The sequence below is a fragment of the Capricornis sumatraensis genome, chromosome 13 (assembly GCF_032405125.1).
Source record: "Capricornis sumatraensis isolate serow.1 chromosome 13, serow.2, whole genome shotgun sequence".
Classification (NCBI taxonomy): domain Eukaryota; kingdom Metazoa; phylum Chordata; class Mammalia; order Artiodactyla; family Bovidae; genus Capricornis; species Capricornis sumatraensis.
Window position 1 is genome coordinate 78,796,412 of NC_091081.1, and position 278,218 is coordinate 79,074,629.

Genomic DNA, 278,218 nt, shown 5'->3' on the forward strand with positions numbered 1-278,218 from the left:
GTCAAATTGTGCCAGTTTCTTAATTGACATTTTCCTTTTGATTTTTAATTTACTCACGTACTCAGTTCCTGGAGAGACACTTCTTTTTAAATGTTTTATAGTATTTGTTAGTAACGGACATTGAGACCTGGCCTTGGTATTCCTGAGTCATCTCGTTAGCCTTGCGCTTGGTAAAAATAATTCAAAGTTTTTTTAATTCACGCTGCTCCCTTGGACAAGTCTACATTTCTTTCTGTATCCTAGAAACTGGGACAAGAAGAACTAACATCTAGTATTTAACATTTATTGACTTGGACTAAGCCCTGTGTCAGGTAATTGAAAGATATACTTTCTTATTTTGCTTTCGCAACAGTCCCGGGAGGTGGGCGTCATCACCTCCATCTTGCATGGAGGGGAATCACGTGTGGAGAGGTCAATAAATGACCCCAAGCCGGGGGTTACGGAGGGGCTTGTTCCTGACTCCTCACCACATGCTCCAGCCTTCTTGTGAATGAACGCTCTTGTATTTGACAAGCACTTTAGGATTTCCCTGTGAGCCTTCATCCTCACGTGCTTCAGTTACTGCTCGTTCCGTGCTGGTAGATGGTGCTGGGCTAGCGCCGGTGGGTTGCTGGCTTGTGACCAGCTGCTGTCTCATGACTAAAGGGCGGGTGGCAGCCTGGACTTGGAGGAGCTCCATGCTCGCCTGCTTCTCTGTCCACCTTCACTCCGTGCTATGCTTCATCACACTAGATGCTTCTCTGTGTCTTGTGTCTCCGGCCTCCTGGTCTCTCTGTCCTTCATCTGTGCTGCCCTTCTTATGACAGCGCAGGGCCTCCCTGGTTCCACGTCCAAGTCAGACAGTCCTTCAAGTCTAGGTACCTAGGAAAGGCTGTCTTGCTCTACGCAGCCGGGCATCATGTCCTTCTCGTCCAAGCTGCTCCCCAGTGGTGTCCGACGATGCTCTGGGGGGTGTCACCCCTGGGTGGTCTGGGTGTCACCACCTGCTCTCATCTGAGGATGCAGGGTCTGCTGTTATCTTTGTAGACAGATGCTCTGCAACCTCCAAACATTTTCTAAAAGGTCTGTAGTTTGTTCTGTTGTAGAGGTTAATGTTTTTGATGTTTTAATTTTGGTTTTGTTCTGTGTTAGGTGCACTTGTTTGCTTCTCCTTTTAACCTGGGCTCCAACTCTATCCTCCTCTAGTTTGGCCTGCTGATCTGAGTGGCGTTGCTGCTAAGAATGCCTGTTTTGGATAGAGTTAATGGATTTTGGTTTTCTTCGGTGATGTTTCTTTTACTTTTTAAACCAAGGGAAGTTTCTGGCATTCTTCACAGTGTCGTCTTGCTCCCATCCCAGATGGGCAGGTAATCCTGTCTCTTTATGTGATGTATGGGGTCTTTCTGTTTTTTCTCCCGTACTAACTCTAGGCCCTTGGATGGGTGGTGCTGGGTCTGATTCATCTTTGGTTCATTTATGGCACCCTGAATCACACTTTGAGGCTATTGGGACTTGACTGTTACTGAAGCTGAATGAGTTCTTTGTCAGCTACAGTCGGTCCAGCCACAACCATCCAGATGGCCTCCGCTCCACACTGTGTTAAGTTCCTTTTGTGCGAGGTGATTGCCTGACTGTCTCAGTTTTCTGCAGACACCTAGGGTTGTGTCATAAATGAGGTGTGAGCCCAACCTGATGCTGAATGTAATTTGTGATGCACAGACGCCGTGGTTTTAGAAGTGATTAGGGCCTCCCTGATAGCTCAGTTGGTAAAGAATCCGCCTGCAATGTGGGAGACCTGGGTTCGACCCCTAGGTTGGGAAGATCCCCTAGAGAAGGGAAAGACTATCCTCTCCAGTATTCTGGCCTGGAGAATTCCATGGACAGTCCATGAGGTCACAAAGAGTTGGACACGACTGAGCAACTTTTTCACTTTCAGGGCCTGTTGTGTTACCTTGCGGTTATCTCTTGAAGAAAGTCACTCTCCACGTGACCATCAGTCAACTGGATGAGGGTCATCTCTTTGTCTAGAAGCCAAAATCCAGTGGTGGCTCTAAGACACTGATGCTAAATCAATTTCTGTTGCCTTAGCAACGAGTGGGCTGGGATGCTTGGTAGCGTCTTCTCCTGAGCCACCCCTGTGGGCTTCCATAGCATCTGCCCCTCTGGACCATAATCGTCTCCACACTGAGTGGTGGCTGATGGCCTGTTTGTTCACAGGCTGGTGAGACTATCTGTAGGCTTTTGATCACCATCATACTCCCGACACTTAGCGTGGTACCTCGAACACAAGTGCTGTTCATCAGATACTTCCTGCATTGGATTAACTTAATGAAGGTCCTGCACGTAGGCATTCAAGGTATAATGTGCCAACTTTTGCATCGTTGAATTTTGTCCCTGGAGACATGAACTTTGTGGGAGTCCCGGGGAACACTTATTCTAACCAGGGGCCAGACTGGCTGACAGGGCCACCAGCCTGGGGAACACAGTGACCCCAGAGGGATATGCCTGTCCTTCTAGCTGCTTTTTGGTTTTGTTTGTTTGTTTTTGGTGTTTCACATGAGCTGTTTTATAAATAACAAGGGACTCGTGGTGACTTGGCCCATGGTAAGCGTAAACGCTGTGCTCTGTGGGTACAGAAGTCTGCCATTTGAGGAAGGCTGACTGAAACTTCCTATTTTCATTGTAATCGGCCATCCCTTTGTCAGGAGGATGGATTCTCTAACAAGCTATAGTCTCCCGGGCGGCGGTGCCTGCTTCTTTTGTTAAGGGCGGCATTCAATTGCATGGGTTCTCTGTGTGGGAACAGTGTGTCAGAGTCAGTGTGAGAAACTGGTGAAAACGGTCACTTAGTGAAGGCCTCCAGCACACCCCTCCTCCCGCCGTGGAGTGGGAGTCACAAAGGGGTCTGTTCATTATGGCTCTGACGTCTCTGTGGGCCCAAGAGACACAGGTCAGAAATAATTCCCCTGTGGACGGAGATGCTTGTGGGCCTGGTCAGGTACGGACCTGGGTCACACGACTTGTTCACGGAGACCGCAGTTTCCTTCATTCCAGGACCCTTTCTGCCTCCTGGAAAACCTCCCATGTGCTGTATTGTTTTAGCACAAACACCAGGCAGAGGCTGATTCGATAAGCTGCCTCGCTGATAGATAGCAAGGCTAAAGGAAACCCAGAAACTTGCAGATGGGCTTGTAGTCAAAGAGATGGTGGTTACAAAGGGGATTTAATTTGAAAAAGGCATGACTTTTGGAGAGAAAATTTTCAGCGGGGGACTTCCTAGTGGTCTAGTGGTTACGAATCCACCTGCCAATGCAGGGGCCACAGGTTTGATCAGTAGCCTGGAAAGATCCCACATGCTGTGGAGCAACTAAGCCCGTGTGCCACAGCTGTTGAGCCCACACTCCACAACAAGAGAAGCTGCCGCAGTGCAACAAGAGAGTAGGTCCCAGTCGCTGCAACTAGAGAAAGATCTCATGCAGCAACGAAGACCCAACGCAGCCAAACATAAATGAGTAAAATTATATATGTAATAAATATAAATATGCATGCTGCTGCTAAGTCGCTTCAGTCTTGTCCGACTCTGTGTGACCCCATAGACGGCAGCCCACCAGGCTCCTCCGTTCCTGGGATTCTCCAGGCAAGAATACTGGAGTGGGTTGCTATTTCCTTCTCCAAACATAAATATATAAAGGAAATTTCTCAGCAGGAAATGCACTCTTCTTACCGAGCTGGGCAGCAGGCAGCCTATTTTCAGGGCATGGTGAAGTAGTCATTTATCTCTCTCTTCCCCAGCGCTTTCTCCTTGACCTGGTTGGCCCAGAAGTGAAAGTTTTATAAACACTGGGCCCTGTGCACTTAGGCCAGGGCTGACCACAGGCTTCTAGATTGATGAATGCTGTAGCCATTCTTTAGATGTGGGCTCCTCCCTTTTTTTTTTTTTAAACTGATATAGCTGCAGGTTCCTGGTGGGCTGCAATCCATGGGGTCTCTAAGAGTCAGACATGACTGAGTGACTTCACTTTCACTTTTTACTTTCATGCATTGGAGAAGGAAATGGCAACTCACTCCAGTGTTCTCGCCTGGAGAATCCCAGGGATGGGAAAGTCTGGTGGGCTGCTGTCTATGGGGTCGTACAGAGTTGGATACAACTGAAGTGACTTAGCAGCAGCAGCAGCAGCAGCTGAAGGTTCAACTACATTCAGCTTCTAGGGAAGGCATGGGGCCAGCTTTTCATCATAAAACTCAAGAGAGAAAAGTGTAAGCCATATTCATTTAAATTAAAATGATATCATGGTGGCAAGCAGGCAGCTCAGGGGCTCTAGGATGGTAGGATTTCATGCTGAAAGAGTGGATCTGCTGATGGACAGTTCTGTCCACACAGGCTGCCCGCGTGTGGTCATTGGTAATAAGCATAGTGTGTGTAACTAATCCTATAGAAGCACTAGAGTTTTATGGTAGGTGTGATCTACCCAGCAGCGCCTAGAATCGCACAGACTGCACGCACAGCACCTCTCAGACCTTTCTGGAGTTGCAGGAGATTGCGATACCTGTCCCATTCTTGACTCATCTGAAAACATGGCACTCACGGGCAGCTGAATCCAGTCTACACTGTTGAGAGCTTATCCACTTATCGAAGGTGGTTGAGGTCCACCCACAGTTCAACGTGAACTGTTCGTGCAGCCCTGGAATTAGTACAGAAAGGGAAAAAGGTCAGGCGGGGGACCCTGGGATCGAAGGAAGAGTGCTTTGGTGACCACTGGTTTGTCACTGTGACAAAACCAGTGTCATCCGTTCTGGGACCAGAACTGAGGCAGTTGTTTGGTGATCTGATCTCTCATCCAAGTTCCTTCCCATGCTCTGAGTGACAGGTCTGATTTATCCTTTCTAGGGCTCTCTTTCTTCATCTGCAAAGTGAACAGAGTTTAAACTGATGTACTCTAAACTTAAGTATCCTATAATCCTGCCTTAAGTCATTTCAATCCAAAATGGTTAGTAATTATATTAATCAAGATATTCAGAGAAACAACCAACAGGCTTCATTTACTCTGTGTGTGTTTAGTCGCTCAGTCGTGTCTGATTCTTTGCAACCCCATGGACTATAGCCCACCAGGCTTCTCTGTCCGTGGGATTTTTCAGGCAAGAATACTGAAGCAGGTTGCCATTTCATTCTCTGGGGGATCTTCCTGACACAGGGATTGAATCTGTGTCTCTTGAGGAGTGAAAAATCTGATCAAGAGATTTGAAGTTCTGTACTTCTGTTCCTCAGTCTGTCCGGATGTTACCAGATCACAGACCCTGGGCTCAGGGTTTTGACTCTGGGAGAAGGGCTGCTTTATTTGGAGCACTTTAATCTCTCTGGTTGTCTTATTGTGACTGGTGCAGGCCTGTAGGATTTGGTTTCAGCATGTCCTTCTGTAAGTGATGAGTATTGTTACTACTGTGACAGTGTTAACGATTCTCATGCTGACACCACCAGTGGATGCTAGCATTTGCAGTGTGATTTTCGAGCCTGCTGCTGCTCTGATGAAACACCCCATCTCTCTCTCATATTATATATATATATCATATCTCTCTCATATATATATATCAGTTCATTTCAGTGGCTCAGTCATGTCCAACTCTTTGAAACCCCATAGACTGTCCATCACCAACTCCTGGAGCTTGCTTAAACTCATGTCCATAGAGTCGGTGATGCCATCCAACCATCTCATCCTCTGTCATCTGCTTCTCCTCCTGCCTTCAGTCTTTCCCAGCATCAGGGTCTTTTCCAATGGGTCAGTTCTTCGCATCAGGTGGCCAAAGTTTTGGAGTTTCAGCTTCAACATCAGTCCTTCCAATGAACACTCAGGACTGATCTCCTTTAGGATGGACTGGTTGGATTTCCTTGCAGTCCAAGGGACTCTCAAGGGTCTTCTCCAACACCACAGTTCAAAAGCATCAATTCTTTGGCGCTCAGCTTTCTTTATAGTCCAACTCTCACATCCATAAGTGTGTATATATATATATGTATATATATATACACACACACACCTTTCTGTCAATTTTAAGGAATTGTTTCACCTGATTGGGAGAGTTGGCAAGTCTGAAATGCACAGGGCAGGCCAACTGTCTGGAATTTTAGGTAAAAATTGATGTTGCAGCCATGAGTCCAAAATTCAGCATGACGGGAGCCCGGAAACCCAGGCAGGGTTTTCACGTTGCAGTTTGGAGGCAAAATTCCTTCTTCAGGAAACCCCTGTCTTTGCTTTAATACATTCAACTGATTGGCTGAGGCCCTCCCACCTTATAGAGGATAACCTGCTTTACTCAAAGTCTACTGATTTCTGTGTTGATTCCACCTAAAAAATGACCTTTACAGCAACATCTAGACTGATATTTGAACACACATCTGGGTACCATAGCCTAGTTGAGCTGACCCATACTGTTAACTATTACGGTAGTCAAGCTGTAAACTTTTTATTTGTAATCTAAGTCATGGTGTTGGACTGGAAAAGAACGCTAGTCTGAAATTAAATCATGTTGTCTTAGTATAATGTGTCAATTCTTGCATCGAACCATTCGTTGTGTGTTATTAAGCACCCGTGTGTAAGGCACTGTGCTTTAGAGCAGGAAAACAAAAGACAAGCCCTTTACTTTCAAAGCAGTCAGCATCTACTCCAGAGGACAGACAAATGAAAAAAGAAATGATTGCAATGTGGTTGTTTATATTAGAGCAGTGAGGTGAAGTGGGGGATGGTCTTGGCGGGAGAAAGGTAGATCAGGGAAGGCTCCGTGGAAGAGGAGACACTTAAACTCGATCTTGAGGGGTAATTTGGAGTTCTCCAGGGAGACATTCCCAGCAGGACACAATGTATACAAAGGTGTAGGCAATAAAAGACCATCACCCTCATGAAATGGCAAAATATTCAGAACATTTGGAGACTTCTGTCACATAGGAGGTGCTTGAGACTCAATATCTGTTGTTATCATCGAAAAAAATTAAGGTGTGGCAGGTGTTATATTTTATAGTTTCCTGGTTAGGAAATAACCATCAGTATCAGGCCATCAGTAAGGTATGATGATTCTTGGCCTTTAAGAATTGTCAGTATAATGTATTTAGATGGAGTCTATCAAAACTTGCTTACTTTTCCATTCTGTCTAAAAATATTTTCTTGTCCATACTGGATTACAAAGAGAATTAGAAGTTTATGTCTCTTTAGGATTTATCTTATAAGGTAGGGATTCTAGACCAAGTCTATCTTTTATTTAGGTTTCTAAGATTTTTCTCTGAACCAATGATGTCACCTTGAGCAAACCAGTCTACTTCTTCAAGCTTTAAATTCTTCTCTTTAGAGAAGGGAGTTGGGCTATTTTTTAAAGGTCCACCATAGGCTATTCTATGATCTCTAAAAAGAAATCGTATCTCCACTGTGTCTGGTTATACAGGCATATTTCTGCAGCATAAATCATTGATAACCACACCTTTCTCAATAGTTACTGGTTACAATGAAAGTATCACCACTTTGAGTATTACACATTTTTCAACCACTTTATTAAGTATTTTCTCTGTGCGTATGTAGAATAACCCTGCAAAGCAGATATCATTTCTATTTTATGGTTGAAGAAAACAGAGGCTCAGACAACTTTAATAATGTCACTCAGGTGGTCATGGGGAAGCTAGGGGTTGAACTCTGACCCTTTGGCACCAAAGTCTGCATTCTTTATTAAGGATTGTGAACTGTGAGCCATGGTATACAGTTATTACCATAAGATAGTGTCTTGTGTATATAGCAGGGGTGAAATAATGTTTTGTAAAAAGACAAGTCTCCACCTGAAACTTACACAATGTTGTAAATCAACTATAGGTCATTAAAAAAAAAAAAGTCTCATTCTCTGAAAGCCATCTGTGTAACATTTTAAATGGTGAAAGAAAAGAGAGGTACTTTTTGGTATGTTGACCAACGGGGCCATGAGTTCTAATGTCACCGTGCAGCATATCAAACATGGGAAGAAAATACTATTTCCATTATAGGAGAAGAGCCGGAAGCCGCCTGCTGAATAAGGAACAAAACTCTGATCCTTTGACTCCATGCCCTTGCATGCAGCTTCTGCCCACAGTCCATGATAATTCCTCTCAGCACCTGCTTCTTCTTGGGGTCTTGGCTGGTCCTTCTGTCTGGGGGATCATTTCACTAACTTTGAAACAGCATTTAGGTCTCAACTTAGTTGCCATCTTGAAGGGCCATTTCTTGGCCTTCAGTTTACGTTAGACACTTGTCCCTCACAAGCTCATCATCCTGTCTCATGTCTCTGTTACTGTAGGATACTTTTCCTTGTTTATTTACCTGTTTGTTTCACTGCTTCCTCCCATCTGAATAAAGCTCAGTGAGAGCAGAGACTTTCACTCTTCTTTATTGCTCTTGCCTCAGCATGTGGAGTAGCGGCCTGCATCCATCCAACCATCTCCCCTTACTTCTCTTCCTCCCTCCTTCCTTCCCCACTTTTTCCCTCTGTCCATATATCTGTCTATAAAATGGTTTGGCTTTATAGTTATAGGGTGAACTTCTCCAATGAGAATGTGGGAAGACCCTCACATTTCCTTTAGCTGGGGCTTCCCTGGTGGCTCAGTGGTAAAGAATCAAGAATCTGCCTGAAATGCAGGAGACATGGGTTCGATCCCTGGGTTGGGAAGATTCCCTGGAGGAGGGCATAGCAACCCACTCCAGTATTGCTTGGAGAATCTCATGGACAGAGAAGCCTGGCGGGCTACAGGTCATAGGGTCACAGAGAGCTGCACACAACTGAAGCAACGGAGCACACACACACTTAATACTTGTTTTCTTCTCAGATGCTCCCTTTTTGTATTAAGCCCAAGATAGGGCAGAATGCTGAGAAACTGAGCTTTAGTTACAAAACTCTGATTTTTGAAAACTTGTTTCTCAACACCTATTTTGTTTTGCTTTGTTTATCTTGCCAGGGTTCTGTGCCTGAATTACAAAGACAGCTCTTCAGCCAGCTCATTCCAGATGAATGAATGATTACGTGAAGTGTGGTCTACACTTCCTCTGGGGGTAAGTTCGAGGCCCTTGTACGTCTCAAGAGTGATAAGGTCTGGTGGTGTTTATGTGCCTGTTTCCCATGTCGCTCTATTAACTGCTCTTTGTGTGCAGACCTGAGCGGGGAAAGGTGGTGTGGATTCCTTGAGTGGCTGGTGGCCAAGGTTTCTGCAGGCAGCGGGCACCAAATCTGAGTGGCTTTTTACAAGTGCCCCTTAATTTGATGTGCTGGCTGATCCTGTCTCTGTGGAAAAGCATATGTGCATCTTTGCTGGGAGTTTAGGCAGAGAAGGTGAAGTCAGGGAAGTTTGAACTCCAAACCAACTAGGACCTCCTGCTGAAGAACAGATTGTGCATGCTAAGTAGCCTCAGTCATGTCCGACTCTTTGCAATACTGTAGGCTGTAGCCCACCAGACTCCTCTGTCCATGAGAGTCTCCAGGCAAGAATACTGAGTGGGTTGCCATGCCTTCCCAACCGAGGGATCAAACCCGTGTCTCTTACCTCTCCTGCACTGGCAGGCGGGTTCTTTACCACTAGGGCCACCCCTAGGCAGGTTCTTTACCACTAGTCTACCCTGAGAGCAGACTAGAGAGTATCATTTCTCATGGCATTTGTGAGATTGGGACAGCTCAGGGGGCTTGGGCACTAGGAAGCCACCGAGGAGAGGTCAGGTCTCACCCCCGGTGTTGAGGCTGTTTTTGTTCTGACTGGTGCATCTTACTAGTTAGTGTATTGGTTGTTGCAGGGTAAATGTTACAGCGAGAAATCTGAGCAGTTCCCAAAGCACTGTTTGGAATGATTGCAGGTAGTTCCTTGGAAGGGTGTGCAGTGTCTGCAGTTCATGCTTGCTTTGCTAAAACACACACACAGGCCAAGCTCCCCACGCTGAAGTCTGTCTCATCTCTCCTGGGCCCCTTTGTGCCTTGTGGGTCTCAACTCAGGGTGCTGCCTCCAGAGACTGTCCCCGAGCACACAATATGTGGTGGCCACCCAGCCATCTGCTAAACTATTACTTTTTTATTTACTTTTATATTTATTGAAATTTTTTTAAATTGAAGGGGGCTTCCCAGGTGGCTCAGTGGTAAAGAATCCGCCTGCCAAAGCAGGAGACACGGGTTCGATCTGTGGGTCAGGATGTGTATGAACATACTTAATCACCATCACTCCATGAGAAAAATGTTTTTCTTATTCCCATCTTACAGAAGAAACTGACCCAGGAAAGGTCAAAGGCAGGATTTAAAAACTCAGGCAGTGTCACTCCCCCAAAATTTAAACTTTAGGCTTTTCAAACAGGTGTCTTTCAGTCCTGGCATTTGAACTTCGTGGAAACATAAGTGAAACACCTCTCCGAGGCTAAGTGCATATTCCTTCTGAATATTCTAATGTAGATGACACAAAGGCTAGTCAATTCAAAGGTTACCAGCTGCTATTAAAATGTGTACCTTTAATGTGTGCTATATTTGTAAATAAACCCAGAAATGTGAGAAAACTTCCTGCTTGCAGGGAACATAGTGTAGAACGTGATAATTCTGCGAAGGAACATTTCACATTTTTAAAACAATAAGAAGCAAACTGAATCTTCAAAATCTGCTCCAGAGCACAAATTTCTCACCACGTGACACTGACTGTGCCTCTGGTGTCCAAGGCAACTTGGTCGTGCAGACGGAAGCCCCTCGAGACCTAGGATTTAGCCTTCCCAAGTCAGGGAGTCGGGACTGCAATTGTGCAATTATGTGCAATTGTCCTCTTTGTGGTTTATCATTTACATCCAGGGTTGCAAAGTTGGGGGGCTTCTGGCTGGTTCTGGGCTGTGGGTAAGCTCTGGTTGGCCTGCAAAATATGTCCCTGACAAGTATTTTCAGGTTATGTAAGTTAGTTGCCTACCTGTAAAAAGTGGAAAAATTTACATGAAAGCAACATTTTCAGTGTTTCTTGAAAAGGAGTTTCGGCTGGCACATCCCCAGGCTTCCGCATTCCCATGGCAGTGCTGAGCTGGCCCTTCAGGGTGGCTTGTCATGGGCCAGATGGCCACGGTCCCCACCGCTGTGCACAGTCTCGAGGCACTGAGTTTCAACTGCCATTTTTGCTTTACTTAAGTAGTTTTATTTCTAGTAGAATTGGGAAAAAGTGAAAAAAAGTTGCAATCTACCTCTGTATCCGTAATGGAAAAATAGAAGATGTTTCTGGAGAGTTCCTTTTTTTTTTGGCCACGCCTTGCAACACGTGGGATCTTAGTTCCCCAATCAGAGATCGAACCCGTGCCCTCTGAGTTGGAAGTGAAGTCTTAACCACTGGATGGCCAGGGAAGTTCCTAGAGCTTCTTATTGTAAGGAAAATAGAATACAGCATTTGTGTGTGTGTGTGCTGAAGGATACTTATACACATTTCATTTGCTGACAAATGGTTTCTGTCTCTTAAGACTGTAGCACCCAGACCTGCTTCATTCATAGGTTTCAGACAGCCCTGTTATGAGACTGATCCCTCCTCTGGACAGTAAAAATTTCCTTCTGCATTCAGACACCATTCCTTTGCTTCATTTTTGGTCCTTTCTTTCAGCAGCAAATTCTCCCTCACCTTCCTTGAGCTCGGTTCTTGGGCCTCCTGGCTCGGCGGACTGGGAACAATCTGTGCATGCGTGGGGACTCGGGAAGTAGGTTCCATCCTGCCTTCGCCACTGGAGCCCCAACGTTTCCCAGACTTCGTGGCACCAGAGAGGGCCTGTGGCCTCTTTTGCTCTGAGTGGGGAGGCACAGACTGAAGCCTTTAGGACTCTCTTCCATGTGCGTTTGATTTTTAGTGAAAAACATAAGCTGGTGTTGCCCATCTGTTCTGTTTTACAAGGTGGCTCTGGCTTCATTGTGAAGATGGTCTAAAAGGAGGGAGAGAGCCGGGAAGAACCGTGAACCCTGACTGCTGTTGTTTGTAGGGTGATTGGGTAGAAGGGGGATGTAGAATGTATGTGTGGATAATGATGGAAGGCTGAACTTAATTAGTGGAAGTTTTAGGATGACTCATCTGAAGTCCGGGGAAGGGGTTCTCATCTATCAATTGGTGACTTACCAGTGGAATGTGCTCCCTAATAGAGCTGGGAACTTCCCATCCCTCTGTGTATTTAGGGAGAAGGGAGGGGTCCATCTATCAGGATACTGGAGATGGTTCTCAAATTGGATGAGGGACCAGGCTTGATAAATGGATGACCCACAGGGTCTCTTCAAAAACTCAGATTCAATTATTCTGAGTTAAACTGATTAGGAACCTTTCAGCTAAAACAGTTTCACTTTAGTCCACAAAAAGAAAATATTGTAAGTGGAGTGAGAGACAGAATTTAACACTTCTTAATTACATTGAGTTCTGGGCAGATTACTTGTATTTTCTTAACTTCCAACATAACCCTTCAAAAATGTTGTAAACAGATGTGTCTAGTGGTTAGTATTTATAAGACAGGATTTTACAAGCATAGTTCCTATTAGTAAAAGATTTTTTTCTACTAAAATTTTTTATTTTAATAATACCTTATCTGAAACTCATTTTGTAGTTTTATTTCCATTGGTAGCATGATTTTTAATACACATTTTGTCATTTATATAAAATATTACCTGTTACTTGGTATAAAGTGTTCTCTATTTAGTTTCAAAATTTAGGATTTGGGGGAATTCCCTGGCAGTCCAATGGTTAGGACTCTGTGCTGTCATTGCCGAGGGTCTGGGTTCAATTCCTGGTCAGAGAACTAAGGTCCAGCAAGCTGAGCACTGCAACCAAAAAGAGAAGAAGAGGAAAAAAAAAGATTTAACTCCCCAAATTTAGAATTTTATACATTGTCAATAATTGTTAAACGTCAATAATTGTTAAAAGTGTATTTAATTTGGATATGGGGACTTAGAGAAAAAAGGTTCTTTAAAGGAAAGCTTTTTTAAAGAATTTGCTCTAAATCTTAATTTTTATGTCACTTAATATTTGCTCATTCTTAAAGTAATTAACTGCTCATTTGGTTAAATTTTTAGGGCTTAATTGTTATGAAATGTAAGGTACTACTTGGACTTCATAAATATTTACACTGTAAAATCTTTCATTTTCATGATAACTGTCTCCATTAATTTTATTTTTTTGCACATTTGATGCCTTCAAAACACTTAGAAAAAGCTTGTATTATGAAATTTAGATGTGCTGCGGTTTTAAAGCAACTACATACCATGTTAATATTGCATCGTGAATTATCTTAACATTGACTGTAGATTTTGTAGGCACCTCCAGTTTGCTTTTGAAAAACTTGAAAGTCATTTTTGCTCTCTATTTTGTCCTCATTTTGTAAATACTAAGTTTTTCATTGATTTACAGGAACACTGTTTTCTTCTTAATCCACATTTGTGAAGTTGTGGTTTTAAAGCAACACTTTACCATGCTAGCATTGCATTTTGAATTGTCTTAGAGTTGGCTGTTGACTTGAAAGGTGCATGACTGTGGGCTGTTCACGCATCTTTGTGAGGCTAAGGCAGCCTGGAATGTGCAATGCTACAGGAGAACAGCTGGACGATTTCAAGTAGGCTCCCTCTGGGAGATGTGCTTGGTGGGCATTGATAATGTGTGAATGGCTTATTTTAAATGGGTTTTAGAGTCTTCTGACACAAATACATAGACTGCACTGGATGCTCTTTTTTTAAAAAAGTTTTTATTTTTATTTTGTCTGTTTGTTTGTTTATTGGCTGTACTGTGCAGCTTGCAGGATCTTAGTTCCCTGACCTGCGCTTGAACCCTGGGCCCTCAGCAGTGAAAGCGTGGAGTCTTAACCACTGGACTGCTGGGGAATTTCCAAATGCTCTTTTCTTTGCGTGTTTACCACCACTGCCATCATCAACATCACTCCATTCACTCACTCATTCATTCACTGACTCAATGGATATTTATTGATTTATTGGGTATTCACCATGTGCCAGGTACTTTTTAAAGTGCTAGACATAACAGTAGACACTTAACAAGATCTCTGCTCTGCATTCTTGGGAAGGTCTTGTGTTACACAATCTGCATGTATTATTTTACTTAATCCTGACGACAGCCCTGTGAGGTAGGTAGTATTATCTCCCTTTCGCAGATTGAGAAGCTGAAAAGTGATGAGTCAAATGTTACACCACAGGGTCTGAGGTCAAGGAAGAGGGACCCTAATGTCTGGGGCCTGAGCTGTTTTGCTGGCCCCTGGGAGCAGTGAGTAGGTGGCAAAGGAATTCCATGTGTCATTTGTGTGGGTTTCCAGTGTCACACGTGGGAGGTAAAAGTTTCAAACTGTGGGAGTTTGGATATGAAGGCCAGCTACGAGTCTCCGGGCTAATTCAGTTGCATTTGGTTTTAGAAACAGACTTGTTAAGATTTTTCCTTTGGATGAAATGGGGAGGAAGGCCACCTCAGGTAATATTTATTTGGAGTTGAGGGTTTTCACATGAATATTTTACATGTTTCCTTTTCTTCTGGTGTGGCTTTCATCTAGGACATTTTTGCAAAGGCATCGCTCAATCCCATATCTTTTCAGCCCGTGTTATTTGAAATCCTGTTTTTCCATCATGATGCGGCAGCAGACTAAAAGCTTCTTTAGCACGTTACGTATTGTGGAGCTTTTCCTCATCTGTGTTATTTCCTCAAAGGTGGATGTTTATATTTGTGAGAGATTATTCTGTTTTTTCGGAGAAGGCAATGGCACCCCACTCCAGTACTATTTCCTGGAAAACCCCATGGACAGAGGAGCCTGGTAGGCTGCAGTCCATGGGGTCGCTGAGGGTCGGACACAACTGAGCGACTTTACTTTCAATTTTCACTTTCACGCATTGGAGAAAGAAGTGGCGACCCACTCTAGTGTTCTTGCCTGGAGAATCCCAGGGACGGGGGAGCCTGGTGGGCTGCCGTCTGTGGGGTTGCACAGAGTCGGACACGACTGAAGCAACTTAGCAGCAGGAGCATTCTGTCTTTTGGGATCCTGTTTGGGTAAAAGTAATTTATGTTTTTAGTCTTTATTATTACTACTATACGTGTGTGTGTATACACGTGTGTGCATAGTCATGCCTGACTCTTTGGGACACTAAGGACTGCAGCCCACCAGGCTCCTCTGTCCATCGAACTTTCCAGTCAAGAATACTGGAGTGGGTTGCCACAAGCCCACGTCTCTTAAAGCTCCTGCATTGGCAGGCAGATTCTTCATCAACTGCACTTCTTGGGAAGGCAGTATGTGTGTGTGTGTGTATGTTTTTTTTTTTTTAACCAGACGAAGCCCTTAGAATTGACTATAGATTATTAATACAAAATGATGCTTGATAGAATATTCTTTCTGTATCATTGTGTGTTTGATGTCAGAAGTGAAGAATATGGTAGGAATTGAGTGTCTTGATTTTTAAGCGGAGAGGTTATTTCTGAGAGTTCATATTCCTTTTTTTTTTTGTTCCTGACTTTCTTTTTTTGTTATTATTATTATTTTAATTTATTGGGAGTGTAGATACAATGTTGTGTTAACTGCTGTCACAGAACAAAGTGAATCAGTCATATGTATTCATGTATTCCCTCTCTCCTGGATTGGCCCTGTCCCTCAGACTCCTTTTAAAATTGTATTCTTAATGTCAGTTTTTCTGTAACTGCTTTAGATTAACTACTTATATATTTTTATATTTTTATTCTAGATAGACATTATTATCCACCCCGTTTTATGGTGAGGGTAATGGGATTTCAGTTCAGTTCAGTCACTGAGGAGTGTCCGACTCTTTGTGACCCCATGAACTGCAGCACGCCAGACCATCACCAACTCCCGGAGTCCACCCAAACTCAGGTCCATTGAGTCAGTGATGCCATCCAACCATCTCATCCTCTGTTGTCCCCTTCTTCTCCTGCCTTCGATCTTTCCTAGCATCAGGGTCTTTAGAAGGCTTCTAAGTCACTAGGAGATGAATTTCTAACTCATGTCCCCTGTGAAATCTGAGATATTTCCACTACATTTTATGTTTATTAAACATTTCTTATTAACTGAAAGTTTATTCCCTTTTACCAATCTCTCCTATTTCTCCTTCCTCCATCCTGGCAACCATTTTTCTACTTTGTGAGTGTATTTGTGTCACTTCCTCCTAACCTTTTATTAAGAATATCTGCGAAAATACAGAAAAGTTCAAAGAATTATATAGTGAATAGTAGACCTAGACAGCATATTAAAAAGCAGAAACATAGAGACATTACTTTGCCGACAAAGGTCCATCTAGTCAATTTTCCAGTAGTTATGTATGGATATGAGAGTTGGACCATAAAGAAAGCTGAGCACTGAAAAATTGATGCTTTTGAGCTGTGGTGTTAGAGAAGACTCTTGAGAGTCTGTTGGACTGCAAGGAGATCCAACCAGTCCATCCTTAAGGAAATCAGTCCTGAATGTTCATTGGAATATTCATTCTCCTCATGCGGAGAGCTGACTCACTGGAAAAGACCCTGATGCTAGGAAGGATTGAAGGCAGGAGGAGAAGGGGACGACAGAGGATGAGATGGTTGGATGGTATCACCAATTCGATAGACGTGGGTTTGAGCAAGCTCTGGGAGTTGGCAATGGACAGGGAGGCCTGGCGTGCTATAGTCCATGGGGTCGCAAAGAGTCAGACACGACTGAGCGACTGAACTGAATAGACCCATAACTTGAATTCTACTCTGTAATGGTTAAAATTTTGCTATATTTGCTTTTGCGTGTGTCATTTTGCATTGTGTGTTTGAGGACAGAATATTTCTTTAGTAATTCACATAATGCTCAGATCTTTGCCAAGGAATTCAGTTTTAATGACTATTAATGCATATTTCCTGTTATAATATTATGTCAGAATGAAGCATTAGAAAGATAAAGTTTAGGTTTTATGATGTGGAAATAATGCTGGGTCTTGTAATTTTAGGATGAAGTACTAAACAGAGTATTTTGCTGTAGTTGGATGAAGTCTAAAGAACTTGAAAAATCTAACATAGTTTGAAAACCCAAGTGACTCTATAAATTCATAGAACTAAAGTTACTTGGGTGACCTCAGTGATAAAAAATGGAATCAGACAGTGCAAACCCATTGGAAGTGTCTGAGGAATGTTGGAGATAAGTCAGTCTTTTGGACAGTTCTGACTTAGAGTGATCTATGTGTATACAGTATATCAGAAGGTCAGAACTGTGTTAAGAATAATAGGGATACAAAAATATTTCCTTGCAATTAATTGTTCTTCTGATATGTTTTCCACGCTCAGAAACATATTCGTTCTGATATAATTCCCTTTCTCTCCTTTGTATCAAGGAGTAGTTGTTCTGTCTCAGGGTTGTTTGGAAGAAGCATGCTTGTTTTCTGTTGGCTGAGACTTTATTTTTTGGGTAACAGAAATGACGGTACTGGATCTAAAGGAACAGGAGCTCAGTGACTTAGACTGCATCCTCTCTTCTTTTGTATTGACCTAGGCTTTTTTTTTTTTTTTTAATACAGACATAGGTCAAATGAACATTTTGGGAATTCCCATGTTTTCTGTTATATAACTTGGCTTCCGTGGCAACCTTCTGACTTCAGTCCCAGGGCTTGTGGTTACTTGGGTGGCAGGTTTTGGCTCTGCAGTGGTGTGGCCTTAAGCAAGTCACTTGAAGCCTCGTTTCTGATGAGGGGCTTGGAGACGGGAATTTTTTATTCTTCTTTCTCCACCGGCACTAAAAATTCCTTGGTTCTGTGTTCACTAATACAGATTTTTGTGGAGGATAGATGGCTTTTTATAACTACTGGGCTAGTGATGTTTTGTGATGGCTCTTATTATGTGTCAACTAAGGTTAGAAAGTGTATCTTCAAACATAGATGAACTACTTGGAAACTGTGTGGAAACAAAATTCAGTTTGCGTGTGTGTAAGTGTGTACCTGAGTGTGTTGATGTATGTATGTGTACATCAATGCTCATTTTTTAATGCAAGATAAGGAATTAAAAGCTTGTGTGTCTAAAGCAGCATCTTGTCTTTAGTATCACTTAAAAATCTTGTCTGTTGCATGTATGGATCCACTCATATTTTTTTTTAAACAGGTCTTTAAAAAAATTTTTTTTGCTTTTTAAAAAATATTTATTTGGCTGTACTGGGTCTTAGTTGTGGCACGCGGGGTATTTAATCTTTAGTTGTGACATGTACGATCTTATATGCAACTTGTAGGATCTGGTTCCCCAATCAGGGATCGAACTGGGGCCCCCTATTTGGGATGGTAGAGTCTTAGCCACTGGGTCACCGGTGAAGTCCTTTATTCACATTTTTTATGAGAAGTGCTTTCTGAAAAAAACTGTTGTCATGTGTTTGTCCAGAATAACTGGGAAACCTCTGCTTAAACTGTTTTCTTCTATGGACTATAATTTCAAAAACTGAAACTTAAAATGGAAAATCTTACTGCAGATGGAATCTTATTCTGTCATTCAGCACCCCCTCCCCAATACCTCACCTTATCTTTTGGGGATTCTTGAAATGAGGGGTCTTTTTTCAAAAGTTACAGCAAGACTTCAAAACCTGTGAACCTCTGGTTTATCACTTTTTTTTTAAGGGTAGTTAAATGCTTTTTTTTTTTTTGGAGAAAATAGCCACCTTTTGGAATAACAGGGACTTCTAGTGTAAGGCTCTGTAGTTTTCAGCTCTTTGGAAAACGAAGTAACTCCAGCAAGGCACAGAGAGTGCACACCCTCTATTTTGCAAATCACAAAATGATTCTGAACGGCTGCTCTTGAGGCAGGGTTTTTATGGCCGACATTCCAGCTGTGGTTTTGGAGACAGAATGTTTACTACCGCTCAAACACCAGGATGGTAGGTGTGTATTCTTCCTGCCAAGGGGCTTAAAAAAGCAGCTGAGGCACCCTTCGAGTGAGTAAACCTTTATTCAGCAAACTGGGGAGCCGCGTTCCTATGGAACTTTGGTGGTAATTCTGGAATGCGGAGCCCACAGCAGCACAGTCATGGGCGAGTCCGGCGGCTCCAGGCCTGATGGCAGGCTGTTCTGGCTAATCGCTGCCGGCAGCCCATGGAAAACCACTTTCTGGTTAAGCCTGCATCATACTCTTCCCCCAATGGAAAAAATTGAACATGATGAGGGTGTGTAGCTAGCAGACAAAAATACATCCAGCATTGCACAGGATCTGTTTTTAGCTCTTAACGGCCGAGCATTTGAAGTGTTAGCACGTTGTTTCTTGCCTTACCATGGGCAGAAAGAAGAGGGAGTCTGTGGATGTATAGAGAGACCTAATTAAAAGAGCCTGAGAAGCACTGCTTACATCCAGAGTTCTGGCAAAGGTAAGGCTGTAAATGTTCATTTCCCCGCTTTTGCAGTTGAGGCTTCATTTTATGCAGTGAGAGATCAGCGTTTCTCGAAATATTCCTTTTTATTTCATTGGGTGCTGACTTTTGTGTCACAAGATTTTGTACTTGAGCGGCCCACGTTGGTGGGCACAAGGGAATAGTCCCTTTCAAGCTGGAGTGTGAGGATGCTTTCACTCACCTATTGGTGATTGATGGCAGTTTCCTCATCCTGTTTTACTACTGAACTCTCCCCAAGTGGATGGGTATATGCTGTAGGGATTTCTTTTTTCTGCTACGTCAAGGAAGTTCCATTTCTCAGTCTGATCATGTTAAAGCATTAATGGCCATGACCTTATCTTTACCAGTTGTTTCTCTGAGGGCCCGGAAAGAAATGAAAATGTGCAGAGAGATTATATTTTACAGTTTCCTGGTTATTACATAATTTTATCAGGGCTTACTTTGGAGCTGAGTAAGCTCTTTCATTAAAGAATTTCTTTTCGAACTTGTAATGGGATGTTCACTCTTTATTCATGTTTATCCTTAACTTTTCCTCAAACTTTCCGAAAAAGAAATAGAATCCCTTGTAATCTGTGTGTGTGTTGGGAGGGGAACCTTATTGTAAGTAGAAGACTGATTTATGTCATAATCCCTCCGAGGTGGCTCATTCATTGGGCATTCGTTTGAGCCCTGAATTTATCAGCAGCGCTAGAGGGATGGATTCGGCTGAGTACTTCTCTCAGCTTTACATTAATTTGGGCAAGCGTGTAATTCTCAGGAAATTGGTAGGTGGAGAGACAGAAATAGGAAGCTTTATTGAAGTCACTGCAAACTTGGAAGGTTATTTATAGAATTTCTGAAAAGTCAGTGTGCTACAGAACAGCTACTGGAGTTTTCCCTAACACGTTTTCAGCGTTTCACCATGGCCCTCCGTCCATCACACTCAGGAATTCTAAAGTTTTATACTTGCAGTAGAGTGAGGCTATGAGTTATTTCAGGGTGGGTAATGTGTGGGCCTCTTCAGTGGGTGTCTTCCTTTATAGGGAAGTGTTTTGGGGCTGGAGGAATGTGAGTGTTGCCCAAGTAGGTTAGAATTAATAGGGATGTTGGTAGAAACGTAATAATAAAGGTTTTATTTATTACTCTTCCTTTGCATGTAGAAAGTGAAGCTTTGACAGGGCTGGCAACCATTCAGAGCAGGGAAGGAAGAAGCCCCAGCTGCCTTCTTGTGTAGTCACATTAACACTTGTCAGCCCCTTGATTTTCACCAGAGCTTGTAGACAGAAGCTGAAGTCTGTTGAAGAGCCTTCTGACTCTAATCCATACCGACGTGGTGTTTTGAAGGCAAGCAGATAACACCTTCCTTTGGGTACTTTTAGTGCAGAGGGAGTGACTCGCAAAGCCTTCTTCTTACCCCAGGCCTGGTCTGGGAGGCTTGGAAGTGCAAGATAAGCGCTAGGCTCCTTGCCAAGAGATTATCCTTCCGAAGTGGTCCTTCACTTAACCACTAAGTAGAATAGATGATGCTGTCTTGGTGGTCCAAGATTGTGTTTGAGAAGAGCCATGTTGCCCTTTCCCAGAAATCTGATGTTGGTGCAGGGTCCCTACAGCCTCTTCCTATAATAGCTATTGAATGGATGTGGGAACAATACAGAGAGGAACTCACGCTCCTTAAATATCTGGTGGGGCACTTTTCTGTGTCTGTCTGGGTGCCTCCAGGTTTAGCCCACTTTGTAAGATTAATTTATGTAGGGAAAATAAATCTGACCTGAGATTCCGTAGCTCAACTGTGAGATTAAAGAAAAGGCATTTTCTTTTGATGGAACATTCAGAACATTTTTGGACACATTAAATTGGAAAAACAATTTCTATTAAGCCCTTGACAATTTACTTATCGGTTGCTCTGGGTCCTTGTTGCTGTGTGCAGGCGTAATCTAGTTGCGGCGAGCGGGGACTGCTCTTCACTCTGGTGCGTGGGCTTCTCATTTTGGTGACTTCTTTTGTTGCGGAGCACAGGCTTCGTAGCTGTGGTGCACGGGCTTAGGTGCTCGTGCCATGTGGAATCTTCCTGGTGAGTGAGTGAGTGAAGTCGCTCAGTCGTGTCCGACTCTTTGCAACCCCATAGACTGTAGCCTACCATGCTCCTCTGTCCATGGCATTTTCCAGGCAGGCGTACTGGAGTGGGGTGCCATTGCCTTCTCCAGAGGATCTTCCCGACCAGGGATCAAATCCATGTCCCCTCCATTGGCAAGAGGGTTCTTATTCACTGTACTACCTGAGATGTCCTGGTTGTATTTTTTAGTTTCTAGTGATAATTTGTGTTTGTCCTTTGAAATTGTGTACCTTAAATAAAGGCCAAGGTAAAAATGGCTTTACTAGAAAGACATTAAAAAAAAAAAAGGATTAAGATATGGAATCAGAGAAATAGCAATAATATAAGAGGCAGGGAAAATAAAGTAGATAAACCTGAATTTTTGACTCTTGAAAGGTACTAAACATTGTATTTATAGGAGTTTGGATTTTAGTGATGGTGTGTTGAGTGTCTTTTGATTATTCAGTTCCATGTTAGATGGACTCCCAAATGCTAGGAGGTGTTAATGTCAGTGTCTCAAGGACTATATCTCAGACTCTATTGTTAGCTATTTATAGTCTGTGGAATTGTGGAACTGAAAAGGACCTTAGGCAGTTTTTCAAGTGGGAAAGCTGAAAACCTACAAAACTGAAGCGGCTTGTCCAGAGTTACTGAGATGGTTAGTTGCTGAGCTGAGATGCAATACCAGTTGTCTTGTTGATCTTTCTCTATACTACCTGCTTATTTAATTGGGAAGACTTTGGCTTATCCTAGTGGTGCAGTGGTAAGGAATCCACCTGCCAAGGCAGGAGATGCAAGAGACAGTGATTCAATCCCTGGGTTGGGAAAATCCCCTGGAGGAGGAAATGGCAATCCGCTCCAGTATTCTTGCCTGAAAAACCCCACGGACAGAGGAACCTGGTGGCCTACAGTCCATGGAGTCGCAAGGGTGAGACGTGACTGAGCATGCAGCAGGCACACATTCATAGCACGTCTTGATGTTGTTATAAATTGATAGAGACATGATACATACACATATGTACACATACACGTATCCATCTGTTTTCCCCTTCACTTCCTTCCTGTCTCTGACTTCCATACCTATTTACCTACCTACTTATCACACCAGACAAGCTTAAAGCTATAGTCAGAGACAAGACAAAGACTTGTTTTTCTTGGATCCTAATTAAGTTCAGAGCCATACACTCAGTCAGTGGTCCTCATTCCCATTAACTATTGCCAGAGAGTTTTTGGTGCCCATGTATTAACCTGTGTGATAAGGCAGCTTTGGCTAGACTTCACCTGTCAGTCTGTTCCTGTTTTGGCCTTAGATTAAGATGTTTTTTTTCCATGATCCCATTCTGGTATGAGACTGCCGTTTTCCTTAGTTCTGGGCCTGACAAGAGAGGCCCTGGAAGGGAAGAGAAGACAGCAGATGGACTCTCGCTTTGGTGCCAAGGTAATGTAAGGCCGTTTCGGAAAAATAAACTTTACGTGTGAAGTGATAGACTAGGTTATCATTTCGTTCTAGGAAAGGGATGTGGTAAGTGCTACAGATAGTGTCAGGAAGAAGTCGGTCCAGGGCGTTCCCAAACCTTAAAGATAGGTTTGGAAATCCTGGGTATCTTTAGGACAACACTGGAAAGTGATAATGGTCCCCATCCTGTTTTTGTACTTGACCGTGACACATCTCTCATTGCAGAATTGTTAGAGTAGGATTGCTGAGATGTAAAGAGCTCAAGAGATATGTGGAGTGTAGGAGAAGGAAATGGCAACCCACTTCAGTGTTCTTGCCTGGAGAATCCCGGGGATGGGGGAGCCTGGTAGGCTTCTGTCTATGGGGTCGCACAGAGTCGGACACAACTGAAATGACTTAGCAGCAGCAGCAGCAGCAGCAGCAGCAGGGGCTGGGAAGGACAAAAGCTAAAACTCCATATCATTCGAGCCACTGAAGAGAAACTGAGTGGATAGACTGGTTTTCAAGTCGTCTGTGGCCACTTGTAGAAGTTGGAGTGACAAGTGAAAAGAAGCATTGTTCACAGACAGTCATAAGCCAGGAAAATCCATGATATCAAGAGGTCATAGCGAGTAAAGAACTCCATGGAAGCAGAGACACGTTCACAGAACACACACACACTATCACATACGTGTATCTGCATATATATTCTGTTGACGGTTGATAGGATGGTCACAAATGAATCAAAAGTTAAGTACAAAACAGGAAACCTCCAAACTCAGAAGTAACTGCAGCCTGGCGAAAACCTTCATGATAAATCGTCAGAGTTCCTTACTAGAGTTGATGCCTTTTTGTCCTGGTGCCTTATCTCATGTGTGTGTTATCAGTGGTTCTCGATGCTTTCCTGAAGTCTCTCTAATAGTGGAGGGTCATGGCTCCAGGGTCCGTTCCCCTTCTGGTGCCTGAGCAGCCCTGGGAGGAAGCCTCCTTCCCCTTTGGCTGATGAAGGACCACGCAGGTCTCCCCTCTCTCCTGCCACAGCTGATTCTCTGCAGTCACCCCCATTCACGTGCTGGGATTTCTCCTGAAGACAGGCAGACACACACCCACTCACCTACCCACCTACCCACGCTCTTTTGGATTCCTAGCAACCACGGGATTCTCTGCTCTTCATGGTAGAACTCCTGGCCAAGTTGTCTCTATTCACCATCTTCAGTTTCATGGACCTCATCTTCAGACTCACATCAACCCAGCTTTCTCCATCTGGACCTGCTCAGGTCAGGTTCCCTGAGAGCCTCCATGTTGCTAACTTCAGAAGGGCTCTGTTCTCAGTCCTTTTTCCATGAACCATCAAATGCTCACAGTCTCCTCCCTAAAAAGCCTTTTTTCAATGGGGCTTTGTGGGTAACATATTTTCTTGGTTTCCTTTTTTTTTTTTAATTTTTATTGGTGAACAATTGCTTTACAGTATTGTGCTGGTTTCTGCCACGTATCAACATGAATCAGCCACTGGCATGCATATGTCCCCTCCCTCTGGAACCTCCCTCCCATCTCCCACCCCACCCCACCCCTCTAGGTTGTCCCAGAGCCCTGGTTTGAGTTCCCTGAGTCGTGCAGCAAATTCCCACTGGCTGTCTGTCTTACACACGGTAATGTGTGTGTTTCCATGATTCTCTCTCAATTCGTCCCACCTTCTCCTTGGTTTCCTTTTAATTGGATTCACTGACTGCTCCCCCTGTTGCTCCTGATTTCTTGGCCTTTTGGTCCTGGGCCTCTTTGGTGTCTTCTCTTCCCTTGGTTTACTTATTCCCTCGGGAAGTTCATCCACTGTGTTTATCAGGCATCCTCATGAGGGTGAGAGCAGGTTTGCACCCAGGGCCATCTCTTCCTAGAACTCTGGTCTCCTAAAGCCCAGTGCCCACTCAGCATTGGCACTTGAACGTCCAGTGGGCATCTCCCACCCGAGACATGCAGAACCCACCTCTTTGTCTCCCTTCCAAGGGAGGGAGGGACTGTCTTCCCCATTCTCCTGGGAGCTTAGACTGAAGATCAGATCGTGGTGTCGTTTTTGACCATACTGCTCACTCCCATCCACCTGGGCCTCCCATTGGCTCTCCTTTCACCTGTCTCTAGACTCCCCACCGGAGTCTGACCCTCATCACCTCTCACCGGCAAGACCCTCCCAGCCCTACAGGCCCCGGCTTCCCCCTTGCTGCCCGCAGTCCAGATCAGCCTCTTGAAATATACCCCATGAGGAGGCACGTCTATTCACAGCCCTCTGTTAGAGACTTTGCATCTCATTGTGGAAGCCAGAGTCCTTACAGTGTCCCTTAGGGCTGGACCCTGTGGCTTCTTGACCCCTATCTGACCCCTCCTGCTCCAGCCATGCTGGCCTGCTGCGTGTCCTCCACTCTGGGCATTTGCACCTGTCTTCTGTTTCCGCAAAATCACTGCAGATGGTGACTGCAGCCATGAAATTAAAAGATGCTTGCTCCTTGGAAGGAAAGTTATGACCAACTTAGACAGCATATTAAAAAGCAGAGATATTACTTTACCAACAAAGGTCCATCTAGTCAAGGCTATGGTTTTTCCAGTAGTCATGTATGGATGTGAGAGTGAGACTATAAAGAAAGCTGACTGCTGAAGAATTGATGCTTTTGAACTGTGGTGTTAGAGAAGACTCTTGAGAGTCCCTTGGACTGCAAGGAGATCCAACCAGTCCATTCTAAAGGAGATCACTCCTGGGTGTTCATTGGAGGGACTGATGTTGAAGCTGAAACTCCAATACTATGGCCACCTCATGCGGAGAGCTGACTCATTTGAAAAGACCCTAATGCTGGGAAAGATTGAGGGCAGGAGGAGAAGGGGACGGCAGAGGATGAGATGGTTGGATGGCATCATTGACACAATGGAGATGGGTTTGGGTGGACTCCGGGAGCTGATGATGGACAGGGAGGCCTGGCGTGCTGCGGTTCATGGGGTTGCCAAGAGTCGGACACGACTGAGTGACTGAACTGAACTGTTTCCAGTGTTCTTTCTTTCCCCAGAATCTGCACAGTCTCCCCCTCCTACAAGTCCTCGCTTAATGTCACCGCCATGAGGTCTTCTCTGCTCCCCTTTCTGAATCTGTAGCTCCCCTCCCCTCACGTTACCTGGTTCCCCCCTCACCCTTTATTTTTTTGCTCTGAAGGAGGAAATGACAACCCACTCCAGTGTTCTTGCCTGGAGAATCCCATGGATAGAGGAACCTGGCAGGCTAGAGTCCATGGGGCCACAAAGAGTTGCATGTGACTGAGTGAGCACGCACTTACCTTATAATTTATTTATTGTCATGGTTTATTGTTTAGTCTCCCCACTATAATATAAGCTCCATAAAAGGGATTTTTCTTGGGGGAGGAGGTGTATTTATTGCTATATTCCAGGGTGTAGAACAGTTCTAGCACAGACTAGGTGCTCAGGAAACATTGATCACATTATTTTGTGGAAATGTATCCTACTTAAGATACCTGATGATGTAACTAAAGCACCTAAGTATGCTAAATACCATGGAGCCCCTATATTTTATCTCAGAATGTAAATGTCATATTTTACTTCAGGATCTGTGTTTCTTTATTATGGCAGCAATGTTTAGATTACTTAGCATTGGATGAAGTGGAAACTTCAGGAAGGTTCCCCCTTGGCTATTCTGCTCACCGCTCCCCCAACCCCGCCACCCAGCCAACACGCATACATTGTCTTGGTTGTCATGCCCCACCCCCACAGCCTTCAGGAGGCATATTCTAAGTTTATAATTGATATTTAGAATAATGACCGTGCAGCTTACACTATCAAGAAAACAAATTTCTCATTTGTGAAGTGTTCTCAGTAGGCAGTAGCATAGAATAAGTACATTTGAACCTTCCAGCTCCTTAGTTAACATTTCAGTTCTTCATTTCATTCTCATGTCCCGATCCCCAACTGCGGAAGCCTCTGCTGCCTGGAGAAAGGGTACCCATGCATGCATGCTAAGTCACTTCAGTCGTGTCCGACTCTGTGCGACCCCATAGATGGCAGCCCACCAGGCTCCTCTGTCCCTGGGATTCTCCAGGCAAGAATACTGGAATGGGTTGCCATTTCCTTCTCCATAGGGAAAGGTATTTATGAAAGGGACATGAGTCACAACCATTCTTCTTATAAGAGGAGCCTGAAAGTTAAGTTGGACGTTTTAAAAAAAGATATAGAGGGACTTCCCTGGTGGTCCAGTGGTTAAGACTCATGCCCTCAAGGCAGGCAGCCTGGGTTTGATCCTACACGTTGCAACTAAGAGCCGGCACAGCTAAATCAATAATAAGTAAATATTAAAATATATAGGATATTTTCAGATTTCAAAAGTACAGGAAAATTTGAAATTATATTGGTAGAAATACATCTATGCGACCTCATGGACTATAGCCCCCCAGGCTCCTCTGTCTATGGAATTCTCCAGGCAAGAATACTAGAGTGGGTCACCATGCCCTCCTCTAGGGGATCTTCCCTACCCAGGGATTGAACCCAGGTCTCCCCGCATTGCAGGTGGATTCTTTACCATCTGAGCCACCAGGGAAGCAACAAAAGTGAAATCCAGAATTTCCTACCTTTGGATTCTTACCTTTGCTCCTTAGGGATCTTGGTCAAAGTATTTAACCCATGGAGGCTAACATTCCCTTTCCTGTAAATCAAGGATGGTTATGTCAGCTGCTGGGGCTCTTCTGCCCTGCAGAGCCCTGACACACAGCAGCTCAGGACATATCAAACTCTCCCCCTTCTGTCTGCACGCCCATCTCCTTGAGGTGACAAACATTCTCAATTCCTGTAAATTATAAAAGGTAAGCTATCAGTGCTAATACTAGTCCTTTTTTCCCTCGCCTGAAAGTTTCTGTAACGTTACTAGCTAAAATCTTACCAGGTTTGTTTTGAATAATACATGTTTTATGAAAAAGTTCAGCAGTGATTGGTTTAATTTAACTTCAGGCCCAAGAACAACTTATACTGTCGCTTTCAGATAGAGACTAAGAGAAATAAATGCTTCAATCAGGCTGTAAGCCGGATGGGAGTAAAACAGTTACACATTTATGAGGGTGAGAAAAGCCCCCGTTTAAATGAGGGGAAAGCCGTGTGGTTTAAGCCTGTTCATTTTTTTAACTTAAATGGAACAGTAATATAATGAAGAAATACTTTGCCGAGAGTAACCTGGTAGAATCACCAAGGTATATTTTGGTCACAGAACATGAGTGAGGTTCAGGAGCGCGATGCCTGCTTCTGATTTACGGAAGCGCGTGCCGCACCAACAAGTCTCAGAGTCAGAGAGGCTGTGTGTTTACCGCCTGCGGTTCTGATGCCTGCTCTTCTGTTTTCGTCTTGGTGTGAATCTTGGGAGGTGCCTGCCCTTGTCTGAACTCGATGGTTGTAGAATGGCTCGTGTTCCTTACAGTTAAAACAGAGAGGTTGTTTAAAAGTCATGCGAACCACTTTGAATCCCATATTCATAAAAATTCTAAGAGAGGATTATTGAAAAGTCGTGTTAACCATTTTGAGTCTTGAGCATCTTCGTTTTCGGCTATCACCAAAGCAGTACTGGGTCTGCAGAAATCAGGCTGCTGGCTGACTTTTGGATGAGACATGTACACTTGGGAGACAGATGCAGAGTGGAATTCAACATTTGGTACTAAAAAAGAAAAAGAGAAATATCCATGCTACTGTGCTAGAAAGAGCATGGATGGAAATGTGTGAGATGCATTTTGATAATTTCTGAAGGAAAAATAAGAAACAAGGTTTATCTTTCGCTGGTTTATCTTTAGCTATATAATATGTAGACTATATTATTTTAGGCTATATTAGTTCTGTAAATTTTTATGGAAAAGGTGATTAAAAAAAAACCAAACCCTGAAATATTTCAGTTTCTGTGATGGCTCAGATGTAGCTGGGCCTCTCAATTCACTGACATTCCAGAAACATACCAGTAATATTTGTGGGACTGTTGGGCTCACCACATCTCTTGGAAACTCAATGCCGTTAATGTTATTGGGAACTTGCTTATTGATTCTACAAATGTTTTCATGTTAATTTTTGCATCCCCTTCCTACACAAGCTAATAAGGCTTCTGGGGAAGGGTTCAGATCATAAGTCGCTGTTATTTCTCTCCAGTGCCCAGTACCTGGGGGGCTTGGGGGAATGTATAGGTGTGTCTGCAAAAATTCACGCTCAACTGGTGAGTGGAACTCTTCTTTTACTTCAGTTCCCCAAGTTTCCGTCAACACTAAGAACATTTTCTTATTTTGCCAACTCTGCCTCCCACACGAATCTTTGAGCTCTTGCTTGCTGGGGACACCTTCCGAGGTGGTGTCCCAAAGTGTCCCTAGGAGATGGCTCACGTGGGATGCTTCTGGGGATGGGGTGGGGGGAGGGCATGAAGGTGAAGCTGATGGGCAGTGATTTCGCCCAGCCTCCTCACTCTCCTCCCACCTCCTCCTCTTGCCTCCGCCTCCTCATCTCTCTCAACATTGTCCCTGACACTTGTGCCCAGGCCTTGCTGCCCTGTCGCCTTTCCTGAACAAGCTGGGGACTTTTTCCTCTCAGTCCACTTGTTGATTCGCTCACTTGCGGATTCCGTAGGTAGCCCTGGAGTGCCCGTGCCCTTCCCTGTTCCTTGGATCGCCCTTCTCTCTCTCCATCCAGCAGAATCCCACACATCCTCTAGACCCAGTTCTTCATCTGACTTTTTTAATGGGGCCATTTTTAACTTTCACAGGAAGGTTTGAATGTCCAGTGGTTTGTCTTAATTTGTAGCCTGGAGAAAGGTGAAGGCCTCCCGTGTGGCACATCCTTGATGGAGAGTCCTTTTCTCTTTTGATCTTCTTTTCTCAGGCCAAAGTGTTTCCCTTGGGTGATGGATTGTTGGATGCTTCGAGACTCTCTAGACCTGGGTTGCTATTGGATCTTATTAGAATGGATGTGTCATTCTGATGAAATTACCACTTGGCAGTTTGATGAATCATTGTTTTTGAGCTCTTTTTTTGACCATTACTCAAGGAGATGTAAATTTAATTCACAACCCAGTATATAGGCAAACAGAAGCATGCAAAAAAATTTAAGTGTCATAGGACAATTTTTACCCTTATTGGAATGTAATCCTCTCTCTCTCTCTCTCTCTCTCTTTTTCATATTCCTTGCTCCATTTCCATTCTATTCATTTACAAATGCTGGTATCAAATCATTGCATAAATGTCTTGACCCAACAATGGGTCATGAACCCTTGGACAAACATTTCTGTTAGCAATGCTGCAGATGTTAATTTCTTTCTTTTTTTAATAAAAACAGGTGTAAGCACTGAGACACTGCTTGTGATAAATTGGCTTACTAAGGTGATGAACTGTGCAAAAAGCTGGGCTGTTGTCTCTGTGGAATTTATTGCTTTTCCTCTACTGAATACTAGCCATGCTTGTCTTCTGAGGTCCTATTCCGGGCATCCCTTGCTGCAGATTGGTTTGTCTTTTCATCTGTTAATATGCGTTTGGAAGGAGTCCCGTAGAATTGAAATAGACCCAGTGGGACTCCACAATGGATGCTTAGCTTTCGAGGCCTTAGGAGCAGTCCTCATTCTGCCCACTTTTTGAGGATTACTCTCCCCAAGCACTACTCCTATGGAGATCAGATGTTCCTTTCGCCTGCGTCTTCATACAGATTAGGGTCAAGTTTTCTTAAGATTAGAAATGAGTTCTTTCAGGTCCTGTTACCCCTGCATTCAGAGTGCAGCTCATGGACCAAAGAGGGCAGAAGCAAGTTTGGGCCATATTGACAGAGTTTGTTAAGTTTAGGTCCTTAGTTTCAGTGCTGTGGTTTTAGATGTTTAGGCATATTTGTTCTTCAGTTTCCATGTTTTTAATGAGACAGGCAATAAAATTTTAAGGCAGGGTTTCTCAACCTCAACAGCAATGATGTATCAGTTCAGTTCAGTCTCTCAGTTGTGTCTGACTCTTTGCGACCCCATGAATTGCAGCACGCCAGGCCTCCCTATCCATCACCAACTCCCGGAGTTCACTCAGACTCACGTCCATCGAGTCCATGATGCCATCCAGCCATCTCATCCTCTGTCGTCCCCTTCTCCTCCTGCCCCCAAGCCCTCCCAGCATCAGAGTCTTTTCCAATGAGTCAACTCTTCACGTGAAGTGGCCAAAGTACTGGAGTTTCAGCTTTAGCATCATTCCTTCCAAAGAAATCCCAGGGCTGATCTCCTTCAGAATGGACTGGTTGGATCTCCTTGCAGTCCAAGGGACTCTCGAGTCTTCTCCAACACCACAGTTCAAAAGCTTCAATTCTTCAGCACTCAGCTTTCTTCACAGTCCAACTCTCACATCCATACGTGACCTCTGGAAAAACCATAGCTTTGACTAGACGGACCTTTGTTGGCAAAGTAATGTCTCTGCTTTTCAATATGCTATCTAGGTTGGTCATAACTTTTCTTCCAAGGAGTAAGCATCTTTTAATTTCATGGCCGCAGTCACCATCTGCAGTGATTTTGGAGCCCCCCAAAATAAAGTCTGCCACTGTTTCCACTGTTTCCCCATCTATTTCCCATGAAGTGATGGGACCAGATGCCATGATCTTCATTTTCTGAATGTTGAGCTTTAAGCCAAACTTTTCACTCTCTACTTTCACTTGAGCCAACTAATTCTTTATTATGGAAATTGTCCTGTGCATTGTAAGATGTTTAGTAGCATCTCTGAACACTGCCCGCTAGATGTCAGTGCCCCAATGTGACAACCAAAGATGCGTTTCAAGATTGCCAAATATCCCCTGGGGACCAGAGTCACAGTGGTTGAGATCAGCTGGGTAAACATGATGCCAGTTGTACAGTGAGCACTTAGGTTATTTTCTTACATTTTCTAATATGTAATGCAGGTACATGACTTGTGTCATTGTCTTTTTTGACACTTGACACATCTGACAAATTAGTTTTATGTGCTGTAACTATTGGGGAATTGATCGAAATTAGATAAATACTGACTGGAAGTTAAAAAATTCCAAGTTTTTTTTTGTGTGTGTATATATTTATACATATATCTATATAATGTATTAATAGTTAACAAAATGTTTGAAACAGCAGGCTGTTATAATATTGATATTATAATGCACCAAGTTAAATTTCTAACTAAAAATTAATAATAGTACTGTATATTAGTGTTTGCTTTTCACAGTTTTTTTGGGTGCTTTCACATGTATTTCTACATTCAATTCTCGACTCGCGGCCTAGGTAGGACAGCTATTTTTTATCCTTAAGTTGCAGATGGGGAGAATGAGATGCAGAAACCACAAGTAATTCACCCTGAAACTCACATGCTGTTTAAGAACTGGAAGCAGGGCTTAAACTCAAGTTCTGCGACACAAGCCAGTCTGGGATTCTGAGGCTTGTCTCCTTAATGATTGAAGTTCCCCCTGCCGCCACAGCCTCCCACCCCTAAATAAAGGGAACTAAGTGGATATTGTTAGGGTTAATGGTGCGTCCTTATCTTCTATTTTTCCAGCTCTTATCAGTATCTGAAATATTTGCCTTGTCCAGTGATGGGGTTCCTCTTTCATTATAAAAATCTTTCTGAAATTATGTGGGAAGCCTTGCTGATATCTCATGGTTGGGAGAACTTGAGCTCCCCTTAACTGCCTCGCCCAGCCATAAATCTGGCTTTTGTGCAGAGTCCCCACGCCTCTGTTCTGCTTGCTACATCAGTCAGCCCCCAGCCCTCCTCACAGCACCATCTGGTCTGCTGGGGTCGCCCTTGACTTCCCTGTGGTCGCTCCATCTGGGCAGTCGGTGCTGGCGGAGACAAAGCAGCGCCGGAGGACTTCAGTTCCCTTTGCTCTAAACTCTACTGTGTGAAAGTGGAGACACTGGCATTTTTGATGCATCAGTTTGAGACCAAGCTCAAGGCAAGTGAAGAAAAGGTAAAGCTTGAATTTCCTCCTAAAAGATGATTTACTGTGAGATTCAGTAGGTCACAGGGTTGCTGGGTTTCTGATGACATACTTGTGAAATTCCTCCACATTACTGGGCGTTTCTGGGGTGGTAATGGATTGCGATTTTAAAAAGTTAGTTTAAATTAGGTGTTTGGGGTTAATATATATGCACTATTATATATAAAATAGATAATCAACAAGGTACTGAATAGCAGAGGGAATTATACTCAATATTTTGTAATAACCTATAAGGGAAAAGAATCTGAAAAAGAATATATGTGTATCATGTGTATACATATGCATGTATGTATTCATGTATATATACATGAATTGTATATACATGAATCATATGTGAATCGTGTATATGTATATATGAATCACATGTACTTTGCTGTATACCTGAAACTCACACAACATTGTAAATCAATTATATTTCAATTAAAAAAAAGAAATGAAAAAGTTCCATTCTTATTTGTGATTTTAGCTTAAAAAGCTACATAGTACATTCATAAGGTTGGGGATTGGAAGGGAATGCAGGCCACAAAATACAAAGGCTTTTTTTTCAGGTTCAGGAGATTGTGATCAATTTTTAAAAATCCCAATATTTTATAATTATTTAAAAAATTGTGGAAATAAATGTATACACAGCATAGGATATTTGTGAAGTACACACAGCCTTAGCACCATTTCATTTATTCCTAAGTAACTTCACTTACAATTTCTCCTGGCCAGCTGTGGGCCTTGTGGTACGTTAGTATACCTAATATGTATTTCTGCAGATTATGTACCCAATGTGCATGTTTTTATCTACAGGGGGCTTTTAACTATTTCTTTTCCTTTTAAAAAAATTTCACAGGAAATGTATCATTTTGATATTGTCAGCCTGCTTTCTATCAATAAATTTTTTTTTAAACTTGAATACTATAAAATGCTTTTAGTAAAGGGTTTCAGAAACTCAGGGTTGGAGAGAATCTGACCTATTTATTCTATTGCCTTCAGACAAAAGTCCCAGCTGAAACTTGACAGATAAATACTGTTCAATTTGCCAAACTCCTCAGAGACAGTTCTAAAGTTTTCCTCAGAGATTACCCTTCCCTGTCAATAAATTCCTTGTAAATATTAGATAAATTCTTCTTGCCACAGTTGAGGGCTGTTTTCTTTCCGCAGGAGTGATTGGCCAGGGCTGTTGAACAGCTGGTCAGCATCACCCACGTATCACAATGCACGTCATATCTGCCTTTGGGCTTTTCTCTAGGCAGGACTGTGTTCATTCTTGAGACATGGCCTCATGGGTTTATACATCAGTCTTTCAGCCAGTTCCTGTTAGGATGATTCCTGCTTATAGTCTGTGCCCAAATCAGCCTTCTAACATGTGAAGCTGCTTTCATTCAACAGGTATCAATTAAATGCTTTTGTGAGCTCAAGATGCAAACCTTAGCAGATCGAACCTTGGAAAGGACAGGGTCTGGGGCTGTGTGTTTTGAAATAGGACATGAAATTTTAAATTAAGATATTTAACTTTAGAAGGAGTCAGACAAGGTGAGGTTACAATCTGCTGCAGGGGCATAAGCTTCCAAGCCCAAGCCATTTTGCACCTTTGAACCCCTCCTCCCCAAAGCCCACCATCTCTGTGTGTCCTTGAGTGGCCGACACAGTGGGCCCCTCTCCCAGTGGCAGCTTTGTGCCCATGGGTTGAGGGGCTTGAGTGGCGCTCTGTGTGCCCGTCTTCAGGCATGTGACCCTCTGATCCGAAAGGCCTGACAAAGAGTCGCTGGGAGACTTTCACCTGTGGGTCATCACCAGACCTTGGTCTTGAGGAAAGTAAGCAAGCACAAAGGCTCACTCCCTTCAGCTTGTGGTGGGGGTGGCAGCTGGGAGCTTCTCTGGCCACTTTTAGCTTCTACTAAAATGTAGCTGAGAAAAGACAACTTAGGTGTTCAACTTTCGAAAGGTAGGGTGCTGCTGTTCCGGCTCCCATGTCACATGTGTCATGGGTAACTCACTCAGTGGCTCTTCTGCCTTTTAGATGTTCGGGAGAGCTGCCTATGGAAAGATGTGATCGATAGTGGGCTGGGTACCACTTCAGACCTCATTGGTTAGAGATGCTGGCTTCAGTCTTTAAAGACTCACATGAGCGGTTAGATTTCCTGCTGATGCCTAAGTGGGAAATCTTTTTGACTTTTTTTTTTTTAATTTAAATTGTGTGTGTGTGTATCATCCTAGATAGGCTTGTGTCTGGCTTTATTGGGGATACTTATGTCTTGTACCAGTACTTTGTGAATTTTAAAAGTCACCATCAAACCATCCAAAGAAGCTATACAAGTGGCTAACAAGCCATGAAAAGATGTTCAACATCACTAATCATCAGGGAAGTGTAAATCAAAGCCACAGTAAGATATCATCTCATACTATAGGATGGCCACTATATTAAAAAAAAGAAAGCCAAATAGGAAATCACAAGTGTTCATGAGGATGCAGAGAAAAATTAGAACCTATACTCTATTGGAGAAGGCAATGGCAACCCACTCCAGTACTCTTGCCTGGAAAATCCCATGGAAGGAGAAGCCTGGTAGGCTGCAGTCCATGGGGTCGCTAAGAGTCGGGTACAACTAAGCGACTTCACTTCTTTCACTTTTCACTTTCATGCATTGCAGAAGGAAATGGCAACCCACTCCAGTGTTCTTGCCTGGAGAATCCCAGGGACAGAGGAGCCTAGTGGGCTGCCGTCTATGGGGTCACACAGAGACGGACACAACTGAAGCGACTTAGCAGCAGCAGCATACTCTACTGATGGGAGTATAAAATGGTGCGGCTGCTAGGGGAAACAGTATGGTGGGTCCTCAAAGAAATGAACAATGGAAGAATCATACGATCAAGCAATTCCACCTCTGAGTATACACTCCAAAGAATTGCAGGCAGGGTCTCAAAGAGATACATGTATACCTGTGTTCATAGCATCATTATTCACAATAGACAAGAGGTGGAAAGCAGTTTCTAAGTGTCTATTTACAGATAAATGGGTAAACAGAATGTGAGTAATGGAATATTATGCAGCCTTAAAAAGGTAGAAAATTTTGCCACATGCTACAACACAGAGGAGCCTTGAAGACATTATGCTAAAAGAAAGAAGCCAGTGACAAATGTCAAACCCTGTATGATTGCACTTGCATGGTGTACCTAGAGCAGTCAAATTCATTAGAGAGGCAGAAAAGAGAATGGTTGTTACCAGCGGCTGGGGAGATGGAGGCAAGAGTGAGGTGAGGAGTTTAATGCAGGAGGTTTAGTTTTCCAAGATGAAAAGAGTTCGGGAGACAAATTGCATAACACTTCACACTACTGTCTGACCACTTAAAAATGGTTCAGATGGTAAATGTTATGTGCATTGTACTGCAATTACAAATATAATTGTTTTTGTTTTTTAAAGAGGAAAAAGGTCACTATTGAGCCCTCACTGCTTTGCTCTGTCTGCAGAGAAAATAAAGGCTTTGTGTCCCGGCCATGAACACAGCCAGATGGCAGCACCCCCATCTTCCCCTCAAAGGTGGGCTTCCGGCCTCTGGCCTCTTGCAGCGAGGCCCACACATGTGCTGGAGAAAACCTTTTTCATCTCATCTCTGGGGCCGGCATCTCTGACACACGTTATTTTAGCCAAGGGCTATTTTTCTGTGATTCTACATTTTGGGTTTTGTTTTTGCTGCTTCATCAGCTGGGGAACAGTGACCTGTTGTTGCTGTGCCGGGACGCTGCTTCTGTGATCTTGCCAGGGCGGCGGGTCTGGGAGTTGTTTTCCGAGCGGTGGTGACAGACGAGCTGTGAGCTGTGACTCGGCAGCACGCTCACCTGCTCTCTCCCGAAACAAAGGCATGCGTTTTGCCTGAGGACAGAGTGAAAGGCCTTTCGCAAGGTCGGCGGGGGCGGTCCTGGCTTCCTTCACATCTTCCAAACAACCCCGATGAATCACGCAGCTCACAGACATGCCGTTTATTATTTTCACAGCGATTCTGGACACGCATTGTTTCTCCACGTAATTTACATTAAGCCTTCCTTTTGACTTTTGTGGGGACCAGGTGTAAAATGCTTGACAGAGTTTTCTCCTGTTTCTGTTTTTTTCAGGATCATTTCATGGACCCACTGCCCGGACTTACTAACCACGCTGCCTTGCTCCTGGGACCCTGTCAAGTCGACTGACCGTTAATCTCCCTCAGTGCACAAACTAGACTGCAGGTGAGTCCGACCTGTGGCAGCTGTGGTTCGTGTCCAGTGCCATGGCTATATTAGTAAAGGTTTAATTATTTGTTCCCATTATTTGTGTTTTAAACTGAGTTTGATCATTGTTTCCAAAGAAATATCAGCCCTTTTGACTTTTGTGGCTGTACATTCTTACATATGAAAGAACGGAAATTAAAAACCAACTTCGTATATTAGAAGTAGGTAACCCACTCCAGTATTCTTGCCTGGAGAATCCCATGGACAGAGGAGGCTGGCGGGCTATAGTCCATGGGGTCACAAGAGTCAGACACAACTGAGTGACTAAGCCTAACCTCATATATTAGAAACGTAACTGGAATCATCGTTTCTGACTTGCCTCAAACAGTGCTACATTGGTTAGAATAAAAAAAAAACCAACAAAAACTGAGGGGGTGGGGTGGTTTGGATCTTCCCCTGGAATTTGGCTTAACTAACAGACTCTTTAAACAAATTGAAGTTTTAAAGGAAATTGAAAGAATCTAAGTTTGGTTTTTGTTTCTGTTTTTTTGGATGCTCACATTCTTTTTTTTTTTTTAATTAAAAATTTTTTAAAAATTTCTTTCTAGGATGCTCACATTCTGACAAGTCAGCTTCAGACTTTTCTCTTTTATCAGGTTCTAAAGTGAGGACCCTTAAAGTCTTTGGAAAAGCACAAGAGATTAGTTTCATTAAAATGTTTTTTTGTCCCAAAGGAGAGCTTTTATTTTCCTCCCCCTGTTTTTCATCTCAGCCTAGTTTTTGAGAACTTTCAGTCTTTATCCTTAAGTGTGCTATTTTGTGTGATATATGAAAGCTCCAACATAGTGTGGTACCCGGAGTCATACTACAAACGTGGTCATTTTTCCGCAGTAACCACTTATATGGGGGTGCAATATGAGCTCTTTCAGTCGTTTATGTATAAAGGAAAGGTGTCTCTGTGGTCACTGAAAAGTCAGTGTAGTTCAGTGACAGAGTAAAGGGATTTTCTCATTTTGCTCTTTAATATCATTGATTCAAAACCTCCCAACACCCAGCCTATAGGAGGTCTCTGTCTTAAGCTGATTGCTATGCCTGTTCAGTTCCTGAGTTAACATCAGACAACAGATATTGTGCTTAAACTCACTCTCATAGGAGTGTGCAGTGCTGTCTACTTGGCTGATGACCTGCAATGCAGAAGGAGAACCAATTCACGCTTGTCTCTACGTCTCTGAGTTGTGTCAGGCCCAGAAAGAGGTTACTTGGTTCCTCTGCCACCTGAACATAGGTTGTAGAAAGTTCTGTCTAGTGGAATGTAGTTTAGGTCGTGACTCTTACTGACACTGCTGTTCTTAATTCAGGTGACGATGGGAAACTCCGAGAGTCAGTACACCCTACAAGGACCTAAAAATCATAGCAATACTATTACTGGTGCTAAACAAAAGCCTTGCTCCCTGAAAATCCGTGGCCTTCATGCCAAGGATGACAAGTCATTGCATGGATGGGGTCATGGCAGCAGCGGAGCAGGGTACAAGTCCAGGTCATTGGCCCGAAGCTGCCTTTCTCACTTTAAGAGCAATCAGCCTTACGCATCCCGACCAGGGGGCCCCACGTGCAAAGCCTCCAAAGGCAGTGCCTACGCCAAGCATAGGACAGGTGCCGCAGGGTCAGATCTCCAGGGCACCGATGCCGCTTTCTCACCCGAGAATGGCTTCCACTATGTCGGACGCCCGCCCGAGGAGAACCACTCGGCCTCGAGGGACTGCCGCAACGGGCACCTTCTCAACTGCTACGGCGGGAACGAAAGCATCGCGTCCACCCCGCCGGGCGAGGACCGCAAGAGCCCCCGGGTGCTCATCAAGACGCTGGGCAAGCTGGACGGCTGCCTGCGGGTAGAGTTCCACAGCGGCGCCGCGCCCCCGGGGGCCTCCCCCTCCGGCGGCCCGGTGCAGCTGCTGCGCTACTCGGCCGGTTCCCCGCCCAGCCCGCGCGCCTCCCCGGCCGCCGCCGCGCGCCCCCGCTCCAGCAAGGGCAGCTCGCTCAGCTCCGAGTCCTCCTGGTACGACTCGCCCTGGGGCCCGGCCGGCGAGGTCAGCGAGGCCGAGGGCTCCTTCGCCGCGCCTGACACGCCCGAGCCCGGCCTCCATGCTGGCTTCCCGACCAGGGATGCTCCAAAGCCTTTCAGCCAAAGCGCCTCCCTCTCATCCCTCCGGGACCCCTACCCCAACGCCTCCCTGGGGAGCCTGGCCCCCGCGGCCCTGCGGCTTTCCGATGACTACATGGGCACCCGCGCCAGCCTCAGTGCCCGCGTCTCCTTCGCCTCAGACATGGACGTGCCGGCCCGCGTGGAGCGCGGGGAGCCCGGGCAGTTCGCGTCCTTCACCCTCCCTTGCCGCAAGTCCAGGGCCCTGGGCGAGGAGTCCTCCAAGAAGGACACCCTGAAAGCCAGGATGCGCCGCATCAGCGACTGGACGGGAAGCCTCTCGAGAAAGAAGAGGAGACTCCAGGTGAGTCAGACTGGAGTGCCGGGAGAGATGCTCTTCGATTGGTTTTCTATCTGCAAAACGGGAAGGCTAGCAGAAGGTACTGCAGAGAGCATCCTGAGACTTAGATGAGCTGCTGAGAGTGGTTAGCCTAAGGCTTGGCACTTCTTGTTTTGGGGTGTATGTGTGTGTATCTGTGTGTGTGGGTGTGTGTGTGTGGGTGTGTGTTTTCCTTTTGCGTCAAACGTGCATTTTCACTCTGAACCCTCCACTTCAGTCATTCCCATTCTGTCCAATCTTGCACCTCCTGGATTCTGGAGTAAAATCCACAGGCCACATCTAAAACCTAGCCAAACTGTTCTTAGAAAGAACAGCCTTAGGGAGGCTCCCCAGTGACCTGGTTATCTGAGTGCTCAGCTAAACCTCATTCTCAAAGCCTAGAACGAAAGGAAGAGAGAGAGGCTGTTGTCGTTTTGGGATGAGTAGCCTTCCTGAGCTCGATATTACTTTAGCGAAATTAAAATTCCTATTGTTCATTTAGTACATTGGGAAAAAAAAATGTGTATAATCTCACCACCTCCTCATGGGGACAGCTAACAGTGTTGAAAACATCTTGACCTGAGCACATGGAATTGCAAAAATATGATGTTGATAAAACAAGAATCATGATGGTGACAGTAATACTTGTAATGGGCATATAAAGTTTGAATGGGGGAAACAAAATGACTTCAGTGCCAGCAAGGAAAGTAATAGTTTGCCCTCTTCGGTAATGAGAGGCAGTTGCTAGGTTTTTTAATTGTTCTTTTGTTTTTGGTTTTTTGCTTTTAATTATTTATAGAAGGGAGAAAGTATATTATATATATATTTTTTTAACTCACCTTAAGTCATATTGTTGAAGGAAATTTGAGTGACTTTAGGAATTTGTTGAAGGAAATTTAAGTGACTTTAGGAATTTGTCTCTAGTAGAGTTGCATTTTGACCATCTGAGATATATACAGAATTATAAAATTTTACAGAGTTTTAGGGGTAGAAAACAATACAGCTTCCCTGAGCAGATTGTTTCAGATCTATAAAATGTACCGTTAGTTACTTCCTTCCTAGGCACAAAGTCCAAGCCCCCTGCCCCAGTATTTTACTTTGTCCCTTTCTTCCTCCTCTCAGGAGGAGACTGAGAATAGATGACCAGTGTCCAGTTTCAGAACTCTTCATATCCCTGAATGCAATAATCTGCTTCCTCCTGACTCATTACTTGTTCAGGTCAAACCATTAAGTAGTAAAGATTTCTTTGACCTTTCTCTCAGCTGTCAAGTAAGCTTGACAACTGACAGCAATCGAACGTAAAGGGAAAGATAGCTCCTACTTTCTGGGGACCTGTAGTCCCACACAGACAACTTTCTTCTCTTCTTGTTGCAAATGTTGTGTTGTCGACTTGTGTTCAGCACTCATCTCCCGGGACCCCTGAGCCTGTTCCTCCACATCTCTCATTTGCATAGAGCATGGTTCTGTTCTGTGTGTGTGGCCTGGCTTATCCCAGGTCAGTTCCCATTCAGTTCTAAAGCAGACCCTTTGCCACTGTGGACTGACCACATTCCATCCTGTGCAGACCCTTGCTGTCAGCCAGCCCTGGGAAGTGAACCTCCTTCAAGTCTGGGTCATCCAAGACTTAACTGGATGATTTGTAAGTCCATGGAGTTAAGAACAGAATGGTTACAAAATCAAAGGACTTCCTGAATCTGAAAGGACTTCCCCTCATTTGGGCTTCCCAGGTGGCACCCGCCTGCCAGTGTAGGAGATGCAGGTTTGATTCCTGGGTCAGGAAGATCCCCTGGAGGAGGAATGGCAACCCACTCCAGTATCCACAGACAGAGGAGCCTGCTGGGCTACAGCCCACAGGGTTGCAAAGAATCGATTTAACATGCACACGCACCCTCTCATTTTAAAATGAAGAAACTAATGTTAAAGGAGTTTGACGATTTATGGCTAGTTAGTGGAGAAGCGGGGGCCAAAGCCGTTTCTGCTAAAGCTCAGATGTGTGTCTTTTCCACTTGGCTGCATGGCCAAGGTATTCTTGGTAACCGCTAGTAATTTCGGGAGGGTTATTGAACATTAAGATAACAAATTATCTTGGATTTTTAAAAAGTGGCAGCTTTTTGCATTCTGCTTGTGTCAGATTTTGATAATTTATACAGGTGAACAAAATGTTGGTAGGTGTGCCACTTCCACTGGCCTTGGCTTTGTTTTTCTTCTTCCTCTCTTTAAATTTTCTGGTTGGGTTTTGTTTTTGGCCATATGGTGTAGCTGTGGGATCTCAGTTCCCCGACCAGGGATTGAGCCTGGGCCACTGGGGAACTCCTGCCTTTGGTTTTCTTTTATAATTGAAGGTGAAGACAAAGTTTGGGTCTTTAAAAATGCAGTCAGGGTATAGGAGCAGCAAAGTTTGTGACAGTGTACCATAGTTAAGGTACCAAATGCTTATTCTCTTTCACAGACTTCCCTATGCCAGAACAGCTAAGACTCAGAAGGTCTTCTCATGATGTGTAGACGTATTTGTTTTGACTTATAAAAAAAAAAAGTGATGTGAAAAGAGCTATCCTTTCTTTAGAGGGTCTTCAACCACTCTGGGGAGTTACAGACTGAAAGCAAATTCATCAGTGAAGATACTTAGTAGCCGAAAAAGGATATTCAAGCATAGAGGGTGGGGGGATGGGTGTGCAGGAGGGGACTGTGTGTTTGAAGCTGGTGAACGATTTGAGGTGATGTAGCTGTTCTGAGACGGGTCCTTGGTAAACTTTCCATCCTGTAAATCAGGTGGGCCAGGTTATACCGAGGCAACAAAAAGCCCTCAGTTCTCCGAGGTTGAGCACAAATGAGCCTATGTCTTTCTCAAGCTGCGACTCTGGTCTGCACTGATCCCCTCTGGGCCCCCAGGTCCATGGAGCAGTTTCCCTCCGGGACACCCCAAGCCTCCAGGACAGAGGGAGCAGAAAGCTATTGATGGTTTCTGAAGCGCCCACTCAGAAGCCACGCCTTTCACATCTGTTCGCGTTTATTGGTCAAAGTGGGTCACGGGACCACGCTGAACTCCAAGAGAGGGGTGTTGGGAGCAGGGAATGGTCTTGCCAGGGACCCTAGGGGTGAACCCTGACCACGGCTGCAGAGTTGAGAAACTCTTTAAGGACACAGAGACCCCGGCTTTCTGACCCTCTTCATTTTAGACTCTCATTGCCCCCGTGAGGGTCCCGCAGTCCCAGGGAATTTCTGCGGAGGACCAGTGGCCATTACTATGAAAAAAAAGACAGTGGCATGTGAAGAATGACACGGTGAATTGGGTGCTTTTTCCCATAAAGTGAGGAATGGTGATAAGAGTTTTCTTTTAGCTCCCAAGGAATTTAGTGACGTCTCTTGAGTTCCTCTTCACTCTGCTGCAATACTATAGTGTCATCAAGTTATGCTACGTGTCATTTATGATTATCTGATGCAGATAGAAATGGAAATTAGACTTCTTTATGTACATGACTAACATAGCACCTTAGTGTCACACACACCGCACAGTGATCAGGAAATCCAGCTGAGACTATTCAGGGGCCTACCTTTCTCCTGTATTCCTTCCTTCCTTCCTATTAACCTGAAAATGAGTCACTAGCTATTAGGATTCTAGATAGAAAGCTTTACACATTTGTCACAGACCAGGGAAATTCATATCTGTGTATATGAGTCAGTTATAAATGCTAAAATATGTGATCTTTTCTCCATTTTTCAAGGAGGAAAATTTGTCTTTTGCTCTGGTTGAACATTTAAAAGTTAGCATTATGACTTAAGTTTACCTTTTATGAGAACCAATGTCAGGAGGGGTGACAAGTTACACTTCGTTTTGACACTTGATGCTTTTCTCTGGCAGGCTCTCTGCTGGGTTTGAAACACCCCATCACAACTCTTGCTGACTATCAGAAGCAATCCCAGTGTCCTGGGGCTATGAGTCAGAGAGTCCTATTCATAGCTGAAATAATGTCAATATGAGATAAATGAGAAATATTCCTTCATCTCCTAGGAACGTTTGAAGAGCAACACAGTGACAGTTGGGGGGGGGGGGGGACAACCCTTAAACTATTTTGAAAGTTTCCTGTCCAAGTGACTCACCATAGCTGGCTTATTTGCTCTGCTCTTGCATAAGCATCAGGGTATAAATAAATCTGACTATGGGATATCGTATAAACACAGTGGAAGATAATATTTTCATTAGTAATAGCTATGTTTGGGGCTCAGTTGTCTGTAGCCCTTGGGTATTTAGAAGCACTTGTCTTATTGATGATTTTCCTAAAAAAGATAGCAGGTGATTGCCACTTGATTTCCGGATGAAATTTCAGGAAAGAAAACCCCTCCAAACAGGGGAATATTCACCATAAGGTCTTTAGTCAATGGTCCTTGACCCCATTTTCCCTCCTTTTTATTTTAATGGAGAAGGAAATCTAATTGAAAATTCACTAGCCTCTGAGTTAGAGTGTGTTAAGAGTCTCTGCAGAATTACCTTAACCTAAGCTGTAAATTTGAAATGTCAGAGTCTTTTAAGTCATAAATCAAGCTTACTGTCTTTATTTTTAAAAAGATTTGTTTGTTTATTTTTGGCTACATCGGGTCTTAGTTGCTGCACTCAGGATCTTGGTTACATGCAGGACCTTTCATGATGGGCTCCTCTTCAGCTGAGGCACGTGGAATCTCTAGCTGTGGCTCGTGGGCTTAGTTGCCTCTTGACATGTGGGCTTCCCAGGTGGTGCTAGTGGTAAAGAACCCACCTGCCAATGCAGGACACATAAGAAAAGCAGATTTGATCCCTGGGTCAGGAAGATCCCCTGGAGGAGGGCATGGCAACCCACTCCAGTATTCTTGCCTGGGGAATCCCATAGACAGAGGAGCCTGGCGGACTATGGTCCATAGAGCACAAAGAGTTGGTCATGACTGAGGTAACTTAGCATGCACGTATGGGATCTTAGTTCCCCGGCCAGGGATTAAACCTGCATCCCTTGCACTGGAAGGGAGATTCTTAACCATTGGACCACCAGGGAAGTCCTCCTAAGCTCACTCTCATTTTTTGATGCCAAGTGTAAGGTAGATTTAGGATGTGTGCATGTTCAGTTACTTCAGTTGTGACCAACTCTTTGCCACCCTGTGGACTGTAGCCCACCCGGCTCCTCTAAGGGATTCTCCAGGTGAGAATATTGGAGTGGGTTGCCATTTCCTCCTCCAAGGGATCTTCCCAACCCAGGAATTAAGCCTGTGTTTCTTATGTTTCCTGGCAGGCGGGTTCTTTACCACTAGTGCCACCTGGATTTAGCCCTAGATTTAGGATGCTCAGGGGTGGTTGGTTTACACTTTTTAAGCATTGACTCCCCTCCCTATACGCTGGTTCGGGCAGTACTGTCTCTATGATTCTTTCTGGTTTGCAGACTTGCTGCATTAAAAAAAAAGACTCTTGCTTTGCAGCATTTCTATTAGCAAGCCACACTATTACATGCACACTGTGTTGGGGAAGAGGTGCTTTGGCTATATGTAACTTCTGATGGGTGGTCATCTTCGTTGCTCACAGGAGCCGAGGTCCAAGGAGGGCAGTGACTACTTTGACAGCCGTTCGGATGGGCTGAACGTGGATACGCAGGGGCCCTACCAGGGGTCTGTGTCCCTGTGGTCAGGGGGCTCCACTCAGATCCTGTCCCATAGAAGCGAATCTGCTCATGCGATTGGCAGCGACCCCCTCCAGCAGAACATTTATGAGAATTTCATGCAAGAGCTGGAAATGAGCAGGACCAACACGGAGAACCTTGAGACGTCCACGGAAACGGCCGAGTCCAGCAGCGAGTCGCTCAGCTCTTTGGAGCAACTGGACCTGCTCTTTGAGAAGGAGCAAGGGGTGGTGCGCAAAGCTGGGTGGCTCTTCTTCAAACCCCTTGTCACTCTGCAGAAGGAAAGGAAGCTGGAACTGGTGGCCCGGAGGAAATGGAAGCAGTATTGGGTGACACTTAAAGGTATGTGGTCTTCACCACCCAGGGGGTCCCAGGAGTTCTTACCTCTGGTCTCCTCTTTCCTAGGAAATGTCAGCAAGTCCAGGCTGGACTGGAGTTCATGTGCAGGCATCTGATCTAGAACCTTCCAGCCTGCTTTCCTAAAATATCTTCTCAAACCTGTATAATGTGTTCATTTGACAGTCGTATGCATCCTTCATTCTATTGAGTGATGATTGAATGTAACAACTATTGCTTATTATTTTATAGGGGTTTCTGTACTACTCTTTTAATACTTGTCCTGCATTTGGGGGATGGGAGGGGAGCCCCGGATAAGTAACCAGGTGTAGTTGAGTTATTTGGAACGTTGAGCATGGATTGTGCACATGTTCAGAACCCCAGAGAGGCAGTCCTCCCCAGCTTGTACAGTGAAGAATTTCATCCGCGTCATTTGGTTTGTGTCACTCCACGTTGATGAGCTAAGAGGAAATAGGAGAAAGCCTTTGTTTTGTGAGGATGATAAAAGTTTTTCACAAGCCTTACCATTTAAAAATTATAATAGCCTCTCACATTGTGGATGGATAGATTATTTGAAGTGATCTGAGGCTCTGAGTCAGGATCGTGTTGATTTATACAGATGTGAACGCCGAGCAACCCCATAGCCCCAGGCATTTCTGCACAGCTGTCCTGAGACTCTTTGTGAGAGGAACCTGGTGTGGTTCCTCATTAGCAGCTGGCACCCTTCCTTGTCACAGGAGAAGGCAGAAATGGGGGACATGCTGCACAGAGTGCAGGTGAAAGGCCCAGAGCCATCTGCAGTGCTCCCCATATTTAGAAATTGTGAGCTCTGGGGAGCCGGCATCAATTCATTACCCAGCACCCTCTGGGAAAGGGACACAGAGAAGCCATCTCATCACTAGGTAACAACTTCCCCCAGCAAACTGGAGGTTTTATGCAAGCCTAGACTCGGCATCCCTCACAGGTGCAGCCCTCTTTTCCAGTTCTCGATTGGATCCTCGTGATACCTTGTGGCTGAGGAAGGCAAAGGGCAACTCCCTGGGGGAGGCGGGGTCTTCTGCGGAAGGAAGGAAGAGATTTGGAAAGCTGGAGTAATGGATTGGATCCAGCAAGATAACATTTTAAAGGGATAAGTTGATGCTTTTAAGGTTTAATGATCAAAGAACTACCCAAGTGCGCGAGAGGGTGATGTGGCTCTAGAGCGTGTCAGACACTTTTCTTCAACGTGAAGTTTGTTTACTAAAATGGATGCTTTGAAACGCTGAAAGCAGGACACTTTCCCTGCCTGCCTTGTGGCTTTGAAACCCCCAGCGCAGACCCATGGTGGTGGGGGGGCGGGGGGGGGGGGGACGGTGTGCGTCTGTGTGTCCATATCCTGCTTTGAGAAGCACAGCCATTGGTGACACCGAGGGGCTGTAGAGCTGTGCTATATGGAAGATGGCAACGATTTAGCAACATTTAACCTGGAGGACTGAGAACTGGGGTGACAGTGAGTATAGCAGTCTACGGGAAGAGACACTGAGTTTATTCTGGTTTATCAGAGGTTGGGACAGGACTGAGAGGTAGAAGACAAGCTGATGGTGAATTAGTATAAAAAATACACGAAGGGAAAAACCAAAAACCTTTCCCGAGTTTGTGCTCCCGGAGATGTTTGTAGTGTCAGGTGGTTGGAGGCCCCTGGGGGAGGTGCGGGCAGGTGTCACTTAAGGTTGAAAGAGGACATCCCTAGAACACTGTCTCCCATCCTGGCAGCTGCCCGGGGAGCCTCTGGCTGCTGGCTTCCGGGGCACGGATGGTCCTGACTTGTCTCTGACCGTTGTAAGATCCACAGGCCTGCCTGGACCCTTGCTTGTTAAGCATTTGAAGCCCCGTGGATAAAGGATGCTCTCTAGGTGACAGTGTTATAAAACACACATCCCTTTGTTTCCTTTGCAGCCCAGGCTTGGCATGAAGATTCCACCCCCCGCCACCCCAGCATAACCTATCCCATGTGGTTTTCTATGCCTCTTTCCGCTGGGAATTCAGTATGTTGAGTTCAGCTTTCTTGGCTTAGAATCCAAGCTGTAATATTTGAGCTTAACTGTTTGGTTTAATTGTAGTTAAAAGCATATATATATATGTATGTGTATATATATACACGCAGACTCACACACATACATTTAAGCAGAGTTTTAAAATTATCTTTGAAGTATCTATGTAAATAAAGTTGCATTGCTTTTAAGAGAGCAGCTATCAGCCAACCATCTGGTTGCCCACCTACATTGAATGTATAGGTATGCTAAGGGCACACATGTTTTTTAGGGTTTGGAGGATGTAATAAAACTTTAACAAGGGTGATTCTGCTTTCCAGCTGTCTTTTCCAATGAGTGGATTTACGTGTGGTTCGCAGGGGACTTCCTGGGCAGAATGTTGGCAGGGGGGATAAACTGTCCCTCAGAACGCACAGTAGGTGGGGTGCTAGGGCTGGCAGCATCTTGGTATCTGCCCGAAATGACTTTTACTTCCCCTAGATAGAATGATTCAAGCTCCGGCCACTGGGAGCTCAGTGTTAAGGGAACTATTGGAAAGAATTTGGACTGGGGTGGAGCTGGCACTGCTACCCTGGTCCTTAGGTGCCCGGGTCATGGGATGTTCTATGTGCAGCGGTAGCATCAATCAGACGTTTCCTGATGGAAAGATGGGAGGGTTATTTCTAAGTACATCAGTGGCTGGAACAATGCACTGGCTCAGGCCTGCCAGGCCATAAAGGTCATGCCCCTTCCCCTTGTTCTAAGAGGCTCTCTGCATTTGGATGTGTGTTGATCGTGGGAGGAGAGATTGCTCACTGCCCCGCTCAGAGTACTCAAGAGATCAGAGAGTACCAGGGAGGGAGAAAGCGCTGCCTCAGGGATGCCGTTCCTGGGGGCAGAGCTGGGGTCGTGCCCCTTTTTTTCCTCCTGATTTCTATGCTGTGCTGGGTTCCATTGTAACCTTGTGTGACCATGTTTCCCTTTTCTCCCTTCTTCTCGCTCCTTTCCTACATGGATCCTCAGGACCTGTGACAGGGGCCATACTGTGCTCTTCTCTTTCACAGGATGCACGCTGCTGTTTTACGAGACCTACGGGAAGAATTCCATGGATCAGAGCAGTGCCCCCCGCTGTGCCCTGTTTGCAGAAGACAGCATAGTGCAGTCTGTCCCAGAACATCCCAAGAAGGAAAATGTTTTCTGCCTCAGCAACTCCTTCGGGGATGTCTACCTGTTCCAGGTACTGCTGAGCTTTCTAAATGGATGGTGGAGGCGAGATCTTATGTCTTGTTAGGATGAGAAGGATCCGAATTAAGAGGCATGACTTAGCAATAAAATCGAGTAAAAGCCGTTAAACTTTGGATTAAAGTTTAAGCAAGAGAACTGGCCTCTGCTGACTGCCAGGCACCATGGGGCTGTCACCATTCAGTTGTTCACCCAGCAAGCATTTCTTGGGTGCCTGTGTGCCTGCACGTGTGCTAAGTCGATTCAGTCGTGTCTGCCTCTTTGAGACCCCATGGGCTGTATCCCACCAGGCTCCTCTGTCCATGGGATTCTCCAGACAAGAATACTGGAGTGGGTTGCCGTGCCCTCCTCCAGGGGATCTTCCTGACCTAGGGATCAAACCTGTGTCTCTTACGTCTCCTTCATTGGCAGGCAGGTTCTCTACCACTAATGCCATCTGGGAAGCCCCGTATTTCCAGTATTCCACTCAAATTCTCAGTATTTACAGACAACTATTTTAATATTATAGTGCCCTCCCGGAAATGTTCTTTTATTATAATTTTTCATAATTGAGTCCATACCATGGATATAATTTCATATCCAGGTTTCAAAATGTAGCATTTTGCTCCTAATATTTCCTCATCTTATTAAAATTATGAAGGTAGCCTGCTCTTTTAGAGAGCGACGAGATGTACACTGCGTGAATATACCCTGTTTTTTCCTTTTTTGTATCTCTGTTACTCTCTTGCTGCATGAACAGCTTGATTCTGGTTTGTCTTCCCGTCATATCTGGGGCCACGTGACACCCTTGATGCTCTCCCAGGCCCTCTGGAGTCACAGAAGCCTGCAGATCTGTGTTGAGTGTGTTTTTTAAACTTAAAGAGTTTTTATGAAGTGGAGGTATTTGGGGGTTTTACATATCCAAGCCCAGGCTGCCACGTGGGAGAACACTTTTGTGGAGAAACAGTTCCAAATCTCTTCCCCCTCCCTACCCCCCGCCCTCTCTGTGTTTAGGCCACCAGCCAGACAGACCTGGAGAACTGGGTCACCGCCATCCACTCGGCCTGCGCATCCCTCTTTGCAAAGAAACACGGCAAAGAGGACACAGTCCGGCTGCTGAAGAACCAGACCAGAAACCTCCTCCAGAAGATCGACATGGACAGCAAGATGAAGAAGATGGCGGAGTTACAGCTGTCCGTGGTGAGCGACCCAAAGAACAGGAAGGCCATAGAGAACCAGGTACAGATTATCTATGAGTGTCTCCTCCTGTTACTCACCTCCCTTGCAGCAAACTCAGATGGGGGAGCTGGTTCTTACACCTATGGCGGAAATAGTTTCTGTGGTCTCTTGGTTCAAGTACTTAAATGGGTGCACTTTTGTCATATGGGAAATAAGATCTGCTTTGGTGGCTGTATACCGATAGTGGAACATTTTATGACCAAATGTTGTTTTCTCGTATTGAGGAGCTCCTGTTTGCCTAGCTGATTCTGTGAATATTGTCACTTGTGGAACAAAATTTGTATATTAAAACTACTGGATTCTCATATGTATTAGGTATGATTCTAATGCAGAGAATGGCTTCAAAAACAGTAGTTTGGTTGTTGTTCAGTTGCTATGTCGTGTCTGATTTTTTGTGACCTCACGACCTGCAACACATAAGCTTTCTTGTCCATCACTATCTCCCGGAGTTTGCTCAAACTCATGTGCATTGAATGTGTTGGTGATGCTATCCAACCATCTCATCCTCTGTCACCCCCTTTTCCTCGTGCCCTCAATTTTTCCCAGCATCAGGGTCTTTTCCAGTGAGTCGGCTCTTTGCATCAGGTGGCCAAAGTCAGTATCAGTCCTTCTGATGAATATTCAGGGTTGATTTCCTTTAGGATCGACTGGTTTGATGTCCTTGCTCTCCAAGGGACTCTCAAGGGTCTTCTCCAATATCACAGTGTGAAAGCACTGGTTCTTCGGTGCTCAGCCTTCAGTGGTTTTGTATAACATAGCTATTCCTGTATCTGTGGGTTTGGGGGAAAAATACTATTTTTTGGCTTGTTTTTTCTAACAGATGAGGTGCTAAAGAAAATGCTTTCTTTGGCCTGTTTCCACATTCATCTAGTAATTAAGCAGCTACTTTCTATGCTGCTTGCATTTTACAGGGTGGGAAGCAGCTTAGTGTCAGTCTTCTTTTCCTCAGACAAGCTGAACACTTAGACAAGTGTCAGTGATATTTCTAGCACCCATCTCTTCAGTCAGGTTCCCTGGGAAACAGACTGAGATAGAGATTTGCATGTGAGGAGTTTTATTAGGAATGCTCTCAGGAGTAAGGGAGTGAAGTGAAGTCGCTCAGTCGTGTCCGACTCTTTGCGACCCCGTGAACTGTGGCCTACCATCCTCCTCTGTCCATGGGATTCTCCAGGCAAGAATACTGGAGTGGGTTGCCATTTCCTTCTCCAGTGGATCTTCCCGACCCAGGGATTGAACAATGGGTCTCCCTCATTGCAGGCAGACGCTTTACCCTCTGAGCCTTCAGGGAATTAAGGAGAGACTCTGGTTCTGAATTGTGCGGAGCTGGTTCCACAGGGGGCTTAGCAGCTGGGATGGCAATTCAGAGTTGCTTGCTTCTAGCGGGGCATGCCATGGCAACTGATCAAGGTTGCTGCCTTCAGAGGGGGCAGATTCCCAAAGAGAGACCTATTTGTGACCCATGGGCAGCTGAGGGGAAGAATGCCTTTGTCTTCAAAGGGGAATCAGGTGGTGCCCAGCAGTATCCACTACAGTCCCCTTCAAAACCAGTGTCCGATGACTTGGAAACTTGAAGAGGGATAGGCTGAAGATGGGTTGGTGTGTGCCTGAATCTTTCGTCCTTTTCACTTTGTAAATTATTATAGAGAGACTAGGTTCTTTAAAAAAAATTCCATGGCAACACAACAATTTAGATTCCCCATAGAAATAATTTTGTCTGCAGCTTTTGACTTAAATCACAAATCGTCTTCTATTTGTGTCTGAATGTTTAACCTTGCTTAGAATTTATTTTTCTGTCTGCATATACATGAAGAACTTAGAATGTGTGGTAAGAAATTCCTGGCTGTAAATAAGAAACAGATAAAAGGCTTGCATTCAAACGATATATTTGTGACACACTAAGAATTTGGAATCTATCAATTGGCAATAGTAAAATAACCAAGTAATTCCTATCTCCTGCCCCCTCATCAGGTGTTTCTAAATGATGGTGCCGTTGAATGGATTTCCTGGTGATACCTGGATCTGTCTTTGCTTCTCTTTTTCTGACATCTTGTGTTGTCTTTCTCCCTACCCAATTCTTCCCTCTCACTATTTGTCCATCTTTAGGTATTGACATACCTAATAGATGCCTATAGCTTCAACAAATAAAAATAATTTTAAAATACAGATTCCGTTTCTAAGAAATGTATCATTTAGTTAGAAAGCAGGCCTCATAAGCATGAAACTAATGAATATTCTAGAATGATGTAAATTAGGGCATAGTCATCACATGCTGCGAGGGATCAGGGGTTGAGCTTGTGCTGTGGTTTTGAGGAGGTGGAGGAAACTTCCTGGAAGAATAGGGCCCTAAAAAATTGGCAAGAGATGTGTAAGTATGAAAGCTAAACCCTATTGGGAAGAGAGTGTGGCACACAGTAGGACAGTTTGGTGGTATAGTTGACCCTTGAGTAACACAAGGGTTATGGGCTCTGACCCTCTGGCAGTTGAAAATCCACATATAACTTATAGTTGGCCCTCTGTTTTCAACTAACCACAGTCATATAGTACTGTAGTATTTACTTAAAATCTGTGTATAAGTGGACCCGTGCAGTTCAAATCCTTATTGTTCAAGGGTCACATGTAGGAGTAACAGAGTGGTGCCTTGGGTCTCCTGAGCACACGGGAGCCGAGATGTGGGCTGGAAAGGGATGAAGAGATGGAGGTTTGGTGGGGCAGGGACTGGTGTAGCTTTATCAGGGTCTGTGAGATAACACTGGGATGTAAGCCTCTAGACCTAAGGGAGGAACATGGGTTTTTACATTGTGATGAAAGCATGATGAATGCATCCTCTTTGGAAGATTAATCTGGCAGTGGCTTGGATAGGAGTCAGAATGACCCTGCTGTGCATGTGCAGCTACCAAGGTCTGGACCAGAGTAACAAGACAGAAGTGTAACAATTTATATGGAAGATGTTCCTCCAAATGCATCATTTTCGATAATTTTATAGAATATTACAAATAGTTTCCTATGCATCTGAATTGAAATGTTCCTCAAACAGAAGATTTATTTATAGTGTGGCATGTGGGATCTTAGTTCCCCAGTCATGGATTGAACCTGTGCTCCTTGCAGAGGAAAGTCTTAACCCTTGGATGGTCAAGGAAGTTCCAAAATATGCTCTTTATTTAACGAGTGACAGCTAGCAAACTGCAAACTAGAACATTGATAGTTTTGCCCAGGAACTGAAAAGGAAGTTGAAGCTGCCAAGGAGAACGGTGGGAGTGGAAGGTTTTGGGGGTTTTGACAAGGCCGCATCTGCTGGGGACAGACACATCTCTGCCCTTGGCCGCCTCCTTCCCAGAGCCTGGCCCAGCCCATGTCTGGGAAGAGTCTGGCCCTGGGGCTGGCCCTGACTTCCCAGCTTTCTGTCTGGGGCAGGCAGGGATGTGATGCTGTGTCCCAATTCACATGACAAGCGAAAAAGCCTGAGAAGGAAGAGAAAGGTTTTCTTCACACCATGTCTCCCTCGTGGTCCTGAATTTCCAGGATCCAAAAGCCACGATAGTCTGTCTGTCATCAGAGATGCAGCTCGTGGGCTCAAGTGCCCCAGTTAGACTCTCATGCTGATTGTAGTGGCAGAAGGTATGGTTTTAACTGGCTCGCTAACATTTAAAGCCATACTTTAGTCTCCTGGACACCCAGCTTAGAGTTTTCAGTTCCTTATGTGTTGTCAAATGTTTAGGTCCAGGGAGAAGAAAGGGAAATTGGGCAACGTTGAGCTGGTCCTGGCGTTTTTTTTTTTTTTTTTTTGCCTCTTGTTTTCTTTCTCTGTGGCCACAAGAAGTCCAAGCAAACATTTTTTTTTAATTTAAATTTTCATTAACTTTAAAATTTTTCATTAATTAAAACTAAATTTTCATTAATTTTTTTCATTGTTGGTAAATGCTTCATTTATAATGTCAAAATTGGTGCTGTTTTTTTCTTGGGAGAGGGGGATTACTTTCATATGCCCCCCCTACACAGATCCAAGGGTCTCTGGTGGTTGGATGGCCTGGAGAGGAACTCTCTTAAAGAATTATGGTAATTATAACTTGTGACCCATGTGCATTCTTTGGCGGAATCATTGCATGAGTATTTAAAGCACTGTGCTAATACTACTGATTTTTCATTTTGGTTTTCCCCCCTCCCACCCACCTCCCCCTTGCTCTCACCCTTTCCCCCACACCCTTCCCTTGATCCCTTCCCCTGCACACAGTCACCTTCTCATATTATGCTGCTGAATTTCTGGTAAGAAACAATTGGGTTGATCTTTAGGCATTCCACCTGAAAATATTCTCCTTAGCAGACCCACAGTTTTTAAGGTTGTAATTTATTCATGTTTTCCCAGAGGGCTTTGCAGCAGGTAACGTGAGCTACATTTGCTGTGCCCACTGTTCTTAACTCACTTGCTAGATGGTTATAAAAAAAACTATTTTTCTCTATACTTGCAGGCACAGAGTATGAAGCATTAATCGGGGGGAAGCAGGCACGTGCTTAAGATTACTTTTATGAGATGGTTTTGGACTAGAGAATGTTCTATGACATATAAAGGCAAAAGTATTTACAAATCCAGTCAATAAGAACACGATCTCCTAAATATCCCAGAAGTATATCGTTTTCTCTAAAATGCCTTTTAAGAACTTCTTTAAAAGAGCAGTGCTTTATCCAATTACCATTGAAAACTCTCAACCTCACTCTATTTTATTTTACATACAAGGAAATAATTTATTTACGCAGCACTTTTCCCCGGAGATCCCAAGAACCTCAGATCTAGTCAACTTGTCACCTAATGAGAGCTGAACTGAGAGTGTACATTACATCATGCGAGATAAAGTCTCTGGAACAGGTTTTCTTTGAAGAGCTTTGGTTGGAGGAGCTCCTTGTCAATTCCCTTTTCAGATAAAGTCACTATTGCAGTAATAACAGCTGAGTTTCAAGCCGTCATGTGGGGACATGCTTGGCTTAGAAGAGACCATCATGTGCTCTTGTCTGCAGGCCTTTTGGTGACTCTTTGGGGTGGGATGACGCCACTTGCATTTGGGCACGTCCAATTGGGAGCAGACCGTCCACAAGGCAGTTCCTTTTGAAGTTCTGAGGGAGGAAGAGCTGTAAATTAGGTCCAGTTAGTACTTGATTTTCCTTTCCATTTATTATTTTAAACAAGTGAATAAAACCTCCCCACCCTTAGGCGATCTTGGCCTCCTCCCGGATGGCTCCCTCTCCTGATCCTGACTCTCTGGGCCTTTCTCACCTCCTGGGGTCAGTTAGGAGCAGGGAGGTGATAACCCTGGAAGGAGCAAACTGTCAGCTGGTGGGTTTGGGACTGCACTGGGTTTTGTGAACCGTGGGCTTTGTTTTCAATATTTGCTTAGTTTTTTTATTTAAAAATATTGATTTATTTATGGCTGGGCTGGGTCTTCATTGCTGTGCAGGCTTTGCTCTGGTTGCAGAGCAGGGCCCACTCTCTAGTTGTGGTGCGAGGCCTACTCATTGTGGTGCCTTCTCTTGTTGCAGAGCACGTGGGCTCAGTAGTTGCTGCTCACAGGCTCTAGAGCACAGGCTCAGTAGTTGTGGCACATGGGCTTAGTTGCTCTGCAGCGTGTGGTATCTTCCCGGACCAGGGATCGAACCTCTGTCTCCTGCATTGGCAGGCAGACTTTTCACCACTAAGCCACTAGGCAAGCCCTTGCGTAAAGTTTTAAAATCAAAAAAGAGGATGGATTGAGCTCAGACCACTGGAAACGGCAGTGAAGGGAACAAAAGGAACAAAACCTTGAGGAAAATATGATCTAGGGGGTGTAGCGTGGAAGCAATACGAGGAACAAAGCATTGGAGTGTGTTTGTGAAGGGGGTCTGAGGGAGACAAGGCCAGATTACCAGGGGCCAGGCAGCACAAGGCATCCTGCAGCAGGCTGGAGGGGTGGCATGTAGAAGAAGCGCTGAGGATGGAAAGTTAACATCCAGTTAGTTCAGACTCTGGGCCAGGTAAGCGTGCGAACTGGGATTTTGAAGAAGACACTGTCTTTGCCCTCAGGGTGCTCCTAGTCAAGCAGGGTGATAGACAGCTAAGCACATAATTTTGACATAATAGAATGAATTCAGAGCAGATGATATTCCAGAGTGTTGTGAAAGACACACACGGAGTTCAGCCTCCTATGTAGTCAGGGAGGACTTCCTGGAGGAGCGATGCCTGAACTGCCTCTCAAAGAAAGAGGAGTTAATCAGGAGAGGAATAGCAAAGGGAATTCCAGGCCAGGGGTTGGCGTGAGCCAAGGCAGAGTGCTCAGAAATGATGCGGTCATCCTGGCAGTTTGAATTTTCAGCACATGTTGGGTAGGTGGTGAGAGATGCGGTGTAGCAGAACTGTCTTCTCTCTTCTCTCTAAGGCTGCAGAGGCTGCTGGTTTTGCTCTTCCTCAGGTGCTTGGGCCACACAAGGCCAGAGTGGTTTGCATCTAACAAGAGAATCTGACCATCAGATTCCCGGGATTAAAAATTGCGCAGTAGTTCCCTGTTGCTTCCAAGATAAAGTCCCTGATGACATCTCTCCTCCTTGACCTTTAGCTGCAACATCAAGCTTCCTGTGGGTTCTACTTCTTTCTTTGGATTTTCCCTCAGGCAGAGAGGACCCACGTGGACCACATGGCTACTTGCAGACTGCCCCGTCCCCTCCCCTATCATTGGACTCATCCCTGCTTGACTGTGATGAAGGGTTTAGCTCCTCCAAGGAGCTGCCCTTGACCGCCCTCCCCACCCCTCCATCAGGGACCCCTACTATGCGCCGATAATTTTCAGGGTCGCCCTCTGTCTCGCACACTGTTCTGTAATTATCCCTTTGAGTATAAGGTCGCTCCTGGAATAGAATAAGAGCTCCTAAGGGATGAGTAACTGCCCCTCCCCCACCATCTGTTTCCCTGGTACTTGGTTCCGGGTAGATCGTGGACAGCCCTCTGTCTCCTTTCCTCTTCCCTGGGCTGGTCCCCACCCCAGCCCCTCACCAGCTCCTGGCTCCTTTGCGTCGGGCTTCGCTCTTTGATTCACCAGTGAGCATCTCCTTTCATGTCTCACTCTTCATCCTCATGGTTTCCAAGGCTACCACTCAGGACTCCTCAGGCCGGGATCCTGTGTGAGTCTACAGTCACTCCACATGGTCAGGGTGTCTGTATCATCCATCTGATGGTGAGTGTGTACAGGGTGTCTGTATCACCCATCTGGTGGTGAGTGTGTAGACGCTGGGACAGATGAAAGAAACGGTCCAGTGTCATCACATGGTGTCAAGCGTCCGAGCTTGAACACAGATCTGCACTTCTAATGGGATCCAGCCTCGCAAAAAGATTTGTGAATCCGGTTGCGCTTTGCTGGCTAAGGAGCCAGCTGATGCACAGTTTTGTGGCAAGTAGAAATTAATCTTTAATTTGCTTGTTTTCTTAACTTGAATGTTTCAGCGGGATATGATGGGAAATATATTTATTATGAATGCATTTGGCAAGTGAATTTGATGGCATGTGAATATCTGAAAGGGAAAAATAAAACATAACCAACGTTCTAAACCAGTAGCTGGTTGCTCTACCTACCAGTTAACTCAAGTGTTTTCTGTGTTACTAGCTGGGTTCTTCTGTGGAGGTCGGTTTTAGTGCTTGGAAAATATTGTATGGGAGTTTTTCAACTCACTGCCAAAAAAGGAAAAATGAATTATCTTTTAGGACCAACTTAGAAAGGGACAAATGACCGAATACTGTGATCAGATGGCTAAACGGTAGAAAATATTTTTCTAGGAGTGTCGGGTGTGGCAGGAATGTACTTGTCATCTTTTTAATGCATCACTTATTCATCTGTTATTTTTAGCATTAGCCTTCATCTCCTTTCCCTCCCACTTTCTAGAGTGGACCATAGCCTTTCTGAGCTCATTAAATAAACATAGATACATTAGCCATAAAGAGGAAATTTTTGCATTGTGTTTGTGTCAGTGCTTAATAATGGGAGTTTTCCTCAATTTTTTATTAATAATTTTTCTTTTAAAAATGAAAGATAAAACTTCCTTTGCATTCATATTAATTTTGTGTTTTGTGCTAAGAGATGAAAGCTCAAGCTACATAGCAGTTGAGTTTTAATTTTCATGTCCAGATGAAATAAAAAAATGTCTAGGTGCAATAGAATGTAGAAAGAAGGGGGAAACTGTCTTGGTTTAAGGGAACTGATTTGGGGCATTTTCATTTTTGATCATATTAGGAAAAAAATCTCTAGAAATTCCCTGATAAATGTAAGATTGGGTAATATTAGTGTTTTCATAATGATGAAACTTTCTGAGGTAGCATGTATGATAGATACAAAACTGTCTTCTGTTTCTTTCATTTAAAAAGAATGTATCTTTATCTCATCGTTTGAGGGATAAAGGGATAAAGAACATGTTTTCCTTTTAGTTAATGTTACTTTAAATTTGGACCAAACTTGAATATCAAGGCTGGTAGGAAATTGAGAGGCAAGATGTTCGCCCAAACGAGAGAGCAGATAGTCTTGCGGCTTCTCTATAGAACACCTGGGGATTTGTGGGGAGAAACATAGTTGATGATTAGATGAAAATTTAAATGAAAGTTGCACAGTAATTACTAGACAGTGCACGACACCAGCCTTAAGAGCAAGAAGACCTGGGCTCAGGGGCTGTGTTCTAAGTGCTCTGTGGAAGCCTGTTCCCACGTGTTGTTCCCATTAGGATCAGCTTTGGGCCTTGGCCAGCCTGGAAGGGCAGCTTATTGTGTGACCCTGGTCAAGTCACCTCCTTCCTGAGCCTCAGTGTCCTCTGCTGAGGAATGCCTGTGTCCACTGGCATTCCCGGTATTACAAGATCTGTATTAGCTCATGGGTCTGGTGTTTGCACTTCTCTCTTCTCTCCAGTTAACCCAAGCACTTGAATCCATGTCCTCACCAGACTTTTACCTGCATATTCTCCCATGTCCTTCTCTACAACTGCAGTGAGCCTATGGAAAGAAAAATCACTGTTACTTATCCAGGCTCAGATCCTCATTTAACCTCTCTGATTCTGTCCATGAAGAATCACGACCTTTAAAACAAGATAAATATTGTCCTTACTCATGCACTAGATGTGTGACTAATGATGGCTTACTCTGCCACAGAGCACTTCGGGAATGAAGGTGGTGTTAGTCAGGGTTTTCCAGAGAAACAGGACCAATACGATGTGCAGAAAAAATATTCATAAAGAGAGTCATTATAAGGAATTGGCTCATGTGAGTGCAGAGATGGGCAGGTCCCAAGATCTGCGGTGAGTCAGCCAGCTACAGACCTAGAAGTGTGGACAGGGTGGTTCGTATCTGAAGCCTGGCAGGCCTGAGACCCAGGATGAGCCAGTATTTCAGTTCTAGTCATCAAAAGCCAGGAAAGGAGCTGGCACCCCAGTTTGGAGGCCCATCACAGAAGAGGGATTCTGCCTTGCTTGGGGAGGGTCAGACCTTTTGTTCTAGCCAGGCCTTCAGCTGATTGGACGAGGCCCACCCACATGAGGGAGGGCAGTCTGCTTTACTCGGTCTATCCTCTTAAGTGTTGAACTCATCCCTGAACTCTCTCAGAGAAAAACTAAGATTAGTGCTTGACCACACATCTGGGCACCTTGTGGCCCAGTCAAGTTGATGCATAGAATTAACCATTACTACTAAGTTTAGGTTAAAAATGCTCTCTATAGCATGCAGTATTGATTGAGATACTAGTTCTCTTGAAACATAGTCACATATATTAACGAAATTCTTGATCTTGGTAGGATCTGCTTTGGGCTCTTGGAGTCTCCCAGCCCCTTCTTTCTTTCAACAAACCTAAGCATCAGAATCCATATTCCTCCTGTGAACTTACCTGCATTTTGTCCCAGGGTTTTGAGCAGAGAAGTCTGGGTGTGCTAAAGATTACAAAATGTTTCTGACAGAATTTGGAGATTCCCTGTGTATTGTTTAGGATAGAGCTGTCTTTTCTTTCCAGTGATGCTTTGATGTGTGGTTATTTAAATACATTCAGTGATGCCTTTTAAAAAAAGCTTTGTAAACTGCAGAAGTCAGTGATAATATGAGATTGTCATCTTCCCTGATCTATAGTGTTTGACCTGGACCTGGGTTTTATTTTATTTGCTATTTTGTCTTTTTGTTCCTCTGTGGATGCTACAGGCTTCTGTATTGTCTGGTACACAATAACTCACTGGTTTCTTTTCCTTTTGTATCTCCACTCTCTCCAGAACCCCTAAAAAGTATCTCATTAGCTGTTTCACATGGAGTTATGAGAGATAGGCTTGAATACATTACCCAACCTAGAAATATCTGCATGTTATTAAAAGATAAAAGAATGTGTCTACAATTGCAGATTTTCAGGTATTAGCTTGTAAAGATATTTGTGAGACAGAACTGGGAGTGTAGTTTTTGCTGGGTATTATAGTTTTCAGTCGGTGTAGTTTGTGGTTACATAATACCCATCCATTACTGCTGGAATCTAGAATTCTCTAATATGGTAAGACTACAGAGAGATTTGCTGTTCAATTTGATCTGCCATGTTAGTGTGGTCCTCACTCAGGCTGGGTACCAGAATTGCTAGAGATGCTTTTAAATTAAATGTCTGCTTTTCTGGGCCTCATACCTAATGAGTAGGCTCATCAAGTAAAAACCTGGGCATTTTTGGTTTTAAAAGCCATCAGGTCATACTGGTATTGATTCAAGGCTGATGTCAGTGGGCTATTACATCACTAGCAAGGTCATACAGTGTCGTCAGTGAAGTTAGATTAGAGATTGAGATTTTTCAGTGCACTCTGGGAGATTCTGCTGTTTTGCTTACAAACAAGGATAAATCAACAAATTACTTGTTTAGATCTTGTAGCCATAATATTTCTTGCCTGTAGAAAGGTGTGCAGTGATCTTCCTAAGAAATGAATAAAGAGAACTTCAGTTCAGTTCAGTCGCTCAGTTGTGTCCAACTCTTTGCGACCCCATGAATTGCAGCACACCAGGCCTCCCTGTCCATCACCAACTCCCGGAGTTCACTCAAACTCACGTCCATCGAGTCAGTGATGCCATCCAGCCATCTCATCCTCTGTCGTCCCCTTTTCCTCCTGCCCCCAACCCCTCCCAGCATCAGAGTCTTTTCCAATGAGTCAACTCTTCGCATGAGGTGGCCAAAGTATTGGAGTTTCAGCTTTAGCATCATTCCTTCCAAATAACACCCAGGACTGATCTCCTTTAGAATGGACTGGTTGGATATCCTTGCAGTCCAAGGGACTCTCCATTACCACAGTTCAAAAGCATCAATTCTCCGGTGCTCAGCTTTCTTCACAGTCCAACTCTCACATCCATACATGACCACAGGAAAAACCATAGCCTTGACTAGATGGACCTTTGTTGGCAAAGTAATGTCTCTGCTTTTGAATATGCTGTCTAGGTTGGTCATAACTTTCCTTCCAAGGAGTAAGCGTCTTTTAGACGGACCCTAAAGAGCACCCAGAATTTGTTCTGCCTTTTCTCTGGAGATGGAGGCAAACAGAGTGTTCATTTCAGAGATCTTTCAAACTACCATTTATTCAGGATCAGGGATTGACCTGGAAAGTGTACTGTGAAAGGTTAGGATCTGTTTGGGTGCAGAGCTTGGCAAAACTGGAAATGCAGTTGCTGCAAATGAAATGACACAGCTCTCATAGGAAATCGTTGTTAAGACTTCACTACAGACCTTCCCTTGAATTTCGAGATTCCTCTGAACACTCTTTGAAGCCCAACTTCTTATTCTGTTCTGAATCTCTGTGTTGGCAACTTCCTAGAGCCTTTCTTTGCCTATTCATTTATGTTTAAATGAAGGTAATGCTTACATATAATATACTTTGACATCCTTGGAAGAAGGGAGAGTGGCCCCCCAGAGTTTGCATTTCTTTATCAATTTATGAATTCAGTTTTGAAGAATACATAGAAAGTTTTATATTGTAAATAATTATATGTGTCTTTAAACATATTTTAAAATTTATTTTTGGCTGTGCTGAGTCGTCACTGATGCACGGGTTTGTTTGTGTGTTTTTCCCTCTCTAGTTGTGGAGAGCAAGGGCAACTCTCTGGTTGGGATACATGAGCTTCTCATTGTGGTGACTTCTCTTGTTGCAGAGCACAGATTCCAGGGTGTGCGGGCTTTAGTAGTCACTCCCAGGCTCAGTTGTTGTGGCATATGGGTTTTTGCTGCTCCGAGGCATATGGGATCTTTCCAGATCAGGGATTGAACCTGTGTCTCCTGAACTGGCAGGCAAATTCTTTACCACTGAGCCACCAGGGAAGCCCTGTGTGTTAGTCACTCAGTCGTGTCTGACTCTTTGCAACCCCATGGACTGTAGCCCACCAGGCTCCCCTGTCCGTGGAGATTTTCCAGGCAAGAATACTGGAGTGGGTTCCCATTCCCTCCTCCAGGAGATCTTCATGACCCAGGGGTTGAACCCAAGTCTCCCGCATTGCAGGCAGTCTCTTTACCAACTGAGCCACCGGGGAAGACCTTGGCCCAGTTATATGCCACTATATATCTATATATACTGCGACTTCTTTATCCATTCCTCTGTTGATGGACATTTAAGTTGCTTCTGTGTCTTGGCTATTGTGAACAGTGCTGCAATGAATATTAGGGTGCATGTAGCTTTTGGAACTGTGCTTTCCTTGGGAAGAAAATACAAAAAAGAGATGATGTATGCATATATATGGGTGATTCACTTTGCTGTACAGCAGAAACTAACACAACATGAAGCAACTACGGAGTGAAGTGTTAATCACTCACTTGTGTCTGACTCTTTGCGACCCTATGGACTGTAGCTCGCCAGACTCCTCTGTCCCTGGGATTCTCCAGACAAGAATACTGGAGTGGGTTGCCACTTCCTCCTCCAGGGAAGCCCTATAAGTGTCTTAATAAAGATGTATAAATGGTGATTCTTCCCCAGTATACTTAAAGTAGGAGTAAAAGCTCTGTTTGTCCTTACGCCTGAAGTTCATCTGCTCTTTCTTGTTTCACGAGTCATTCTGAGAATGTACAGAAATGTGCAATCACTGCCTCCATTCATCCCGCATCTCTTTGTGTGCAGTTCAGTTAATCTGGTTTAAGATCAGAGACTGTGAATGTAAACGTAGCAAAGTAAAGTAACTGACTTACAGTTGGGCATCCTGCCTTAAGCCAGCATGGTTTTCAGCGCTGGAGTTCTCCAAAGGTCATGCCATGGCACCATATGGGGACCACTGGTTTGGTTTTGTCTTTGGCTATCCTGATGTAGAACAGTGCTGCCTGACCCCATTGGTTTTGGCGGGAGGGCTTGAGATGGGGCAAGCAGGGAGGGCTCATTTGAGCCATGCAACACCATCTAAATGATTTTTTCCTTAAAGTTTGTGAAAGGAGTCACATTTTCAATTAGACCTGTGAAAACGCCTCATTTTTATTTAAATTAATCCTATTCTTGCTTAAACAGATCCAGCAATGGGAGCAGAACCTGGAGAAGTTTCACATGGATCTGTTCAGGATGCGCTGCTATCTGGCCAGCCTGCAGGGCGGGGAGTTGCCGAACCCCAAGAGCCTCCTTGCTGCCGCCAGCCGCCCCTCCAAGCTGGCCCTGGGCCGGCTGGGCATCTTGTCAGTTTCCTCTTTCCACGCTCTGGTAAGTTTCCAAGGAAAGGCGGTTCAGCGGCATGCAGGGAGCACTGTGGAAGCTCACCTTTCTCCAGCTGGTTGACACTCGGCTCTGCTGTGACTTAACTCAGTAACTGACCAGGGCCACCCAGGGACCCGGTGCTGGGGGAGGGAGGGTTGGCGTCCTGCTGTTGAGTGTCAGCTTCTCTGCTGCTCGTTCTTGAAATCCAGCTTACCAGGTGGTGCAGTGGGAAGAATCTGCCTGTAAACAAGGAGACACAGGAGATGCGGGTTCAGTCCCTGGGTCGGGAAGATCCCCTGGAGAAGGAAATGGCAACCCACTCCAGTATTCTTGCCTGGGAAATCCCGTGGATGGAGGAGCCAGGGCTAAAGTCCATGGGGTCACAAAGAGTCAGACATGACTGAGCATGCAACCAAGTACCCAGCTACTAAGTATTCCCATCTGCATCTGCCCTTCTGTCTGTTCCACCTCATACAGTCAGGAAGGTGGAATCCCTGAGGAATAGGGACAGTGGTGTGAAGAATCGAAGGGCTGATTGAAAGTGCTGAGATCTTCTGCCGAGAGATCCACTGGGTTTTGTGAGATCATCTCTGCATGGGTGGCTTCCGTGGATAGTATTGGCTCAGTCTGGGGTCTGAAGGTGGTTTTGCCAACCCTGCTGCCCACCCTGGAGAGATGTGACTGTGGGAGCTAGACTTACGTTATCTAGATAAAACATCTCTGGTGAATGTGCCTCTGTTATGTCAGACTTGGAGTAACTCTGGGGACTGGTCAGAACACCTGGCTGCTCAGATGGTAGAAAAGCTGCCTGGAGCGAGGGAGACCTGGGTTGGATCTCTGGGTCGGGAAGATCCCCTGGAGGAGGAAATGGCCACCCACTCCAGTATTCTTGCCTGGACAGTTCCATGGCCAGAGGAACCTGGCGGGCTACAGTCCACGGGGTCGCAAAGAGCAGCTGAGCAACTAACATTTATAGCAAGCAGGGCTTATTCCTATTAGGACATAACTCACTTTTATGGTGTTTCTAAACTGTGTTTAAAATCAGGTATGTTCTAGAGATGACTCTGCCCTTCGGAAAAGAACTCTCTCACTGACTCAGAGGGGAAGACACAAGAAGGGGTTGTTTTCTTCATTAAAAGGCCTGGACACACTTGCAAGAAAAGGGAAGGAAAAAAGACCATCTATAACTCAGGTGAGTTGCTCAGCATGGGAGGGACAGTAGACCAAGCGGGAAATCCCTGATATGCTGTGAATCATAAATGTTCACCAGCCTTCAGAATGAGATCAAAGTTGCTTCAAAGGGATGCAGTCTCAGCATTAACTTTTTTTCCCCAAAAGAAAACACTCAAGTTGCTCACTCTCTTTTTGGCACTCCCAAAGAGGTATTCACACCTTACATCTGCAGCACATGGGAACGCAAAGGTAAGACTCATCAGAAAAGCATCTGTACTCGTCATTGCCTTTGGGAGTAATTGTCATAGATTTTCTGTTATAACCAACGTGTAAAGTTAATAATAGAATAGCAGCAACTGAATTCTGTTGATAGTGCCAGACCCTTTGCTAATTTCATCTGTATGACACGAAGTAGGCATTGTGTCATCACTTATTACAGATGAGAAGCCAGAGACAGGGAGAGGTGAAGTCACTTCCTTTCCTTGTTCCTGAGGCAGCTGAGAGTCAAGGCTGAGGCTTGGTCTACCTGGATCCTACAACACTGGACCATTGTTGCTACCTATTATCCTAGAAAGAGGATGAGTGGCTATTTAAACATGCCAAGTAAAAATAGCCTGAGCACGTATTGTTGAAAGGTGGCCCATGGATAGTGAATTGTTTTTGGAACGTTTTGATTACTCATGTCGGAAATATTTCCTAATGCTGCTAATACAGTATGTGATGATGATTTTTTATGTTGCTGAGCGGTATGTTTTAGGATTATTATTTTTTGTAAGACTATTGGAAAGATAAATGATCACAAAATTAGCTGGTCATTTAAGTGAATGGGGAAAATGGGATGAAGTCCAAGGAAGTTCTTGTTTTTATTTCTGACAGATAGCTGTTATTCTGAATATGCTGGCAGAGAAGGTCACATTTTATGAACTTTATTTTCTAATTTTTTATGGATATACACATTTAACTTATGAAACAGGTGAATAGCAGGGAGAGAATCAGCTTCTATGACCTATCTATAACCCTAAAGCAATAAAGGTGGAAGTAGTAGCAAGTGGATTGGTTGATTGAAAGATAGCAAAAATACATGCAACCCTTTACTTGGCCACTGTTTTTGTATGCTCACAATCAGCAACGATATCATGTTGAAAATTTGTGATTCTATTTGTACTTCAATTGTGAAATTAATCATTTGTTGGTTATAAATGAAAACATTTCTTCATTATAGATTATGGTTAACTATACACCATTGGCTAATGCTGGGCTCATCTCTTTGAATTCAGCTTCTATGAAGTTTAAATAATGTCTTTGAGGCAAATTCTCATTTTAATCAAGATAGCCAATTCTATATAATTAAATGACAACAATAAATATCTTGGTAATTTGCTTATAAAATGTTGACATTTAGCTAATACGATATAAGCTTAATATGGTCTTTACCCCATCATATATGGTAAACGTCCTTAATGTAAAATTTTATGAGAAGCAAAAGCCTTTGTGTGAACATTTTTGTTTTAAAAAGATATGAAGCTAATTGTAGTGTTGGTATTTATATAACTCCAGGATGTCTGGCTCTAGGTGAGTGATCATACCATCGTGGTTATTTGGGTCAGTAAGACTTTTTGTACAGGTTTTCTGTGTAATTCTTGCCATCTCTGCTTAATATCTGCTTCTATTAGGTCCATACCATTTCTGACCTTTATAGTGCCCATCTTTGCGTGAAATGTTCCCTTGGCATCTATAATTTTCTTGAAGAAATATCTAGTCTTTCCCATTCTGTTGTTTTCCTCTATTTCTTTGCATTGTTCCCTTAACCTTTTAAAACAATTTATTGTAAAATTGGAGGATAATTACTATATTGTGATGGTTTTTGCCATACGTTGATATGAATCAGCCATGGGTGCAAATGTGTCCCCTGCCTTGAATCTGCTCCCACCTGCCTCCGCACCTCATCCCTCTGAGTTGTCCCAGAGCACAGGCTTTGAGTGCCCTGCTTCATGCACTGAGCTTGCACTGGTCATCTGTTTTATATATGGTAATGTACACATTTCAGTGCTAGTCTCTCAAATCTTTCTTATCTCTCCTTGCTGTTCTTTGGAACTCTGCATTCAGATGGGTATATCTTTCCTTTTCTCTTTTGCTTTTCACTTCTCTTCTTTTCAAAGCTATTTGTAAGGCCTCCTCAGACAATCATTATATGATTTTGCATTTCTTCTTCTTGGGGATGGTTTTGATCACTGCCTCCTGTGCAGTGTTAGGAAATGTACAATGTAAAGTCAAGTGGGCCTCAGGAAGCATTACTACAAACAAAGCTAGTGGAGGTAATGGAATTACAGCTGAGTTATTTCAAATCCTAAAAGATGATGCTGTTAAGAGCTGCGCTCCATATGCCAGCAAATTTGGAAACTCAGCAATGGCCACAGGACTGGAAAAGAACAGTTTTCATTCCAATTCCAAAGAAGGACAATGCCAAAGAATGTTCAAACTACCACACAATTGCATTATTTCACACGCTAGAAAGGTCATGCTTAAAATTCTCCAAGCCAGGCTTCAATAGTACACGAACCGAGAACTTCCAGACATAAAAACTGGATTTAGAAAAGGCAGAGGAACCAGAGATCAAATTGCCAACATCTGTGGGATCATAGGAAAAGCAAGGGAATTTCAGGAGAACATCTACTTCTGCTTCATTGACTGCGCTAAAGCCTTTGACTATGTGGATCACAACAGACTCTGGAAAACTCTTTAAAGAGATGGGAATACCAGACCATCTTACTTGCCTCTTGAGAAACCTGTATGTAGGTCAAGAAGCAATAGTTAGAACTGGACATGGAACAATGAACTGGTTCCAGATTGGGAAAGGAGTATGTCAAGACTGTATATTATCACCCTGCTTATTTAACTTAAATGCAGAGTACATTATGCGAAATGCAAAACTGGATGAAGCACAAGTTGGAAACAAGATTGCTGGGAGAAATATCAATAACCTGAGACATCCCCGTGACACCATCCTTACGGCAGAAAGTAAAGAGGAACTAAAGAGCCTCTTGAAGGTGAAAGAGGAGAGTGAAAAAACTGGCTTAAAACTCAACATTCAAATACTTAAATCATGGCAACTGGCCCTATCACTGCATGGCAAATAGATGAGGAAACAGTGGAAACAACGACGGACTTTATTTTTTGGGCTCCAAAATCACTGCAGATGGTGACTGCAGCCATGAAATTAAAAGACACTTGCTCCTTGGAAGAAAAGCTCTGACAAAGCTACACAACATATTAAAAAGCTGACAACGGTTTGTATAGTCAAAGCTGTGGTTTTTCTAGTAGTCACATATGGATGTGAGAGTGGGACAATAAAGGAGGCCAAGCGCTGAAGAATTGATGTTTTTGAACTGTGGTTTTGGAGAAGACTCTTGAGAGTCCCTTGGACTGCAAGGAGATCAAACCAGTCAATCCTAAAGGAAACCAATCCTGCATAATCATTGGGAGTACTGATGCTGAAGCTGAAGTTTCAGTACTTGGCCACCTGATGCAAAGAGCTGACTCACTGGAAAAGACCCTGATGCTGGGAAAGATTGAGGGCAGGAGGAGAAGGGGACGACAGAGGATGAGACGGTTGGATGACATCACTGACTCAATGGACATGAGTTTGAGCAAGCTCTGGGAATTGGCAGATAGTGATGGACAAGAGCCTGGCGTGCTGCAGTTTATTGCAAAGAGTTGGGCATGAACTGAGCGACTGAAGAATGAATTTATATAACATTCTGAATGCAGTGAATATTGTGTGTGCTAATTTGCTTCAGTTGTGTCCTACTATTTGCAACCCTATGGACTGTAGCCTGTTAGGCTCCTCTGTCTATAGGACTCTCCAGGTAAGAATACTAGAGTGGGTTGCCATGCCCTTCTCCAGGGAATCTTTCTGAACCAGGGATCAAAGTGAGCCTTGTATGTCTCCTGCCTTGGCAGACATGTTCTTTCCCACTAGTACTGCCTGGGCTGAGGATTGATGTACTAGGTACCAGTTCAGTTCAGTTCAGTCGCTTAGTCGTGTCCAACTGTCTGCAATGAATCGAAGCACGCCAGGCCTCCCTATCCATCACCAACTCCCGGAGTTCACTCAAACTCACGTCCATCGAGTCAGTGATGCCATCCAGCCACCTCATCCTCTGTCGTCCCCTTCTCCTCCTGCCCCTAATCCCTCCCAGCATCAGAGTCTTTTCCAATGAGTCAACTCTTCACATGAGGTGCCCAAAGTACTGGAGTTTCAGCCTTAGGATCATTCCTTCCAATGAACGCCTAGGACTGATCTCCTTTAGAATGGACTGGTTGGATATCCTTGCAGTCCAAGGGACTCTCAAGAGTCTTCTCCAACACCACAGTTCAAAAGCATCAATTCTTCGGCGCTCAGCTTTCTTCACAGTCCAACTCTCACATCCATACATGACCACTGGAAAAACCATAGCCTTGACTAGACGAACCTTCGTTGGCAAAATAAGTGAAGTGAAGTGAATTCGCTCAATCGTGTCTGACTCTTTGCGACCCCATGGACTGTAGCCCACCAGGCTCCTCCTTCCATGGGATTCTCCAGGCAAGAGTACTGGAGTGGGTTGCCATTTCCTTCTCCAGGGGATCTTTCCGACCCAGGGATCAAACCTGGGTCTCCTGCATTCCAGGCAGACGCTTTAACCTCTGAGCCACCAGGGAAAAGTAATGTCTCTGCTTTTCAATATGCTATCTAGGTTGGTCATAACTTTTCTTCCACGGAGTGTCTTTTAATTTCATGGCTGCAGTCACCATCTGCAGTGATTTTGGAGCCCAAAAAAATAAAGTCTGACACTGTTTCCACTGTTTCTCCATCTATTTCCCATGAAGTGATGGGGCCAGATGCCGTGATCTTCGTTTTCTGAATGTTGAGCTTTAAGCCAACTTTTTCGCTCTCCTCTTTCAGTTTCATCAAGAGGCTTTTTAGCTCCTCTTCACTTTCTGCCATAAGGGTGGTGTCATCTGCATATCTGAGGTGATTGAGATTTCTCCTGGCAATCTTGATTCCAGCTTGTGCTTCTTCCAGCTCAGCGTTTCTCATGATGTACTTTGCAGAGAAGTTAAATAAGCAGGGTGACAATATACAGCCTTGACGTACTCCTTTTCCTATTTGGATCCAGTCTGTTGTTCCATGTCCAGTTCTAACTGTTGCTTCCTGACCTGCATATAGGTTTCTCAAGAGGCAGTCTGGTGGTCTGCTATTCCCATCTCTTTCAGAATTTTCCACAGTTTATTGTGATCTACACAGTCAAAGGCTTTGGCATAGTCAATAAAGCAGAAATAGATGTTTTTCTGGAACTTTCTTACTTTTACCATGATCCAGCGGATGTTGGCAATTTGATCTCTGGTTCCTCTGCCTTTTCTAAAACCAGCTTGAACATCTGGAAGTTCACTGTTCACGTATTGCTGAAGCCTGGCTTGGAGAATTTTGAGCATTACTTTACTAGCATGTGACATGAGTGCAGTTGTGCAGTAGTTTGAGCATTCTTTGGCATTGCCTTTCTTTGGGATTGGAATGAAAACTGACCTTTTCCAGTCCTGTGGCCACTGCTGAGCTTTCCAAATTTGCAGGCATAATGAGTGTAGCAGTTTCACAGAATCATGTTTCAGGATTTGAAATAGCTCAACTATAATTCCATTACCTCCCCTAGCTTTGTTCATAGTGATGCTTTCTAAGGCCCACCTGACTTCACATTCCAGGATGTCTGGCTCTAGGTGAGTGATCACACCATCGTGATTATCTTGGTTGTGAAGATTTTTTTATACAGTTCTTCTGTGTGTTCTTGCCACCTCTTCTTAATATCTTCTGCTTCTGTTAGGTCCATACCGTTTCTGTCCTTTATCGAGCCCATCTTTGCATGAAATGTTCCCTTGGTATCTCTAATTTTCTTGAAGAGCTTTCTAGTCTTTCCCATTCTGTTGTTTTCCTCTATTTCTTTGCATGGATCTCTGAGGGCTTTCTTATCTCTTCTTGCTAGTCTTTGGAACTCTGCATTCAGATGCTTATATCTTTCCTTTTCTCCTTTTTCACTTCTCTTCTTTTCACAGTTATTTGTAAGGCCTCCCCAGACAGCCATTTTGCTTTTTTGCATTTCTTTTCCATGGGGATGGTCTTGATCCCAGTCTCCTGTACCATGTCACGAACCTCATTCCACAGTTCATCAGGCACTCTATGTATCATATCTAGTCCCTTAAATCTATTTCTCACTTCCACTGTATAATCATAAGGGATTTGATTTAGGTCATACCTGAATGGTCTAGTGTTTTTCCCTACTTTCTTTCTTTTTTTTAAATTTTTATTTTTACTTTATTTTACTTTACAATACTGTATTGGTTTTGCCATACATGAATCCGCCATGGGTGTACATGAGTTCCCAATTCTGAACCCCCCTCCCACCTCCCACCCCATATCATCTCTCTGGATCATCCCCGTGCACCACCCCCAAGCATCCTGTATCGAACATAGACTGGCGATTCATTTCTTACATGAGAGTATACATGTTTCACTGCCATTCTCCCACATCATCCCACCCTCTCCCTCTCCCTCAGAGTCCAAAAGTCTGTTCTATACATCTGTGTCTCTTTTGCTGTCTCGCATACAGGGTTATCATGACCGTCTTTCTAAATTCCATATATATGCGCTAGTATACTATATTGGTGTTTTTCTTTCTGGCTTACTTCACTCTGTATAATCAGCTCCAGTTTTATCCATCTCATTAGAACTGATTCAAATGTATTCTTTTTAATGGCTGAGTAATACTCCATTGTGTATATGTACCACAGCTTTCTTATCCATTCATCTGCTGATGGACATCTAGGTTGTTTCCATGTCCTGGCTATTATAAACAGTGCTGCAATGAACATTAGGGTACATGTATCTGTTTCAATTCTGGTTTCCTCGGTGTGTATGCCCAGCAGTGGGATTGCTGGGTCATACGGCAGTTCTGTTTGCAATTTTTTAATGAATCTCCACACCGTTCTCCACAGTGGCTGTACTAGTTTTGCATTCCCACCAACAGTGTAAGAGGGTTCCCTTTTCTCCACACCCTCTCCAGCATTTATTGCTTGTAGACTTCTGGATCGCAGCCATTCTGACTGGTGTGAAATGGTACCTCACTGTGGTCTTGATTTGCATTTCTCTGATAATGAGTGATGTTGAGCATCTTTTCATGTGTTTGTTAGCCATCTGTATGTCCTCTTTGGAGAAATATCTATTTAGTTCTTTGGCCCATTTTTTTGATTGGGTCGTTTATTTTTCTGGAATTGAGCTGCATAAGTTGCTTGTATGTTTTTGAGATTAGTTGTTTGTCAGTTGCTTCATTTGCTATTATTTTCTCCCATGGACAACATGGAAGAAATGGAAAAATTCTTAGAAAAGTACAACTTTCCAAAACGGAACCAGGAAGAAATAGAAAATCTTAACAGACCCATCACAAGCACGGAAATTGAAACCTACTTTCTTCAATTTAAGTCTGAATTTGATAATAAGGAGTTCATGATCTGAGCCACAGTCAGCTCCTGGTCTTGTTTTTGCTGACTATATAGAGCTGCTCCATCTTTGGCTGCAAAGAATATAATCAATCTAATTTCGGTGTTGACCATCTGGTGATGTCCATGTGTAGCGTCTTCTCTTGTGTTGTGGGAAGAGGGTGTTTGCTATGACCAGTGCATTTTCTTGGCAAAACTCTATTAGTCTTTACCCTGCTTCATTCTGTATTCCAAGGCCAAATTTGCCTGTTACTTCCTACTTTGGCATTCCAGTCCCCTATAATGAAAAGGACATCTTTTTTGGTTGTTAGTTCTAGAAGGTCTTGTAGGCCTTCATAGAACCATTCAACTTCAGCTTCTTCAGTGTTACTGGTTGGACCATAGGCTTGGATTACTGTGATGTTGAATGGTTTGCCTTGGAAACGAACTGAGATCATTCTGTTGTTTTTGAGATTGCATCCAAGTACTGCATTTTGGACTTTTATGTTGACCATGATGGCTACTCCATTTCTTCTAAGGGATTCCTGCCCACAGTAGTAGATATAATGGTCATCTGAGTTTAATTCACCCATTCTAGTCCATTTTATTTTGCTGATTCCCAGAATGTTGACGTTCATTCTTGCCATCTCCTGTTTGACCACTTCCAATTTGCCTTGGTTCATTGACCTAACATTCCAGGTTCCTATGCAATATTGCTCTTTATAGCATCGGACCTTGCTTCTATCACCAGTCGCATCCACAGCTGGGTATTGTTTTTGCTTTGGTTCCGTCTCTTCATTCTTTCTGGAGTTATTTCTCCACTGATCTCCAGTAGCATACTGGGTTGGGCACCTACCAACCTGGGGAGTTCCTCTTTCAGTATCCTATCATTTTGCCTTTTCATACTGTCCATGGGGTTCTCAAGGCAAGAATACTGAAGTGGTTTGCCATTCCCTTCTCCAGTGGACCACATTCTCTCAGACCTCTCCACCATGACCCGCTTGTCTAGGGTGGCCCCACACGGCATATCTTAGTTTCATTGAGTTAGACAAGGCTGTGGTCCATGTGATCAGATTGACTAGTTTTCTGTGATTATGGTTTCAGTGTGTCTGCCCTCTGATGCCCTCTCGCAACACCTACCGTCTTACTTGGGTTTCTCTTACCTTGGACGTGGGGTATCTCTTCATGGCTTCTCCAGCAAAGCACAGCCACTGCTCCTTACATTGGACGAGGGGTATCTCCTCACCACCACCCCTCCTGACCTTGAATGTGGAGTAGCTCCACGTTCTACTAGTACTAGGCATATAAATGTTTAAATGGCCTATTCTTTAATGTTTAGTATTCTACTATAAAATCTAGAAGATAAAAATTGGAAAAAGAAGTTATTCCCAGTTCCTCTTCCCAGACACAACTACTTTTAATATTTAGCTTTATATCTTCCTAATATTTTTTCTATGCACATTTAAAAAATAGTGATAAACTTGATTTTGGTGGCTTTGCCAACTCTGATTTCTGCATCTTCAGAAATGTGTACTTCTTGCTAAAAGCAACATCAAGAAGATCTAGGAAGACCTGGATAATATATATCCTAGAAAAGTAAGATATGTAGCCATATGGGAAGGAAAAAAAAGCAACTTCAAGTTAAAACTTTAGATGTAGTAGAGTTGTAAATAGTACACATTGTGATAGGAAGAGCGTGTCAAATGTTATGGAACTTAAATTTTTAAATACTGAGAAAGGAACTGCCAAACGAATATTGCAGAGACACTTCATTAGTCTTTTTTTCTCCTGCTGTCTATCAGATATTCGATTCCAGTGGCAGCCATGGATTTTCCGGAACTCAGCTACCTCAAAGCTCCAATAACTCCAGTGAGGTAAGTGTGGTTGTAGATGGCAGCTGTCTTATTTTCCTGGGATGACAGAAATGCCAAGTTAAGTGGGGGCATGCTTAATCTTTACCTGAACCTATTGCAAATAATCTTTACCTGAATCTGTTGAAAATAAATTTGGAACTCAAATGGTGCTGAGTAGGTAAAAGGTGTTTTCAGAATGCCAGTTATCTTTGAAGGTATCTTAAACTCATTATAACTCCATCTTCAAAGTGATATCAGTCAGGTCAGTCACTCAGTCATGTCAGCTCTTTCAACCCCATGGACTGCAACATGCCAGGTTTCCCTGTCCGTCACCATCTCCTGGAACCTACTCAAACTCATGTCCATTGAGTCGGTGATGGCCATCCAACCATCTCATCCTCTGTCATCCCCTTCTCCTTCCGCCTTCAGTCTTTCCCAGCATCAGGGTCTTTTCAGATAAGTCAGTTCTTTGCATCAGGTGGCCAAAGTATTGGTGTTTCAGCTTCAGCATTAGTCCTTCGAATGAATATAGCTAGACTGAAGTCAAAATAGTGACTTTCATTTATTTATTCCTATTTCTTGGGTAGTACTTACTGTCATTAGAGAGTTTAGTGGATCCAAACTTGCATTTTACTCTCAGATTGTCAGGGGTCTTCACATACAGTGCTTCACGCTGTCAATCAGCAGCCTTTGGTGCCTTCAGTAGAGCTGAGCACAGAGGCTCCATCTAGTCCCCAGGACAGTTTCTGACTAAGCAAAGCCTCAGAACCATTGCTGGAAGGAATTCTGGGGTGGGTGAAGGTGGTCTGAGTGAGCCCATGCTTCTTCTTTGTGTCTTTTTCAAATCCACACCTTCCAATTAAAGCTGTCTTTTGTGTTACTGTTTCTCTTATCTTCTTCCTCACTAAATCATTGTATCTTGGGGTTTTATGTACAATAACCCTCTAAACTCTTTGTTGAGGTTCCAACCTGATTTTAAGGGCTTAGACACAATTTAATGTGCTTTTACAAAAGTAGGCAATATTACATAACAAATTAATTGGGGTAATTCAGTGAATTGGCGATAGTTTGAAAGATCTGAGGAATGGCAGAGTGTTTAGACCCTGTGATGGGTCTGGAGGGAGGTAAATGAGGAAATTTCTGGTGATCTTAAAATATATGCCATAGACAGCCACCTCTTCTGCCTCCATGGGAAGTGGACCCAACTCTGGGTAGTGAGCAGGGGCTCAGTTCCATGGTTATTGTTGAACCACCCCTCATAGTTAAGCCCTGCCCAAGGTGTCCTGAGATGGGGTAGAGAACCTCTGCTCAAAACCCTGCCCTCACCTCCCATACTCACAGCGCAGAGGCTGCCAGAGGGCAGGTCAGGTGAGCTAGGGTGGCTATTCCAGGAGGCCAGGTCACGGGCACTGCTCCTGGCTGGTCTCTTTTTGCCACGTGTGTGCTAAGTCGCGTCAGTCATGTCTGACTTTTTGTGACCCTATGGACTGTAGCCCGCCAGGCTCCTCTGTCCATGGAATTCTCCAGGCAAGAATACTGGAGTGGGTTGCCATGCCCTCTTCCAGGGGATCGTCCTGACCCAGGGATCGAACCTGCAATCTCTTATGTCTCCTGCATTGGCAGATGGGTTCTTTTCCACTAGCGCCACCTGATTTGACTGAGTGGAACTCTGAGGAAGCCACATCCAAACCTTCCTCTTTATAGATCATACCATCAAAATGGTAGAGTTTTCATAGTAAATGATTTCCAGTCTCTGCCCTATTATTTCTGTATACACTCAGAGCCTTTTTTCAAAATCCGGATCAAATTACACAGTCTACGACAGATTTTACTTGATTAAAAAAATTGTTTGCAAGAAGTTGGACCCGACTTAGCAACTAAACAGCAACTGCAGAAAATTATATCATTGTTATTTATTTGCTTCTTATTATCTTTTACTGTTAGTCATCCCACCAAGTATACATGTCATATCTCCCAGGCAAGTTTATAACTAGGACCCTTGATTTATGTGTTGGGCTTCCCTGGTGGCTCAGCTGGCAAAGAATCCCCTTGCAATGCGGGAGACCTGGGTTCAATCCCTGAGTTGGGAAGATCCCCTGGAGAAGGGAAAGGCTACCCACTCCAGTATTGTTGGGCATTCCTGGTGGCTCAGCTGGTAAAGAATCCACCTGCAATGTGGGAGACCTGGGTTCGATTCCTGAGTTGGGAAGATCCCCTGGAGAAGGGAAAGGCTACCCACTCCAGTATTCCGGCCTGGAGAATTGCAGAGAGTCGGACACAACTGAGCTGCTTTCACTTTCACTTTTGATTATGTGTATATTCTTAAGCCATGACTCACTGCTAAGGATATAGTATTGCTTAATAAATTTGCTTATTACTTGTCTATATTAGATGTAGCCCTTTAATGGTTGAGAAGAACTGTTTGATCTGCAATAAAAGCCACATGGTTTTAAGGTCATATCTCTTTCAGCATTGTGATAATTTAAATTTCCTACTTGGAGAGTTTAGAAATTGTATTATCAAAACACTTTCTATTAACAGAACTTACATTGAACACTGAAAATAAATTTTGCTAGTCATTAATGATCAGAATTAAGCTTATTGCTTATTTAAATTGGGTTCAAATGACCAAATCATCTTCTTGTGATTTAATTAACAAGCCCCATTGGTGCTATAACCAGTGAGAGGAAAGTATTATTGCATTTGCTATTATTTTTTTTAAAAGCATATATATTTAAACATTTATCCCTGTTTGTTTTAACTAAACATTGCTTCTGGATAGCAACAGTGAAAAAATTCCTTTGACATGGAGGGCTATTTTAATGGCGTGTCCATCATTTCTGTCCTGTAGTACTCAGATAACTAGGTTTAAATTGAGTAGCAGAGAGAATGAAGGGTATTTGATTTTTTTTTATGTCTCTGGGACTTAAGATTCTGCCTGTAGCTGGTTGAATAATTAATATTTCATTTCACTCATTTTTTTTGTTTGTTTTTCTGCTAATCTTTCTTGGAGAATATTTATAACTTGCACAAACCATCTATTTGTAAATGGTGTGTTATGTCCATAAGAGTAACACAGAAAGGCAGTCATTCCTGAGTGCTGGGAGGGAGGAGGGGTCACGGGTATTTAAAAATATTCCATTCTAATCGGTGCATCGTGTAACAGTCCAACAGTGAGTCACACTAATTTGAAATCTGTTAATGTTGGAATCCAGCCAGTCTTATTTGAGTGGTTTTTTTAAAGGACACTTTGGCCCGCCAAAAAAGTGAAAGCTTTTCATAGGGTACTTCTTGGTGAGTAATAATACGTCTCAGTCAGAGTTTGAAGGGATGTGTTTGTTATGGAGATAGTGACAACAAATCCCCCGCTGAGGCTCTGGAAGGGAGCTACCCCAGAAGCATCATTGCAGATACTCTGGTGCCCTGGGCCTTGGCTCTTGCTCCTGGAAAATTGGCTTGGGGTGTCCCAACTTTCTGTGGCAGCAAGTGAATGAAGTATTGTCACACTAGTCCTTAGTTCCAAACTGGGGGGGAAAAATGCTAACCTTTTTTTTTAATGGAAACCATGAATGAAACCACTTACTCTTGACCATGACTCTGGTCTGTTTAAATAGAACATTTAGTCTGGAACCCTACACAACGGTCGGACGCGCACAGATGGATGGTACGTAGATAGGTCTTTGTTTCCCTTTCATATCAACTGATGTTTGGGCATCCACCCAAGAAGGAAATGAACACCTCCTCCTCTGTGACATTTTGCTGCTGTTAAGACAGCCAAGAGCACGGAACGCCTTTTGTGTTCTTCCCTCATCTCACTTGCTAATAGACCTTCCTTTTATCAGCAACTGTGGTGTGGGCCCGTTTTGTGACGGCTGGATTGTGATTTTGCCACTCACTTCCCTTCAGAGATCCAAGTAGTAATTACGAGCCATTTGATCCAAAAGCATCTGCTGTGAGAGCCCATGGAGTTTCAATTTTCTCTCCTTGAGGCACACTGAGCAGAAGTAATTTGACATGTGATTTCAAGGCCATTAATGTGATGGTAATAAGAAATGCTTCTGTAGAAGCTGCCCTACCTGGAGGGCGGAAGTGACTTGCACACCTTAACGGAAGTGGCCATGGCTGCAGTTCAATGATGTTACCGTTTGGTGGATGGCCACTCAGCACCAGGACACATGGTGGTCTGGGCACCAGTAGTCACCACGGTTCCCTTGGGTTTTGGAGCAAGGGCTGATTCTCATGTGGTTTTTTACAGTGGCCACTGTTGAATTACGGTGGTCAAGCCTTTGTTCAGTCGTGTCTGACTCTTTGCAACCCCATGGACTGCAGCCTATCCTGCCAGGCCTCTGTCACTCACCATCTCCCAAAGTTTGCCCAAGTTCATGTCCATTGCATCAGTGATGCCATCCAGCCATCTCATCCTCTATCGCCCCCTTCTCCTCCTGCCTTCAATATTTCCTAGCATCAGGGACTTCTCCAGTGAGTCAACTCTTCTCATCAGGTGGCCAAAGTATTGGAGCTTCAGCTTCAGCATCAGTCCTTCCAATGAGTGTTCAGAGTTGATTTCCCTTAAGATTGACTGGTTTGATCTCCTTGCTGTCCAAGGGACTTTCAGGAGTCTTCTCCAGCACCACAGTTCAAAGGCATCAATTCTTTGCTGCTCCGTCTTCTTTACCATCCAACTCTCACAACCATACATGACCACTGGGAAGTCCATAGCCTTGACCTTTTTCAGCAGAATAATGTCTCTGCTTATCAGCACACTGTCGAGGTTTATCATAGCTTTCATGTCTAGAAGCACTCTTCTGATTTTAGGGCTGTAGTCACCATCCACGGTGATTTGACTTGACTTGATTTACTGGTCAAGCCTGCTGCTGCTACTGCTAAGTCACTTCAGTCGTGTCCGACTCTGTGTGACCCCATAGACAGCAGCCTACCAGGCTCCCCCGTCCGTATGGTGTAATTCCATAACCCACACCGAACTTCAAAAGCGATCTTTTACATTGCTGATGGCCCTTTACAGTTTACGTAGTCCCTTCAAATGCCCTTTCTCATGCCAGTCTCCTGGTTTCTCTCTGGGACTGGTGTGCTTCAGTCCCTTGTAAAGGTGAAGAAATTGAAGCCCAGAGACATGAGCTAACCAGCCCTGACAGGGCTGGGATTTGACCAAGATTGTCTGTTTATTGTATTTTTGCTGGTTTGATTTTCTCCTCCAAGAACTGGAAACCTTGAACCGGCCGACTGGAAACTAATTTTGTAGGGAGGGAGGGATGGAGTGGGTGAAGGGGTATGTGATAGTCTTGAACAGGGGTAGCCAGCCAAGGAATTCTGGGTGGAGGTTTAAAAGATTAACGTAGCATCTTTAAGGATAGGCAGAGAAAAGGGTTTTCCAGATATGTCAACTTGCTGGGTTTATTTTCATGATTCTCTATTCCTTTTATGAAAAAGGTGAGAGAATATCTTATCTGACTCACTGAAAATGAAGCATGTGATTTCAGTGTGGATAACACTGACCCTTAAAAGGATCAATCCAGTTTTTTTTTTTTTTTTTCCCCGAGTGGGCAAATCTTCCAACAGCCTAGGAGATGTATAAGCAGCAGTTAGTCTTTTCTTTCTCTAGTTCTAATCAATGAATCACTTCTACATGCTTGATACTCCTTTTGAATAGCCATATTTCACCTTTTTTTAATTGCTTAAACTTCTAGGCTGTGTGTGTGTTATGCATAGGAAAAAAATTACACGTAAATTTTCACTCTAGGATCTCTTGAGAGAATCTGAGCCTTCCCTAGCCTTGCTGTTGATAGACCTCTTCTCGATCATTCAGTTGACCTTAGGTCAGCAGTGTAGACTCAGGAAATGTTTCCTCAGAGCACAACTAGGCACAAAACCTTGTTTAATTGAATACAATATGAATGTTTCTTTTGTCCTTCATCGCATCTTCTCATTTGCCTGCATAGTTATCTCTAGCTTAGAACTTCTCTATAGTAATCCTCTTTTAGTTTTTCTTCTTGAAACTTTAGGGAGGATTAAGTACTTAACACTGTGGAAATAGATTCTGCATAAGATAATGAAAATGGGCAGCTCTTAGCCTACAAGCCCATACGTGACTGAATTTCTCATTGCATCCAGTTCAACACCCATGGATTAGGTGAGTTCTGGGGGCAGGGACACACTGTGTGAGGGGCGGAAGGACGCACTGTGTGAGGGGCGGAAGGACACGCACTGTGTGAGGGGCGGAAGGACACGCACTGTGTGAGGGGCGGAAGGACACGCACTGTGTGAGGGGCGGAAGGACACGCACTGTGTGAGGGGCGGAAGGACACGCACTGTGTGAGGGGCGGAAGGACACGCACTGTGTGAGGGGCGGAAGGACACACACTGTGAGAGGGGCGGAAGGATATACATTGTGAAAGGCTGAAGGATATACACTGAAAGGCTGAAGGATATATTGTGTGAAGGGCGGAAGGAGACTGAGAATGAGAAAGACAGCGCATCTGCTGTCATTCATTGATCTCAGCACCTGGGGAACCTGAGAACAGCCCTGCAATGACTATCAAGCGGGCTGGGCTTCACTGCAGGGACATCAGAGTGTAGACACATCTAACTGAGTGGAGTTGGGGTTGGGGGTTGGAGGGGGCAGGGGAGACTTTCGAAGAAAGAGGGTAGCACTTGAAACAAGGTTGAAAAGTATGTGTGAATTCAGTACAGGAGCTCTGGGGAGGGTAAAGCAGGAGAAAGCAGCAGAGGTGACGGGGTCTGGAGGCAGGAGAGTGCTCGTGTGGGGAGTTGGGGGAGCCGGAACATGGCGTGCCTAGTGGAGTAACCCAAAGGAGTCAGATAGCTGGCCCGTGTCCCTTTTGCGAGAGGTGACTAACTGCCAGGCTGATGTTTCTAGAGTGGTGGTGGGAGCCCAGGCTCACACTGGGTTCCAGGGTGCAAATTCCCCACAGTACGACAGTCGCAGCTCGCTGTGGGAGCTGGGGGCAAGTTTCTAGAATTTTCTGAGCCCCCATCTTTTCACTGTTAGAGTCAGGACAGCGCCTGCCTCAGGGGGCTGTGAGTGATGAGTGAACTGGCAAGGAGTCGTGAGGTCTCTCTGGGATAAGGGGAGGGTAGTTGTGGATTTGTGTTCCCCGTGTCCCTCCCCGGGCTCGTCCATCCTCCGTCAGGTTTCGCGGCTCTGCTCTGAAAGTACAGCCCTGAATTGCTTTGCAGCAGCAGTCAGGATGGTCTGACGTCCCCTCGTCCTGGCTCTTTGTGGTTTCTTACTCCACAGTGACCTCTGCCGGGGTTATGGTTTGATTCTGAGCAAGCCTTGTTTGAGAGGCGGGGCCTGTGCCTTTAAGCCCGTACCTGGTTGTTGCTGATGCCCCTGGCTGAAATTGCTGCTCAGGTGGACAGACGTGCCTGAGGCTTAACCGGAGAAGAAAATGGGACCCACGTGACATGGGACCTTGCAGGGGACACTGGGGTCCTTGCTCCTTGCCTGAGTCCTTGGTCCCGGTCATCTGCTTCTCTCTCTCTCGCTCCCTTTTTCTTTGGCAAGTGTGGTTCACGCGCATTCTGGGCTGTGACCATCTTTCCAGGAAAAGGTACAGGAAATGACAGAGACAGAAATGTCACTTCAAAGATGAGTACCACATTTAAAAAAGACAACACAGGAAAATCGATTCTTCCCTTTGCCTAAACCTGTTTTTTTTTTTTTTTAATACTGTACATATTCTTCTATTTTAATCCTATTGGTATAGGGGAATCTTGGAGAAGGGCATGGCAACCCACTTCAGTAATCTTACCTGGAGAATCCCATGGACAGAGGAGCCAGGTGGGCTGTAGTCCATGGGGTTGTGAAGAGTCAGACATGACTGAAGCGACTTAGCACATAGGGGAATCTCGTGTGTGTGTATTCGTGTTTTTTAAATGCATGAAATTCAAAGTAAAAAACCTGTCAGTGACAACTCTCACATAAGATGGGTGGGGTATACGTGATATATTGATGATGAATCTGTATGTAACATTTTCTGGTGTGTGAGGTGTTTTCATATATATGATCTCTTTTGTTCACAAAATTTGTGTTATTGATTGGTAAACTTAAGCAGTTGTGTTGTATTAATAACATTCCTGTTTACAAAATAGGAGGTGAGGTTGAACACAGGAAATCTCCTGCCTTACTGCTTAAGTGGTGTGACTTGAACCTCAGTCTTCTGATTTCAAATCCTTAAGTCTTGTCTTTACCACCAGACTAATATGAGAGCCTAACCAGAAGGGAACATTACTGAGTTGCTTAATATTTAATGTTAACTATTTTTATTTATAAATTATAGAAGAACATATTAGCATGAGGTCATGGAGTTACTGTGAGGGTGAAGTTTAGGAAACAAAGCTTCCTTTGGAAAAGCTTCTGAAACATGGTATGTTTGTGGATGATTTCTGAACGAGTGTCTAGCTGAAGATGGAAAAGCACTTAGTCCAGGATTGCTGGTAGTTTTTAAAAACAAGTAGAAAGAAGAGAAACATGCTTGGATTAAGTTAAGTGCAGTTCATGGTTAGTATGCAGGCAGGCGTCAGAAGCCATGGCCGAGAGTGTATCTGAAATTCACTGGGATCATGGCTTAGACATAGACTTCATGGAGTTCCTGGTCATCTGGACAATTCTAGAGCAGTAAGAGTGGATACTGAGCAGCCCTTCTTTGATTGCATTGTGCTAACTTGGGCTAAGAGGCAAAGTGGCTAGAACACGGGAGGAGGAGTTGATTGACTCCAATCAGCCTCCCAAGGACATCAGCTGCATGTTGGTTAAACAAACAAGGAAACTTCAGGCTTGTCTGCCCCAGAGGGTCATGAGAAGCCCTAGATGTGAGGAGTGCAAAAGTGCTAACTCTAAATTCACGGGGCATTTTCCCATGGCTTCCCTCATTTGCTTGTCAAGCCCACTCTTTCTTTTGTGACCCCAAAACAGGTGGATGACCTGCTACACTTATACGGGTCAGCAGTGGATGGTGGTCCCCGAGACGGCACGTGGGAGAGCCAAGTTGATGTTCACTTTCAGGATCATCAAGCTGTGACTGTGATGATCAAGCCGGAAACCAGAGTAGAAGATATTCTGACTCTGGCCTGCAAGGTAGTGGATTTTGCTGTAGAAATATACTTCTGAATGGGAATAATCATTAATGTTGCCCTCCTTTGCCTGCTTAATTTGTGTGGTGTTTAAGACCTCACTTTCTACAGGAAGGAACAATATGTTATGTTAATTAACATATTCATTATAGTATTCTCTTTCTCCATGTTTTAGAGGAATAAGTTGAGTCACAGCCCAGTGCCTTCATGAAGAACTTGAGCTGTTTTACTGAAATTCTGTATATATACCTTTATATCTGGGATAATTATGAAGTCTCTTTTGTTATTTAAGGTACTTATAGATGGTATTCTGTGAGAAAGTGGCATAAACTTTGCAGTGGTTTGATTTGATGCTAGTTTTATCAAGTTTCTTTGGATTAAATGAGTCACTCAATACCATTCACAGTTGCTTAATGGAGATTGTTATGAGATGGTGTTTTATTCATTTTTCAAACTGGGTCTTATTTCTGAAAAGAAAGTTTATGATATATTTACAAGAGAGCCCTCTGAGATCCATGAAACCGACTTAGCAGCATCAGATAATATGCTTTCAGACCACCAGATGGCGCAGTAGAGCTGAAATATTTTTTAGTTTTCAGAGAAAATGCAAACATACGAAATGGTTAAAAAAAATGTCGAGTTTGGTAGCTCTTTACCACAAATGCTTATTAGATAATCTTTCATTTTAGTCCTCCTTTTTCACTTTGACTAAACACCTTAGGATTCCAGATATTTTTATATGCAGCTTATACTGTTAATAAATTTAATTTTCTTTTGCTCCATTATGTCAGGTAATTATTCAGGCAGTCAGCAATATTATTCGATAACAATAATATCAAGTTGATAAATATTCTGATAGAGGAGGTCAGACGTAGTTGGTGAATTAGATCCAGTTAGAACATAGGCTTGAGATAATTTCTCATTGTTGAAAATGTGTCTGAGACAGAATGTGTGGGTGTATGTATATATATATATGTGTGTGTGTGTGTGTATTTATATATATGTTTTCCTTGTGAAAAATGGTTGGAACAGAAAATTCGTAATTCTGAAGTCTGCAGAGTATGAGATGGTTGACATTTCACAAATTACTTTAGTAACAGGAAACAATTTAAATTTAGGTACTACCTGTCTGTTAAAAGAGAGCAGTTCTGATGCTGAGGAATATTCTGTTATCATATATCAACCACCATAACTGCTTCAAAATACATCTCTTGCTTTTAGTGATAAGTGGTATCATTTAGAGAAAACCTTCTTGAAAATAATTTCCCTTTTTTCTTTTTTGCACACTGAAACTTCAGCTCTTGTATATACTTAAACTCGGCATATTATAGAAGATATTTTTAAAAGAAATTTCCACTTTTATTTTTAGTGAACAATGGTGCATTTAGAAAGAACATTTAACATCTGAATAGCTGTCTTTTTTCCCTAGATGAGGCAGTTGGAACCCAGCCATTATGGCCTACAACTTCGGAAGTTAGTGGACGAGAACGTTGAGTACTGTATTCCTGCACCGTACGAATATATGCAGGAGCAGGTGAGTGTTCTTTGGCTTTGGTAAGGGACCAATCCATGGGCCAAGGTAACCCATCCATGGCCCCTTAATTAAAAAAAAAATAGTGTCATTCGGGGGAGAAAATTCTGTTTAAATTGGTGTCTAGTTTGGAAACAATCAAAATAAATTTCCAAGATACTATTACTTTAGATCCTCTGATTCTGTGGGTCTTCCCTTTTGTAGGTTTATGATGAGATAGAAGTCTTTCCACTAAGCGTGTATGATGTGCAGCTGACAAAGACCGGGGGTGTGTCTGACTTCGGTAAGGAGGAGGAACGTATTCACCAGAGAACCATCTGGTCCATTCTTGCCTGGTTTGCCCCAATATCTTTGGACCTAATCTTCTTTTCTTCCCATTTTCAGAAACTATGACAAGAGATTCTGAGCTTCCTTTCTCTTCCCTCATTCCTATTAATTTATATTAGCAGACTAAAAAGATATGTATTATTATTGGGGGGAAATGCCAAAACACTTAAGAGGAATGAATGTAAAAACTGAAGGGAAATTTGAAGTGATGGTGATAATAACACAATGAATTTATTGTGTGCTGGGCACAGTTTTTAGCTGATTAACGTATGATTCATGTAACAGTTCTTTCATCTCCGGGTCTTTGCTTTTAGCACTTCACCTGCCTGAACTGCCCCCCTCGTTTCCCCTCCCTTATTCCCTGCTTTCTAAGTGTATAAATCCAACTTGTCCTTCAAGGACTGACTAAAAGTCTCACTTCCTTGAAGAAACCTTACCCATTGCTTTACCTTCAGTTTAATAATTAAGGGTCAGTATTATCCAAATCACTTCATAATATTCAGTTCTTGCATTTCTGTTTATCTGTGTTTAAACTTGGTTGTTTATAAACTGTGCTCATATCTTAAAGTTCCTTCCTGTCTCTTGCTTTGTCTTGTTCCAGAGAAACCTGATAATTAGATGGTGGTGCTTGTGGTTTAGTCCCGAAGTCATATCTGACTCTTGTGATCCATCCCATGGACTGTAGCCTGCCAGTTAATGATCAGTAGATATCTCCATAGAAAGACTATTTCTTGTTAGATATATTGATATCATTATTTCCCTTAAAATGACACAGCCTGATTGTAATATGTTAAAATTTTCCTTTTTATCATTTGTTGGGGTTTTTTGGTAAAATGATGTTCCTTGTTTCTGGCCCCAGATGTTATGTTGGTTTTCCTCTCAAGGCCTCTGAGCATTTTGTCTGTTTCTGTTGGTCTCGCTCTGCTCGCCAAGGTCTCCTTTGCTCAATCTTCTTTGCATTTGAATGACTGATGGGAGATATGAGAAAATACCCTTTGGTGACCATGCCCTCCCAGGCTCTGCGTGAGGCACAGAAGAAATAAGTGACATGCCTTTCTTCCTACTGTCAGAGACCCCCCAGGATTATGGGACCAAGACATGAAAATGTGATTCCCACCATGGAATCACAGATGAGGGCACTTTTGGAGGATGGAGGGAGGCACATTCAGAGAAGGGCCATCTCACCTGGGTGTCCCAGGTAGTCCTATTTAGGGGAAGCAGTATCCATTCAAGTATTTTTCCACCTGCTCAAAATGCCTAGCCCCATACAGAGTTGTTTCTTAACAAATATTATATTGAAGTGAACTTAATTTATTTTAATAAGACTTTTTAATCTCAATTAAAAAAAAATTAAATTGTGGCAAAATGCACATAATATAGGGCTTCCCTGGTGGCTCACGTGATAAAGAATCTGCCTGCAATGTGGGAGACCCAGGTTTGATCCCTAGGTTGGGAAGATCCCCAGGGGAAAGGGAATGGCTGGCTACTCATTCACTTCATGGCAAATGAGGAAACAATGGAAACTGTGACAGACTTCGTTTTGGGGAGCTCCAGAATCACTGCAGATGGGGACTGCAGACATGAAATTAAAAGACGCTTGCTCCTTGGAAGAAAAGGTATGACAAACCTATACAGCATATTAAAAAGCAGAGACATCACTTCATTGACAAAGGTCCATCTAGTCAAAGCTATGGTTTTTCTAGTAGTCATGTATAGATGTGAGAGTTGGACCCTAAAGAAGGCTGAGCACCGAAGAATTGATGCTTTCTATCCATGGTGCTGGAGAAGACTCTTGAGAGTTCTTTGGATTGCAAGGAGATCAAACCAGTCAATCCTAACGGAAGTCAGTCCTGAATATTCATTGAACGTACTGATGCTGAAGCTCCAATACTTTGGCCACTTGATGCAGAGAGTCTACTCATTGCAGAAGACCCTGATGCTGGGAAAGATTGAAGGCAGGAGGAGAAGGAGTGACAGAGGATGAGATGGTTGGATGGCATCACTGAGTTTGAGCAAACTCTGGCAGATGGTGAAGGACAGGGAAGCCTGGCATGCTGGAGTCCATGGAGCTGCAGAGTTGGACATGACTTAGTGACTGAAAAACACCACCACATATCATAATTTCCCTTCATAGCAATTGTTAAGACAGGTTAAAATGACAACTCAGCGCCATTAAATACATTCATACTGTTGTGCAACCATTAACACCACCTAGTTCCAGAAATGTCTTTATCTTGCAAAACCGGTACTCTTGTAAAACAGTAACTTCCCATTCTCTTCTCTTCCACAGCCTCTGGCAACCAGCCTTTTATTTTCTGTCTCTTTAAATCTGACTGCTCTAGTACCTCATAGAAGTGGAATCATGTAGTCCTTTGTCTATTGGGGCTGACTTGTTCATGTAGCGTAATGTCCTAAACGTTTAGACCTGATAGACTCTCCCCCCTTTTCTTCCCCTCCTAGATATCTGTGCTTTCAAAACAACTGTCATTTAGACTTTCTACACACCCTAATTATGTATAATGTCGGAAATACGTAGATGGTCAAGTACTTCCACTAAGATGGAAATACTTAGTGTCAGGAACTTAGACTTGTTTTCTCCTTTTATTTCTCTTCCTAGGGTTTGCAGTGACTGCACAGGTGGATGAACACCAGCATCTCAGCCGCATCTTTATAAGTGATGTCCTCCCTGAAGGCCTGGCGTATGGGGAAGGTCCGTGTGGCAAGCGATATCTCTCTTCTCTCTTAATTCTGTGCAGTGCAGTCTGGCTAGTGAAATTTGCTCATGATCTTGTCAGAAAACAGTTTCTCCTAGAATTTTAAAGAAAGTAATTTTGAATGCAAAGGTGTATGCATGCACACACACACACGTATATGGTTATATAGTGAGAGGCTGTGCATGTATGGTTTTGAGAGACAATATATATACACAGAGTACCTGTGCATATGTTCAGGTAGATGGAGAAAGAGACGGTGAGAGCCAGCCAGGCAGACAGACACACCAAAGGTCATTTCCAGCATGTTAAACATCACTTAGAGGACTAATTAATTTGAGTGACTCTTAAACTATTTCTTCTAATGCTACTCTTGAGAGAGCTGAAATTTGTTATCAGTGGAATCTGATTACTACAGGGTTTGGTGCTATCTTTGAAGGTAGCAACAGAAGAGCCCTTGAGAACACTAAGCGGGTTGAATTTGCAATCGTCTTTCATCTTAAAATATTCCTCTCGGTCATCTCTCTCTCTTCTTCTTCTTGTCCCCTTCCTCCTTCTCAGGGCTGAGAAAGGGCAATGAAATCATGACCTTAAATGGGGAAGCTGTGTCTGATCTTGACCTCAAGCAGATGGAGGCTCTGTTTTCTGAGAAAAGTGTCGGGCTCACTCTGATTGCCAGACCACCGGACACAAAAGCGACTCTGTGTTCTTCCTGGTCAGACAGTGACCTGTTCTCCAGGGACCAGAAGGGTCTGCTGCCCCCTCCTAACCAGTCCCAACTTCTGGAGGAATTCCTGGATCACTTTAAAAAGGATACGGCAAATGGTAAGGTTCTGTTATTTCTACCTTTCTTCGCTGCTGGTATCACCAGATAATATTTTTAGGCTGTGTTTGCTTGCAAACTGAGATTATTTAGCTCTGTTCAAAGAATATTTTCTCATTTCTTAGGGGAAGAACACAGATGCCAAGCAAACTGATTTGATGCAGAATTCCATGCGTTTTAGTAATTATAACACTTTTAGTGAAAATAGAAAATAATTGTTTTTGCACAAAGTAATATTCCTTAAAATTACAGTCTTAAAAAATCACCCATGATATTTAGTGTTATAATTACTTGGTTATTCAGGGAGGCAAAAGCATTTTGCAGTCATTTATTGGGTTTTAAGAACAATTGATGCAATTCAGATCTTTACCTGTTTGGTTGAATACTACTTTTTCAATAAATGGCAAATTTTTCACATGGGTCATGAATTTTAAAATTTTATAAAGGAAGGCCTGAAAATGAAAAATTGTATGCCAGTTTATTTTTTTAAAGGTGAGATTTCCATTTGAGGCAGTCATTTGAAGGTTTGACTTCCTGGGCCTATTATTGATGCACATTTCGTATTTTTCAGTTCAGTTCAGTTCAGTCACTCAGTCGTGTCCGACTCTTTGCGACACCATGAATCGCAGCACGCCAGGCCTCCCTGTCCATCACCAACTCCTGGAGTTCACTCAGACTCACATCCATCGAGTCAGTGATGCCATCCAGCCATCTCATCCTCTGTCATCCCTTTCTCCTCCTGCCCCCAATCCCTCCCCGCATCAGAGTCTTTTCGTATTTTTACAGTCTGGTAAATGAGAGACTCCAGCTCACACTGAAAACCCGTGGTCCCTTATGTACCTGGGAGGGAGCCGGCCAAGCCCCCAAAGGCGACTGAGCATGACAAGCACATGGAGTCATTTTTATTCTTAATTACAATCATAACAGATTTCTAATGGAAATCTCTGCATGATCACCAAAAATGAATAAAAGAACACAGAAGTTGTTAAGATCGATTTAATTATAAAGCAGGTTTATTAGGTCATTTTGGTATTAAAACATCAGATGGTAAGATTTGTGATTCAATAAGGTATATACTCCTTTTTCCTCCTCTCTAGAGATTTCCCTCCAATTTAAAATGCCATTACATTGACTATTGGCATATAAAAGTCAGTGTTATAAAACCAAAAATATGACGGAGCTAATTAATTACCTGGTTATATCAGGGATGCGATTCCAGTCACCCTGGGCTGCTTTACAGGCCTGAGTGTTCCACACAAGACATTGTGTGTCCATTCATTGGATTCATTATTCTTGAGGGATACATTCACTGCCTGTTATATCTCTATGTATTTTATCATAATAAGAAATCACTGCAGAGTCTATAATACTTTTGGTACTTGCAGGAATGAATTTCTACAGAAAGCAGCAAAAGAGGTCAAATTTGACTCCTTTATCTCCCCTCCCCTAGCAGTTGAAAATCAAGCAGGTCAGTTAATCTTGTTTTTTTTCCTCTTTTTTTTTTTTTTCTTTTGGTGCAAGGATACAGCATAAGAAGAGGGCTTGGATATGTTAGGTGATCGTTAAGTACCTGTCCTAGGGACCCATTCTTACAGGCTACAGCTTTATAACTGAGGACACCCATGTCTGTGTGCAGTTGCCTTAGCTCAGACTGTTGTTCAGTTGCTCAGTCATGTCCAACTCGTTGCAGCCCCATGGACTGCAGCACGCCAGGCTTCCCTGTCCTTCACCATCTCCCAGAGTTTACTCAGACTCATGTCCATTGAGTCGGTGATGCCATCCAACTGTCTCATCCTCTGTGACCCTCTGCTTCTCCTGCCCTCATCCTGCCCTAGCATCAGGGTCTTTTCCAATGAGTCGGCTTTTCACATCAGGTACCAAAGTACTGAAGCTTCTGCATCAGCATCAGTCCTTCCAATGGGTGTCCAGATATGGCAGTGCTTTTCCACCCTGGTCTTGCCACAGGTGCCCCCGTTGTAGTGTATATCTCTTCTTATCCTTCCTTGGATGGCTTATCACCACCCTGGTTTCCTGCTGAGACTGTGCTCTGTGGGGCTGAGACGGCTTCTCCCCAGGGATTGCTGTCTGTCCCCTCCACTGGTCCACAGTAATGTGCTTGTGTTGGAAACAAAACAGCCACGAGGGACTGTGTTCCCAAAGGCTTGGCAAATGTGGAATTTATTTACTCACCTCCCCCCATCAATTTCTGATTTTTTTAATTGAATTATAGTGGATTTACAATACTGTGTTGGTCTCAGGAGTACAGCAAAGTGACTCAGTTATATACATGTATACCTTCTTTTTTATGTTCTTTTCCTTTATGGTTTATCACAGGATGCTGAGTGTAGCTCTCTGAGCTATTTGTTGATTACCCATCCTATGTATGGTAGTTGGGGTATCTGCTAATCCCAGACTCCCAATCCATCCCTCCTCCACCACCCTTCCCCCTTGGTTTACTGTCTGTTTTGAAGTAGCTGTGTAGCCTGTGAAGGAAGTTAAATGTCTGTGAGTGAATGTCTCCAAGGGAAGCCTGTCTGTTTTGAAGGTTGGGGGAGAAGAAATTAAGCAAGGGGAGGGAGGAAAAAGAGGGAACCTGTTAGCTGAGCCTGACATGAGAAGTGTTTGTGGAAGTGTAAGGTGGGGGTGGTATGGTGATCGGAGTTGGGGTGATGATGGGGGTGGAGTGGGGGTGATGGGGATGGGGGTGGGAGCGGGCTAAGTGGCCAGGTGACAGGTACTCAGGCTTCGTGTCCCACCCTATCTGGGCTTGAGTTTGGGCCTGCCCTTTACTGGTTGTGTGACCTTGGGGGCAGCTCTCAGCCAGGGAGGGGTGGACGTCGGTGGATGACACCCTAGCCTCCCTGTCCCCTGCTGAGACGGTTCTGGGGTGCACCCCACAATTCTTCCAGATACAAGGGCAGTCTGTTTCCCATCTCACATCTTTCACACGCTTTCTGCCCTCTCGCTGGCTGCTGTGTCTCACTTGGGCTTCCTGGGATCACCTTCTAGATAAACTTCTGTACCCACAACTTGGCTTGGGCTCTGTGTCTGGGGGAGCTCAAATGAGGACTCCGAACCTGGGTTCCTCATCTGGAGGATGAGGCTTATCTCAGCCCAGGGGGCTGCCGTGAGCTTGAGCCAGTCTGAGTCTCTGCACCTCCAGCCTGGCTCCTTGGGGGCAGGAAGCCTGAACATGGGGGTCTACCATCCCCTTCCCCCCGTGAGCTCGCTGTCTCGTTACAGGGTACCTTGACTTGCCTTGTTGATGAATTAGGAAACAGTAGTCCCACTTTTTATGCTTAAGTTTTTAAATTACACACATAAAGTAATTTAAATGATTTGAAAAGCAATTTTTCATACAACTTTGAGTGTTACTGAAGAGTGGACATTTCAGAGTCTGCCTTTCCCTAAATTTCACTTGCTCCCAGCGTTGCCAGAGGCAGCCTGGCACTCAAAGGAAACTGTTTTGTTTCCCCAAGAAACCAGTCTTTAGCTTGTTAATAAAAACCACACATGGGTTCTCTGGAAGGGAAGACCTGCCTTTGTTTTTGTTAATGGAAACTGAAAGAACATCAGAAAGTGGAGGAAGAAGACTCCCTAAGCAACTGTTCTGGGTATATTTTAACTGTCTGGGCTGAATATTCACTGAACCTTTCTGCATACTTGAAATACGGGAGGCCCTGGAGTAAGCAACATGAGTTCAGAACTTCCTGTCTACTTGTGGTGGGATTCAGGTATCCAGAATCTATGTACTAAATTTAGCTTTAGTCTCTTGATTGGGTTTAAGCTGGGGAAAAAAATAAAAAACCTTCTTTACATATATATATAGGCTTCCCAAATGGCACTAGCGGTAAAGAACCTGCCTGGCAATGCAGGACACATACAAAACATGGGTTTGATCCCTGGGTTGGGAATATTTCCTTGGAGGAGGGCATGGCAACCCAGTCCAGTATTCTTGCCTGGAGAATCCCATGGACAGAAGAGCCTGGTGGGCTACGGTCCATAGGGTTGTAAGGGTCGGACACGACTGAAGTGACTTAGCACGCATATATACATGAGACTGTCCCATGAAACTTGGGAAATAGTAGAGTTTCTGTTCAGGTTTCATGCTTTTGTAGAAAAGAAGCGTCCTGGTGGCCTTCTTGAGACTCATGATGTGTATAGTGTTTAGGAAAGTGGTTCTCAGACTTCACATTGTTTAAGACTCACTTGAAGGCCTTGTGGAAATTCAAATTCCTGGGTCCTGTGGCCAGAGAGCCCCCTTCAGGCAGTCTGGGGTAATGCCAGCTTCATCATGGACCAGGGCTCGCTTACACTGCCAAGGCCAGTGGCCTGAAGGAGGTGGTCTGCTCCCCAGCAGTACGAGCCCCCCCTTTCCTGAACCTTTCTGTGCCCAGGTCTTGAGGATTAAATGAGATAATACACTTGTACCTGTGTATTGGTATTCTCTCATTCAGGGATCCCATGCCCCCAGCCCCGAGCCGGTCCTCAGCGCACTCAGGAGGCAGCAGACTGGTTTGTTAGTTCCCGTTATTGGGTCTCAGCCCACCCATGGGAGACAGTCCCCAATCAGCGGATTGATACACTGAGAACTAGAGAACTTCCATCAGTCACTGGCTTTGCTGTGATATTCTCATGATGCTGTGAAGAGTGGAACAGGCAGGGATACCCCGAGAAGTGTTGGGTGCTCAGTACTAAGTTCCGTTGTATCCTTAGGGTTGAATGACCGTTTGATTCCTGCCTGTAAGGGTTTGAATTTTTGTTCTAGTTATCCACAGTAGAGGGAGAGAGAGAGAGAGAGAAGTGTCTAGAGGCTGTGTTTGACTTGAGCAGTAATATCATCTGGAAAGACTTCTTATACAGAGAATTAGTTTTACCGCTGGAATTCCCCAGATAAGTCACTGTTATTTTTGAGCCAACAAGGCCACCATTGAAGTCATCAGACGTGCCAGCCCTGTTGATACTGGCTTCCTGTTATTGCCGTTTTTGATTTATATTGAAAAGTCCCTTTTCTAGTGTATGCCATCTTTTGAAACATTTCAATAGCTTTTAAGAGTGTCTCATTGGGCAAAGACTTCCTGAATAAAGTCTTTATGTAAACATTGAACTTGATGTGGCATTCGCGTAGATTCCCTCTATAAACAGCTGTTCATTTGGCCTCTTTAGGGTTGGGGTATATTTAACAGGAAACAAAATAGAAAGACTTATGTTCCTGCTTCCATGTAGATAATGTCAACCCAGCCAATGCTTCTCACAGGATGATGAAGGTAATTGCAGCCTGAGGCTCTTTTTTTAATTCCCCACCCCACTTTGAATCAGTCCCTTTTTAAATTGCTATATAAGTAGTGTAGACTGTCAAGCTACCAGAAGCCACTTAGATGCAAATTTGCTCTTTGGAATGAATTGCCCCTGGGAATGTATGTATCCGTTATACAGCTTTCTACCAAGGGAAGAATTATAGAGCCAGCTCTGATGTGGCAGACCCGCTTATTTCCTGTTTATGAGAGTGAGGACATTTCAGCTTCCATAGACTGGTTTAGGATGACTAATAACATTGAGCTCAGAAAATGCCCTGTTTGTGTGTGAAAATACTATTACCAAGTCTGTCTGGCTAACACCCCAGATCCCCAGATGTCAAAACATACTCAAGTTTCTAAAGATGGTGAGTGCATGTAAAAATTATTTTAAAAATTTGAGTGGGAAGTACTGATTTTACCAGGACACAGAGAACTTTGGTCTCCAAGTTCATAGTTTGTTCCAATGGTGCTGAAGACAGTTTTCAGTTTCATTAGCAGGAGTGAGCAATGTAGGTTTCTGATAGCAGTAACTAGGGTCCTTGGATGTTAATCTCCTTGTAAAACCTAGTGTTGTTGGGGAATTTGTTTTCCTTTTCCCGTATTCATTCATTCATTTATTCACTTGTTTACTTAACAAATAAACAATTACGTGAAACATTGCAGGTTTATAATAATGAGTCACACATTATTTCCTACCCTCAAGGAGCTTATAGTTGAGTAGGAAAAGTAAAACACTTGTAGATAATAGTTCACGTTAAAAAAAAAAAAAAGAAAAAAGGCTTTTCAATGAAGAGACTTAGAGGTCCAGTTCAGAGGGAGAATTCCAAACACTGATCTTCTGTTAATTTTGAGCAAAGGAGTCCAAAGAGAGAGGTGTGAGGACTGGAGGAAGGTGAGTGTTTGGTCTGAGTGCCAAACTCAGATGGGCCAGATGGGCATTTTGTGGGCTGGGAGGTATGTGGTGGGAGCTGGGAGGGCATTCCATAGAGTTTGTGGCCTGGGACGTAGGCCCAGAGCAGAGGCCACGGGCTCTGTGCGAACGGGAAATGACATTGTAAAGTCTATTGGGACCAGATTGTATAGAATCCCGAATTCCTGGAATTTATAACAAATATATCATGGCAAGGAAGTGGACAAAGGAGCAAGTATTGGCTTTACTTTTCCCTGCCTTACAGAAAATACAGAGCATTTGTCTGGTCACTTACGGAGCACCAAAGTGTGGCTTGAAATCCTTCCAGAGTAAATACTCTTAAGTTCAGTTCAGTCGCTCAGTCGTGTCCGACTCTTTGCGACCCCGTGAATCGCAGCATGCCAGGCCTCCCTGTCCATCACCAACTCCCGGAGTTCACTCAGACTCACGTCCATTGAGTCATCCATCCAGCCATCTCATCCTCTGTCATCCCCTTCTCCTCCTGCCCCCAATCTCTCCCAGCATCAGAGTCTTTTCCAATGAGTCAACTCTTCGCACGAGGTGCCCAAAGTACTGGAGTTTCAGCTTTAGCATCATTCCTTCCAAAGAAATCCCAGGGCTGATCTCCTTCAGAATGGACTGGTTGGATCTCCTTGCAGTCCAAGGGACCCTCAAGAGTCTTCTCCAACACCACAGTTCAAAAGCATCAATTCTTTGTCACTCAGCTTTCTTCACAGTCTAACTCTGACATCCATACATGACCACTGGAAAAACCATAGCCTTGACTAGACGGACCTTAGTCGGCAAAGTAATGTCTCCGCTTTTGAATATGCTATCCAGGTTGCTCATAACTTTTCTTCCAAGGAGTAAGCGTCTTTTAATTTCATGGCTGCAGTCACCATCTGCAGTGATTTTGGAGCCCCCAAAAATAAAGTCTGACACTGTTTCCACTGTTTCCCCGTCTATTTCCCATGAAGTGATGGGGCCAGATGCCATGATCTTTGTTTTCTGAATGTTGAGTTTTAAGCCAACTTTTTCACTCTCCACTTTCACTTTCATCAAGAGGCTTTTTAGTTCCTCTTTCTGCCATAAGGGTGGTGTCATCTGCATATCTGAGGTTATTAATATTTCTCCCAGCAATCTTGATTCCAGCTTGTGTTTCTTCCAGTCCAGCGTTTCTCATGATGTACTCTGCATATAAGTTAAAATAAGTAGGGTGACGATATACAGGCTTGACATACTCCTTTTCTTATTTGGAACCAGTCTTGCTCCATGCCCAGTTCTAGCTGCTGCTTCCTGACCTGCACTCAGATTTCTCAGGAGGCAGATACTCTTACCTTCTCCATATTGGCTTTATTGTTTCACTCTTAGAGCTTCATTCCTTTGGCTTATGCAGTATTGTTTTTAATGATCAGAAGTCCCTTGTAAAATAAAGACTCAAATAAATGTTTTGGGGGGAAAGAAAGAACAAGTGAATTACTGTTGGTGCCTATAAAAACAAAGTACTCCTCAGGACTGTAAAGCCATGTCCACTAATGGTGTGGTCCTCGCAGATCCCCTTTAGAGGCTTGACTAGCCTGGCATCAGGACAGCTGGGGGTGAGGAGGTGCCTGTAGCCGTGAGGATGAGATAATGTTGGAGCTGAGGGAGAAGCTGGTAAATTAAATTTGCCAGCATTTTGAGTAGAACCAGTCCTGTTTTCTCTCTCCTAACATGACGTGCAAATTCATTTTTCAGGTTAAAATCTACAGAATTTCTCTAAAGAACAGGGCATGTAATTTCTGTTAGATACATCACTTTTAAAATAGCCATTTGAGACGTTGGAATGACTGGATCAAATGCAGTCACCTGTGCATGTAGAGTGAGCCAGATCTCTGTGAGGTAGTAGTTCTGTGAAGCTGTTAGCTATTATCGGAAAGAGGAAACATACAGCCGGTTACACACGAGGGGAAAAAAGGTCTGACCCTGTGGATGTTACAAGTACTGATTGCCAAATGATGTTTGTCTGCATTTCCAGTTTTGTTCCCCTTCTTTGCGAATGAATTATGTTCCTGACTTAATTCTTCCCTATGAAGGAATGGGACTCAGGAAGAACCAAGTACGGACATCTCGTTTTCAGCTCTCACTTCTAGAGACAGCTCTGTCATGGCTATATATCTTTAGCTTTTCAGATCTTTAATATATATATAGGGGCATGCTACGAAATTCCAGCAGGATAAAAAGTTAAACTGAGATAGCTAAGTCCCTCTAAGCTGTATAGAAATGGTAGTTAAAAGCAAGTAGCCAGACAACCTGTGCTCAGGCCTTCACTCCAGGCTTACCCATTTGGATTTGGTTATGCAAGTCACTTCCGCTATCTATGCTGAGTTTTTAACAATGGTGAAATAGACTAGTCTATGGGCTTGATGAACTAATAGCTGGACACAGCGAGACCGTGCCTGGCCATGTCATGTTGACTGTGCCTACATAGTCATGGCCATGTAGCTGTTAGTTAAACAAGCAGAAGAGAAATTTCTCCCACTCTGTCCTTGGGCACCCAGTTTCTCTCCCAAAGGTAATCACTGTCCCTTGTGTCTTTCTCATCCTGGCCTGGAGACTCTTAAATGTTGGGTGACATGGTGGGGTGTTTTTCTTCTTGGTTTTTACTGCATTATCTTCATACTTGTTGGGATAGACAGAATAATAGGCCCCCTTGGGTGGCTCCCATGGTAAAGCATCTGCCTGCAATGCGGGAGACCCGGGTTCGATTCCTGGGTCGGGAAAGTCCCCTGGAGAAGGAAATGGCAATCCACTCCAGCACTCTTGCCTGGAAAATCCCATGGACAGAGGAGCCTGATAGGCTACAGTCCATGGGGTCACAGAGAGTCGGACACGACTGAGCGACTTCGCTTCACTTTGAAATGTCTACCTCCAGATCATGGGAATACGGCAAAAGGAGTTTACCTGGCAAAAGGGACTTCAGAGGTGTGATTCAATTAAGGGTCTGGAGATGGGGGGATTATCCTGGATTCTCTGGATGGGTCTGAAGTCATCACAGGGTCGTTGTAACCGAGCAGGTGGAGAGTCAGAAGTAGAGGTATGAGGACATCAGCAGAGGTTGAAGTGATGCGAGCTTGTGAGCCAAGGAATGCAGGAGGCTTCTGGAAGCTGGAAACAGACTCTCCCCTTACACCTCCCGGTGGAATACAGCCCTGCTGTGGCCAAGTTTAGTTTCCTGACCTTCAGAACACTAAGATGATGCATTGTGTTTATGTGCCAAGCATTATGTTAAATGGCAGAGAGACAAAAATAAAGAACCACAGTCCCCATGGGGTGGGCAGCTCCAGCCCTCATGCTTGGCCTTGGGCATTATTCTAACTCCTCATCTTCTAATGCTTCTAAAAGTGAAGGATTGGATGAGACAGTTTAGCATTTTTTCGTTTTCAAAAATTCAGTTATTTAATATGATTAAAGCACCAAGTTAAACAGTTATAGGAATGTGCATTTATCACACAAGCCTATGAAGCGAAAAAAGCGAAGTAATGGATCAAGCATTCCATTTGGTTTTGCAACAAATCTCATTAAATTACGTCTTTAAATAGAATCAGGTCTTGACTGCTGGAGAGAAGGTGTTTGTTAAGGCTTCGTCATAATAGCAGGCTGTCTCAAATAGAAAGATCACCAAGAACCTTAAGAGCACTAATTACCCCTTACATCACCCTATGTAGCAGAGATGTGTTATTAGTGTTTTATTTTCACAGCTGGGTAAGTCAAGGCACAGAGACACATTAAGTTGCTGGTAACTTGGACAAGGTCACGGTCAGTAACCTTGGGAGAGAACTGTTTCTTCTTGTTTTTTCCCTCCATGTAGGGGAACAGGATTTTAACCACTCTCCGCCCCCCCTCCCCCCACCTTTTAAATACTCCTCTATTAACACACATGGAGTAAAACCCAATAATAATATATCCTGCAGTAAAGCAAATTTAGATGTAACTGGATTGATAACGGCCCTTGCCTCCTTATCTGGGTTCTTATCCAGGGTCTGGGGCTTGCAATTAGGAATTAACTGCCTTGTGATCATTTGGGCTTGTTCAGTGCAAGGAAAGCTCGATGGTTTAGTAATCATCTTACTAATCTTTGTTCTTACATTTTTCCTGCCTGCCTTCCTATTTCTCTCCCTTTCTCTCTCTCTTCCTATAATTCACACTGATTTTCATTCACCGTGTAGCAATGCAAGCGTATATTTTGTGTGACACAGTTCTTTGAAACCTACTTATGGTGGCGTTTTCCTGTAACTAATTTCTCTCCTGTAAAATCTGCACTGACATTTTTACCTTTTAAAAAAGTTAAGTATAATTCATATACCATAAAAGTCACCTCTGAAAGTGTACAGATCAGTGATTTTTAGTATATTGACAAGGCTCTGCAACTGTCACCACTATCTAATTCCAGAACATTTTCATCACCACGATAAAAAAAAAAAACGAAAGAAAAGAAACTCTTGTGCCCATCAGCAGTCTCCTCTCCTCTCGGCTCCTCCCAGCCCCCGACAGTTGCTTCTCTGCTTTCTGTTTCCATGGACTTGCCTGTTCTGCTGTTTCATAGAAATGGAATTGTACGATATGTAGCCTGTTGTGTCTGCCTTTTGTTTAGTGTGATGTTTTCTAGCTTTATCCATGTTGTTGCATGAAGCAATACTTCATTCATTCATCTTTTTTTGGCTGAATAATGCTCTTGTTTTACCCTCTTTAATCCCACCATACAGTAGGTGATCTTCAGGTTTCCTTTTTCTTACAGCACATCCCCCAGTAGAAACTTGTGAGTAATTTGTTGTTAGGATTCTCCTTCAGGTCTTTAAGTTTGTAAATTATTTGTGGCTGCCCTGGGTCTTCGTTGCTTCGCGTGGGCTTTATCTAGTCGCAGCAAGTGGGGGCTACTCGCCAGTTGCTCGGGCTTCTCACTGCGGCGGCTTCTCTTGTTGCAGAGCACAAGCTCAGGTTTCAGTAGTTGTAGGGTACGTGGGCTTTGTTGCCCCGTGGCATGTGGAATCTCCCCAGACTAGAGATAAGACCCATGTTACCTGCCTTGGCAGGTGACTTCTTAACCACTGGACCACTGGGGAAGTCCTCAGGGTCTTGAATAGAATTCCAGCTAAATAGCTTGTCAGGGTTTTGAACTTACATACTTCTTTATCAAAGTTCTTTAAGTATCAGAAATGCTGGTGTCTGTTACATGCCTCTGAATATGACTGGGACATCTGGGTGGTCCTCCCAGCTCTGCAGGGATCAGGTTCTGGTGAAACAAAAACTCTGGCTGAAGATCCTGTTGCTATGGACTTTGTACTTTCCATCAGGGAACTGATAATGTGCCATGGAAGGGCCCCCACCCCCACCCCCAACCCCAGCCATAGCCTCCTGGAACACCAGAGCATGGGTGCACTTGCTTTCCTTCCCCCTCCTCCAGGAAGGCCTCCGAAGCCACCCCATTGTAATGTAATGCGCATGGAGATGGCCTGCAGCACATGCCTGCCTTGGAAACATCTGCCACAGTCCTGTTCCTGTAAATGTCCTTTCAGATGCTGAGAATATTTATCACAAGATAAGTGAATCAAATCATGGCAGCCTGCTATTAAGAAACATTTAGTACCAGTATTTACTTCTCTCCTGTTTATCGCCAGAGACCTTGCATTGTCAAGAACGTCACCAGTTGGAATGACCTGAGGTCAAGTGCACTTGGAAGATTTGTGAAATTGCATTTTTCTGGATGGCATTTCTGTTATGATAGAATTTCCTTCTCTACAAGCTTAATGATGATATTCAAACTGCTGCCTTGAATTTCCTTGACACAAGAATAATAACAATAAAGAAATGTAAAGTCCCAACCTTCTGAAAAGTAGATTATTTTTTATCTTTGTCAGAAGAACATAAAGTAATAGTGATCTGTTTGTTAATGGTACAGGTTAGGACTTGACTAGCCTTTGAATGTAGTCAACAAATATAGCTATTTTTTTCTCTCACTGAATAGTCCTTCTGTTTTTTATCTAAATGGTTTGGTTTCATTGTCTTTCACTGATCGATGACAATTAATATTTGCCTGAATGACAGTGCATTGCCAATATCATTAATGAAAGATGTCGCAAACCATTGCATTTTTAAGTAAAAGCATGAGCAAAATATAGGGAAATCTGAGTTAATTAAAAATGATGAATGGTATATAAAGCTTGCAAGCTGAAATTAAAAATTGAGAGACGTTAAGCTTTTCTGTGCAAATGAAGTCAGTGCTCAATGTGTGTTGAAAACATTAGTTTAGAATTTTATATGGTGGGTGAAGCTTGGAGAACTGAAAAAATATTGTAATTTTGAATTTACAAAATGCTGTTTCCTTCTACTGGCAGCCTTCATTTACCAAAATCTTTACCTTTTCTTAAAATGGTAGGCACTCATGGTGTTTTAAATAACAAGATACAGGATAAGATGAAGAAATTGGATACTTTCTAAGATTCTTTTCAGATGTAAAATTCATTGATTCTTTATAAGCTGTTCATTTATGAAATTACAGAGTAGAAATTCTGAGAAACTGAATAAATTGAGTAGATTAAGAATATAAGTTATACAAGCTGTATATCTGACAAGAACGAGCACATTATGGGTGGTGTGTCTGTAGACCAAATTGTGTTACCTGAACTTAACTACAGTTGGCCCTTTTTATTTGTAAGTTCTGCATCCTTGGATTTAATCAACCATGGATGGAAAATACTATTCTGTGCTGTAAAGGACTTGAACATCCTCGAATTTTATTTCCTTGAGGGTCCTAGAACTGGCCCCCCTCTGATACTGAGGGATGAATGTAGAGATAAACCTGTTATATGTCAAGGATGTACAACTTTCATGCCACAGGAGATTCTGTGGTTGAAAACTTGATTAAATCATTTATTATTTACTTGTAACTTCTTTGATATTATTTTTTAGATTTTTCTTTTCATCATCTTCATAGAAGATTATCGTTCTGTAGTTTTCAACTCAGAGCAAGTCGAAGGGCTAATGATTAATCAAACAAGACATTTTTGATCCCAAGATGAAAATCCCAGTTAAATATTCTACATTATTTATCAGAGTGCTGTCCTTTAAATTGCTCTAGTGCATGTATGTCCTCTTTCTTAAGGAGATGAGAAGCTAGCATTCCCTTTGTCCTGGCTGTGGACTGTGTGCTTTTCGGTATAGGTGGTGTTCTGTGATGTCACTGACCCTCCCAGAGGTGAAGTTGAAGTCCCAGGCATGGAGAGAAGCAGGGGCAGTTCTCAGCCATCAAGGTGCTGCCCATCAGTGATATTTTGCAAGCTTATGCGTCTGTTTTTGGTTTTCATATGAACTGGAGGAAGGTGCTTTTTACTGCTTGGGGTCGTGGTATGGGATGTCCTGCCTGTTCAGATCAGCTCCTCCCTCTGCAGAGACGAGCTTCTGGACATTCACATGGTGAGAACCACACGAACCAGGTCCATTTTACAAATGGACACAAAGTATTTCTTCCCCACAGCTATAGGGTACTCTGGGTACTTTGAGTTTTCTAGGAGTGCAACACCTCAGTACATCAAGGGAAGTTTGACCTTGGTTTTGTTCAGAACTTTGTCAAGAGTTTTTGCCCACTTGGAAAAATCAGGTCCATGGGATTCTCCAGGCGAGAATACTGGAACGGTTTGCCATGCCCTCCAGGGGATCTTCCAGACCTGAGGATGGGACCTCTGTCTCTTACATCTCCTGCATTGACAAGTGGGTTCTTTACCACTAGCACCGCCCAGGAAGCCCAAGGTCCCAAATGCCATGGGACAACTAAACCCCCATACCACAGCTAGAGGAATCTAGTTGGCAGTGCCCTACAGGCATTTAAATCTCTACCAAGACATGCTGCCATTGGTCTTGGGTGAAGTGGAGACGTTCCCTGTGAATCTCTGTGGGCAGACTTCTCACAGCTTCATCACAGCTACTAGAATGGTTGTGTCCAAGCATTTACATATTGAGACATGTATTTAAACAAAATTATGTTACTTTCCATTAATTTTTTTCCCCTGTGGTGGATCCCCCCCCCACTGGGTGGCATGGGAGCTTAGTTGCCCCATGGCATGTGGGACCTTGGGTTTCCCAGGTGTTGCTAGTGGTAAAGCACGCACTTGCCAATGCAGGAGGCAGAAGAAACGCAGGTTCCATCACTAGACCAGGAAGATCCCCTGGAGGAGGACATGGCAAACCACTCTAGTATTCTTGCCTGGAGAGTCCCATGGATAGAGGAGCCTGGTGGGCTGCAGTCCATGGGGTCCCAAAGAGCTGGATGCAACTAAAGTGACTTAGCATGCACACACATATGTGGGATCTTCTTTCCCCAAGCAGGGATCGAACCTGCATTCCCTGCGTTGGAAGGAAGATTCTTAACCACTGGACCACCAGGGAATTTCCTTTGTTGTTGTTGTTGTTATTGGCCTTACTGAGTAGCTTCTGGGATCTTAGGCCCTGACCAGGAATTGAACCCACACCCTTGGGCAGTGGAAGCACACAGTCCTAACCACTGACCCACCAGGGAATTACTTATGTTACTATTAAGGCATGTATTATTTTTTTGTGAAATTAGATGTGGGGGTAGCCTATGTTAGAGAATTTTATTTCAATATAGTTAAAGTATGTATTATCAAAAGAGGGGCTTTGGAGCTTGAGGAATGAATCAGTGTATAGTATGCTTTCAAGCACAAAAAGCACAGTTTCGAAATAATTCCCATTCTCATTGCTTATCCTTTCAATCTCCTTCACATCACTCCTCAGCCCACAAACCAAAGCAGAGCTTGTCCTGATGCTATGACTACCATTCTTTCTTTTTTTTTTTTTTAAGTCTTATTGTATTAAACAGAGGGAAACAAATGTTCTCCTCTCATGTGAGTTTATTTCTGGCCTTGGGATTGATATAATACTGAGTTTTAACTCGATTCCTCTTAGAGTTGCTGTTCCTGAGAATGCAGGTGGCCTGCTCAGACTTTCTGGATCTCTCTTTTCTGGGAACCAGCTGAGGCCTGGGCAGAGCACCTCGCCCACCCTCCTACAGCCGGGTGCCGCCGGGTGTCTCTGGGTGTCTCTGGGTGCTGCTGACAGCCACCTGGGTGGGTGTCAGAGACTGGGAGGAACTTGTTGCCTGGTTGGGTAAGGAGGAGGCAGCTGGCAAGACCAGGCTGGTGGGGAGGCATCAGTCATATGAGCCGACATCCTGGTTGCTGGCTGAGCAGAGTGAAGGTTCCTGGAGGGAGTAAGCAGCAGGAGAGATTGGCAGGGACCACCCCCCACCCCCCACAAGACCCCCAAGCCCTCCTCCTGGCCCCTGGTGCCACCTGTTTCCTGAGAGTCCCCTTGTGCACATCAGAGTCAGTACCCGGAGAGCCTATTGCTCCTTACAGGCCCAGGGGAAATGAATGGCCAAGCCCACACTCCTGCATATGAACTGTTGAACTCGATTTGGAAGTGATGGAAACGTAAACTTGGAATTCACGTTACAAGCCAAGTGGGCGAAGCGACCTTAACTTTAACATTCTGATGTTTCTGTTTTCTAAAATAATTTGTGTATTGGCTGTGCTGGGTCTTCATTGCCGCACAGTCTCTTCTCTAGTTGCAGTGAGTGGGGGCTACTCTTTAGTGGTGGTGCACGAGCTTCTCACGGCTGTGTCTTTTCTTGTTGCAGAGCACAGGCTCGAGCGCATTCAGGCTACAGTAGTTGCAACATGTGGGCTCAGTAGTTGCGGTTCTTGGACTCTAGAACAGAGGCTCAGTAGTTGTGGCGCACAAGCTTAGTTGCTCTACAGCGTGTGGAATCTTCCTGGTCCAGGGATCAAACCCCTTTCTCCCGCCCTGGCAGGTGGACTCTTCACCATTGAGCCACCAGGGAAGCCCTAACGTTTCTGATTTTAAGTTGATACCCAGGATGTTACTGAACACAGGTTTTTGCCCTTTATTGTAGTTTGGGGTTGCCAGTTACTTGGCTGACTGTGATAACCTGTGGGGTCTGTACTGATGCTCAGAACTGGAAGACACTGTTTCCAGGGGTCTCACACCTGAAGTCCCATGTTTCCCTCAGTCCCCCACAGACATGATAGTGCAAGAAAGCAGGGGACAGTCAATGCCCGGTATAGCCTGCCCAGGATGTCATTACTCTCCAAAAATGTGTGTTTTTAAGAGGGAGAGATGTCTGAGGCTGGGCTTGTGTGCCACACCTGACATAGTTCCTGGTGTGCCATGAGCGTGCAGTGCCCATCTGACCAGGGAATGAATAAATGGAATTCGTGGTCCACATGGAGGAACAGAGCCTAAGACTTGAGACATCTCTGCTCACTGTTGAGCAGAAGCTCATGTCAGCCAATTAGATGTTTAGTCACTAAGTCATGTCTGACTCTGTGACCCCATGGACTGCAGCATGCCAAGCTTCTCTGTCCTTCACTATCTCCTAGAATTTGCACAAACTCATGTCCATTCAGTTAGTCATGCCATCCAGTCATCTCATCCTCTCTTGTCTACTTCTCCTGCCTTCAATCTTTCCCAGTATCGGGGTCTTTTCCAGTGGGTCGCCTCCTTCTCATCAGGTGGCCAAAATATTGGAGCTTCAGCATCATTTCTTCCAATGAATGGTCAGGGTCGATTTCCTTTAGGATTGACTGGTTTGATCTCCTTGCTGTCCAAGGGACTCTCCAGAGGTTTCTCCAGCACCAGATGTTAGATATTTTGAATTGCTAGACCTCATCCCAAATTACTAATTTCCACAGGGAATAAGGTGAGAAAAACAAGAGTGTATTTACCGGTTATAAATAAATGTCTTGACTTAAATTTGCAGCTTGGTTATTTTTCATTATTTACAACCACATTGGCTAAGGACTCTTCTGCAGTGCGTCTGAACATCTGTTCTGCAGTGGCAGAGCCTGGGGTGGGCAGAAAGCATGTGCTTGGGGTTCTGTGATAGGGATCCAGTGGTCCAACACAGTGTCAAGGGGGCAGGACTGCACGGAGGCTCTCCAAGGTGGGGAGCCCATTTTTGGCTGGGAGGGAAAGGATATATTTACTCACTTTAGCAGCTGGTGCTCAGGCCGTGGGCAGAGTGTAAGTGGGGCTATACATAGGCATTTGGCACCCAGGACAGGATGTCAGCGCGGTGCCTGTTTAAAACCGCTTTGTAAATAAGCGTTCGAATTGTACCGGCCTACACTTCTTTTTAGCCAGTTTGCTCTTCTTCCAGAACCTACTTTGTTCTCATTTCTCCTCTAGTCAGAATACCAAGGGCATGCTGCTGCTTTTTACAAACAGCGATGCAGGTTCAGTTGAAATCTGAGGCTCCTGGACCCAGATCCAAGGTGGAGGATACTGTCAAGCTGGGCTTCCTCGTGCTTTGTCACCTCCAGGACAGAGCTGGTGCATTGCTGAGGGGCTGGAGAAGGAGTCAGTCACCCCAGAGATTCTGTGGATCCAGATACCAGTCGCCCTCTTGCAATTTGGGCAGCAGAACAGCTCCAAGACTTCCTGTCTTGGTAGAGCTGTGTCCTCCTCTTGGATCCCAGGGTCCAGCCTTGGTGGGAACTGGATCCTGTGATGCCTCAGAGAGGATGCCAGCTGCACCCAGGGGCTCCATGCAATTAAGCAGCTCCTCTCTGATTCATAGTAAAGCCTTTTGTCCTGGGATGGGCTGGGTTTGGAGAGGAAGGGCATGAAATATGTTCTGTTAGCAGGTAAGCACTTTGCCTTTGTAAGAGATAAAAGGTGGCTCTGGGAGTTTCCAGCATCTAAGTTCCAAAATTTTGTGACTATGTTGAAGAGATGACTCAGAACTCAAACTTGGCACCCGCTTTTGACATCAGCCGTGTTATTTTCTCCAGCATCCATCTGGTGCCTCGAGGCTCCAAGGCTCCTTGTGGCCATGATGTCTCTTGAGATCTTCAGGGGACTTGAGGTCACCTTCATCTTTGTGTCCTCAGAACTTAGTGCATACCTCACACAGAGTAGGTGCTGTAGAAATCATCATCATGGATAAATGCATTGATTGTGTATCCTGTATTTAATACAACTCTTTGGAAATATTGGAGCTTTGTATTTTTAAGATAAAGGCAGACATAAAGCAAATTTGACTCTGTTGCCTAGGTAATGTACATTTTTATCTCATGGAGTCTGTGACATTGCTCTTGATTCCCTTGTACTTCTCTGTGTCTTCTCTCTAAAGAAAGAGTTCTCCTCCCCTGTGCACAGTGCCTTGGTGGTTCCAGGGTTCTCTCTTTGGTCCTGTTCTTGTCCCACTCTGCACATTCTCCCCGGGGAGCACCATCCATCCCTGTGGTTTCACGGCCAAGTGCATGATGATGGCTCCAAAGCCACATTCCTGTGCAGACCTTTCTTGCACTACCAGACACCTGGGAGTGTTGCATTGGATGGTCCGTGTGCATCTCAGATTCAGCTCTGGCAAAGCCAGTCTTGGGTTGCCCACTCCTGCTCCATCCTGTGCCCATCCATTCTGTCACCTGAGACATGAAAGCCACACTCTGCCTTCATGCCTTCCTTGTCTGCATATCCTTACATGAAATAGGTGTCGAAGAGGAGACCCGTGGAGTTGACCTGCACAGACTGTCTGTGTTCACTTGACTTCTGTGTGTTCATGCTATTCTGCATTCATTTGGATCCTTCTTCCTCGTTCCCTCACTGTTGCTGTGACTTCTGGCCTGTTTTTCTGCCCAAGTCCTGCTTTCCATCAATTCCTCCACCCATGGGCTACCTTCCCCTCCCCCGCCCCCACTACCCTCCGCTGAAGACTTTGCTGAAGTGTCTGCTTTGCTCTGAACGCTGTTAGGGCCCCAGGGAGAATTAACTTCCTCCCAGAGTGGCCCTACTCAGCCCCGTGTGGCTTCTTCTCACGTCATCTCTGGTAGTTTGCTGTGCTTGTGTTTCTGTCTCCCGCCTCCGGTACCAGAAGCACATCCTGAGAGCAGGGACTGCATCTCATCATCTTTGTATATCCAGCACCTTGCACAGTGCCTGGAAAAGAGCCTGTTGTCAGAAAGTGCATATTGAATGCATGGATGAAGAGGTGCGTTTGTGCCGAATACAGTAGGAATGTTGCCTGTTTTCTGTTGGTTGGTCTTCCTTACACAGAGGTGCATGTAGCATCCTCAGTGGTGGAGGACCAGTGGTGCGTCACTGGTCTAGAGTCTGACCTTGCTTCTCATGTGCTCAGCCTGTTGGCGAGTGGACTGTTCTCTGGTGTGGTCTTAGGGGCCTGGAGAGGTGAGTTCGGCATCCCCATCTGTCGTTGCTTCCTGAAATTTGCTTGGGGATGGCTCATGCTTTTGTGATCAGCACTGCGTTATGGGGCTAACTTACTCTACAGCCAACAACAATGAAGTGTGGCTTAGACAAATTGTGGTCCTTTTCTGGGTGGGGTCAGGGTGTTGGAAGAAGTAAAAGGAAGAAGCAATAAGAGCTCTAGAATTCTGTAGACCATTAAGACATTTTCTTTAGGTCTCTTGTTGTATAGTGATTGGTAATACCAGCCTGGATCATGGACCAGCATTTCTGTTCATGAGTTCCATCAACCTCCTAGGGCTCCCATAGCTTCTAAAGGTCTACTAGAGACCACTGTCCTTGCCCTCCACATGCTGGATGGTTTGCCAGTGTCTGTCCCTGTCTTTTCTGCCTAGATCACCTCAGACAGGTATGAGATTGATGGCTTGTTATAGTTAACTGGAATCAGAAACCATCTGGTTTTGCCTACTTGAGGAGAAAGTCTAAATACAAAACTTAGAATGAAAACCTGTGTGTGGTTTTGATAGAAGCTGGTCGTTTCATCTTTCTTGAGTTTAATTTTGAGAACCCTTGGAAAGAACTGTTGAAAATAGTGTACATGTATAAGTACAGATTGGAAAATCACATGCTCTGCTTAACCTTTTATATCATTTCTTAAGCTTTCATATTATTTCTTAACCTTAACTCTGGAAGTTAACAAAGTTTGCTGTTCCTCTTGGGACTTTCAGTTTACATTGCAATGGTGGTTGATGCCAGAAAAAGAACAATTATGCTTGCAAATGAGCAGGTTGTGGGTTGTAATAAGAATCTACGGTGCTACATCCCTCGTTTGCCCAGTTATCCTTTACCATCACTTAGCCAAAAATAAAGGGAAGTGACCAACACTTTATATAAAGTATTTAGTGAAGTTTGCACAACAATCAAGTTTGACAAAATCAGCCAGGCATTTAAGTTATTGTTTTGATTGGTCATTGGCCTTCTTTGACCAAACAGTCAGATGTTGCTGCTTCCATTAGCCAGGGCCCAGGTCTATTTCGGAAGCCCAGCTGTGCGTATGCTAACTACCATATCACTGAGGACCATGATGTCCTGCCTTCTAGGTTTTAATTTTTTCCTTTGCTCTCTTTTTCTATCTGAGCCTTTAAGCTAGTTACTACTATTCTGTGCAGATGGCCAAACTTGCCTTTGTTTTTGTCACTTTTCATGCAGATTTCAGCAACGTCCCTGATGTCACAACTGGCCTGAAAAGGAGTCAGACTGATGGCACACTGGATCAGGTTTCCCACCGGGAGAAGAAGGAGCAGACATTCAGGGTAAGACTCTGTCCCAGATCTTAAGGAAGGACATAGCAGGCAAGTGTTAATTCCTGCCTGCATCTGAGGTGGGGGAAAAAAAGATGGAGTTATCCTACCTCTAGGTCCAATGGCCAACACACTTTTTTTTAAGAAAATAGTTTCCTTCTTTATTGAAAGTGAAGTCCTAGTAGGAACCCTTGACTCTGGCCCGACCTCCTGTATGACCTCTGACATGCCACTGAAGAGTAGGGCAAGTGTGGCCATTCATACATTAGGGTGGTTTGACAAGGAGAATCTGTGTTCAGGTATTCTGAAGGTCACATTAAATTACTAAAATTTTCCTTTACTGCTTTTATTTTGCTGAAGATTATTTTAAGGATGTTGTCTTTTTGTTGTGGTAGAATACACAAAACATACAGTTTCCCGTCGTAGCTATTTTGAAGTGTGTGGCAGTGGCAGTAAGTGCATTCACCGTGTCGTATAAGCCATCACCATTTCCAGATCTTTTCCATCCTGCCAGGTAGAAACGCTGTACCTCTTAGACAATAACCACCTATTGATCCCACCCACTGATCCCACAGTAACCCCTATTATACTTTCTCATTTGCCTGTTCTGGTTACCACATAGAAGTGTGGTCGTATATTATTTGTCCTTTTGTTTCTTCGTAATGTTTTTGGGATTCCTCCATGTGGTAGCCTGTATCAGAACATTACTCCTTTTATGACTGGTCGATATTCCATTGAATGTATATACTATGTTTTGTTTATCCACTCATCTACTGATTGGATCACCGTTAGGCTGTTGTGAGTAATGCTGCAGTGACACTGCCATACAGATATCTGTTTCAAAGCTTGTTTTCACTTCTTTTGGGTATGCCGCTTGGAGTGGAATTGCTGGGTCATGTGGTAATTCTCTGTTTAGCTTTCTGCGGAACAGTCCGACTGTTGCGCCCAGACCGCTCTGCACCCGCTTCCCATTCCCACCAGCAATGTACGACGGCTCCTATTTTTCCACATTCTCACCAACGCTTGTCACATTCCTTTCCTGCATTTTTAACTGTTCTTAGTCAGCTCTCTGGAGAAGGCAGTGGCACCCCAGTCCAATACTCCTGCCTGGCAAATCCCATGGACAGAGGAGCCTGGTAGGCTGCAGTCCATCGGGTTATGAAGAGTCAGACAAAACTGACTGACTTCACTTTCATGCGTTGGAGAAGGAAATGGCAACCCATTCTAGTGTTCTTGCCTGGAGAATTCCAGGGATGGAGGAGCCTGGTGGGCTGCCGTCTATGGGGTTGCACAGAGTTGGACATGACTGAAGCGACTTAGCAGCAGCAGCAGCAGCAGCAGTCAGCTCTCCTTTCAGGAATGGTCTGTCTGACATGATGTCTTTTAGTACCGAGTCCAGTTTTAACTGACTTTGAGATTATTCATGTTTTCTCTCTTTCACTTTCATCTTAAATACAAAGCAAGAATGGAGAAAATATAAACCATCACAGGCATTTGAATAAAATGTACAGCCTGGCCGCACCCCGTTGGGTTTAAACTAATGCTACCAGGAGCTGGTCCCTCCATCATGGCCAGTGGCCCAGCCTGGGGTGGCTGGTGGCCTTGGTTGTGGGGCGAGGGATGGGGTTAGAGCTTGCCAGCTTCAGGGCCGATTCTAGTGGCTGCTGGCACCTGGTCCTTACCTCTCTTCCCTGTTTTGCTTTCTCACCCCCTGAATTCCTCTTCCTACCCGATTCCCTATCTACTTCCTCCAAAATCTCCCTTCTCTTTCTTCCCAATGCCTCATGCAAACCAATTACTCAACTGCTTTCACTGGTCTGGTTATACCCAGGAGGTAGTTTCTTTTACTAAACTGAAGTCATATGGATTTTTAGTCTTTCTGCTCTGTTCCAACTGCGGTTGGTTCTTTACTTTTGGGAACCCAATGTATTAGCTCAGATTCGTCGTGTGTGTGTGTGTGTGACGCAGTGGATCCTAGAGCATCAGATGGATGTGTTTGGCTGCATTGTCTTAAATTTAAAGAAAAATTAATTTATACTTGGCTGTGCTGTGTCACGGTTGCAGCATGTGGGCTTTCTCTAGTTGTGGCGAGTAGGGGCTGCTCTTTATTGTGGTGCGTGGGCTTCTCTGTGCAGTGGCCTCTCGTTGCGGAGCTGGGGCTCGAGGCGCGTGGGCTTAGGTAGTTGCGGCACAGAGGCTCAGTTTTTCCATGGCATGTAGAATCTTCCCACACCAGGGATCGAACCTGTGTCCCCTGCGTTGGCAGACAGATTCTCATCCATTGTACCTCTAGGGAAATCTCTCTCACATTTTCTAAACAAGGCAAATGCTAAGGAAACCCTCAGGAAGCTAGGCTGTCTAAGATCATGTGCCTGGGGGCACTGGCACAGAGTGGCAGCTTGGGGTTGGGGGAGAGTCATTAATGCCGTTAGGGATAATGGTTTCCGCTCTGCTATAATCTGAGTTCCATGTTATAGTTCTTAAGGAAATGGTTTTCCAAGTTTTATGTTAAGATTCAGTCAAATAAATCTGCAGAAAGTTACCATGTTGAGGCTATTTCCATTTCTATTACTGAACAGTACTTATCATAACTAAGCAAAGGTTTATAAAATGAACATTGGGGCATCAGTTGAAATTTAGAAGAGGAGTGAAAGATGCAGTTCAGCTTGAAATTGGAGCCCTCTGAGCTCATTTTTATTGCTAAAATGATTAAAGGATAAAGCGAAGGAATACCAAGGAATACAGAAGAAGGAAAAGAATATTAGCATGTTAAGCACTTGCTGTCAAATTCCTCTCAAGTCTAGAGCAGTTATCATCTCATCTTTTTCAAATCTGAAGATATCTACCAATAATAATGGATGTCAGTACATTTTTAAAACATTCTAGCAATTGCATTGCAGCTACTGAGTTTACATAGTCTTTGTTCCTTGGCAGAGAAGAATCTGTGATCATCAGAAGTGATCACTGTGATGGATGGTAGTGAAAAGGAAGTTTTGAACTGAAGAGTTAAAAAATAAAATTTCTGTTGCTTTTAGCCACCTAGGAAACAGTGGGTTACATCTGAAAGCAGTGCTTGTCTGTTTCTCAAATGGTGATCTGGGAGTTTGATGATGCATGTCCAGTGTGTGATGGCCCTGGCAGTGTCCCCTGGTGCCCACAGGAGGTGGTCACTCCCCAGAGGGGAGACCTCCTTGTTTCCTGGGCTTCCCACGCTGGCCCATCAGCCCTCTCGGGGGTCATTAACTTCTGTACAGATAAGACCCTGGTTGAACCTGGGCTGTTGGGGGTATTTTACTCACCGTATACTAGATTTGAGAATAAGGAATAATTTCCCTTGAAAATCAAGCACAGCCTGGCTTGATGAAGCACAGCTGTAAGCAGGGCTTTTGACAGCCCCGCAATTTCTGCAAATGGGTTATAATTGATCGCCTTCTTTCTCCTCAAGGGCGCCTATTACTGTCACGGCTCTTTGTCTGCCCCTGCCACCCTCCCCTGTGTGGGGGCCTTCCCCCCCCCCCCCCAGTATTGTTAGCAATTAGCTCACACTATTATAACAGTTTGGAGTTTGAAAGGAATAAACAGTTTCTTTGGGGGTGAAGGGGTTGAAGGAGTTTCTGGTTTGTTCTGGGAACTTGAGGTGTGTAAAGCGGTCCCCACAGAAAGGCTGCTGGTGTGGTTTGCTGCCTCTGAGCTGGCTGGGAAGATGTAGCACTGGTGGTTGGTGGTTCTACCATCTCCCTGTGTGTCCTGACCTGGCACCTTTCCAGAGCCGGCGGGCTCAGGGCGTGAGGTAGAAATCCACAGCCACCCCCATCCCCTTGGCTGCCTTGGAGGAAGAGCTTGGTGACGCTAGGATGCCCTTGTGAATGTGACTTGAAAGAACAGTTTGGGATTTTTTTTTTCCCCTCCGCCTGGGGATGAGAGTGAGAGAGAACGCTTGTCATACTCACTTCCCAACAGCCGACTGTAGATGGAATCGTTGCTCCCAGAGGGAGCAGATTTCTCTGAACTTTTCCTGTCTGTGTACAGCACGTAAGTAAACTGAGGGATCTGATTCTCAGGGATGTGGATTCCGGATCCAGATGCAGGCGTGCATGGTGCATGGTTTTCTTTTCTCTGTCTTGAAAGTTGATTTTTACTCTGAAATGTTTCAAGGCTGTTAGGCAGAGAAGATAAGCCTTTCTTTCCAGAAGGATCCTGGCAGTAATCTTCAAGCACTCTTTATAGCTCAGGTTAAGAGAATTCTCACATAGTCGTTATTTGGTGGCATTATCAATTTGTCCTCTCTCTTTCCAGGGTTGCATAGGTCTCTAAATGGATGTCTGAAATAATAGTCCTGTCTTTTTGAAATATAAAGATATCAGAAAGAACTAGGGAAATTTTGAATATTTGCTCTGTAAAAGATGTTTGAAAAGAGAGAAGGATAATTTGAAGACAGTAAATAATTTCAGGCTTTGTCAAATTTTCTTGGAGCATTGTGGATACTTGTATTGGGCTTAATGCTGTGAAAGAAAACCCACAAGGGTGAAACCTGTTTTCTACAAGGTAAGCAGCATTTTTACTTTTGTTGTTCATGATTAAATAATTTTTTTCAGCTTTTTAGAAGAATTTTATGTAATCACCTAGGGCAGCTTTGGCAGTGATTATTTTTGCAGTTTGTAGGCGTTGTTTTGGTAGAACAGCGAGCTTTGAGAATCTGGAGACACAGAGCCCTGACAACTGTGTGTTGTACTCTTTGCAATTTAATCGCTTTAGTTTATATTGTGTCCTGTTTCGTTTTTCAAGGTAGAAAAACGGCGATGCACTGATGATTAGGTTTTGGTACCCGGCATAATCTGAACTTGCATTTAATGTTTAATGCCTGCTCACCCATTTAGCTTAACCTTTTGAGTTTCTCACAAGATTTGCTTTTAAGAGCTTGCATCTCTAAGAAGCTAAAGGAAAAGGATTCGTGGGTCACATGATTTGTTTTCCAGCATTTTAAATTATATGTCTTCTTTACCTTTCTCTGAGTATCCTGTGTTATTTCAGGATCTCCTGGTTGTAAGATGCTTTGGTTAAAAAGTCAAGTGCAAATAGAACTTATTTATAAATAGTTTTTCCACATGGCTGCTATTCAACAGATTAATATAATCGTGATCCTTTTTCAGAAACTAAACACACCAATGTCTAAAGGCATGCCATCTGACATAATCCCTGAAGGATGAACAGAGAGGTAGCATCTTTGAAGCAAAATGGTCCCTGAGAAATGAATTGGGGTCTGATTAGTGAGACAGTTATCTTTCGCAGAGATTCAGTTCCAGGTAGACAGGCAGTGGTACAATGGAAAGAACTCTTCATTTCATGGTAGGAAACTGGAATCTGTGCCCTGAGCCACCAGGCTTTACCACTGTGTACCTTGGGGCAAGGTACCCAGCCTTTCTAATAAGCCTGTGTGTCTTCATCTCTGTAAGTAAAAATAACAGTAGTCCCAAACCTGTGTTGCAGAAAGGATCATAGATGACTGGAAGCCCAGACATGAGGGATTATTGGGCGAGCAGTCCCCCTCCCCGACTGGTTTGTATATTTACATGTTCTGAATGCTTTTCCATTCTACTCATCTAATGCGAGACGTAGTCACCGGGCTGCCTCCCAAGTCTTCCTGAAGTTAGTGTCTGTGGTCAAAGCCTGCTGAGCTGTCCCATGAGATAAGAAAGAATGGGAAACCAAGGGCCTCGACCCTTGAGTCCTGTTTGCTCTTTGTCACCTGCATGGAGACAGATCTTGCCCATCTTTAGCTTAATTTTCTTAGGTAGTGTTTTGAATTGATGACCTTTTCTAAAGGGTTGTTCAAGTGACTGAATAAAAATGGTGTATGTTAGGTTTGCCTTTATCCTTAGCAGGAGTGAGCTGTGAGTGTGAGATGCTTAGAGGGTCTCGTAGACTGTTCGCTCTTTGCAAGAGAAGCATAGCTTCAGGGCAGAGGGAGGCGCCGAGAACACAGAGGACTCAGGCTGAGAAGGATCAAAGTTGAGCTGAGTTTCCCATCAGCCCTCAAGCGCATCATTCTGCATTTCTAACACCTGCTTCCTTTCAGCAGGCACTTGGTGGCAAGTTGGTGAACTCGTTTGGAATGACTAGGGTTCATTTTCATTGGCTTCTGCAAGGCTGTTTGATCTCTTTGTAGTTTGTTGGATTTTTTTTTTGTGGGGGGAGGATTTCCCATTTTCCTAGCTTCAGGATATTAGCTCCCCACTCTTCTTGGTCTGTCCTTGATCATTCAGGCTGATATGCCTGGGAGATGCCGAGTCTCTGCTGGGAGTGGCTGGAAGGGACATTGCTGACCCCTTTGTGGCCGCGGATCATTCATACCCTCTGTCCCACCGGGTTCGATGCCACCCGCAGTGTCAAAGGAGAGAAGGCAAGGAAGAAAGGTAACCAGATCTCAGTACCGGGGCGATGCTCGGGCACTGGGCATCGCACAGTGATGATGCCCATGAGCTGGGCAGTGTTGTGCCCAGAGCGGGCTGCTGTCTGGCCCAGTCTGGGACAGGAGGGCATGTCCAGTGGGCGAAGAGATCTCACTGGTGGTGGCCTCTCCTTTCCCATCCCCGTGGCCGTGGGCTGGGGTCCTCAAGGGGTCCGTGTCAGGAACACATCCCTGGACAGAGCCCCTTGGCCAGTGGCAGTCATTGCTGGCTCATCTGTGGGCCACCTGGAACCGGAGACTCCTTCCAGCTGGGGGATGCCCAACGAATGCCCAGTGGCCCAAACGCCCTGCTGGGAACCTGGGCCGGGATGGGGGGCCCACCAGATGCTGTGAGCTGGCTGGGGGGTACTTCACGACCCTAGGGCTCTGTGCTCACAAGGGAGGTGAGGCGCCACGTGCAGGCAGCAGGGTGTGTGGGGCCCCTGAAGACGTGGGTCTCAGCTCGGGGAGTCCTGGGGCCACCCCTGCTTTCCTGGTTCCATCTGTGAGTGGGGACCCTGAGCCCCAGCGGAGCTGCAGCTGCAGGGCTCCCCCACTCGCTCCCCCTCATGCCCTGGCATTGTTGAGGGCACTCCTGTGGGTGCTCTGACTCAGTTTCCCTCTGGGCCTCCCTTTGCTCCTCTGCTGTCCCCCAGCTTCCCCTTCCTCCCGCCTCTGTCCCCTGCTTTCTCCCTCCCCTCCAGGCTCTCCCATTTCATCCTGTTTTTTTCTTTTTTTTTTTCTGGAAAGAGAGAAAAGGTGTCATGGTGAGGCATCTGCAGTCACACAAGAAAGAGGAGAGAGGAGGGGGCTGGGGTGCCGGCGGCTGAATCACCCGCGGGCGGGCCTGCCAGGCGGATGTGGCTCTGGATCCACGGGCTGACAGGGTGATGACACATGTGGCCTCACACTGCAGGGTGATGACTCACAGGAGAGCGACTTGAAGACCCCCAAGGGCCCAGCCACCCGGGGTTGACCCTGACAACAGAGGCCGCAGGGACGGGCAGCCTGGTCTTAGGCTGATGACCGACCAGCCATCCTGGATTCTGGTCCGGGCGCCTCCTTCCTTCTCCTCCCCTTTGGAACAGCAGGGCCGTGATTTTGCTCCCGTGTTCTCCACAGTGAGATTGCAGAGGGCTGTGTTGGTCCTTCCGAGGCAGACAGAGTAGCCCGCCGGCCACCCCCACCTCGGGAGTGGACAGGGCCCTCGCCTGCTCCTCGAGGTCTTTCCCTTGATCCTGGCTCCTGGACGAGTCCAGGAGGGCTGCGACAAGTTCCCTGTGTTCGTGTGGGTTGAGGAGGGGCCGTGCGCTTTTGGATATGGTCGTGGGAGAAGTTGTAGCAGTTGTTGCCTCCCTGAAGCTCCCAACCTCGTCCTCCTTGGTGTTTAGCTACTTTTCTCCATCTTTACTTTCTTTCTCGGCCTCCCAGATTGGACAAGGACTTATGAAGACTTGAGTATAGCTTTGCTGTTTGGAGAGAAGGGAGGGAGTCTGAATTTCTCAGGCCAACCCCTAACCTCCATAAACACCGCTGGTAGGCTCTCAGCGGAAGCCTCCTGGACGTGGGGTGGTCTCACACTGAAGTCCCTTTGTCCTCAGTCCAGTCATCTCATGCCTGCGTCTGTGCAGCTGAGGGGCTGGTCTGTCCGTCTTGGTGGCCCATCCTGGCTCCGGGCGTCTATAGTCCCTGACACTCATCCTGGTCTGTCTTTCTGTCCAAACATGTGATCTAAAGCGGTCTTCTGCTTGACAGCCTTTTCTTCTTGTGAAGACAGAAAGCTGCTTAAAAGAAAAAGAAATTTTAGAAGAATCCACTTAGACTGAATACTGGGGACTCACGGTCTTGGACACAGTTATTGATGTTATTTAAGGTAATGGTAAGTGAAGGTGGGGGGATCGTCAGAGACTTTATTCCCGTATCCGCTCTAGGCTTTCCCTCTCTTACTTTGTTTAGGAAATTATTTAGAGCAGACCATTGGAGAATCTGCTGAAAGCTATAGACACTTAGAAAATTGCATCTTAGAAAAATGCATATCATACAGATACGTATGTAAAAAGTCACCCATGATTCCAGGGAGCTCCTTGATCTTACGACATTTATCTGTGGATTCCCTGCTTAGGAACTGATGAACTCTGGGTTCGTGATTCAGTTTATTGATTTATTTGGGGTTTTCTTGGCTGCTTGGGCTCTCCTCTAGTTACAGCAAGAGGAGGCTACTCTTCATTGTGAGGCGTGGGCTTCTCACTCCAGTGGCTGCTCTTGCTGTGGAGCACCAGCTCTAGGGTGCTCCGGCTTCACTAGTTGCAGCCCATGGCCTTAATTGTCCCACAGCAAGTGGAGTCTTCCCAGACCAGGGATCGAACCTATGTCTCCTGCATGGCAGCTACCAGGAAGCCCTGAGGCATCTAGCTTGTTGACTTAATACGGTGAACTTTACGGAATCAAACATCAAGTACCTGCAATAAGACAAGCACTGTCTCTGTGTCATCAAGTGGCACTTGAACTTTGTTTTTATCTTCAAGCCTGATGGGTGGTGTGGGGTTGGCTCTCAGTGCTCTAGTCTTTCAGTGTGTTAAGTGACTGAGGCGCATCAGATGAATGACCACCCCTCCCTGGACAGCACGCATTGCTAGGTTGAGATGAGGAGACCATGTTGATGGTGGTGGGTGGATGCTGCTAGATGCCCACCAGCTGTAACGTTGTGTGCTGGGTGTCAGAGCATTTAAAAAAGTTTTATTTTCTGTAATTAGTGGGGGAAAAAAGTGATGTTGAGGGGGGACAAGCATGTAAATTTTGATTCCAAAGCAGAATTGTGTGAAACTCATTTTTGTAAAATGAACAGCTGTCTTGAGGGGCTGGGAGGCAGTGGTTTACATGCTGAGTTTGGGGGGGATCGGGTAGCTCACCCCGGCCACTTCTGCATCAGCAGGGAAGCTGGTCGCAACTGCTGCATTCTCCTTCCCTTTCTTTTGAAGGAATAACAGCCGCAGTTGTCATCTAATTTTGACTGGCCACTGTTCGGGCACGGGGGATCTTTATCCATCTTATCTTTAATATATCCCAGGAATGGGGGTATCATCACACTGCTTTTTCACCCCTTTACTAAATCTCCTTCACAAAGGTGCTCTCAGCTGTTAGCTCTTGTTGAGAGCTCTGAGCTAGTCCTTTTCTTGTTCTGTGTACGTGGAGATGGTGGTTGGATGAACACTCTGATTGTGCTGGGTCAGGGACAGTGTATTTGAGTCTCACTGCTTTTTTGTGTCTTTCATCACTCATAGCAGATTTCTCACCTTTCGATAAAAGTCCCAGCCCCATGGTGTCACCTCTTTCACTCTAAAGAAGAAAAAAAAAAAGTTCTGAGGAATTGTTTCGAATCATTTGGCAATTTCCCCCATGCTCTCTTCTTCGAGATTTCTTTGCTATGTCCTTGGGGCTGTGCAGCTGAAGGCGTGGAGGTCAGGGGCTGGGGAGGGACTCTGCCCGGGAGCCCTTCACACAAGCATATGTTTGTGTCTTTGGCATTTTCCATCCCAGGTTCCTAACTGCTGCGAACAAAGATGGGATTATTAATTTTGTAAACCAGCCTCCTGCTGTTCTCGATAATAGCCTGAGGAACATGGCAGCAGAAAATGTATGTGTCATATAAGATGTTAACGTCAGGGGAGAGGGAATGAAAGATACACAGAAACTCTGTCCTTGGCAACACTTTTGTAAATCTCATGCTTCTTGTTGTTTAGTCTCTAGTTGTGTCTTACTCTTTGTGACCCCGTGGACCTCTGTCCACGAGATTTCCCAGGCAAGTATACTGGAGGGGGTCACCATTTCCTTTTCCAGAGGATCTTCCCGGCCTAGGGATTGAACCTGCTTCTCCTAAACTGGCAGGTGGGTTCTTTAGTACTGAGTCACCAGGGAAGCCCAAATCTCACATTATTTCAAAATGAAAATATATTAAATGTCCAAAAAATATATTTGTCCCTAATAAAGGAGCCAGGAGAAAACTGGAGGTATGTTTTTACAGGGGCCCTCGGTTCTTTCTGTCCTTTCTCCCTCTCGTTCTTTTGTACATCGCCACCTCCTTCTCCCTCTTCTTATTTGTTCAGCCTCCAGCGCCTCCCTCGGTCCCATGACTCACTTTCCTTCACACCCTCGACTCCTTGGCCGTCACCTAAGTTGTCTAGTGTTTGCAGAAGATAGATGTCAGATGAGGAAACTCTGAGCAATTGCTTAGGAAGTCCTGGCCTGGCATTGCACAGGCTGGGGGTTTCAGGCCAGCTGCTTAGAAGCCACCAGTGTTGCACAGCTTAAGGAGTCCTGCTGTCTTCTCCTCTCCAGCTGTTTTGAGCCGGCTTTGGAGACAAGAATCGATTTCCTTCTCAGTTCAGCAACCATAAGATAAAGGACAGTCAGATGAGAAGCCTGCCTGTCCCCCCACATGCCCTGGGGTCTCTGGGCATCAGGGTGGGGCCAGGCATCCTTTGCTCGCCTGTTAGTAGCCTCGCGAGATGTTGAATGTCATGATTTTATAGATGATTTTCCAAGATGGAAAGACTGATGTTCCAGTCATAGCAGGTGAGATTTAAAAAAAATTTTCTATGTCTGAGGCTTAAAAAAAAGTTTTGTTATTGAAGGATAGTTGATTTACTGTGCTGTGTGAGTTTCAGGTGTACCACAAAGTGAGTCAGTTATACAGAAATGTATATTTACAGTGAATAGTAGTCATGCCATCTCTGTCTTTTGGTTGTGCACAAGTGTCTGTCTGTCTGTATGCCCCTTCCCTGTGTCCTCACCTGTTCTCACCCCTGGGAAGCATGGCTTTGGTTACTTTGTATTTACCAGCTTGTATTTTCTAGTTTGATCAGAATTGCTAAACCATTTGTTAACATGGACATCGTCCCAGTTTATGTGTTATTACTTCATTTCTGTTACTTAGGGCTAGATTTTTGAGATGAAAGTGTAGCCGCTCAGTTGTGTCCGACTCTTTGGGACCACATGGACCCTAGTCCACCAGGCTCCTCTGTCCGTGGAATTCTCTAGGCAGTAATACTGAAGTGGATTGCCATGCCCTTCTCCAGGGGATCTTCCTGACCCAGGGATTGAACCTGGATCTCCTGCACTGCAGGCAGATAACTCTACCATCTGAGCTACAAGGGATTTTAGGGATAGGTTGGTGCTAAAGTCTCAGATAAATGTGTATGAGGTGGGCACTGTTCCATATGAGATGATTATTTTGAGACCCTGTTAGTAAGCAATCCAGAGTAAAGTAACAGACTGGATGATCACATTGCTAAAATCCAGGAAAAAAATTTAAACTACAAGTAAAAGGCCACACAGGTATGTACCTGTGTGCACTCAAGACAGATGGTTCTATCATTGCTTGTGCCCAATTAAGGTTATCAGGATTTTAACAAATACTTTGATTTTCAGGCAAACATTAGAACTGAAAATCTAGGCCTTTTTATGCACAAAGGGGATGCAGCAGGTTTCAGACAAATTCTAGCACCTGGACCCTCTCTCCTGAGTCCGTACCCGTGTTCATGAGTGAGTGTGGGGTGTCCTGGTTGATGAAACCTCGTGGAGTTGCTGTCATTGGAAGTCAGTGTCAGAAAGCACCGGCCTTCGGGGGGGGCGGGGGTATATGGGGAGGGGGGCTGGCTGCCCCCTCCTGAAGCTGCAGTGGGGCCACCTCAGTTTGCCGTGCATCTGTGTCAGCTCTGATGGAGACAGCAAGATTGTCAGTGATGAAGTGGAAATGCCCAGAGAATGTCTTTAGGATTCATAATTTGCACCAAATTCAGGCAGGAAAGTGGTTCCTTCATTCCCCCAAATCAGCTCACGGGCCCGTCTGCCTGTCCCAATTGGGGCAGCCATGGCTCGGTTCCTCCTGGAGAAGCGCCCAGCATGATGAAAGGGGAAAACCAGATAAATAACAGTGCCTTTAAATACAAGAGATTTAAAAGCAGAGCAACTCTCTTTGTTCAGTTGCAGGTATGACATTAGAAATCCGGACACAACTTTTTAGTTCTTTGGCCTAATTTACAAACATGGTTAAGCAGCGTAGATGTGTTATTTTTGATATTGTTTTTGGTTTCGGCTTCTAAAGACTCTGTTTCATAGAGTTATAATGAAATTCCTGTAGTTGTTAATGTCAGCAAATTTGAAATCTGTTGCAGAAGAGTTCTTAAGTCCCAGAATTCCGAGTACTAGTATCTGATATTTGCATCTTACTAGTAATTAGTTTGATAATTTGCTGTGTGGTTTTGTACTAGGGGCAGGCCATATGTGAATATTTTTACCTCCAAAAATTATTTCAATAGATAAAATTCATGTTTTAAAATCTGCCACTGTATGATAACCTTAACATTAAAATCATACAGTATAAAAAGTTTTGGTTTTTAGGAAAAAATCTTTAGCAGTATATCGTGAAGGTACAAGTAAGTACAGAGAGAAGACCACTTATATCTAAACAGACAACCTCTTCTCTCCCAGGGCTGGTTTGGTGATTTCTTCCTGAATCTTCAGTGCCTTGGTAGCTGAGAGTTCCTACCCTGGGTATATCTGCATAAAGCAGAGGGTCTAGTAATAGTGAGTTATTTTCACCAGTAAAGCCTAGAGAACTTTTCTCCAGTAATTTGTAACTTTGCTGATCTGAACATACCTTTTCATGTTGGATTTTTCCATTGGAGCTCACTCCTTGTAGAGTTTATGTAGACCCAAAATAAAACCCATCCTTATACGGTTAAAAGATACAGTTTATTTGTAAATAAACAATAAATGCTATAAATTTCTTCTCCTTTATTTGCTATTTTTCCTGCTGTCTTTCTTTGGTGTTGGGAGAAACGTTGCAGGAAAAAATGGTGCCTTTTTAACAGCAGTAAAGGTCTGAACAGTGTCTGTCTTGTGGATTCCTACAAAAATATTTCCTGAGATAAAGTTATCATATGGCAACAATAACAATATTTAATAAAAGGACTAGTTGGGACATTGGCAGGGTAACCTGAATTAAAACCAGTGAAGTGCATGGAACTTCCCTCATGGTCCAGTGGTTAAGAATGGTGGTCCCTTCTTCGATTGCAGGGGTCACTGGTTCGATCCCTGGTCAGGGAATGAAGATTCCACATGCCACATGGTGTGGTTAAAAAAAAATTTTTTTTTTTAAAGAGCAGTGAAGGGCAGATTACAAGATGATGGTATTGGTCCTTGCTCTGTGAAGTCCCCCAGCACCCCCACTGCTCTACAGATAAGAGGGGTCTGTAAGAGTGTGGAGGCCCAAGAAGGTAGACCAGGCCAACCAGTTAGAGCTGGCTGAGATGTAGCACTATGATAGGAAGCTGATCTAAGATGCCTAGGGAATGTCATCAGGGAACTGTAAGAGCAACTGAATTATAGCTTCCTGACCATCTTAGAACAGCTCCTAGGCCTTGGTCTGCAGCTGGGGAGCAGGTATTGCTCTGCATTTTGTTTTTCTAGGTGAGGCAACCAGGGACCCATGTGGATTCCAACTAGAAATCCACAGAGAGGGCTTGGCTGGGGGACAGTCCAGGCTGGGTAGCTGGGCAAAGCTGTCCGCAGCAGTGAGACACAGCCTGAACTGTTGAACACCAGTGTGCAGGGTCTCCTTCCAGATTCAACTCTGTCATCCTCAGTCTTCTGTTTATATTAGAGACTCTGCCTGTCCAGGAAACTAGAGGCTAACAAAGATTTGTCAAAGCTTTAGTCTGTCCAGAATTGGATTACAACTGGTGGTGTTATTGACACATTTTCTCTTTAAATACAGTGACAAAGATAGAAAAAAATCTTAGTACATTCTTGGACTATGTAGCACTTAAAGACCTTTGCTGCAAAAAATGCCCAGTAATATAGTATCAGTGGCCAGGAATAAAGTTAGAGACGCAACTCTTGAATAGAAGTGCTGGGTTTGGAAAAATCATCGGTGAACAAAACCAACTAGAATAATAGTGTTCAATGAAAACATTAACCACTAGAGGGAGAGTTACTGTAAATATACAAGTTTAAAGGAATTTATGTGATTATCAGAACAAAAGTAGGCTGTGAAAGAAAATAAAGGGAAGAAAATTAAGAGGAAGCTAAGACCTGAGATAAATACCTCTGGTTGGGAAAGTGGGCGAGGGTGGTGTTGATGGATAAGTCATAGGCAAGTGTGTGTTTTCCCAAAAAATGAGTTGAAAGATAGGGGTTGAGAGACTTCTTGAGTTAGACTAACATATTTAGAAAGAATGTTAAGTGGTAAAATCATAGAAAGAAATGAAATATAGGCTTTAATGCCGCAAGTCACAGGAAAAGCAGACTGAATTCTCCTCCCATCCATCAAAAAGCCACACAAAAGAAAGCGAAAAGTGTTAAAGAGAATCTGAGTCATTTTTCCAAGCCTGGATCTGAGCCAGGTGAGCACACAGGTCTTGTTTCCTTGGTTTTTGACACAGTTGAAAGCATATTATACAAGACAGTTTATATCTTACGGGAATTAGGGTGCTATTTGGAGTCTCTAGAAAATTGTCATGTAGAAGTCATTTTAAAAATATACATTTTAGTTTACTCACTGAAAAATTTAGAATAAGTTTGAGAAGATTTTTTCAAGTTTGAATTCAGATCTAATTTCAGAAGAGGAATCTTCCTCATTTGGACTCATCTCTCTATATCAGGGATTGGCAGACTTTTCCCAGCAAAGGCCAGGTAGTAAGTAAGTTAGGCTCTGGCAGCCACTGACCTCTGCATCTCATTGTGGAAGCATCGATCAACCATAGGCTGATGAAGGAGCAAGGCTGAGTGCTAATAAAATTTTATCCTCAGCAGCAGTGAGCAGGGTGGGTTTGGCCTGAAGGTTTGCTGACCCCTGCATCTGTTTGTTTCAGAGTGAGGTCATGGCAGTCTCTTTGCAGTCAAGCCCCTGACATATGACTTTCATTCCAAGAACATGTTCTTAAATCCAACAGGGTTAGTCTAGGTACTCAACTAACACAGTTGGCTGTATAGTACTGGACTATAATAAATGGCAACCCACGCCAGTAGTCTTTCCTGGAGAATCTCATGGACAGAGGAGCCTGGCAGGCTACAGTTCATAAGGTTGCAGAGTCTGACACAACTGAAGTGAAATAGCACGCACTCTACTATAATAGGCTTATAATACCTTTCACCCAAATCATGAATAAAAAAACAAGCACAAAAAGTAAAGCATTTTTAATCTTACAGCACAGTACCTTGAAAAGTTCAGCAATACAGTACGATGGCTGGTCAGCAGGGGCTGGCATCGAGTGAACAGGCAAGAAGAGTTACTGACTGCTGGAGGGAGAGGAGGTGGCAGATGGTAGAGCTGAAGGATCGTCAGCAATAGGAGACGGAGGGCCAGCTGCAACGTCACTCACAGGGGACGCCCATGGCATAGGCTCTGGTTCCTTGCCGGAAATAGATGCACGTTCGCCTCTTTGAACGTCTCAGCTGGGAGGTTCGTACATAGGAGACTTTACCATCTTTGCACTCAGAAGTGAAGGAAAATTTCTGGCCCCAGTGCATCTTCCTTGATGGACAAGTTTAACATATATCAGAAGTAAGCCTTATCTCTCTGGGTGAGAAATGGGAAAGAGAGAATGCAGTACTTGGCATATAATCTATTGGATAGGATGAACCGTTTTTTTTTTCTTTTTTTTTGGTAAATTACTGGGTTGGCCAAAAAGTCTGTTTAGGCTTTCCAAAATTTTTTGGCCAACCCAATACATAAGCAATATTGAAACACCCAATATTTTATGTGAAAGAAGTGCCTGGTTGTGTCGAAATGCTGCCCTGGCCCTTGAAGTATCCTTGGCTGAGAAAGCGTGCATCTTTTTCGTTCCTGAATTCAGATCAAACTCCAGTTTTAAATAAGGAAACTGAGCAGAAGGCAGGCAGCCGGCCTGTTTCACAAAGGCTCTGGATCGGCAGCTCCCTCCCTAGGGTGGTGACTCTGGCCTGGGAGCCCCATAACCACACGTGGGGCGCTTCCCCACCTCCGGGCGGGGGATTGGACCTGCCTTTCCCGGGGTGTGCCACCCGAGGACAGGCCCTTACCGCTGGGTACACACGTGCCATGCAGACACTCTCTGCCTTCTCAAAGGCTGCTCTTCCCTCTGGTTGGCCACTCCCTCTCTCCCTCCGATCTTTGAAGGTGAAGTTCATCTCCTCCTCTGCCCACTTGTTAAAGCGGCTGCCCAGCCTGCTGGCCCTCCATAGCCTCCTGGTTTGATTTTCTCCCAGCTTCCCTGGTGGCTAAGATGGTAAGGAATCTGCTTACCATGATGGAGGTCCAGGTTCGATCCCTGGGATGGGAAGATCCCTTGGAGAAGGAAACGGCTACCCACTCCAGTGTTCTTGCCTGGAGAATCCCATGGACAGAGGAGCCTGGCGGGCTACAGTCCATGGGGGCACAAAAGAGTCAGACACGACTGATCGACCAACACTTTCAACTTTTGGTTTTCTGCAGGGCCCTCCACCTCTGTCCAGATGCTGTGGGTTCCACTTCTTGTCATCTGTCGAGTCCTTGTCACCTCTCACTGCCCCTCCTCTTGTGTGAAGGTCAAGGTTTTCCTCTCTTGTGTTCAAGCTTCATCTCCAGCACCTAGAGCTGAACGTGGCATGGAGGAGGAGCTCAGTAAAAAGTTAACAAATAAACCATTTGATTTTTCTGGTCCTCCCTTCAGGGAACTCAGAGGAAGTTTCTCCTCCTATCTTTGTAAAAATAACAGAACTTAGAAAGTTAAACTCCCTCTGCCTGTTAGAACTCTATGGAGGCCCGGCCTCTGTGGATCCCTTGCCCTCTGCTAAGTATTTTCACAACCTTAAAATGACCTCATGGAATCCTCTCAGTGACCCTGTGAAAACGACCCCTGATTTACAAGTGCACAAAACTGAATCACGGAGGAGTTAATCAGTGCTGGGGATGGCCGTGCCCATGGTGGTCACCCAGGCCTGTGGGTTTAAGGCTCCAGTCTTGGAAGAAGTAACTATCTCAGAAAGCATAGCCCAGAGTGTATGCTGAGGCCCTTGGTGGGAGCTTTGCACTCAGGTAGGGCTGAGCTCAGGTGACCCTCTCTGACGCCATCATAGCCCCTCATCTTGCTGCCTGTTATAGGATGTGTGCCCAGGAGGTGGCAGGGGTGGCCACATCAGGACCCCTTACACACGCTTTAAGTGGCTCTTCTCGACAGCATAGGCCCCCACCTCTGGCTCCTGCCACATCTCCCCGAGTGACCTGACTCGGCCGTGGGCCACGGCTGGACTGGCCTTCAGTTCCTGGCACCCTCCCCAGCCCCGAACTTCACTTAGCGTAGGTAACTTTGTTTCCCTTGAGGTCATCCTGGCTTCCACCTCGGCCTTCCTCGACATTGCTCTGACCAGAGAAGGCAGCCCTGTTCTGTTCCCGTAGACCCCACGCTGTTGGGTACCGATTACTCTTGACTGATTCACTCCCAGATTGTCTTCTCGGCTGAACTCTGGGCACCCGGCGTTCAGGGACTGTGTCAGTCTTTGCATCACCGTGTCCTCCTAGAAATGGAACGCTTTGCAGCCCGTGTCTGCCTTGAATCACTTTTTTAAAGCATCAGGAAAGGATTCCATTAAGAAATTTCTTTAAAAAATTAAGCCACTTATAGAAAATGAGAAAATATAGATAAGACAGAAATTAAAATAAGTTGAAATGAGGTGTTAACCACTGAATTTATGACCTGAGTGTGTGGTTAGTCACTCAGTCGTGTCCGACTCTGCGACCCCATGGACTGTAGCCCGCCAGGCTCCTCTGTCCATGGGATTCTCCAGGCAAGAGTACTGGAGTGGGTTGCCATTTCCTTCTCCATTATGACCTATATTTTTCCATTAAAAAAAATCCACACACGGATGTTTATATGTGGTGCTCCGTTGCTCAGTCATGTCCGATTCTGTGCCCCATGGACTGCGGCCCACAAGGCTCCTCTGTCTGTGGAATTTTCCAGGCAAGAATACTGGAGTGGGTTGCATTGTAGTAGATACACATAAAAGTTACTTTGAAAAATGCAGACTTACCTTCTTCCCTTTCCAGTAAATCATGTCCTCTTTTGGTCTACAGATGTCAGTCCTTCCCGTCACTGGTAACTGCTGCATAGATTTCATTGTTTTTCTTGCACCATCATTTATTTAGGTTAATTCTTTTACTTTTCAATATAAAACAAGAACACTCATCGGACACGTTTACATTTAATTTTATGTTTTTCCTTTCCATTCTGCCTTTGGAAATAGAACTATCTGGTCTAGAAAATAAAGGTTGTGAGCATTTTCTTATCCTTTTTGTATCATTTTGAGAGAAGTATGAAAAAATTGGATTGTATCACAAGGATCCAAGGATTCTATACAATCCAAGGATTGTATCACTGTAAAATGAATGAGCTGTGCTAAGTCGCTTCAGTCGTGTCTGACTCTTTGGGACCCCATGGACCCTAGCCTGCCAGGCTCCCTCTGTCCATGGGATTCTCCAGGCAGGAATACTGGAGTGGGTTGCCATGCCCTCCTCCAGGGGATCTTCCTGATCCAGGGATCGAACCCACGTCACATCTCCTGCTTTGGCAAGCAGGTTCTTTACCATTCATGCCACCTGGGAAGCCCCATAAAGTGAATGATTGTCCCCAAATATAAAAATAATTATCTCACTGCACTCTGCCACAGTGCTGAATACAACCCTCTTCCTCCCCTTCCTCTCTCCCCCTCTGCTGAGACCCTCCCTAGGCTAGACTGGACTGGACTGCCCTCTCCCCCATCCTGTGGGCCCTGCCAGCTGCCTCTGAGCATGGAGCAGAGTGTAGCCCTGGAATCCTGACCTGGCAGAGGTGGGGTGGCACAGGGTGTCTGTGACTGGACCTGCCCGTGGGGGACCCAGCTCATCTGGGGTCCATCGTCTGACTCTGTCCATCAGCATTGGCTTCTGGGTTCCCTCTGCTGAGAGCATTTGGGATTAATGTCAGAGCTTTCTGTAAGTTAGAGACTTCAGTGGATTAAAGCATGAATTGAAAAGTCCTCTGTACTATTTTTAGATTTTTTTTTCCACCAAGGGGAGCATTTCTGATTTAACTGATTTGCTGGGCTGGGACAGTTGACTCCCTAGATGCACTCTGAGAGGATTTGCTGATGCGACCACCCATGCTGCAGACAGTGAACCGGGACTTCCGTATGAGTGCATTGAGCACGCTCCGCTCAGCCACGCCTTTCCAGACCTGGACTGTCCCTGAGGACCACTGGTGATTTACCCAGGGCTAACAGCTTTTTATTTTTTCCAACATTCTTTCCAGGGACTGTAGAAGAACCTCTGGTTCTTCTGCTTAGTGTTCTGGTAGGATGAGACTCTCCCTGGAGGAGGGCATGGCAACCTACTCCAGTATTCTTGCCTGGAAAATCCCATGGACAGAGGAGCCTGGTGGGCTACAGTCTATAGAGTCATAAAGAGTTGGACACAACTGAAGTGACTTAGCAGGCAGGCAGGATGAGACTCTGTGGGTGTGACCCAGACTAGGATTTAGGTCCACGTCGGTCACCCAGCATAGAGCTGCTCTGTACGGCTGGAGGGAGAGGTGGACGTGGGTGGCAGCTGGGGGGTCTGCCAAATTGATCACATTGTGTGTGACCAGTTACCCAAGCAGCATGAGGTGTCCTCCCGTTTAGGTGCAGGTGTTGACTGTATCTGTTACTGATTTCCCCCTGAAGTTAACGTCCTTTACCTCTGAACCAGGCCTTCAAAAGTGAAGCACTCTGCAAGTGTTGTCATTCACCTTGGAGTACTTCCCTATGAACTATTCCCCAAATTACATAGCACCTTTAGACCGTTTTGCTTTGGCTGGAAGTGTTTTTGGAGTCTAAGTCATAGAAACAGATGCTTTTGATAAATGAGTCTGGGGTACCTGAAGCCTCTAAATGAGGACAGGATTGAAACCTGAGCCCAGAAAGGTGGGGTGGAGCTCAGCTGCTGGCAAGGCACATAGCAGTGAAATTTCATGGAGTAGTCAATCCTAAAGGAGATCAGTCCTGAATATTCGTTAGAAGAACTGATGTGGAAGCTGAAGCTCCAATACTTTGGCCACCTGATGTGAAGAGCCAACTCATTGGAGAAGACCCTGACGCTGGGAAAGACTGAGGGCAGGAGGAGAAGGGGATGACAGAGGATGAGATGGTTGGATGGCATCACCAACTTGATGGACATGAGTTTGTGCAAACTCCGGGAGATAGTGAAGGAAAAGGAAGCCTGGCGTGCTGCAGTCCATGGGGTCATAAAGGGTCATAAAGAGTCAGACATGACTGACTTAGAACAACAAGATGAAACCACGGCCATTGTCTTGAAATAGTTATGGAAGGCAATGGCAACCCACTCCAGTACTCTTGCCTGGAAAATCCCAGGGATGGGGGAGCCTTGTGGTCTACCGTCTATGGGGTCGCATAGAGTCGGACATAACTGAAGCGACTTAGCAGCAGCAGCAGCAATGTGATGTACTTATCCCATCTTAGGTTCTAATACCCACAGGGAAATGGAAAAGCCTTAGATAGTAATGTCTTCAAACAAGAGTAAAGCAGACATCAGAGTGGTTATGCTCCAGGGTTGAGGGGGCGGGGGCAGGAACTGATCTTAACTAATCCAGGTCAGGAGGAGCACTAATGCTTCGGATGAAAAGCATTGAGCTGGATCAAAGTTAAAAAGGGCACCCATCTATGGGGTCGCATAGAGTCAGACACGACTGAAGCGACTTAGCAGCAGCAGCATGGGATTCAAGCTTGTTTGAGAAAGAGGCTTGACTCCTACCTTCCTCCAAAGAGAATCTAGGGGCAGGGCACTTCATTACCTTGAGCAGTTTTATTGCCACGCCCAAGAAATGGGGCTCCTCAAAACAAAACAAAACAAAACAAAAACACATCACAGAGCTAATCCAGGATAGCAAGTGTCCTTATTCACACAGTGAAGACCCAAAACCAAGGATAACTGTTTTAGCTGTCTCCTCTCCCCAACTTTATCAAGGTATAGTTGACAATTAAAAATTATATATATGTAAGGTGTACAACTGGATTTGATATGTGATTATCACAGCCAAATTAACACACCCATCACCTCACATAGCTGCTCTTTTGTTTTTGTTGCAAACACAGAAGAGCGACTTAATTGAGAGTTCCTGACTCATTGGAAAAGACTCTGATGCTGGGAGGGATTGGGGGCAGGAGGAGAAGGGGACAACAGAAGATGAGATGGCTGGATGGCATCACTGACTCGATGGACGTGAGTCTAAGTGAACTCCGGGAGTTGGTGATGGACAGGGAGGCCTGGCGTGCTGCAATTCATCGGGTCGCAAAGAGTCGGACGCGACTGAGCAACTGAACTGAACTGAACTGACAGGTGTTTCTTATCTATGTATGTGTGTGTGTTAGCACTGTGTCGTGTCCGACTCTTTGTGACCCCATGGACTGTAGCCCACCAGGCTCTTCTGTCCATGAGATTCTCCAGGTAAGAATATTGGAGTGGGTTGCCACTCCCCTTTCTAATTCCTGATTTATGTTTGCTGTTTAGTGCTCAGCCGTGTCTTGACACTTTGTGACCTCATTGTCTGTCCATGGAAATCTCTAGGCAAGAATACTGGAGTGGGTTGCCATTTCCTTCCCCAGGGGATCTTCCAGACCCAGGGATTGAGCCCCAGTCTCCCACATTGCAGGCAGACTCTTTACCATTTCTTTCAAGCAGGGATCAGCTTACTGAAACCTTAAAAACCTGAAAAGAAATTTTTTGGGGGTCAATATCACTACTTTTTTATACAACATAGTTTTAGGGGGAACTTTTCATTAAATTTTAAAAGTGAATTCGTAAACAGAAGATCAGTTTCATGCTCTCTTATAAAAGGCAAGGACCCCAATGAACCCAAGGTTCTTAGCATTGATCACCGTTGTTCAGTTGCTCAGTCGTGTCTGACTGTTTTGCAACCCCATGGTCCGTAGCCCTCCAGGCTCCTCTGTCCATGGGATTTCCCAGCCAAGAGTACTGAAGTGGGGTGCCATTTGCTACTCCAGGGGCTCCTCCCAATCAAGTCTCCTGCATTGGCAGGCAGATTCTTTACCACTGAGCCACCAGGGAAGGTCTTATTGATCACTGTGAACTGGAGAATACAAGTGAAGTGAAGTGAAAGTTGCTCAGTCCTGTCCAGCTCTTTGTGACCCCATGGACTCTAGAGTCCAGGCCACTGGAGTGGGTAGCCTTTCCCTTCTCCAGGGGATCTTCCCAACCCAGGGATGTAACCCAGGTCTCCCACATTGCAGGCAGCTTCTTTACCAGCTTAGCCACAAGGGAAGCCCAAGAATACTGGAATGGGTAGCCTATCCCTTCTCCAGTAGATCTTCCCAACCCAGGAATCAAATCAGGGTCTCCTGCATTGCAGGCGGATTCTTTACCAACTGAGTTATCAGGGAAGCCCCAGAGAATACTTGAGTGAGTTTCAAAGTCCAGTGTTGTTTTTGTTCTGAACAAGCACACACTGTCCAGCTGCTGAATCCCCATGCACACCCAGCCCTGATGTGTGAACATCTGTTTCTACTTTCAAGGCAGAATTCCTAGGGGTGGAGGGGAGCAGGGACCAGCCTACCAGAAATCACAGTTGTGTGCAGATGTGGGGGAGCAGAGGCAACCTCCGGAGGGCTGTGGCTGCATCCTGGGCACTCCTGGGGTGTGTTCGGGTTCTCCTGAGGCCGGGAGAGCCCTGACTGCATGGTGGGCAGAGGCCACCGGAGGAGCAATTTTTTTCCCCCATGATCTGCCTGATACTCCCGGAGTAGTCAGCACTGTGCAGACCGCTCCAGAGGATGCGGGTCCTGTGCCATCAAGGTCCTGTCCCCGACCCCACACCCTTCAGCTGTCGTCTCTGTGTGTCACACGGTGAAGACCCAATGCCTGTGAGTTCCGTGAGAACCCCTCACCCTCCTGCATACACCAAGTGCTCAACAAATGTGAGTTCCCTTTCTTCCTTGGCCTGACTGGCAATTGGAGGGGTCACTTGATGGGTGAGGTGTAATGCTTCTTCTCTTTCATCATTAAGGAAATTGAAGAGAGAGATGTTTTGCCCCCTGATGCTTGGAGGACTCAGGGCAGAGCCAGGGCTAGAACTCGGCTCCTCTCCATCTTGTCTGAGCTTCCTACCTCTATCACCACTTGTACGTATGAAAATACCCCACCTGGAGTAGTTGCTCTTTCTAGAAACTGTGCATCAATTCACCCAGAATCCTACCTTTTAACATTTTGATTTTATAACTGTTGCTAAGAACAGAGGAAGTGAAATATAACCCACCGGGAGACTCTTTCAGATACAATCTACAAACACAGTTACAGTGATCCTTCCTCTTTTAGTGGCTCAGCCTCCTTTTGATCCGAGAGAATACCCCCAGCCTGCCCCTTGTTCAGTCGCTGAGTTGTGTCTGACTCTTTATGACCCCAAGGACTGCAGCATGCTAGGCTTCCCTGTCCTTCACCATCTCCCAAAGTTTGCTCAAATTCATGTTCATTGAGTCGGTGATGCTATCCAACCATCTCATACTCTGTCGTCCCCTTCTCTGTCTGCCCTCAGTCTTTCCCAGCATCAGAGTCTTTTCCAATGAGTCGGCTCTTCACATCAGGTGGCCAAAGTATTGAAGCTTTAGCATCAATCCTTCCAATGAAGATTCAGGACTGATTTTCTTTAGGATTGGCTGATTTGATCTCCTTGCTGGACAAGGGACTGTTAAGAGTCTTCTCCATCACCACAGTTTGAAAGCATCGATTCTTTGGCCCTCAGCCTTCTTGATGGTTCAACTCACATCTGTACATGACTTCCCTAGATAATACCTGAGGTGACTTTGTAACATTTCATTGTGGTATCTTCAGAAGTACATTTTCTATGAAACTCTCAGCTAACATTCGCTTTTCCAACTTAGAATTACCAGAAGTATTCTTAAAATGAATTCTGATTTTCTAAGATGGCAAGATACTTTATTTTTAAAATCTCGTTATTTTAACACTGCATTGTTAGGTGTGATTTTCGACATCCCAGCAAGGAAAGCTGCAATCTCACCAGCTGCCATTTCACTTATGGTGCATTTTGTCAGATCTTATTTTATATGGTATATGCGAGCTATTAATGTGGATTCTACAGCCCCCAAAACTGTTATTTTTCAGGGTTGCAGAATCGTATTGTTAGAGCTTGTGGTGCAAATAGCAGTATAGAGATTTCAAATAAGTGAACTTGAGAGTCTCAGTATTATCTTGGGCTGTTTAGCTGCTAGTGGAGCCAGATGCAGAACACCAAGGTCACAGGTTTGATCTGTTTCCTCTTATCTGTGAGCTCGGTCCACACATGCTTTACGTGGCCATCCTTCAGTGCAGACCCTTGGGACAGTGTGATCCTCCCAGGAACTGCAAGCAGAAGGCTCTCTCTACTAATGGGTAGACCAGTAGTTCTCATGCAAGCCACACATCAGCATCACTTGAGGAGCTTTTAAAAAATACTCCTACCTGGGGCCCCAAATATTTGGATTCCTTTGGTCCAGCCATGAGTATTTCTTATGTGCTGTGCTGTGCTAAGTCACTTCAGTCGTGTCCAACTCTGTGCGACCCTATGGACTTTATAGCCTGCTAGGCTCCTCAGTGCATGGAATTCTCCAGGCAAGAATACTGGAGTGGGTTGCCATTTCTTTTTGAAAACTGCCTTTTGGCTGCATTGCTCTGTTTGGCTTTTGCTGTGTCATTAGGCTTCTAGAGCATGACTGAACAGTTAGGAGTTTCTTCAATAACCCTGAGATCTGATTGTTTCAAACATGATATGAGACATTTTGAGAGATCAAGTCGCATTCTAATCAATGCCTTAAGACCCACGTCTGTTTTCTTTTTCCTTTAAAATTGATTTTGAATTGGAGGATAATTTCTTTGCAATATTGTGTTGGCGTCTGCCATACAGCAACATGAATCAGCCCTAAGTATACATATGTCTCCCTCCCACCCCCCACTCCATCCTACCCTTCTAGGTCATCACAGAGTACCGGACTGGGCTGCCTTTGTTATATAGCAACTTCCCTTCAGCTATCTGTTTTATATATGTTAATGTGTGTGTCTCAATGCTCCTCTCTCAGTTCATCCCACCCTCTCCTTCCCCCGCTGTGCCCACAAGTCTGTTCTCTGTATCTGCATCTCTATTCCTGCCCTGCAAACAGGTTTATGAGTACCATTTTGCTTGTCTGTTTTCTTATACTTTGAAAGTTTACCCTGAATGTGAACATCTTCTCACAGGTATTGCCAGCAATATGCTTGTGTTACAGTTAAGGACAGAAACAAGGGGTGCTGTGTATATCCAAGGAGAATCGTTAGTGCTTACACATGCTTGAACTGTTTTAGAAGTAAATTATTTCAGATGTGTCTGTGTCTAGTTGGAGGCTTAGTATCTGCCACTTGGTTCATTTAACTTTTGCACCAAGATGCATATCAAAATATGAGATAAGTGATTACTTGAAAGAGGCCAGCAGTCTGGGCGTCCTCCTCATAGACATCTGGGGGGGCCTTGCTTTCACCCTCGTCTTGAGTTGGGCTCTGTACGTTACTGGGCTCCGTCTTCCTTGTGCCTTTGGCTTTTTCTCTGGTTCTCCCTTGGAACATGCTCCTTCCAGGATCATTTACAATCCACTCTTCACTGACGCCTTCCAGACAACCTGTTTCAACGTGGTGCTTTCATTCATTTCACGGATATCACTTTTCTCGTTTGTTCCACACAAGCTTGTGTTGGTTTCCAGTCTGCCGTAGGCTGGGCTTCGGCATTTCTTACCTTGGCAAGTCTTACCTTCTTGTGCAGGGCGTGGTTCCTGTTTCTCTGGAGACAGATCAGGTTCTCGGTTGGTTCCCACTGGATTTAGTTGAAAGTCTAGCCAAAAGATCAGTGTTATGTGTCAGTGTTGATTGTCTTATTTCCATCATATAAACACACTGTTTTGGGGGGAGGTGGGTGTAGAATAGGGAAGCAGAGAAGAAGAGAGGGCAGGTGTCCTGCTGTTACTTTGAGCCACTTAAGTGGGTCAGATGACAGTTTTTATAACAAATTGGCCACTAAGGTTGACCTGTATGCTTGTGTGAGTTGTTAGCGTTCTGAAATATCTAAGCAAAGAAAATGAATTCAGTGAGAATCTAGAATTCAGTGAGAATTCAGTGCTTCCGACTGGTTCACCTTTTTACCTGAGACAGTGATGGAAATCAGGCATGGAGACATCTAGCTGAAGAAAAGAGAGTTTTAGTTGAGCTGTTAAGAATCGATGGATATTATAAAGTAAAAATAAAAATTAAAAGAATGGATGGATATTGACCATGTGTATTAGGACTAAGCTGCCTTGTTACTCAGTAATAACATCAGTCCCAACAGAGGTGGACTCAACACTGAGCCCTTGGGGGTGATGAGAAAGAAAGGCAGGCTCCTGCCCTTGACTAGTTGCCAGGCTGGCAGGTGGTAAATTGGGCTGGATCTTGTGTGTTGGAGGAATGGAAAGAAAGAGAAGTAAAAAAAGATATTTTGTGTGTAATCTGATGATGCTCCAGCCAGGTGGTGGCATATAGGAAGAGACATATTTGAGACTTTAAACCACTAGCCTCTGGCAGGAATATACAAATGGGTTCTCCCAGAGAAGGCTCTCATGCTGCGCTTAAACCCAAGCAGGAACTTTTATAGAAGGCTGTTCATCCTTGCAGACATTCCAGCTCCTCCTTGTCTTTTAAGCTGTGTTATTCTCTTCCCGTGTCCTAGAGTGAGAAGCCTTTTTTCCCCCATGTCCTCGGTTCGGCACGAGGCTGCTTCCTGCTGAGAACATGCTCAAGGTTCGCTCCTCCCTGAAGGTTCCCATGGACCTCAGCAGGCTTTGCTGTATCGCTTGCTTCCCACCTGTGCCCTCTGGTGGGCTCTGTACCCCATCGGAGTGGGGACCTTATCTTTCCTACATGGCCTGACCCCTACTCCCATTCCTAGCAGAGGCAGCAGCTCACACTTTAACTCCTCACACTGGGACTTGGCTCAAGGCTACATAACTCCAGGGGGGGATTTGTAGGGAGCACTCCAAGCTCCCTGTGATCCAGCCTCCCTGACACTGCTCTCCCTTTCCTGGGTCTCCCAGGGCTGTTTAATGTGGGTGAGCTCCGTTTGGTCAACCATTGAGGGGACAGAGTGGACCGTCTGTCTGCATGGTGCTCTCACAGAGCCTTGACCTTGATTATAGAGCAGCCTCAAGTGTATTGCAGAGGGTTAGCTCTGTGCTTTATTCTCTAGTCTCAACACTAAAGAAGCGTCTGTCACACAGCTTCTGTGAAAGTGGAAAAGTGTCATGGGTAAGTACTGAACAAGTGTAAGTTTGTATCTTCACGACCGGAACCTTGAGTGGTAGCCAGCAGGGTTTGAGATGACCGAAGCTGGATGCCCCCAATCAATGTCCCATGAGACTCCCAAGAGGGCGCTGGGCGAAGAGAGCCCCCGTGGCCTTGGTGGGAGGCTGATAATGATAGAGCACGTTCTGTGCCTCTTGTTCCCTCCCAGAGTGCTGAGCAGATCACCGCGCTGTGTAGGAATTGTAACGACACCCAGACCAACGGCATGGAAGGACCAAGGGAGGGTCAGGACCCTCCTCCGAGGCCTCTGGCTCGCCACCTCTCTGATGCAGATCGCCTCCGGAAGGTCATCCAGGAGCTCATGGACACAGAGAAGTCCTATGTGAAGGTAACGGGAGATGCCGCCGTGATTCCCTGCTCCCCTCCTGTGATGGCCAGCTGCATGTTGGCAGGGGCTCCTGGCTGTATCTGCCCAGGACCCTGCCACTCACCAGGGAGATGCCTGCTCCTGGAAGTGGCAAATTGCTGCTGGGGAGGGCGAGAGGGTGGAGGAGCTGAGCGGGCTTGCAGAATTTAGACTCCCCGCTCATTCTGTTACCAAGGTAGCTTTCACTATGGAAACAGATGTTCTAGTTTGTCATTTGCAATCTGTGGGAAGGGAGCCTGCTCTGGTTTAGGGAAAGGGGGACGGAGATCACTTTAGGTGATGAGGAACCAGGGAGCAGCATGTTCACAAGCGGCTGCTGGCACAGGCCCCAGAGGGCAGGCATCACCGTGCAGGACAGAGCCCCACAGGGGAGGCACCAGGCATCACTTGGGCATCCCCAGCCACCACACAGAGCAGCAGCTGGGCCTTTCACAACCCAGGGAGACCATTTATTTATCTCAGGGGCTCCAGTTAGTAGTTTGGGAAACATTTTACAAAAAATGCGGGTGCCTGGGAAGACAGAGTTCTTTTGCTTGAAGTATTTGCTGGAACGATTTTAAACTCGCTTCCTCGGCCACTTGCTGGCAGCACAGGACCTGGCCTGGCCTCCACCTGCCGGCGCGGCCTTGGGCGGCCCCCTCCGAGCCCCTCATGGGGTCTGAGACAGGGGCATTCTTGTCCCAGGACTCAGTGTCTAACACACTGAGTCCTGAATTAGGCTTTGGCACATGCGCCAGTGTGCACACACATGCTCTCACCTTTCTGCACAGACATATCTGAGCTTCCGCCATTTATTAACATCACTATCATTTTATCTGAACTTTGCCAGAGCCTCACGCAGGGCCTTTGGGAGAACGAATGAGGCAGCCTGGGAGAACTACCCCTGCGCCTTGTGGTCCTGCAGGGGACAAAGGAGAGCGGCAGAGATGGCAGTTTCATGGCCTTTCCCGCCACGTCTCTTCCTGCATCGAATGTGGGGAGATGAAGTGCATGTCCAGGGAGTTGACAGTGGCTGTGCCCAGCAGGGTGGGCACTGTGGCCACTTGACGATGTCTGAGGAGCCCCCACCTGCAGGGCCACAGTTGAGAGCAGACCAAGCCCCTTTTTATTCCTGTTGTTGTCGGTATATTTAACTGCTAGACCACTGGGTCCAGGAGGGTCCCTGCAGCGTGACCCTAGTCTGGGACTGAAATGGATGCTGTGGGCCAAGCAGATAAAAAGGGCGGCTCTCCTTTCTTTCTGCGAGAATCCTGCCTGTCGTTTCCTCAGGGCCCCCATGTCATAGCTCAGGGCGGCGGGCCTCAGTGTGTCACTGCTCATGGGCACGAGTGACCACAGCCCACCACCGCCTCTGATGAAGGAACCAGCACCCGGTACCTACTGTGATTCGTGCATGCCCGCGCACATGTTTTTTAGTTTCTTTTTGTTGCTGACATTGAACACGGACTTGTACTTGTTCTCTAACCTGCACCTCTGTACTTGGCTTGGAGTTCGCAGCGCTCCTGTGTTCCCTGAGAGACGGCCCGAGAACTTCCCACCTCTCTCCGCTCTGAAGCAGCTGCTGTGGGGTTCTTGGAGGCTAGTTAGACCAGGGCCGTTTGATTGTGAAACCCTCAGGGTCACTTGCTCCCAGGACCTGCACCACAAGGTTCTGGAGGCTTCTAACTTTAGCAAGCTCTCCAGAACTGGATTTCTTGATTGTAAGAGGAGTCAGATGTAGTCACCTACTTCTAATACTCTGACTCAAAATTCTTCAGAATCAGTGAACAAGAAAAATAAATCTTTCCCATCACTAAATTATATGCTGGTCTTGGCTTCAAATTATTAAAAACAAAACAAAACTTAGCTAAAGAGTTTTGTAAATACCTCAACTCCCACTATTCTGTGCTGTCAGAGCCCAGGTTTAGTGAAGACTCAAAGATGGCCTAGATGGTAAACATTATGATGTTCATCTCTGGAAAATTTTTCTTGCACTTGAGTTTGGGAGTTTGAAATTCTGATAATGCATGAAGCTGAAGAGCTCCCGAGACCTCGTCCTGTCGTCCTCAGCTCAGCTGTCCACGCTGGAGCCGTCGCCCAGCTCCCTGAGGCAGAGGAGGAAGCCAGGTTGGCCGGCAGACATGGCCATGCCTGACAGAAGTTCCTGCCCAAACCTCACTTATCTGCAGGGAAAGGAGTGTTCCTGCTGCAGCAGCTGAAAGATCCTGGCTTTGCCAGTAAAACATTCAAATACGCAGAGTAGGTGATCGCGCCATAAAGAAAAATGTGGAATGCAAATGCCGATTGTATTGTGCTGTTAACCTCTTTGAATTAGGTGAGCAAGGAACCACCGCCTTCAGGGCCTAGTCTCTCAACCAGACATAAGTGTCATCGTTCCTAACACCAGTCCGAGATGCAGCCAGAGCGATACTTGGGTGTTTGGGAGACTCACGGGTTAAAGACGGTCATCTTTTGTCTTTCAGGATCTGAGCTGCCTCTTCGACTTATATTTGGAGCCACTTCAGAGTGAGACCTTTCTTACCCAAGATGAGGTAAATAACTTCCTTCACTCAGTCCACCGACCCACAGGTTAGTCTCTGCTTGCCCTTTAGTTCAGGGGTCACCCAACCCCTGGGCCGTGGTACCAGTACTGGTCCATGCACGGCCTGTTAGGAACTGGGCCACACAGCAGGAGGTGAGCAGCCGGTGAGCAAGTGAAGTTTCATCTGTATTGACAGCCACTTCCCATCGCTTGCATTACCGCCTGAGCTCTGCCTCCTAAATGCCCTCAGTGGGGCATTCGATTCTCGTAGACATGAGAACCCTACTGTGAACTGTGCGTGCGAGAGATTGAGATCCTTCACTCCTTGTGAGAATCGTCCTGGAACCATCCCCTCCCTTCCACCCCTGGCTGTGCAAAAATTGTCTCCCATGAAATTGATCCCCCAAAAGGTTGGGGACTGTAGTAGACCTCCTCGATTTTATCTAGTGGTCCCAAAGGAACATAGAGACTTAGGGATCTTCAGAGAGACCTAGGCGTGGCCTCCTGCAGAGCTGTTTATGTGCCTTCTGTCCCCTCAAGCACAGTGGCAGGAGTTAAAAACGACCGCGCTCTTTTTGTAGTAGAAGGTGTGACCCAAATTACCTTTTAATATGTGACTTTTTAGTGTTAACTCACAGTTATTAATTCTTTCTTACTGACTTCCATTCCCCCCCAACCCTACACCCTACCCCTCAGTTTGAATTCTGAAAACTTGACATCCCCTTAAAAACTTATTCTAGAATTACAGGCACCAGAGATGTATATAACCCTCTGTGTATGAACTCTGTCCCTCATGAATATGCTGTCTTCTTTAAAGGATTTACTTCTGTCTCCTTCTTGGTGAATGACTGAATGACTGTGATTCATTTGTGCATCTGGGAGTTCAGAGTGGTGTCTAGATCTTTATCGCTAACACCCTCTTTTCAAATCCTGGTCTTCACTCAGATGGAGTCACTTTTTGGAAGTTTGCCAGAGATGCTTGAATTTCAAAAGGTGTTTCTCGAGACCCTGGAGGATGGGATTTCAGCATCGTCTGACTTTAACATACTTGAAACCCCCTCGCAGTTCAGAGTAAGTATTTTAGATGTAGGTTTAAAGCAAATATAGGTGGGTACAGTGCAGAGTTCTCCCCTGGAAGAGAAAGCGGTGTCCCTTGACTGTTGAAAAGATAAGTTTGGTGCTGTCATTCTTCTGGCAGATGGCAAAAAAAAGGCTCCGCTTCTCCCTCGAGTGAATGCTCTGGGAATCAGGTGTCTGGGCAGCCCGGCTTTTATGGAATCTGTCTGCTGTTGACATGTCCGTGCTCCCTATTCAGCTCTGCCCAAGGCTCTGCAGGGCGATTGCTTCTGAGGCAGGAGCACCTCCTGCATCTGATTCTGCATCTCTGTGGTCGTGTGACCTTGGGAGGAAAGCATAGGTTCTATGGAGCCCTGTCTCCAAGTGGGCATTGGTGACTGGCAAGAGGACTCCCCGGTGACTCAGATGGTGAAGAGTCTGCCTGCGATGCAGGAGACCCAGGTTTGATCCCTGGGTCGGGAAAATCCTCTGGAGGAGGAAATGGCAACCCACTCCAGTATCCTTGCCTGGAAAATTCCATGGACAGATGAGCCTGGAGGGCTATAGTCCATGGGGTCACAAAGAGTCTGACATGACTGAAGCCACTTCATTTTTTTTCCATGAGGTCCTTCCAGGGAGGGAAAGGCAGAAGGCAGTAGAAAGGGACTAAGGAAATACACGGCGAGCATCATTCGTCCTAAGTGAGGCAGAGCTGGCTTTATTAATGAGCCTCTCAGATTATTTATATCCTGCCCTGTCGGATGTATTTTTTTAGATAGAACTTTCTTTCTTGTCCTTGACTGCACATTGTGTCAATAGGCTCTGCTGCCAGAAACTTTTCAGTCAGCCTGAAGATCTGCCAGAGGCATGCCTGGGCTGTAGTCCATCAGCCGGACAAGTGGTGCTCCCTGGCTTCAGTCAATACCTTCCTGAAGCACAGTGCCCTGGTGTCTGAAAGACGAATACTCAAAGCGGTCAGATGCCAGGCCAGAGCCAGCAGACATTGAATGAACCACGTCTGATGTAACTTTGCCTCTCTTTCTAGAAACTGCTGTTTTCCCTCGGAGGCTCTTTCCTTTATTATGCGGACCACTTTAAACTGTACAGTGGATTCTGTGCTAATCATATTAAAGTACAGAAGGTTCTAGAGCGAGGTAAGTGGCTCACATTTTATAGCTATACTTTTGAAATTGTTAATTAGAGCAAATTTGTATTCATTAAGGATAAGTGTGATTTTAATGGGGTGTGCTCCATTGTGGGCCTTGAAATGAACAAACATCAGAGGGGGAGGTTCCAAACTCATTTCAGTTTTCTGATAACAGTGGGTGTGTGTGCCTGAGAACAGAGATGTCGCTTGGCTATCACTTTGCTGTTAGATCACATCTGCATTCTTTTTTTTTTTTTTTTTTTTTTTACCAATTCTTTTTTTCCTTGCTCTAAAAACTTGTAACCAACCATATAAGCCCCTGGAGGGAGTAGAAAGCAATGTATGGTGTTTTCTTTCTTGTTAACCTTTTTCTTAAGCCTGAGGATCCACTGCCAAAAACCACCATGAGATAACTACTACTAAACTCACAGGACATGTGTTAACTAAAATGAAAACCTCTTAAGTGAAGCTGGTTTTTCTCACAGCCCCTAGCTTGTCACTGAAGTACCTTTTATCTCTCTGCGTTGTTATCCTCTTATTTTATTTGACTGACTTTAACTGAAGACTTTTACATTTTTGAAGTCCAAATAGACAGGGGTAACAAACCCGTCTCGCTCTCCCCCTTCATGTCAACAGCAAACATTACTCTGTGGAGCTGGAGAGATGCCTGAATTTTGGCCCCTGACTTGCAGTGGGTCAGCTTGGGCCAGACGGTCGGTGCACTGATCCTCCTGGGTTTTCAGTGACCAGCCAGCCAGTCAGCTCAGCCTGGGAAGTCTGTCCAGAGATTTGATGGCTGCAGGGACCTTCTTCATGTGTAGGATATTGGAGGGAGTATTTGTGTCACAGTCCCCATCAACCAAGTCAACAATCCTATGCCCAAGCTATTCCTGTAATACCTATTGATGAAAATAATAAACAGACAGTAACAGGAATAGGAGAAAGTTTTATTTGAGCCAAACTGAGTAGGGTCTCAAACAGCCGGACACAAGTGAGCACAAGGACCCTAGCCCAGAAGACAGCTTCTCTGATTACTCTCTCAGGATTTGCTCCAGAGAAGCAGGGCTACCAGCAGTTTTCTGTCTTGTCAGAACAAAGAATACCAAACAAGTCAAGAATACATCCCTTCAGGGTTTCAAGAAAACCAGATCGGCACGTACAGAGCTAGTCAGTATGGCCTTGGCACCTGGGAAGGGAATTTTATCATGGAAGGAGGACCAGCATTGGTGTCCCAGGTTGGGAGGCATTTAATCTTTATTTTTAACACAGATAATCTTTACTTCTGGTCAGTGTACCTTTTTTTAATAATTAAAGAAGATGCACAATGTCTGTTTGATAATTCACAAACAGGCTGTTGGCGTAAAATTCAAGTTAACTCAGGTATAAGCCAGGATGACTTCCCCAGAAGTCATCCTTTTTATTATGCATAAACATTTCTTTTATTATGCCCTGAACCAGAAATGCTTAAATGTTACTACCAAAAGCTTCTTTCAGTCATCACACAACTCGTTAGGCATGGGATTAGAATTCTCAAACTTGTCTCTCTCAGAAGATAGGTTTCTATCTTGTTCTTCGGAATTCTCATTTCTGGTGGCAGAGATGAGAGGACACCTTTAAGCTCAAGGTCATGAGCAGCAGTAATTCAGTCTGCATGGAGACCATCAAACAGATACAGGTCCCCGAGGTCGCTCCCGTTCTGCGGGGGTCCTATAGTGGAAGGCATTTTATGAAAATATATGTCATCCTAGTTAAGGTCATCTGAACTGTCTCCAGGAAAGGTCACCAGGCTACCTGCATTCTCTCAAGTGTACTTGCAGATCCTGTTTAGGATCTGAACCCACTGAATCTTGAACTCTTAATATAAAATTCCCAGGAGAAAGAAATGATTCCCCCAAGAGGTGAATGCCTCCTTTGGAGTTAAGGTTGCCCTGTGTGCTTACTCTTGGGAAGATTTGCCACCTGTCTGGAAGCCAGTGAATCAGGGCTGTTTTCCGTGACAGTGTCAAGTGTTTGAGAGGCTTTTGTATTGGAACTTTTTTAGTTGTGTCAACAGGTTAATAGCAGCCAACTACATTTCAAGCCCCTTCTCTCTCTCATCAAATGCTTCCTAATGGCATTGCCATGAAGAATCTGGAGTTTGTGCTTCCATGTGTCTATTTCAGAACCAGGGAATGGTCTCTCTGTGGTATCATGAGGGTGTAGAGGGTTCCTCCAGACACTGACAGTGTTCAGTCATGTCCATGGATGCAGTTCTGCCCTTCAGTTTAAATCCAGAACTTCATAGCATCTTAAAATAGGCTTAAGTTGGAAAATGAAGTCTTAGAGTGCTACCCTCTAGATGAAGTCTTAGAGGTTAACAAGACACAGCCCAAATCTATCTTGTCTGGTTCTTTAAACCAGAAACAACTAATTTCCTCTGAGGAATATCTTCTTGGCAATATAATAAACTAAAAGCATACAGATGGTTTGCTCAGTTCTTTGTCACGGAGATGAACGGTCATCTCACCATCCATGCTGTCTTGTAGCCATATTCAAAATGGTACTGCACCTCCTACAAGTTGTATTTTGCCTTTTGTATAAAACCCCAAATAAAGGTTTGTCTTCATTCAAATTGGCTGAATTCCAGCAGCTGGTGGACCAGTGCCAGCATGTGGAATCCAAAGCAGCAGCTGAGATGTCCACAAGCACTCTGAAAACGTTAAATGCACTTGGGCTCACGAGTGTCCTTCATGACACTGCACAGAGAGGGGGTTTTCACTGCCCGGGGCGGGTCTGAATCTGGTGGAAGGTTTAGACTGCTCGGAGATGTGGAGATGGAAGCTGTAGTGCTTGTCAACTTATTTTTAAAGGAAAAGGGAAAAAAAAGATCTTGCTTTAAAAATAGCCCTTAAGTGTACAAAATAAGTCTGTCCTAGGTCAGTGGAAAAAAAAAATACTGGTTTGTTGTTTTGCTCTATGAATCTTGTGAACGGTATGGTTTAGGTTTAGATAGTACTGTTTTGTGGCTTTATGAATTGTTTGGTATAGACGCTGAAAAAGTGAGTTTCGATCTGTGGGTCTGCAGGTGAACGTGCCTTTAAAGTCAGACTCCGCTGCATTTTGACTCCATGTTCTTTGGTCTGGGGCTGGGGCCCTTCTGGCAGCCGAGTAAGCTCCCTTTGTTTGTGGGATTCGTCACCGAGCGGTGACGCGGAATCCTTGTTGACAGCGGGTGTGTGACCCACTGGTGCAGTTGGTTTTTCCTGGAAGGATGTCAGTAGGAGGGCTGTAGCAGTGGATCATCTCTAATTCCATTAAAACCTAAAGGAAGTGGAATTTACATCATCCTGCTGTGCTCTTCTAAGGGTCTTTTAATCCATCTGCTTGCAGCTAAAACTGATAAAGCTTTTAAGGCTTTTCTGGACGCCCGGAACCCCACCAAGCAGCACTCCTCCACGCTGGAGTCTTACCTCATCAAGCCAGTTCAGAGGGTGCTCAAGTACCCGCTGCTGCTCAAGGAGCTGGTGTCCCTGACGGACCACGAGAGCGAGGAGCACTATCATCTGACGGGTAAGCAGCGGGGCCCAGGGGGACCTGACGGCCGCCACCCCCGGCCTGCGCGCTCCTCTCTTCCTCTGCCTGGTGTCACATTCGGAACATTTCTCAGCATCGTGATTGTTCCCCTTTAGGTACCATTTCTTGTGTGCAAAGAGCTAGGTATTATGGCCACCCCTGTAGAGGGGCACAGCATTTGGGCAAAAATTATCTCACTGGAATAGCCCTCGGAAGGGACGATTCCATTTTCAAAGAACATAATTTAAGCTCAGGAGTTGAAATAAATTGCTTCAGGTCATGTGTCTAACAAATAGGGCTACCAGGACCTGTGCCCGGGCCTGTTTCCCCACAACTTTGTGAGGTTCTGTGTTGTTTGCTGATCCGTTCTGCTGTGTGAGGCTCCACCTTGTGGAGAGCTGTGAGCGGAGACTGAACTCCCAAGGACTGATGCAGCTTTACAGCTGACGCCGACGTGTCTTCTTGGTAACCTCAGAAATGTTCTATCAGCCTAAGTTTGTCAAATACACAGGGCCCCTCACTTTGATAGTAGAGTGGAAGGACTGATGCTGAAGCTCCAATCCTTTGGCCACCTGATGAGAAGAGCTGACTCATTGGAAAAGACCCTGATGCTGGGAAAGATTGAAGGCAGGAGGAGAAGGGGGTGACAGAGGATGAGATGGCTGGATGGCATCACCGACTCAACAGACACAAGCTTGATCAAACTGCAGGAGATAGTAAAGGACTGGGAAGCCTAGCGTGCTGCAGTCCATGGGGTTTCAGAGTCTGATACGACTTAGTGACTGAACAGCAATGAGTATCCCTTAAAGAGATGCTGTTTGGAGAGTAAAGGGGATTTGTTCTCCATGTGTCAGAACTAGGAGATCCAGTTAAGCTGCACCTGATAAGCACATGGAGAGGGAAGCAAACTTGCTAATAAATATTAGTATTACTGAATAGCAAACAGTGCAAAGTATAAATGAAATGGTTTTTCTGTGACAAGCATATTGTATCATAAGTAATAAGGATAAACTTTTTGGCATGAAAGTTAAAACTTAGAAATGATACAAATTATGACTAGGATTAAATTGCTGGGTATAATAGTTCACTTTGCACTGAGATGGTCTTTAAAAGGGGTCTGTTAAAAAAATTGCCTTCTGAAAGTCCCTCTTCTAAAGATGGAATTAAAATCCTGAATCAGAAGAACAAGATATGAAAAATAGTGAGTTTGGAGGTGACTTGAAATTTTGCTTTTTGACCTTGACAAAAATCATTGTCCCTCACATGCCCATGTAGAAAGTTCAAATTAACACCAAACATAAATGCAAGCAGTTGCTCTGGAAAGGGGATATTTATGGAGGCTTTTGTAAGTTCTTGTTGAAGAACTGTCATTGATCACTATTCCAGTTAAGTGGTCCGGGAGGAGGGTAAAATTTAAGAGCAGGTATCCTATGGCTAATTGGCCTTGGGTTTAATTCTGGCTCCTCCTTATGTCTGGCAAAAAACCCCCCTTTGCACCTGAATTTTCTCATCTGTAAAATGGGATCAATAATAGGTCCTATTCTGATTGCATTGCTGTGGGGATTAAATGAGATGCCTCATGTAAATCACCTAGGAGAATATGCCAGATAGAAAGTGCTCAATAGGTGGGAGCTGTTACTGTTAGTGATGCTTTTTATTTGTACTCTGCCTCATTTCAAGGAGAATTTGAGGTGGAAGATAATTTTGCTGTTCTTCATTATAACTAGATTACCATAGGCTATATAAGCCCTACCTGAACGATGCTACTCTTAGTTAAGAACTGTTCTCAAATTCTGGCTTGAATCTTAAGGTTTTTCATTATTGCTGTTGGGTAGGATTTCAAACAAATCAAAACTGTAAAACAGATTACGACTGCGTATTTTGCAGAAGCACTAAAGGCAATGGAGAAAGTAGCCAGCCACATCAATGAGATGCAGAAGATATATGAAGATTATGGGACCGTGTTTGACCAGCTTGTAGCAGAGCAGAGTGGAACAGAGAAGGAGGTCAGTAGGATTTTCGGATTCTGAGAGGCTGAACGCCTGTGACCATGGGTCTGGAGGTGACCTCCAGATCAGGCCACCCAGTTAGGGCCTTCCTACAGGAGAAATTGCCTAAAATTTTTCTTTTTGATCCTAATGCTTATAATAAGCCACACGATTTAGGTGTAAATATATAAAATTGATTGCATTGGTCTAAAGACGTAACCATCTGTTCTGTTAATAAATACTATACCAAAAGAACTAGTACCTAGCTCGTATCCATCTCTCTTCCTCCTTTTCCTGTGGAGCGTGAGGTCAAGACAAATCCCAGAGGCTAGACTATAAATGGAGAGCTGGGGCTGAAGGAGGGGAGGGGAGGGATAAAGGCAGTGGGAGTCAGCATGTGGAAAGAGAACTGAAAGCTTTTCCTTTTTTTCCCTTTTCTAACCTCAAGTATTGGTGGCTACCTCCTTACTTATAAAAGCAGTTTAAGTGGAATTTGACAATTTCCCTACTTTTCTTCTCTGGCTGGATTACCAAATTTAGCATCTTGAGCTTTAAAAAGTCTACACATAAGGAGCAATGTAGTTTAAGTAGAAAAAGGCAAGAACAGGAAACAGCTGGAATTTTTTTTTTAAATTATAGTCAGTTTCAATGTTGGTACCTCTTTTATTAGCAGGCCTCATGTGGTTTCAAAGGCACTTGGGATGAACTTTGACCCTGGGGTGGGAGGAATGTCATCCCACAGGTCACATACAGTGTGTGTGCCTTGGAGCAAAATGCCTTCACCTTTATTTTTCAGTGTGGTGCTTAGCTTATATTTTCAAACCTGCTATTTAAGGCCCCGTGTTCATGGGAACCATAAAAATGGAACATACTTGACTTTTAGCCATGACCATATATGTGTGGTTTCTCTCTCTCCTGAGCAACCCCCGCCCCTGGATTTCCATGTCTTCTTGATCTCGTTTTTACCATTTAGGTCACAGAACTTTCAATGGGGGAGCTTCTGATGCACTCTACAGTGTCCTGGTTGAATCCATTTCTGTCTCTAGGAAAAGCCAGAAAGGACCTTGAACTCACAGTATTTGGTTAGTATTCCATTCACAAGAATATAAACTTGAGGGGCTGGCAAGAATGAAGAACCTCCTAAACCCACAAACTCCTGATTTCCAGGACTTAGAGTCACTGCACCAAGGGCTTTGACTTAACATGGGCCGCTTCCAGCTCTTTAGAAGCCTTGCCCTGTACACACACGACCTTCTTCTCCCTTCTGCTGCTTGGCTTGGTGGATCTGGCCAAGTGTTACAGGAACAGAGCTCCTGGGTCTATTTTTGAAATCTGTCATCTTAGTTTGCTGCACTTCAAAATGTCTTAATTCCCACCGAGAGTTGGGAGAGGGGGCACAGACTGTGTGTTCTCACTGAGATGAACCCCATGTCCTCAGCTTCTGATAAAACAAGAATTCAGAAAACAAAATGCCAGGATCTCGTTCAAACAATAGCTTTTAAATAAGCAAGTACTTGTGTGTGATTCAAATATGAACAGAACGAAGTACTATTTATTCACCCGTGTGTCAGCATTGTGGAATCTTGAAGAGCTTTGTTCTATTAAAATATTCAGCTTCAATTCAATGTTAGGAGAATTTGTATTAAATAATGACATTTCTTTCTCTTCTCTTTAGTTTTTAAGAGAGCTGTCATATTGGTTTATAAAGAAAACTGCAAACTGAAAAAGAAATTGGTAAGACATGAATTAACTCTGGTTAAAGCTAACTTGGTGAACTGTTCCTTCCTGTTACTGAACTGGGAAGCCTGCTGAGGACCAAGGCCTGGCCAAACTGATGTGGCTTATTCCTGGGGTAACTGAGCAAATCAGATGCTTGGGGTATTTCTTATTCTCCCCATCAAAGATGTTTGTTTGAAAAGATGTACACAAATACCCATTCTGGGGGCCTACCTAGAAAAGCAGCTTTTCTGTCCCTAAAAATGACCCATGTTTGCTCCATACAAGTCAGTCAGACTTTTGGTTTCTTTTTAGAGGTGGTAACATGAGGTCATAGGAGGCTTGCTTGTCATTATAGCTTAGAAGCCTAAGACTTCTGCTCCCCAAACTCCACCTCTGCCCTGTCCACATCCCGTCGGAGAGCTTCCTCAAAGCTGGGGCTCACCTGACCAATTCCCTTCTGCATTCCGAGCCCCACACAGCGGCAGGTCTGCACCAGGGACAGCACCCAGTTCCTGCCATGCACACACGTACCCTGGGAGCCAGCTTGCTCTAACCCTGCTCTTGGGGGGCTTTCACCTTACAGCCCTCAAATTCCCGGCCTGTGCACGGCAATGCCGACTTGGATCCGTTTAAGTTCCGCTGGTTGATCCCCATATCCGCGCTTCAAGTTAGACTGGGAAATACAGCAGGTAATTGTTGCGTGTCGTACAAATGCCAGGAAAAAAAAAAAGAAAAAAAAAACATCTTCAGGGAATTTTCAAACTATGGAATGAAAAAGCAGGAGGAAGGAACCTGGGGATAACTTCTGGTATTTTACAGGCAAGGAAAATGAGGACGAGAGATTGTTGTGATGTCTCTTTGCAGGCTTTGGAGGAAGTAAACGCTAGAGGATGACTTTTCTTTGCCAAATACTTCTCTTCATTGTTTTCTTATTTTCACTGTTTATGGTTTTCAACGTTTTCCTAATATCCTAATATCTAACATTTCTAGTTATTCTAATAATTTTAGGGTAATATCTATCCCTAAAATTTGTTAAAGAAACACAGGTCCACAAATTTTTACAAAATTTGAAATACCAGAAAATTCCTTAAGATTCAGCAGTATTACAAGTGATACAGAAAAAAATTTTCCATGCAAAATGTTCAGAGATCCTTCTAGATAGAATAACCCTGTTCTGGTGACAGTGCCTCTGGTGATGGAAAAGACCACCAGGCTGAGGCCCGCAGTGACAGTCTGGGTCCCTGTTCAGTTTTTGTGGGAAGTACTCATGTTTCCTGGACCATGATTGAGTGTGGTGCTGGCTGCCTTACCTAAAGTGCCTGAGCACATCCTATTGTTCCTTCCAAGGAATGAGGTTGAAAAATGGGGTCCACTTACCTCTTTCCCAGAGATAGGGCAAAAGCACCAAGGTGGATGGGAAATGTCAGCAGGAAATGTACAAAAAGTAACTAAACATATTTAACTTTTTGTAACTATTGTGGAAGTCATACACAGAATTGGGCCCCAGAAGAAAATGATGAGTCAGGATTGGGAATACTGAACTCTTTAAAAAAAGTTACTAGAGTGTGGGTTTCAAGTTTCACCAGTGTCCTTTATCACAGCATCTTTGGCAGAGTTGCAGCCCCTGGCTTCTTTCTACACAGGGACAGAAAATAATTCCTTATGGGAGCTGATCCACACCAAGTCAGAAATAGAAGGACGCCCAGAGACCATCTTTCAGTTGTGCTGCAGGTATTACTGCCTTCCGAAAATGAGAGCCTGTGGGAATGAGACAGAGTCATGTTCTCTTAAAAATAAACCCACTTTTAGTGCCCTCTTGAATTTTGATGACTTCAGGATCACACCCCTACTCTGCAAACTGGCAACTGCGGCTCTAGTAGAATAATACATTGATTAAATATACAGCCAAAGCTTAGTGCCTGCAGGAAGTTCAAGGACGATCAATTCTCCTTTTGTAAGTGACAAGAGACCGCGGCATGCAGAGGCTGGGCAACTTGCTGTCAGTCTGCCCTCATGCAGCACGGGAGGGCAGCAGACAAGGGGACGCTGGGTGAGAGCAGAAACCACCAGTGTTTTCTCTCCCCTCCAGTGACAACGAAAGCAAAACCAGCATCGTCAAGGTGATTCGAGCTATTCTGAGGGAAAACTTCAGGCGCCACATAAAGTGTGAACTGCCCCTGGAGAAAACATGTAAGGATCGCCTGGTACCCCTTAAGAACCGCGTTCCTGTCTCAGCCAAATTAGGTGAGAATTCGTCTAGCCTTGGGTGTACTCAGGAGAACATGATGACCTTCTCTGTAAGCACGCATGCTCTTAGAACAGGGGAGCCAGTCATCACTTTGTAAATGATCTGCAGTAGCTTTCTAAGCTGTAAACCAGACCCCAACACACAGGACGGAATGAGGTGGTCACTGCCATTCTATTTAAGAAACCTAAAGCATGCCTCTCCCCACTTTATACAGTATAACCACCCCCAACCCCAAATCCTTGTCTCCACTAGCTGACAGTCTACACTTCCTATCTTCTCTCTTCCACTGAGATGTACCGGAGTCGAGGGACTTGGTTCTGCTCATTGCCACGTTGGCTTTGCCAACAATGCAAAGCCTCTAGAGAAGGTCAATACTAAGTAAATAAAGGTCAAAATATCGAATATACCCACTCTTAGTAAACCCACTGTATAGATAAACATTCCAAATCCTGCTGCTCTTAAACTTTGTTTTTTAAAACTTTTAGCTTTCTATATAGCTATTTTGTTAATATCACTGATCTAGTTTTTAGTCTTGCAAAATGTATCTCTTATTTTTGGTAGTTTGACCTCTTCAGATTTACCATATATTTTCTATTTTTTCCTCCACTGGCAAAAAAAGCTACAGCCATCAAAAATATACTACTGTCTGCAGAAACACAACTGAACTCCCCCTCTTCCTTTCAACCCAAGAGAAAGGAATTAAACACAAATACACGTGTGTGCAACTCAATATTCTTGTTAAATCTCAAATTTGATGAGAAATCCAATGGACAGTTTTCATGAGAAAAAGAGCATTTTTCAATCTTTACCTGAGCAGCAATGGAAATAAACAGGTGGGAAGGTGGGCAGAGAAAGAATGTAATCTTAGTTCTGAAACTACAAAGTACTTTAGTAAAAGAAAGGAACCTAGAATTTATTAGCCACTAACTTTTAAATTTATTCATTAGCAAAATAAGAATCCTAGCCCTTATGACACTTTATAACTTATTCTATCTCAATAATTAAGTTCTGATAACTGATCATCCAAAAATGCCAAATTCCCCAACTTAAAATTTCAACTACACATAAGTAAAAAAGGTCCATATTTGCAGTATCTACATTTTTTTTTTTTTGCTCAAGTCCCAGGACAGTTGGTAACTGAAGTGAAATGAAAAAATTTTAATTAAGATGTTAACTCTCATAACCTCCAAAGCCAACATTACACATTCAGAATCAGTTCCTCCGTCATAAGGGAACGTGTGCTTTTCTCATTGCAGCTTCATCCAGGTCCTTAAAAGTCCTTAAAAATTCCTCCAGCACCGAGTGGCCGGGGGAGCCAGGCAAGGGCAGCTCCCTGGACTCGGACGAGGGCAGCCTGAGCAGCAGCACCCAGAGCAGCGGCTGCCCCCCTGCCGGGAGCAGGCAGGACACCCAGCAGCACCCCCACTCGGGCCTGGCCGACTTCTCCGACAGTCTCATCAAAGAGAGCGACATTCTGAGCGACGAGGAGGAGGACTACCCCCAGGCTCGGAGGCAGGGCAGCCCCACCAAAGACATCGAGATCCAGTTCCAGAGACTGAGGATCTCTGAGGACCCCGACGCTCACCCGGCTGAAGAGCTGCCCGGCAAGGATGGGCAGCCCAGGCTGGTGCGGGGGCACTTCTGCGCCATCAAACGCAAGGCCAACAGCACCAAGCGGGACAGGGGCACCCTGCTGAAGGCGCAGACGCGTCACCAGTCCCTGGACAGTCATCCTGGGAATGCCAGCCTTGACCTCAGCTCTGTCCTCGAGCGAGAATTCAGTGTCCAGAGCTTAACGTCGGTTGTCAACGAAGAGTGCTTTTATGAAACAGAGAGCCATGGAAAGTCCTAGCACAGTCCAACCCAGATATGGGTCACATTGCTGGTTTCACTTTTAAACTGGTGGCAAAATGAAAATTGCAGAAACACTATTCATTAGGTTTTGTGCAGGATACATTTTCCCACAAATAGCTGTAAAGACTTAATTAAGTTATTTTAATTTATTGTGGATCAGAAAACTAGCTTAAACTGGTCAGAATTTGTAAATTACTTAGTTTATATCCCTTTTGAGCAGGTATCAAAATGATTTAGAATCCTTAAGACGAATGCATTCTAATTTATGTAGAAAAAAGTGGGGAAGTTGTGATTAATAGCTTTTAAAAGGTCATTTTTTCTCCAATACTTTCTTTCAACTATTAGGTTTCACTTTATTTAAAGCATATTTAAATTATTCTAATGTGGGTTAGGGGTACAACGTGCAGAGACTTCATTTTTGTAAGGTTGTAATAGATGCTGTTTATACTAAACATGTCACATCTATGCAGTATATATATGTATATTAAAGCTTGTACTGTATCTTACTTGATATTTATTCTCTTTACCAAGCTGTAAAAGGGGAGTAAGTCACAGCCGTGAGCACATATGAGAAGTTCAACACCTGGCAGGCTGGCAGCCCCTGAAGTAGCAGCTACAGTCTGCAGCTCTCCTTGTCATCCTCTTTTTTCTGACTTTTGCCTGAGTTCTTCTCTGAAATTGTAAGCAAAGAGGTGTGGGTCTTCATCACACATTTTTCGGTACACATCGCAGAGGCTCTTAAAATGTGAGACAGTGAGTTGGGTAGGTCGGAGAGTCGGGTCCACATCTGCCGACTCTAACAGTTTTCCTGTGCTTTCTAATCGCTGAGCTTCAGGGAATAACATTCTGAAAGGAAGAGGGAAAAAAATCAGATTTCACTTAAATCCTACAAATGATGCTGCTTCCTTCTCCCCTCCTTTGAAAACGGCATGGTTCCGACAACATTAGGGAGTGGAAGAGGAGCCTCTGCAGTGGCCTGCGGGCCCCAAGCCCGTGGAGGAGGCTCTGCTTACACCACCGGCAACAGGTATGAACCCCTCACTGAGGGCGGAGCTAATCTGACAATGTGAGAAAAATCTTTAAGGGAAATTTATCATATGCTCAGCTGCATTCTCAGAGAAATACAAGTTTGTGCCTCACATTTTAAATATAAAAACTGCATATTATTTCTGGTGCAGTTTTGATTCTGTCACTTGAATTTACCAGCCTAAAGTTAGAAAACATGTGAAAATAGAAAGTTATTTTCCTCTTTAACTGAAGCATCTTTAAAATTGACTCAAGTATAAATTGTAAATTTCATCTAACAATCAGATTATTGTTTTAAAGCGAATAGTGAAACTGACTGAAATATTGCAAAGCTATACCTAGATTCTGTTTTCTTCTCAGAGGTTCAACAGAACTTGTCTCAAAGGGCTTGGAACACGGCGTGGCAAGAGGAGACCGAGCTTTCTTACAGGCTGATGGTATTCTCAACCAGGAACGCCAGGTCCCCACATGTTCAGGGTGAGTTGACTGCGTTCAGCTTCATGGCAAGCAGGGGTCTGATCATAATTTCTGTGATCTGAGACTGCTGTGTGGTGTCACAAGACTTGGTCCATCTCTGCACAGGGGGTGGCATGTGTGACGTGAAAGGAGCTCATTACTTAGCTGGGGGTTGTCTTGGAAACGCTAGGGCCAACTCTGGGCTCAGGCCCGTTCCAGGACTGCTACACTTAGGATGTACTTTCTGTGATTTTTTTTCCCTCCCTGACCTCCAGCTTGTGTCCGACTTGTGGCAAAGCATCCTGGCGGCGGGGGGGGGGAGGGCGCTACGGCGAACCAGAGGGGTGCCTTCACTCTACTGGTACCAGGATAGCCAGCGGCATCACCAACTAGAGAAGTAGTAACTTCCTGGTGAGCAGGAACACTGGCCTAACTAGAGCCAGCCAATGGCAGGCTGAGGATTCTACCTGTCCTGTCAGAGCCTCAAGGGTGGGTCTGTGGATTCCAATGGTTTCAGGAGGCAGCTGTCCAGCTGGGCCTGAAGTAATTTCACATGCTAAGGGGACTCTTCACAAAACCAGAACGAGAGAACTGAAATGGAGCTAGCTTTTAGAAAATAGTGCGTGCCAAGTCACTTCAGTCATGTCCAACTCTTTGCAACTCCATGGACTGTAGCCCACGAGGCTCCTCTGTCCATGGGATTCTCTAGGCAAGAATACTGGAGTGGGCTGCCATGCCCTCCTCCAGGGGATCCTTCTGGCCCAGGGCTCGAACCTGTGTCTCTTTACATCTCGTGCACTGGCAGGCAGGTTCTTTACCACTAGCGCCACTGGGAAGCCCTGGAAACTAGTATATGCCTCTAAAGCTAAACTGATGTAAAGAACTACAGTTGACTGTATTAGGTGGATATCTTAAAAACACACATTTGCTTTCCTGCCTTCTTAGACTATGTGGGCCTAGTCACTTGTTTTCCTGTCACTGGCTATCAAGCATCACTGGTGACCTTGAGGCCTCTCAGGCTCACACACAGGAGCTTTCTGTTAATAAAAACAGATACACATGGATCTCACGGATACTCCAGACGTTGTTCTGGCTACTCAGAAGTTATCTTTGCTTCCTAATTTTAAACATGTCCTTAAAATCTTCAAGATATAGCAACCTGATGGAAAGAGGGCATTAAAAAACCCACTTAGTCTCTATCCTAGGTTCCTGAGACCTTCTAAAATCTTTGGCATTTCCTGAGTAGGGGGTGACAGGAACATCGTTTGTTATTCATAACAAGCCCCTTTTGATCACACCTGAGTTCTGTGCTAACGAGGTGATTCTTGGTGGCCCCTGGAAAGCATCAGGCTAGGGGACTCAATTATGTGACTGAAGGATGCACCACTCACTGCATGTCTGAGGAAAGAAGAGCTGGAAAACTGAGCTTGATCGCCAGCGGCCAAGGCTTTACTCAGTCCAGCTTGGGTAATGAACTTCATAAACCCCCCAAATAATAGGGTTAGGAGAGCTTCAAGGCTGGTGAACACACGAGGTGCTGGGAGCTAAGAAACCTTGAGAAGGCATCCCACCCCCAAACCACGTGCTGGGCCTCTCCTCCAACTCTGGCAGTTCCTGAGTTACAGCCTTTAAAACCAATACATGAAGGTAAGTGTACTATGAGCCATTCTAGAGATTACTGAGGCTGAAGATGGATGAGATCATGGAAACTGCCAATTTATAGCCAGTCAGAAAATACCAGCAACAATCTGAGACTTGCCACTAGTGTCTGAAGTGGGGATAGCCTGGTGGCACTGAGCTGAGGGGCTGCATTAATACCAGGCAGTGAGTTATCAGACTTGAATTAAATTGCACGACACCCAGGTGGTGGTTGGAAAATTAGGGAATTTTCTCGTGTTGGAGAAAACACCACATGTGTAGTGACAGAAGTGTCAAGAGTAACAACAGCTCAGACGGTTTGAGTCCTGAGTGAAATCATGACCTCCCAGTACAGGCTCACTGTAAACTGTGTGATGTCAGTTTTAGTTTGTACTTATGACCAAACAAAACCTCCCAGTGGCATCTGCAGTTAAGACAACGTTTTGCTTTCTCCTCAGTGGCTGTCAAAGTTTGTTCATTGCAGGATCTGAACTAAGAGTAATATTTACAGGCAGTTTGAACAATCATAAAAACATTAGTTCTTAATCTTGGAAGGTGATTGAGGAGTGTGTAAAAAGTGCTACCGAGCAGGAAAAAACATTCTTACCCGAGCCCTCGATGGCAGTACTTCCTTCGGAACTGAAAGGCATTCTGAACCACCTTCTCCACCAGCTTGAAGGGCTGCTCGATCCTGGGCCTGGGCAGTGGGGTGAAGTGCACCACACCCGAGTCCACCTTCATTGCCAGAAAACACACAGCATTTTACTGCCTGGTGCAGTATATTAAACGGTTTATCCTCGTACAGCGCAGGAGGGTGGATCTCCTCCAGGCATGTAAGATGCACACTCGCCTCTGAGCTGCCGCAGGGACTCCCAGTTGGCTCCATCTGTTCTGTAATGGCAGCCACTAGGCCTGTGCTTAATAGTCACTTAATTTTAGAATGCGGTTCTTACAATGGCCGTTTAAGATTAATCCAAGTAATCTTTAAAGTCTGTAGGCAGGTAACAGCATAACAATATTTAGCTTTTGAATGAGTGAAAAAATAAGCTGCAGCAGCAGTTCCGCGTGTAAGGCTGGACTTCAAAAGCCAGAGACGTGGCAGATGGGCCCCCAAGGGACCACTCAGCCCTAAACGCCCCAGAAAGAACATCAATTAGGGCACCACTTCTTTCGGATACAGACACTGATTAATCAGCTGGATTGAATTCATGCTCGTTGTCTGCATGGCCACATAACTTTCTGCTAATAACTTTAAATGTCCCACGAGGCACAGGCAGGAACCAAATGGAAGGGAAACCACCAAAAATACTACTGTTTAAGTGTTAAGCTACTACCAGCTGTTGAGATTCTTTATCAGAAAATAAAACTTCTCAGGCATATCCCTATTCTAAAAATGGACTCACAGTGGTTCACAAGGATATATTCAAAACAACACTAGAAAAATACTGAAAGTAAAGACTAGGAGGGGAAATAGTCAAAGCAGCTACGACACACAAAAGCCTGACAGAGACGTGGTCTAGGAAATGGGAAGTCTACTCGTAATTTACAAAAGCTTCAGTCTCTAAGGGATTATTGCTAAACCTGCTTCTTAGAACATCATACACTCTACAGAGGCTAAGAAAGTCCAGCAATTTATGAAGTATGGGCCATACCACCACTAGTCAAAAGGAATCCTATGTTTTAAAACTCACAGGGGTTATCACGTTCTCTTGGGAGGACATGCTCCTAAATATCCTTGTGGCTACAAAATTATTCCTTCAAATGGGCCTGTAATATATAAGGATGGGGCAACTTCTGTTGTTTGTTTTTAGGTTGGAGGAAAAGTATTCGCACGTGATATCAGGATGTGTGGATGAGAAAGACCCAAGACAACCAACCTGGATGTGCTTTCAGAGGCACCAGAGATGTTTCTCCTGCTAGGTGGGGTCTGAGCCGCCTGGAACCACCCTGCTGACCTCCCTGCGCCACCCCTACCCCCATCCCCATCACTGAGGCTGGCAAATGCTGAGAATGTTCTAAGCTGGAGCGTGAAAGCTGGCAATGGAGAGACTTTGCACCTGAAAATGCTCCCTAAAATGTCCATCTTCAGACTGTTTTAGTGTCGATTATATGCCTTGGGTGGAACAGTTATTCTGCCACTGCAGAGTGACTATCTCAATGTTCTTATTAAATTTTAATAGTTTTTTTCAAATTGTGCTGTGTTTCTCCAAGTTCACAAACAAGCACTTCCTTTCCTGTAGGAAACCAAGTGTTTCAGCTAAAAGCCCAGGACTTTCCTTAGAGCTTCTCAAAAACACCACGGAACAGGACTCAGCGCCCAGAGAGGCCTGTGGTCAACACACAGAAGAGGGGCACGGGAGAGCACATGGGACTGGGGATCGAGTGAACTCAGCTGTTCTAGACCGTTCTCTCGACGTCGCCCACCCCTTTCTACCACCTGCGCTCACTGGCATTCCTGTCCTGACTACTCATTCTGCCAACCCTCTATGACTCAGCCCCTTGAACCCTTTCAATCCAATCCTTCCAAATTAGTTCTGAAAGGATTCTTCCAGTCAGCAGCCTGAAAGTCCCCAGAGAAAATAATTTTTTAGTAAACTGAGATAAAATTAAACCCTACCCAACCCTAAACCCACAAAATATTATCAAAACTCTAATGTTCAAAATACTATTACGACCAAAGGGCACGAAAACAGGGATAGATGCATTCTCCTTCCAGGAAGAAACTGCCACTCCTACAATCCTTGGATTTAAAAATGTGGCCTCATCTTTATTTGCCTGATTTTATTCCTTTGAGATATAGCTGGTATTTACAAATACAGGCAGTGTCTGTTTTTTAGTTTTTAAAAAGTTTAAAACCCAGTGTAAATAGAGCAGCACTCCATATAAACTGTAGCAGTAGACTTCTAAAGTTTGAATATAACTTTGATACCCAGTTAAGTTGGCTAATAGTATGTTTCAGATAAAAGGAAATCTCCACTCACAATCAAATACAGTCACTATTTAGCAGAGGATCACAGAAAACTCAGGCGAAAAGGCTCTTCCAGCAACGTGTCCTGCTTCTATGGGAGACCTACACCACCCTCTTTTCTATACCTGCCTCCAAACACACTTCTCAGAGTCATGCTGTAGGATGGAGCCCATTTTCTGTAGAACCACAGGAAAGCTACTTGGTAACTATGGTAATAGATTCAAAAATGCTTTTTACTTATAAATGAGCGCTTATTTAAAATTACAACCATTAAACTTCCTTGCCTGAGTTATAAGTCTGTTAAAGGGTTTGATTCCAAAAAAGAAGTCAGCACGTGGGCACTAGAGGTAGCTAAATGCTGCCAGTCCCTTTCCAAACTCAGCTGGCCAGTATACTAAAACGACCTACTGGAATTTCAAATTAGAGCGTTTACGACGTTAGATGTTTGACTCTCCAACCCACCGTAAGGTCAATGCTGCACAAAGTGGAGGTTCTGCTTCTCAACATGAGCAGGCTGGAGGCGGGTGTCCCACTTCCCAGGCCAGCGTGTCTAGGACGTGACTGGTTATGGGCTCAGAGCAGCACTTCGGCCTCATGGGAAATCTGGGGTAAGAAGCCATTACATCTCAGATATTGCCAGCTCAGATCCTGAATCAGCACTGTCCAGGGAACACTGAAGACTGTGCAGCTCTGTTTCTGACTTTGTCTTCAGCAGCTCCCATGGTGTTCAGGACCATTAAAGGATAAGCCACTGGCGAAAAACGCTTAGGAAGTTACAGTTCACTTAGCCAAGATAGGACCACAACTGGGAGAGGACAGAGGGAATGATGCGAACAAAGGGTGACCTACAGGGAATAATCAGACTCCAGAAACAACACAAGGATTCGACCTTCAAGGTAGGACTGTCTCAGACAGATTCGTGTAGACGGCATGAAGGGTACAGAGATCCTGAGGTAGGAGAGTCACGTTCGGCGTCAGGTGAGATGAGAGCCGGGGGAGCACCCTGGGGATGCTTGGTTCCTCCCTAACCAGTGCTGGCTCACTCCCTCAGGGTTCCCATGCCCATGCCTCCGTCAGAATGCCCTGGCCCTGCGGCTGTACCTTCCCCCGAGAAGGGTAGTGGTCACAGTCACTAGTGCCTGTGATATTATAGTCACGCAGTTTATGCCTGTGATATTATAGTCATGCAGTTTGGCGAATGCCTGAGTGTGTTCCCTCTCTTTTCCTTCTTAGAATGATAAAAAAAAAAAAAGAACAGATTTTAAACAGGCACAGTGTTTACTCTGGGACCATAAGCATGTAAGAAAAGTGAGTGAGCTGAGGGCATGAAAGAAATAAATCTAAGAGGCAGCCAAAGTGAGGGCAGAGGAGGGAGAGGGTTTTTTACTGGGTATGTTATGCAAACACAAGTATGTATGCAAATTAGGCCTACCAGCAACAACAAGACATACGAGGGTTTCTTGGTCCCAAGGAAGGGCACAATTTTGGGGAGGCGAACGCTTAATTTTCAACAAATTCAAGAGGGACAAGGACGCACAAATACCGGATTAGGATATTCTGTTATCCTTAACTTGGAGGTACCGAATGATCACAGGGAAAACACCTTTCTAAAACCACAACCTTTTCCACAAACCATGACTTCAGTGTTTGTGTAACAACATCCCCTGGAGGCACCTGGGAATGGAGGAGGTCCCTGCTAAGGGCTGGGCTGCGGCCAGGGCCTGACCTCTGGTTTTGTTTCATGGCTCCAGAGAAACTCCAGCACCTCTGAATCAGTCAGCTCCCTGGGGGTGGCTTCAGTCTATACAAAGTGAAGTGAAGTTGCTCAGTCATGTCCGACTCTTTGCGACCCCATGGACTGTAGCCTACAGGGCTCCTCCCTCCATGGAATTCACCAGGCAAGAGTACTGGAGTGGGTTGCCATTTCCTTCTCCAGGGGATTTTCCCAACTCAGGGATTGAACCCGGGTCTCCTGCATTCCAGGCAGATGCTTTAACCACTGAGCCACCAGGGAAGCCCCTCAAACTCACCACTAATTGCTGCTGCTATAGATATCTCCATCACTCTACTGAGGAGACGAATAAATGAACGTGGATGCACTAATTCATGAGTCACAACTGTCAAAGAGGCATGCAAGCTGACTCGTCAGCACATTCCCTCCCTAAGAAAACTACCCAAGGTGCGAGCTCTTATGCTGAGAGGGCCTGCAGAGGCACGGGGCAGGAGCAGGCTTCTGCAGATGCTGCCGCCACGGCCGCTGGTGCTCAGCCCGAGGGCCTGGCCGCTCATGGGCACAGGGTGCCGGATTCCCCCAGCCCCCGTGCTCTCAGCACCCAGACCCGCTCTCCTTGGCGGAGGTGCCCTCTTAACTGTGTTCACGCTGTCCTGCTCTTCCTGTTTCTGACTTGAAAGACTATCTTTGTAAAGACGAATTCCATAGCTACCGGATCTCTTCCTTCACATGCTGATTTTACTAGTCTAACTCACGGAGTCTGGGGGGACCTCCTATGTATGTAACCAGAGGTATAACAATAAATAAAGAGAAATGATGGCAACTGACGTAAGCAGGGCTGTGTGTACAGAGCTTCAAAAATCACAATATTCCGGGCTTGAATCCCACATTCCTGCTACTTACTCATTTTATGGACCTTACATAACTTCTCAGGAGCTTAGTTTTCTCACCTCTAAAAATGAGATGATTTCTTCTCTCTCATAGACTTGGTTTAAGAATTAAATACCAGGACTTCGCTGGTGGTACAGTGGATGGGAGCCTGCCTGCCAATCCAGGGGACACGGGTTTGATCCCTGGTCCGGGAAAATTCCACATGCCGCTGAGCAACTGGGCTTGTGCTCCACAACTACTGAAACTCATGCACGTAAAGCCCGTGTTTCACATCAAGAGAGGCTAACTCAATGAGAAGCACCCCCCGCTCACTGAAACTAGAGAAAGCCCATGCAGCAACAAAGACCCAGTGCAGCCAAATATAAAAAAAATTAAATACCATATTGCCTCAGACAGTACTAAAGAGTTGCAAAATTAATAAAATGACACTCTTATTTAAAAATTACACTTTTAATCATGTAAAGGTAATGTATTATTGTTATTTTATATATTCAAAATCAGTTTCTGAACTCATTCAACAAATATCACACTTTGAAAATAAGCCAGGCACCATTCCTGGCACAGTACTGGCAATTGACAAGACAGCAGGAAATCCTTGCCCTTGTGAGGTTTACATTCTAGAGGTCTTAAGCCAGAGTAAGCAGGAGAAGGGCTCAGAGGTGGTAGGTTTCCTGATTTATTTTCAAGTTTTGGAACAAAAGAATTTGTCGACTGAATGGATACTGGGTATTGAAACAAAGGATGCTTTTAAGATCCAGGGATGCGTTTGCTGTTAACAGACACTGGGAAACTGGGGAGTATCGCTGTGGGGAAGATCAGGAGTCCAGTCCTGTCCCTGACAGATCTGAGACGTCTATCAGTGAGTCATGTCGCCAGCTGGATATACAAAACTTGGGTGTTCAATGGGGAAGGGCTGGGAAGAGAGATGTACTAAGATAAACAAAGATAAGGTTTACCTAGAGAAGCCTCTGGACTTAAAAAGATTTCTCTGTACTCTCTACATTGGCAGTGGATAATTATGTCAATGAATTACATTTCCCTGAGCTTCCCTGGTGGCTCAGATGATAAAGCATCGGCCTGCAATGCGGGAGACGGGTTCGATCCCTGAGTGGGGAAGATCTCCTGGAGAAGGAAATGGCAACCCACTCTAGTACTCTTGCCTGGAGAATCCCACGGACGGAGGAGCCTGGTAGGCTACAGTCCATGGGGTCACAAAGAGTAGGGCATGACTGAGCGACTTCACTTTCACTTTCTAGCTCCTTTTCCTTGGGCCTCACTGTGCGGCTTGTGGGATCTTAGTTCCCCCACCAGGGATTGAACCGGCCTGGGCCATGTCAGTGAAAGCACCAAATCCTAACCTCTGGACCACCAGGGAAGTCCCTCTGGCTCCTCCTTTATATAAGAAATTCTGCCTTGTGTTAAAGGTCTATAGTTAATGAAACTTATTTACATTTCAGAGTTTGCCTTTTAAAAACAGGTGGTTAAGGGACCTCCCTGGTGGTCCAGTGGGTAAGATTCTGTGCTTTCTTTCAATGCAGGGGGTGAGGTTTTGATCGCTGGCGAGGGAACTAAGATCCCAAGACACTGAGGCGTGGCTGGGGGTGGGAGAACAGGCAGTTAACACATTATAGGATAAGTGTACTCATCAAGACAGAAAAAAAAATCAAAAAGTTCTTGAAAACACTCAAGTACAGGGACTTCCCTGGTGGTCCAGTGGTTGAGAATCTGCCTGCGAGTGAAGGGGACGCAGGTCTGATCCCTGACCCGGGAAGGTCCCACATGCTGTGGAGCAACTAAGCCCCAGTGCCACGACCACTGAAGCCTGCCTGCCCTAGAGCCCACGTGCTCCACGACAAGAGAAGCCACCGCGGTGAGGGGCCCGAGCGCCATGATGAAAAGCAGCCCCCACCTGCCACAAGTAGAGAAAGCCCAGGCTCAGCAACAAAGACCCACTGCGGCCAAAACTAAATAAATTACTTAAACAAACAAACAAACGCGTACACTAAAGCACGCTGAAGCCATTTACCCTCAGGCCGCTGTGTGATGCGGGCGGCCGAGCAGGGAGCAGTCCCCGGCCCCTCCCTCCACCGGCCCCCAGTCAGCCTCAGCACAGGTGAGCGTGCACAGCCACCAACCACACACGGAGCGGAACAAGCCGAGACACTGAAGGCATCTGGTGCGCTCCTGATACGGCAGTGACGGCAACGCTGTGAGGGTCAGCGCCCGAGATTCAGCTCTACTCCTTCCAGCACTCACACGAAGAACTGCTTATATATCTCCATGAAATCAAAGAAGGAAGCTACGTTTATGTATCAGAATTACAACACTATGGCTAAAAAACAAATGCACAGACATTTGACTTCAAAGAGGAGAAAACGATACGTATCTTGCTAAATGCCAGACTTAGAGGAGATTAAATCCAACCAACAAAAAACATAGAAAGATCCAGATAACTGAAACATGCATTTTTGTTAGTCACTGCTTTTTAAAGAAATGAGTAACACCTAACATGGCTATTAGCAGTAGTAAAAATTTAAACATCCAACCATACGTAAAATTTTCTTCCGTTCTCATAATGGCTATAAATGCACAGCTTGTAGAATTAAAATTACTGAGATAGAAAACAATGAGAACCCAAAGCAGATGAAGATGAAACGTGTCTGTCTCATTATTCATGGCCTAGCACCTCAGTGTTTCCTTTTGGTTTCATCTAAAATGTTTCATCACATTATTTCAATGTAATTTCTTTACAACATTTTCTAAAATCTATTAAGTTATGCTTTAGAAATCTTTCTCAGTGTAAAGGCTAACAGAAGAAAATTCAGGATACCTACCCCTCACCCTTCCTGAAAAAACACTTGTAGGTTTACTGATCAGATTCTAGTCATCAGCTGGTACTGGATTTTCTTTTTACTTTTATCAAAATATATATATTTAAATCTGTCTTTTGAATGTTTTAGTCTGAAAGCTACCAATTTTGTGAATCTTGATTTAACACAAGTCAGAAGCACCAGAATAAAAAGAAAGTCTCACTTAACTATCATTTGCAAAGCACAATCTAGTTAAAAATATTTCAGACCACATTCTTTAACTGGGGACATAAAGTAATAAACTATTTCCCAACATAGATAAAAGTTCAAAAATAAATTATAACTATGGACTAAAACATAGAATTAAAAGAAAATTCTGTGAGCGCCCAAATAATTCCTCCTCTGTATATTGTGACACAAGAGCATTTTCAGCTTTCAGGTTTCGACAAATCCTGTTGTAACAACAACTCCCTCCCTTCCCCGCCTCTCTTGTCTTAATGCTCCCACAGCTCAAAAAATGAGATGGAGAACCTGGTATTTATCTTCCAGCACATCAGCAGTTTTCACCTCGCAGATTTCTGTGTTGCTCGTTGCTATTTGCAAGTTAACTTGGTGGAGTTTTATCATTAATATTCAGAAGCTGTGAATTGAGCCTCATGTATGTGGTGTCTCTTCAACAGACCTTATTGGGGTTCAACTGAAGACGACTGACGAGAGTTAAGATACTGAAGGCTACTGACAAAAGGTATGGAAAATGAGAAGCTTCCATAATGCTTGGGGATCTAAATATACACCTTCAAGTATAACTTGGTTTGAATTATAAGTTGTAAAGCTGTTTTTAAATGCTAGATATGATATAAATAAATCTTGTCTGGAAAACTGACTTTACATTTTCATGAAATCCAGTTCAGAATTTCTTTGGGAAATAGCTCATGAATTTAACATTTTAGGTTCTGTTCTATATGCAGCAGATTTTGGAAGCATGAGAGTGCTATTTAGAACTAAGTTTTTTACATGTGACCTCTCTGCTTTTGCCTACTTTCACAGTATTTCACCACCACAACCACTGAAACAAAGTATGCCTTTATTCTCTATGAGATAGAAATTTGAGAGAACAGGCCACGAACTGTACCATGCTTACGGCTGGAGATAGGAAAAAAAAAAAAGATTTCACAGCAATAGCTATGATGCCAGTATATTTTTATGAAAGGAAAAGAGTGACCTTCATTTTAGAGAATGAATTCTAAGTTTTTTATGCAGAGGAAAGCACTTAAGAGTCCAACATTCACTAGTAAGTGAGCACTGTGCTAACTTAATGCAATGTCATATTGTTTACACTGATTTTGGCCGTCTGTAATTTATCACTGCCAGCACTTGTTAATTAAGATGAACAGGCTGTCTGCAAGTCTGAGTTACACTGTAATTTATAAAATGTATTGGTTAATGGGAAGAAGAGAGTTATAATTGGGAAGCTGAGCACAGACTGCACAGACTGATCAACACATAAAGGTTACTCAACCAAAGTGAAAAAAAAAAAGAAATGAGATGCTCATAGGGAATGCTAACAGCAGTCTCACTCTGAAAGAATCCCTTAAGCCGAGAGTGATCTGAGAAGGGAGCAATTGAGTGAGCTGGCTGGAGTCTGAAATGTTAAAACTCAAACCTGAAAACAGCTGTTATGAAACCACAAACATGTGCTTTATTTATTTTTCCTAGAAACCTTAACTTTTATTTTGGTCTCAGATATGAAAAGAAATTTGGAAAACAGAGAAAGAATGAACTGTAGGATGGCAGGCAAAGCTGAGGTACTCTGATGCTACTGACTCTAAGAATTCAAAATCTCAGAGAAATCTCCTGAAATGGTAGAATTTACATTTTAAGATTATGAACAAAAATAGAACAATCGAATTCAGACAGCCCAGGATTTAACCTCTTGGGGAATCAATGTTATTATAACTATACTGAACTATACAACTATATTCACGGTAACACAGGCATGGAGTCTCGTTACTGTAGATATTTCACAAAAGCCAGACATGATGGACCTCGGTGAGTCTCTGAAGCTAAGCCATTTGCTCATCTGCCTTATTACTTCCCTCCGGAGTCTCTCTCTCTCTTGGTGAGAAAGGGAGTGAGGGGCGTTGACCATTAACAGTCGCTTTTGCCCAGATGCAGTGGCACTGCCCCTGCTTCCCATGGGAAGCACACACGAGGGTTTCAGCAGGAATTACTGTGGTAGGTAGAGGCGGACAGGGTGAGGATGCTGAGAGGGGCGGACGCGGGAAGCGGGCACTGCCGATCTACTGCTGAGGCCATCTAGCACCTAAGTGTCCTAATCTGAAACAACGGTGATAGCCAAGATTATAGAGCTATGGTTTCCTCCAGCTCTAAGAGCTGATGAAAATGAATGAAATTGGCCTAAGGAAGGAAGAGGGAAAAAAAACACCCAAATGCCATTAAATATCAATTGTCATATGACATAAAAATTTTAAAATACTAATAGCAATGTCAGTTAGAGTTTACTGAGTACCTTCCACGGGTTAGATAACTTCACTACCATATTCCCCTCCATGATACAGACACTATAATCCTCCCACTTTCCAGAAGAGGATATGAGTGAGGCACAGAGGGGTTCTGGAAAGCCAAGACTTGACCCAGGTATTCTGTTAGATTTGGAGCTCATACTGCCTTGTGTGAAACAAACATGAATCATTATAGAGCCATTCTAATACATCATTCAAAAATTAATTTGGAAACACACAAAGTCAGTATTGCTGTATTTCAGAAACTATTATATTTTCCTCAAAGAAGGCAGTAAATATTGTCAGATTAAAACACAGCAAGGGAGGGAGGGAGCAAAGAAAAGGGTGAATTATTTCTGTTACTTTCTGAAAGACAAATGATGTGGTTACTTCTGCTTTGTACTTTCAAGATCCTATGTCACTACTTCTGAATCAGTTAGAATAACCAGTTTTGCAGCAGACTTCATTTGGGTCAGGGAACAGTTCTGGTCCCCACTAGAAAGGATCTCACATTCTTAGAAGCAAAAGACACTGGCTCAATTGTTTCAGTTTTGAGTAACTTATACCTGAAGGGAGGCAATGGCATGCCTTAGGTCAAGATTTTGCAAATTGGAAATCAGAGATATCATGCTAGTGAGTTTGAGTTCTTTCTACTACTTTCTTCTCCTTTAACAATTCACTTGGGCCATGTGAATGGCAAGGAGAGTGTTTAACAGATTTTTAAAATAATCATTTTTCAAATATTGAAAACTTTTCTAATATTTATAAATCAATTTTAACAGATGGGTTGAAACTATTCTTCCTTATTACCAACAGAGTATTTTAATTAGAAAAAAAGTTTTTAAAACCTGTAATACTATTAAAATCCTTTATCACCTGTCCTACAGCTGGAATTCAAAGCCTAAATCTCCTAACAAGGTACAGGCCTACCCTAAAGACAGCTTCAGCAGGGTTTAAATTTTAAATAAAACTACTCTATATAAAATAACTAACAAGGGCCTGCTGTACAGCAGAGGGAATGCCGCTCAATACCCTGTAATGACTTACAGGGAGCAGAATCCAAAACAGAGCGGACATACCTGTAACTGATCCACTGTGCTGTGCAGCAGAAGCTTTAACATGGTATAAATTAATTACACTCCAGTCAACACTTTTTAAGATGTTGAATCAAGAAACAAAGTGGACATCTCCTTCCTTGACTCCATGCACCAAGCACCACCCGACCAAAATCACTCAGGAAACGGCAGCCCCGGGGGCCTGGAGTGACCTTCTCTCCTGGGAAGCAGTGACTTCGTCCCCTGCGGAGGCCTCGTCAGGCGTGTTCTCAGTTTTCACTGTTCACGGAAGTCTCTGTTTGTGCTTTCTTTCAGTCCTGATCTTGTCTTCTTTCCCCAGCCTTTTGTTACTTGGTTTTCTACTGTGCAGAAACAGCTACAGTTCTGACCGAGTGCCGTCAGGGTTTTCTGGGAGGACAGAGGTCGCAGCGACGTCATGGCCTTGGCGGGTGTCCAGCTCCTGGCTTTCGCCCTGGCCTTATCTGGGGTCTCTGGGGTCCTCGCAGCCACGCTGCTGCCCAACTGGAAGGTGAATATGGATGCGGGCTCCAACATCATCACCGCCATCGAGCGGCTAGAAGGGCTGTGGATGGACTGCACGTGGTACAGCACCGGGATGTTCAGCTGCACCCTGAAGTACTCCGTCCTGGCCCGCCCCAGCCACGAGCAGGCCGCGCGGGCCGCCATGATCCTGGCCTGCATCCTGTCTGCGGTGGGGCTCTGCACTTCCACAGTGGGGATGGAATGCACTCGCTTAGGAGGGGACCCGGAAACCAAGAGGCATGCTTGTTTCGCTGGAGGAGTTTGTTTCCTGTCTGCAGGGACCTCTGGTTTAATACCGACTGTGTGGTACACGAAGGAGATCATAGCAAACTTTCTGGACTTGACGGTTCCACAAAGCAACAAACATGAGCCTGGAGGAGCCGTCTACCTTGGAATCATTTCGGCCGTGCTGCTGGTGGTCTCCGGCATGATCTTCTGCACATCCTGCCTAAAGAAGAAGTCGGGAGCTTTGCTCCACCCGTGCAAGCAGCCACCCATCTCCACCACACAGCCAGAGGACAGTTCAGCATACAGCCTGAAGGACTATGTGTGAAAAACTGTGATGCGCATGGAATTTTTAGGTGCCTGCTGTGACTTTTGTCTTTAAATACCAGAATTGTGTTTAACTTTCTCTACAAAGAAGGTGAAATACTTTAAAAATGAAGTTTTTCAAAATGCCAAACTTTGTGTATATCTGTTTTACATTATTTTCCCATTATTGTCATGTTTTATATCTAAAGGTTTATAAAAGAAAGAGGTTCTGATTGTATTAATAAGGCAATTATTTCACAGCCTTTTCTTCTTAAAGATAAACTGTTGATACATACATCTTACTAACCGGTACTTAATTGGACTTCATAAAAGAACTAAATTGCCAAGTATAAAAAGCACCTTGTCCTGGTGTTCATTCAGGATATCATCTGCTTTTGCCGTCTCTGCCTGACAACCCCATAGTAATTTACTTCTGTTTTCAATTTCCACTGCATGACTGCACCTTACGCATAGAAGATGTCCACTTGTTTCGGAGGTTGCCCAAATCCCAAGTCCCCATCCACTGTGACCTCCCAGTAGAGGGGAACATTTTTTACATTTTAGGAAATATAATCTCCATACAATATGGCGTTCAAAGATTAGGTGGAAATAAAGGAAATTGGTAAATGCTACCATAGCAAAGCAAAATCAAACTAAACCCAAACTGAAATCTCTAGGACTTTTAAAGCATTATGTACAAGCTAAGTGAAAACAAAAAGAATCTGTTTTAAAATGCTTACGAACTGCCCTCTTCTGGCTGCTAACAAGAGGACTCTCCAGATTAGGTTCATTTACCTCTAGCATTTTTGTTTTGCCACTATCATTTAATATCAAACTGATTAGTATTTGAATGCTAAAGGTTACTTTTAAGTTGTCAGTTTTTCTTCTCAAGTTTGATTCATGTTAAAAATGTTTTTACAAATGAGCTGCTTCAATTAGTTAATGGTTATGAAAATGTTTTAAAGAATAAAGAATGCTTTAAAAGTTAGATTATCTTATATGTAATTAAAATATTTAAAGAAAATAAAAACTGGATTTTCCAATGTGCAAAAGAAACACTGCACAAGGCTGTTTCTAATAATTTATTCGTTTAAGCTTAGTTATTGTTCATAACGTAACGGTAAAGGGGGAAAGGCTACTTCATTATGCATTAATAACTCAGAAAGTGGGAAGTTATCTTTTATGTGAATAAATAATTTTGAATTGTGCATATGAAGTACAGTCTAAAATATTTTACACGTATTTTATTTGGTAGATCATTCTTTCCTGTATCATCATCAAAGAGCTAAAATAAAGATATGATTTCACATGGGAATTAGGAATGCATTTATGTATACATTCCTTTTGAGTGGTCAAAATATCTTCTAAGCAAATGTCATCTGTATTTTTAGCTATATTACTTGAGAATATACTAACTTTATTGACTTTCAAGGATTTCCATCATAGCGTGTAATTTTGCAAAACCTGTGGCATATTTCTGTTTACCTCCAATAATTTTGTTCATTTCATTGTGTTTTATAAATAGAAAGTATCATCTGCAAAAAAAGCAATTTTGTTTCTTCCTTGGATTTATATTTATTGCTTATTTAATTCTTCAGTACATACGAAAACATAACTAATTAAATTGAATTATAATTAAGCATAATTAAAATGGATTATAATTGTAAATACTTTTTTTTCTATTCAACATGTTTTATCTGATTTTTAAGGAGGACAACTCTGGTATTTTTCTAACTATAAAACTGACTTTTAATTTACACATTTTTCTTTTAGACTCATCCACTTCCAAAAACCATTTGAGCCAACTTAAAATAAAATTGCTGGGCCAATAAATACAAAAACCAAAAGATAAAGATAGGCTAAAATCACAAAGAAAAGGAAGACAGGATGCTATTAAATAATCCTGGTTTACAGTTGTTAAAGCAATTAAGTATGAACTTTAGCTTTGCACTTTCCAGGTAACCAGGTCAGAGAAGGCCACATAAGGAATGTGATAGCTTTGTCCAGTGGCAGAAACCAGAGCTGTGGGTGGTACCACACCCCTAACCCCGCTCCCCCAGCTGTTGTGGGTACTGGATGCTAATGGCTCGTGGATCAGGGGCTGCCTCTACTGAAGGCCAGGGCGCCGCTGCTTCCAGGAGGTGGAGTCAGACCTACTGCCAGTGGCACAGCAAGGTGCTCCCCTGTATTTTCTGTGGACTCATCCACTGACTCAGCTTATTTTACCAGAGGTTGTATATTGTCACCCTGCTTATTTAACTTATCTGCAGAGTACATCATGAGAAACGCTGGGCTGGAAGAAGCACAGCGGGAATCAAGATTGCCGGGAGAAATATCAATAACCTCAGATATGCAGATGACACCACCCTTGTGGCAGAAAGTGAAGAGGAACTAAAAAGCCTCTTGATGAAAGTAAAAGAGGAGAGTGAAAAAGTTGGCTTAAAGCTCAACATTCAGAAAATGAAGATCATGGCATCTGGTCCCATCACTTCATGGGAAATAGATGGGGAAACAGTGGAAACAGTGTCAGACTTTATTTTTGGGGGCTCCAAAATCACTGCAGATGGTGACTGCAGCCATAAAATTAAAAGACGCTTACTCCTTGGAAGGAAAGTTATGACCAACCTAGATAGCATGTTCAAAAGCAGAGACATTACTTTGCCGACTAAGGTCCATCTAGTCAAGGCTATGATTTTTCCTGTGGTCATGTATGGATGTGAGAGTTGGACTGTGAAGAAAGCTGAGTGCCAAAGAATTGATGTTTTTGAACTGTGGTGTTGGAGAAGACTCTTGAGAGTCCCTTGCACTGCAAGGAGATCCAACCAGTCCATTCTGAAGGAGATCAGCCCTGGGATTTCTTTGGAAGGAATGATGCTAAAGCTGAAGCTCCAGTACTTTAGCCACCTCATGCAAAGAGTTGACTCACTGGAAAAGACTCTGATGCTGGGAGGGACTGGGGGCAGGAAAAGGGGACAACAGAGGATGAGATGGCTGGATGGCATCACTTCTCATGGACATGAGTCTGTGTGAACTCTGGGAGTTGGTGACGGACAGGGAGGCCTGGCGTGCTGCGATTTATGGGGTCGCAAAGAATCAGACACTACTGAGTGACTGAACTGAACCGAGGCCTCAAGAGCTGGGGGCAAGTGCAGCTGAAAGCCTCTAAAATGCTGTTGTTCTCAAAAGTCACATGTGGATGACCCAAAGTGCTGACCTTTATGTCAGGGGTGTAGCATCTTTAATTCATCTAAGATTGTACTGACACAATTTTATGCTTTCAATCTGTGTTACTTGCTCCATATACATACTTCTAAATAGACAAAATAAGATATAAATTATATGTCTTAAAAGTTATAATCCGCATTACTTTATTATGATATTACAGCTTAGTCCATAAATAATTGTTTATAACAGTAAGCCTCTTGATGAAAGTGAAAGAGGAGAGTAAAAAAGTTAGCTTAAAACTCAACATTCAGAAAACTAAGATCATGGCATCCAGTCCCATCACTTCATGGCAAACAGATGGGGAAACAGTGACAGACTTTATTTTGGGGGGGGCTCCAAAATCACTGCAGATGGTGACTGAAGACATGAAATTAAAAGACCCTTGCTCCTTGGAAGAAAGCTATGACCAACCTAGATAGCATATTAAAATGCAGAGGCATTACTTTGCCAACAAAGGTTCATCTAGTCAAAGCTCAGGCTTTTCCAGTAGTCATGTATGGATGCAAGAGTTGGACTATAAAGACAGCTGAGCGCCAAAGAATTGATGCATTTGAACTGCTGTGTTGGAGAAGACTCTTGAAGAGTGCCTTGGACTTCAAATAGATCAAGCCAGTACATCCTAAAGGAAATCAGTCCTGAACATTCATTGAACGGCTGATGCTGAAGGTGAAACTCCAAAACTCTGGCCACCTGAAGCGAAGAACTGACTCACTGGAAAAGACTCTGATGCTGGGAAAGATTGAGGGCAGGAGGAGAAGGGGGCGATGGAGGATGAGGTGGTTGGATGGCATCACCGACTCAATGGACATGAGTTTGAGCAAGCTCCAGGAGTTGGTGATGGACAGGGAGGCCTGGCATGCTGTAGCTTATGAGGTCACAAAGAGTCGAACACGACGGAGCAACTGAACTGATAACAGTAAGATCTACCTTTAACTGTCTCCTTGTGTGAGATACTCCCGTTAGGCATTGCATATTGATTATTTCTATTCCTCACCACTACACTTCAAGGGTGGCATTATTACCCTATTTGATGTATTAAAACTCAGCCTATTAACATGACCAAGTTCTCAAAACTAGGAGCACGGGAATTCCAGGAGGACTAGCTGACTTCAAAGTACTTCTAGCTCTTCCACCAGTGTCTCCGGTCTCATCAGTCAGAAGGGCCTGCTGCAATTCTCAGATTGTATCTAAGTGACTCTTCTACTGCCTTGGAGTATAGGACAGTGATGTGGAAAGGACGTTAAAGCAGCAGATCAATGACCACAATTTATACAGAAAAAAGGTGACATAAAATTTTGAGGGAATAGCTAATGGCTCAGGATTTCTCACACTCGAGTATGGCAGTCTCAGTATCTGTGGGGCACTGGTTCTAGGACCCCCATGGATTCCAAAATCAAAGGACACTCAAGTAAGTCGCTTATACAGTGTGGCCCAGCATTTGCACAGATCCTACATACATCCTCCCAAATACTCTCAATCATCTCCAGATTACTTATAACACCTAATACAAAGTAAATGGTATGTAAATAGATGACAATAAGTGGCAAATTCAAGCTTTCCTTTTGGGAATGTTCTGGACTTTTTTTTCTATTTTTAATCTGGGTGTTGACTAAGTCTACCAATGTGGAACCATGGATATGGAGACCGACTGCAATATGCAGTCCAGTTGAAAAAAATTACTGTGGAACCCCAGAAATGTATGGACTCCCAGGGGTTTTCAGATGCCAGCTTGAGAGACTTGAACTAATCTTATATTCTCATGGAAGCATTTTTCAACTGTGAATCTGTACTGCAAAAGAGATTCTGTCTTCTACTTGGTAAAATAACGTTATTAACTCAGTGAAAGAAAAATACAAAATTCTAAAAAATTCTAACTGCCAATTGTAATAAAAATTAGAATAGACAAATTAGTCTAATTTTAAGAACCTAAGAGATTGTGTTTTCTGTAAATAGAAAAGAATTTGGGGTTCAAACTTTGGGACTGCGCTAGAGAAGTTAATGAGAGGGAAGAGTCTGGCAAGAGTTGAATAAGCCAGGTGTAGTTGTAATAGGTTTATAGCAGTGAAGTTCTGTCATTAAAGCTTGATTTTGATTAAGTTAGTTAAAGACTGATTATTAGAAGGGTTAACCAATTCTCACAGGAAAAATCCTAAGATGTAGGATTGTACATCTAGGATTGTACATTGTAGGTTGTAAGTAAGCCTTTCTTGTTATATCAAAAGAAATTCTCCAAATCTAATTCTTAGAATTTGATTAAGAACATGTATTGAATTTTAGTAAATTTCTCCTGAGCATTTACAGAGAATTAACCTCCCTCTCTCAACTCTTTCAGGAATCTGCCTGCATCTCTCTTTTAGCACTGAGCATATTTTGTCTGTGTTGTGCTTGAGACTTTCTCTTCTTGTGTTTAGAAGGATTTAGCCAGCAGGACCGCCATGTACTGTTATTTTTTATCAATTCTGTAAAAACTCTTCCCCTTTCTTATGAAAACGAATTCTTAAAGATTTGCTCAATGTTAACTATCAGTCAAATATTTTCTGGCTTTCCTCAGAGTATTCCTGATTTGCCCTAATATGGTAAAACTACTTCAGAGAAGTAGCAGATTCTTTTACAACTAAAATTTAATCATTTGTTTCCTTTATAATAATACATTCTCTCCCGCTTGATAAGCATTTTCTTAGGTTACAAATATATCACCTACATGTATTATTTATAACACAATAAAAACTAAGCAAAGAAAATTGCTGTATGCTTAGTTTGCCAAAAAAGCAAACATCCTCAGTGGGAGAAAAAAAAATCAAAGACATAGCTAGCTATTTTACAAATAATAATTTCATAAGGCCTTAATCCTGGAGGGAAAGTACTTTTAGTTAACTACATGCGTGTTCAGTCACTCAGTTGTGTCCAACTCTTTGCGACCCCATGGATTGCAGCCTACCAGGTTCCTCTACGGAATTTTCCAGGCAAGAATACTGGAGTGGGTTGCCATTTCCTTCTCCAGGGGATCTTCCCCAGTCAGGGGTCGAACCCATGTCCTCTGCATTGGCGGGTGGATTCTTCACCACTAAGTCACTTGGGAAGCGCTTTAGTAAACTACGTGTGGATCTTATCCTTTTAAATAAAAGATAAAGTGGATAATAACCGCCAAACACCATCAATTACTCTCAACTAGGTAACTAAAACAAAGAGAAACCTTCCAGTAAAAATACTCTAACACCCACCCTAAGAAACCTCTGGTAAAAAGCCTAAAGATTCTGGATGACAATGATAACCACCAATATAAAAGCCTAAAAGTAAAGATCTTGGTTCCCGATATAACTGGGTCTTATACGACTGAAAGTCTTGTATATACACATATATGCTTTATAAGAAGAGAGAAAGCTCTGTGGTGACTTGGTCTTCATTCCAGTGGCCACCTGTTCTAGGACAAAAAACCCCTGAGAACACCAATGTGTTAAATCTGATGAGCTAAAAGGTATCTCCAAACATATTCTGTCTAGGATCTAATAGGATCTATTAATTTGGAAGAAGTTATTTACAATGTCTGAAAGCTTGAGATGCTGAAGGAAGGTAATACTGAGTTTGATGAAGAAAAAGATGACAATTAAGTCTGCTATAAAAGTGGAAGATGGACTGAATTCCTAAAGGTCCTGGAAAGCTTGGGTAACTGTGACTGACGTGGCAGAGGAGGTGGAAAGTGGCAGCTAAGGCCATGGAGATGCCTCAGATCAAGGTTCAATATGTACAAACAGGTCGAATGCTACTGGTCAGGGCTCCATTCTAAGCCTATAACATACACCTACATCTAAATCTAAAAACCGCACAATTTTTACAATCTCTGCTTATATCAGTGAATGTCAAAGAATCTAAAGGAAGCTGTGCAAGACTTTATACTTGAGTTTCAGCAAGAAGAAAACTGCTCCTCACTAGCTGTGAACTCCTCAAGGGGGATGTCTGACGTCTCATTCCTGTCACCACCACCTCTCTGCCCAGCTTAGGGCTTTTCATGCGGCTGGGGCTCAGTGTACCTTCAATGAAGAAGTACAATTTTATAGTACATGTATGTCCTGTAGTCATTCATCCAGCAGTGGTTTTGCTAAACTAGCCACTGGCTTATTGATTTGTATTTCTGGCTGAGAAGCTTTGTTTCTGTAATTAGCTTTTATTCTTCTGTGATTAGCATATAAGTCAGAGCCTAGTTTAATATCCAACTATTTTTCCACAGATGACTGACCACAAGTAAAGCTGTCAAAACAAAATTTCTCCAAAAAGTGGGGGAAATCATTATAAATAAAAAATATTTGGATTCTGAAAGTGACATCAGCATCTTGGCAGCCCGAGTCGTTTCTTTCAGTCCTCTCATTTACAATTCATCCTTCACACCAGACCAACTAGCAGACTTCCTGTGCTGCAGAAAGTAGACAGGATCCTGGAGGGGGCTTTGGGCCCAAAGACGCTGGTGAGCCGACCCTACCCGCAGGGACTTGACGGGGACAGGGGTGGGGGAAGTAAAACTGGAGATTGAAATCCATGGTGGACACGCGGGGCATAGAGAACTTGTGGAGGTCAGCCAGACAGAGGGAGAACCAGGGACGCCACTGGAGCAGAACAGAGACCAGCCTGGAGGCGAGGAGGAGGAACTCGAGGAGTCAGTCCCCCTCCCTCCCTGAGGCTGAGTTTTCATCAGGACAGTGAGAACTTGCCTCACAGAGGAGATGGAAAGAGAAAGGGGCGAGTGGCTGACTGCCCGGCTGTACAGGTTACAACTGGAGGGACTCAATTCTCTCCAGCAGCATCTGGATTTTTGAGGAGAAACCTCTATGACTGAGGGGAGGGAGAGGAAAGGGAAAGAGGCAGACGAGTATAACAGAGGGCAGGGAAGGTACTGTTACCTGCTGTCTGCCTTGAACCCCTGGAAGCATCCCCACTTGAGGGTGTCCTCACTGGGCTGTGAACATGCAAAGCCTCCAGCGCTAAGCCCAAACCTCCCTCCGCTCTGCCACCTGCTTTTCCTACAGCACTTTTTTATTTTAAAAACACTCCCCTGCACCGCTCCCCACCCAGAGTGTAGCCCCAAAACCAGATCAAAAACCTGAGCTACAGCGCCACTGTCTGGAAAACAAGGGTTTCTATTACGTTTACCAAAGTAAACAAGTAACTATTACTTTAAAAGCAACGGCAGAGGCGCATTCCAGTCAAACACAATGAGAATCAGGGTGATACGGCATCACAAAAAGAAAATGATAGTTCTCTAGTAACTAAACTCAAAGGCACAGGATATTGTAATATAACTTATAAAGAATTCAAAATAGCTGTTATGATGAAATTCAGTGGGCCACAAGTAAACTCAGAGCTTTCCCCTGGTGGCTCAGTGGTAAAGAATCTGCCTGTAATGCAGGAGAACCAGGTTTGATCCCTGGGTTGGGAAGATCCCCTGGAGAAGGAAATGGCAACCCATTCCAGTATTCTTGCCTGGAGAATTCCACGGACAGAGGAGCCTGGTGGGGGGCAGGGGCTGCATCCGATGGGGTTACGAGTCAGATAGCACTGAGTGACTGACACTTTCACTTTCAAACTCAGAAAGGCAATTTGATGAACTAAAGAGTAAAATTAACGAACAGAACGAATTCTTTATCAAAGAGACTGAAATTTTAAAAAAGAACCAAATTCTGGAGCTGAAAAATTCAATGAATGAGATGAAAAATACATTAGCTTAAGAAATAGGGCATATCAGACTGAAGAACGAATTAGCAACTTGAAAGATGAGAATTTAGGAATGACTCAGGAGTAAGATAAGATTTTTAAAAAGTGAAGAAACCCTAAGAGAGCTATCAGGTATGAGGAGAAAACCAAATATAAGAATAATTGATCTATGTAGAGGAGAAGAGAGCAGAGGGTATATTTAGAAAAATAATTGCTGACAGCTTCTCAAACCTGGGGAAAGAGCTTAGCATACATGTCCAAGAAGCTAAAAGAACATCCTATCACCTCAATACAAAAGACCTTATCCAAGATACATTATACTGAAACTGTCAAAAATCAATGATAGAGAAAGCATCTTAAAGGCACGGGGTGGGGGCATGGGGAGGAAGTAACCTACAAAGAAACTCTCTCTGGGCTAACAGCAGATTTCTCAGCAGAAGCATTACAGGCCAGGAGAGAGTGGAATGACACACTCAAAGTGTTAAAAGATAAAAATCACCAGCCAATTATCTGTCAAAGTTATCCTTCAAATATGAAGTAGAAATAAAGGCTTTCCCAGCAAACCAAAACTGAGAGAGTTCACACCACGAGATCTCCTTGAAAGAAATGGTGAAAGGAATTCTTCAAACTGAAATAAGAATACATTATTTACTGACAATAAAAGAAAAAGTTCACAATACCCTGGAAAAGGTGAAAAATAGTCAGAAAACTTTAACCCTATTAGAATGGTATGTTAACCACTTAATTATAGCATAAAGGCTTAAGGAAAGCTATTACAATTTCTCAATGAATTCACAGCACCAAAAGAGATAAACTGTGATAAAGACATATAAGTGGAAGAGTAAAAGGGTAGAATCTTTATAGGCAAATAAAGATAAGGTGATATCAACATAAGAACTATTTTTTTTCTGAGATGCTTTTTATGTAAGCCATATGTGAAACACAAAGCCAAACTCTAGAGTCATGAAAGACAGAAAAGGAAAGATTGAGGAAACGACTATGGAAATCCACCACATTAGAAAGACAGACAGAAACAGAGAGGGAAAAACAATGGTGATACAAACTAACCAGAAGGCATAGGAAGAGGGCAGTGGTAAATCCTCTGTCAATAATCACTCTAATATAAATGAACCGAATTCACCGATCAAAAGACACACAATGACTAGATGGATTAAAAGCAAAAACAAAAACCCAACATTGCTCATGAAATACAAATCAAAACCACAATGAGGTATCATCTCACACCAGTCAGAATGGCCATCATCAAAAAGTCTACAAACAATAAATGCGGGAGAGGGTGAGGAGAAAAGGGAATCCTCTCATACTACTGGTGGGAATGCAAACTGAAAAAACCACTATGGAGAACAGCATGCAGATTCTTAAACAACTAGGAATAAATAGAACCCAGCAACCCCACTACTGGGCATATACCCCAAGGAAACCAGAACTGAAGAAGATACCCAATGTTAGATGTCCATCAGCAGATGAATGGATAAGGAAGTTGTGGTACACATACACAATGGAATACTACTCAGCTATGAAAAAGAAATGCATTTGAGTCAGTTCTAATGAGGTGGATGAACCTAGAGCCTATTATACTGAGTGAAGTCAGGAAGAGAAAGACAAATACCGTATATTAACGCATATATAGGGAATCTAGAAAGACGGTACCAAAAATCCTATGTACAGGGCAGCTAAGGAGACACAGACATAAAGAACAGAATTTTGGACTCAGTAGGAGAAGGGGAGGGTGGGATGATTTGAGAAAAAAGAAACGCATTATCACAAGTGAAATAGGTGACCAGTGCGAGTTTGGTGTATGAAGCAGGGCACCCAAACCTGGTGCTCCGTGACAACATGGGGGAGAGGGTGGGACAGGGGAGGGAGGGAGGGTTCATGTATACCCACAGCCAATTCACAGTGATGCGTGGCAAAACCACTGCAGTAAAGGAATTATCCTCCAATTAAAAAAAAACCGAACAACTATATGCTACCTACAAGAAGCTCATTTCAACTGCAAAGACACACATAGGCTCAAAGTGTAGGGCTGGAAGTAGAACTCAAAAGAAAAGGGGCCGAGCCATTTGTGTATCAGAAAAAAGAGACTTCAAGCCAAAAACTGGTAAAAAGAGACAAGCAAGGTAGTTACATAATGATAAAAGGGTCAATACATCTTTAAAATACAACAATAGTAAATATATATATATATATATATATATATATATATATATATATATATACACACACCTAACATTGGAATACTTTAATATATTAAGCAAATACTAAGGAAGAAATAGATAAGGCAGTAAGAGTAACAAACTTCAATATGCCACTGTCAGCAACAGATAGATCAGCCAGTGAAATGTTGGAATTAAATCGTACTCTAGAGTAAATGGACTTAAGCATATAAAGAACATTCCACACAACAGCAGAGAACACATTCTTCAAATGCACATGGGACATTTTCTAGTATCATGATAAGATCATAAGGCACAAATCTCAGAAAATTAAAGATGGAAATCACACCTACTATCTTTTCTGACCACAATGGTATTGAAAGTAGAAATCAACAAGAGGAAAGCTGGAAAATCTACAAATATGTGGAAACTAAATAACAGACTTCTGAATAACCAATTGGTCAAAGAAGAAGTCAAAAGAAATAAATCTCAAATAATTAATGAAAATACAACATACTGAAAAACTATGGAATGTAGCAAAAGCAGTTCTGAGATGTTTACAGCAATAAATATATATATTAAGAACTTAAAAAATCTCAAACAACCTAACTTTATACCTCAAGAAATTAGAAAAAGAATAAGGTTAGCAGAAGGAAATAAAGATCAGAGTAGAAATAAATGGAGATTAAAAAATGAAAAAAACAAAACCAAAAGCTGGTTCTTTGAAAAATTAAAATTGACAAGCCTTTAGCCAGACTAAGGAAAGAGAAGACTCACAATCAGAAATGAAAAAGGAGACATTACAACTGAGACTAAAGAAACACACGGGAACAGAGGAGACAACCATGAACAAATTTTATGCCAACAAATGAGACAACTTAGAGCAAATGGATACACTCTTAGAAACACACAAACCACCAAGGCTGAATAAGGAAAAAACAGAAAATCTGAACAGACCAATAGCAAGCAGAGGTGGAAGCAGTAATCAAAAGCCTCCCAGCACAGAAAACCCCAGGACCAGAGGGCTTAACTAAAAAATTCTACCGTTCAAAGAAGAATTAACATCAATCCTTCTCAAACTCTTCCGGAAAAACTATGGAGGAGGGAATATTTCCAAACTCATTCTATGAAAACAGCAATCACCTGAAAGCAAGGCCAGATAAGGCTACCACAAGAAAACTGTAGACCGATATCCCTACTGAATACAGATGAAAAATTCTCACCAAATATTAGCAAACCAAATTTGAGAACACAAAAGAAGGATTATACACCATGACCAAGTGGGACTCATCCCTGGGATGTAAAGACGATTCAACATATGCAAATCAATAAATGCAACACATGACACATCAATTAAATGAAAGAAAATCATGTGCTGATCTCACTAGATGCAGAAAAGGCAAAATACATCTTCAAGATGAAAACATTTATAGTTAATACCACCATCCAGGTAACACATATAAACCTAGATGTTTGGTCATTTTGTTTAAGGGGAAGAAAAATCAGATTAAGATTTAACTATCTACTCAAGAAAATTACAGACACCAAGGGAACATTTCATGCAAAGATGGGCTCAATACAGGACAAAAATGGTATGGACCTAATAGAAGCAGAAGATATTAAGAAGAGGTGGCAAGAATACATAGAAGAACTGTACAAAAAAGATCTTCATGAGCCAGATCATCACCATGGTGTGATCACTCACCTAGAGCCAGACATCGTGGAATGTGAATTCAAGTGGGTCTTAGGAAGTATCATTACGAACAAAGCTAGGGGAGGTGATGGCATTCCAGCTGAGCTATTTCAAATCCTGAAAGATGATGCTGTGAAAGGGCCGCACTCAATATGCCAGCAAATTTGGAAAACTCAGCAGTGGCCACAGGACTGGAAAAGGGCAGTTTTCATTCCAATCCCAAAGAAAGGCAATGCCAAAGAGCACTCAAACTACCACACAATTGCTCTCATCTCACACACTAGTAAAGTAATGCTCAAAATTCTCCAAGCCAGGCTTCAACAGTATGTGAACCGTGAACTTCCAGATGTTCAAACTGGTTTTAGAAAAGGCAGAAGAACCAGAGATCAAATTGCCAACATCCACTGGATCACCGAAAAAGCAAGAGAGTTCCAGAAAAACATCTATTTCTGCTTTACTGACTATGCCAAAGCCTTTGACTGTGTGGATCACAACAAACTGTGGAAAATTCTTCAAGAGATGGGAATACCAGACCACCTGACCTGCCTCCTGAGAAATCCATATGCAGATCAGAAAGCAATAGTTAGAACTGGACATGGAACAACAGACTGGTTCCAAATAGGAAAAGAAGTACACCAAGGCTGTATATTGTCATCCTGCTTATTTAACTTACATGCAGAGTACATCATGAGAAACGCTGGGCTGGAAGAAGCACAAGCTGGAATCAAGATTGCTGGGCGAAATATCAATAACCTCAGATACGCAGATAATACCACCCTTAAGGCAGAAAACAAAGTCCTAAAGAGGCTCTTGAAGAAAGTGAAAGAGGAGAGTGAAAAAGTTGGCTTAAAGCTCAACATTCAGAAAATGAAGATCATGGCATCTGGTCCCATCACTTCATTGCAAACAGATGGGGAAACAGTGACTGACTTTATTTTGGGGGGCTCCAAAATCACTGGAGATGGTGACTGCAGCCATGAAATCAAAAGAAGTTTACTCCTTGAAAGAAAAGTTATGACCAACCTAGACAGCATATTAAAAAGCAGAGACATTACTTCACCAACAAAGGTCCGTCTAGTCAAGGCCATGGCTTTTCCAGTGGTCATGTATGGATGTGAGTATTGGACTATAAAGAAAGCTGAGTGCCAAAGACTTGATGCTTTTGAACTACGGTGTTGGCAAAGACTCTTGAGACTCTTGCACTGCAAGGAGATCCAACCAGTCCATTCTAAAGGAAATCAGTCCTGAATATTCACTGGAAGGACTGATGTTGAAGCTGAAACTCCAATACGCTGGCCACCTGATGTGAAGAGCTGACTCATTGGAAAAGACCCTGATGCTGGAAAAGATTGAAGGTGGGAGGAGAAGGGGATGATAGAGGATGAGATGGTTGGATGGCATCATTGACTCAATGGACATGAGTTTAACTAAACTCTGGGAATTGGTGATGGACAGGGAGGCCTTGTGTGCTGCAGTCCATGGGGTCGCAAAGAGTTAGATGCGACTGACCAACTGAACTGAACTGATCCACCACTGTGATCTTTATGGTTTTAGGAGAGGGAAGGAAAAAGTTATGGTACAGTCTGCATAGAAGATCAGATTCTAGCAATAATTTTCTATGACACATCGTCACACATCCTAGTCCTAGTATACTATATTGTTCAAAACAAATAATCAGAAACTCACCTCTGGTTTGGGGACAAAAGCCTGACCTGGAATTGTCAAGATGTGCTGAACGTCGCAGAGGTACTGGGCCATAATGGAGAGGCGACTTCGCTGTTTGCTTCCAGTAGTAGCTGTAAGTCTCTGCAGAAGGACAAAGAGGAATTTTGGCAAATAACTCATTCATCATCTACAAACACCAGGTGGATTTTTTTGAGGTAAATTTTAAAAGCATAGGCTATCTAACAGGATATATAGCCAACATGGGGAACATTTTCCTTTGACACTAACTGAGGTACATCTATGAAGTGTGAGTTATACACACAATGCACTTAAAAAAAAATCAAATTAGAAAATTTCCCTACCACTGGCTATTGGGATTTTCAAAGTAGAAGATACTGTATGAAACAAGTAATCCATAAATACAGATAGGTGAAAACAGCAAGAATAATGAATTCAAGATGCTTTAGTTTTATGAACTACCCCAATGTCTCAATGAACATTTCCAATGGTATGTCCTTTATTTAAATGTAATAAAACCATGAATATTTAGAACTCTTTGAATTGGAAGATTTTGAGAACTTTTTTTAACAAAAAACTTATTTTCTTTTAAGCACCCAAACATTTTTATTTTAAAATGAGGTATGTGTGAATTAACTCATAAATATATACAATTCAACTAACATCCCCAAAGGATTTTTAAAAAGAACTTTAAATTCCATATAAATGTTATATGAAAGGGCCAAGAATACCCCGGGGCACTCCTGAAGAATGTCAACAATGCGGGGCAAGGGGCTGCTCTGCGGAGGTGACATGGGGGCATTCGCCTTGCCAGATATCAAAATTAAGGCAGTATCATATTGTTAGAGGCACAAATATATCCATGGAACAAAAACCTCAGAGACCCAAGCACATGTGGACTTTCGAAATGTGACAGATGTGATGTAGCAACTGCTAGTGAGAGAAGGATGGATCATTTGGTGACTTTGGTATAAGCAGGAATCTACAAAGAGGACTGTGTAGGCCCATATCTCATATAAACCAAAAATAAATTCCAAGTGAATTAACAGTAAGTGAAAACTGAAATTTTAAAATTGTATGAGTGACTATCTATGACTCCCATGGCAGGGAAGACTTTAACAATGCAAAAGCAGCAGTCACAAAAGACTGATACATATTGTTCCACTTAAATTAACAACTTTTTGTGTAATGAAAACACTATGAAGATAGGCCACAGACTGAGAGAAGGTATTTGAAACTCTTATCTGACAAAGGATTAGTGCTCAGAATATAGAAGAAACTCCTATAGATCAATAATCAAAAGATAAACCAACAGAAAATAAGAAGAGAAACATTGCAGCAACCCAAACGATCTATAAACTATGCTCAAGTAGATACAGATCAGGGATATGCACATTAAAACCAGTTGAGACACAATTTCGTATTTCATGAAATAAAACTTACACAACAGAAAAAGGACTTAGCAGGACCTGGTACTGGCGAGTATACGGAGCAATAGGAATTCTCATGTGCTGCTAGTGAGAGGGGACTGGTACAAGCATTTTGGACTATAATCTGGCAATATATAGTAAAGCTAAAGTTGAGTAAACTGCTGTAATCCATCAGGTTTACCTTTATGAATATATTCTAGAGACCTCCTTCACACGTAGACATTTATAAGGATATTCATTGCAACATTATATGTAGTAACCAAAAAACAAAGATCCATCAATAGGTGAATGAATAATTAAATTGTGGTAATTTTGACAATGGATACTAAATAATATTTACAATGAATAACAAAGGTTACCAACATAAATCCCCAAATAGAGCAAATAATTGACAGAAGATAGGTACAGTGTGACTGCACTCACAGGGAAACTTTTGAAGATTATTTACCCTTTACTCTCTGTGTGCCTGTATACGTATATCTATCTGTATCTGCAGAGCAAGCAAAACATATTCATGGAATACTGAGTATCAATTTTTAGACAGTTCCATTCACAGGAGGGAAAAAGGAGAGATAGAAGAGGGTTCCAAACATATTTATAATACTTTATTTCTTAAAGATATGAAAAAAATGGTATTATGTTGGACAAAGCTGAGTGATACACAGGCTTATTTTTCTAAAATGCATCCTGTTCCTAGAGCTCCCTAGACCTCTTCTGAATGACAGAGTCAACATTACAGACAGCAATGATTACTGGAATAACCCTGGGCCAGGTGTGCCTGTGGTGTGCCTTATTACTCAACAGTCGGAGATGGAGTGATTCTTCAAGTTCTGTTTCACTTAAGAGTGCTATGTATCCACTTCTGCCAGGAGAAAGGAGTATCCTGACCCATGAGTGTTACCCTCCTATCTCTGGGCTTCCCTGGTGGCCAGTGAGGGAGATGAGGGTTCCATCCCTGGGTTGGGAAGATCCGCTGGAGGAGGGCATGACAAGCCACTCCAGTATTCTTCCCTGGGAAATTCCATGGACAGAGGAGCCTGGTGGGCTACAGTCCATGGACACAGACACGGACTCAGTGACTAAACAACAACAATCCCATCTTTGCAGCAAATACACATAGGCTTTGGAGATGAAAACATGTCAATCTCATAACGTAGAAGAAAGCAGCACAGATACCTGTCCCTTATTTATTAAGGAAGAATTCAATCCACAGACCAGAAAGCTCTGCAAAAGACTTCATTAAATGCTAGCCTAAGAGTTCAACATTTGATCCAACCACTCAAACATTTGATGTTTCTTTGATATATTATAGGTAAAGCTGTGAAAATTCAAACTCCATTACAAGATATATTTGAAGAGCAAAAGTTCAGGGAACCAAACCAGGTAATTTTTCAGTAAAAGGAAACCTCTAACCTTCGAGCTTTTAAAAAATTCTGACTGAGTGTAAGAAAAACAAGGGGTCAACGAATTCACAAGAACAGTTTTGGTTTTTTTCTATTCATGTAAAATAATTTTAAGTAGAAAAATTAGACTTATGCTTGAGAAACTGTAGAGCCAAATATCAGGGACAATGAGAACTAGATAACTTATGGAAAGGCCATTCCCTTAACCAGACATGGTCCCCTGGAGATGGTAGATGAAGAGGTTGATGCTGGACCCAGAAAGAAAAGACCACAGATCCAGTCACACAAAGAATTGGAACATCCTGATTTCAGCAGAACACATATGACCTGTGTTCAGGTTCAGCTTTCCCTCCACGACCTTTGGAAGACGTTAAACTACACTGAGTCTCAGTTTCATCACCTGTAGCATGAGGTTAGATGAGATTCGTTACGCTCTCATTTACTGCTACACAGTCTGATTCTATTTTACGAGCTGCAACTTTCAAGTGTCTACAAGCCCCTTAATATGTATCAGCTGAATTCTTACATTTACACCCTGTCGTCTTAGAGAGAGAGGAACAAGACAAACATGCTCGTTTCTGCCCTGTAACTCACAAAGCCAAGCCAAGCAAATATTCTAAGTGCTTTCTGTGGCTAAAATTCAAAATGCAAATATGACAGTGTCAAGAACAAAGAGAGGGAAAATAGGAGAATGCTGCTATATAGTCTTCCACTGAAGCTCTCACTTGCAAAAATGTGAAAATCAGTCAGGGGACCAGTGTTATCTATACTTTTAAAGCATTCCATAAATTATAGACTCGATATAAACTCTTCTCAATATTCAAACTAAAATTTAACTAAAATCAACTTTTTGTTAAAGAAAAATAATTGCATATGGTAAACTGGAAGCAACACTATTATTAATAACAAGTGACACTGAGTCATTGAAAATGTTACTCCACCTCTTCAGCCTCTGTTCCTTTGCTCTTTCCCCCCAAAGAATGAGAGTATTTTTGCATTTCTATTGTGCTACTGTAGAGTAGAAATACCATAATAATCATATCAGCTGAGGAAAAGAATCCAAGGACAAATCCAAAAGTTGAGAAAAGCAACAAAGAGAACTATTAGCATGGCTTCAATTCAAACCAACAGAAAAACACTATTAAGAGTCACAAGGAGATGACTAGGACCTCAGGAAAAAGGCAGGCTGCCGTCTATGGGGTCGCACAGAGTCAGACACGACTGAAGTGACTTAGCGGCAGCGGCAGGAAAAAGACGATGTCATCTTAAGAGTTTCTAACAAACACAAAAGGGTTCTACATTTTCGTGATGGATTTTATGGCCCAATGCTCTAAAACGGAAATTTTCAACTTTGGTGGCTTTGACATTTTGGGCTAGTTAATGCTGAGTAGTTCTTTGCTATGGGGACTGTCCTGAAGGATGTCTACCAGCTGCCCTGAACTCTGTCCACTAGATGCCAGAAGCACCCCCAGCTGTGACAACCAAAAGTGTCCCTTGAGTGGGGGATGGGGCAACACTGCTGTTGAAAACCAGCACCTCTGGAAGGGAACATGGAGAGAGAGCGATGGATGCAAGAAAAATTTCTTATAATACATTCATAAATTACTTGAGAGGAAGACACTGGAAGAGTTGAACTAAGGTAGTCATCCAGTGTCTACTCTCAAAGCAATTCTGATATTAAGTTGTACTGCTTTATTTTTTACAGAAACAACCATGAAGCTAAAGCACACAAAACAACAGGTTTTATAACCTGGACACGACGCAGTAAGGGACTGTGATCACTGCCAGAGGGAAAGGAGTGAGCCTCGGGACTGCCCAGCTTACAGCTGCAGCTCAGGGACAGCCAAGAAACAGAGGCCACCAGGGAAGACCTGGAGTTCAGGAGACAGAGGCTGATGTCCTGGGAGGCCGCGGTAGCTAGAGCCAGCTAGAATCCGGGGGCAGGCTACTGGAGAAGCGGAACACAGAGTTGGAGAGGTCTTAGGGAAGGAGGTAGAGACAGGAAGGCAGTGAGTGGAGACACACTCCCTTTCAAGTCTTTGGCAGAGCAAGGATCTGGAAGGGGTGTATGAGGTTAACTCCTTAAAGCTAGGGAGGCTGGACAAAGTACCACTGGAAAGCTGTCAGACAAAATGGAGCTCATATAGGGCTGGAAATAGTCTGCATTCCCAACAGCTAAAGTAGAGAGCCCATGAATTACACAGGACACAGGGTGGCTTCCTCAGAAACACCATGGCTTAGTAGTAGGACTTAGCCCCAGATCAAAGGCTGCTTTGGACCCATCATAACAAAGCTTGAAAGGCAAACCTCAAATCAGTTTGCAAGTACTTTATTTACATGCCAGAACAAAACCCACCACTCAACCCTATACAACAAAATCTGACCCTCAACAACATTGGGGAAAAAAAAAACAAGCCTCACAATAGCCACTATTGTAACAAAAATTACCAGGCTTGCAAAGCAGAAAAATGGGACCCAGAATAAAGAGGGTGGGAAACATCAACTGGTAAAATAGTACAGAAATGACAGAGGTAATGGAATTAGTAGGCAAAGATCTTAAAATAGCTATTACAAATATTATACATATGCATAAGGATGCCAAGAACAGCATAAACATGAGAGAAAGGGAAGATAGAATAAGACTCAAACGGAACTTTTAGAGATAAAAGTACATAAATGGAAAATACAATTATCAACAGATTAGACACTGCAGAAAAGAGTGGTAAATCTGAGGCTGCAAGCCTTATGACCAGCATTGCCACCCTGAGGTTTGTACCCTAGAGTAATCTTGTCTATGTGTACCAGCTGGGATCAACATATGAATGTTTTTGACTGTTTGTAATAATCAAACACTGAAACTAATGCAGGGTCTCCAAACAGGAAAACAGACAGATAAGCCTGACAGATCAACAGTCAGCGGATAGTAAATAGCTGTATAAATAAGCTACAGCTATGGACAACATGAGCAGACCAGGATAAAAAGAATATACATTGTATGAACCCATTTCTATAAAGCTGAAAAATGGACAAAACTGAAATATATTATTATACAGGTAAGAATCTGATAAACTATGTGAAAGTGAAGTCGCTCAGTCATGTCTGACTCTTTGCAACCCCGTGGACTGTAGCCTACCAGGCTTCTCAGTTCATGGGATTTACCAGGCAAGAGTACTGCAGTGGGTTGCCATTTCTTTCTCCAGGGGATCTTCCTGACCCAGGGATTGAACCCGGGTCTCCTGCATTATAGGCAGACACTTTACCCTCTGAACCTATTATTCCCTACATAGGTTCAGAGGGAATAATAAATTGCAAACTCATGGTATAGATTATCCTGGTAGTAGGTGGGGAACAGGAGATGCAATCAAAAAGAGGCATACAAGAGGGTGTCAGAGATGTTAGTAATCTAATTATTAACTTAACTTTAATTGGATTTAAAGATTTAATGGGATTTAAGACTTTAGTTGGATTAAAGACTTACTGAGCATGACCATGCCCACCAGAGCAAGACCCAGTTTTCCAAACCGTAGCTAGTCCCTCCCATTGGGAAGCTTCCACGAGCCTCTTACCCTCATCCATCAGAAGGCAGACAGAATGAAAACCACAATCACAGAAAGCTTACCAAAATGATCACATGGACCACAGCTTTGTGCAACTTAATGAAACTATGAGCCACTCTGTGTAGGGCCACCCAGACGGCCAGGTCATGGGGGAGAGTTCTGACAAAACGTGGTCCACTGGAGAAGGAAACAGCAAACCACCTTGGCATTCTCGCCTTGAGAACCCCATAAATAGTATGAAAAGGCAAAAAGGTATGGCACTGAAAGAAGAACCCCTTAGGTCAGTAGGTGTCCAATATGCTACTAGAGAAGAGCAGAGAAATAACTCCAGAAGGAATGAAGGGGCTGAGCCAAAGGGGAAACGACACCCAGCTGTGGATGTGGCTGGTGGTGAAAGCAATATCTGAGGCTACAAACGAGAGTACTGCATAGGAACCTGGAATGCTAGGTCCGTGAATCAAAGTAAACCGGATGTGGTCAAACAGGAGATGGCAAGAGGGAACATCAACATTTTAGGAATCCGTGAACTAAAATGGACGTGAATGGGTGAATTTAATTCAGATGACCATTATATCTATCACTGTGGGCAAGAACCCCTTAGAAGAAATGGAGTAGCCCTCACAGTCAACAAAAGAATCTGAAATGCAGTACTTGAATGCAGTCTCAAATAAGACAGAATGATCTTTCATTTCCTTCATCAGAAATGATCCTTCATTTCCAAGGCAAACAATTCAATATTATAGTAATCAAGTCTATGCCCCAACTACTAATGCCAAAGAAGCTGAAGGGTTCTATGAAGACCTACAAGATCTTCTAGAACACCAAAAAAAGATGTCATTTTTATCATAGGGGACTAGAATGCAAAAGTAGGAAGTCAAGAGATACCTGGAATAACAGGCAAGTTTGGCCTTGGAGTACAAAATGAAGCAGGGCAAAGGCTAACAATTTTGCCAAGAGAACACACTGGTCATAGCAAATACCCTCTTTCAACAACATAAGAGACGACGCTATACATGGACATCACTAGATGGTCAATACCACAGTGAAGAGGACGACGGAGGATGAGATGGCTGGGTGGCATCACCGATTCAATGGACATGAGTTTGAGCAGACTCCAGGAGATTAAGGACAGGGAAGCCTGGTGTGCTCCAGTCCATGGGGTTGCAAAGAGTCAGATGCAACTGAATAACAACAATTTGACTTGGGTGGTGGGGATTTGGCTGTTCTTCTGATTAAGCCATACACACATAAAGCAGTGAATATACATGATACATTCTTTTATATTCATATGTCATAAAAAGGAACTGTCATATGTCATAAAAAAGAACTGTTTATAGCCTGCAGATTCCCTCCTTAAATCTCTTTGCTTCAAAAACTGCTTTCACTGCTCTGTGGGTTTACTTTTTAGAGACCAACTTGGAACACTCCAGTGATGGGAATGCCTAGCAGGCTTATGTGAGCCGAAGTCTATATATTGAATAATCAGACACCCAACCCCCTTACCTTTCTCAACTCCAAACTGATAATGTTCTTTTCCTTTTGTAATTTTTCTTTTCTGGTAATTAGATCTTGTGATAGAACAACCAGAAAAAGTTAAAACTTACCTCTGCCACTTCTTTTTGAAAAGTCAACGTCATCCGGGTTCTACCATATGTGAATGGTCCATTTCTTTGAGAAACATTTTCAAGCCATTTGATAATCAGTGGGGTTGATACACTAAAAGGCAGATTTCCAATAATATGTACATTTGGAGGATCTGGTTGGCATAAGAAAAAACTTGGTATGATTATTTCAGCAATGTATTATGAATACAATTTTAGTTAAGAGTAAAATTAAACTGGGTATTAATAGCATCAAACAAAAGCATACAAAAAGATAATGGCTGAGTATTTTTCAGTCCATTTATTCTTCAGAAGCAATGTTTGCTCACAATCAGCTTTGAATTAAAGGAAAAAAACCCCACCTAATTAGTATTCAGTTAAAGTCCCCAGGTTTTGGCTTAGGAAAGCATGAAAAAAAATTGGTTTGAGGGAAAAAGATCATTTAGCCTTGGACGTGAGGTCAAAGTTCCTGTGGGACACCAGAGAATCTGTCAGATGCCCACAAAGGGGATACAGGCTGGACATGAAGACTGTGTACAATATATATGTGGTAAGTGAAGTCACGGCAGGAGAAACAAGATTTAAGATGTGAGTGGAAAAATAACCACCAGCAAAGTTAGAGAAAGCTCAAAACAAGGTGATAGGAAGAACAGGTGGGCCTGGTATCAGGGAAAACAGCAGCAGAGAAATCTTTTGGATGAGAGTAACAGTTTAACACTGGGGAACGCAGAGAAGGTTTGCGGCAGGCAGTTAGGTCGGTCATCCCTGTTGTCTGTGACTGGCTGGGCAGGGCAGAAAACTGAAGTGGTCACGGAGAAGAGCCAGTTGGAAGGGGGAGCCAGGCAGAGCCAGCCACTCTGAAGAAGCCTGGTGTGGAGCAGCGAGACTCAAGGGCAGCTGTGAAGGCACGCCCAAATCGCTCCTCCAGCTGCTCTCAGAGGGTTTTAGGGGCAAGAAACACTTCTGTGTGTTCCAAGGAGCTGGCACATAGCAGGTACCCAAAAAACTGTCCATGAATGAAGAGTGCCTTGGAAGGTTACTGAATGTAAAAGACAGAGGAAATAAAGTCAAAAGAAAGGTGGGGGTATGGCTTCATTCACCAAAACACTATTTTCACCATTTGGAAAACACTTTCTAGTTCATTCCATCTTTATATGGTATCATAAAAATGGCAAGTTTATATGAACAGACCCCAAAATATTTGAAAAATATTAGTATCAGATAAATTTGGATGAAGAGAAAGCAATTTGATTTTTAATTTGGAAGAAAGTGGAAAAGCAGAAAAAATTACAATGCACCTTACCTATTTAATTATCTAATTTTAATATAAGTTATTATAAATATTTATAATGTATGAAAAATAATACAAATATTTGTACTAAACAATTACAAAAGAAAATAAGAAAACCAACCCAAAGACACTTACCATCCTCCCACTGTCTTTTGAGACTTTCCGGAAACGCCCTTTCTATCTTAAACGTCAAGACATCTCCATGGACAATTCTCAGTTTTCCAGGTGCTGCATCAGAAAGCATCTAGTTTACAAAAAGGTCAATAAAATGAGCTCATACACTTTAGAGAACAGTGGAATTAATTTTTTTTTTTCCCGCCAAATCTGTGCATCATAAATCAATATGAAAAGTCAGAGACTAAGAATGATCACTAATGGACTAATAGCATGCTGCGTCCACTGCAGCAGACATCCGTGGTGTTCGCCTTTCAACACAGAAGAGTGACTGGGAATGGCGGCAGATAACAGTATAACAATAGCTTATTAACATCACAAATATTGACATAATTTTGACCCTCAGGATGGCTTGTATTTCGGTATAGATTTAGCAAAAACTGAACTCCTGCGTTTTTAAACTGGAGACTAAGTAGTCTTCCAAGGCAACAGAAATAACAAAAATAAACAAGTGGGATCTAATCAAACTTACAACCTTTTGCACAGCAAAGGAAATCATAAACAACACAAAAATACAACCTACAGAATGGGAGAAAATATTTGCATACAATGCAACTGACAGGACTTAATTTCCAAAATATACAAACAGCTCACACAACAATAACAAAAAACCCAATCAAAAATGGGCAGAAGAACTAAATAGACATTTCAACAAAGACAAACAGACGGCCAATAGGCACAAGAAAAGATGCTCAATATTGCTAATCATTAGAGAAACACAAAGCTACAATGGGTACCACTTCACACTGGTCAGAATAGCCATCATTAAGAAGTCCATAAATAACAAACGCTGGAGAGGGTGTGGAGAAAAGGGAACCCTTCTACACAGTTGGTGGGAATGTAAGTTGGTGCAGTCACTGTGGAAAACAGTACAGAGGTACCTTAGAAAATTAAAAACAGAATTACCAAATGATCCAGCAAACCCACTCCTGGACACATACCCAGACAAAACAGTAATTCAAAAAGATACCTGTATGGTCAGGAAGCAACAGTTAGAATTGGACATGGAACAACAGACTGGTTCCAAATAGGAAAAGAAGTATGTCAAGGATGTATATTGTCACCCTGCTTATTTAACTTATATGCAGAATACATCATGAGAAACGCTGGGCTAGATGAAGCACAAGCTGGAATCAAGATTGACAGGAGAAATATCAATAACCTCAGATATGCAGATAACACTACCCTTATGGCAGAAAGTGAAAAAGAACTAAAGAGCCTCTTCATGAAAGTGAAAGAGGAGAGTGAAAAAGTTGGCTTAAAGCTCAACATTCAGAAAACTAAGATCATGGCATCCAGTCCTATCACTTCATGGCAAATAGATGGGGAAACAGCAGAAAAAATGGCTGACTTTATTTTTCTGGGCTCCAAAATCACTGCAGATGGTCACTGCAGCCAAGAAATTAAAAGACGGTTACTCCTTGGAAGGAAAGTTATGATCAACCTAGACAGCATATTCAAAAATAGAGACATTACTTTGTCAACAAAGGTTTTTCCAGTGATCATGTATGGATGCTAGAGCTGGACTATAAAGAAAGCTGAGTGCCAAAGAATTGATGCTTTTGAACTGTGGTGTTGGAGAAGACTCTTGAGAGTCCCTTGGATTGCAAGGAGATCCAACCAGTCCATCCTAAAGGAGATCAGTCCTGGGTGTTCATTGGAAGGACTGATGTTGAAGCTGAAACTCCAGTACTTTGGCCACCTGATGCGAAGAGTTGACTCATTGGAAAAGACTCTGATGCTGGGAAAGATTGAGGGGGCAGGAGAAGAAGGGGAAAACAGAGGATGTTGATGGATGGATGGCATCACTGACTCAATGGACATGGGTTTGGGTGGACTCTGGGAGTTAGTGATGGACAGGGAGGCCTGGCATGCTACAGTTCACAGGGTCACAAAGAATCAGACATGTGAGCAACTGAACTGAACTGAACATGTCCCCTAATGTTTTTAGTGGCATTATTCACAGTACCAAGATGTGAAACAACCTGATGTCCATCAACAAATGAATGGATAAAAATGTGATACATATGTACAATGGAATACCGTTGTTGTTCAGTCACTAAGTCCAACTCTTTGTGATCCCACTGGCTGCAGTCTGCAGGCTCCTCTGTCCATTGGGTTCTCCAGGCAAGAATACCAGAGTAGGCTCACATTTCTCTCTCTACAATGGAATATTACTCAGCTAATAAAAAGAAGGAACAATGCCATTTGCAGTAACATGGATGCAACTAGAGAGGCTGCAGTCCATGGGGTCGCTAAGAGACTGAGTGACTTCCTTTTACTTTTCACATTCATGCTTTGGAGAAGGAAATGGCAACCCACTCCAGTATTCTTCCTGGAGAATCCCAGGGACAGAGGAGGCTGGTGGGCTGCCGTCTATGGGGTCGCACAGAGTCGGACACACTGAAGCGACGCAGCAGCAGCAGCGAAATACATCAGAAACAGAAAGGCAAGTATCATATGATATCATATATACATGGAATCTAAAACACAACACAAATGAATTTATCTATGAAACAGAAACAGAATCACGGACAAGTCAGAGAACAGACTGCTGGCTGCCAAGGAGGACGAGGTTCGGGAAGGATCAAGTAGGAGGCTGGGGTTAGCAGATATAAGCTTGTATATATAGGATGAATAAACAAGTTCCTACTATATAGCACTGGCGAAGAAAATGGCAACCCATGCCAGTATTCTTGCCTGGGAAATCCCATGGACAGAGAAGTCTACCAGGCTACAGTTCATGGGGTCACAAAAGAGTCAGATGCGACTTGGTGACCAAACCACCATAAAGCACAGAGACCTATATTCAATGCTCTATGAAAAACCAGAATGGAAAAGCAAAAATCAAAACAGTAAAAGTCAACTATATGTCAATAAAAACACTGATTAACAAATAGAAACTAAAGACATTATAACGAAATACTGAGAATTAGGAGAAATCATATGAAAGATGAATTTAACTAAATCTTTATATCTTAAGTACATACAAAGGATTGATTCTACATAGTACCAAGATCTTTAACTAAACCTGCGAGTAGAGTCAACCCAGCAGAAAAGTTATGTGTCACTGCCAAGCTATACGTGGCCCTCTGAGACACTCCTTTGACCAGAGTGCTCCTGAAGTAATTCTGATCCACAGGCACTTTCCTAATGAAATTATCCTGCATGTTTTAACAAAAGCTACTTCCTGGCCAATTTCTACCTTCCACTCCCTGTTGTCCTTCCTTTCTTCAGTTTTTCTGAGTAAAAAAGAGAAGTACTTCTTTCCTTTATCTTTTTTCCCCTCCTTCTCATCCACCTTAGCATCACACCTTAAGAATTGCTCTCACAGTGCTGAAGTGTTGGCACCTAACTAGAAGGAGCCTTACAGGTAAGCCATCTATAAATGTGCATGTGTTAAATGCCCCAGACTCAAAACAAAACTTGATTCTTGAAGTCCTTAGTAAAAGAACAACAGCCAGATGCAACGCATGAGCTTCTAAAGTTAATATGCAAGAGAGCAAAATCAATGAAAATAAGCACATCTAAAGAACAGTGTGGGGAAGAGATAGTTAGGGTTTTTGTATCGACATGTACACACTGCAATATTTAAAGTGGATAACCACAAGGTCCCCCAATGAAAGTGAAAGTGGAGAGTGAAAAAGCTGGCTTAAAGCTCAACATTCAGAAAACGAAGATCATGGCATCTGGTCCCATCACTTCGTGGGAAATAGATGGGGAAACAGTGGAAACAGTGTCAGACTTTATTTTTTTGGGCTCCAAAATCACCGCAGATGGTGACTGCAGCCATGAAATTAAAAGACGCTTACCCCTTGGAAGAAAAGTTATGACCAACTTAGACAGCATATTGAAAAGCAGAGACATTACTTTGCCAACAAAGGTCCGTCTAGTCAAGGCTATGGTTTTTCCAGTGGTCATGTATGGATGTGAGAGTTGGACTGTGAAGAAGGCTGAGCACCGAAGAATTGATGCTTTTGAACTGTGGTGTTGGAGAAGACTCTTGAGAGTCCCTTGGATTGCAAGGAGATCCAACCAGCCCATTCTGAAGGAGATCAGCCCTGGGATTTCTTTGAAATGATGCTAAAGCTGAAACTCCAGTAGTTTGGCCACTTCATGGGAAGAGTTGACTCATTGGAAGAGACTCTGATGCTGGGAGGGATTGGGGGCAGGAGGAGAAGGGGACGACCGAGGATGAGATGGCTGGATGGCATCACTGACTTGATGGATGCGAGTCTGAGTGAACTCTGGGCGTTGGTGATGGACAGGGAGGCCTGGCGTGCTGCGATTCATGGGGTTGCAAAGAGTTGGACACGACTCAGCGACTGAACTGACTGACTGTACAGCACAAGGAACTCTGCTCAATGTTACTGGCAGCCTGGATGTGAGGGGAAAATGGATACATGTATGTATGTATGTATGGCTGAGTCCTTTTGCTATCTACCTCAAACTATTGCAACATTGTTATTGGCTATTCTACAATATAAAATAAAAAGTTTTTTAAAAAGTAGGTTACAAAAGGAAGAAAGTAAGAGGAGACCGTCTTCCCACATTTAATCTCAGTTCAGGGAACTCAGAGAACTTTGGCTCCAATTCAAGGAACTTTTGCCCTTAGCATCCCCCGGATCTTCTTCTCTAACTCAATTAAAGCTGAATTCTCTATCCTAAGTCTCCTCTGACTAATTCAGGCGACTAAGGAAGGATGAAAGCACCATCACAAAGCCACGGAGGAGACATGGACCAAGGCGCCTAGCTGTAGCTCACTCACACCTCTGGGTCAACAATGTGCCTTGCACACACTTCTTTATAGCGCTGTGTAGTACAATCATGTATATGCAGGTTTCTTTCCCCTATAACAACAGAGGCCCCTTAAGGGCTCTGTTTCTTATCTACTTTAATATCCCCTGCAGCTGCAATAGTACACAGTAGGTGCTTTATATGTATTTGACAAGTGAATGAATAAGTGAATGATCAAATGGCATTCAGTTTTCTATGAAGCTGGAAAACTCCTCTCCTAGCCTATAATATTTGGGGGCCCCTAAAATTTGAAAGGTTCAGAAACTTGCAAAGATTTATTTCACTGATAAGTCAGTTATACATGTAATGTTGGAGAAACGCGTAGCTGAAATGCATATGCTGATTAGAAGCTAAACATTTTAAGTTATGGGAATTATCTAGTTTGATCTGTTTAGCCATGGTAGTTTAGCAAAAATAATTGTGTACCTCTGATATTAATGTACTTATGGATTATTTTAAGTTTCCATGATTTGCTAAAACTTAATCTGATGAGTTCCAGACAAACTTAGAAAATATAATAACTTAGACACAGTACAAAAAAAGGGAGATCTCTCTATAGGACAGGCTTTTACCATATAAAAATTTTATTTAATGACAGCATTTCCAATGAAGAACATTAAATTTTCTTCTGTAATTATGCTTCACATAATTAAAACAAAACAAAGAAGCATACCAAAAACAAAGAGGGAGAATTAAAAGCTTGTTTCACAATGTCAATATATAGAAAGTAATGAAGTAATTAGTAATTAAGGCTAAAATAAAACAATGTAAATTTGGCTCTGTGGCATTAATTTACATGCTCTGATAACTTTAACCATGTTTGAAATATTATTTTCTACCTTTACACACACAGCTACATATCAGGAAACTGGTAAAAATACACATTTACCTTCCTTTCCCAAGTTTAAAGTGCTAGTTTTTTGGATTCCCCTTCTGGCTTATGTGTCAGTCAATGACACACCAAGTCCTCCTGTTCTTTAAGAGGTCTACTTTTTCCAGGACAACTCTGCAGCTCGAGCTTTCCCCTTCCCGCTCCCCACTACAGAAGGAATGAATGCTGCTGTTCACAGCTTTATGTGAAGGCCCTGAGCAATTATGGAGGCCAAAAAATAAAAAAGTTGTACAAACAGAAATGACAGTATAATTATGGACAGGAGCCATTCCAACACCTAATGATAATCAGCAATGACACAGAAAGACCTCGTAACCAACCCTAACAGAAGAAATGTCTGCATTATCATAACGATATTCGAGGAATGACAAAAGGGTGGAACAGATCGCTATTACAGCCCTTCAGGAACAACACTGGCGCCTGTTACCCCTCAGAACTCTGGGAGTGTTGCCTCATATTGACCTCAAAGGCACCACTGACAATCTATGCAGGCACTAATGACAGCCAAATGAGTATTTTTATAGACACTCAAATTGTTCTACCATTTTCAATCCTATATTTTTCCAAAACGAGTCATAAGCAAGCTTTGAGTAAAAAGCATTCATTAAATAAGGCTGCAAAAGAAGAAAACCAAACTGTGATAAAGGAAGCATACAAAGTTTGTACCAATCCTAGAGATGTTAGATCCTGAAGCCAACATACTGAACTATGTCATTTTTACTCAGTGTTGGAAGTAATTACAGCCAGTTTCCAAGAGAGAACATGTGCTTTTCTGGTATTAAGTTCTATAAAGGGTACAAGGAAGAAATAGAGAATGTCTTTGATAAAACTAAGAAAACAAATGCAGAAGTGTTCTTCACAGTCACCTAAAAATCTCTCTCCTCTTACAAGTACCTAGTGAACGCTTTCCCGCATGTGTGTGTCATGGGGTTGTGGGGGGCGGTGGGTGGTGGTGGAGGGGAAGCTATGGTCTTAACTAGGTAGTTTGCTGGTGATCTAATTTGATGAGGAAAGAATCTGCAATTTCTAGAACCTATGCCTATTTATAAATCCCTCCAGTGCAAAAAACTAACAGCCATTTTATATGTTTTACTCCACCTTCTCACGGTGACTTCCCTGGTGGCTCGGACGGTAAAGCGTCTGCCTACAATGCAGGAGACCCAGGTTCGATCCCTGGGTCGGGTTGATCTTTCCAGGCAATACTCTTGCCTGGAAAATCCCATGGATGGAGGAGTGTGGTAGGCTACCGTCCATGGGCTTGCAAAGAGTCCAACATGACTGAGCGACTTCACTTTCACTTTTTCCTGGTGAGGGGCTCATGACAGCCAACACTGTACAGTGGGCTAAGCAGCAATTACACAGCCCAGTATTATTACCTTCTTTCTAACCTGCCACATACTGACTTTCATACATGGGGTTCTCGAGGCAAGAATACTGAAGTGATTTGCCACTCCCTTCACCAGTGGGCCACGTTTTTTAAGAATTCTCCACCATGACCCGTCTGTGTTAGGAGGCCCTGTATGGCATGGCTTATAGCCTCATTGAGTTACACAAGGCTATGATCCATGTGACCATTTTGGTTAGCTTTCTGTGACTGTGGTTTTCATTCTGGAGGTTGTGGGATTGTACTTCTTCTTCTGTCTGCCCTCTGATGGATGAGGATAGAAGGCTTGTACAAGCTTCCTGAGGGACTGGGAGGGACTGGCTGTGAGGAAAACTGGGTCTTGCTCTGGCGGGCAGGGCCATGCTCGCCAAATCTTTAATTTTCTGCTGATGGGTGGGGCTGTGCACCCTGCCTTTGAAGGCAGTCCAGTTCTAGAGCCTACAGGCTCTATGGTAGGGCTAAAGGTGACCTCCAAAAGGACTTATGCCAATGCGTACCTCCCAGGACGGCTTCTGCCAGTGCTCCTGCTGACCCGTGCCTCCACAGGAGACCCTCACTCACTCACAGGCAGGTCCAGCTCAGTCTCTCACGGGGTCAACTGCTCCTTTCTCCTGGGACCCAGTGTGCACAAGGTTTTGAATGCACCCTCCAAGAGTCTGTTTTCCCTAGTCCTGTGGAAGTTCTATAATCAAATCCCATAGACCTGCAAAGTCAGATTCCCTGGGGAGGCCCATTCCCTCTGCCAGATTCCCAGGTTGGGAAGCCTGATGTGGGGCCTAGAACATTTGCAACAGTCTAAGAACTTCTTTGGTATTATTGTTCTACAGTTTGTGGGTTGGAGGTTCATAAAAATGTAAGGAGGTTATAACAAAAACCACCCCCCAAAAACAGAAATGCAAGAAGACAAAAGTGGTTATATGAGATAGCTTTACAAATAGCTGAGAAGAGAAAGGCAAAGGAGAAAGGGAAAGGTATATTCAACTGAATGCAGAGTTCCAGAGAATAACAAGGAGAGATAAGAAAGACTTCCTCAGCAATCAATGCAAAGAAATAGAGAAAACAACAGAATGGGAAAGACTAGAGATCTCTTCAAGAGAATTGGAGATACCAAGGAACGTTTCACGAAAAGATGGGCACAATGAAGGACAGAAACAGTATGGATCTAACAAAAGCAGAAGATATTAAAGACAAGGAGGCAAGAATACACAGGAGAACTATACAATAAAGGTCTTAATGACCCAAATAACCATGATGGTGTGATCACTTACCTAGAGTCAGACATCCTGGAGTGTGAAGTTAAGTAACCCTTAGGAAGCATTACTACAAACAAAGCTAGTGGAAGTGACAGAATTCCAGTTGAGCTATTTCAAATCCTAGAAGATGATGCTGTTTAAGTGCTGCACTCAATATGCCAGCAAGTTTGGAAAACTGAGAGGTGGTGCTGGAGAAGGAAATGGCAACCCACTCTAGTCTTACTGCCTGGAAAATCCCATGGAGAGCCGAGCCTGGTGGGCTACAGTCCACCACGGGGATGCAAAGAGTTGCACATGAGTAAGAGACTGAGCACAGCAGTGGCCACAGGACTGGAAAAGGCCGGCTTTCATTCCAATCCCAAAAAGGCAATGCCGAAGAATGCTCAAACTACCACACAACCACACTCATTTCACATGGCAGCAAGGTCATCCTCAAAATCCTTCAAGCCAGACTTCAACAGTACATGAACCGAGACCTTCCAGATGTACAAGCTTGATTTAGAAAAGGCAGAGGTGCCAGAGATCAAATTGCCAACATCCACTGGATCATAGAGAAAGCAAGGGAATTCCAGAAAAATATCTAATTCTGCTTCACTGACTACACTAAAGCCTTTGACTGTGTGGATCACAAACTGTGGAAAGTTCTTAAAGAGATGGGAATACCAGACCACCTTACCTGCCTCCTGAGAAATCTGTATGCAGGTCAAGAAGCAAGAGTTAGAACTGGACAGGGAATAATGGATTGATTCAAAATTAGGAAAGACGTACATCAAAGCTGTCTATTGTCACTCTGCTTATTTACCTTTTATGCAAAGTATATCATGTGAAATGTCAGGTGGATGAATCACAGGCTGGAATTAAGATTGCCTGGAAAGATACCAATAACCTCAGATATGCAAAACCACCCTTACAGCAGAAAGCAAAGAGGAGCTAAACAGCCTCTTGATGAAAGTGTAAGAGAAGAATGAAAAAGCTGGCTTAAAACTCAACATTCAAAAAACAAAGATCATGGCATCCAGTCCCATCATTTCATGGCGAACAGATGGGGGAAAAAGAGGAAATGGGCAATTTTATTTCTTGGGCTCCAAAATGACTGCAGCCGTGAAATTAAAAGATGCTTGTTCCTTGGAAGAAAAGCTATGACAAACCTAGAAAGCATATTAAAAAGCAGAGACAACATTTTGCTGACAAAGGTCCATATAGTCAAAGCTATGTTATCTTCCAGTTGTCATGTACATATGAGAGAGTTGGACCATAAAGAAGACTGAGCACAGAAGAACTGAATTTTTTTCAAACTACAGTTCTGGAGAAGACTCTTGAGAGTCCCCTGGACAGCAAGGATATCAAACCAGTCAATCCTAAAGGAAATCAAGCCTGAATATTCACTGAAAGACTGATACTGAAGCTCCAATACTTTGGTCATCTGATGCGAAGAGGTGACACTGGAAAAGACCCTGATACTAGGAAAGATTGGGGGCAGGAGGAGAAGGAGACGACAGAGGATGAGACGGTTGGATGCCATCACTGAGTCACAGACATGAGATGGGCAAACTCTGGGAGATAGTGAAGGACAAGGAAGCCTGGAGTGCTGCAGTTCATGGGGTCACAAAGAGTTAGACACAACTGAGTGACTAAACAACAAACAATAAGAACAGGTACAGCAGAAACCCACTCAGACTCATCAAGGGATTAGATATTTGATTTCAACCTGGGGTTTTCTATTCAACCTGGGGTTTTCCTTGGTGGTTCACATGTTAAGAATCTGCCTGCAGTGCAGGAGACCCAGGTTCAATCCCTGTGGGAAGATCCCTTGGAGTAGGTAATGGCAACCCACCCCAGAATTCCTAACTGGAGAACTCCATGAACAGAGGAGCCTGGTGGGCTACAGTCCACTGGTCACTTAGAGTCAGACACGACTGAGCAACTAAGACTTTTTCTATTCAACCAATGTAACTCCTTTAATTGTCGACATTTCTTAAAAATAAACTTACAGGTATAAATTTTTCTAAACTATATTGCACAATTCTCTTCCTAAACTAAGAACAATGAACCCAATTTCAGTCTTTTCTTGATGACTTGGATCACTGTTGACTGTAGAGCAATGGCCTCAGTAGCTATGGACCCTTCCCAATTGTGCTTTTGCTTCTTGCAGCTCTTCTGCCACAGTAATAACTGTCACTTCTAGCTGTAGTCAGTGGGTCTGCTTCCAGCATTCTCCGTACTTACTTGCAGTGGACTAGGAGATCACTTTGTCTGTGAATCAGCTTTTGCTAACTGGTTGAGTGTTGTCCATGTTATGATTAGCTGTGGTCATAACCGCATCAAGTAAGTTACATGTGTAAGTATGTAGTCATCACAACAGGAAGTCCTATTTAAAATCTGCTAGAAAGAATTTCAAACATTTACTATCTCGGATTAAAAACAGGTCCTGTTGTTAGGATGACTAGTTTACTTTATATCTCCCTTTGCAAGAGGATGGGTGCCGGGAGCCAGTGTGAGGAATCCCGCCCGTGACAAGGTCATGAGGAAGGAAGCTGACATACGCAAGGCGTGCTCAGACTTCAGGGACCCCTCTGGAAATTCCTAAGCATGTACCCCAACAAAAATCTGCCGGCTTTTGTGCTCTGCTTTTCCACTCTTCTGACATTTTCTGGAAAAAGTCAATTCAGGGCTTTAGTCTTCTACATTTGAAAGAGTGTTTCAATCCAAAAAACCCCTCTGATGGCTTTCTAGCCTGCCTGCAGGACTCGTACAGCTGCGCATGTGATTGTTTGAGGCCTCCTGACTGCAGGAGGCACAGGAAGCTTAAAACATCATAGGAATGTAGGAGCTTCTGAGGAGTCAAAATCTTTAGAATAGGACTGATTAAAAGTTTCATTTGTTGAGCCAATGCTTGCTGCCAAATTTTCATATCCTTTGTTTTTAGATATAGTTGATATATAAAAAAACAAGTAGTAGACCTAGTATTAGCAACATTAGATCTTTGAGTTAAGTACCTTCTTTGTTATAACCCACTGTGCCTTTGTTCTATAGAGATGTAACTTTAGCGCTTTTAAGGAGATGCAGATTAAAAAAAAAACACTTCAGGAAAAACAAAATTAACATTCATTAAGGAAGAGAGCCAAAAAGTGTTAACAAGCCTCTTGGCCAGAAGATAATGTAAATCACCTGAGACCTTTTGTATACAAAATGATGTATAGAAAGAGTCTGGGCTGCGAACGCTACATAATTTTGTGTTGCCCATTGATCTCCATGTTTTATCAAAAGTATAAAAGGCCTTCTGAACAATAAAGGAGGGGACCAGCTTCTCGGACCAGCTTCTTGAACTAGTCTCTCGGCCTGGTTTCTGGGGAATCTGGCTCCCCCCGTGTCTCTCTCTCTCTCTCATTTTCTCTCCCTTTCCCTCTCTCTGCTCTTTACTTTAATTTCAGGCTGAACTTTCATCTGGGGCGCGGAGGCTCGCCAGGTCTACTTACTTGCCCTGGTTGTTAAGACCTGCGCGAGAGGGAGCTTAAGGCGAGGCACCCTTAGATATTCAAGCGGGCGCCGGTGGCCCAACGTAGATGGTGCAAATTCCTTGTCTGGAATTTTATTGGTCTTCTGCATAAACCAAGCTATTCAGCCCTCTTCCTCCACTTAATCTTCCTACTACACTATAGTTTCTTAATCTAATCTTATATTAATAAATAAACGAGTTTTTCCACGCCAACGCCGTCCACGCTTCGAATTCCCTGGATCCACCGGGGCTGGACCCCGGCAGATGGGGAAGGGGAAGAATTAGAAGAGCAACCATTTGTTGACTACAGGCAACAGACCAATCTCTTTTCATAAATTTCTATCCTTGTAATAACCACAAAAGAAAACTAACATTCCCATGCTGCAGATGAGAAATCGGAAGCTAAAAAAGGTTCAAAGGCAAGCCCAGGGTCACAAAGCTAGTAAGTGCCATACATGATATCTGAAAACCAATCTATTTGATTCTCAATCCCGCAAATTCTACATTGCCTATCAAGTAGAAATACTCACTGTTTACCTAATAGAATTCCAGAGGCAATACTAACAATACTCAATGCCTTACTATCTCCAAAATTTCATGAAATAAATACCTTAATGGTTAAGAATCCTAGAGCTTCTTACTCTGGTCAAGATGTAATAAAGGAGACAGACCAGTTACACGCTTTCACTTTAAACATGAAATAGCCAAAAAAGCTGAGGCAGTACTCCGATGTTGGACAACAGGCAGTGCAGGAAAACTTGCAGATCCAGGAAGCTCTCACTGGCCCATCGGCAAGAAACATGAAGAAAAGAACACCAAGGCACATCACGATGAAAAGACTCAAAGCCAGTAATAATAGATAAAATCGTCAGCTATAATAAGGGACACATTCAAGCCAGTTCTAATGAGGTGGATGAACCTAGAGCCTATTATACAGAGTGAAGTAAGTCAGAAAGAGAAAAACAAGTATCAGATACTAATGCACATATATGGAATCTAGAAAGACAGTACTGATGAACCTGTTTGCAGGCGGCAAAGGAGACACAGACACAGAGAACACACTTACAGACACAGACGTGGGAAGGAAGAAGAGGGTGAGACGTATGGAGAGAGTAACATGGAAACACACATCACCGTATGTAAAATACACAGCCAACGGGAATTTGCTGTATGACTGAGGGAACTCAGACTGGGGCTCTATAACAACCTAGGGAGGTAGGATGGAGAGGGAGGTGCAAGAGGTAGGGGACACACGTATACCTATGGCTGATTCGTGCTGATGTTTGGCAGAAACCAACATAATACTGTAAAGCAATTATCCTTCAATTACAAATAAAATTATAAAAAAAGAAAAAAATCGTAAAAACAGCCCAAGGAAAAAGACAGAAGCAAAGAATGACAGATTTGTCAGAAACAACAGAAGTAATAAGATAGCAGAGCAACATCTTAAGAGCACTGGAGAAAAACCCCAAAACCTGACAGCATGCTTTTAAACACATTTAAACCATAACAATCCTATGAGCAAACTGAGGCACAGTGAGAGTTACCTGCCCAGTCATATAAATAGTAAATGGTAGAGCCAGACATCAAACACAGGTCATTTGACGCTAAGAGTCTGTTCTTTATTACAAAAATCACACTACAATGCTTTCACGTATTAAACACATTTTCTTACATTAGTGAATAGTGAAGTTGTTCAGTCGTGTCCAACTCTTTGCAGCCCCATGGACTGTAGCCTGCCAGGCTCCTCTGACCATAGGATTTTCCAGGCAAGGATACTGGAGTGGGTTGCCATTTCCTTCTCCAGGGGGTCTTCCCGACCCAGGGATCGAACCCAGGTCTCCTGCACTGCAGGCAGTCTCTTTACCATCTGAGCCACCAGGGAAGCCTTTCTTACATTACAACATGCTAATAGTGAAAAATCTGTATCTTATCACTATGTTCTTTCCCTAGGCTGCCTCGTGATAATATTTTAAGAACTTGAATTAAGCTACAAATGACATACTTCCAGGTAGCAGACATTTTATAAATTATTACAATTTCTTTAAAAAGTAATTTTATTAGCTTAGATATCACTAAAATGGAATCCTTAAAATAGACCACTCTTTCTGCCTTTACTCAGTTTTATGATTAATTTAGCACCCCTAAAAGAACGTGGTTTTACGTATCGAAACATTCTTTACAAGATAAAGAAGTCTATTTGATATTTTAGTACCCAACATTTCTTTTTAAGGCAAATTCCTTTTCTGCATATGTGACACTAAAAATTAATTTTACTTCTTCTACAGAAACAGAAGTCAAATATACACTTCCCGCACAGCAAGTTACCTTGAAATCAACCTTCATATTTAGGGAAAAAAAGCACAGAACTTTGATAATTAAGGATACCCAATTATTTGGTTTCACCATTAAGTAACACATTTATTTAATGAGCTAATTAGATATCTACAAAGAGTCAACCTTTCTATCTCCATGTGAAACATTACCAAACACCTGGTATGCGCCAGGCACTCTTAGGTGCTGTAGAGATACAGCAGGGAACGAAACAGACAGAAACATCTGCCTTCACGGCACTTACATTCCAGAGGGGTGAAGAAGCGTTAAGCTGCTCAGCGGTGTCTGACTCTTTGCAACTCTGTGGACTGTAGCCAAACCAGGCTTCTCTGTCCATGGGGTTTTCCAGGCAAGAATTCTGGAGAGGGGAGCCATTCCCTTCTCCAGAGGATCTTTCCTACCCAGGGATCGAACCCAGGTCTCCTGCATTGTCAGGAGGATTCTTTACTGTCTGAGCCACCAGGGAAGACCTCAAAGATGTGAGACTGACAACAAGTAAGAACACACAGTGTGTCAGATGATAATAAATCTCATGAGACAAATAAAACAAGGCAGAAGTCAGGCGTGCAGGGATATGGGAGGGGCAGTGCAAAGAGTGTGGCTGTCTGTTGGTATGTCTTTAAAACATCTTTCGTTGAGATCAGAGAGGAGGATATGTTAATTAAGCTGGTGATGCGAAATATGATTCACCTGCCTGCCTAATAAGAAAGAATTACACGTAATAGAGGGTGAGATTCAGGGTTAAGACATCCCTTTAAGGGGAAAAGAAGTCAGAGAGTCTTCTCTATGCCAGCAGACACCCTAGATGAATAAACCTGCAGGGAACTGTGTAATGTTATTCAGTTTCTTTTTATCATCTTATGCTCCCACCAAAAATAACATTGTTACAACTTCCACCTCCAACTGATACACCATTCTGGAAAGAAACTGGTTCAGAGGAAAAATCACTATTAAATTCCATATTTAATCAAGGAATATTGCACCATATAATAATCCCCAAATAAAGTTATAAATCTGAAACCAATTCTATCAAGGCTGGCAAAATTAGGTTGAACTAAATATATAATTTTTTTTAAGCATAAAGGCTGGATATAGCAAAATAATGAGAAGAAAACTCACTGGGTTTCTAAAAATATCCAGAGGCATAAACACAAGCTCTAGATTTTCTCAAATTTTCTCAAACTGTTCTGGCAGAAATTAAACATTTATCCATTAACACACATACAAGTTTTAGAATGTACTAATTTTAAACTGATTTGTCCTCCTATATGAAAATAACAATGTAGCTAATTTTATTATTCTGTTGGACTCACTTAATAAATTGCTACTCTTATGAACCAAAGGCTAAGGGCTCTTTTAAAGTTTCAGAATTACAGAGGAATCAAACAAAGGCCCTTAAGCCATTAGGTGTAAGTGCCCCCCATGAAGAATCCCTTTATAAGATCCCTTATATAATCTGTTCCACTGTATTATACTATTTAAAAAATTTAAGTTTCTCCTCATTTTTAAATCCACCTGCCTCCCTCAATTCTTACCTGTTTTAGTTCTCTTCTAGAGAAGACCAAAACAAACTGATCCTCCCCACAGCTTTGGAGAGGCAGCTATGAATCCCCTCACTCAAGGCTTCTCTTCCACTGAAATACAACCAGTTTCTTCAAACACTTCTCATAGGACATCACCTACTGTTTTAAAGATATATTTATCATTTCATTCCAGCTTCCCACGTGGCTCAGTGGGAAACAAATTGCCTGTCAATGTAGGAGACTCAGGTTTGACCCCTGGGTCAGGAAGATTTCCTGGAGAAGGAAATGGCAACCCACTCCAGTATTCTTGCCTGGGAAATCCCATGGACAGAGCAGCCTAGTGGGCTATAGTCCATGGGGTTGCAAAAAAGTTGGACATGACTTAGTGACTAAAGAACAACAATGATCATTTTATTCAAACCTCATTTTAAACCTGTGGCACAACTTAATTTCTTCACTTAAAAAATCCTTATACAAATGCCTAAGCTTAACAATTACTTTCTGTCAACGAGGTATGTATCTTCTCTATCTTGTGCTTGTAGCAATGATTTTCTGAATTTAAAGGAGGTTCTCAGAAGCCATGCCAGTAACTGAGACGTTGTTAGCATTTCTTAGTTTTACTTATTTTTGAAGGAATGGGGTACCATGGCATGCACAGCTATTAGTAGCCAAAAAAGTCACACAATTAGCTTGCTTAGCATCAATGCATAAAGCTGGTTTATTAAAGCTGCAGCCAACAATTCATGTGAGGATGGTGGTTAGAAATGCAGATTCCTAGACCACTCCTGGACCACTGTAATCAGAATCTCTGGAATGAAGCCGGTGAATTGCAGTTTGAGGAGCAAACTGCAGAAGTCTTATTTACCCTGAGGTTTAAGAATCGTGGCCTGAAGATTTAAACTGGGTTTTTACCTCCTAAGTAAGATACTTTTAGCAACTCACCTGTAATCCAGGAATAAATCGACTATCCTTTTCAACCACCAGAAGTTCAGCAACACCGGCATTGAGAATGGATCTTGTGATTCCCCCAGGCCCAGGGCCCACTTCATATACATAAGCATTTGTCAGATTGCCAGCTTTCCTTACAATTTTATCTAGAGAAAAGAAAGTCTGAATCGATTACCTTGGCAAATGTCAACATATGGAATTCAAAATGAAAAATAATCTATACAAATTCTTATCAGCATTACTCAACCAACTAGTCTTTTATACATAGTATTTATCAGATTATTTAACTCGGCCTAAACCAACAGTCTACCATGTAACTGTTGAATTCTACCAGACCCTTAATAAAAATAGGATTACCATGACAAATTTCCTTAACTTAAATAAACATGACAAGGGTTCAGTCTCTGGGTTGGGAAGATCCCCTGGAGAAGGCAATGGCAACCCATGCCAGTATTCTTGCCTGGAGAATCCCATGGACAGTGGAGCCTGGCGGACTACAGTCCACGGGATTGCGGAGAGTCGGACACGACTGACTGAGTGCACCTCACAAAAGCATGCGCACAAATGGTATTTTCCACCTGTTTCTCTGCCACACCAATCAATATAAGTGATGGAAAAACACAAACCACTTCTCTACAGTTGTTGAATATCAGTTATGTGAATAAGCAAGGCGAGCTTCACATTCAGAATTTCCAATGTTGCGAGTTAGAAATTCAGAAGCAGAAAGTGCTGGCAGTATTCACTTTTATCTACAGACATCTAGCTGGTGGTTAACGTGGCAATGGTACCAAGTTCCTAGCTAATAGGACCTGCAGAAATTGAGATTCTTGGTTATTTTTAGGAAAAAGTTAAATTTAGCAGTGAAGGTTTTTTGAGCTTTGCAAACATGTAAGTTGATATGAGAAAATTAATTTTAATCAATCTAAGTTAGCAGACCTTAAGAAAGCATGGAAAAGCACATTACTGAGGATTTATTGCAACCAACCTTCTGGAAAAACAAAACAGACTAATCTTATTGCCTGAGATATTAAAATCCAAGCAACTGGGCCTCTTGGGATGGTGGAAATTTAGCCACTGAAAACATACTAGCACTTTACACTGTTCACTGATAGTGTACAGTCTCATTTTTGCTTGTTACTGATAACCTACCTTTGTAGGCTTAGAGGCAAAAGCAATTGCTCAATTATCCAAGAATAATTTTCTCTTCAATGGGTGCCAGGAGAAAACGAGCATACACTGACCATGTTACAGGTGTTTAACACGCTTTCTCACAGCAAATCCTTAAATTAACGAAGAACTGTGCTGTGTGTGCTGTGCTAAGTCACTTCAGTAGCACCTGATTCTGCAATCCCATGGACTGCAGCCCACCCGGCTCCTCTGACCCTGGACTTTTCCAGGCAAGAATACTGGAGTGCATTGCCATTCCCTTCTCCAGGGGATCTTCCCAACCCAGGGATTGAACCCATGTCTCTCTATATAAAGTCTCCTGATTTGGCAGGCAGGTGCTTTACCAGTAACACCACCTGTGAAGCCCTAACTTAAGAATTACTAGCCCATTTTAACTTCTCTGAACTTTCCAGTTTCTTCATCTAGTATTTTGAGTGAAAACAAATGGACACCAGCTCAGGTATAAGTCCTAAAAGCCAACCCTTTCTCTACTAAAGAGCCTCTCAGAGGGAACAGAGAGGCTGCCTTAAGCACAGGTATTACAGAGTGATTTTAATACTCTCTCTCTCTTTTTTAAATGGAAAGCTACGACAGTATATAGGACAGTCTTTTCATCTTAAACTTTTCAGAAACATTCAAACACACATGGATATCAAAGAGCACTGTCAATTCACTATGTCTGGGGTTCCACCTTGCTCTGTTCACACCTGAACTTCTCACCTCACACAAGTTCCTTATTTGTCTTCATTTTGGTTCCTGTAGAAGAGGGAACAATAGTATCTAGATTCTGGAATTGATTCCTGAAGGTGACTAAAGATTCACATGAGAAACGACATGTGAAGGATTTTTTTTCAATATAAAGATCTCTATTTTCAGTCCTGGGAACGGTGCTTTATATCTAGAAGGCTGGCTCTAGTTACTGTTCAGTCACGTCTGACTCTGCCACCCCATGGACTGCAGCAGGCCAGGCTTCCCTATCCATCACCAACTCCCAGAGCCCATTCAAACTCCATTGAGTCGGTGATGCCATCCAACCATCTCACGACCAAAGAATTTTCGAGGTGGATGACCTTTTAATGCTCACGTGGTAGAGCTCTCATCCAATTAAATAAGAAAACTGAAAACAGGTTAAGTTTTTTTTTACCGTGTTTCCCATCGCTATTGGCCTGCCCACACTGCTACTTTACCTTCACGAAATAAAACCACCCATCCCTGCTGTTGGACTGTACTTCACAACTTTCAAAATGTGATTTACCGACTCAGTTTCTTAAGAGGGGCCAAATAGAATGAAATATCAAAACCTCAGAAATGTTACGTACTCCAACTGTGAACTGCCATATTTCTAATAATCTTTTTCTTGCAGTATCATCTTTCAGAAAGACCAGCACGAAGAAACGGTGGTAGAGGTTAAACGACCATATACATTTGCAAAATTTATCCAACTGTGCGCTTCAAACAGGTTAATTTTATTGCGTCTAAATTTTACTTCATAAAACGTGACTTAGGGAGTGGGAAAGCAAACCGACTAAAATGTAAGCTCCTTGGGGACAGACTTGGCCTTGTTCATTCACTCTCATATCCCACTTCAGCTCTAGCACAAAGGGGCTGGTTTCATGAGTGTTTATAGAATGAATATCTGCACCGTCTAGGGTGAGATTCAACAAGTAAACGTTTAAATATCGAACGCCATGAAATGGATACTCTTCCGACCTGTTACCGGTAAAGTCCCTGCAAGTTTAACTGCATAAAAAGCCAAACCAGTCAGCACGTGCATGTATTCCTTATTGGTAACACACCAAGATTCGAATTCCACAAGCGCCTTTGAGGAGACGCGAAGCCTTCCAAAGCTAGTGTTTGCTCGGCGTCCACACAGCCTGCCTTCCAAAGCCCACGGCAAATGCCCCTGAACAAACGAGACACTCTACACACCCCCTGGGCGGCGGGGCTCCAGAGTTCTCTCAGGGCAAAGCGGCAGAAGGATCTGACCTACGGCCACCGCACACCTCTGGGTCTGAACCCCGTCGCCTGCCCGCAGGGTCAGCGCGAAACCGCCCCCCCAACCCCCCGACCCCACTCCCCCAGGGACGCGAGGGAGACGCCGGGGAAACACTGATAAGCCACCTGTCAGCCTCAAGTCCAGAAGAAAATTCTGGGATAGCTGCTTCACGGCTTGCAGTCTAAACAACTTAATGATTTCTCGAATCGTGGGCAAAGGCGGGAGACGGAAAGTGCCGAGCGTCCTGGAGGAAGCCATGAACCCCGGCCTGGCAGTACAGGTCTCACGCCGGACTTTCCTCCAAGGCTCCTCAAGTGAAGCAGCGGGAGGAGCCTGGGAGAACTATGGCCCACCTCCGAGCCTACCTGATTGGTTAGACGTACCCCGCCGGAAGCGAAGGACGCGAACAGGAAATCCAGGCGCACACAAAGCGCATGCTCCCCGTCCTGTTAAATGCGGTGCAGGCTGGGTACCCGCTCCGTGTTTGCACGTGAGGTGGGCCGTGGCCGGAGCGATAGCGGGGCGGGGAGAGGCGGGGCCTGGGCCTGAGCGAGGAGGGGCGGACCCAAGGATTGGTGAATGAAGTTCACCTGGTGGAGGATTTTTTTTTGCGTTTGACTCCAAAGTGAAAGTCGCTTAGTCGTATCCGACTCTTGGAATTCTCCAGGCCAGAATACTGGAGTGGGTAGCTGTTCCCTTCTCCAGGGAATCTTCCCAGCCCCGGCGTCGAACCTAGATCTTCCGCAAGGCGGGCGGATTCCTAACCAGCTGAGCCGCAGGGAAGCCCCACCTGGCGGATGGGCGGTCCTAAAAGCGCCTCTGTGGAGCGTTGCGGGATAGCAGGTTGATAACGGCAAAACTGTTGATTGCTAACAATTCTCTTATGGTGGATGTTTTTAGAACCTTAGCACAGCAGGTGTGGCATGGCAGGTTTCTAACTTCTCTTAGCCTTGTTATTTTTAAAAAATCTGTTAAGTGAACGTAATATTTGCTTTAAAATTGTGGCACTGAGAGAGGTCGTCTGGTGTGTAAATCCAGAACGTAGTTTAAGTGCATGGTATTTGGTAAAGCCGCTATCAAAGATGGTCGTTACTGCTATAATTACTTGCAGGTGAATGCGGCCCAGGGCGTTAAACGACATCAGCATATATGCTAGAGAGCCAGAATCGAACCCAACTCCTTTCCTTCAAAATGTAGTCAGTGAGAAAAGCCGCTTTGTTTAGCGCTTTAGGCTTTGGGAAGTTTTTTCTTGTATATATCAAATGCTTGGTTATACCACCTTTCTAAAGATTTTGTTTCCTCCACCCTAAACAGAAGCTAGTAATATTTATCCTATTTTTGAAAGTCTAGACTGTTGACATAGGTGTTCATTCACAGGTTAAATTTATTGTTTTATTTATTCCTCACAACAGTCCTATGTGGCGAGATTATCATCCTTAGTTTGTTGTTTTAGTCGCTGGGGCATGTCTGATTTTTCTGTGACCCCATGGACTGTAAGCCTCCAGGATCCTCTGTTCATGAGATTCCCCAGGCAAGAATACTGGAGTGGGTTGACATTTCCTTCTCCAGAGGATCTTCCTGACCCAGGGATCCAACCTACCTCTCCTGTATTGGCAGGTGTATTCTTTGCCACTGAGCCAACCCATCCTTATCCTTACTGTGAAGAAATACAGGGAGATGAGGTCATTTGACTTAGAAGACTTTAATCTGAGTTCTTTCTTTTCTGAGTTCCAATTTTGGCCACATCCCTCAAGTATTAGATTATTTTAAAGTTAATGTATATTCCTTTTAATTTTTGTAATGCTATTTAATATATAGATTCTGAATCTTGACTATAAACTTGTTTACCATTTTCATATGGCTAACTAAAATACAATTTAGTAAATACATATCTATAGCTATAAAACCAGAACAAATGGTGCGTGATGTTAAATTACTGATCTTAATGCAGACTGGCAGAATTCTTTTATTTAAAGTTCAGCTTACCAAATATTATAGTGTGCCGTGTAATGATTGAATTTTCTCATGAGTTTTCTGGATCCAAACTACCACCAAATCTTCATTCAGAGTTTTTGCCATTGTGGCTTGCCTTTCTCTTAGAGTAACATGGAAGGTATACTTTAAGTCAGCCTGTAGCTGTTTTCATTAGCTTAGAAACAAAGGTCAAATTACTTGACAGTAATTTGAACACACTAAATCCTTTGACTATATGGATCACAACAAACTGTGGAAAATTCTTCAAGAGATGGGAATACCAGACACCTTGTTTCATTGAACACACTAAATCCTTTGACTATATGGATCACAACAAACTGTGGAAAATTCTTCAAGAGATGGGAATACCAGACACCTTACCTGTCTCTTGAGAAACTTGTATGCATGGCAAGAAGCAGCAGTGAGAACCAAACATGGAATGACAGACTGGTTCAAAATTGGGAAAGAAGTACGTCAAGGCTATATATTGTCACTCTGTTAATTTAACTGATGTGCAGAATACATCTTGAGAAATGCTGGGCTGAATGACTCACAATCTGGGATTAAGATTTCTGGGAGAAGCATCAACAACCTCAGATATGCAGATGACACTACTCTGATGGCAGAAAGGAAATAGGAACTAAAGAGCCTCTTGGATGAAGGTGAAAGAGAAAAGTGAAAAAGCTGGCTTAAAACTCAACATTAGAACAACTAAGATCATGGCATCTGGTCCCATCCCTCCATGGCAACTAGATGGGGGAAAAGTGGAAGCAGTGACAGATTTTATTTTCTCAAGTTCCAAAATCACTAGACAGTAACTGCAGCCAGTACATTAAAAGATGTTTGCTCCCTGAAAGAACAGCTATGACAAAGCTGGACAGCATATTAAAAAGTAGAGACATCACTTTGCTGACAAAGGTCAGTATAGTCAAAGCTATGGTTTTTCCAGTAGTCATGTACGGGTGTGAGAATTGTACCATAAAGAAGGCTGCACCATGAAGAATTAATGCTTTCGAATTTGGTGCTGGAGAAGACCCTTGAGAGTCCCTGTACAGCAAAGGGGGAATCAAACCAGTCACCCCTAAAGAAAACCCTGAATATTCACTGAAAGACTGATGCTGAAGGTGAACCCTGAATATTCTCTGGAAGGACTGATGCTGAAACTGAAGCTCCATTACTTTGGTCACCTGATGTGAAGGCCAACTCATTGGAAGGGACCCTGATGCAGGGAAAATTGAGGGCAAGAGGAGAAGGGGGCAACAGAGGTTGAGATGGTTGGATGGCATGATTTACTCAATGGATATGAACTTGAGCAAGCTCCAGGAGATAGTAAAAGACTGGGAAGCCTGGAGTGCTGCAGTTCATGGGGTCGCAAAGAGTTGGACACCACCTAGCAACTGGACAATGACAACAATGCTGTCATGAGTATATATATATATATTTGTGCAGTTGGAGAGTATTCAGATGCTTCAGAATATGCTCACATGAACTTTTAAAAGATTAAAACCACATAAAAAATAAAAACGCAAAAGCACAGTTACATGGAGAATTGGTGAGTTCTTAAGAACTTGTCTCACATCTAAATACAAGAATTATTGTTTTATGCCATGCTGTCTTCAGTAATCAGTACTTGAGAGTGGGTGATCTTTTATTCTCAAAACAGTTACTTCAGTTAATTTTGATTTCAATTCTGTGCTGGAAGTTTACAAAGATATTCAATATATACTGCTGCAGTGCTAGCGAGGGCACAGCTGAGTCCTGAACTCCAATCTTCTGACTGCAAGTCTCTCAAGGGAATGGCTACCCACTCCAGTATTCTTGCCTGGAGAATCCCATGGACAGCAGAGCCTAGCAGGCTAAAGTCCATAGGGTTGTGACAAGTTGGACATGACTGAAGTGACTTAGCATGCATGCATACATGTGTTAAATAGTTGAACTGAATTTTTAAAATTCCACCTTAAAAGATTCTTCCAAGTTTTTAAAAGTTATTGAGATCTAATTTTTATCACCATAAATATCTGATCCTCGGTCTTTTAATTTTCAGAAAATTATGCATAACTCCCTGCAAAGCCTGTGAAATCAGCAGGGGGTGTTTTAGTAGTGTATTTCACATATTAATGCAAACAGTTTTATCCCTTAAAAGAGAAGTATGCAGTTTCATCAGTTTTGAAGCTTTGAAGTATCTGCTTCATCTAGATATAAATTTTAATATGCTAAAATATTATAATTAATACAGAAATTCCTAGCCCCACCTATCAGTGGAGATGAAGAACTGCAAGTGATTTGTATTAAACTAAAATGCAGAATTCTAAACCTCATAAATCCCAGGATGGTTATATAGAAAAGCTACTTATTATTTTAGTATTTATTTTAATGAAAATGCATAGGTGACTTTATTTGGTATAAGTAATTTAGTGTTTATTTATGGATGAAGTGCTAATTCTAAAAGGTTGTCATTTTACAGTTCCCTGAAAGAGACTTGAAAGCCACAAAGAGCAATATCTTCTCTGCCATGTGGGAATTTTCAGAGAAAATTAAATGTGGCTTGGAATTACCAAACTGAACTTTATAAAATGACTATTATGGTATATAAAGTGCCCTTTTCTGATAGTATTTTATAATTCCATGTAATATGACTCAATGCTCTAGAGAAATATTGAGACACATTTTGCTCTATTTATTTTTTTTAGTGACTATTTGATGCCCACTGTTCACAAAGGAATCTAGTGACCTACATAGAGGGAAGAAGGAAATACATGATAATTCTGAGCAGAGAGACCAAATGCTTATTCTTTGGGGATGGAAGCAAAACAACTCGTGGCAAGCAACACAGGCTAATTGCTTTAGGGAACCATGTACAAGTTACACTATTTAAATATATATATATTTTACACTATATATATAATTTATATAATATATACATTATATTTGATTATATGATAATATATATGATATATAAATATGTATTTTACATTATTTTTATGTATATTACACTATATATATATATAATGTTTATCACCATTCCAGGCAGTGTCTGAGAGTCTGCTGACTCCCTAAAGATCTGTGAATTATTGTCAAGTATCCTAATAAAGAGGTGAGAACAGGCAACCTTCACCACTCAGGATGACTCAGAGTAGGGGGTAGGATTTTTTCCTGCAGAATGAAGCAGATCTTTTTGCAAATGAAGAAAAAGTCAACACATGCTAAAGGCATTGTAAAAATAATTAGCCTCCACCTGCAATGCAGGAGACACAGAAAACGAGGGTTCGATCCCTATGTTGGAAAGATCCCCTGGAGGAGAGCATGGCGACTCACTCCAGTATTCTTGCCTGGAGAATCCCATGGACAGAGGAGCCTGGCGGGCTACAGTCCATAGCGTCTCAAAGAGTTGGACATGACTGAAGTGACTGAGCACAACACAGATTATATCAGTAGTTTATTAGTTTAAAAATCCACATCCAACTGAAAAACAAAGGTTTAAAATAAATAAAACTGTGTCTATGAATACCTTTGCATCTAAGTCTTTCCCATGCATTTAAAAATCTATGTGGGAACAAATTGCTCTGTGAATGGGGAGACTATTCAACAAGTAAATGGATCTCCCTGGGCCTCTTGGTGACAGCCCCCTGTCCCTCCTCAACAAAGGGACTATGAGGTGAACTGGATACTCAATCAAGCCATGTCTATGCCTTCTTTCTCTGTCCCAGGTCCCCTGCCTTGCCCATCTCTAGCCTAAGCCCCAAAGACCAAAGTGGCTATGCCTGTGGGCACACACCCAACCTGGGATTCGCATTCCTGCCAGTACAGATTAGTGAGCTGTAACTCATTCACAGCGACAGGCTGCCTGTTCTCTAGTTGAGACGGGCTAGGTGAAGACAGCAGGAAGAAGGATAGGGAGGCCAGTGCAGGGTTTTTGGTGCCCTCTCATTTCCCTTGGGGCCCAGCTGGAGCCCAGTGTCTTCAGACTGCTGTTGGATCTGCCATGTTCATCTATCATGCTATCCTCTCCCTCCCCTAAATTGTCCAGTTGTGGATTATCTGGGTGAGCCCAATGTGACCCCAAAGGCCTTTAACAGTGGAAGAGGGAACTGAAAGAAAACCAGAGAGAAAGCAGCATGAGAAGGACTTAGTCGAATGTCGTTAACTTTGAAGATGGAGGAAGAATGGCAAGAGCTGAGGGGGTAAAACCTTCAAGGTGTGGGGAGTCTCTAGGAGATGGAAGGAATGGGGTCCTTCCCTAGAGGCCCTGGAAAGGAACAAAATCCTGGCAACATCTTGATTTTAGGCCCACCCATTTCACCTTTCTGAACTACAGAGGAGGAAGACAAATTTATGTTCTGAGCCAACAAAGGTATGGTAAGTTGTTAACAACACAGAGACAGAACACCAATAGTTTCTTTATAACATGAGAATAGTAATAGATAACATAGTGTTACAAAAATTTTTGCAGTATTAAAATATCATATATCATTATACCTCATAAAGTAAGGCATGTATTGTGTGTGCTTAGTCACTCAGTCATGTCTGTCTCTTTGTGATCCCATGGACTGTAGCCTGCCTGGCTCCTCTGTCTATGGGATTCTCCAGGCAAGAATATTGGACTGGGTAACCATTCCCTTCTCCGAAGGACCTTCCTGACACAGGGATCAAACCCGGGTTTCCTATATTGCAAGTAGATTCTTTACCATCTGAGCCACCAGGGAAGCCTGAAGTAAGGCATATAATAGAATAATGGACCAAAGATAGTGCCCAACCCTATTGACATTCATAAATGTTAATACTCTTCCTGTCTGAATACACTCATAAGATTTATATCCAGTTGTATGTAATCAACATACATATTGTTAATACTCTTACGGTGTGTGCATGTGAAGTCACTTCAGTCATGTCTGACTCTTAGTGACCCTATGGACCATAGCCTGCCAGGCTCTTCTGTCCATGGGATTCTTCAAGCAAGAATACTGGAGTAGGTTGCCATTTTCTTCTCCAGGGGATCTTCCTGATCCAGGGATTGAACCCTCGTCTCTTAAGTCTCCTGCATTGGCTGGGGGGTTTATTACCACTAGTGCTACCTGGGAAGCTCCTTGTAGTCCTGAAGTAAAAAAAACCATTAGAATGTAGTTCCCTTATTATTGTTGTAACATGCGACAAAGTAAGCTCAGAGGATTACCTGCCCATTTATTATTCTGTGGTGCTCATGAAAGATGACTTTCCCTTCTGCAGATTTTTATTGAGCTTGGCTGTTGCATATTGACTTTTTATTCTGTCACTTCATTATTTAGAGACATTGACAGTGTTCACATCAGAGGACTGTCTTAAGGCTGGAATTACAAATGTTACACCTGAAAACAAACGTGTCATTTGATCTTACTGTTACCCAGTTTAAAAAAAGGTATTCCTTTTAGCCTATTCAGTACTCTGTTGTTCTTTTGGGGGAGGTGAAGGCAAAGAAGGGTGAGTGGTTCTACTTAGGCAAAAAGGTTTAGGTAACAGTTATGTTAAATCAAGTGGTAGTGCAAAACAATATTAAATTATCATTACAGACTGTTACGTTGTGTTTTGAAATGTATACACATAGTATTGTGCTTGAAATCCTATAATTGTAGACTGTCTAAAACCAGTTTGCTCATGAGTCTTACAAATGAGAGAGACAGTGGGGAGGAAAATGGGAGTGCTGGCTTAGGGCCATAATAACTACAATAGTTTATTTATGTTGTATTGTGTTCATTATATTACATCGTGTCATTATGTTAACCATACCATATTTTATCACATGGTATCATATCATACTATAATCTATATATTGTATTTTGAGTCAATAAGCTTTTGTGGTTTCACTCCAGAATCCAATCATGACTATTATTTCTGTTTAAAAAATGCCTCCCCAATTTTAGTGAATTTATAATCTGCTACAGATTTCCAAACTGAACTCTGCTGTTTCTGTCATTATTCTCTGTGCCTGAATCTGCAACCACTCCATGTTCCTTATACATACTTTTCAAACTTTTTAGGCTTTGAGTCATAGCAAAAATTCATTTTATACTTTAACCCTATACACACCCCTTCATACACAGATGCTTCTTGGAACCCTTAATATAACTATGTGTGATCCAATCTGTTTTCTAAATTAGACTATTCTTTTTAAACCATTTTTTTTTCTAAAATAATTCTTGCAATATATTAGTTTCTACTGCTCTGTAATGGATTTTGACCTGCAGGTTTTAACACACTGTCTTATTTTCTTAATGGTCCCTAAGCCTAAAAAGTCGAACAGGCTCCAGTTTCCCAAGGTCTCTGTCAGTTTCCTTTCATTCCCCTGTGATGACTGCCTCTGTAATTTATGTGACAGTTTTCTTTCTATGTTTTGGAAATGTCAGCAGGGTAGGTCACTATCACATATAGTAGATGGTAATTCCTTTCTTGAGTAAATGTATATACTCCTAACTTTACTGTGAAATGTGACGATTCATGACATATCAGAAAGATCATTTACTGTTTTCCCACTCTCTTTACATGCATTGATTTGGGGAATCTCATGGTTCATACCCATTCCTGGCATATTCAGCAGATGATAGAGCATCTTGCTTCTTTTCCCTTGCAGGATTAAGGCCTGATGTATTACATTCAGGCTTCCCAGGTGGCACTAGTGGTAAAGAACTTGCCTGCCAATGCCAGCTACATATGAAACACAGGCAGGGAAAATCCCTTGGAGGAGGGCATGGTAACCCACTCCAGTATTCTTGCCTGGAAAATTCCATGGACAGAAGAGCCTGACAGACTATAGTCCATGGGGTCACAAAGAGTCAGACACAACTGAGGGGCTTAGCGTGCATGCATACATGCATTACATTCGTTAGAGGAAACCTTGGTAAGATATGGACGCTTATACAATTTGGGAGGCTCTCTGTAAGAAAAAGAATACAAAATTGGATATGAAAATCATTTTTTGGAATAAGGAACGAAATTATAAGTCATGACAAATAGCACAAACATCACAACATCTGGAAAAGTAATGTTTATTATTAACTCGTTACAAACTCGTTTTGATAATTTTCCCCCAGCATTTTGGGGAGCACACTCCTTGGTTGTTTTTTCATATGAGAATATTTTGAGAATATTTTGCACAGAGAGCATAGAAAGATAAATTTAGTATTTCCTCTACTCTGACTGATTAAAATTTGGTTTTTATTTTTGATAGTTTAGAAACATTTCTTTCAGCTTCAAACTCATGATTGGCAATGGCACATAAGTTGTTAGGATTGTTGTCAAAGTTGGAAATTCTCTTTTAAGCTTTTGATGTATATGATCTGTATGTTTTTAGGGCACTTCAGGGATTTTTTGTGCAGTGTCTAATTTTAAATACTTCAAATTCATGACACTCATTTACCAATTTGTCGCAGGCATCCTCATTGTATTGATGTATCATGAGTTTATATTACAGTCATTGATGTCAGTTCAGTTCAGTTCAGTTCAGTCACTCAGTCGTGTCCGACTCTTTGCGAGCCCATGAGTTGCAGCACGCCAGGCCTCCCTGTCCATCACCAACTCCTGGAGTTCACTCAAACTCACGTCCATCGAGTCGGTGATGCCATCCAGCCATCTCATCCTCTGTCATCCCCTTTTCCTCCTGCCCCCAATCCCTCCCAGCATCAGAGTCTTTTCCAATAAGTCAACTCTTCGCATGAGGTGGCCAAAGTATTGGAGTTTCAGCTTTAGCATCATTCCTTCCAAATAACACCCAGGACTGTCCTCCTTTAGAATGGACTGGTTGGATCTCCTTGCAGTCCAAGGGACTCTCAAGAGTCTTCTCCAACACCACAGTTCAAAAACATCAATTCTTTGGCACTCAGCTTTCTTCACAGTCCAGCTCTCACATCCATACATGACTACTGGAAAAACCATAGCCTTGACTAGACGGACCTTTGTTGGCAAAGTAATGTCTCTGGTTTTCAATATGCTATCTAAGTTGGTCATAACTTTCCTTCCAAGCAGTAAGCGTCTTAATTTCATGGCTGCAATCACCATCTGCAGTGATTTTGGAGCCCCCAAAAATAAAGTCTGCCACTGTTTCCACTGTTTCCCCATCTATTTCCCATGAAGTGATGGGACCAGATGCCATGATCTTCGTTTTCTGAATGTTGAGCTTTAAGCCAACTTTTTCACTCTCCTCTTGCAACTTTCCTCAAGAGGCTTTTTAGTTTCTCTTCACTTTCTGCCATAAGGGTAGTGTCATCTGCATATCTGAGGTTATTGATGTCAGTATGTGGTGTCAAATAATCAAGATATTTAATATTTTTCCAATGTATTCATATGATTCACTTCTCTTTATTAATTAGGTTATCAAATAGTTCATGAACCTGTTCCTTGCTTCTACTCAATGTATTTATTCCTCTTAATTACTGCATTTGATATGAATTTTTTGGTTGCAATTCACTTCTTGACATAAGAATAATTTTATTGACTTTATTGCTCCATTTATCACTCTACTGCTTTTCTTTCTTACCCATTATTTTTTAGTCTAAATTTTCTTTTTGTTCTTTAAATACATAAATTTAAAGATAGCAGAAAGCATATTCCATATTCACACAAACCAGGAATCTATAATTTTGCGTTTATTTTACTGAAATGTTCTAAATCATCTTTCCAAAGTTCAACTAAAATGTGTTCCTAGCGCAATTTCCACCTGCGTCAGACTCCCAAAGTGGTCTCTGCCACCAGATGTCACCTGGACAGATACAGTTGTCCTAACTGTTGTTAAAATGCCCTACTTTTGCAAATTTTACAAAAACATACAACCATATAAGTATATTTCCAGGGACCCTCCCAGGGTCTTGCAAGAGGCTTGTTTAAGTGAAGGCCTGTCACTTTAACTTCCCAAGCTTAATGGTTCATCTGCCCATGTGCAGGAGCGAGGGCCAGGCTGAACCACCTCTGGTGGACATGCTTATTAGAGGACCACGCTTATTCTAGCACCAAGGCAGAAAGCTGGCTTGGGTACAGTGTCCACATCGTGGCCTGTATCACCTCAAGGTCAGACCCTGAGGCAAAGCTCTGGATGTAGGTAGTTTACCTGGGAGGTGATCCCAGGAGACACAGAGGAGGAAAAGGAAACATGCAACGGGAAATGGAGAAAAGTCACTAAATGTGGTTATAGAGTAGTTTAATGCTAGGGCTGCCAAGCCCCAACCTCCCTGAGGACCCATTGAAAAACTTGGTGAAATCCAACTCAGAGTTTTCCCACCAGAAGCTGAGGAGGCACCCCAGAGCCCTAAGAACGGAGAACAGAAGAGGGGGTAGGGAGGGGAAAGCCCAGCATCATAGCTGCAGGAAAACTCAGGAGGGCATGCGACACAGGCTGGGGCAAGAATGCGTAGCACCTGCCGCCTGATGCGAATTTCTCTTCCCCCTGAGAACTGAGGAACTCAGATTACTCAGAATGGTGAGGAATCTTCAGTGTTGTGGACCTTTCTACTTTTGTTACAGTGACTCTGAAGGTAGATGGAAGGGAATTCAAAGACAATGAGCAGTTATCTCAGTTTACCAAAGAAAGTTCTCTAATCCAGGCAGTCAAACCTTAGAATCAAAACATTCTGAGCTAGAGATAAGTCTTTTCCCTAAGTCAAAAGAGTATAGTTGGAATTTCTAATGACCTTCGCTCAAATTCATCACCTCCTCAATATAAACAAAAGTGGTGGAATATGTTTTCTATCTGTTCACAAGGAACAATTCATCCACAAGAATGAAATTTGCCTTTTTCAAAAGGCTTCTCTGGGAGGTGGAGCTCAGCGGTGGCTCAGGGGTGGCTCCAAGGTACAGAGATTGCCCGCCAATGTGGGAGACACCGGTTTGGTCCCTGGTCGGGGAAGATTCCACGTGCCTCGGAGCAAACAAGCCCATGCGCCGCAGCCACTGAGCCTGTGCTCTAGAGCCCGGGAACTGCAGCTACTGAAGTCCACGCACACTGGAGCCTGTGCTCCACAACGAAAGGAACCACCGCAGTGAGAAGCCCCTGCACTGCAACTAGGGAGCAGCCCTGGCTCACCACAGCTGGAGAAAGCCTGCCAAGCAATAAAGACCCAGCACAGTCAGAAGTAAATAAAATTGTAAGAAAAAAAAAAAGGGCTCCTCTGATGTAGACTTATTTATTTCAAAGAAGAAAAAATTTCAATACTTTATTCTCAGATACTGTGGCCACCTCTTAAGACTAGGGTTATAATTTATGGGGGCAAAAAAAAAAATTCAAATGGGGCTGGTTTAGTAGGAGGATGAATGCCCAGGCTACGTGTGATTGAGGCTGGGTTCTTGTACAAATCTGATCAGCTCTCTGAACCTTGAGAAGGCATTTTCTTTCTCTATGTCTCAGTTTCCCCATCTATATGATTTGTTGTTTAGTTGCTAAGTTGTGTCCAATGCTTTTGCGACCCCGTGGACTATAGCCTGCCAGGCTCCTCTGTCCATGGGATTTCCCAGGCAAGAATACTGGAGTGGGTTGCCATTGCCTTCTCCAGGGGATCTTCCTGACCCAGGGACCAAACCCCGGCTCCTCCATTGGCGGGCAGGTACTTTACCACTGGGCCACCAGGGAAGCCATCTGTCTACATGACAGAGGATTGGATTGGTTGACCCTGAAGTTCAATCCCAGTTTCGAGACATTGTCATTGAAAAAATGCAGACTATAGCATGTTATGAGACATCATGGCCTCGATCAAAGAAGTTCATCTTTCTGACCTTCAGTTTTCTCATTTGAAGAGCATAGGAGCTGGATTAGTTATCTTTAAGGACACTTCTGCTGTGTATAATCCAATCAAATAAAAATGTGGGGGGAAAATCTGAAAATGTGCACAGAAGGAAGCCCACCCAGCCTGGCCACTTGGTGGTGATCTTGTTCCACATTAAGAAAGATTTTCCAGCCTTTTCCAATCGTGCCAAAGTTTGAGTTAACTAAGCATAGTGAAGAAAGATTTTCCAAAGGATACTGAAATAAAATCAGGTCAGCAAAGAAAAAAAGAAAAAAACCACCCAGAATTATGGAGGAATGACAATAAACAGCAATGCCAAATAAGGGACATAAAATTTCTATTGTCAAGGCAGTAAAAAACATAGAGGGGGATGTGAGAGTTGTGTTTTGGGTATTATTTAAAGGAATAGAGGGAGAGGAGTACATTGTAAATGTATATAGTTTTTGAAAAACGTGGTTTAAAAGTTAACTCTAACATTTAAAGATTTAACTTGTAAAATAACCCAATACCTTCTAACTGCACCAGAAGATAAGAATCTAAACCTACAAAATCTAAACCAAATAAATGAGTACTTTATTTCTCCTGTCTAAATCTAAAGGAAACACATAAGGGAGTTGTAATCCTGTTCCAATTTTTAATATAAAATAAAAGGAATGAATCGACACGTTTTCAAGCTTTTCCACATTTTATAGGCGAATGTTGTTGTTGTTTAAGTCATGCCTGACTTTTTTGCAACCCCATGACTGTAGCCCTTCAGGCTCCTCTGTCCATGGGATTTCCCAGCAAGAACTGGAGTGGGTTGCCATTTCCTTCTCCAGGGGTCTTTCCCACCCAGGAATTAAACCTGCCTGTCCTGAATTTCAGTCAGGTTATTTACACTGAGCTGCCTGGGAAGCCCCATCAGGCTACCTAGCTTACCTTAAAAACCTTGGGGGTGATTGCTCTGGGAGTTAATGAACTGGACTGGTATCTGCTGGGCTTCAAGTCAAGGTCCATTTCTGTGGAGATAAATGAGCATCGGTAGGAATGCAGGGAAGGATAAAGGCTTTCTGATCACAGCACTGCCCATCCCTATCTCTAGAAAAGGTTTTATTCAAAAGAAGAACAATCTCCCCAGTAAAGCATCAGTGAGCATGAAGGGACTTGTGGAAGAGGGCAACAATGGAGAGATCAAGAAACTTGACTCTTGCCTAAATCCTCCTCCCTCCCAAATAGCGCACATGGTGTCTTGCACTGTAAGCTGAGAGATGATGGAAGGAGGAGGCCCAGCCCTGGCCTGCCATTTTCCACCACTGACCCCTCTGCCTGCCTTCTCCTCTGGTTTTCTCCTTATTCTCCTGGTGAAGTGGACACCAGTTTCTTCTGAAGGCTGAAGCATGGGCCTCGTGACTCTGGTTGCCATGGTGGCTTCTTTTCTCCCCTTTCCTTTGATACATTAGCTATTAGCTTACATAATCCTCTCACAGGAGGATGTCCCTATTCAAAAGAAAAAAAAAAGTTAAATTGCTAAGTAACCTTTAACAATGAATAGCATTCATTATGCATTTGCTTAATGATACAGAAGCATTGTTTGCTCTATTTCAGGTGATAACAGCAGATCAAAGGCATTGAGACCAGAATGTACTTTCGAAGGACCAGCTGAGACTGTGTGGAAATAATGCTTAGCATTTATGTCGCACTTTAGACTCTCAAAGGATTCTACAATTATTAATTAATTATCCCACACAATAGCTCTAGGAGGAAGGTCAGTGTCATTAGCTCTGTTTTACAGATGAAGAATCAGATAGCAGTTAAGTGATTCTCTCTGCCCCCCCCCCCCAAACATTTAAAGATCTCATGTCAAAGTAGACTCAGGGGTAGGGAGTGCAGGTAGATTATGAAGCGGCTGAAGGCCAAACATACCAGAGCTGCCCCTGGTGGGGGTTTCGCTTCCTTTGATCTCTCTTTTGGAAACCTGAACAGAATCATGTTCTGGGTTCTTGCACTGCTTCCTCATGGTTCCTCCTGTGTCCTTGTCTTTTCTATTGAGTTTGCCAAAAATATCTTACAGTTGTAAAATGCATCCATGTTGTTTTCTATATAATTTCATTTCCTTTTCATTCATTCATTCATGAACCTTAATCGGGTACTTAATGTAGTTGATACGGGCAGGAATAATGGAAATGGACAACAGCTGACTTTTCAAATGATTCCTGCTTTCAGGCACACACACAGTTAGCAGACACTTGTTTCTGTTCATAAGGGCCATGGAGACTAAAGATCTTTGATACCTGGTCCTGTCCAAAATCTTTGGGCATGGTGGGAAGGAATCCCCCCAAAAGGGTACATATGTATACATACAAATGATTCACTTTGCTGTACAGTAGAAACTAACACAACATTGTAAAGCAGCCATAATAAAGATTTAGAAAAATGAAATGAAATTAAAAAAAAAAAAACCTTTGGGCATGGACTAAATACAGTCAGATATTTTGGATAGGAAACAATTTCAAGGACCTTTGGTGTGGACCAAATGTCTTTTGGACCAAATGTCTTATGGACGTTTTGCACAGGACCAAAAGTCCTGCAGGGACACACACACACACACACACACACACATACACACACACACACACTTATGGACGTTTTGCACAGGACCAGAAGTCCTGCAGGGACACACACACACACACACACCCACACACTTATGGACATTTTGCACAGGACCAAAAGTCCTGCAGGGACACACACACACACACACACACACACACACACACACACACACACACCCCTTGTGGACAGAGGAAGGACTGTACTGAGGAGGAGTGGAGAGGCCTGTCTTCTCCATATCACTCTTGTGTCCTTGTCTTTTCTATTCCAGCAGTAGGGCTCCTGAGGGATCCCAGGGGAGAGGAGATATAAATAAGGTGCCCTGAATATTGGTCATTTCACCTTTTTTGCCTTGAGTGAGTGGTGAATGTGTGCATGTTCAACTGTGTCCAACTCTTTGCAACCCCATGGACTGTAGTCCACCGAGCTCCTCTGCCCGTGGGATTTTCCAGGCAAGCATACTGGAGCGGGAAGCCATTCCCTTCTCCAGGGGCTCTTCATGACTCAGGGATTGAACTCGTGTCTTCTGGGTCTCCTGCATTGGCAGGTAGATTCTTCACCACTGAGCCACTTGGGAAGTCCTTTTTGCCTTAGGCTAGGCCTTCTATGGGCTTCCCTGGTGGCTCAGAGGTAAAGGCTAATCTGACAAGCTCATATTCTGCAGTGTTTTAATTATTTGTGTGAATGACTTCCTTTTTTTGTAGGACTACAAGCAGTTTGAAAATAGAGACTTATTCTTGTCACTCGTGTTATTGCAGGAAACAATGCGCTGAGTGCTTAGTGCTTTACAATGCTGCTTTTAACTTAAGTCTCACAATGACTTTTGAGGTAGGTATTGCTATTATCCTTTTTTTTTTTTTAACAGTTGAGGAAAGAGACTAAGAAAATTTAAGTAATCTGCTCAAAGTCACATGTTTCTTTCAGTCATTTTAAAGGAATTTAGTGAACTATGCTTTGTGCTAAGCACAAGAATCCAAACGGTGAGCAAAATAGACATGTTCACTCCCTGTTTTTGATTTTCTGTCCACTGGGGAAGGCAGACGTTAATCAACTGGTAACTGTATGTGTGGGTGCGTGCATGCTAAGTTTCTTCAGTCCTGTCCGACTCTTTGTGACCCCATGGACTATAGGCTGCCAGGCTCCTCTGTCCATGGGATTCTCCAGGCAAGAATACTGGAGTGGGTTGCCATTTCCTGCTCCTCCAGGGGATCTTCCTAACCCAGGGACTGAACCTGCATCTCCTGTGTCTCCTGCATTGACAGGCAGATTCTTTACCACTGAGCCACCTGGGAAGCCCTCCTGTGATAAAGACCGTGAAAGACAGACAAAAGGTTGAATGTAAGAGAAACTAGCAGAGGGTAACTGATCTGATCAGCAGCCAATGTGGGGGTAGGGACAGATAAGGGGGAAAGGTCAAGGTTAGGAAGGCACATCTGGAGGCTCTGATGCTTAAGGTGAGTTTTGAAAGGTAAATGGGTGTTAAGGAGGCCAAAGTGAACAGCTCGTGCAAAGGCTTTCATGTGGGAGGGGTTGAGAACCTCTGAGAATCTGAACCAGGTCTGCTGGGTAGAAGAGGGGAGGCGTGTCAAGCAGGGAAGTTGACTGGGGAAGGAGGCGGGACCTGACCTTGGATGACCTTGAAGCCTAGGGTAGAATTTGATGAACAATAGATAGTTGAGGAACAATAGATATTCAAGGTTGTAAGTAAATACCTGATTTTCATGAGATGAAAATGGGGAGAATAAATTGAAGAGGAGTCAGAATATAAAAAGGGAGACTGGAGAAGAGGGGCTTACAGTAACTGGTGCAAGATGATGGTGAGACCAGGGTGACCATGGTCGAGATGGTGAGGAAACAGGCTAGTTTGTGAGATATTTGGAAAATAACTCCATGGCTCTTAGGATGGTTGGGAAGAGGTGGGGTGGTGAGGGAAAGACTGATTCCCGGGGTCCTGGCTTGGACAAGTGAATGCCTAGAGAGGGATACTGGATGGGACCAAGGGTTTGGTGGGTAGTTCTTGAGTAAGTGGCAGAGGCAGAATTGGAATCTAATCTGCTTCTCATCAAGCTGTGCTCTCTCCCCACACCAAGCACGTATTTTTGGAGATCCAGCGTTTAACTGCACTTCTTTCTGGCTTGTTCCTCGTGGTCAGCTTCCATTGCCACTGCTGTCACCTTCTAGAAGAACACACTTCACCTTTGTGGTCCAGTTGGTGGCATCAGTGAAAGAAGTGTCTAGTCAGGCAGGAACCCAAAGGAGGCCCTTTTTAAAGAGGGGAGACCTGCAACTTCCCAAACCCTGCAGTTCAGCAGTTAGGCAGGAAGGCTCTGTCTCAAAGTGTTAGAATTTGACTCTTGCCTTCATAACTTGCTATCTCTGACACTGAGCAAATTATTTAAGATTTCTAAGCCTCTCTTCCCTCTTTCCTCATGTGTGAAGAGGGAAAAATAATAGTATCTTCATCGTAGTGCTGGAGGAATCAGGGCTGCTGCTAACTGACAGGGCACCTTGGCATAAATTAGAGAAAGCTTTCCATTCTCAAGTAAAACATCTTTTTGAAGTTAGTATGTTATATATTTCTCATTAATTACAGCGATGCAAACATAAAATAATTGTGAATAAATAACAGAAATGAAATTATTAAACATAATACATGATTTGAATTTTTAATCACAATAATTAGAAAATTAAATTTAAAAATAAGAGATAGGTAACAAGCCCCAAATTTTAATAACAGTTAATTATGAAATTTCCATAGCAACAAATAAACAAGTGCTATAATGTAATTAGCAGATCATTACGTAGTAATCTCTAATTTATGTCAATTTAGTACTTACTTTGTATATTATTAATGCTAAATTAATATTAGTTACTGCCTAGTTATTTGTATCATAATGAAAGTGCCTGTATATTTAAAATAGGAACTCTGCAATCCCACTTGGTAGGAAAAACATGGCTGAGTACATGAACTACAGTGTATTACTACTGATAGAAATATTTTTTTTTAGGATGTATTTTGTCAGTTTTTTTTTTTTTCTTTATTTTTAACTGAACGATAACTGCTTTACAGAATTTTGTGGTTTTCTGTCATATACCAACAAGAATCAGTCATAGGTACACCCATGTCCCCTCCCTCCCAAATCTCCCTTCCCTCTCCCTCCCCATTCCACCGTTCTAGATTGTCACAGACCCCCTCTTTGAGCTCCCTGAGTCATATAGCAATTCCCATTGGCTGTCTATTTTATGTGTGGTATTGTAAATTTCCATGTTACTCTCTCCATACATGATACTGATAGAGATTTGTTTTTAAATGTTAAGATTCTAATCAGTTCTTCAGTGAGAAAAGCAACTTCTTATTTAGAAATACAGGTTATTTTGAATGTTGTTATATTATCAAGATATTATAATAATCAAACATATTTTTATTTCATAGGTCCAATCAGAAAGTGATAATATACCAATCTTATTGAAGAAAGACTTTTTATAGTCATCTGCCACAAAACTCATTCATCTCTGAAGTTAACAAAGTTATGATAAAAGTACAAAAAGAAATTTTCAGAGTAATAAGATGGCTATGATGTGATAGTCTCCTTGAATGTGCCACTTTTGTGCAGTGTGCAACCGAAACCACACAGGGAGTGCTTTGGGGCAGGCTTGCAAGAGATCATTTTAGGAAGTTTTTAGCATTCATGGGAACTATCCTACATAGAGCAGTCAGTGTTAGTTTTTAATTTTTAGTTATTTAACCTAGCCAGTAGTTGAAGTGCTGTGGGATTAAAATCCTCTTGCCCAAGTCTTAGTTCTCTTTATGACTAGGGAGTGAGTGAGTGAAAGTCGCTCAGTCATGTCCGATTCTTTGCGACCCCATGGACTATACAGTTCATGGAATTCTCTAGGCCAGAATAGTGTTTTGGGTAGCCTTTCCCTTCTCCAGGAGCTCTTCCCAACCCAGCGATTGAACCCAGGTCTCCCACATTGCAGGCAGATTCTTTACCAGCTTAGCCACAAGGGAAGCCCAAGAATACTGGAGTGGGTAGCCTATCCCTTCTTCAGGGGCTCTTCCTGACTCAGGAATTGAACCAGGGTCTCCTGCATTACAGGCAGATTCTTTACCAACTGAGCTAATCGGGAAGCCCTTTGGCTAGTAGTGAATGCATATCATCAGTTTGGATACTGCCGTTTAAAGAGTGATGCTCAACTAAATTTCATAGAAATCTGCTCAGTTGACTCCATCTCTTCCCTGCACCAGCACTGCGTTTCAGCAGTTTAACTGTAGTTATGGAATGTGTGGTCTTTGTTACCAGTTAATCGCTTGGACTCAGATTCACTGCAGAGAAAAATTCACATTGTGGTTTGTTTCAACATTCTGCTTTAGTTCTCCTAATGGCAGCAGGCTGGGAAAGGAACCCCAGTGCTGACTGCTAGAATATAAATAACGCGTGGCCCTAGTGGGTATTCTATATATACAGGGATAGTCAAGGGAAAGAAGTGGGAATTCTTTAATGCTCAGAGGTAAGTATATTTAAAGAAAACATAAAAATAGAACCTTGTGATGTGATTTAAAATGATTTAGGAGAAAAAAGGAGCCAAAGGTATGGGAGAGATTTTTAGATAGAGAAGATTTAGCTAAAACGCTTCCATTACGATCAGGAGACTATGAAAACGTGAAGGAAAGGAAGCAGCAGGAAGTGAGGTGGGGAAGGTCAAGGGCACGGGTTTGGGAAGCAGTGCAGCAGATAAAGATGAAAACTGAAAGCTGAAATTTAAGGTTGAAGGCGTGAGAATGAGGTGAAAGCAGAGAAACAAGTTGAAGTCAATCATGACATTTCTACCCACTGAGGTGAGTGGTGTGGATCCGGGCGCTTCTGCAGGATGTTGAAAGAAAGAGAACTAGTTGAAGAGAGAAAAAAGTTCCTCCATTCTGGTTTTATTTGCTTTATTTTTAAAAAGCTACTTTGTTTTAAAGACAGTATCAGTATTTTCAAAAGTCTTTGTATTTTTAAAGAAAAATATCATAGCAATTCAAAGCATCGATAGTTATATGGGGATAATTACAGGCATATTTACAAGAAAGATAGGCTTAAGAGAGGAAACAGTAGACCCAAAGTGAAGCAATAGGAAGAATCTTTTAAGAAAAGTAAGAGGTGATTGCTGTAACGAGTAACAAAACTGCTAGAGAGAAGCAGAGAGAGAGAGAGACTGGGAAACAATGAGAAGCCTAAACTCTGAGAAGTGAAATCACCAACAATAGGAACATTTTTTATATTGTATATATGGATTTCCATACTTGTGTATCTGTCTATATTGGTAAAATCAAGAATAATTAAGTCAGGTAAGGGCAAACATTTTCCTGCAAAGTAGTAAATATTCTGTCACCTAAAAATATTTTATGCTTCGTGTGCCATAAAGTGTTGTAACTACTCAACTGCCATTGTAGATGAAAAGCAGTCCTGGAAATATGTCAACGGCTAAGGGTGTCTATGTTCCCAATAAAACCTTATTCACAAAAACAGATGCTGGGCTGGATTTGGCCTGTGAGTTATAGTGTGTTGATACCTGATCTAAGGAGTTTAATCCCCTCATTTCCAGATGAGATTTGGAAATGCAGAACATTTTGGGAAGCTACCCCAAGCATCACAACTCAGTAGTAGGGAGTTCAAATGGGACATAAGAAGGGCTCCAAAATCACTGCAGCTGGTGACTGCAGCCATGAAATTAAAAGACGCTTACTCCTTGGAAGAAAAGTTATGACCAACCTAGATAGCATATTGAAAAGCAGAGACATTACTTTGCCAACAAAGGTCCGTCTAGTCAAGGCTATGGTTTTTCCAGTGGTCATGTATGGAAGTGAGAGTTGGACTGTGAAGAAAGCTGAGCGCCGAAGAATTGATGCTTTTGAACTGTGGTGTTGGAGAAGACTCCTGAGAGTCTCTTGGACTGCAAGGAGATCCAACCAGTCCATTCTGAAGGAGATCAGCCCTGGGATTTCTTTGGAGGGAATGATGCTGAAGCTGAAACTCCAGTACTTTGGCTACCTCATGCGAAGAGTTGACTCATTGGAAAAGACTCTGATGCTGGGAGGGATTGGAGGCAGGAGAAGGGGATGACAGAGGATGAGATGGCTGGATGGCATCACTGACTCGATGGACATGAGTCTGAATGAACTCTGGGAGTTGGTGATGGACAGGGAGGCCTGGTGTGCTGTGAATCTTGGGGTTGCAAAGAGTCGGACACAACTGAGTGACTGGACTGAACTGAACTGAATTTTGAAGAGATCCTAATCTTTTAAAGCAAAACAATACCCAATTGAACTGAAATCAGGGCTCTCAGACATGTTTCAGTACTTTGCTCTAGATGGTTGAAGCTTCTAAGTAGCTTGGGTGTCTTACTCTTGAAGCAAAGTCTTCCCAGTTTAATTATTTTGGACAGATCCTCTTTCTAAGATCTATTAATATAGATCTTAACATAGCCACACCTTTAAAAACAGCATATAATTAGCCTTAAAAGAAGATTAAAGTTTGCCATTTAAAACCAATTTTAGAAATAAGAAGCCCATTCCCTGGTGGCTCAGTGATAATCTGCCTGTCAATGCAGGAGACACTGGTTCAATCCCTGGTCTGGGAAGATCCTACCTGCCTTGAAGCCACTAGGCCCGTGTGCCACAACTATTGAGCCTGTGCTCTAGAGCCCAAGGTCCACAACTACTGAAGCCTTCACACCCTAGAGCCCATGCTCTGCAACAAGAGAATCCACCACATTGAGAAGCCCTCATGTTGCAACTGGAGAAGGCAATGGCACCCCACTCCAGTACTCTTGCCTGGAAAATCCCATGGACAGAGGAGCCTGTAGGCTGTAGTCCATGGGGTCGCTAAGAGTCAGACACGACTGAGTGACTTCACTTTCACTTTTATGCATTGGAGAAGAAAATGGCAACCCACTCCAGTGTTCTTGCCTGGAGAATCCCAGGGACAGGGGAGCCTGGTGGGCTGCCATCTATGGGGTAGCACAGAGTCAGACACGACTGAAGCGACTTAGCAGCAGTAGCAGCAGCAGATCGCAACTAGAGAGTAGCCCTCAGTCTTGGCAGCTAGAAAAAAGTCTGTGCAGCAATGAAGACCCAGCACAGTCAAAAGTAAAAATAAAAAAAAAAAAAAAAATGTTATTTAAAAAAAAAGAATAAAAATCCCATTAGATACCCTCTAACCAAGTCCCCCTGTGGCTCAGCTGGTAAAGAATTCGCTGGCAATGCGGGAGACCTGGGTTCGATCCCTGGGTTGGGAAGATTCCTCGTAGAAGGGAACGGCTACCCACTCCAGTATTCTGGCCTGGAGAATTCCATGGACCGTATAGTCCATGGGGTCGCAAAGAGTCTGACACGACTGAGTGAATTTCACTTTCACTTTCAACCAAGTGCCCTCATGAACTGTTGGGACTCAGAATCCTGCTTAACCCATTCAGGTCTCTGTTTACTCATTCAAGGGTGTCTCCCTCTTCCCAGAAGTCAGCAGGTCCCTGTCTGTGACAGTGCCTGAGTCCAGCAGCATCCCATTTCCCCCCTGTTCTTGGTAACCAAGATAATCAGATGATGAACTGGTCAGAATTGAGGTTCCTTCCTATGAGACTCTGTTCTTCCTTTCTTCTTTCTGAAGATCTTCCCCTAGCTGCCAGCCTAGCAGAAAGTAGAAGCCTTATTCCTGGGTTTAGTTTTAGCACTTGAAATCTGACCTTGGTCCTCAGGTCCCTGCTCTGATGAGTGTTCCCCGAGCCCTGGCTTCCTCTAACCTCCCACCACACATGTCTGGTCTGTATCCCTAATTGCTTTCTGCAGCTCTTGTTAAGCTCTGTTCCTCTCCATTGGGATTGGGGATTGCTTTGAATTTTACCTATTTTTCCCAGACTTACCTTCTTGACTTTTGCTGTCTTTATCCTCATCGTTTCTTATTATCCCTCCTGAACAATCCCTGTAGCCCAAATACAGAGCAGTTGCTTGCTGGAAATATTGAGGAGCAAAGCTCTGATATAAGGACTCTTCCATTGCCTGACTTAGAGTCTGAGCACTACATTTGACCTTAGGACTGATTGGACATTTGATTCTAATATCAGCCACAAGTTCATTAAGTGCCCTGGTGATTGTGATTCGGTGTGTGTGTGTGTGTGTTAGTCACAGTCATGTCCTACCATTTTGGACCACATGGGCTGCAGCCCACTAGGCTCCTTTGTCCATAGAATCCTCCAGGCAATAACACTGGAATGGGTAGCCATTCCCTTCTCCAAGGGATCTTCCTGACCCAGGGATAGAACCTAGTTCTCCTGCACTGTGGGCTTCCCTGATAGCTCAGTTGGTAAAGGAGACCCTGGTTCAATTCTTGGGTCGGGATGATCTCCTGGAGAAGGGATAGGCTACCTATTCCAGCATTCTTGGGCTTCCCTTGTGGCTGGTAAAGAATCTGCCTGCAATGTGGGAGACCTGGGTTCGATCCCTGGGTTGGGAAGATCCCCTGGAGAAAGGAAAGGCTACCCTCTCCAGTATTCTGGCCTGGAGAATTCATGGACCGACGGTATAGTCCATGGGGTCACAAAGTCAGACATGACTGAGCGACTTTCACTTTCACTCCTGCATTGCAGGCAGATTCTTTACCGTCTGAGCCACCAGGGAAGCTCTTATGTGACCGTTGGCCCCACTCAACCCTGCCCTTCTAGGCTGAATCTGTATGCTTCATCTGTCAGCTGCAGGTAGCATCTTGCCTCTCGGGGGAGGCGCAACAGCTATTACAGGGGGCAAATAAACTCTAAGAGGACTGAGGAACTCGCACACGTAAGGACATGGCTTTGTGCCCTCATGTTTCCAGGGTGGCTGTAGGCTCCAGTTTGCCTAGGGTCATCCCAGTTTATGTTTGCTGTCCTGTCATCATTATTAACAAGGCCCCAAGCACTGTCATGATTTGGACAAAATCTTATATGGTCACCCTTCATTTCTCATCTGAAAAATATGGATAATATTGCCAAGCTTTTCTTTCTTGCAGTGTTGTTAAGAATAACCAAATGAGATTATATTTATGAAGGTATTTCAAAATGATTTAAAGAAAATCCTCTGTGGCAACTTGAGGTGGTGGTATTATTTTTTGTTATCATCTGTTTTGGCTCTAATAGACTTATTAGTTCAATTTCATTTTCTTGGATATGTTTTAGATTGTTCAGGTCATGAAACAAGTTATCTTCTGATTAGAAAGGTGTTATTACATATACAGTTCCATTAACAGTAAAAAAAAATCTCATTTTTTCAAGTTAACACTTCATTTAAAAATACAATTGATTTTTTACAAAATAGAAACATGCTAGTGCTATAAATTTCCCCCACTATTCATGTTGGACTCTGATTAAAAAAGATATAGAAACAGAACTTTAAGCAAAAGATAAGCAATAAAGCACTCTTTACTGCAATAATACAAATAAGAAAAAAAACCTCCACAGAATACCTAATGCTGTATATATTCTGTATGTGTGTGTATTTTTGGCTCAACTTGAGATATATAAACTTGATAAGTCTGCATTTGCCAGCATCTGGTGGCTCAGATGGTAAAGAATCCACCTGTAATGCAGGAGACCTGGCTTCAATCCCTGGGTTGGGAAGATTCCCTAGGAGGAGGGCATGGCAACCCACTCCTTGTCTGGAGAATCCCCATAGACAGAGGAGCCTGGTGGGCTACAGTCTATGGGGTTGCAAAGAGTCAGACACAACTGAGCAACTAAGCCCAGCACATTAGTACCGAAATAAATACATACTTGTAAGCAAGAAAGGACAAAATTTGGGGTTAAGTAACCAATAAAATGGTGAATCAGATCCTGAACACCTGAGAGTTGACTGTCTTTTAAGTATTGACGTTACTTCTTTTAGTTAAAACAGGCCAACAACCCACCTGTAATTAAACTCTGGCCTGATTATGCTGTTCTAAGTGTTGCCTCTGGTGCAATAATGTGTTTTCTCAAATGGGATTGTTCTCCTATTGCTGTTGATTCCTAAATGACCTGATATTTCCTAAATAAGGAAGAAAATGTGCTTATTTAAGTGAAATAATCCTTTCTTTCAGAGTCCAATAGTATCATTTGGCATGTGATCTATTTTGGGGCTTCTGGTGATACCTTCAGACAATGAAGGAGTTAATGTTCCTCAGATGGACACTGTGGGTTCCTTCAAAGGGAGGAAAGCATTTATGGATTTCACAGGAGGATCCTTGTTTGCTCCATTAGCGTCTTTTGTCCTGACCGCTCACAGCAATTTTGTTTGAAAGTGGAGAAATGTCATCTGTACTAGAATGCCTCTGAAGTTGAAAACTGGTTACCTGTATGTTCTGCTTGACAGGTGGCATTAAATTTTTTTTAAATACGAAACTTCATACAGAAATATAGAATTTTAGCTTCTCAAGAAATGGAATACTTCATGTCAATGAGTTGGCTGCAAGCTGAGTAGTAAGAAGCTGTTCTAATGCTGCCCTCAGTGGATGCCTGGCATATTTGACAACCCCCTCTCCTCTTAGACTTCGATTTTTGAAGTCTTAATCTACATCTTCATTTATTAAACAAAGTATAAAGACTTCAGTTGAGTTCAGTTTAGTTGCTCAGTCATGTCCGACTCTTTGCCGACCCCATGGACTGCAGCACGCCAGGCCTCCCTGTCCATCGCCAACTCTCGGAGTTTACTCAAACTCATGTCCATTGAGTCAGTTATGCCATCCAACCATCTCATCCTCTGTTGTCCCCTTCTCCTCCCGCCTTCAATATTTCCCACCATCATGGTCTTTTCCAAGGAGTCAGTTCTTCGCATCAGGTGGCCAAAGTATTGGAGTTTCAGCTTCAGCATCAGCCTTTCCAATGAATATTCAGGACTGATTTCCTTTAGGATGGACTGGTTGGATCTCCTTGCAGTCCAAGGGACCCTCAAAAGTCTTCTCCAACACCACAGTTCAAAGGCATCAATTCTTCAGTGCTCAGCTTTCTTTATAGTCCAACATTCACATCCATACCTGACTACTGGAAAAACCATAGCTTTGACTAGATGGACCTTTGTTGGCAATGTAATGTCTCTGCTTTTTAATATGCTGTCTAGGTTGGTCATAACTTTTCTTCCAAGGACCGAGTGTCTTTGAATCTCATGGCTGTAGTCAGCATCTGCAGTGATTTTGGAGTCCCCCAAAATAAAGTCTGTCACTGTTTCTGCTGTCTCCCCATCTATTTACCATGAAGTGATGGGACCAGATGCCATAATCTTAGTTTTCTGAATGTTGAGCCTCAAGCCAACTTTTTCACTCTCCTCTTTCATTTTCATCAAGAGGCTCTTTAGTTCTTCGCTTTCTGCCATAAGGGTTTCATGCAAAACTTTATTCAAGGAACTGAGTCAATATGTGTATGGTTCTTTACCCAAAGCTTCTTGTGGAATCCCTGAGATGCTCAGTGGAAGGCATTCCATGGACACATGAGATGGGATGTGTTACCTATTTCTGTCTTTTAAATTCATAATGCATTTTTGTTGTTTTTCAGTTGCCAAATCGTGTCTGACTCTTTGTGACCCCATGGAATGCAGTGTGCCAGGCTTCCCTGTCCCTCATCATCTCCCAGAATTCACCAAAGTTCATGTCCATTGAATTGGCAATGCCATCCAACCATCTCATCCTCCTGCTGTCCTCTTCTTTGCCTTCAATATTTTCATAATGCATATTGGCATATAAAATGCTCTGAAAAGGCTTTCAGTAGAGAAACTTGTTGAATATTGCTTAACCATTGTTTATTTACTAAAAAAGATATATTTAAAGTAAAAACTAGGCTTCCCTCTTGGTTCAGTGGTTAAGAATCTGGGGACACAGGATTCTTGTGCAATGCTGGGGACACAAGTTCGACCCCTGGTCAGGGAAGATCCCACATCCCAAGCAACTAAGTCCTTGGACAACAATAAAGACCCAGCACAGTCAAAAATAATTAAAAATAAATTACTTTCTTTAAAAACAGTAAGAGCTATTACTTCCACAAGGCTGATTCTAGGGAACACACTTTAAAAAAGAGTGATCTGTAGCTTGGCTTATAAATTGAAGGCTGTTAACATTTACATATTAATAAGTGTAGGGAATAAATTAGAAACTTGGGAAAGTCTCTAGTAAAAATATTCAAAGGGGGAAAAATAACTGAATTAAAGACTATTTGTAACCTGAAATAAGGCTCATAAGATATAAAGACTCATGCCTTTTTTTCATAAAACACTAATATTGGATGTACTTTTTCCTTCTCTTTTTAAAAATTACCATTTGTATAGAGAATTTTTAAAAATTCAGTCAATGTGGCAAGTAGGAAGAGTAAATAAATGTGAACTATTTTGAGGACTGATCCATTAATACATTCATGTATTTGTTTAGCAAAACCAATTATTGTAGGTTTTACCTCCTGAATGTCTCCAGAATGCACACACTCTTCTCTAACTCACTGATACCCTTATAGCAGCTGCTCCTGTCACCTGGTTCAGGTCAACAGATCTGAAAGGTCTCCTCACTCTAATTCACTGTACACAGGACGAGCTATTAAAAATGTGAATCTGGAAAACTGAATGGCTTATAGTTGTTTTTGAAGATCAAACTTCTTAGGAGGTCTGCAAAGACACACATACGTTGGGTCCAGCTCCCTCCAGCCTCTGATAATTCAACCCTCTCACTCTTTTTCCATGTTACATTCTCTCAAGCCTTTCAGTTCTTCAATGTGCACTCTCTCTCTTGCCCCAGGGCCTTTGCACATGTTTTTATTTGCCTATAACTTTCTCCTCTCCCTCTTGTCCTTCCCTCCCAAATTCTGCTGGGTTGGGAAGATCCCCTGAAAGGGAAATGGCAGCTCATGTTTTTGCCTGGGAAATCCCATGGATAGAGGAGCCTGGTGGGCTACAGTCTATGGGGTCGCAAAAGAGCTGGACACTACTTAGCGACTAAACAACAACAATGATGTCCATTTACTAAACTCTCAGCTCAAATAGTGCTTCTTTCTTGACCCATCACCTCAGTCCTACGATTATGTGATTCCCCTGTTTCACCCTTTCATGTAGCACCTTCTACAGCTATCAGGTTTTGTAATTCATGCTTTTTATGATTATTTAATCAACATTTGTCACCTTTTGTTTACTAGTTTCCTAGCGCCTGGCAAAATGAGAAACGTTCAGTAAATATAAATGAACAGATATGTGACAGAAGATAGAATTTTCATGCTTATTGGCAAAAGAACTGGCAGAATCTACCTTTTGGAGATTTAAAAATAAGCCAAGATTGTTTACAAGCTGGAACATTAATCCATATATTTTGACATAACCTTTCTTTTCTTTTCTTTCTGCTGGTGGAGGGGAGGGAGGTAGGATGAAACTAATGCAGCAGCAAAGAAAAACAATTTTTTTTTTTCTGGTGAAATAAGTAATGGTTTTCTGGATGGATAATTCTACACACAGAAAATGATTGATTAAAACTTCCTGCAAGCTTGGGCTATGCAAATAAAGCAGGTGTCTATGTATATGCCAGGCTTGAACGCAGTCTTCAATTATATTTTGGAAAAATTGCTCTGGTTGAGCTTTGAATCATACTTCCACATCTGTCGGTATGTTCTAGTCACTACCCAAACAGGAAGCAGACATGGCCAACTAGGCCAAAAATGATAAAATAATATAAATAAATATAGTTTGGCTTCCCAGTATGGGGTGACTGTTCCAGCTTACTTATTTCTGTTTCAATGAAAAAAAAAAATGATAGAATGATCATGAAGGCATAAGTATTGCCTAACAAATCCCTTGGCACTTGGTGTCACCATAAATACATGCTACATTAGCGAAATAATGAGTGAATGAGTGAATTTCACCAGGGAAAGCGATCTGAGGACCTTTTCCTAGGATCTGTGGCCCTTTTCCCTCAATTCTATGGTGATTTTCTATAACCAAAATTGCTTTTGAGAGTTAGCTCCTCACTTACAACCTTCTAATACACCAGGGTTTCTTTGAAAAACACTTTAGGCTGAGTGCCAAAGAATTGATGCTTTCGAACTGTGGTGCTGGAGAAGACTCTTGAGAGTCCCTTGGACTGCAAAGAGATCAAACCAGTCAGTTCTAAAGGAAATCAGTCCTGAATATTCACTGGAAAGACTGAACCTGAAGCTCCAATACTTTGGCCACCTAATTTGAAGAGCCGACTCTTTGGAAAAGATCCTGATGGGGGGAAAGATTGAAGGCAGCAGGAGAAGGGGGCGACAGAAGATGAGACAGTTGGATGGCATCACCAATTCGATGAACATGAGTTTGAGTAAACTCCTGGAGATAGTGAAGGATGGGGCAGCCTGGTGTGCTGCAGTCCCTGGGGTAGCAAGGAGTCAAACACGACTGGGCGACTGAGAGACAGCAAAAGATTGCCCTAAGGAGCTCTTAACAGTTGATGAGAAAGGATCCACTTTGTTGCATGGTATGTTTTACTTTTCAGGTAGGTCAGTGCATCAGTGTTTCTGGTCCATTTCAGCCTAACTGCATTCCATTTGCAGAATCACTTGTTTATGATCATCTTCTGATCTTTTATCCTCATAGGTCTCATTAAAAGTCTCCTCAAATCACTGAAGAGTGATTTCTAGCAATGGATTCAACAGCAAAAATTCATTCCGACTCTTGGACACGTTATTGCCTAGTTCCGCTTTATCTTATACAGCAAAACAACAACAAAAACCCAGTTTGACCATTTAAATAGGAATTGATGAAAAGAGCCAATGCTTAAGATGGATTCACAGATAGCTGACAGTGTTTTTCAAAATTCATTTTTCTCATTGTAGATAACATTTTCCAAATGACATATTTATTAAGCACCTTTGATGATTACCAAGATTCCTTCCAATTACAAGAACATTCTATTATTCTGTTCTTATATAAACCATCTTCACTTATGATTCTGTGACCCTGATTTGTATGCGAATCTGAACTCAAACTCTGCTCGATTGAAGGGAATAATAATATCCATTTCCAGTAGCACAAGCTTAGAAAATGAGTTATACTACATAAATAATTGTATTCACTTTAGAAACTAATATTAATATTTTCACATTTTAAAGTTAGTATAGTAACAGTATACCAACTGGAATTCTTCAGATCTGAAGAAAGCAGATGTGAAAGGAAATCCTTTATTCTCAAACAAAGAAGAAACTTGATAGTATACACGACATACACGACACCTTCAATAATTAACTCCATTAGTATGAATAACTCTTTAAAGTCCTATTTAACATATTTCCCAATTTAATATTATATATTTTTAAAAGGACAAGTCTATGGTACTTATCTAATGGATTTCTTGGCCATTTAAAATGAAGATAGACTGTACATGTGCGTGTGTGCCAAGTTGCTTCAGTCGTGTCTGACTCTGTGTGATCCTATGGACTGGAGCCCTTCAGGCTCCCCTGTCCATGGGATTCTCCAGGCAAGAAGACTGGATTGGGTTGCCGTGCCTTTCTCCAGGGCATCTTCCCAACTCAGGGATTGAACCCGCATTTCTTACATCTCCTGCGTTAGAATGTGGATTCTTTACCACTAGCGCCACCTGGGAAGCCCTCAAAGACAGCTTGCTGCTGCTAAGTCACTTCAGTAGTGTCTGACTCTGTGCGACCCCATAGACGGCAGCCCACCAGGCTCCCCTGTCCCTGGGATTCTCCAGGCAAGAACACTGGAGTGGGTTGCCATTTCCTTCTCCAATTATGCCATAATTTTATTTATTTATTTATTTTTATTATTATTATTTATTATTTTTAAAATTTTTTTTTTTTTACTTTACAATACTGTATTGGTTTTGCCATACATTGACATGAATCCACCATAGGTGTACATGAGTTCCCAATGCTGAACCCCCCTCCCACCACCCTCACCATTTTTCACTTTTTTTTTTTTTTTTTGGCTGCACTGTGTGGCATGTGAGGTTTTAGTTCCAAGACCAGGGATTAAACCTGCACCCCCTGCTTTGGAAGCTCAGAGTCTTAACCGCTGGACTGCCAGGGAAGTCCAACCATGTCATAATTTTAAATACATTTATTTAAAAATGCTATACTTAATATAGCATTGAAAATCTCTGGGCTGACATAAAAAACATATTTGTCTAGTTCTGATTTGCTCTTCTGAAGCCTGGCCATACTTCTTGGCCTTGCTTTTCTGGCTCTCAAGTAAATGATGAAAAATTCCCCAGGTCTTAGGATTACTTCCTGCAATACAAACTCTATTTGTAACTATCCTTTGCAGTTGTATAATTTCAACTTTGAGACTGATATGCATCATTTTAAATTATTGCCTAGTGTCTAGGTTTATTTCTAGGTTTATCACAATATTTGCCTTATAAAGGGTAACCCTTAAAAGAAAAAAAGCCTTTAAATTTAGTAGTAGGTTTTGTTAGATAGGAAGTAGGTTTTATTATGAAAACAGTTGAAATGAATGGAGTTTTGGGGTCCTCATTCAAAAGGCCACTGAAGTGGCATTAGAATTCTACTTTAAATGTGATTGTGTGTGCACATGCGTGTGTGTTTTCCATTCCCTAGTCTAATGTCTTCAAGCTCTATTTGTTTTTTTTTTTTCAAATTTTAAAACTCAACTAATGTCATACTTTTTCAAAGACATTCTGAGTGAAGCTAAATTGTCTCCATCTACAGTGGTTCTGAAATCTCTCTCATTCAGGTGTCATAAGATGTTATGATTTAACTCTTCTTATCAGGAAGCAACAGTTAGAACCAGATATGGAACAACAGATTGGTTCCAAACAGGAAAAGGAGTACGTCAAGGCTGTATATTGTCACCCTGCTTATTTAACTTATATGCAGAGTACATCATGAGAAACGCTGGACTGGATGAAGCTCAAGTTGGAATCAGGAGTGCTGGGAGAAATATCAATAACCGCAGATATGCAGATGACACCACCCTTATGGCAGAAAGTGAAGAACTAAAGAGCCTCTTGATGAAAGTGAAAGAGGGGAGTGAAAAAGTTGGCTTAAAGCTCAACATTCAGAAAAAGGAAGATCATGGCATCTGGTCCCATCACTTCATGGCAAATAGATGGGGAAACAGTGGCTGACTTTATTTTGGGGGGCTCCAAAATCACTGCAGATGCTGACTGCAGCCATGAAATTAAAAGACGCTTGCTCCTTGGAAGAAAAGTTATGACCAACTTAGACAGCATATTAAAAAGCGGAGACATGACTTTGCCAACAAAAGTCCATCTAGTCAAGGCTATGGTTTTTCCAGTAGTAATGTATGGATGTGAGATTTGGACTGTAAAGAAAGCTGAGTGCCAAAGAATTGATGCTTTGAACTGAAGTGTTGAAGAAGACTCTTGAGAGTCTTTTGGACAGCAAGGAGATCCAACCAGTCCATCCTAAAGGAGATCAGTCCTAGGTGTTCTTTGGAAGGACTGATGCTGAAGCTGAAACTCCAATACTTTGGCCACCTGATGCAAAGAGCTGACTCATTTGAAAAGACTCTGATGCTGGGAAAGATTGAGGGCAGGAGGAGAAGGGGACAATGGAGGATGAGATGGTTGGATGGCATCACTGACTTGATGAACATGAGTTTGGGTAAACTCTGGGAGTTGGTGATGGACAGGGAGGCCTGGTGTGCTGCGGTTCATGGGGTCGCAAAGAGTCAGACACGACTGAGCAACTGAAGTGAACTGAACTGAACTGATCTCATGATCTATATTGTTCTCTTTTTCTGGCATCATTAAAATAACCACTAGACTTCTCAAAGTTGATGTTAATGAAAGATAATCATTGCCTCACTCAACTGGCCAGGGTTAAAATGAGCTATTCTAGAAATGCTTTGCAAAGTTAAAAACTTTTACCATTTCCCTTTTCCCCTGCTAATGGGAAATAGGCCTAGTATGACCCTCTGATGAGTAGACTGTGGATCACAGGCATCTTGTCATTTTTGCTGGCAGGACAAAGGAGGAAGAGGAGTTTCCACATTAGGGTGGGACAGACATTCAGGAGCAGAGAATGTTTTTTTTTGTCATCAGAAGCTATAGACACGTAGGAAACTCCTGAAGCTCCATAGGTTCATCCATCCATCCATTCATTTATTCATTCAGTTCATTCATTCATCCCACAGAGACTTTTGGAATGCCTTCTCTGTGTCAGTGATGGGATAAAAGACTGATTTGTGTGCCCTGGAGCTTTTATTTCAGGTTAACTACTCTTGTTTTCCGATTTGTCTTGCTTCCTCTTTAAAGGGTCTCTCTGTTCTCTCTACCTGTGTTTGCCAGGTTCAAAGTGATTTCAATACATGCTTTTTATTGAGGATGATGTTTGCAAAGGGCTTTTAACATAATTTAGCTGTTGAAAATTTCTTATATAAGAGTCTCTCTTTCGCCAAAATCTTTTGTCTCCTTCCTTCCTTGGTCTCTTCTTTAATATCATTAAATTTCTTATACGACTGTTTGTCATTCCTTTTCTTATCTCCCTATCCTCTTGAATTCATTTTCTTCCTTGGCTAACTAAATAAAAATGCTTGGAAGATTTTTTTACCCCCATTTAAGAAAAATCTCTTTTATCTCTACATGACATGTTCCCTTTCTGATAGCTCTTTCATTTTCGTGCTTTTTTCTTTTGCCTTTTGTTTGGCATTGCTTTTTATTCCTGTGCTCAGTAAAGTCAGTTTTTTTTACACGTTCTTCCATTTCTTTTCAAGTTGGGCCTGTATCTGCTCTCAGTTTCTCTTTTTTCTTCTCAATAAATCTCTTTTTCTCTGTCTGATGTCTTCCTCTTTCCTCTTCTTATTCCTCCTTCCTCTTTTTCCAAATTTTCCAGTATACCTTCATCTTTTTATTTTCCTCGATTATTTCCTTCTTCCTTTTTTTCAGTTCTTTCTAAGGCAAGAACAATTTGGAAACTTTTGTTTTCTTTTTTTTTTACACTATTATCAGGAAAGGGTACACATTTCCAGCCTGCCTCTCCAAGCACAGCAACAACACGGGGGAGATGATGGGTTTGAGAACCTGCTCTCCCCAGTCCTGCAGTCAGGGCATCACAGAGCTGAAGAGGCAACCAGGAACCCACACCTCAGCCTTTATGCAAAAGTGCTCTTTCATCTCAAATATTGGAGCAGGAAATGGCAACCCACTCCAGTATTCTTGCCTGGAGAATCCCAGGGACGGGGGAGCCTGGTGGGCTGCCGCCTATGGGGTTGCACAGAGTCGGACACAACTGAAGCGACTTAGCAGCAGCAGCATCTCAAATATAGACAGCTCTTTACTCCTTTCTGAGAAACTACAGTTTAATACCTTTTTCAACTTTCCAAAGTATCTATGGCCTCCGTTTACCCAAGCTGAATGAAGCACGGGGGCCATCTCCATTGGATGAACGGGGCAGCTGAGGCAGAGTGAGGAAGCATGTGTTTCCTGAGCTCTCCCAGTCCTGCAGCAGCTCCCTGGCACCTGGGGATGACCCAGAATGTGCTGTGGTCGTAGGCCTTACCCTCTAGGTTCCAGGGGGCCTTTTTAGTACTTCTCCCTGCCTCTCCCAGCAAGGCAGGCGGTGTTTGTGGCTCTGCTTCGCCTCCTGCCTGTGCTTCTCTTCCTCTGCATCTTCTGAGAAGGAGGCTAATAATTCAGGTAGTTTTCCACCTGTGGACTGGGAGGCATTGCCCTGAGCCTCACTCATCAAATTCCGGTCTGTCATCCTCTCGTCAGAAACACCATAGAACGGATTCCTGACCTTTTGGCTGCAGGGAGGAGATGGGATTCAGAACCACATGTTTTTTAGTCCCTTCTAGAGGGCCATATAATTCATTCATTTCTGCTCTTTAGTCACTCTGTCATGTCTGACTGGTAATTCTGTGTTGTGCGTGGAATTACCTGTTGTTGAGATTTTAAAAAATGCACATCCCTCTTACTCTTGCTAAAATAGAAAATTCCTTCCATATTTTCTTTCCCTGTGTTCACTTTTCCTTTGTTTCACAAATAATCATCCATAACTACATATGCTTGGATGTAGACTGTCGACAGTTCCCAGCCTTTTCTTCCCTAGGTCCTAACCCCTAATAATGCAGATTTCAAGTTAGAATGAGGAGGCCCCATAGATAGGTTCCAGACTGCTTTCACCTTGGAGACTGTATACAGTAATGTAGAGGTAGCAAGGATCTGTTTTCACCTTTAAAAGGGGGAATATTTACCAATGATAAATTGTACAGACTATAAAAATGTAATTTTCAGCTCTTAATTGTATCGACTTAGTGTGTTAACACTGGTTGTCTGAAGGGAAAATTACATAGGATTGCCTAATGAAGGGGATTTGGCAGCCCAGTATTTTTGTGGCATGATTCTAACGTGGGAAGGAGTGATAAATGTGGTCCTTTGTTTTCAAAAGCCTCCCTGGAACTTAAGCAGTGAGTGGTGGAGGGGGTTTTAGAACTCAGGGGTGTTGATCCCTACTCAGGTGCTTCAGACTGAAAAACAGAGCGTTAATTTGTCCTCTCTTTCAACAAACATTGAATGAGTTCTTACTATAGGTCAGCTAGGTAGAAAATGTGAACACACAAGGACATACGAACATATGCAGCTGAGCAGAAAGACAGCCCTGAAACTCAACAGAAAGTGACTCACAGTGGGTGACACCGCAGGGCTCTGCGCTCTGCCATAGTCAGCAGAGGGGCTGGGAGACCAGCAAACCTTACAGTTACTGCTTTTATTGCCTACTAAGGATCTGTGTGTTATACATGTAAAATGTGCCTATTTCAAGTTTATTTATGTCTGTTAACTTAGGGTATTAAATTTCTCTATGATCAGCCCAGTTACTACTTTTAAACCTCTTACCCACAGTCATATATTCCTTAGCTTGATGAGCACTCAGATAATACTTCTTTGATTAGGTGTTCTTCTTTGAGCTGACAATCTCGTCATAAATCCCTACTGAATCTCTGTTGAGATCTGTCCACTTTTCCAGCTTGTGATCCTTATTAACTTTAACCGAGATTTGAAAGTTGTGGAACATCCCCTACAAATTTAATGAGCATCTTCTCAGTTCACTCATGAGTGTAAAATAGAACCCCACCCGAGGCCAACACTGCGCCCTGCTCTAGTCTGTGCTCACCAGCTGGCTTTGTAAGGAGGCTCAGCTCACCCTAAAACTCCCTAGAAAGTTTTTCTGAAGTCAAGGACAGCAAATAAAATTATTGTTAATTACATGTTTAATATCCATTATAGATACATTAACTTTTAGTCAAATTTATGGCAAGTTAGAGCTGTATTTTTACGTGATCAATGTACTTAATAGCAGGTTAGGGTTCTTTCATAATCACTGTGCCTGTTCTATTTTTGTTCATTTTATCAGACCTGGGGCCAAATTTTACTATTTCAAATGACTGTAAAATTTTATTGTTGTGTCTTTTCCTTTATGACTTATTGTTGGTCATATCTATGATTTATCGGATTTAAGTCCTTGATCAAGAACACAACCCCTAATTACAAACTTGTTTCTAGGGGACAATACAATCTGCTTTACAATTGTATGTTTTGCGATAAAGCTTTTTTAGGAATTCTTTGTGGTGACAGTTTTGGATTTTTTACATTTAAAACTGCTTTCAGTTAAAATTCTCACCAAGGGCTTCTGACATAAAAATGATCAGTACATTAAATAAACCAACCTAACTTAATTTTAAGAGAGATTTGTAAATTATTTTTGTTTCTATGCTTTAAGAACAGGGAGTCTAAAACCTTATTTTGTGTAGGAAATATTGAAGTGTTTTGATTTACTACAACGACCGTTTAAAGGGAAAGGGAATGGAATTATTTTAAAAGGGTGAGAGAGGAAGGAAGTCCGAAGGAAAGAAAGAAGGCTTGCTAAAGGGGGGAAAAATTGAAGGAATGCCTAGACCAGGGAAACAAAGATTAAGAAAAAGAGGCAGGCAGAGGAGCAGGATGAGGTGAACTAAACACAAGGCCCTGTTGGTCACTGATCCCATCTTCCTTGTCTACTTTGACAAGAAAGTAGGGAACTAGTGATGAAAGTAGTGAAATTTGAACCAGGGATGACCAGGGACTGCTGTGCTCAGACCTTCAGGGACACCTGAGGGTCTGGGTGGAACAACTCAAATCATCCTTCTTTCCAGTGTCACCCATGGCAGCTGGGTGAGACTGAGGTGGGACCAGGTTCTCGATCAGTGAGGTTCTTACCTACTTTTTTCTAGCAAGGAAGCCACTGGAAGTATATTTTTTATAGGCACCAAACCCCTAACACTGTAACTTCTGGAAGGCTGTTGGAATCCAGAGTTAGACAGAGATAGTTTCTACAGAGCCAATCCCCTTCATATAGCCTACTGCAAGTCAAACTGCCCCCTTCCACAGACCCTGACCCCCCAAACATTGAGCAGAAGTCTTCCCAAATTACCCCACAACTGCCCAAGTGAGCATGCTCATTCCTGTGTGAGCTGAGCTCAATCTCAACATAAATAAATACATGCCACTGGTTGTAGAGAATTGCTAATAACTGCCATTGGCATAGCACTAAAATTTTACAAAAATTTTTTAGCTACGTTATCTTATGAATCCCTATAACAACTTTGTAATGGATGCATTATAATTACTATTCCCATTTTACTGATAAATGAATAGGCTCAGATGCTGGAAAGATTGAGGGCAGGAGGAGAAGGGGATGACAGAGGATGAGATGGTTGGATGGCATCACCAACTCAATGGACATGGGTTTGGGTGGACTCCAGGAGTTGGTGATGGACAGGCAGGCCTGGCATGCTGCTGTTCATGGGGTTGCAAAGAGTCGGACATGACTGAGCGACTGAACTGAACTGAATAGGCTCAGAAGGATTTGGAATTAAAAAAAAAGAAAAAACAAATAAACAAAAAAACAGGCTTAAAGAGGTTAAATAACTTGCTTCATACCACACAGCCAGGAAGTAGCAGAGAGACAATAAAACCCTCTGGTTCTAATTCTAGCAATGTTCCTATTACACCTTGAGAAATTTCCACATACATTCAAAATAAATATTTGATAATATGTCACAGCAGAGATGGTGCAAATAGTTCTTTGAAGTGAGAAATACAGGAATTTCATTCTTCCAAAGGTTAATATTGAGTTGGCCAAAAAGTTTGCTCGGGTTTTTCTGTTAAATGTTCCATAAGATGGTTGTTCTACTGGAGACCCCTACAACTTTGTTCTTTTTTCATTTCAAACACACATTCTTTCTTTCAGTTTTGTCTCATGAGTGGAGTTCCATACCACTGTCTTCCGCCTTACACTGATAGCTCTGACTTTGCCTGGAGAAGGAAATGGCAACCCACTCCAGTGTTCTTGCCTGGAGAATCCCAGGGACGGGGGAGCCTGGTGGGCTGCCGTCTATGGGGTCACACAGAGTCGGACACGACTGAAGCGACTTGCCAGTAGCAGTGTAGAGTGAAGAACCATTTATCTGTGATAGCTCTGTACTCCAACTATCCTGAGGATTCACTTGCAGTCTGAGATTGACTTCAGGTCATGAGTAGCTGAGAGCCATGGAGGGGGAAACTGGAGAACCTCGTTCCTAGATCACCGGAGCTACCAGCAGTAATGTTCTACCATGAACGACTCTACAGGAAAGCCAAAATCAGATTAAATTTATATCCTTAGGTATCCCTCTCTTTTCTATTACATACCTATTTCTATTTCTTCCTGCATTTGGTCTTACTACTGTATTTGCGTCATAAATGAATATCATTAGAAAAGTTGGTTTAGCAAATGTTAGCATCAACTACATTGATAATATCATTTATAACTCTGTGATTGAAAAAATGTTTTAGATTTGAGTGACATCAAGTTTTACAACCACTAAGACATATATATTATAGCCTACCCCGCAGAAAAAGACACCATTAAAATATACTGATAACAATATATTAGCATACATGTTACATGTATGTATTATACCAAAATATACCCAATTTATATCCAGAGAAGCTCGTTATTCTAACATAAAACACAGGTACTTGGTACTGAGCTCTGACTCTTGTCCTACTGGGATGCAGGAATATCTGGACAGGGACTTCCCTGGTGGTCCAGTGGCTAAGATGCCGTGCTTCAGAAGCAGGGGGCCAGGGTTTGATCCCTCATCAGGGAACTAGATCCCACATGCTGCAACTAAGACCTGGCACAGCAAAAAAAAAAAAAAAAAAAGAATATCTGGATAGTCCTTTTTCACTATGATATGTTTGATACCAAGATTAGAAGAGGAAAGACAAAAAGAAAAAAAATTTTTCTTTTTGATGGTGAGTATTTTGGTACATTGGTCTTTAATTTACTATGTGGGTATATGTATATATCCTCACTGGAAACTCCAGAACTATCTACCTGCCTCTGAGGATTGACAAAGTTGGATACTATTGTGGCCCAAGAGATAACAGGGGTTGAATGCAGGATCTGTGCAATTGCCCTCGATAGATGGTAGGAAAGAGAACTGAAACTTGTGACTTAAGTTACTCAAGGTTTCTGGGGAAGATTGGCAGTGAGCACAGCACAAAAAATGACTCTTAGAAGCATTGGACCTTGGTAGGGACAGGGGCAGATTTGGGAAAATGAAAATACAATACAGCAGATGAAACATGCCGAGTCTACCTACATAGTTCAGGAAAACCCAGGTTGCAGGGAGTCAACGTGCATTCAGAAGAGGATCTTCAACTAAGGGCCACATCCAGTGGAAAGAGAAAGAAAGGTAGGAAAATACAACTCAGCCAATCAGGGCAGATGAACACCCACCTGAAATTCATTTCTCGCGTCTCTGCTTGTATCCTCCAGCAGGTGCGCTCTTCAAAGGGGATTGGAGACACCTGAGAAGAACAAAAAACTATTTAATGCCAGAAACAAATGCTTGGTTCTGAGTAACCAGGTCACCTCAAGACTCAGCCCTCAGCCCTCCACTCCCCCATACACTTCCTGTTTGCCCCTATCTGCTCCTTTGCTGATATACTAATAACTTCAGAGAGTGTGCCTCCTGCCTCGCGTGCAGCTCACACCAGGCATGACTCCATGATATTTCCCTTGGATGGCTTCTGCTCATCACAAACTCCACATTGCAAGCTGACTCTGTTCAGTCCTGGCCACACTTCCTCTTCTAGAAATATTTTCCTCTCTTTATTCACAGGATACTGTGCTCCTGGCCATAAAAGCTTATGTCTTCTTTGAGTCATTTTGCTCATTTTCATATCCAGTCAATCTCCAAGTTCTGTCAAGTCTTCCTCAAATAACTTTTTTTTTTCTTTTTTTTCTCTCCATTTCTACTGTTGATCCCTGCTGACTTGGATTACACTTCAATCTCTTAACAGTTTTCTCTATGACCTTGCTCACTCCATTTTGCCTGACCTATCGATGCCAGAACATTATTCTTTAAACACTTAAAAAGATCGTGTTGAAAAACTTCCAGAGACTTTATTTTACCAATGGAATAATGACTGCATAAGACCACACAGTTCATTAGGGACACAGTTTATGGCTGGAGCCCAGGATTTTTTAACCTCAGTTCCAATACATTTTTTACTAAAGTATATACACTGAGTCCTAAGAATTCCAGCATAGAATGCATTATCTGTCCTATTTTCTCCCAAACTGCTTTAGTTTCTCTGTACTTTGTTTTAATCTGTAATTTGTCTTAATTCTTTTCGGAAGTAGGAGGGATGTTAAAATTTAAGTAAAGCAAAACAAATATTGGTCAAAATAAAAATCCTGTATTCATAGACAGCCAAAACTACATCAAACAGGTGGAACCACCCCTTCTCTTTTTCAGAGACAAGTTATACTGAATTTGGTTTCACAAGTCCATTCCAGATGATTTCTGACTGGGGATTCTCTTTCCATTGACCCCTGCTTCCAGAGAGAGCGTCTATTCTGAACACTCAAGCTGGAGCTAGCTCTTGGTGCTGAGCTCTGATTCTTGTCCTACTGGGATTCAAGAATATCTGAATGGTTCAATATCTCAACATTGTAGAAGAATGGAATTCCATCTATCCAGGGAAAGTTGGTTAAAATCCCATCTTAACAAATTTCAAATTGGACTTGGAAACTTCTAACAAAATTATAAATTCTTCACTTGGCCTTAAGAAACCTCCTGCAAGGAGCCTGTAGCAGGGGGATTGGCAAGCAAAAGCAGGGAACTGCAAGGATAGGAGCTCTAGAGCTGGGACCTCACAGACACTCGGGGAAGATGCTCTCCCTGAATCCTAAAGCCGGCTCTGGGCTCAGTCTTCTGAGAGCCAAAGACCTTATATAGCCCATCTTGGGCATAATAGTTGTCTTAACTATTAGTGGACTTATTTCTTACACCACTCACTTATAACAAATGAGACACCAGTTTAATATACAAAGCCCTTATTTGGCAATTTTCATCTTCAGTGCACTTTCCAAATGTTAACCAATTAATCTGCTTGACAGTGCTCCCCTTAACAGTGGTGCATGTTTTATGTTCATAAGCTCTTGGATATTTCATTTCTGGGTCTTTTTTTCCTGTCTTCTTCCAAGGCCAAAGTAGTGAGGTTCTTTGCTGATGTGGTGCCCGTTCTCTTTTTACAACCTAGATGCCCTCATGGTGGTAGATGATCAGATGAGGAGATGAGATGAGGATGTCGGAAGGAGAGAAAGAGGGAAAGAGCCTCACCCCTATGAATAGCAGAAATGCCACCCAGCAAAAGACCCTGCCTTCAGGGAGCCGCTGCCTCTGATGGCGCCACCAGGATTTCCCTAGCTCCTGAGTGGTTAACAAGTATTTAGTGAGTGCCTACCATGTGCCAGGCCCCTGTTCTAAGGACTAGGCATAGAGCAGCAAACAAGATCTCAGTCTTTGCCCTCCTGGAGCCCCAGTATGAGAAACTTCAAGATCTACCGTGCATATCTCCCTCAGGCAGTTTCATAACTTTGTCTTCTTCTTCTATGGCGTTTCTCAGGGAAATGAACTCCTCACATTTATTTTTCATGGAGCAAACACAACTTAATTAATTCTAAAGCTTTCTTTTGCAAGCCTCAATATCTACTCCCAGGAATCAGTGTCTGAATCTGCACCCTTACCCTCTAGATAACTAGTTCTGGAGATTTTAGGGTTATGAACACTGTTAAGAATCTGATGATAACTATGCATCTAATCAACAGAAGGAACATATATGTATCATAAACATATACAATATATAGATATAGATATAAATGGGTTTCCCTGGGGGCTCCGTGGTAAAGAAGCTGCCCACCAATGCAGGAGACCAGGATTCAATCCTTAGGTCAGGAAGATCCCCTGGAGAAGGAAATGGCAACCAACTCCAGTATTTTTGCCAAGAAAATTCCATGGACAGAGGAGCCTCATGGGCTATAGTCCATGGGGTCACAAGGAACTGTATACAACCGAGTGATTGAGCGTGCATGCATATAAATACATACATACATACACATATGTGTGTGCCGTGCTAATGCCCATGCACTCCAGGTTAAAGAGCATGATCTAATCCAGCAATATTACTATTTTAAAGATTTCATTTTATTTAGGTTTCAGCTGCCGCAATTAGATTTTACACTTTGGAGAATGCCAGTTATAATCATCACTGATTCTCATAGGCAAGTGTCTTCACTTCTCTGACCTTTTAGAGCATTTTAAAAAAATGAAGTATGGTTGATTTATAGTACTGTATTAGTTTCAGGTATACAACATAGTGATTCAAAATTTTTATAGACTATATTTCATTTACAATTATTATAAAATAGTGGCTATATTCCTGTGCTGTTCAATACATCATTGTAACTTATTTATTTTATTCATAGTATATACCTCTTAATTCCCTACCCCTATCTTGCTTTGATTATTTATTTGAATTATTTTAGCTTTTACTAGGGCAGGACTAAAAATGCACAGAGCACTCTAGCTGTGGATATACTGTTCTTTTCGAGAATATAATATTGGCTTCTGCATCATTTTTAATCTTTTAGTTGAATCTGTACATTGTCTTCAAGGTATAGTCTATAATGATGGCATGCTCCATGTTCTAGACGGTGATTAAAACTGTAGAATCCATCATTTTTTTAGGATAATTGGTCTTACACTCCCCTGAATATATTCTCTTATACTTGCATATAAAGAATTTCATCTGCCAGTTTTCTGCTCCCATATGCAGTCTTGTGAAAATTTCAGTTTCCCCTGCATAAATGGTATAATATTTCATTATTAAAAAGAACTTAGTGTCATGTGCAAACCTGAGAATTTTATTGTAAACAGTCTCTTGTTAACATCTTAGCATTCATTTGTGAGTTGGTACAATTTAAAAAGTATTTTTCCTTTCCCTTTTCTCCTTTTTCTGGAGCCAGTGTCAGTTCTCTTCTAAGATAAAACAGTTAATTAAATTCTGTGTTTGGTCCCAAATAATATATGGCAGAATATCAACAGTGGACTTTTCTCGTTAGCTGGATTATGGATGATTTTAATTGAATTCATTTTGCTTCTCTGTTTTCCACATTTTCTACAAAGAATATATATTGCTTTTGTAATTAGAAATATTAAATAGGCAGTTTTTCATGGAATTGTAACCCGCCCGGGCTTACTGAGCATTTAAATAGAGAACATTTACCACATGCTTCCTTCAAAATATTAGGCAGGTGTAGTCTCGCTTTCATAAACTGTCTTGCCTTACTCTGTAGACTGTCTCTTTCTTAAATGTACAGGGAATTGTATCCTCCGGTCTTTACTCGTAAATGCTTGTCACATTAGCAGCCTGCCGGTCCTCCATTAAATTGACCCGTCTACACAAGTTTCAGTGGATCCCAAATTTCACCCTTGAATGTCTTCTAAACTCTTGGGGAGAGCCCATTTATTTCCAGTGATTACTCAAGTTCGGGAAAGAAAATTGTGACAAAATGCATTATTGATTCAGCCACGACATCTAGTGTATTTATTGCTATTTGATTTTGTACTTGTGACTGATCTGCTTCAGAAGTTAATTTAGGAGTGAGACTGTCACTAATGCTTTTCTTTATAAGCTGATTCATTCTTCTATCTCCTTTTCAGACCTGCATGGACTTTTAATATTGTGATCATCAATCAATTGGTCTCATTGATTCTCTTGCTATCTCTCTGGCTCCCCTGTTTCTAACAAGTATTTTAATACTGGGGTTGATTCCTCAGATATGTGCCCTGGTTCTTTTTGAGCTTAAACTTTTTTTTTCTGCTATATATTACGCATATTCATTGCATTTTTTCCTGCTATATATTATGTCACTTATATTTTTCTATTCGGGCACATTTATTTTCCGTATGATGCCTTTAAAACAATGTATTTTTATTTTTAAACGTCATTTAGATTGCAGGTTATACAGAAATAAGCTGCAGGTTGGATTTGGCCTGAAGTGAAGTCGCTCAGTCGTGTCCGACTCTTTGCAACCCCGTGGACTGTAGCCCACCAGGCTCCTCCGTCCATGGGATTTACCAGACAAGAACACTGGAGTGGGTTGCCATGGATTTGGCCTAACAGGCTGTAATCTGCCAAAGTCTGATCTAGATATTTAAGTATTATATTTTCTACCCCAGTGATTCTATCATATTTCCTTGGTCCATAAATCCCCGCAACTTGTTTTCATTTAAGAGGCCCTAAAATACAAAGCCACATCCCCTCCTGTGTGCCTGCACCATATCCTTCCAAGACAGAGTTTTTGTTTGGCAGCAGGAGGCTATCTGGTTCCTTCTTTGCTAATTACATCATAGCTCTCATTTGCTGTCAACGTCTTTCCTCCTGGCATTTGGTCTGATAAGTCTTTATTGTTTATTTGAAACAGTTTTGCATGCTGAATTGATCTTTCACCACTTCTCCCATCCACTAGTTCTTAGATTACACCATCCTTATTTTTCTCAGATATGTTCTCCACTTCCTCCTTGATTGCTTTATTTGAATCTTGGATAATTCACGTATGTTTTCAGCCATTTCCCTCTCTATTATTCAATTTTAAACTTTCTGAAATTTGAAAAGTATCCTTAACAGTCTGGTGCTATTTCACCTCAGATAGTAGTAGCCCATTATTTATTTTATTTTATTTTTTTCTGTGTGGATTCTGACTTTCCAAAAGATATCCTGGTTCTTGGTGAATCTACAAATCTCTTTCTTATACCATTATTTTATCTATATGTTCTGGCTCTGTAAGTCTGCTCTCTTGAAAATTCATCCTAGAATCTACCTTACTTCAGGATATTGGACTGAAGCTGTTTTGTAACTTAAATTTGACTCAGGTGTGATTCAAATTGAGTCCCTATAACTATCATTATTAGCATTCTTCATCCTAGAGAAGTTTGGTCAGGGCAAGATGACACTGGAAATTTCTTAGGAATTGGATTCTAACTAAAGGTCAACTTCTTTTCTCATTATTTAGATATTAGATATTTTTATTTGATGTGGTGAAAATAGCTTTGAAATAAGATTCAAGAGATTGGAATTTTTATTCTAGTTACATGAACTTAACTGAGTGAAACCAGTCTGGATCTAAAGTTTCCTCAACTGAAAAATGAAGAATTTGTTGCAGTTGGCTTCCAAGTCTGTCTCCAGCATTCTGAGGCTCTATAACAAACTGTATATTAGGCATAATGATGTGCCTAAATGGGATAAGAACTGGCACATAGAGATACAACTTTTAGGACCATGACACTTTCATGTGAAGTAGAATCTGAAGTTTTAATTGCTTAATTCTTTGATGGAAGATTTTTTTCAGTGATTATGAAAATGACTATGTCTGTCAGGACTATAACTTTGAACTTGGAAACTTGAACTTTGAAAATTGCTCCCTTGACTAGGTATGTGATGAATCTGAGGCACTGAACAGCAGAAAGCAGACTCTTCCCAAAATGAGAAATAATTAATTCTTCCAGGACCCAGAATTAATTACAAAATTTTACTACAGTAATATCAGTTTAAAAAATACAGAATTATTAGTTTCTGAACACTAGTTCTAATTATGGTTTCATGATATTCAGTGTATGCTATTTCAGTTCCAGAGTTCAAACTGGTTTTGACTTCTTATTCCCAGAGTCACACTTCATAAGAGAAACAACAATCCATCAGAAAAGATCTCTCTTTCCTCTGGGTCCTCAGACCCAGGATTCTGTTTCTTAATATAAAGCAAGGTGTTTATGTAGAAGAAATAAGACTTGAATTAAGAAGGGTTTCATTCGGTTTTTGCATTTGGTATCTCTGTTGATAGAAATGAGATGATTAAGAAATATGATTTCTAGTTTATTTTAATATTAATGTACTTAATAACCCCAAATTCTACCTTTAATAAAAATAGAAAATATAGAATGCTTTCTTAATATGTCTTGTACACTGGACACATTTTGCTGGTAACAGGCAGCCTCTGACATATGTGTTATCTCCATGTACACCAGCAGTGCTACTGAAAATGCACAGTGGGTCTTACTTCGGCTGAGACTTTGTCTGTGATGTTGCGTATTGATGTTCATCTTCTGTCGATGGTTTTGCCTCCAGACTCCTGACAGCTTACTTTTGTTCTCTGAGTCCAGCTTTGGTCCCCCTTTTTGGGGTCTACTGTCTATGACCCAGGCTGATACCACATCCAGAGACTGGTGCAGACAAACTGGAGAGTGTTCTGATCTTACAAATTTAACTTTGAACAAAGAAAACATGTTATGACACAGAGGCTTTATCTGAGATGGTGACTGCTAGATGCGAAAGTCAAGTAGGAAGAAGTCGTCTTCTGAATGTAAAATTGCTTGGCTTATATGCGGGTACAATTGTTGGGTGAATCACTGGGCAAATACCCATTCAAGGCATATATAAGTGATGAGTAGAGGACAGGAAAGAATCTACTTAAAATAATAAATCTGATTTCACCTACAGGAGGGGCTAGATTAGTCAAATTCATTAAGACAGAAAGTAAAATGGTGGTTGCAAGGGGGTGGGGAAGGGGAGGAAGTGAAGAACTATTTAATGGGGACAGAGTTTCAGTTTTACAAGATGAAAGGGTTCTGGAGATGAATGATAGTGATGGTTGTAGAATAATGTGAATTTACTAATAATCCTGAACTCTACCCTTAAAAGTAGCTAAGATGATACAGTTTTTGTATATCTCACCACAATGAAAAATGTAAATATTAAAAATCATTGTCTTTAGTTTATTAGGCTTTGGATAGGTGTTTTCTGCTCTTATAAAAATCCATTCCTATAAAAATCCATTGTATCAATTCTTTTATCTTATGACCTTGGTGACTTATTCTCCTAGGAAATGGATCTCCTGATAGTTGAAATTATTAGGCAAGGAGAGGTGAGATGGTTACTGGAAGGGTGTCCAGTATGTCATAGACATTTCAACTTCAAGGTTAACTTTAGCATTTCCCCAAACCATAGAAATAAATTAATTACCAAAGGACTTACTAATTCTAGCATATGGAACTTTGTTCTCTTTCTCTTTTTAATTTGAAATATTAAAATACCTGGGAAAACTAATAGCAATTTCACATTTCATCAGCTTCATTCAGAATGTTCTCCATCTTAAAATTTCTTATAACTCATATAAAACCCATTTGCCCAGCTCTTTAAGTTTGATAGCTATTAATTACCAGTATAATGAGCTTATTTAAAATACATAGAACAGAAATCCCAAATCAACTGTATTTTCTCAAAATTCAGGTATTTCTGGGCATATCTGCATGACTCAGAGTGTAGAACATGTACCTAGTTATTTCAAGGACCAGAGAAGGAACCTGGAAAATTAGAAGCTCAAGTTGTTTGGTCCAGGATGTTGGCATTTGAGGAAGTAAATACATAACACTCCTTTCTCTTCCATCTGGTTTGAAACCAAATAATAAAGTGAAATAAGGAGCTGGAGGAGAAAACAGCAGTTTTGGGAGTGTTTTGTTGTTTTGTTTTTTGTTGCTGGAGAACATGGCTTAGGAGCAGCAATGTGAACTTCCATCCTGAATCTCAGAATCAGACAAACACCCACCCAGTCACAGGGAACGTTGCAGGGTCCCTGTGTAGGCATAAAGCTTTTGTGGCAAGCCTTACATGGGCTTCCCTGGTGGCGCAGAGGTTAAAGCATCTGCCTGCAGTGTGGGGGACCTAGGTTCAATCCCTGGGTCAGGAAGATCCCCTGGAGAAGGAAATGGCAATCCACTCCAGTATTCTTGCCTGGAGAATCCCATGGACGGAGGAGTTTGGTGAGCTACAGTCCATGGGTTGCAAAGAGTTGGACACGACTAAGCGACTTCACTTTCACTTTCACTTAGCACATGGAAGGCATACCACATGTGTTCTCTATCAGCAGAGGTTGTCCATGACTAGTGCCTACTCCCAAGCTTGCCAATCAGATAACACAAGCCTCCTTCTTAGAGAAGAGTGAGTGAGGAAGTAGGGTGTATCCAAACCCACCATTGTCCCTGCAGGGGGAAGATGAAGCTGGGGGAGGAGGCTTCTCTCCTCCAACACTTAACCGCTGCAGCACAGAGGGGGTCATCAGTATCTTCAAAGCTGTTTCTGAACTGAGCCCAGCACTTGCCACACAGACTCTTCTCTGGTCCAGTTTCCAGTGACCAAAATCTAAAAATCGAGCCAAACAAAACAATGTAGGTTATTGAGAACACAGGCCTCAGTAACACTGGATTTTGTGCTTAGGCAGGAACTGGTGGCCCCAGTCCACAATGACACCAGCAGTCTGGCCTTTGGGGGCAGCGGCCTTCATGGTAACGTTGGCAGACACATCAGTAGCAGTAGTGACAGCTGGAAATAATAAAAAACGATAACCATTGTAAAAGCCAGTATTAATAAGCCTATACTGTGTGCCAGGAATCCTGTTCAACAAGTCACATGCATTGTATCATCCTTTTAAATTCTCTTTTTTATGAAAATTTACATCCTAAAAAGTAGAGAGTCTGAATAAGGATTATCCATAAGCCCATCATCTATATTTTCTATATTTGCATCTGTTTTATTTTGGTGGAAGTAATTTAAGTTACAGATATCATGACACTACACTCTTAAGTACTTCAGTAAGCACCTCCAAAATATAAGGACATTTTCTACATAACTATAACATTATTATCATCCTTGACAATTCCCTAATATCTAAAACTTAGTGCATATTCAAATTTCCCCAGTTCTTCCCCGTAAATATCTTTATAGCTCTTTTGTTTAAATCAGAATTAAATTGTCACATTTACTATGTTTCTTTAAATATCTCTTGCTCTAGAAAAATCCTCCCAATCTCTGTTTCATTTTATTTATTTATTTTTACAGTTCAACATTGCTTTTCCTTTTCTTCAGCAATCATGACTCTGGCTTGAAGAGACCAGGTCCATTATCTTTAAAATGTCCCTCCTTCCGTATGTGTCTGATTGTTTTCTGTGGTGCCAACTAACCTATTCTCTATGCCCTGTATGGAAAGATCCAATCAGATTTAGGTTAAACATTCTGGCAAGAATACGTCATAGGTGTCGTTGTGTATTTCAATTACGATAGGTGGTACCTAATTTTTGGTTGGTCCACCGTGAGTGATACTAAAATTTATCACTGGGTTAAGGTGGTAACAATCTGATCTTCCTGTGGAGGCATTTATCCTCTGAGCCTCACAACTGTGGTCATTTTACAAAATTGACTGGCCTCTGAATGGTAGAATGGGTAGATTCTGTGCTCAAATCCCTCTTATTCTGCCTCCTATCAGCCATGTCTTTAACTCAGGTCAGAGGCATGATCTTTTACAAGTAATACATTGGCACCACAGTGAGCTGGCACAAGAAGAGAGGAAAATGGCTGAGAACTACTCTGGGTATTCCAGACCCATCTGATAGAAATTTATAAGTGAAAAATCAAAAAAAAAAATTGTACACTGGAATCAGAAATTTAAAGTTTTTGCTTACATTCTTACTCTTAGGTTATTTTGGCCTGGAAAAACATGGGTAGACAAAACCAAGTGTGCTAATAATAATTACTTTCCTTCCCTTTATGGTATAGACGAGAGAGTGAGTAGGTTACCAGCTACTGTCAGATAAAGGATGCTGGCACAGCCTGCCTCGGGCCGTTTGTTAAGTGTTGTTTCCCTATTTGATGGTAAGCCCTCTGAGGTCAGGTTTAGGTGTTTTGTCTTTCAGCAATGATATTTATGTGGAAAGAAGCTGGTCTTTGGAGTCAGACCTAATTCACCTTGAATATGGGTAATTGTCTCGATGTGTTGTGTGACCACGTGCACATGGTTCAATCTTTGAGTTGAAGTTTCATTGCCAGAAAGATGGGGTAATGATACATGCTTCACAGATTTTGCTATAAAGATCCATTCATTCATTTATTGAACAGATGTTTACTGAGCGTGTTCTATCTGCCAAGCCCAGAACTAGGAAAAGAGGATAGAGTATTGATTATAAGATAAAATCCCTGCTCTTGTGGAAATCTATGGTTGAGATGTGATAACAAGTGAAACATTTAGCATCATCCCATGGTTCTAGCACAGAGTGATGCTCAGAGCTGATTATTTTCTTTGCCTTCCTCTGAGTTGTACTCAATGCCCAGCACTAGCACTGGTCCACACCGTGCAGGGCAAGGGGTGGGCTGGGGGGAGTCAGTCAATTAGGACTTGAATGGACAAGGAAAACATCCAGAGGCTCCTCTATACTGCTGAGAGTGGGATGTGAATTCAAAGGCCTCTACTAGCTCAGTTCTGTAGTCCAAAGTGTAGCTTTGACGTGGAGAAAGTCATAGAAATAAGGAAGTGGAGACTTCCTAATTGAGTGTGTCAGGAAAAGAAGGTAAAATATATATCATCTATGTAAATAAAATGTTAATATAGGGATAAATACACATACTCACAGTCATTCTGGAGAGAGTGGCTAAATTCTTAGAACATTTCCCATTAGACCCTAATAGCTCAGTTGGTCAAGAATCTGCCTACAATGCAGGAGACCCCAGTTCGATTCCTGGGTCAGGAAGATCCGCTGGAAAAGGGATAGGCTACCCACTCCAGTATTCTTGGGCTTCCCTGTGGCTCAGCTGGTAACAAATCCGCCTGCAATGTGTGAGACCTGGGTTTGATCCCTGGGTTGGGAAGATCCCCTGGAGAAGGGAAAGGCTGTCTACTCCAGTGTTCTGGCCTGGAGAATTCCATGGACTGTATAGTCCAGAGGGTCGCAAAGAGTCGCATATGACTGAGGGACTTTTACTTCACTTCACTTCCCATCAGAATCTGGATCATTGCAGCAACTCCTTTGAAATCCACACCTTCTCCCTACAATTCTAATTCTCTCTTTAGAAGTGTTTTTCCTGCCCAACTGGACGATAGTCTCCTTGCAGACAGCATTGCTGTCTTACACATCATTTTGCCCAACTCAGCAGCTGCGGGCATAATTCATGCTCAGGGAGCACTTAGACCCACGTCATAATATAGGATTAACTATTCCGAGGAGGCCAGGGTCTGGTCAGCATGTAATCTGTTTCAGATGGATATGTGACTTTAACATAAGCCTGCATGGTTCTTTGAGACATTGCATTTTGGCCACTGTTACTATTCCACACCTCCAAGCATTTTCTGCTAAAGAAGCTGACTGAGCAAACCCATGGAGATATTTTTCATTTCCTTTGATGGAGCATAATGCCTTCGTATATAAACACAATAACACAGTCATCACATATGCACTTACATTATTGTAGCGGCTGTGTACTCAGCAATACTCTCGGCCAGGCAAGGAGCCCAGGCGTTTTATTTTCCATTCTGATCTAAATTATGTTCATAATAAAAGAGTTTTCAATCAAGGTAAATACAATTTCATCCCAGCCTAACATCTACATTCCTGCTCTCTTTCAGTCTCTCTCTCCCCCACTTTTTTTCCCCCTTTAATTCTAGGTCACTCACCCTGCCACGTGGGAGAGATTCTCCTCTTGTGGGGATAACAGCCTGCCTCCTCAATGAACTATAACAACAGCTCTAAATGCATCTCCTGTAACATACCTCTGTGATTTGCAAAAGTGGGAATAAATCAAAGCCAGGAAGAGATGCCACGTTAAGCCAGAAGCTAAATGTTACATCATGTAGCGCGAGGCTAAGGGAAGAGAGAACCTGCTTTTTCCTGGCAGCACAATATCTTTGTGCTTGTTACCTCCACCACAGCCCCATTAAAACAATCATTTGGAATCTGCGGGAAATTGTCACCTCTTTCTTTTCTGCCATGGCAGCTGGTACTGGAGGTTGCAGACAAAGCTCATTCCCTTCAAGGTTCTTAACACACATGCGAAAAGGAAAATGAAGCTTAATTTGTTAAAAAAAGAAAAAAAAGTGTCAGCTTACCCTCAGGCTCAGCGCAGGCACCAGGGGAAAGAAAAAAAAAAAAGCAAAGATAAATGCCTCGAGGTGAACTGGCACCAACTCTTAATTCTCCACTCACTCGGCTGCTCTTCTGTATGTATCGCATTAATCATGCCGGATGGAGAGACATTTCCAAAACTTAAGCAATTTTCGAACCAAGATGCACCATTAAGGAAAAACACAATAGCATGACTTTATTTTGGGATGCTTTCTTTGTACCAGCAGTGAATCTCAAAAATGTGCTGCAGATGTTAGTACAAATAATGAATACCTGGGTGGGGATGGGAGGGAGAGGCGGGAGGAAATTGACAAATGTAAGAAAAGGAAAGGCAACTGCCCTCCCTTTTCTCTTCCTGTGACCTTCCCCAGGTCACAGGAGCAGGGCTGGGGCTTTCCATTCGTTGAGATCTGCCCTGGTTCTTGGACCAAATCAGACAACAGACGGGCTGACTATTGCAGCTTCCCAGAGCCCTGTGACGTCCCTGGGCTCCCATGTGCTTCACTGCTGAGACCTGAGCGCCGTTTCAGTTCTCACCACCTTGCCATCCTCAAGTGAGTCCATGCATCTCTGCTTCTGACACCCAATCCTGCAGCCACTGCCCTGGTTGCTAGGTTTGAAGCTCCTGTTGATGACACTTGTCATCCTCAATCCAATGTGCTCCCCATCTGGGTTTTCCACTACCTTGGTCTACGTTCCTTCCGGAGATGTGTCTATCTCTTGGAAGTCTTAATGTCCACTGTTGCCTGACCCATGGCCCTTCTTTGGGCATGACACTTGTCTTCTTGCCCAGCTGCTCTTGCACGTAGACTGAGCCTGTCTTCTAGCCTGCTATCTGCTCTAGTTTTAGAGGTTTGTGCCAGATCTTGTCTCATATTTTCTTTCCATATTGTGTTTTTGCCATACTCTGACCCTTACTTCAAAGTTTAAAGAGAGTAAGTGACTAGAAGCAGAGTGGAAGGTCCTAGAACTCGATGTGACAGTAGCTATGTGACGGTGGCTAAGACAGAGCATTTGGAGGATTAGCAAAGGACATCCTTGTGAACTGGAGGTGTGTCATCTTAAAAATCCAAATCTCACATGACTGAGCAAGTGATCATGTGTGTTGGGAGATGGCAGTGATGGGAGACACTGAGCGTCTGGGTCTCTTTCATTACAGACTTTTGGAAATTTTCTACAGTTATTGTTGAGATGAAAGCCAAGCTTCCTTGACACAGGTGCAATGATGAATTGAACATGCTTTCCTGGGTTCCAGAAAACCAAGTTTTTTCTAACCCTCACCTTTAATATATGGGACAAGTGTATAAACCCTGAAGAAGGATGAACCTGGGAACCTACTGTCCATCCATTGAGGACGATCCATACATCCCTTGATAACTTGAGGAGTCATCCCTTGCTTAGCAGAGAAAAAAAAAAATCTACCAAGAAAGTTTTAATATTATAAAATATGTCAAGTGCATGCAAAATTACAGTTTATGTAATACACAATTAAAAATCCAATTTAAGAAATAAATATAACCAAGATTATTGGGGTCCTTCATTGTTTTCCTATTATCAGAAATAATTAGTGTTCTGAGTTTGAGTGTGTAATTTAATTTCTGTACATTTACATCTATCTGATTATGTGTGTATATGAGTAAATAATATTGTTTTGTATGTTTTTTAATCTTGTTGAATAGTTCCACACTATATCTATTCTTCAATAACTTTTTTCCCCTCAATATGATTGTGAGACTTATTCATGCTCTAATTCTGGCATCGAAAAACTATGCCCCATAGGACAAATCTAGTTGGTGCTCGTTTTTATACACCCCTTGAGATTATACTCCATTTAAAGTTATCACAAAATAATGGATATATTTCCCCTTTCTGAATAATATGTTGCTTGCCTATTTTATGCACAGTAGTTTGCATCTTTTAATCCCATAACCCTATCTTGTGATCTTGTATTTTTTTAGGTCAAACTCCAACACGAATCTCACAGAACTAAAATCAGGGTGTTGGCAAGGCTATGTTCCCTTCTGAAGGCTCTGAGGAGAACCTGTATCCTTGTCTCTCCCAGCTTCTAGGGGAGGCCCACATCCTTTGGCTTGCAGCCCCTTCCTCCTTCAAAGCCATCCATCACATTCCAACTTCCACTTCTTGACTCTGACCTTTCTGTCTCCCTCTTCTACTTTTAAAGTCCCTATGATAAAACGTGGCCTGTCCAGGTAATCTAAGATGATCTTCCCATTTCAGGAGGATCATCTCAAGCTAACCATCATTCCATTCAGAATTTTAATGGCCCTTTGCCAAAACACCTCACAAGTTCTAGGGATTAAGATGTGGACACTTTCAGGGCCTTATCTCACCTACCACAAGTCATCTAGTGAGCTTTTTTCTTTCAGTTATCATATTTTTAAGTTCTGAAATTTGCATTGGGTTCTTTTTGTGTCTTTTGTGTCTTTGCTGAGACTATTCTTCCATTTGTTTCAGAGTGATTGCAGTTGCCTGTTGGATCCTTTAGATGATAGCTGCTTTAAAATTCTTGTTAGATAATTCCAACATTTGTGTCATCTCGGTGTTGGCATCTGTTGATTTTCTTTCCTCATTTGAGTTGAGATTTTCCTAGTTCTTCGTATGACAAAAATTTTGGATTGTGTCCTGCACATTTTGAGTGTAATGTTATGACACTCTGGTTCTTATTTAGATCTTCTATTTTAGCTGGCAGTTAACAGGTTTAGGTTCAGAACACACAGCCTGGCCCACTTCTGTGGTTTGTGGTTCCAATATCAATTTAGTTTTTAAAGCATTTGCAATTCTATTCTGGTATGCTTCATGTGTGCAACCTAGAGGCTGATGTGAAACCTGGATAATATTCCTCACCAGAGTTCAAATCTCAAATCATTTGCTGTTGTTTCTGGTTGACCTCTTGGGAATTTGCCCAGGACTTCATACATAGATTTTTTTTTTTTAAGTGAACAGAACCCTATTAGAGAAAGAACCTGACTTTAATTATTTTTAAGGTTTTTTTTTTTTTTTTTAAATGCGGACCATTTCTAAAGTCTTTATTGAATTTGTTACAATGTTGCTTCTATTGTTTCTATGTTTTTGAGCCATGAGGCTTGTGGGATCTTAGCCCCCTGACCTGGAATCAAACTTGTACCTTCTGCATTGGAAGATGAAGTCTTAACCACTGGTCCACCAGGGAAGTCCCTTGTATATAGATTTACAAATCCTTTTCCCCAGCATTCTTAGTTCTATAATACTCCCCTTCGCACCCTCTTCCCAGACCCTTCCTCTCAACCTTTCCTAGATATTTGTTTAGGATAGGACAAGAATACATGACAAGCCCCCATCACATAGTCTCAAGGTGGAGGTGAGATAGTAGAGAAGGAGCGCCCCCATTCATGTTAGTGTGAGAAGGAAGTAGTTGATAGACTTCTATGATTTTCTTTGTAAAGTTTTCATATATTTTGCTAGGATCATTTGTGGGCACCACATATTGTTGATTCTATTCCTACACTTCAAACATTTTTAAAAAATTTGAATTTTGAGGTAAATCGGCTTGAGATTTGGAGGAAATGGCACAAGACTGTTGTTTAAAAAATGTAACAGTGACGGTCCTTTTCTTAGTTGGCAGATAACTTAGTTAAATCAGTAAATTGAGACTGGATCATTATTGAGCTGTTTTCTTTAAGATCAATCAGGGAGTTTTAAAAGTGTTTGGAATTGATAAAGATTTCTTAAAATAGCTTTTCTTTTGTTCTGTCTGAGGGACAGAACTGACAAAAAACAACTTAGAGATGCAGAATTCTTGTAATAATTGATAGGGAAAACAATCTGAGAATTGAAGAAAAGAAAAAGAAAAGAGAAAAAAATTCAGCATAATAATTACTGATGTGTCTAAGAAAACTTTCTATTATTTGGTAATGAGATGACCTATGTAGATGAAATGCATAACTAGGATGCCAACCATCTCTTGGTGAAGGGAAAGACTAGTTAACTTGATGAGCAGTCCTTTGTGCCTATTTGTGGGTCAGATTTGCTATACAGATTGCCTGAAGTTGGACTACCCATAAGCATTAACTTGGAAATTTCTATTGTACATATTCAAGGTCACCAAAGCTTGACATATGCTTTAGTGAACTGTTTTTAGGAAAAGGTAGAAGAAATAAGATGATGAAACAGTGGTTTGGGATAGGGATTTGAGGGCACTGGTGAGAAAAAGAGAAGAATTAAAGATGACTCTGATATATTCAGTGTTTTTAGAATAGGCATTTGGTAGACGATGGTGACATTCAGTTCAGTCACTCAGTTGTGTCTGACTCTTTGTGACCCCAAGGACTGTAGCATGCCAGGCTTCCCTGTCCATCACCAACTCCCGGAGCTTACTCAAATTCATGTCCATCGAGTCAGTGATTGCCACCCAAATATCTCATCCTCTGTCATCCCCTTCTTGTCCTGCCTTCAATCTTTCCCATTATCAGAGTCTTTTCCAATGAGTCATTTCTTTGAATGAGGTGGCCAAAGTATTGGAATTTCAGCTTCAGCATCAGTCCTTCCAATGAATATTCACGACTGATTTCCTTTAGGATAGACTGGTTGGATCTCCTTGCAGTCCAAGGGACTCTCAAGAGTCTTCTCCAACACCACAGTTCAAAAGCATCAATTCTTTGATGCTCAGCTTTCTTTATAGTCCAACTCTCACATCCATACATGACTAGTGGCAAAACCATAGCTTTGACTAGATGGACCTTTGTTGGCAAAGTAATGTCTCTGCTTTTTAATAGGCTGTCTAGGTTGGTCATAGCTTTTCTTCCAAGGACCAAGTGTCTTTTAATTTCATGGCTGCAGTCAGCATCTACAATGATTTTGGAGCCCCCCAAAATAAAGTCTGTTACTGTTTCCATTGTTTCCCCATCTATTTCCCATGAAGTGATGGGACAGGATGCCATGATCTTAGTTTTCAGAATGTTGAGTTTTAAGCCAACTTTTTTACTCTTTCACCTTCATCAAGAGTTTCTTTAGTTCTTCTTCTCTTTCTGCCATAAGGGTGATGTCATCTGCATATCTGAGGTTATTGATATTTCTCCCAGCAATCTTGATTCCAGCTTGTGCTTCATCTGGCCAGGCATTTCACATGATGTACTCTGCATATGAGTTAAACAAACAGGATGACAGTATACAGCCTTAAAGTACTCATTTCCTGATTTGGAACCAGTCTGTTGTTCCATGTCCAATTCTAACTGTTGCTTCTTGACCTGCATACAGATTTCTCAGTACTGAAACAAAAAAAAATGGAGGAACAACAGGTTTATGAGGAGAAAAAGAGTCTGGTTGTGGATATGTAAAATTTGAGATGATTATTATATCCCAGTGGTGGAGTAAGCAGTTGTATATATCAGACTGGAATCCAGAGGAGGAATATATGCTGGAGTTTTAGATCTGGAATTCATTGGTTCAAAACCATGGAAATGTGTGCCATCAGATGGTGTTCAAAATCATGGAAATGTCTGCTACCAGTCAAGGGTAGAGGGTAGACATGAGAAGACAAGAACTGTGGCCAAGTCCTAGGACACCCTGACATTTTAAAGTTGAACAGAGGAGCCTGAGAAGAAAACTAAGGGTCAGTATGACACCAGAGTCAAAAGAAGGGAGAAGGAGTCAACTGTTTTAGTTGCTGCTAACAATAAAAGGAGTTGAATTTCACATTTTGGAGATACACACTTTGAAAATAGTTATAGTTGTGGAGATAACAATAAATTAAGAGAGACCATTGTGGGCAATCAACCATGGAGAGTAGATTGATATTGCAATGGACACACAAACATTCATCAATAGACAAAATAAAGGACAAATATCATCTAATAAATTTTTAAAACTTGTGGACAAGAAAAGGCACCAGAACTTCCCTGGTGGTACTGTGGATCAGAATTCCCCTGCCAATGCAGGGGACAAGAGTTTGATCCTTGGTCCAGGAAGATTTCCACATGCTGCGTGTATCACAAATACCGATGCACCATGCTCAGAGCCCGAGAGCCCGAGAGCCTGAGAGTAGCTGCAGCTCCTGAGTCTATGCACTGCTACTAATGAAGCCTGCCTGCTTCCAGCCTGTGCTCTGAAGCAAGAAAAGCCACTGCACACCACAGCCAGAGAGCAGCCCCACTCACCACAATTCGAGAAAGCCCACATTCAGCAATGGAGGCCCAGGGCAGTGAAAAATAATCAATAAGCGAAAATTTTTTTTTATACACGTCGACAGTTTATTCAGATTCATAAATAACTCCAAAATCTTAAAAGTAGGAAATAAACATCTGCTCTGATAACCGAACAACTTTAGAGGCCATAAATACACATCCCCAGGGTCATCGGCGTGAGATTTTTTTCTGGGAAGATGGCTTTATCTGGAAAGTAATATACAAACAAGGTAGGAAATGAATGTGGCTTAATTTAGTTGTATTGCTGCATTTAACTCACCTGATGGAAGCATATTTATTGTTTAGTGGGTAGCAGAATGGCAGCAAGTTGATCTGTTCTTTTGATTACATCCAGTTCTGTAACCATATAGAAGCTAAGCTAGTAGCCTATGGCTGAATATGTCTTCCTGAGATTTAGATCAGCATTGTTATTGTTTTCAGATCTATCTATCTCTCTATTTCTCCATCTCTTTCTCTGTTAACTTTCTATCATCTACCTACTCATATCTACTTTGTGTCACTCTTTTTTTAAAAAAAATTTATTTATTTTGATTTAAGGATAATTACTTTACAATACAGTAATGGCTTCTGCTATACATCAACATGAAACGGCCATAGGCATACATGCCACCCTTCCTGAACCGTCCTCCTATCTCCCTCCCCAGCCCTCCAGGTAGTCACAGAGTACCTATCGGCTTTGGGTCCCCTGCAGCATACATCTAACTCCCACTGGCTATCTGTTTTACATATGATAATGTCTATGTTTCGATACTATTCTCCCAAATCATCCACCTTCTTCTTCTCCCACGGAGTCCAAAAGTCTGTTCTTTATGTCTCTGTCTCCTTTGTTGCTCTGCATGTAGGATCGTCAGTATGATCTTTCTAGATTCCAGATATATGCATTATACACGATATTTGTCTTTCTCTTTCTGACTTCACTCTGTATAATAGGCTCTAGGTTCATTCACCTCATTAGAACTGACTTAAATGCATTCCTTTTTAAGGCTGAGTAATATTCCATCATGTATAGTACCACAACTTCTTTATCTATTCATCTGCTGATGAACATATCTAGGTTGCTCCCATGTCCTAGCTATTGTAAATAGTGCTTCATTGAACACTGGGGTACAAGTGTCTTTTTCAATGATGATTTCCTCAGGGTATATGCCCAATAGAAGGATTGCTGGGTCGTATGGTAGTATTATTCCTAGTTTTTAAAGGAATCTCCATATTGTTCTCCAGAGTGGTTGTATCAGTTTGCATTCCCACCAAGAGTGTAAGAGGGTTCCCTTTTCTCTACACCCTCTCCAGCATTTACTGTTTGTAGACTCTTTGGTGATGGTCATTCTGACTGATGTGAGATGGTACTGAGAGTTAATTCTTAGGCAGGTTGATAAGGAGTCGGGAGCCCTCAAGGAGGAAGGAGTCCAGGGCTCTCAAGGAGGAGAAAGGGACAAACATTTTTTCCCTACATTCCATCATCTTGGTCACAGAAGACTTTTCTTTAAGCCCACAGCTAATGATTACACAACAAAACAATGGTCTTGCTCAGTTCAGTTCAGTTCAGTCGCTCAGTCGTGTCTGACTATTTGCGACCCCATGAACCACAGCACACCAGGCCTCCCTGTCCATCACCAACTCCTGGAGTTTATGCAAACTCATGTCCATTGAGTCGGTGATGCCATCCAGCCATCTCATCCTCGGTCGTCCCCTTCTCCTGCCCCCAACCCCTCCTAGCATCAGAGTCTTTTTAATGAGTCAACTCTTCGCATGAGGTGGCCAAAGTACTGGAGTTTCAGCTTTAGCATCAGTCCTTCCAAAGAACTCCCAGGGCTGATCTCCTTTAGAATGGACTGGTTAGATCGCCTTGCAGTCCAAGGGACTCTCAAGAGTCCTCCAACACCACAGTTCAAAAGCATCAATTCTTTGGCGCTCAGCTTTCTTCACAGTCCAACTCTCACATCCATACATGACCACAGGAAAAACCATAGCCTTGACTAGACGGACCTTTGTTGGCAAAGTAATGTCTTGGTTTTTGAATATACTATCTAGGTTGGTCATAACTTTTCTTCCAAGGAGTAAGCGTCTTTTAATTTCATGGCTGCAGTCACCATCTGCAGTGATTTTGGAGCCCAAAAAAATAAAGTCTGACACTGTTTCCACTGTTTCCCCATCTATTTCCCATGAAATGATGGGACCAGAAGCCATGATCTTCATTTTCTGAACATTGAGCTTTAAGTCAACTTTTTCACTCTCCTCTTTCGCTTTCATGAAGAGGCTTTTTAGTTCCTCTTCACTTTCTGCCATAAGGGTGGTGTCATCTGCATTTCTGAGGTTATTAATATTTCTCCCACCAATCTTCATTCCAGCTTGTGCTTCATCCAGCCCAGCATTTCTCATGATGTACTCTGCATACAAGTTAAGTAAGCAGGGTGACAATACACAGCCTTGATGTACTGCTTTTCCTATTTGGAACCAGTCTGTTGTTCCATGTCCAGTTCTAACTGTTGCTTCCTGACCTGCATATAGGTTTCTCAAAAGGCAGGTCAGGTGCTCTGATATTCCCATCTCTTTCAGAATTTTCCACAGTTTCTTGTGATCCACACAGTCAAAGGCTTTGGCATGGTCAATAAAGCAGAAATAGATGTTTTTCTGGAACTCTCTTGCTTTTTCCACGATCCAGCAGATGTTGGCAATTTGATCTCTGGTTCCTTTGCCTTTTCTAAAACCAGCTTGAACATCTGGAAGTTCACCGTTCACACATTGCTGAAGCCTGGCTTGCAGAATTTTGAGCATTACTTTATTAGCGTGTGAGATGAGTGCAATTGTGTGGTAGTTTGAGCATTCTTTGGCATTGCCTTTCTTTGGGATTGGAATGAAAACTGCCCTTTTCCAGTCCTGTGGCCACTGCTGAGTTTTCCAAATTTGCTGGCATATTGAGTGCAGCACTTTCACAACGGTCTTGCTCAAGGGTATGCTTTTCCTTAATCTCTGTACTAATGATTATAACATTCAGAAAACGAAGATCATGGCATCCGGTCCCATCACTTCATGGGAAATAGATGGGGAAACAGTGGAAACAGTGTCAGACTTTATTTTTTTGGGCTCCAAAATCACTGCAGATGGTGACTGCAGCCATGAAATTAAAAGACGCTTACTCCTTGGAAGAAAAGTTATGACCAACCTAGATAGTATATTCAAAAGCAGAGATATTACTTTGCCGACTAAGGTCCGTCTAGTCAAGGCTATGGTTTTTCCTGTGGTCATGTATGGATGTGAGAGTTGGACTGTGAAGAAAGCTGAGTGCCGAAGAATTGATGCTTTTGAACTGTGGTGTTGGAGAAGACTCTTGAGAGTCCTTGGACTGCAAGGAGATCCAACCAATCCATCCTAAAGGAGATCAGTCCTGGGATTTCTTTGGAAGGAATGATGCTAAAGCTGAAGCTCCAGTACTTTGGCCACCTCATGTGAAGAGTTAACTCATTGGAAAAGACTCTGATGTTGGGAGGGATTGGGGGCAGGAGGAGAAGGGGACGACAGAGGATGAGATGGCTGGATGGCATCACGGACTCGATGGACGTGAGTCTGAGTGAACTCCGGGAGATGGTGATGGACAGGGAGGTCTGGTGTGCTGTGGTTCATGGGGTCGCAAAGAGTCGGACATGACTGAGCGACTGAACTGAACTGAACTGAATGATTACATGACGACAACGTATCTTGCTTGAGGACATGTTTCTCCTTAATGGGAAAGGAACCTTCTGACTAATCTTGTTGTATTAGGATGTATGTTGTGGGAGTGGGTCTGGTAAAAGTATATAAGGCCTTGATAAGACTAGTTGGGGGGGCATTCTCCATCCCTCTTTTGATGTCTATGTCAGAAGTTTTCTCTGACATTCTTCACTGGAATGAAACTTTTCCACATAAAAGCTCTGAGTAATCAAGCCTGGTCCCTGATCCGGAAGCTAAACCTTCTTCAGAGATCATGAATCTGACATCATTCACCCTATCAGTACCTCATTGTAATTTTGATTTGCATTTCTCTGATAATGAGCACGGTTAAGCATTTTTTCATGTGTTTATTAGCCAATTGTATGACTTTGGTGAAATGTCTGTTTAGGTCTTCTCTCCACTTTTTGGTTGGGTTATCTGTTTTTCTGGTATTGAACTGCATGAGCTGCTTGTATATTTTAGAAATTAATTCTTTGGCAGTTGTTTCATTTGCTATTATTTTCTCTCATTCTGAAGGCTGTCTTTTCATCTTGCTTATAGTTTCCTTCATTGTGCAAAAACTTTTAAGTTTAATTAGGTCCCATTTGTTTGTTTTTGTTTTTATTTCCACTACTCTAGAAGGTGGGTCATAGAGGATCTTGCTGTGATTTATGTCAGAGAGTTTTCTGCCTATGTTTTCCTCTAAGAGTTTTATAGTTTCTGGTCTTACATTTAGGTCTTCAATCCACTTTGAGTTTATTTTTGTATCTGGTGTTAGGAAGTGTTCTAATTTCATTCTTTCACACATAGTTGACCAGTTTTTCCAGCACAACTTGCTGAAGAGACTCTCTTTTCTCCACTGTATATTTTTGCTTCCTTTGTCAAAGAAAAGATGTCCACAGGTGTGTGGATTTATCTCTGGGCTTTCTATCTTGTTCCATTGGTCTATATTTCTATTTCTGTGCCAGTACCATACTGTTTTGATCTTTATAGTAAAATAAAATCTAAAAAAATAAAAAGCACAGAGAGTTCTGAAGCAGAAAGGAGATCAGTGGTTTGACTCGAATTCTACCTTGCTCTACTCCTCTGAAGCTCCATTCTGAGTCATTCTTTTGTTTGAAAATATCTGTTATTTTGCCTTCACTGTTTTTTTTTTTTTTTTTGGCCTCCACTTTTGCCCAATAACTTCACTAAGCACAAAAATCTCAATTTATAGTTATGTTCCTTCAGCACATTGAAGATATTACTTCATTATCATTTGGTCTCTACTTTTGCTTCTGAGAATGCAGTTGTCAAATTTATTGTTGTTTATTTGTGAGTAATTTAGTGTTATCTTTCTGGTTACTTTATGATCTTATGTTTTACGATGATACTTCTGGATGCTGAATTTTCTTTTCTCTTTCTTATCTTCTCTTTCTTTCTGTTCTGTTCTTCTCTCTTCTCCTTTTCTCTATCTTCTCTTTTCCTTTTCACTTTTTTTTTGCTTCTTCTTGCTTATATATTCTTCTAGGTAAACTTTAGCATATCTAGTATTTAAAAAAGTTTTAAAGACAATTTAAATTTTGATTGTAATTTTATTTAATCTATTAATTAATTTAGAACAAATAAATATTTTTGGTATGCTTAATATTCCTATTTAGGAACATGTTATTTCTATCAAATTAAAAATGTCTCTTTGTAAATGTTTGCTAATTATCAAATCACCTTACATAATTCTTGTCAGATAAGTTTATGTTTGCTATATCTTTGTTTCTATTTTAAATAGACAATTTCCTTTTTTTAAGAATCTGTATTTTCTATTTGGTTATTGCTGCATTAAAGAAATCTATTGATTTTTTTTGTGTGTTTTTACTATCAAGATAGGTCAGATTCTACATGGTATTTAAAGAAATAACCTAAAGCTCAAAACTAAAAACAGATGCAAACAGGAAAGATTTTTTTCAAATGCAGCAAAATCTTTTTTTTCTTTAATTTTTGTATGTTTTGAACAATTTTAGGTTTATAACAAAATTAAAAGAAATCTATAGAGAGTGAAACCTATTTTTAATGACAAGTATGCTTTTTAGAAAGTTGACCAG

At 43.0% G+C, this 278,218-nt stretch overlaps 3 protein-coding genes and 1 non-coding gene across 4 annotated transcripts; 2 read left to right on the plus strand and 2 right to left on the minus strand.

Moving 5' to 3' along the window:
* Positions 1–38,352: 38,352 nt before the first annotated feature.
* On the plus strand, positions 38,353–153,747 carry TIAM2 (TIAM Rac1 associated GEF 2). The gene is made up of 24 exons (XM_068985392.1): positions 38,353–39,498; positions 45,056–45,491; positions 48,559–48,731; positions 49,730–49,954; positions 63,428–63,613; positions 64,653–64,799; positions 83,093–83,254; positions 84,680–84,784; positions 84,986–85,064; positions 87,726–87,818; positions 88,381–88,644; positions 109,340–109,443; positions 137,446–137,625; positions 140,127–140,195; positions 141,131–141,256; positions 142,287–142,395; positions 145,758–145,937; positions 147,828–147,946; positions 148,902–149,010; positions 149,604–149,662; positions 150,231–150,336; positions 151,291–151,378; positions 151,737–151,891; positions 153,152–153,747. Exons 1-24 carry the CDS (start codon positions 38,359–38,361, stop codon positions 153,745–153,747), a joined length of 5,010 nt encoding a protein of 1,669 aa, XP_068841493.1. The 5' UTR covers positions 38,353–38,358.
* Positions 153,748–154,320: 573 nt separating this feature from the next.
* Positions 154,321–213,906, minus strand: TFB1M (transcription factor B1, mitochondrial). Its single transcript, XM_068985395.1, has 7 exons — positions 213,774–213,906; positions 210,480–210,631; positions 193,820–193,928; positions 192,397–192,548; positions 184,406–184,525; positions 157,477–157,604; positions 154,321–154,595 (listed from the first exon to the last, which is right to left on the minus strand). Exons 1-7 carry the CDS (start codon positions 213,904–213,906, stop codon positions 154,385–154,387), a joined length of 1,005 nt encoding a protein of 334 aa, XP_068841496.1. The 3' UTR covers positions 154,321–154,384.
* On the minus strand, positions 161,779–161,851 carry TRNAS-GGA (transfer RNA serine (anticodon GGA)). The gene has a single exon. It is a non-coding gene; the product is annotated as a tRNA-Ser (tRNA).
* Positions 169,284–169,943, plus strand: CLDN20 (claudin 20). Its single transcript, XM_068984828.1, has one exon. It carries the CDS (start codon positions 169,284–169,286, stop codon positions 169,941–169,943), a length of 660 nt encoding a protein of 219 aa, XP_068840929.1.
* Positions 213,907–278,218: the final 64,312 nt, after the last annotated feature.

What these genes read in the sequence shown, in the direction of transcription:
- TIAM2 (XM_068985392.1), top strand. Translation starts at nt 38,359, where the DNA reads ATGGGAAACTCCGAGAGTCAGTACACCCTACAAGGACCTAAAAATCAT. An exon ending in CGGGGGTGTGTCTGACTTCG is followed by an intron (nt 85,065 to 87,725) that starts GTAAGGAGGAGG and finishes TTCTCTTCCTAG; the next exon opens with GGTTTGCAGTGACTGCACAG. An exon ending in AGAAGGAGCAGACATTCAGG is followed by an intron (nt 109,444 to 137,445) that starts GTAAGACTCTGT and finishes GTTCCCTCCCAG; the next exon opens with AGTGCTGAGCAGATCACCGC.
- CLDN20 (XM_068984828.1), top strand. Translation starts at nt 169,284, where the DNA reads ATGGCCTTGGCGGGTGTCCAGCTCCTGGCTTTCGCCCTGGCCTTATCT.
- TFB1M (XM_068985395.1), bottom strand. Translation starts at nt 213,906, where the DNA reads ATGGCTTCCTCCAGGACGCTCGGCACTTTCCGTCTCCCGCCTTTGCCC. An exon ending in TCTGGACTTGAGGCTGACAG is followed by an intron (nt 210,632 to 213,773) that starts GTGGCTTATCAG and finishes TCTTTTCTCTAG; the next exon opens with ATAAAATTGTAAGGAAAGCT. An exon ending in CTTTTGTCCCCAAACCAGAG is followed by an intron (nt 157,605 to 184,405) that starts GTGAGTTTCTGA and finishes CTGGCAATGAAG; the next exon opens with GTGGACTCGGGTGTGGTGCA.